General features: G+C 32.9%; 3 protein-coding genes across 4 annotated transcripts; 2 read left to right on the top strand and 1 right to left on the bottom strand.

Moving 5' to 3' along the window:
* The first annotated feature begins 62049 nt into the window (after positions 1–62049).
* Positions 62050–137902, top strand: LOC129220783 (prolyl 4-hydroxylase subunit alpha-1-like). Of its 2 annotated transcripts, none has more exons than XM_054855214.1 (14): positions 62050–62266; positions 92226–92424; positions 99599–99750; positions 100476–100643; positions 102622–102782; positions 104232–104283; positions 109680–109867; positions 119839–120012; positions 120113–120183; positions 122440–122593; positions 126327–126392; positions 127744–127812; positions 133679–133775; positions 135767–137902. In XM_054855214.1, the coding sequence occupies exons 2-14, from the start codon at positions 92237–92239 to the stop codon at positions 135835–135837; spliced, it is 1611 nt and encodes a 536-aa protein (XP_054711189.1). In that variant the 5' UTR covers positions 62050–62266; positions 92226–92236; the 3' UTR covers positions 135838–137902. The 2 variants fall into 2 exon arrangements, with proteins under 2 accessions (XP_054711189.1, XP_054711188.1); XM_054855213.1 differs by lacking the exon at positions 62050–62266 and adding an exon at positions 89776–90536.
* An 8849-nt stretch (positions 137903–146751) lies between these two features.
* Positions 146752–173881, bottom strand: LOC129220782 (protein cycle-like). The gene is made up of 2 exons (XM_054855211.1): positions 173778–173881; positions 146752–148622 (listed from the first exon to the last, which is right to left on the bottom strand). The coding sequence occupies exon 2, from the start codon at positions 148573–148575 to the stop codon at positions 146752–146754; it is 1824 nt and encodes a 607-aa protein (XP_054711186.1). The 5' UTR covers positions 148576–148622; positions 173778–173881.
* Positions 173882–174602: 721 nt separating this feature from the next.
* On the top strand, positions 174603–192880 carry LOC129220465 (mitotic spindle assembly checkpoint protein MAD2A-like). The gene is given in 6 exon segments (XM_054854886.1): positions 174603–174675; positions 180174–180211; positions 180213–180321; positions 184130–184247; positions 190514–190620; positions 192589–192880. Coding segments are annotated over 6 exon segments (606 nt in total). The 5' UTR covers positions 174603–174608; the 3' UTR covers positions 192756–192880.
* Positions 192881–288358: the final 95478 nt, after the last annotated feature.

The following is a 288358-nucleotide window of genomic DNA, read 5'->3' as shown; positions in this document are numbered from 1 at the left end:
ATAGTTCTGTAAATGAAGTCTCACTTCATCAAGTCTCGGAAAATTTAGCCCTTTGATGAATTTATCGATCACAGTTTCTCTAAATTTCATTATTCATTCCAGGTAGAAAAAAATATGATTAGTGCAACATTTTAGAACTTTTAATTGCTTATCCTTATATATTATTTCTGTAGCCTGTTTTTGGTTTCTACGCCAGATTTTCCTCAATTCTTGATCGATTTCTCTGATTTACACATTATTTTACAGCTTATCGTGCTGGCTACTGACGAAAAATAGACCCACGGTCTAAAAATTGTTTTTTTCTACCAAAAAACCCGTTTTAAAGAACCAGAATGAGGTTTTCGGTTAAACTTATAACTTTAACTTGCACTATGACCGACACAGCTGAATAGCTTGATCGGCAGAGCATTCTCCTGGTAACCAGGAGAAGAAGTGTTCGGGCCCACGTCCGGACAATCTGCATCAAAAATTAGAAAAATATCGCGCATTATATGAACACTTAATTAAGTGAGTAACAATTATGAGGGAATAGAATAAATGAGAAGGAAACGCTTCTTGCTGTTATGAAAACTTGATGTAACTTTGTGTTAAATTACTTCTGAGTTGTAAGTTTTTTTTTTTTTTTTCAAAAAAACTTTGGCTCTGGTAAGAAAATTAAAGCATAATGTAAGCTAAATTATAAATATCAGGTTTAAGATTTCAGACTACAATAGATTTTTTTTTTTTTTTTTGTTTAGAAAAAAAATAATGAATCGTACATTGAAATATATATTCTTCGAATGAGTTTTTGACTCTTTGTACAAATAGAAAAATTACTACCTCAATTTGAAGGATAAAATATACATTTTCTTCTTCTCTTTGCAAAAAAAAATAGCTTATCGCATTTTTACTACATTCGAAAAGCTACGCTTAAAAAAGAGCATAGTTCAATTTATTTTGAATTTTAACCGTGATGTTAAATGATGAACACGTGCTGCCATCTAAGTCATAACGGCTCAAGCAGCCTGCGGTAACAAATTCTAAATATTTTCAAAAATAAAAACATTTCTCTTTAATATCTTATCTTATATATTATTCCCCTCTCATTTTAGAACTATTCAGGCTGGCTAATGACGAAAAATAGACTTACGGTCGAAAAATCAAGTTTTTTGAAACGCCTCTTGCTGTTTCAAAACCTTGATGCAGCTTGAAGTTCTTATACAGATTTTTTTAAAGCAAAGTTCTAATACAATTTTCCAATTTTTTACGTCACTTTTGGCAAAATAATAATAATAATAATAATAATAGCCTGTGCGTGTGTGTGTGTGTTTATATTTTAATAAAGCTTAAAAGCACTAAACTTAGTTGTTCGGTTAAATTGATTAGTTTTTTTTTTTTTCGGTAGAGCGTTCGGCTATAAACTATCTAAACTTCGAGCAAGCTTGGGCTATCCAACATAATATCAAATTTACATTAATATTACGCATTATATGTACTCATAACATACACACGTAATAAAATAAATGCAGTGGGAATGCTACTTGGTGTTTCGACTCCTTTATGCAGGCTACAGTTAACATTCGGATAAGTTGACTGTTAATCGAAGGGTGATCTTCCTTTTTTTTAAGCTTTAACTACATCCAGACCACTCAGCATAATGTAAGCATAAAAAAATATTAGATTTACCTCAAGGAAATCTTTTTTCTGCAGAAAAACCTTTTCATTGTATGCTGAAATGTAGATTTTTCTAATAGCAGTGTTCGACTTTTTGTACAAATGAAAGAATACTACGCCAAATTAAAAGTACGAGTTTCACCCAGTAAACCTTTTTTTTAATTCGCGAGAATACGATATAAAACATTAAAATTATTACCAACTTCATTAGTAAGAAATCATTTTCTACTCCTCTGCTTTCTGATGGAAAAAAAAAAAAAAACATTTTGTCTACGTTCGAAAAATTACACTTAAAAAACGGACTCAGTTCAACTGGTTTTGGTTTTGAATTTTAAGTGTTCGATTAAAAGAGAAACATGTGCGGGCATTTAAGCCGTAACGGTTAAAGCAACCTTCTATGCGAAATAGTTCAATATTCAAAGATAAAAACACTTATTTTCAATCTAATTTATTACTTCTCTAGAATGTTCGTTTCAATCGCTACGTGAGATCTTCGTCATTCTTTATCAAATTCCATGCTTTACGAATAATTTTAAATCGTATCATGCTGGTTAATGACAAAACATAGAAGCATGATCTTATTTTTTTTTTTTTTAAATCGGCAAAAAGCTTTTTTGCGGATGTTTACTACGCATTCCTTCAATGAATAGCTTTCGAAAAAGAAGGCGCAGTTGCTAGGTTTGTTGGGGTGTCGGGCTGTTAATCAGAATGGCGCCAATTCTAATCCGTGCCAATAAATATCTCTTTAATATTCCTTTTTTTCCCGTCAGATGCTCACATGGGCAGGACTGTATTTGCCACAACCTGTTTTTTCACATGCACAATTATTGCTTTTTCACGAGTCACTACTCAGCCACTGTTTTAATGATATTTATGTTCATTGAAAATACGTACAACCAAAAGGTGAGCGATGATCAAATTATTATAACGTTGTATTTAACGAGGTTTTGTTACTGATGTCTTTAAATTACATGCCTTCTCTTCTGCTCTTACTTTTTTCGGTTCTTCTTCATAATGTTCTTCCTTTGAAATTTTTAAAGAGCGAAATGCCTTATGAAACGATTCGAAGCACAGTGCGGAGTTCCGCACGGGTCGACTAGTATATATAATTTATACTAAATGATTTAAGAAGAATTGGAACTACAGTAGTACACGTAAATTTTTAACGTGTTTCAAAATGCTGCATGAGAACTTATTGGACACGCTGTATATCATTTTTATTTTTGTAATTATTTTAGTTTAAAAAATTTTAGATTCATCTCATTTTACCTAATATAATTTTTGTGAAAATATTATTTCTATCGTATGTGGTTCACTTTGGATTTGTCAGCGTACCAAGTTGTCTTCAGCAGTGAAAATGCTGATATAGTTTAATATTGATCACACCTATGGGATGTTGTTGAGAAGTTTACAATGGATGTTCTTGCCTCTGTTTCTCTGCTCTGTGTATCGCGTATTGGGCGATTATTAAAACACGTTGGCTGGTGATATTAGGAACTACCCAACAAGTAAACATTGCGACCTTCACTGCCAGTTTTTAACCGAAAACCCAATCTCAATGCAACTTAACCAATAGCTTACTACTCACAGCTTTGAATAGCGCTAGCGAATAAATACTACTAATTACGACTGCATATTTATATTGATAATAAATAGAATACTTTTATCACCTCACAAGAAAATCCAAAAAAAAAAAAAATTGCAGCACAATAACGTGACGTATTTGTGTCCTCAAAGTTTTACAGTTGGCAGCTGTCGCTGGAGAGTAGACTGCAGAATTCATAGTCTCAGCACAAATTACAATAGATGATATTAGGAACAAGGCCGACATTTAGGACCCCTACCTTAACCAAAATGTTTTTGGATAAGAGCAGTTGGTACCCTGCTTCCTTTTAAAAAAATTTCAGATTTTATATATTCAAAATAGTTGAACCAAGAGCTTTCAAGCGACACCAAACACATGTTTCTATGTAGATCAAAAGTAGTTCAATATAAATATACGTATAAGCAAAATACGTAATTTTTTTATTTTAAACGGGATATTCTCAAAATTACATATACGTTAATAATTATACTGAAGTAAAATTTTTGCTTTAGGACTCACACCATTGAGAGGAGATAAAATGGAGAGAGTGGAGACTTTCATTCATGAAGCAAAGACACTAAGTCACGTGATAGATTTTAAGGCATAGTATTGGAAGTAATCAGATTTCTGTCGCTAGTTTCACGAAAAACATGTCGACCATTCGTCGTTTTTGAGTCACGTGATTTGGGGTCCTTGCCCAAGCTTTTGCTAAACTAATGATTGAACCTGCTCCCTCTTTTTACTAATCCCTGCTCTAAAACTCGCACTTTTGCCATCACATCGAATTTTAGGGTTAAAACCGGTTTTTTATGTTTTTTTTTTTCCTTTAAAAAGTGACCTATTGGCAAAAAATTTAAATAAAGTATAAAATAAGCAGAATTTTGCTCAAAATGTTCAGTAGACTCTTAGATATATTTTATAGATACTACTGCCTGCGAAAGTTGCTAGTTTCTATCATTAAAACCTTTTGAGAGAAAGGTACATAACGTTTAGCAATTTAACATTATACAGGATACCGATTCCCCTTAACGTGCTGATTGCTAACTCAGTAGTACATAATATTTAGACTAAATTGCCATTAACATTCCTTCTTTTATAAAAAAAATTGTTGAAGCAAAGATATTCGACGTCAAAGCAAACCAGTAATTAATAGATGGAAGGTAACAACATGCAAAATGCCATTCTCAAGGACATTTAAAAGAAATTTTGGATAACTACCACCACATACGAGGGCTGTCAAAAGAGGAAACCAGAGCCACCGGGGAAAGACTAGTGTGCTGTGGTTGTACCATACATGGCTAATAAGTAGTAGGGTTTCCAATCCTGCACCGAATTCAGTCCCACGGGATTTCGGGATTGTAAGGAGCCAATCCCCCCGAAATCCCACGGGATTGAGTTTATTCCTCTAAAAATTAAATTTTTATGTCAAATAGAAAAGGCTGTGCTTTTTTGGAAGGACTAATTTTATTATTTGAATTAATAGTTTTCTTGAATTCGGTACAGCAATTTTAAAGCACAACAAAATCATATCCCAATTAGCAATTATCGTTTGGTAAACAAAACTGCCGCTCATATGAGATGGTAAAAGATTTTCGCTGTACAAATAATGCGCTTGATAAAAACACGTGCTGTGGCTCCACTGCAATTGGTTTTACTAAAATCAATTGACTGTAAATATTTACAAAAAAAATCCGCATGAACTTCATCACATTCTGAAATAGATTTCTTTTTTTTTTCCTTATGCTGGGTTGTTGCTCAAGAACTGCAAATTTCGGACAAAAACGATGCCTCTTGGATACGTGTTTTGCTGTATCCAATTAACTTGCATTGATAATACCCTTGTTGCTTCATTAACGTTGGTCATTGTATCAGTGAATTTGCATCATTACAGCAAGGGGTGAATAATGCTTGATTTCACCAAGTCGTAGTCTCAGTTAAAGTGTTTGGATACTTTCGATATTTTTACCTCTCACTTTAAAGAGAAATTCAAAAACATGAGCAGTTTAACTTATTGCATTGTCATACGAGTCATCCTGGGTTTCATGCAGCTTTGTGTCGCTACTTTTAAAGTCGTCTTTCTTCTTTGGAATACACTTTTTGAAACTTAAAGGTTTTGAGTGATATTACTAAAGCTTACGGAAGTGCTCCAACATTGTATTCAAGCTATTTCAGCTGGTTTTGGAACATGTAATCACTTTCTGTATTTTATCCAAAGCGTAATTTAATGGATTTTAAATTTTAGTGATGATTTTCTAAAATGCTTATACGTTTTACATATTTTCTCAATTGCCGAACGTATGAAAACTGAAACTTCGAATGAGAATACCAATTCATCCTCAAAAAAATATATTCTATTTTTATTGTGTTCTTAAATGGTAAATCCATCGTTTGTCGTATAATACACACAGTTATAATGTTGTTCTTGCAGATATACTAGGAAAAAGATTCGAACTTCAGATGATGCTTGTGAAAATAGTCGTTTCATGAGCGGCAAAAGCTGAAAAACGCTTAAATGGAAAAAAATTTTGCGGGATTAAGAATCCCGCGGGATCAATCCCGTTAAATATCTTGCGGGATTCGGGATCGGGATTTCGATATTGGACACCATAATAAATAAGCTTGCCAGACAGTCCCGGAAAATGATAAATTTGATAAAATGTGACCAAAAAAGTCTAAAAATAAGAAACTGAAGGATTATTTAGGTTGGTTAATTCGTCCTTTGTAACATTAACAAAAAAACTAATAAAATTTTTCGCTTGTGAAGATTTTTACAACAAGGTTAAAAACGAAAAAAAGTTCTGGCCAATTGAAAATACATGAAAAAATATTTCAACTTTTTTCCCTCATTCATGTGATTCTGATTACTTAAATAAGAAATAAAATGTTTAAATTTATTTGCTTGTTTCATAGGTTTTGGTTGATCCCTGGTTTCGGTTCATAGTTATTAGGGCAACTATAGGACCATGCCAGATCAATCACTTTTGACCTCACCGTCTCCGATTTTAACGAAAATTGGTGTGAGGGACACATATGTCAGAATAAGTTATCCTGCCAATTTTTAGAATTCTACTTTAAAATTGTTACGAAATACAAGACTGTTAAAAAACTGAAAAAGTAAGAAAAAAACAAAAAGTTGTGCCATTCAAATGACTATAATTTCTCTCCTAGTTATAGTAGAATAAAAAGTCGAAAACCATTGTAAAGTTTAAAAAATAGAGCTTTTTATTGGTTATTGGTATAAAACATGACTTTCTTACGACAGGTTTAAATTTCAAGGTCATTCACCGTGAATTTTGACCTTGAATGTCTCAAAACATGCCCCCTTGGAATTGTTTCAAAAAAATATATTTATAGCTCTAACACTATTCCTCCACTACACCAAAACTTAGACTGGGATCGCAATGGCAAGGTACTGAAAAAAAAATCAAGAATGTTCACATGTTTTGCATTGTGGAACTCCATATGTCAGGTCAATCACCTTCTTGACCTCCTTACCATTTCCGATTTTAATGAAATTTCGTGTGAAGGACACATACAATACGATAAGTAATCCTGCCAATTTTCAGAATTCTACTTCAAAAATGTTACGAAATACAGGGCTGTTAAAAACTTTAAAAGTGCAAAATAATCTAAAAACCAATCCAGAAAGTGCACTCTTCTGAATACCTTTGACACTGGGGGGAGGGGGTCCCACTTCTGATGTCCCGGTTGAACATTTCAGAAAGCAGGCATTCCTACTAATAAGGCAAAAATGTCGAAAAATAAATTAAAATAACTTTTATGATTAAAGCGTTAAATCTTTAGTTTTTGGCACAATAATGTTTGGTCTCTCTCTCAAAAAACAATCAAGAAAGCCACCAAAGAGATGGGGGGGGGGGGGACTTTAGTGCTTTTGAAGTATGACCTTCAGTCCCTCTCCAGAATCCAGACCGCAAACACACTTAAGTTGGAGCACAAGAGCACGTGCTTACTTAAGCCAACATCGTCTGCTGCAGAAATAAATGGATTTGAAGAACATAAAACAAGTGTGTGCTTGTGTGTGGGTGGGTGGGTAGCGCTGTGTATTTAAATGCATGACCTAAGCACCTACTCAATGTATAAATCTCACCTAATTTTCTTCATCTATTAATTTTCATCTGTGAAACCTAGAGACACCGGATAACCAAATATACTTTTGCATTTTTACAACAACACTGTATCTCGACAAGGAAAAAAAACGATTATTTTCTCAAGGCTGCTAAGAACTCGCTCTACCCCCCCCCCCCTTTCTCAACCCTCACGAGGATTTAGGATCCAGTAAATAAATCCCAGTTACTAAATGAAAAACTCACTTTAGTAATCATTTTTCTCTAAAAACAAACATTTATATGAGGATGTCTCTAAAATGATAACGAACTTTACCTTTTTATAATAAGTTTCTCAATTACCATAGGTAAGGCTACTTAAAAGGTATCAGACTGCGTTAAAATTGACATTTTTGATGTTCCGTGTTACATCGAAACCGTGTCATACGAGACCTTGAAATTATGTAAATCAAGGAATGTGTGAAGTGTTATATCGAAATCAAGTTATAAAGTGCAAATTTTATAATTGCTGAAATTTTGACTTAATAGAATAAACAAACTGGCTACCAGAACATACGAAGATCCACTGTTTTAAAAATAAGAGTTGTATAAACAATAAAACTTAATTATTTTACATACCTTAAATTAAAACTGTTATGCACAGCAAGAAAAAACTTAATCAATTCTCTTTACTAAGAACAAAACGAAAAAAAAAATCTGTGCTTTACTATAGCAATCAAGTTCGGCTCAGCAAAAACAACAAATCAAAATATAAAATAAAATAAATGGCCTTGTTCTATTTATTTTAGTTCATATTTTGTTTAGACTACATTTTTACTTCCTTTTACAAAAAAGTAAGTATTGTATTCGCGAAAAATTTTTCACTCAAAAAAAATTTTGAAAAAAAAAAAATAGAACCCACTTCAAAATTGTTCTAAAAAGTGAAAAATAATTTTATTCTTTAAACACCATCGATAATGCTTTTAACCATAATTTTTGAAGTTGGCGCAAAAACAAAACGTAAAATCCAGTGTAAACATGCTTCGTTCATATTTTTTTCAGAAAAGCATCCAAAGTTACGAACGAAACATTTATATCGTTATTCAAATATGTTGTCATCAATGCATAATTTATGTGATAGTGAAGAAACTGGGCCTGGTTAAATTTATAGTTACAGTTGAGTTATGGCTGTGAATGATTTTATCTATCGTTTTTGCGCCAACTTCAAAAATTATGTTTAAAAACATTATCGATGGTGTTTAAAGAATAAAATTATTTTTCACTTTTTAGAGCAATTTTGAAGTTTGTTCTATTTTTTTTCAAAATTTTTTTATTTCATTCTTTTTAGTGTAAATGTAGGTATTTCAAAAATAGTAAGAAGTTACCATCACGAAACTTCACCTTATTTTTTTCATAAAAATGCTCCATACTAAAAAAAAAAAACTATAAACACGCGTTAAACTTTAAGCGATTGGCACTAAAAACTTATCTTTGTACCTCTTTGGAATTAATGTGTAGTTAATTTAATTATAACCATTCAAGTATTACGTTTTTCCTAACTAATTTACATTTCACAGTATTTAAGTTGCTTATGATGCAATTCTGTATTTTCTTACTTAGCCCCCATCATATGTTATTGGCATAGATGATAGCGAAAAAAATATTACTGTAGTCTAATCTAATGGTACTAATCTAATAGTCTAATGTGGGCAAATCTAATGGTAGCATTGTGAAGGCTAAGCAGATCCTAATCACTGCATCACCTCGCTTCCAGGAGGTTTACCCCCACCCCCGCTATGGAGCAATAGTACCGAAGAAGGGAAGATATCGATAATTCACATAGGGTTAGTATAAATCAGCAAGGTTACCAAAATAAAATTATTTACGCCAAAAATGAGACGACAGCGCCAGATTCCCGATAATTATCGAAATATCCCCCTGAAGAAACTTGATGCTTGCTTCAGAGAAGTCTTCATTCAAAATTATCATTACAGTTACTATTAATGTTACTGTCGTATGGCACCAAACTTTCATAACAATGGGTTTTAAATTTAATCATTTAATAGGGAAATTGCATGAAATTTATTGTTTTTTGCCCGTAACTTTTTTTCTAAAGGACAAATATGGTCAAACAAAGTAATGGGACCTAAGTTGAGCCATCCCCTATCCATTAAAAAAATAATCATCAAAATCGGTTTACTAGGTGAGACGCTGTGAGTGGACAAACAAAAAAAAACATACATACGGCATGAACTGATAACCGCCTCCTTTTTGAAGTCGGTTAAAAATGGGACTTAATTTCCATTTGCTCACCCACGAATAAATGTTAAGTTCTTTTTTTTTTTTCCCCAACCCGACCTCACGTGGATATATGCCTAGGAACGCACAGACACCCGAAATATCCATTTTGACGATCCCCGAGTTAATTACAACGAATTTTCTCGTGACGTCTGTATGTACGTATGTATATGCGTATGTGTGTATGTATGTTACATAACTCAAGAACGGAATGTCCTAGAAAGTTGAAATTTGGTATGTAGACTCCTAGTGTTGTCTTGTTGTGCACCTTCCTTTTTGGTTGCATTCGGATGCTCCAAAGGGGGTCTTTTGCCTCTTTTTGGGGGGAAATCGTTGTTAATTTCGATGTAAACTCAATTGGTGTTATAATTTGGCGGACACTAGGCGATATATCGCCAGTTCTCCAAGTTTTGTCGCCAACTTGGCGACAAATCTGGCGATTTTTTTTTCTTTAACTCTGGTTTTAATTTGACCACTGTTGTTGATATTTAGAGAGTTAACTATTGAATAACATTAAAATTGCCAATAATGGGGAAATAACATTAAGTTGGTGTAAAAGGAAGTCATGCGATGTACACATCAGCTCTTTTATTTATCGTTTGCCAAATTTAGCTTACGTTTAATCCTAATGTTATTTTCTTGCAATGCTTTGGAAACAAAATAGTATTCATCTTTTTGCTTTTAGAACACTGGTGAGAAAAATAAAGTGTGTATTTAAAATTTAAAAGTTAATGTTATACGGGGAGAGAGCCAAAAACGGACAATTTTTCGTAAAAGTTTCATAGAAACTAAGTAGAAAATTATTACAGTGATTATCATACATTTTTTTAACAATGTATGGAACAAAAACGAAATTCTTCCTTTTAAAATTCGTGTTGTATCAAAACCGAGTAGTATTTAAAATCAAGTTTTGTACCGTGTAGTATCGAAACCGTGTTGTAAAAGTACCGTGTATACGAGGAACGCCTATATAGAAACTTTGTTCAGCAATATTTCAGAAACAATTTGAAAAAAAAGAAATCATTTTCAGCAAAACACGCATATAAGTGTCATAAAAATGTATTCCCGCAAGGATTTTTGCGTGATTATAACCAAATTTTGCCCATAGCTGTGAGCGTAAGACACGGTTTTTCGCTGTTTTTTGCAAATTTGTCCATTTTTATTTTAATATTTTGTAAGCTTGTGTAGTTACTTTTTTTTTTCATAGTTTTAAAACATATGTAGTTAAAAAAATAACATTTTTTTTAATGTCCAAGGGTTTTTTTTCTGTGGTCTTTGAACACAGTCGGATGCATTAATTTTTTAAAAAATTCCCCAAGAAAATATTTTCTGTAAATAAGTGTTATAGTTTGGGAAAAGTTGTTGCTTTTTTCTATAACATTGGCAAACAGAACGAATTTTAAAACATCCGAGTAATATTCTTGGAAACGTTGACAGTAATTAAAAACATATCATTCTTTTATGAATCGTTTTAATTACTGCCTAAAAATTAGAAAGATGATTCTGCCTACCTTTAAAGTTAGTTTGCATGTTTTCATATTTTACGCGAAAGTCAGAACCAGTTTGTTTGTTTTTTAAGACTAATGTTGTTTACCAGTAAGATCTCGCTTTAGTATTATATTTGATAATAGTTTCTTTAGCTTCCTAAAAAAGATCCTTGAAAAATTACTGCTCGTCAAATCATGTGAAAAAAGATGCTATGCGGCAGATTATATAATGACCACTAAGCCGATTCTTTGCAGGTACTTTAAAATAGTGATGAGAAAATCTTCTCAAAAGGGGGAAAAAAGCGGATCAGTTACAGATAAAATTATGAACTTCCTCCTTACCTGGTGTAAAGCGAAGTACTTCAGAGATGTTATTGATTATTTGCAAGATGTCCTGTGTAAACAACTGCTGTCGATGATCCCTACTCCTGGTAATAAACCGGTTCTTTTCATTTTCTTAGTAAATGCATCCCAAAAAATGCTACTAAAAAAGAGCAACCCTCATCGCTTCGCCTGTGGTGCCCGATAGCGGATTTCAAAAAGCTACCTTTTATTTTTATTCCTTTTAAAAATTTTATTTAGTTTTATTTCATTTTATTTATTTTTCATTCATTTATTTCTTGCTTTGTTTTGTCTTTTTGCTGCCATGAGAAACGTAGTCATCAACTACATCAAATGTTTTGTTTTAGTTTTCTAAGAAACATAACGTAAGTCGCGCTTTGTTAAAGAATCTGTCTGTTTGCGAATCAGGCAATTTAATTCTGGCACTATTCAGTCAATTCATTATGAGATACAGTAAAACCTGTAAAGTTGACCACCTTTATAAGTTGACCACCTGTCTACGTTGACCGCTTTTGTCAGGAACGGAATTAGTCCTATGTTATATAATGAAGGAAAACCTGTGTAACTTGACCACCTCTCTATCTTGACCACCTGTCTATCTTGACCACTAATGAACACCAAATTTGGTTTGGAGTATTGTAAAAAACCCTTTGTAAGTTGACCACTTGGTTTATTTTTAAAATTTTACTTAGCAAATTATTTTATTTTATTTTTTTTAAAGCTTTCCAAGAATATTTTTGATACCAGACCAGCATTTTACTAACTAAATGGAACAGCAACATAACTAAACCTCCTTTTGAGCCTAACCACATGGGAAAACTACTAAGAACCCTATAGAGAAGTACAAAGTATTTTTTTCCAGTTGCAATATTTTGTGGCAACAATGGAATTGTGCTAAAGAGTAAAGTTACTTGCATTGCAGTATTTCTGGTGCAAGGGATTAAGAGATACGACATTTTCATTTTCAACTGCTTTTTGAACTATGAGTTTCCAACTTGTTGCTCTTTATGTTCTAGTTTTACATAAAATGGCTTCAAAAAGAAAGTTAGTTGAACTTGAGATTGATAAAAGATATGAAATATTAAAATTAATTGAAAAGGGAGAAAACCAGAGAAAAATAGCTGACACATATGGAATTTCTAAAACTAGTGTCTAATAAGTGCGCCAACTTCAATAAGGAGTTATTTTGTTGAAAAGTAGATCATCATAGGGTTATAAATGTATAAAAAATTTGTAATTTTTGAGAAGCTATGAATTTTTAGGAACTATTAATATCAAATGAGTAACTTTTCATAATTTTTTTTTTTTTTTGATCAATTTACTGAAATTTTAAATTTGCATGACACATTATGCGTCATTCCGGGGAAATAATCTTTAAAAATATTTGAATAACATTTTAAATTATTGTTTCAAAGTAATGCTAAACAATGAAAGTGAATTGAACAGAAAGAGTAAGTAAAGTCAGACCAAACAACGTAAGTAGAAGCACAAATTTGTAAATTACAGCAGACACGTGTTTCGGCGTTACAGGGAACGCCTTTTTCAATGCAAAAATAATGAGCTTATGGATTAAAAGACATCCGACAAAAGCTAGCTTTAGCTTTTGTCGGATGTCTTTTAATCCATAAGCTCATTATTTTTTGCATTGAAAAAGGCGTTCCCTTTAGCTTTTGTCGGATGTCTTTTAATCCATAAGCTCATTATTTTTTGCATTGAAAAAGGCGTTCCCTGTAACGCCGAAACACGTGTCTGCTGTAATTTACAAATTTGTGCTTCTACTTACGTTGTTTGGTCTGACTTTACTATTCAGCACAAAGGTATTTATTTATCTTAGAAAGAGTAAGTGTCAATCAATCAAGAAATGAATACATGGTGCAAGAAATGACAAAAAAAAAAAAAAAATCATTACCCCCTTTATAAGTTGACCACCTTTCTAAGTTGACCACCAAAGTACTGCACCGCAAGTGGTCAACTTACACAGGTTTCACTGTATTGCTTTTATAGCTGAAAACATTTAATTTTAATGAGGAGGATGAACATAAAAACAATTTAATAGCACGAAAAAGATATCGACACAGAGAACAAAGTCTTATAAAAATTTGGTTTTCGAAAGTGTTACAAAAGTGTTTTAATTTGCACCCCCAAGCCTGCTTTGCCTTAGTTTCCCGTAGAGTAGATGGATTCCGCCTTGGGATGAAAAGAAAATATTTCGCGAGAAAATTTGTCCAATTGTTAACTCGTGCTGCCATCTAGTAGGGAAAACTTACATAAAAACCTAATGCGTTAGCCTCATTCTGGAGAAAATATATGAGAACGAAAGCAAAAGAATTTTTCATGAGTAATATAAACAAAGATGAAACACTATTTTAAATTACATTATTTTGTTTCCACATTAATTGGGCTTTCAATCTATTTTCTAGATAAAATTTAAACAAAAAACAAACATATTAAAAGGAATATTTTAAGTCAAAAATGAGCAATCGAGTTCATTTCTAAAGTGAGAACAGTAAAGAAAAACAATAAAATGAATGGGGTAGTTTCCTTCAGTCAAAAGTAGTACTTTTAAGTCACTGAAATTGATAGAATAATTGAATAAGCAAAAAAAAAACTTGGACCCAGAAAATTCTTTCATTTTCCCAACAATTATTTTTTAATTAATTTTTTAAACTGTCCGATTTTTCAAACAAGGAGTGGTCTTGATGACATCACAAATAATGCTCATTGGCGCATCTTTGTACTGCGTTTCCACGTTATAATAATCAAGAAGCGAATTAAAATTGCGCATTGCGCTCTTTGCTTGCTATCAACCATATCGTTGCCAATACACGTGAGTAAAGATGCGAATTAAATATTTTGCTCTGCGAATGGCAACACAGAATGGCATTTCATCATTTGTGATGTCATCGGCAAGAAATGTAAACAATAAAGGCGCACCGATTAAGGGTTTTTTTTTTTTTTTTTTAAATATTAAACTTAAGCAAATTATTTAAAAAAAATAGTTAAATCGTATGTTTTTAAACATGTTCTTTCAGAAAAAAATGCTTTTAAAATTTTAGAAATGACCTCGTTGTGTCATTTTTTAAAAAGATTTTTTTTTTCTTAGTACTTAAAACCAATTAAATATTAGTATACAGTATGAACATTTAAGCAGCAAATTAAAACAATTAGGCAGTAGGCTACCGCCCCCTAAGCCTAGGCTATGGCAAAACTGCATGCAAAATACCGACAACCCGGTTATCCCATCCAGAGACTGTAGTTTCGTCCTTGTTACGTACTCGTCGGTCTGGTATAGGGAAAAACCGAGTTTGATGCAGATGGCACCTCACTGAACTCTGCCTCCAGCTCGGTTATTCCCTATTCTAGACTGATTAGTCCATAACAATGACGAAACTGCAATCTCTGAGTGGAATAACTGGGCTGTAAAAGTATATTGCATGTAAAACATTTTCATTCAGTAGTGGTAAATGGAACAAACTCGATTATCACACTTTTGATCATTTTTGTGACCAAATGTTTAGTGAGTGAGAACCAGGTAACATGTAGAAAAGATTCTGAGAGTTTCGCTTAAAGGAAGAAAATAAAGTTTGCACATCTTAACACAGTACAGTCTCGAGAATTCGGCACTCGTTAACCTAACCGAATCCTGAAAACTCTGCCACAATCTGTGAAGACGAAATGAATTAGCGCGAAAAACTCATTGTAAGCTCATTTAGACTCGGAGACAGTATGCCGAGTTTTTGGGACTCAGCTGTGTAGTTACATTTCGATTGCAGGAAAAATCTACAAAAAAAAAAGTCTACTTATTATGGTTTGAAGAATTTCGCTTGTCCTGCATATAAAGCAAAAAAAAAAAGGTACAAATTTCGTTTTCAAGTAACCGAATCGATGAATCATTCTCAAAATTTCGTCAATGTTAAAGCTACAGAGAAGCTTTTCGGTTTTATTGCTTTTTTTTTTTTTTTTTTTTTCTTGGGGGAAAAATTAGAATCTCTGCAATTTTCTCGATTTTTTTACACAAAAATTGTTTTACTGGTAATAAGTTTTTTTTAATCCAAAAGAATGAAAAATACCCATGCCCTCCCCTTCCCCATTTCAAAAGCGAAATCTGTGCTATGACCCCCCCTCCCCCCCCCCCCCTTTCCCTCGGTTAGCACCCATGGAGTATGTATAACGTGACCCTTCATTTCTCCCGAAAAGCAGGCCACCTGAATTTCTTAAAAGCTTAATTCCTTAGTGATAGTAGGTGTATTAAAAAAATAATTGAAAAAATAAGAAATGAAAGAATACTTATGTTTTTATGTATTAGTTTATTTGTGTTTCGTAATAAAATATATTGGAGTTACATTTGCGAAATTCAGGAATTTATTTGATCTTATACTTTTCTAAAGAGTGAATTTGTTGAAAAGTGCTTGTTGTAGATTTTTAAAAAGAATGGAAGTCTTGGCGGAGCTTGAAATTTCTTTGATAAAGCCATTGTTTTAACTACTGTGTTTTTCCACTGTGAAGCCTAGTGGCTCAGTGGTAGCGCCTCGCGTTACAACGCAACAGGCCCGGGTTCTATTTGCGGGTCGGGCATGGTTGACTCAGCCGTTCATCCCTTCAGGGGTCGATAAAATAAGTGCAAAGCGTACTTGGGAACCAAACACTGGTGGTTCCGCGTCAAGCTGACCACCTAACCAGAACATCTGCCTTGCACCCCAGAGCCCCTGGTCAGGAAAACTGAGTTGGGCACTGAAGGCCTTGGCCCTTATGGGCTGTCGTACCACAGGGTTTGGTTTCGTTTCAACGGCACCCATAAGGGGAGGGGGCAAGTGGGAGCTCAAGGCCCGCCCCCCTCCTAGAAATTAGAACTTCCTTGCTTTTAGTACTTTTTTCTTTGCAAAAATGTAAAAACATTTCTTCTCCAGCCGCTAATGAATAGGTTATTAAACACGTCAAATTTTAATAACTCTAATCTGCACTAAAATCAGTTTCCATGGGGAAAATATCCTGCTAAACCATGGAGAAAATATCTCAGCCTCCCCTTACAATTTTGCGTATGGGCGCCCTTGTTTGGTTTTTTTCGCTAGATTATAACTTATGTATTTCTAAAAGAAGCAACCCTCTCTATTGATGAGTTAATGCTGGACAAATACTAAATGTGTTCATTTATGGTAATGGTTGTGGTTATGGTAATTATGTATTTATTCGAACGGCTACCAGTTCGTAGCTCTCTTAATTTTTCTTTAATTTTTGACATTAATGTGGTATTGTAAGGTAAACGCTGAGCCTCATTCAGAAAACGGAATATTTTGTCATCAAGAAGTGGTACAACGGGAGAAGATAACTGTAAACGGAAAAAAAAAAAAACCATATGAAGCAGTGAGAAGCAGATGTAAGTGGCAAAATTAAAAATTTGGAGATAACCAGTACACGTGGTAGGTGAACTTCTCCCCTGTCTTGGGGCAAGAAATGGTACTAGTAGCCCTGGTAGTTGCTGCTATATAGCATGATTTAGAAAAAAAATTTCAATGAAAGCCTAGGATGTTATTTTTAAACGCGTTTTACTCAAAACTTGAAAATGTCCTCTTACATCCCTTTGCTTCTCACTGTCTCATATGGCATGTTCATAGCTGAATATAAGGTTGCTTAAAGTATGTTCCCCTTCAAAGATGGATGAAAGTTATCGAAAATTGTTAAAACAAGTATAATTAAAATTTGGACAATTACAGAAGATACATAATATTATATAGTTGACTTTCGATTTCAACTTATCAGATTTCGTACATTGTAACTGCTATATATATTTTTCGTTCATATTATGACAGTACTTTTAGTACGTTTTATTTATTTATTTATTTTTTATTTTTTTTCTTTTTTATTTATTTATTTTTTTTTATTTTTTTTTTTTTTTATTTTTTTTTTTTTTTTGAGGAGAAAACAATTTGAGTAAAGGTAAGTTTATTTATGCGAGAGCTATGAAAACATTTACAGTTAATGATGCTTATTTATTTAATTGGGAAAATTCCCACGTATTTATAGTTCATGTTTATGCACACATTGTATGTAAGTAGTGTAAATAAAGTTCCTGTGTTTTCATACGAGCTGATTCATGACTTCAAGAACACTTGAAGTAAAGCATACTGAAACAATAGCTACCTTTTGTCGGGAGAAGCCCGAAGTTCAACATGACTGTTCTAACAGAGTCGTGTCCAAGGGGAGGGTTTTAGGGTTAAACCCCTCCCATTGAAAAAAAAAATCAATGAATCATTAAACGATTTTCCAAAACGTATTTTAAGTTTTAATTAATTTTTTGAGTTAAACTCTGATACAGTATTCACCCTCTTTAATATTTCCCAACTTTAACAATTAATATTTTCCTCAATTGTAGGATTCCCAAGCATCTTCGCATCTAAGTGCTTGAAAAAATGGAATGGTTGGAGAGTCCGGGAATGCTGTAATAATGCAGGGGAAAATTATTTAAAAGAATATTAGACAATGACGTAGCCCCCTTCCCCCCCGCCAAAAAAAAACTTAGGGGCAGGAAAAATGGTTACTTTGCTTACTGTTTTTTTATGGTACGCCTTTAGTGTTGGATGAATTAGTCGTTTCACACAGTAGAAAAATGTTTCTATGCGAAACAGCATTTTTTTTTTTTTAATTTTTATTTTCATTCAATTCCTGTTCAATGTTATTTGATGGAAAAACAAAAGAAAAAAAAGAAGGAAAATGAGGTGGCATAAAAGAAATATGTGTGCTTTTACAAAATGTTCAACTGTACAAATAAGATTTCATTAAAAAAATTAAAAACGCAAAACGTAAAAGAAAGAAAGAAAAAGCCTAGTTATCGAACTAAAATGAACTATTCAACACGCGTAGTTAGTTTTCCTTTGACAACGTAAGTTATAAAGGGAAAAGGTTTCAACCCCTCCCTTTATGAAATCCTGGACACGGGCCTGTGTTCTAATACCCCGAAGCACAAATCTCTTGACACTAACAAATCATAGACGACTTCCAAACCTCGTACGCTGCAATCCTTTTTCACTGATTTTTATTAAGAAATTAGAAAATCGCCTGTCAAGATATGACGGGTGAAAATTGCTTCTACATTTGAATGAAGCAATTGCCTGTTTAGTGGTATTTTGGTAGTATAAATGTTAACCCTAACTCCAGTGAAACACACTTGTAGAGGCGTTAAAAATATCTCTCAAAGAAATAAATATAAAAAATAAAACTTCAAACATTTGAGTTAAAATGCAACCAGCAAGCTACGCTGGTAGAATAAGTTTCCAAGTGAACAAGGCGCCCAAAGTGAAGTGAAACAGACTGGAATGAAGTAAGGTTACGACCGCAGGTCTTTTAAAGCCAGAAATATAATAAAATAAGATGTTTGTGTGTGTGTGTGTGTGTGGCGCGCATCCCGAGAAAACGGTAAGGCCTAGAAAGATGAATCTATCTATCTATACATATAATAAAATAAGATGTTTGTGTGTGTGTGTGGCGCGCATCCCGGGGAAAACGGAAAGGCCTAGAAAGATGAAATTTGGTATACAGGTGTAGTTTTTGCCGAAGTTGTGCACCTCGAGCTTCGATTTTTGATATTTTAATTAGAAAAAAAGTTATTTAATGTTTTATGTGATTTTTAGCACGTTTTAGTATTTTTAACCTCACAGACCCCGAAACAATCGCGCCAGACAAATATTTTTGGTACTATAGTGTCGGAAATTTAATTTTAAATATGATGAACAAAATTTTGAAGATAGAGCAATTTTTGTATTTTTTTATGAATTTTTGAAAAAACCTTTAATTTGCATGTTTTTCTGGGTTTTATTTTTTTCTAATATCATCCTGCGAGAAGTATCAAAGCCTCATTTCTGAAATTTAAGTTGGTATTAGTAAAAACATTTCGCCCTCTTCAAAAGAAAAAAGTTCTTAAAAATACGCAATAGTTTTTTTTTTTACAATTTTTTTAATGCTGAACACATCATGTCCTTTCACGCATCAGTCGAAAAAAGCCTTCTTCAATCTTTTATGCCTGTGACGTCACTACTTGGGTTTCGATTCGATATTTACGATGGAATCTTAATCGCAAGCAATGTTAATCTTTTTTTTTTACTATGTAGCTTACTTCTACATTTTCTGACGTGATGACCACGTGTTTTTTTGGCAGCGCTTGCTTTTTTTTTTTTCTTTTTTTTTGTTTTATTTAGGGATTGCATTTATTTCTTTTTCCATCCCCCCCCCCCAAGCTGGACCTTTCGCTGTATCTATATTACGTTACATTTCATAGTTGTGCGCATTAATTCAATAAAAACAGCGAGATTTTTTTTATCCTTGTCAAACGCTACTTTTTGCACACTAAGGGGAATTTGAGCTTTTTTTTTTTTTTTTTTGCTCTACTTAAATAAAAAAAGCGGTTTTTTGAGTGTTCTTTGTTTTTATTAGGAAATGGGTGAGGAGGTCAAAATAAATAGAGATGGATAAGAAAATGTAGAGATAGATTGTAAAAGTAGATAGCCGCCGAAGGCGGCAATCTTGGCGTAAAAATGTAAATGGCACAAAAAAAAGATAGAGATGGATTAATTCATACTGCTGCCAAATTTATTTAAACAACCGCCGAAGGCGGCAAACTTGAAGTAAAAAGGTGAATGACAAGTTAGCCAAACAGCCGCCGTAGGTGGCTGCTTGCACATTGGATGTCAATGCCCCCCTCCCTCCCCCACATACACCATGACTTTGAAAAAACAAAGCTTTCACATAAAAGTGGAAGTGCTTTTTGTTATTTTTCGACAAAATTGGCACGAAGAGTACGTCGTTTGTGTCTCCCCTCCCCCTCCTTTAAAAATATTCCAAACAACGAAACTGGAGACAGATCTAGAAAATATTTTATTCAAATTTTTAATGATATAGATAGATATAGATTGATTGACACCGCCACGAAATTTATTTATGCAGCCGCCGAAGGCGGCAACATTGGCATAAAAAAACGAATGATAATACTGATTTATAGAGAAAAATATTGATTAATGTTGTCGCTAAATTGTTTAAGCAGCCGCCGAAGGCGGCACCCCTGGCGTAAAAAGGCAAGTGGCGTAAAAAGGCGGACCAGCTGGTCGCCGCAGGCGGCTAGACTATACATATAATAAAATAAGATGTTTGTGTGTGTGGGTGTGGCGAGCATCCCGAGAAAACGGTAAGGCCTAGAAAGATGAAATTTGGTATACAGGTGCAGTTTTTGCCGAAGATGTGCACCTCGGGCTTCGATTTTTGATATTTTAATCAGAAAAAAAGTTATTTAATGTTTTATGTGTTTTTTTGCACTTTTTACCTCACAGACCCCGAAACAATCGCACCAGACAAATATTTTTTGCACTATAAAGTAGGAGATTTAATTTTAAATATGATGAATGAAAAAATTTTGAAGATAGAGCAATTTTTGTATTTTTTATGAATTTTTCAAAAAACTTTTAATTTGCATTTTTCCTGGGTTTTGTTTTAATTTTAAATATCATCCTGCGAGAAGTATCAAAGCCCCATTTCTAAAATTTAAGTTGGTAATAGTAAAACCATTTCGCCCTCTTCAGAAGAAAAAAGTTCTTAAAAATACGCAATAGTTTTTTTTTTTACAATTTTTTTAATGCTGAACACATCATGTCCTTTCACGCATCGGTCGAAAAAAGCGTTCTTCAATCTTTTATGCCTCTGACGTCACTACTTGGATTTCGATTCGGTATTTACGATGGAATCTTAATCGCAAACAATGTTTATCTTTTGTTTTTACTATACGGCTTACTTCTACGTTTTATGACGTGATGACCACGTGTTTTCCGGCAGAGCTTGCTTTTTTTCTTTAATTTTTTTTTGTTTTATTTAGGGATCGCATTTATTTCTTTTTCCATCCTCCCCCCCCCAAGCTGGAACGTTTTGCTGCATCTATATTACGTTACATTTCATAGTTATGCACATTTAATTCAATAATAACAGACTTTTTTTTTTCTTTGTCAAACGCTACTTTTTACACACTATGGGGAATTTTGAAGATAACTTTTTTTTTTTTTTTGCTCTACTGAAATAAAAAAAAAGGTGGTTTTTTTTTTTTTTTGAGCGATCTTTGTTTTTATTAGGAAATGGGCGGGGAGGTTAAAATAAATAGAGATGGATAAGAAAATTTAGAGATAGATCGTAAAGGTAGATAGCCGCTGAAGGCGGCAATCTTTGCGCAAAAATGTGAATGGCACAACAAAAGATAGAGATATATTGATTAATACTGCTGTCAAATTTATTTAAACAGTCGCCGAAGGCGGCAAACTTGAATTAAAAATTTAAATGACAAGTTAGCCAAACAGCCGCCGTAGGTGGCTGCTTGCATAGAAAGGCGAATGGCGTAAGAAAGCGGACCGGCTGGTCGCCGCAGGCGGCTAGTAATAAAATAAGATATTTGTGTGTGTGTGTGTGTGTGTGTGTGTGTGTGTGTGTGTGTGTGTGTGGCGCGTATCCCGGGAAAACGGTAAGACCTAGAAAGATGAAATTTGGTATACAGGTGCAGTTTTTGCTGAAGATGTGCACCTCGGGCTTAGATTTTTATATTTTAATTAGAAAAAAAGTTATTTAATGTTTAATGTTATTTTTAGCACTTTTTAGTACTTTTAACCTCACAGATCCCGAACCAATCGCGCCAGACGGATATTTTTTGTACTATAGTGTAGGAAATTTAATTTTAAATATGATGAATGAAAACATTTTGAAGATAGAGCAATTTTTGTATTTTTATGAATTGTTGAAAAAACCTTTATTTTACATTTTTTTCTGGGTTTAGTTTTTTTCGAAACCCATCATGCAAAAAGTATTGAACCCTCAATTCTAAAATTTTAGTTGGTAATAGTAAAAACATTCCGCCCCCTTCGGAAGAAAAAAAATTTTAAAAATACGAAGTAGTTTTTTTTTACAATTTTTTTAATGCAGATCGCAACGCGAGCTCTTCGCTTGCCGGCTGAGTTCCGAAATTACCTCATCACGTGATCCAACTGAAATCGGTTTACTTTTTTTTTTTTTTTTAGTTTTTAATCTTTTCATAAGCGCTACTTTTTGCACACTACCGGGAACGTAGAGCCTTTTCTTTTCGCGGGCTATTTTAATTAAATAAATAAAGCCCGCAATTTTTTTTTTTTGCATGATCTTTGTTTCTGTTACGGATTGGCGGTTAGGTTAGGTAGATACAGAGATTGATAGAGAATGAGTGGATAAAAAATGTTTTTGTTCGAATTAATACTTATATAAATAAAAAAGATTGTTAATTACTGTTAGAAGTAGATATGCATAGATCGTATATATAGATAGATAGATAGACAAATATAGAGGTCGATATAGTAGATGGACTGCAAGAAAGAGACATGCCCGTCATTTAAAAAACTTCAACGGGGTGTGAATGCCCCCCCCCAAACCACACACACCATGACTTTGAAAAAACAATGCTTTCACATAAAAGTAGGAGTGTTTTTTGTTATTTTTCGACAAAATTTGCATGAAGAGTACGCCGTTTGTGTCTCCCCTCCCCTAGAAAATATTTTATTCAAACTACTAATGATATAGATAGATGTAGATTGATTGATACCGCTGCGAAATTTATTTAAGCAGCCGCCGAAGGTGGCAACATTGGCGTAAAAAGGCGAATGATAATATTGATACATAAAGAAAAACATTGATTACCGTCGCTAAATTGTCTAAGCAGTCGCCGAAGGCGGCAACCCTGGCACAAAAAGACGAATGGCGTAAAAAGGCGGACCAACTGGTCGCCGAAGGCAGCTAGTATGTAATAAAATTGGTGTCACTATAAGGGCGCCAGAAGATATTGGAACTTTTATGTGATAAATTTCACAGAAATGCAAATGTTTAAAATCTAACTACTACTCTCGCCCTCATAGCAGAGATCTGAAACTAATTAAGTTTGATAACCAACGTGTTCGTCTAACATATGAAATAAAAAAATCCTTGTCACTCCTATTACTTTCGGAAATATAATCATTCGAAATTAGTATGTTACGGAGTTATTTAAAAAAAGACTTTTCTAATTCGAATGGCTTTTTGCACGGTTTGTTTTAAACTTTAATATAAAATTACAGTTGTGACACCTAAAATATTATGTTTCTAATGCTTTTTATAAAAAAAGCTTTATAAAAAAGCATTAGAAACACAGTAAATCGATATAGGTACAGATGGACGTATTGTGTAATGTGCATTACGGCTAAAATAGTCGTACTAATATTCATATTTTTCCAACCATACTAATTTTTTATGTTATTTATATTAAAAATGCAACTATTTATAACATCTCTTATTGATATCTGGTAATTTTGTAGCACTAAAGCTTGGAAAAACATGGTATGCCGGAGAAATAGTAGAAGTTGACCATTTGCTAATCTGAATACAACTAGCCCCCTCATATCAGAGATCTGAAACTAATTAACTTTGATAACCAACATGTTTGTCTAACATTTGAACTAATAAAATTAGTGTCACTCCTACTACTTTTGGAAATATAATCATTCGAAGTTAGTATGTTGTGGTGCATTTTTTCATTTATTATTATTTTTTTAATTTATTTTATTTGTTTATTTACGTATTTTGTTAATTTAATCTTATCACAACCAGATAGTATTTTGACCATATTTATTTTTAATTTATTACAAAGAAGCAACGTTTAACATAAGCAGCTTTGGGCAGTAAGAAGACTGGAACCTCCCGTAGAGATCAATGCTTTCGCGTTTTCTCCCACTTCAATGAAAGTCGTTGAGCACATAAAAAAAACTTCACAGGCGTGTTGGCGATTGAATTTTGGAGGAAAAAATGTTTTATACTGTGTGCAGCGATTAATCGCCAAGTTCAGCCACTGTGCGTCGTGCGCCGTGTGCCGTGTTTGAATCAGTTCTTCTCCCCCTCCCCTCTGGCGAAGGGTGGTAATTATATGGGCATTTAAGCCTCAGAGAGGGTCATTAAGAAAAAATGAAAGCAAATAAATAAGCAAAAGGAACACAGAAGTGTGTTGTATCAATAACAGACTGTTTACGAAGATGCAAAGATCTTTCTCATTTTTTTTTTTTTTTTTTTTGCTGTTTTTATTTATTTTTATTTTCCTTTTTTACTGCCTATTTATTTTTATTTAATTCATTGACTTTGTATTTATTTACTTTGTGAAGCGAATGCAGAGATGTATTTTCATTTTTGTCACAATTTTTTAACTTATAAATTTTATAATTTCTCTATTCACATTATAATTTTTATTTTTTTCATGTCAACAAATCTTGTATTACATTACAATTAAGTTCAAGATGTCAAACTAGCAGAAAGAAAAAGATGAAAATATAATGTATTTAAGTTAAGGAAAAAGTGTTTGAACACAACGTGGGCTTATAATGTGCCGACGGTTAGAAAAGGGTTATGATCCCCATGACTCTCCCCTCGTATCCCCCTGTTTAATACCGAATATTGATCGCGTCAGGGCCGGATTTAGAAGAGGGAAGGCGGGGCAACTGCCCCGGGGCCTCCACAGCAAAGGGGCCCCCACAATAAAATTTTTACAAAATATCCTTTTTTTTTTGGTATTTCTACAAAGAATGATTGCACAAGATAATATTATTATGGATATATCAGAAAGGGGGGGGGCTCCACTCCTTCGTTGTCCCGGGGCCTCCACACTTCCAAATCCGGCCCTGGATCGCGTGAATAACAAATAATTTAAAAATAGAATGGCTAAGTATTTTGTATTCAGTTCAGATAAAATTATCGACGAAACTAAAGTATTATTAATGCATATTTTTTAATTTTTCGCTAATATTTTAGGTATTTTGAAGAGTATTTGCTGTTAATGATTTTTTTAATGCACATTACACGACTCTATTCATAAGCTTCTTGTACTTACTATTAAGGAATCGTGTTCTATCACGTGTTTTATCCTTCCAGCTGGTTTCCAAGTGTAGCAGGAAAACAATGTTTTAAATGGGGTGGTTTCCTTCAGTCAAAAATACTACTTTTAGTCATTGAAATGGATAGAATGAGCGAAAAAAAAAACATGGACCCAAAAAATACTTTCATTTTCCCAACAGTTATTTTTTAATTAATTTTTTTTAATGCCAGATTTTACAAACGAGGCGTGGTCTAGATGACGTCACAAATGATGCACTTTTCCGCATCTTTCTTCGCGTTTCCACGTTCTGATAGTCAAGCAGCGAATTAAAATTGTGCTCTTCGCTTGTTGTCAATCATATCGTTGCCAACACACGTGAGTAAAGATGCGAATTAAATATTATCCACTGTAAATGGCAACATTGAATGGCATTTCATCATTTGCGATGTCACACGACAGAAACGTAAACAATGAAAGCAGACCGATTTAAGTAATTTTTAAAAAATATTAAACTTAAACAAATTATTTAAAAAATGATCAGATCCAATGTTTTCAAGTATGCTCTTTCAGAAAAAAATGCTTTTAAAATTTTGGAAACGACCCCATTATAATTATTTCTGAAATCCCTAGTTACTTACGGTTCCTTATTTTCCTTCTGTTTATGTTTAATTCCTTACATTCAGTCGAAGCGTATTTCAGATGTTTAATAGACAGCTATTACATTTTTTCCCCTCCTTCCATGGCATGGGATTCAAGAATACTTACACAACAAAGTTTAATAAATTAATTCCGTTCTTTAATGTTATACCCTTTGACTTGGCGAAGGTTTTTCAAAAAATAAATAAAAATCATTACAAAATACTAATAATTATCATTAAAAGTATCAAACTTCTAAAAAGTTTTTATACATCTCATTAAATTAGGGTAGATAAAGCAATACAAATAGTTTAGTTCTCATTCTCCATCTGTCCCAGCGCCTATACGTTGCTATCTGAGCCGCACAATTTTGCATTCTACTATAACAGGAAACGTAAATATGATTCCTCCCATTACTTGGCCTACCTTTCATGAGTTATTTTTATTATTTTCACGGGAATGCGTCTTCCAGAAAAAAATACTTTTAAAATTTTGGAAACAACCCCATTGTTGAACTTATAAGTTTTATTTTTTTAATCACATTTTGTAATATAATACATGACGACAAGTCATGTATTAAATTGCAGTTAAGTTACAATTACAATAAAGATGAGAAAGTAGCATAATGAAAAATAGGGAAACATAATGTATTTAAGTTAGCTAAAAAGTGTTTGAGCAAAACGTGGGCTTATAATCTGTCGACAGTTTGGGAAGGGTCATGACCCCCATGACCCTCTTCTTGTACATCCCTGTTCAATACCAAATATCAATCGCGTGAATAACAAATAGTTTAAAAATAGAATGGCTAAGTATTTTGTATTCAGTTCAGATAAAATTATCGACGAAACTAAAGTATTATTAATGCATATTTTTTAATTTTTCGCTAATATTTTAGGTATTTTTGATGCATATTTGTTAGAATACGTTAATGATCTTTTTAATGCATATAACACGACTTACTTCGTAAGATTCTTGTGCTTACTATTAAGAAATCGTGTTCTATTGCGTGCTTTATCTTTCCAACAAGTTTCTAAGTACAAATGGAAAAAACAATGTTTTAAATAATAATTATTTCTGAAATCCGCAGTTACATATGGTTCTTTATTTTCCTTCTATTTATGTTTAATTTCTTACATTCAGTCGAATCGGATCTTTAATCGACAACCAATTGATTTTTTTTCTTATTCCTCCTTTCATGGCATAGAATTTAAGGATACCTTCATTATAAAGTTTAGTAACCTAATTTCGTTCTTTCATGTTATGTCCTATGACTTGGCGAAGGTTTTTCAAAAAATAAATAAAAATCATTACAAAATACTAATAATAATCATTAAAATTATCAAACTGCTGTTGTTATAAATCTCATTAAATTAGGATACATAAAGCAATAGAAATAGATTTTTTTCTCATTCTCCATCCATCCCAAGCGTTGGTATCTGAGCCGTAGAAATGTTGCATTCTACTGTAACAGTAAACGTAGATATAATTCCTCCCTTTATTTAGCCTACCTTTCATGAGTTATTTTTATTTGCAACTGTACAGTTAAGAAACTTTGTTCATCGGCTCTTTGGGACAAATGCAACACTTATACTGCTGAAAAGTATGAAACGAATCTCACAGGAATGCGTTTTTAACGAACTAATCTTGTTACAACAGGTATTTCAGCATTTTAATATTTGAATTAATTTCGAAGAAAAAAATTTCATCTTCAGGATAAAATGATAAAAAACAAAATAATAAATAAATAAAGCATATGTTATAGGAATAAATGATTCAAAAAGAACGTGAGCGAGTACTTAAATGTTTCAATTTTTTATATTATACAAAGATAAATTATTTAAAACGGTGACTACTGCTTATTCAAGGGGACCATAAATTCTATATTTACCGGATTATCAGTATTCAAATGTGTTATTCCGAACTTTATGTATTTCGCTCACTCCTAAAAGAATTTGACCATCACCCCCCCCCCCCCCCAGAAATCCGGAACGTTTTGTAGCGTAAAACAGAAGAAAGTTTTTCCTTTTTTTTTTTTTTAATTTCTCATGTCAGTAAAGGAAAAGAAACAATTTTTTTTAATTCTGAATTTTGAAACTATGAAACGAGTGAAAATTTGAAGAAACACAGAAAAAGCAATTCTAGTTCTCATTAACTACAAAGCATATTTGAAATTTAGACCCTTAAATAGGACTTTCTGCTATCTTTCCAAATTCAATTTTGGGTCGTCCAGGGTCAAGGCAGGTAGGTCCCTTATCAGTTTGGTAGACTTTCCCTCCTCCAGGAGCGTGCACAGAAATTTCGGGGCCCGTCACAAATGACTTTTTCGGGCCCCTCTCCATATTGTTTACCCGTATTTTCACCCCTAGTCATAAAAATATTGGGCCCTCTTCAGGCTCGGACCAACAGGTGTTCCTTCTCCCCCCTGTGAACGCCCCTGCCTCCCCCCCCCCCAAACTCTTATAAAACTTACACTGCACCGATTTCGAACCGGGGACTCTCCAAGGACCGGGCCCCAAGTTTCTGATTAGGCTATTATCTGGTTACCAAGATGTGCCAAATTCAGCTCCTTGATACATTCTGAGTAAAAAATGTAAAAATCATGATTCTCGCGTTTTTGCAGCACATTTTTCCAAGATGATTTTTTGTGACTGATGTGTTGCTATTTTTTTAATATCGGATTCAGTAGTTTGGAAGTTCCTCTGCTATTCCACCACATGGGATTTCAATTCGACACAGGCTCTTAACTTGACAATGTTCTTATGGGATGAGAACACCTAAGAAGTTTTTTTGTGAAGGAAGTAAATTAGTGTGGTCGACGATAAGAGTTTATAGATTCTTTTGTGTGAAGCCCAGGGTAGGAAAAACTCTTCTGCCCCTGCTTCTGCGCTGTCTTCGGCTGCGAAGGAGAAAGGACAATAATAGGAGATAACAAAGAAAAATTGGTGACAATGAGGCAGATAAGCAAAGCTGTGGACAAACGCGGGAAGATTTCACGCAAACGGCTACTGCACTTTGAAATACTGATTTACACCCTGAAGATGAACTCAATCCTTTGAAATTTGAATGCAAGGCAGTTCGGTATGGAGTTAATGTTAGCAAGCGTAAGTATAGAATTATGAAAATAGTTTTGAAAGTCTTGTGATTAAAAAGAAAAAAAAAAAAGTAGGTTTCATCCACAATTACGGGGTTGCGTGACATGAAATTTTTCAAAATGTTAACTGAAATTTTAAACTTAAAAATATGTTTTTCCAAATTAGATTTATCAACAAATTAATTAACATTTACGCAATTCATGTACATACGTGTGCGTGTGTTTTCCTTTCAAATTTCACGAAATCGTAATTCTAAGCGAAGGAAATTTTTCAAATTGAAGTCGTAAAGTGCGAAAAATGCCAAAGCAAGCCATCTTTTGTAACAAAGTATAGAAATTCGAAACACTCTTCCTGGCATTCATTTGAATTTTGAGGTCTTGAATTCAAATTACGGCCGCGATAAAAACCATTAGTAGAAACAAGAAATCCAATGAGCAGGGTCTCAAACTAACCCCCACACTCCCTTAGTTCTATTTTTACTATTTTTTCTAAAAAAAAGTCTATGAAATAGTTTTAAAAAATCAAAATTTTTTTGGGAATAACGTTTTGAAATTTCCATCCCGTTCGCTGTTGCGCCCCTGGAGAGAGTTACTCCGGCCAATCCCTATTTACGACACTGTTTACAAAGATTACTTTCACAAATTTCTCAAATGTAAACTATATTATTATACACAGGTATACCATTATTATATCAGGAAACCCATAATTTATGGAGCCGTCTCATATTTTGGCGCCCGGGATGATCCCCCCGCTTGCTCTCGTCTTCGCTGCACTATTTTGCAGAAGTTGATAAGGTTTAAAAAACTTCTCAGTCATCGACTACATTACTTAAAATTTTTTATCTCGCAAGATTTCCCTTCAATTTTCACTGTGAAGTGGGCGACAAATTCGTTAGATTGAATGAATTTACAATTATTTTTTAAATTCTCACTCCTGTTAATTTTGTACTAGGGGGCTCCACTCCCTGCTCGTTTTGTTCGCCAACCTCCGCTCGCCACTTGTGGCGCGTAACGATTGGTAATTTTAATGCTTACTCCTTGGTGTCCTCGGGACATACAGGGTTCATGATATTCTCAAGACTGGATGTTGAAAGCCCAAAGCGGAATGGCTTTCTCTGGATGTTCGATATCCAACGAGACCAGTTTCGACCTGAGACATTCCTAATCCAGAGGAGATTGGGTTAAAAGACACACAGACAAATGCGTGTTTACCTAAAAATTTATTTCTCGTTAAAAAAAAAATGTCTACAAAACTGATTCATTTTAAATCTTAATGTAACTTTCTTGAATTTTTAGATCTCTTCTATTTCAATTTATTTTTCTTTTACTTTGTATATTAATTGGGTTAAAAAAAACGAACTATAAGTCAAATAAATACTTATGTGCAAAAAGTAAAATGAGAAATAACAACGCCAAATAGCACACTTTGCAGATTACTGCAGATACGTGTTTCGGCGTTACAAATGAATGTCCTTTTCAATGCAAAAGAAATGAGCTTATGTTTGAAAAAACATCGGAGAAATGGTTAGGTTTCTTTTGTCGGGTGTCTTTTCAACCAAAAGCTCATTTCTTTTGCATTGAGAAAGCCGTCCATTGTAACGCCGAAACACGAGTCTGCAGTGATCTCCAATTCAGTCTGTTTGACGTGGTTATTTAATTTTCACAAACAAATGGGGTGGTTTCCTTCAGTCAAAAGTAGTACTTGTAGTCACTGAAATCGATAGAATAAGCAAAAACTATAACTTGGACCCAGAAAATACTTTCATTTTCCCAACACTTATTTTTTAATTATTTTTTTTAAATGTCCGATTTTTCAAACAAGGCGTGGTTTTAATGGCGTCACAAATGATGCAGTTTGCCGCATCTTTCACAACGTTTCCACGTTGTGATAATCAAGAAGCGAATTAAAATTGCGCTCTATGCTTGCCATCAACCATATCGTTGCCAATACACGTGAGTAAAGATTTTTGTTTAAAATATATTTTGATATTTGATCTATTACTGCATCTTTTTTTTTTTTTTTGGCACAGTTTGATTTGATCAAGAAGAAAAAATTTGAACTTAAAATTAAAAAATTCTTAGTAGTTCACAACATCATGTTTTTTTTCTTTCTTTTTTTTTTTTTTTTTTTTGTTTGTTCGCAAAAACTTAAAGCATTAATAAGAAAAAGCGTTGGAATTAAAGGGGCGTGTAGAAAAATTATTTTGTTTAGTTTTAGTTTTTGACAGCCCACTCCAAACGTATTTGTACTTTAGACTTTCTATGGCATTATGAAGAACACATCGCCGCTTAATCAGCGTCCCGTTAAATAGATTTTCAAAAGAATGGGAAGAGGATGTAAATTGAGTTTCAAGATTCCGTAGATAACATCTGGAATCAATTAGGTTTTGTTATCATTGTCGCGGGAACTGAAACCGGTGGTTAGTATCCCCGTCCTTTCTCCCCACTTTTTCTAAGAATTCTTAGTGTTGTAACCTTTACGCCAATTCCAAGAATCTCCAGTTCAACTTGGCGGCTATAGCTCTGAATGTCAGTTTTTTTCAAGCACCAGTTTTCATTCTACTTACGCTTGTTTTCCTTGCCATGCGTAAAAACCGGTCGTCGAGTGTCCAATCTTCACTAGCGTCTTTATGTTCAATAGAAAATGCTCGTTTTGATATAGGTACAGGTGGATCTATTGTGCATAATATATTTAGATTATCATAGCAATACTCGCCTTTTTTCCAGTCAAATAAATTTATTTATTCCAATCCTTCTTGCCATGCATTTGACCTTTACTTGCAACTGGTCAACTTCTACTATTTCTCCGGGATACCATGTTTTCCCAAGCTTTAATGCTACAAAATTACCAGATATCAATAAGAAATAACCGTCTTTCTGAAACTGTGTGATTTGATTTTTTATGTTTTCTGTGTTTTAGTTTAAGTCATCCTTAAATTATGTTTCAGATTCTGAATGCTCGCTATATAATACATTATGTTCATCACAATTTAAGACATTATGTTATAAATAGTTGCACTTTTAATGTAAATAACAGATAAAAAATAGCCTGGGAAAATATGAATATTAGTACGACTAATTTAGCCATAATGCACATTCCACAATACGTCCATCTGTACCTTTATCGATTTACTGTGTTTCTAATGCTTTTTATCAAGCTTTTTTTATAAAAAGCATTAGAAATATATTATTTTAGGTGTTACTACTGTAATTTTATATTAAAGTTTAAAACAAACCGTGCAAAAAGCCATTCGAATTAGAAAAATCTTTTTTTAAATAACTCCATAATATACTAATTTCGAATGATTATATTTCCAAAAGTAATAGGAGTGAAACCGATTTTTTTATTTCATATGTTAGACAAACATGTTGGTTATCAAACTTAATTAGTTTCAGATCTCTGCTATGAGGGCGAGAGTAGTAGTTAGATTTTAAACATTTGCATTTTTGTGAAATTTATCACATAAAATTTCCAATATCTTCTGGCGCCCTTATAGTGACACCAATTTTATTACATATTTTTGATGTATGCAAGTGTAGCTAGGAATTTATGAAAAAACGTTGGCGTCATCATGAAGGCGCTTTGAGAAAATTGGCATTGAATGTAGTTAAAAAATTCATTTTCAGTCATTTTTAAATGGAGTTTGTGGTCGTCGCTCTCGTAGTGACACCGATTTGACAGCTGTAATAGTATCTAACAAGGCCATATAATAGTATAGAATTTAAAAATCCATGTCATTATAGGGGCGCTTAAAGCAACAAGAACTTTAAAATTTGCAAATTTGAAAAACACGCAAAAATGTGCCACGCCCCCTAAATTTAAAAATTTAATTTCCCAAAAACGGTAAGGCAGACAAAGTTCATATTTTGCACTAACATTACATTCATGATAAGGAACAACATATGTGAAAGTAAAGAAAATTAAAAATGTCAACAATCACAACCTGCCTGAATGACTCTTAAATAAATGATAAAGGTAAAATCAGTTCTCTGAATAAGGGGCAAAAATTACTCATCCCCCCCTTCCGATGTAAAATAAAAACTCTTCAACTAAAATGACTAAATATTCTTTAAAAACGAAAAACAATTCTTTGCAATTCGAAATATTTCGCCAAGTTTTCAAAAAATACAATAAATTACATTAACAGTAGCTTTAAAATTTAAACAAACGATCACGCAACTCTATTGTTTATAGCCAAAGTCGCCAAGCCATCACGTTACTGTAATCCAGCCGATCAGTGAGCGAAGACAACTTTGACCGATCAGCGGTCCGATCTTTTGAACGAAAACGTTTAAAACTCTATATATTGCCTAATTTGTTCTTTCCACCAAAGATAAAGATCTTCCGCTGCACGGATCTTTTGTGTACAGAACTACCCTGTTGTAATTTATCTGGACGAAAACAAAGTGTGTTTAGTCTTTAAATTCCATCATCTTTTCCTTTAATAATGTACTGATTAGTTTAATTCTTCTTAAAGTATTCTTGACATTGGTGCCAAAACTCAGATGAATTTGACTTTCTGATTGATTGGTACTTTCTGATCATTTGGTTAGGAAAACCTAAAGCAACGATCCGGTCACATGGCTCAACTACGACGACAGAACACACGTTTTGCGTGAACCTTTCAGTACTTTACTTTAAAATATATCTCGGAACCTAAAATCGTTGCTTTCAATAAATGAAGGCTTCACTCTCTCTACGTTTTATCTGCTCTCAATTGATATATCATAGTAGGAAATTAGATTACAAAAAGCAGAGCTAGCTTTCTTATTGTCCTTTGGCAACGGGTTAAATATTTATTTCAGTTCTCGCTCAACAATGGATTTAAAATAAATATTAACCATTTGGGAGATATAACCATCCAATAATCAAATTAATTAATTAACAAAAACGTTTCCGATTCGATCCATCGCGCTTCGAAACCATGCTTGCCACCACTTAGTTACACACAAAAAATTTGATCAAAATCGGTTCAGCCGTTTAAAAGCCTTATGGTGACAAACGTCCGCACAGAAGATTTTTATATATTAAGATTTATTGGAAACATATTGTAGTAATCAATTCAAAGTCTTTTAAAAATGTTTTTCATTTGTAAAAAATTTGGTTCGCAGATTGACAATGATTTTTGGTTAACATTTACAGGTATGAATTGCATTAAGCAATAAGGGTAAGGTCATTAGGTACTCAGCACGACCTTTTGTGGGTCATTTCACGAAAAAGTCATCCGCTTGACCTCACGTGACAGTTCATATATTTCATTATAAAGTAATAATTTTAAAGGGCAATCACGAACTTTTTTGCTTAAGATATCCCACATAAGTTTGTTATTTGTTTAGCATAAAAAATTATTTTTTGAGCAATCACGATTGCTTATTGTTCTCACTTGACCGTCCTTGATGTTCCGGTTCCTTTTTCAGCTTGGACCAGGCCTGCAGCACCACCGTCCACCGGCGGCGGCGCGTCTGGTCCTGAGCACAGTCCCCCGGAATCCACTTTTGCTGGGCGGCGGCGTCCATGTCCTACACACGCATGCTCATACACAGTCGCCTACGCGCGCACGCCTTTACACACATACACACGCCTACGTGCACACACGTAAGCCTACACACACACGCACATAACTATATATACACGTAAGCACCCAGGAGGAGGGACATGCTTGGGCGGGTGAGCCATTTCTAGAAACAATAACTCTAACTAGTAGAGTCTTGTCGCAACTCGTGATTGCGAAAAACATAATTTGAATTCAAAGTTTCGGAATTCAAATTAGAGTTTTTTTTTTTTTTAATATTTTAAAGTATTATTTTCAATGACATATATGAGGCGTCACGTGCGGAACTCTTGTGTGCTTTTTGCCACGCGAATTCTACCCAGTTACATGAAGTCACTTTGCGTATCTTACTTCATAATCGTTATGAAATAATTATGTAAACAACCGGTTAAAAATCACGCTTAGTCTATGAAAGATCAAAATCACAAACTTAAAATAAATTTTTAAAAAATGAAACTCTTAAATTACTTTTTGATTGAACTGGCTTGACTTATGAAATGAGCTGTCGAAACAATATAGGCAAAAAATTTTCTTATTAACACGCTTTTATTAGCTTCACCTGTATGTATGTATGTATGTATGTATGTATGTATGTATGTATGTATGTATGTATGTATGTATCTTGTAATGGAAACTTGCAGCTCAAATTTCGTCCACTTCCTGCGATCGGATTCTTTTGAAATTTGGCACGCGACCTCAGACCCGATGACAATGCAATATTCTATAATCAAATTAATTAATTAACTCTTTTAAGTGTTAGTTTCCTCCAATTTTAAGCAATATTTTGGCATAAATCCAGCAATGTAAAAAGGGAAAAAGTTTTAAAAATACATTAAAAAATGCTCGCAAAAATTATTTCAAAATATCTACAAAAACCTTTAATTTTTCTGCATCAGACAAAATTTGTTCCAATGTTCCAAGGTAATTGGAACATGAAATATAATTGTTTTTAACTAATTTCATGCCAAAATTTAGGTGAGCCTTCAATTGGAAATTCATTGCTGATCAGACCATTGTTGAACAAACTTTTATTCAAATGCATCTCAAATTTTCAAAGTAATATAAATATGATTTCCGCAAACATACATCGATGACTCACAGTAGCTTCCCATCGGGGTGTCCTTGTCTTAACGTTAAGATATTACCTCGCACTCGTTTTATAAATAATTTCGTCGTCTGATAATTCTCCAACATAAGACTAAAAAACAGAAAAATAAAATAATAGTTTAAAAAAACTAAAAAAACACGCTTTCGTCGCAAAATGAACTAAAAAGTGAAAAATAATGTTTGGATTATAGTAGTTGACCAATCACTTAATTTTAATGCAATACAAAAAAGCGTGGGAGGCTTCTTATCAGTTGTCTTGAATTTCTTCCATTTGTTGTCCAAGCAAAAATGTAAATAGACAGACCCCCACGCTTTTTTGTATTACATTAAAATTAAGTGATTGGTCAACTACTATCATCCAAACATTATTTTTCACTTTTTAGTTCATTTTGCGACGAAAGCGTGTTTTTTTAGTTTTTTTAAACTATTATTTTATTTTCAAATCAAGACCTAGAATTATTTGCTTTATCTTAAAACATATTTAAAGTAAATGTTTTCGATACTATGGAGAATCCAAGTTAAAAATAATCATTGTTCTTGTTTACAGGAGAATGCCCTCATTTAAAGTGAAATTACACAGCTACTTTTGCAATAACACGATCTTATCTTTGTTATTTTCGTATTTTTCTAAATAAATCTTATTGTAAAGAGACGTTCAAAATATTTGTATTACATTTAGTATTTGCTCTTGTAGTCCCTGATTAAAGCAAACATTTGCTTTGACTTATTATGTTTATTTCATCAAGATAAAAATTTTACTGACATGCTGGATACACTTTTAAAGCCACCATCCTACTAATATTACTTTCAATTTTTACTGGGAACGCAAAAATATTGAATTTGTACTTTCTTCTTTACAGAGGAAAGCTTATGACAAATAACCCAAATAGATCAGACAAAACTTTGAATAATATTTGAACTGTGCTTTATTGTCAACATGTGCCCAGAAAAATCATTTGTTATAAATCTTTATTACATAATATAAAGTTGAAATAGCAAACGCACTAAAGTTTGAACAATAATAAAGTTTTGTTAAAAAATGGAAAAGATGTTCAGTAAACAATTTCTATCTCTATCAGTGAAAATGTATCGGTGAATTGTGTTGTCTTAAACAATTTTTAACTACATATTTCCTCATTTCTAACGAGTTTCACACTCAACTGATCCATCTCTAGTTTTTAAACGATTTGAATTAGTCGTGTATAAACATTGCATCACTAATAACACAATACTTTTCTCAACTCAAAATTATTTTAGATTTTCTTATTATCGATAGTAGGGGAATGTGGGGCAAAGTGAAATGGTAAAATATTTATATCATTTTGTTTACTTATTCTATTATCTACAAATCACTTCTGTACTCATTTGTTAAATTTGCGTTCCATTGTTTAAAACTCCCTTAATTAATCATTCATTCATCTTTTTTTTTTTTTTTTTTTGTTATTCATTCACTATTTTATTCATTTTTAACTCTCAGGTTTTAATAAATTAATTTACTTACTTATTCGTTTTATTGTTTCATTATCTATTCCTTTACTCATTCCTTGTTTTAGCTACTAATTCATTTGATTAAAAACACTTTTAATAATCAGATAGGAAACGTTTCGTTAGGAAAATGCTTTATTTTGACCCTTAATCCCACTGAAAATAGTGAAAATTTTCTTTCTTTGTGCTTCGTTTTGTATGTTAAGCATCCGCATTTGTTTATTTATTTGAACTTATAGCTGAAGTGATAAATACCTGCATTAAAATACTGAAATTAACTTTTCTCACAGAAACATAACCACGATGTGGGACACCTTTCTTTACTAAGAATAAAGCTGAAAGTCTGTATGTCTGGATCTCTGGATCTCTGTCTGTTACGCACATAGCGCCTAGACCGTTCGGCCGATTTTCATGAAATTTGGCACAAAAATAGTTCGTAGCATAGAGGTGGACATCTCGAAGCGATTTTTCGAAAATTCGATTTTGTTCTCTTTCTATTCCAATTTTAAGGACGAGCGAATTACCATAACATGGACGAGCAAAATTACCACAACACGGACGAGCAAATTACCATAACATCTACGAACAAATTACCATAACATGGACGAGCAAATTACCATTACATGGATGAGCAAATTACCATAACATGGACGAGCGAATTACCATAACATGGACGAGCAAATTACCATAACACGGACGAGCAAATTACCATAACATGGACGAGTAAATTACCATAACATAGACGAGCAAATTAACATTGCATATCGGCGAGAAATTCATCTTGTAAATATACAGGCGAACCAAATGACCTTTTAATTTTCTACTACGGGCAAAGCCAAGCGGGTGCCGCTAGTATAAAATAAAATGAATTGTTCATTAAGAAACTAAAGCAGCAAAATTTTGAGGATTCTAAAACTTGATAGTTTAATGAGAAAGCACCAAGATCATTGGAATCGTTAACTATCCATAGTTTGACATCGAAACTTTACTTCGAATGCTAACACATTTGCATTTTTGAGAGGCATGAGATTTCTGAGAAATCTGAAACAATTTACTAGGTTAATCTTTCATTTTAAATATCTGTAACAATTTACTTAAATTGCTTCTCATGCCATCTTCTCCGGTCAAACAATTTACTGGGTTCATTTTTCATTTCAAGTATCTGTAACAATATACTTAGATTACTTCTCATGACATCTTCTCCGGTTATCCACATGTAGACTTCAAAAAGAATCGATGAATCATCCTAGAATGCAGAATTTAATTTCGAGAAAAATGTGATTAAATAGATCGTGTTCACCTGCGATACATGTTTACTCAGCCCCAACGCAATGAAGTACCTAATGGACTCTCGATTACTCAAATCCTTAAAACTCGAATATTCCTTTATCTCTAAATTTTCATTCGGTCTCAAAATATTTTATTTTTTTCAATACAAAGTTTGACTCTATGTATCGAATGTACTCCTTCGAAGCTGAAGTTTTTACGAAAGTTTCGTTTTCATTTTATGCAGAAAAATACAGCCAAAATGAAAGTGTTTCTTCCTCTAACGCATTGCTTTCCTTATCAGCTTGTGTGAGAGGGATAATTTATTTACAATAGTTCTCCTTAATGCTCACAGTTTTGGAAGATTGCGTGAAAAGTAGCCGATTGGGCTACTTTTCCCCTGACGACCAGAAATTTCAATGCTTGCTAATTTTTGAGAGACTTAAAATGTTGGCAAAAATTGAAAAAAGTAGACTTTATTTTCTGGATGACTCAAACAATGTGCTTTTAGGACGTAACGCCGTTTAAAACGAACAGAAATCAAAATAAAAGAAATTAGATCCACGACATACAAATTTAATGACATTTTAAACTGCAATAAAACAAGAAGTTCTGTCTAGAACTAGACGAGCCTACTTTCCCGTATACCAATCCTACTTTCTAGTACCTGATCAATATTCTCAAAAATAGTTAAAATTGCAAATGTTTTCAAACATATTTTTAAAATACTTTAAGCTGATTTCTAGGAATAAAATATTCCTCACTCATCTTAAAAAAAATAGATGCGTAAAAAAAAGAAATAAATAAATAACGCGAATACACTTTTTTCCATTAAAAAAATCTTTAACAGCTTTCAAAATGGAAAAATAATAATTAAAATTAATAAGCTCATTACAATAAATACATCATATCAAAAAAAAAATCGTTTCTTTTTCCCCTGTTGCCAAAAACAATTTTTTAAATGAATTAATGCACTTACCAAAATAAATAAAAACAATAAAATGTCAACTTAAAGAAATAATTTTCACTGTCAAAAAAAAAAAAATCGTCTGCGCATGTTTTTTTTGTAGAAACATAAATGACTTCGAGTTTATTCGCCAAAAACTGAATACCTAAATTAAAACTTTAGCGTAAAAATAAAAACAAGTCAAATCAACAATAATTATTTCACAGTCAAAACCATAGCTGTGGAGTCGGAGTCAATCTCATTTTGGGGTAAATAGTCTGAGTCGAATATTTAAGAATCGGAGTCAGTCATTTGTCCTCCGTGTATAGATTTTTGCCAAAGCTACGAAGTCAGAGTCGAAGTCGGGGAGTCGGAGTCCGATAAATTATCGGGCACGGGAGTCGGATTCGGAGTGAAGTGCTTCTAAATTCCCGGACTCGAAATATGGAGTTTGGCGTCAAGAGTTATTTCCGACAAAATTTGTTTGAAGTAAATCCGCCTTCAAGTACGGAATCTACATTGACTTTCAGTTTCCCCGTAGGCACTAATGTTAAGGGATTTGAACTGTTCAAAATTGAACGGAAAATTGTTCAAATCAAAAAGATATTTTATATACAAATTTTTCATCAAAAGCTTTTTCCTACAAAGTTTGTTTGAAGCAATTTCGCCTCACAGTTCGGAATTGCCTTGAATTTCCCCGTAGGCGCTAATGATAAGTTTTTTTGAACTGTTCAAAATTGAACAAAAAACAGTTCAAATCAAAAAGTGAAATATGGAAATGAGGTATCCTCGCCGAGATCTTCCGAATAAAAAAAGGTTTTTTTCGAATCGGACTATTCATTCAAAAGTTATTAGGGGGGGACAGACAGACAGACACAGACCGATAAACCGACAGACATTTTCCCCCATCTTAATACCCTACTTTTCAATTTTTAATTTTTCAATATTTATTTAATTATTTTATTTATTTTTGACTTTTTTTTTTCTCTCGATATTTTGAAGATGCATTAAGCCTTCTTTCATGCTTTTTTCTTCATTTTCTGGCTTTTACTGGGAAAGTAGGCTCAAAATGTAAGCAGTTGAAAATAACTTTCTTTTTTGAAATATTTTAATAAATTTTATTCTCTGTAAAGATGTTTGTACATCGTACAAATAATTAATTTTATCCAAACTATAAGTGTTATCAAAGTTTATTCATTATGCACTATTCCTGAAAAAGGAAATAAAGCTTATTCTTGAGAAGGCTGGGAATGGGGCGTCCGATAACACAAACTGCCGATTATTCGAAGGTTTTAGTCGGTCCCTCCCTCGGGACTTCGAGTTGTAGAGAGTTGACTGTATTTAAACCTTCGATGAGTTTTAGAGAAGTACAAATTAGATATTAAAGGAAGTTTCGAAATCAGCCACACCTTACTAGTTTTTGTTTTAACTACAGAACTTATGCAAACGTTTATTTATGTATTTCACGCGTGTGTGCGACTTCAGACTTTTTTTTGTTTTGTTTTGTTTTGCTTTTAAAATGCACAACTTTTATCTTTTGTACAATTGGGAGTAGCTTAACATGTCCTTTATTTAGCGTCATTGGAATAATTGGTGATGATTAGAGCATTTCACCTATTTGGAAAATTTTATACAGCTGTTTGATTCCATACTGAACTGGAACTTTCAACTTTCCTTCTACGACACTACTTCACATAATACAGCATCGTAATAACTACAGAACAAATCTTATATCAAAAGCTATTTTATTTGGATCACTTCATATTACAATTATTACTATATTACAGTTTGCGATGAATAAAAATTAACCATCAAATTTGTTTCTGAACACAATAGTTTCAATTCAGTAAAAGATTATCATTGTGTATTGGAACTACATTAAATATTACAATTCACTCTCTAAATACGTGAGATACACCGCCAGCTCAGTCAATTCCCGCCGAGGACTGCAGTTTCGTTCTCATTAGCACTCATCAGCCCATCATAGGAGTGACTGAGCTGGAGGTGGAAAACCTCTTAAAGGAGCCAAGAGTGCCAAACAAACTGGTAGCTAATACAGAATTAGCACTGACCAGACGAGTGACCGAAACAATGGTTCGGTTCAACTCGAAATTGAAGGCAAGGCAGGTATATTCAGCAAGGCGTTAACTTACTGAAATCACTCTCTAAATGTTTTTTTAAGATTATACATCATCAGATCTTCAATGACTTTCTTTTCTGCATCTTTAGTAATTAGATATTAAAGAAAGAAGATACCAGTAGAACGAATGCTTCGTAGTATTGGTATTCGCTGGAAGAAGATTTTATTGTACATACGTACCACGGTTCCTACACTATTTCGGTGGGCCCCATGCGGAGCTCTGGTCGGCACTAATTCAGGTTTTGTCAATTATCTCCAACGAGCCCCATCTTTACAGCATGGTAATAAGATTTACTCTGCTTGTAAATCTGTTTTTTCGACTTGAAGACTAATGAAGCAGAGAAGATTGATGTTTGAACAACTTTTTGGGGGGGGGGGAAATACGACCAGCGACGTTCATACGCGGATAAGTTGTAAGTGACCGAAAAAAAATGCTTAAGAAGAACCATCGACAAATACACAGGACGAAAGTTCGATTTTAACAATTTATAAGGTCATTTTTAATCTGTTAGAGTAACATCAAAATTATCTTTTGTATTAACCCTTAACCTTATTTGCTCAGCATTTTTACCTTTTCAGAGGAATATCAAGAAAACAACCAGGAAAAAAAGGGGGAAGCTTCTTTCATATCACACTGGCAAAATATTTTATTTTCTTCATACTTGTCGTTTTCATTTCTTTACACTGGTTGGGACAAAAACTGTCACAAGCAATTTTTCTAACAAAACCAGAAATGAACAAGTTCTGTCTTTTTTTTTTTTTTTTTTTTGAATACAGCCAAAACTGAAATTTTGAAGCTTTTTACTAGTAGATATATTCTTCTTTGACGGTAGTAACATCATGGAAAATTTCGGAAGTATGTTAGACACATGGAGTCGGTCATTGGAAATAAATCACTAAGAATTATTTCATCAAAACCATCCAGGCAAGCTCTTTCCATTTGATGAACTATTTGCGAGGGAGATCGGTAGACAATATGCTCCGAATACTTTTTTTATAGTTTGTAACGTAAGAACATACTAGTCCTACAAATTTAATCTGTTTGTGCGTATTTTTAAATTATCGTTTTTTTTTTTTTTTTTTTAAACCTTTATAGCTTTTCGTCATCCTGCGTACTTTTAAATTATCGTTTTTCTCTCTTAATGTTTACCTTTATAACTTCTCCTCATCTTACCCACCTACTTTAATCAACTTACCCGACAGATGACGAAAAACGCTTGTTTTTGATGACATATTTTTCAAATTTCAAAAGGGATAACCAAAGCTTCATTTTTTAATTAAACCTTGCAGGTTAAAAAAGTCATGTGTAATAGTTTCAAAATTTCAATTCAGAGAGAGGGAGAACATTTTGAAGACTAATTTTGTTCATCTTACACCACTTTCTCCTATTTCTTACGTTAAATAAATTAATAATTTATGCAGAAGATGATGAATAAATAGAATAGTATGGATATATTAAGCAGAAATCATTTAATGTATCAGTTAGTACTTAAATTGTCAAATAACTTAAAATTAATAGGGTTTCCCTTTTTACTGCCTTTTTTTTTTTTTTTTTTTTTTTGCTATACAAGAAAATAAAAAATGGCGATGTCGAAGAATTTATGCAGTTTTGAAAAATTGCATACGGAAAAAGTCGTGACTGTTACGATGCTTACGTGTCACGCAGCAATTCAATCAACATCATTTCGATTAAAATGCAAGATCTGTGCGCGTGGCTGTGTGGAAAAACAGGTGTTTCTACAAATTGTATATGCCAGGTTTCTTACTGATTGCTTTGGAATCAAATGGTTTCAATCTGCGTCATGTAAAACGGCATCAAACCACGTCAAAATATTTGTGGAAAGATCGTTATCGCCCACAATTTCTGTCCATGCTAATGAAATCTAAATGCTGTGGTGCTTTACTGAGGATAGCCGCACAAAGCGTGCGTCAGTAAACATGCCAATTTAAGTCCAAGAATCGTTTAATAATAGCGAGCCTTTAGACAGTTCGGAAATTTGTATTTGAACAGCTTTTGATTTCTGTTTTGTGCAGTCAAATCTGACTACACTGCAAAGAGTTTAATAAAGCATGATATTGTCTTTACAATATCTATATTGGTATGGATAATAAGCTCTTTTAACTCCTGACGAATTAATTTTTTTACTTTTATGAAAACGAAAACGCCAAAACAGGTATGTATTTACATACACACAAATCACCTCTGACCACATTTCTCTGTAATGTTCAACACTAGCGGAATTTACACGGCTTTGCCTGCAGTAGAAAATTTAAAGGTCATTTGGTTTGCCTGTATATTTACAAATAATGGATGAAGAATTTCTCGCCAATGTGCTATGTTAGTTTGTCAATGACCATTCAGTCACTTTACCAGAGTCTCCAGCATTCACATCGCAGGAAGTAAATTTTGCTATAAAACAACTGCCAAAAAATAAAGCCCCAGGTTATGACGGCCTTGATTCCTATATTTGGAGTTATGTTCACTCTGTTTTTCCAGATCTATTGCTGAATTTCTTTAATGCCTGCCTTCAGTTTCGATACTTTCCCAAAGCTCTGAAACAGAGTGTACTTCTTCTATTTCACAAACATGGCAAACCACTTAATTTATTTACGTCGTCATATAGGCCAATCACATTACTTCCCGTTTTATCAAAAATTCTAGAAAAGCTTGTTCTTAACAGATTACAGTACCATCTTTATAACTCTGGTCTCAATAGTCCTCATCAATTTGGATTCACATCTGGACGCTCTACGGAGAATGCTTTACAAAATTTTTTTGATAAAATTTACAACTGCAGAAATAATGACAGGCCGAGCCTATTGATTTCAATCGATGTAATTGGAGCCTTTGACAATATAACATGGACATCGATATTGCAGCAACTCCTTCGTTCAAAGTGCGAAAGTGGTGTTTATGAATTATATAAGAGTTTTTTATCAGGAAGAAATATTACAATCTTTTCAAGTTCCACTTTGGTGAACGCAACCCCATCCAAAGGATGTCCGCAAAAGGTCTTGTAGTGGCCCAGAACTTTGGAACCTTGTTTTAGCACCACTACTTGACATTTCATGGCCTGTAAACGTCCATATACAAGCATTTGCAGATGACATCATCTTTGTAGTGTCAGCCTCAACTCGGAATGAACTCGAGTCCTCAGCCAATGAAGCACTTGGAAGACTGCATGATTGGCTCCAAGAAAACCAGTTACAAGCTTGTTCGGAGAAAACAAAATCCCTATTTCTTTCTAAACCTAGAAACTACGTTCGACAGCCCATCATAAAACTTGGCGACAATTTCATCAAAAGGTACAAAGAAATTGATTATCTTGGAGTTAGGCTGGATAAAAAGCTCAGCTGCTCAGCACACTTGTAAAAAATCCATAAAGAATCAATTCTTCTTCTGAGTAAGCTACAACGCATCTCTGGAAAATCTTGGGGAGCAAATATCAAACTACGCAGATTGCTATACCAAACAGTAATAGAACCTTCAATTCTTTATGGAGCTGCAGTATATGGGGTCAATTTTTGAAGCAGAAAGATCTGAAGAAATTAGGAACTATTCAACGTCATTTCCTCCTTGTTGTCTTAGGAGCATATAACATATCAGCTCATACCATTTTGCATGTTCTTGCTCTTACAGTTCATCGAAAATTAGCTTTGGGAAACATATTTATCAGGAAAACCACAATTCAAATATCACCAAATAATACTTTCTCATCTAATAGCTTTGAGAAGAAGCCAGCCAAAAATGGACAGAACATCCAAAATTACAGTGTGCAATTCCGTATATTAGTCTAGAAGAACCTAATATTTCAATACTTCATACAGGAATTCTCACGGACGGTTCGAAAATATGTGATGGAACAGCATCAGCATTCACCCACATCTCCAATAATCAGGTTGTCTACGATTGGTCAGCCAAACTAACTGTAAATAATTCAGTTTTTCAAGCTGAACTTTTCTCAATTTTTCACGCTTTACACTATATCGCACCAAAAAATATTATCTCGAGCACTACAATATTCTCAGATAGTATGTCTTCTCTCAAAGCGATAATGGACCCGATGCATACCTCAAAGTTAGTCAGAGACATTCAAACTCTCTACAGAGAAAACCCAAATATGAAACTAAACTGGATTAGAGCTCATATGGCACACTTCGGCAATGAACGAGCCGACTTTTTAGCTAAAACCGCAGCAATGAGTCTTACACATCCATTCGTCTATAAAATTCCTCTGCCAAAATCTTTCCTCAAATATCTCCTCTGGTCTGAACTTCTTCAAAATTGGCAGGAAATCTGGGACACTGCAGAAACTGGTCGGAGAGTTCATGATTTCCTACCAAAAGTAAAACTAAAACAACGCTGCAAACATCCAGTAGAAGTACAATTTCTCAGTGCACATGGACCATTTCCGTTGCATCTACACAGATTTAAGTTAATTAGCTCACCATTATGTGTATGCAGTCAACCTGGAACTCCTGAACACTACATATTTAACTGTCCTCTAACCAGCCCTTTCCATTGCACTTATAATTCCAACTTTTCTTTCTCCAAAAATATTTCACACATTCTATCTCATCCAGTTACACGCAAGAATATCCATAAAATAATGTCGCTTCTCATTTCTCAAGCAGATGACTTTAAATATCCAGCCTAAAAACTTTCAAAACTACCGTTTTCATTGTATTTACCAGTCATCCCAGTCTTATTTAACTTCTTCACTTGTATATCAGTTCTTTTTATTGTTTGTTATCTTATTATTGTTATTGGTTTTTATAATTATCATAATTGTTCCAGCGAGTATCGCTCGTGATCTGTTATGTTACCCCCAGTCACCACATCCGGTTAAACCCTCACCGGGGTTGGTACGGTGGTGATTGGTGGGGTTTAAATAATTAAATAAATAAATGTTAGTTTGTTCGTCCACGTTATGGTAATTTGCTCGTCCAGGTTATGGTAATTTACTCGTCCATGTTATGATAATTCGCTCGGTAAAATGGGCTTAAAATTGGAATAGAAAAAGAACAAAATTGAATTTTCGAAAAACCGCTTCGAGGTTTTACTAAGCTACGAACTAATTCTGTGCCAAATTTCATGAAAATCGGCAGAACGGTCTAGGCGCTATGCGTGTAACAGAGATCCAGACATTCAAACATCCAGAGATCCAGAGACACAGATTTTCAGCTTTATTATTAGTAAAGATTATACCAAATCTCCGTTTAATGCATCACTAGTTAAAATTGAAAAAATTTTATTCTTGGAAATAAGGGAAACGTCATTTGAACAATGTACCTTGATTGTATAATTTCTAGACCAGGTCAAACTTGGGGGAAAATGAAATACGAGTACAATAAGAACAAATAATTCAGTAAAACTGAAGTTATTTCGTTCAATATGAATCGAAATAAATCAACACATTGTCGAAAACTGCTGTTTCGATTTTTAATACATTGACACGGGCCCGCATGTAAGTTTCCAGTCAAGGAACTTGGCTATTTGGGTCGAAATGATTGATAACGTCTTCAGATGTTTATACCCCCTTTTAATGGCCGTATACGCCATCATCGTTTTCATGGCTGATGAAGGTTAAGGTGTGATGATGGAAATTATTTTATTTTTCACATGTGTCTGGCTGCGGATGAAGCGGGTTATGTTTGAGCAATTAAGTATGATTGTGGCTATAGAGAATGTGAAAGGGGAACATGAGTACCCTTATGAAAAATTTATACAATTGTTTTTCAAACGAACTGATGTGTGCATCACATGACTTCCTTTTACTCCAATTTAATGTCATTTTCTCATTATTGGCAGTTTTAATATGATTCAATAGTTTACTCTCTAAATATCACCAACAGTGGCCAAATTGAAACCAGAATAAAAAAATAAATAAATAAATAAATAAAATAAAAATAAAAATAAATCGTCAAATTTGTCGCCAAGTTGGCGACAAAACTTGGCGACCAAAAGACTGGCGATATACCGTCAAGTGTCCGCCAAATTATAACACCACTTGAGTTTACATCAAAATTAAAAATGATTTCCCCTCAAAAAGGGGCAAAAAGGGGCTTTGGAGCATACGAATGCAACCAAAAAGGAAGGACCCCACTAGGAGTTAACGTACCAAATTTCAACTTTCTATGACATTCCGTTATTGAGTTATGTGACATACATACACACATGCACACATACGCACATACATACGTACATACAGACGTCACTAGAAAACTCGTTGTAAAAAACTCGGGGATCGTCAAAATGGATATTTCGGGTGTCTGTACGTTCCTAGGCACATATCCATGTGTGGTCGAGTTGAAAAAAAAAACGTAACATTCATTTGGGGGTGAGCAAAATGGAAATTAAGGCCGATTTTTGGGTGAATTTTTTCGCGAATACAATCTACTTCCTTTTTTGTAAAAGGAAGTAAAAAACGTCACAGGCCGGTAATGATTTTTCTCTTTTCCTTTTCAGCTTTTTTTTTTTTTTGATTTTTTTTAAACTTATTTAAAACCTTGCACTTCGGAGCGTTAAAAACATATGGATTTTTTAACAGACAGGTGAGATTTTTTTCTCTTTTTTTTCTTTTTCATTAAGAAAAAACTTTCGACTCGGCGACCGTTACACACTTGTGAAAAAATTTTCCGAATGGCAGAAGGGTTTTTTTTTTTTTTTTTTTTTTTTGCAAATAAAATTTGTCTATCAGCAAATGAATTTTTATACACATTTACTATTAACTCTAGTTCGTTTTCACTTACTAAGGAGATTAGAGAGTCAATTAATTCTTCCTCAAGAAGTTTATGTAATTCAACAACTGTGACAGGCACCTTTGTCTGTCAGTCAAACGTAATGTTTCTTAGGGGTCGCATTTGTGCCGCAGAACATTCATGAGTGGCTTCGTAAAGGCACTTAACAAACCATCATATAAATATGTAACTGAAATAACTGTTGAAACGTGAAATCCGCAACGAAAAACCAACCATGTAAGTTATTATGAAAAGATAGTTTGCGTAATTTGCAAATAGTATGAAATAAAGAAGCCAAGATAGTTTGGAAAAAGAGCAACGATCAAAATGATAACCTAAGTTATGAAACGTGGAAGAATAAAGAGACATAGAAATAATGTATAGAATTTAGGTATCCTACTCTTGCTCATATCTTTTATCTTATGCTAATTTTTGGGAGGTATAAAATGAAAAACATCACGTTGACAAGGCTTTTGTTCATGAACACCCAATTCATTTTTCCCAATTTCAGCATTCATTTTTATGGTCTTCAGTCGCGAAATCAATCGACTATTGTGACGGTTAAAAATGTAAATTGAAAATGATAATTCCTTCTTTTCAATTGTTGAAGTTTCTGCTCGCTGTCTATTTTCCTATTGTCTGTATCCAAAAACGAACTTCATTATTCGCCGTGTCAAAATATTATAATTCTTATCAAGCTTGCTAAGTTTTTTTGCTGTTTTCTTTTTGTACTGACCCACACATTTCTTAAAAATGTACAACCTGTGTTTCGAAAGGGGAAAGAACGACTGGATTATTTTTAGCTCAGTCACACTTTCTCTATTTTAACTGCATCGCTTATATTCTATTGGTGTTATTGCTACTATTTGTGCAAAACCGAAGATAAACGCTTAAGAAATATCGTATAGTATGCAAAATATATGAAGCCAAGTAGCTCAGTGGTAGCGCTTCGCGCTCCCACTCCGCAAGCCCGGGTTCTATCTAGGGTTTCCAATCCCGAAATCCCGATCCCGAATACCGCGGGATCCCGCATTATATTTAGTGGGATTGATCCGCGGGATTTTGCACTCAATCCCGTGGGATTTCCCATTCCCGCAACTTTTTTTCCATTTAAGCATTTTCCAGCTTTTGCCGCCCATAAAACGACTACTTTCACAAGTATCATCTGAAGTTTGAATCTTCTTCCTCGTATATCTGTAAGAAGAGCAAGAAAAACTGTCTTTTATGACCAACGATGGATTTACCATTTAAGAACACAATAAAATAGAGTATATTTTTCTAAGAATAAATTGGTATTCTCGTTCGGAGGTTTCAGTTTTCATACGTTCAGCAATTGAGAAAATGCGTAAAACTTATAAGCATTTCCGAAAACCATCACTAAAATTTAAAATCCCATAAATTACGCTTTAGAAAAATTAGAAAAAGTGTATTACATCTTCCAGAACCCGCTGGAGTAGCCTGAATGCAATGTTGGAGCACTTCTGTAAGCTTTAGTAGTGCACTTAAAACCTTTAAGCTACAACAAGTGCACTCCAAAGAAGAAAGCTATGAAAAATCTGACATTACTTATATATTCGGCACGACTTTGAAAGGGGCGACGGAAAGTTGTATGAAACACAGTTTGACTCGCATGACAGTGCAGTAAGTTAAGCTGCTCATGTTTTTGAATTCCTCTTTAAAGTGAGAGGTAAAATAAGCGAAATCATCCAAACATTTTTACTGAGACTACTACTTAGTGAAATGGTGAAATCAAGCAGTATTCACCCCTTGCACATCCAAGAAGCATCGCTTTTGTCCGGAATTTGCAGTTCTTGAGCCAGCATGAGGGGAAAAAATCTACACTACTGGTCATCAAAATTGCTACACCAAGAATGAACCTAAATTTTGCACACGGGAAAGCAAAATTGACATTAGAAAGTGATTACAAAATGAAAGCAAATTGATCATTTATTGTTTTAAAAATCTCAAAGGAATGGAGATTTAAGTACCCTGTTAAGTCACCTCTAGCGTGAATGTATGGTGTACGAAGCGATGCAATCGGGCATTGAGGCATAGCAGTCTCCTACGATATCCTACGTCATCTCGTACCACAGTTGCTGTAAACGTGCCACTCATTCGATCAACCTCATACGCATGTGTTAGCACTTACGACGAGGCTCCCAGGAGTCATTTTTTAACATGACAATGCTCGGTCACACACAGCAAGGGTGTCAAGGGACTTCCTCTTCTACATTATCACTTTCTTTGGTCTGCGCGATACATTGATTTGTCACAAATCGAGTATATCTGGGATCACTTGAGACGGTAACTTGGACAGCGTGTAAGTTTGATCGAATTAGTGGCGCGTTTACAGCAACTGTGGTACAAGAGGACGTAGGACATCGCACGAAACTGCTGTACCTCAGTGGTCGACCGTATTGATTCTTACATTCCAGCTAGAGGTGGCGCAACAGGGTACTTAAGCCTCCATTCATGTGAGATTTTTCGAGTAATAAATGATCATTTTGCTTTCATTTTGCAATAGTTTTTTAGTGATAATGTTGCCATTACGTGTGCAAAATTTTGTTTCATTCTCACAACTCCTTCTTGGTGTAGCAATTTTAATGGCCAGTAGTGTATTTCAGAAGGTGATGAAGTTAATGCGGAACTTTTTCTAAATGTCCCCAATTATTTAATTTTAGTAAAACCATTTGCAATGGAGCCACTGCACGTGTTTCCATCAAGCGTATCATTTTTAGATCAAAAATCCTTTACCATCCACTGTCAAAACTACGGGTGCCTTTGACTAACTATTTGGCTCCCTGGGGTGAAAACACCGGGCCTCAGGGTGCAGTAGAGGCTAGGAAGTGTGATTAAGGTGAATGACGCTAATAAATGTGAAAACGGACCTCCTAAATGCATGGGTGAAACGCTGGCGCATGCGCTCTCCGCTCTGACATCATTCAACCACAATCAATGGCGGACGCAAGAATAACTACGCACATGCACTTTCCCATTGAATGAAGTACGAAATTGGATTAAAACTTATAAGTTTCTGCGATTTACTCTTCAAAGTTTCGCGTAAGTACATGCATTTGATCATAGTGTAGCTTTTAAGGCTTTCGAACATATTTAAAATTGTTTCAAAGGTACGTTGATTCTTCAGTTAGCCGTTATATACATTTGCTATTCCTATCATGCATAAATTTTACCTAAAAATAGCTATCAGCACCGGATAAGTAACATTTAATAATCAAAACGCTTAAATTAGATGATATTTGAAAAGTTATTTCAACTATTAATTTTGACTATGTGGTTTTACTTGCTTGTATTATCAACAATCTTGTGGATTTTTAACTAAGAGATTCATTGTTAGCAATGTGATGCACTCAGCAAGTGAACGGAAACTCTAATTACGATGATGCAAATAGCAAAAACATAAAAGCACGAAAAAAAAAAGGAAAGCGGATTGAGAAAAAGAAATTTCTTCTCCGTCTCGATTTTTTTTTTATTTTTTTTATTTATTATCTCGTGTCTAAGTTAACTAGCTTTCCTCGGCGTTATTGCTTAAAGCGAATGACTGAACTTTTTTCGTCACTCTAGTAATAGTAAGAATGAATAACTCGTTAGAATTTGTTTTGACTTTTAATTTATCGAAAGACTTTTGTTCTTTTATATTCTTTAAGGATATTCAAATGTCGAATCATATATACGTACGTACTAATATGGTGCTCTTTGATTAAAATTTCGAACGTGATGAAAGGTTTTATTTTTCCATGATTGCAACATAATTGAATATTTATTGTTCGTGTAAATGATTTACAAATAGTACCTACGTTCTTCATTTTCGGTACGATCGTGCTGCAGTAAATGTCAATAACATTAAAATTACTGAGCAATCCAAGTGGATGTACGAAAATTAGTGCACGGCAGACAAATTTAAGTCATGAACACTTCTAAACTATGTTCGAAAGTTGAAATGTGATCAAATGCCTTAAAGTACAAGTTTTAATCATTTTCAGACCTATTCAATGTGGAAAATGTACCAAGACTTAGCTTTTTATAACTCAAAACAATAAATAATAATGTATACAATTGTTTACGGAAATGCACACAAAACCGAGGGGGGGGGGGGAGTGCTCAGCAACAGAAAACAGAGGGTGCCAATGTTCTGCCATAGGGTTCCGTTTTTCACCGCTGTTTACGCTGGGTGAAGGGTGCCGGTTTTTCGCCCGTGTTAAGGGTGCAATTTCGGCACCGTAAAGAGTGCCGCTGGTGAACAAGCTTTTCACCCTCGAAAAGTGCCAAATGCAACCTGTAGTTTTAACAGTGTCCCATACGAGCGGCACATTTTTGCCTACCAAACGATAATTGCTAATTAGGATCTGGCTTCGTAGTGCTTTAAAATTGCTGTACGGAATTTAAGAAGACTATTAATTCAAGTAATTCAAGCAGGCCTTCCTAAAAAGCATCACTTTTTCTATTTGACATAAAAAATTTAATGTTTAGAAGAATAAATTCAATCCCGCGGGATCCCCAGATCCCGCGGGATTCGCTCTTTACAATCCCGAAATCCCGCGGGACTGAATTCGGTGCGGGATTGGAAAACCTAGTTCTATCCCCGGGTCGGGAATGGTCAACGCAGCCGTTCATCCCTTCAGTGGGTCGATAAAATGAGTATCAAGCGTGCTTGGGAACTAAACCCTGGGGCTTCCGCGTTAGGCTGACTACCTAACCGGAACATCTGCCTAGCACCCCAGAACAAATAATCCCGAGAACGTGTTGTTAATTGACATTTTAATTAATATCTCCGCTAATTAAAGTCGTACAATTACGATATTGGTTTTACTGTTTTCTTAGGAAAAATTCGAATCGATCGGTACCTTGTTCGGCTCTCGACTCGCAGCAATTCTCGAGAAGATCAAACTTTAGACTTACAGAAAGACAGACAGACGCGAACAGATTTTAATAATATAGAAGATAGATGGAAATTATTTTCGAAACGGAAATTAATTTATGTTTATTGCCATGGTTACATCTTTTACTCCCTTTGATTTTCATAATTTTTCATGGCTTTTTTTTTTATTTTCTTTTTCTCAACATTTTTAAAAACGCACCTGTTTTTGCGATTTTAAATCCTTTATCTCTACATAGTATAAAATGAAGTCTCCAAAAAAACGTCTGTTTGTGTAAGCGCGTAAAACTCGAGAACTACCCGACCAATTCCTCTGAAATTTTCACAATATTTTTTTTTAAACTTACTTTATTTCGTGTTTCCATGGTTACGCTTTTAAAATACATCAATCGCATTTTAATTTCTTAAAAGTATTTTACACTGCTCGACATTGAAAATGTAACCCCAAAAAAGAGTGTTCAGAAATTTATGCAAATTTTAGAGTAGACGTACATCACTGAGTTATGTAAATGATGTGAAATGCACAGCTCTCTGACGCACGTGAAGTAAGATATAAGAGAAGGAACTTGCAGAATGGGCAATATTCGTGTCGTTATTTCTGACTGGAGAATTAGCGAAGAAATTTTGTTTTTGTCTTGGAGGATACGTGTTACACGAGAGAATGCCAAGACGACGTCAACGAAGGCACTTCCAGCAGATAGACGATTTTACGAGGGGTATGGTGATCGGACTGAGAACGGGAGGTTGGTCCGTACGTCAAATCGCAGCTGATACCCACATGGATGCGAGCACGGTGCATCGGCTGTGCCGAAGATGGTTGGAACAACGAAATGCCTCAAGATGGGTGCAGGGGCAATCAGAGTGACTTCAGAACGCGTGATCGACGCATCCGCCGACAAGCTGTAGCAGACCCACAAGTCACTTGTTCCTCCATTCTGCAGCAGGTGCAAGATATCCTGAATGTTCCCGTGTCAACCAGAACCATTTCCCATCGTTTGGTCGCACGTGGTCTGCAATCACGGCGTCCGCTAAGAAGACTACCATTGACCCCACAATATAGACAGCAACGTTTAGTATGGTGCCGGACTAGAGCGACGTGGGTGACAGAATGGCGAAATGTCGTGTTCTCAGATGAATCCCGCTTCTGTTTACCTGGTGATAGTCACCGCATGCGTCTGTGGCGTCGACGTGGAGACTGATCTAATCCGGCAGTAACTGTGGAACGTCCCACCGCACGACAACATGGAATAATGGTTTGGTGCGCAATTGCGTACAATTCCATATCACCTCTAGTTTGTATTCAGGGCACTATGACGGCCCAATGATACTTGAATAATGTGCCACGACCGGTGGCAATCCCTTACCTTCAAGGGCTACCTTATGCAATTTTTCAGCAGGATAACGGCCGACCACTCAGTGTTCGCACTGCCAGCATGCTCTCCAAGACACATATATGGCCACCATACTCTCCTGGCCTGTCACCAATCGAACATGTGTGGGATGTGATTGGACGCCGTTTGCAGTCTCTGTCCCTGCCTTGTTCAGAAGACGAACTGTGGCAAATGGTTGAAACGGAATGGAGAGCCATCCCTCTGGACACCATCCGCACCCTTATTGACTCTATGCCTAGACGTGTTTCTTCGTGTATCGCTGTCCGTAGTGGTCTTACATCCTACTGAGCCGACGCCGTTCTCGCTCTGTATTCTGCCTATCATTTTGAAATTAAGATCATTTATTATTCCTTGCTGCCTCTGTTTTTTTTTTTTTCCAAATTTCATCCCTTTCTGACCACTCCTTCTTGGTGTTGCATTTTCAATGTCGAGCAGTGTATTTAATATCTGTCATCATTGTTTGGAAGGAAAAATTTTCATGTTGAGCAGTCACAATTGCTTGTTGTTCTCATATGACTGTTTTGAATTCTTATGATTTTATTTTCCCACCACCTCCCTCTGCCAGCACCACCGTCTCGTCGACCGGCCTCACGATGCTGCTCCTCTTGCAAAAACCGTCTCCAGGTTGCGTCCATATCCTACACTCACTCATTTATACACACACACTCATACACACACACACGAACGCCTACACACACGCGCGCGTGCACATACACACGCACACACATGCATGCATACACACACACACACACTCACGCGCACCCACACACATGCGCCTACACAAACAAACACACGCATTCATACATACAGACGCTCGTGATTGCGAAAAACATAATTTGAATTCAAGATGCCAAAAATTCAAATTAATATATATATTTTTTTTCTTTTATTTAAGCCTGATTGTTGAATATACGTCACTTGACACAATTTTTATTCTCAATAGACCGGGCAAGGCCAGGCAACGCAGCTCGTCTTTATTAAAAATTATTTAAATTGAAACATTTCAACTGTTAAGAAAGGGTCGTCTGCTTTTATTCATTTATTTATTTATTTTTAGTTTTTATGGAATTATGTTCAGTAAATTTTTAAAACATTGCTATTGCAACGTTCTTTCTATAGTGTTTAATTTTGAAAAAAATGTTTTTTTTTTTTTTTGCGTTTCAAGCAAGGGAGAGAGACTTTCTTCTTCTTTCAAAATATTTCTAAGGCTTCTGCTGGTTTCTGTTTAGCTACATGCTGAGTTTTCAAATCTGCCCAAATATGAAGAAAATCTTTTTAGAAAAAAACTTAACGCATAGCAGACGTTAATTGTAAATATACGGGCGAATCAAATGACCTTTTAATTTTGTACTACGTGAGAAGCCGTTGCTAGTATGAAATAAATGAAGAAGTGCAAAATTAACCCAGATGGTTCAAATTTACTCCAAATGGCTGGTGCAAGAAACCATTCCATTAAAATTGACGTATCGAGTGTTTAAATTAAACTAATGAGGTCAGACATAAAATTGTTGTCCTAAATGGAAACTAAATAGCCGAACAAAGAATACCGATCGAAAGGTAAAGGAATGAATCTAAAAATACTACCCACGTGCTTGCACTTGTTAGGGATACCTCTGAGCTTTATTTCACCATTTTCTATCATCATTCTACTGACCCTGCTCAGACGATTTGACCGATAAGCAAACGAAGCAGCTAAGTCAACGGGTGTCATTTTGTTTTTTAAATGAAATTCATGAAATTAATTTCATAAGTATTAGCTGTAAGCAGCTGTAACACACTTCTATCTGAGATAGCCATGAAGTTATTCCTGAATTAACCAGAAGATCGTGTTGCACGAACAACGATCAGATGCGTACTTAAATCTAATGATTATGTTATGTGTGACACAAAATTTTTTATCGTATTTTACCATAGCACTTGGTGTTGCAACACTTTTTACACTTTTACAACAAAAATTTTGCATCTTTTATAAGCGTTCTCTCGGTTGTCAAGTGTTGCAGCACTGGTCTGAATAACCAGAAAAAGCTTTTACTAATAATATTGCTTCATTAGATAGGTTGTTTAATTTTGAGCTCGCTTAGGTCGCTCAGGCACTCCGTGTGGTGATCGGAGCAGAATGGGGTTGTTTCCTTCAGTCAAAAGTACTACTTTTAGTAACTGAAATTGATAGAATGAGTAAAAAAAATAACATGGACCCAGAAAATACTTTCATTTTCCCAAGAGTTATTTTTTAATTAACATTTTTAAAATGTTCGACTTTGAAAACATGGCGCGGTCTTGATGACGTCACAAATGATGCAATTTGCTGCATCTTTCTACCACGTTTCCACGTTATGATAATCAAAAAGCGAATTAAATATTGCGCTCTACGCTTGCTATCAAGCATATCGTTGCCAATACACGTGAGTAAAGATGCGAATTAAATATTTTTCTCCGTGAATGGCAACACAGAATGGCATTTCATCATTTGCGATGTCACACGACGGAAGCGTAAACAATGAAAGCGCACCGATTTAAGTTTTTTTTTTTTTTTTAATATTAAACTTGAACTAGTTATTTAAAAAATGATGTGATCCTATTTTTCATAGCATGCTCTTTCAGAAAAAAATACTTTTAAAATTTTGGAAACAACCCTATTCTGTTGTGGGCAGAGGTAAACGGCAGCATCTGCAGAAATGAGTTTTGAGATATTTGAAGAAACGCGTTTTGGATTCAATAGGGAGATGTTGGAATTCGATTTCTTTTTCATTCGAAAACAAATAAGCAAGAGTTAACAATAAAGCTAACATACAATAGAAGACAAAATGCAAAAAAAAAAAAAAAGAAAGGAAAAAAGAAAAGAAGAGAAAACAAAAAAAAAAAGGAAAATTAAAAAATTTTCAGTTACTGCTTCTTCACCTGTCCACGGCTGAATAGTCCCAGCGTAGTACATGTGTGTCGCAAAAGGCGGCTAAAATTGATATCACTTTGCAGTTTAGTCAGACTTCCATCCTTTCAGGTTCCAATCTTTTGATCTTAGAGTTTTTTGATCAATCACGATTGCTTATTGCTTTCATTTGACTGTTTTGTTGTCTTAAGATTTTATTTTCCCACCAGCACCCTCTTCAACATCACCGTCAACCGGCTCCTCACGATGATGCTCCTCTAGCGAAAACAGTCTCGAGGTTGCGTCAACATCCTACACCTACACAGACATACACACACACAAACACACACACACAAACACACACACACACACAAACACATACACACAATCAAACATATACACACACACACGCATCCATACAGACATCTAAACATACACACACAACTACCCAAACACTCATGCCTGCACACAGACACAAACACTTATACCTACACACACATACACTTACACCCCTACACGCAAACACACATACCCCCACACACAAATATAAACACACACGCCTACATACGCACACACACTCGTGATTGCGAAAAACATAATTTGAATTCAAGAGGTCAAAATTCAAATTTTTTTTTCTCTCCTGCATGATGGTATATGCAAGAGACAGGGGGGCACATGTGAACATGGTATGTTTTACTGGGATAACGTCAAGCAAAAAATCTTGAAAAATTCTCAAGTAATGGCAGTACCAGTCCTACTTCTTGACAAAACTTTTAGAACAAGGAAACAGTTTATGTTCCTGTGATGACAGTTACTTTGTTTCAGCAGACGCTGATGTAGTATTATCACTGTTTTCTTTGTGTAAAAACATATTTTAAGCTAACTAATAAGCTAAATTTAATTATTGCAAATAACCATTATATGAGCATTCAAGAAAATTTATGACAGTGTTTAAATTTTTTAATTCAATTAAGAATTCCTTTTTTTTTTTTGAAAAAGAAAGTGAAAAATAAATTTAAGTTTAAGGTGGATGACGCCGGGGCACTTGTGAACACAACAACTATGGGCACATATGAACGGTTCCCATATCCTCTCCGTAATATTAATATTAGTGTAAGGTGTTTAAAATGTTATAAAATATGTGTAAATATTTATAATTATTATTTTCTACAATAAATTTGTAAATTTAATGTTAAATGTTATTATTATTATTATTATTATTTAATATTACTTTTTAAATTTTTATTATCATTTATTTTTTTAAATTTATTTTGAACTTAATAGTTGGTCAAGAATTTAGTGTTATATAACACATACATTAAATATAAAAACAAATTATTTTAAATCAATTAAAAAATATAGTTTAAAATAATTTTGAAAATCATTATCATATTCTGCATGAAGCTTAAACACAGTATATAGCAAAAATCTTTTCACAATGAAATATATTTTGCATTATGTAGTCTCATAGGGTTTTTTTTTTTTTTTTTTTTTACCTATCCAGTGATCAAAACAGGCTACGAAAGTTTAAAATTTCAGAGTGAGCAGAGTTATATTGTTCGGGAAAAAATATTTTCGATTTTTTTTCCTTCCGTACAATAATCTGACACAATATAGGTTACAAACCCTTCAATATAATTCGTATATACGTAAATGTGTGACATTAAAGAGTTTTTCGTTGAAATATAATACTTGCCCTACATTTTTCAATCGTGTTTATATTTGCCCCAGGCTTTTTCGCATGTGCCTCCCTATAGGGCAAAATGTGAACAATTGACAACATTTTTTAAAAATTCCATAAAGCGAAAAAATATTTTTTTTTTTAAATCTGAAAAAATACATGGCACAAAGAAAAGGCTATTCAACCATGGGGACATTTTTACTCTGAGAAATTGATAACAATTTTTGAAAAATAAAGTAATACAAAAAAAAAAAGCTCGCATGTGCCCTTTCCCCTACTAGTTATGCCTCTCCCGACCATATTCCCCATTGTTTGGGGTTCTATAAGCAAGAGCATGGTTGTACGCTATTAAAAATTCACGAAACTTTTATGGTAAATATTACTGTAAAACGGAGTGTTTGCAGTACAAAACAAAATTGCTACAAATTGTACCGGAAAAAATAAATGATTGCAGCGCCAATTGACACACTACGTGACTTACAGTGCGAAGCAGATAACACCATATTTCCACTCACTCGATGTGTCTCAACTCGTATTTTGGGCAGCAAAGCCGCATGCAAATCCAAAGGTGCCGAGATCGAATCTGCTACTTACTCATTTTGCGTTTTTAACTCTCGTTTATATACCGGAAAATTTTACAGTAAAGTAGGATTTTACGGTAAAAATTACTAGCAACATGTATGCCAGTAACTTTTACCGTAAAATTTCAGGAGTTTTTTTTTAACAATGTAGGTCAGTGCTTATTATGGACTTTATTAGAGCACACTCATATATCTTGGATTTAATCTATCGCTGCTGATACAGCACATTCGTAACAACCAAAGGCGCCCTGAACTTAAATTATTGGGACAGCCGAACAGAACTCCACAGTTTGCCGAGCCGTCATTCAAAGTCTGCTGAATAAGGAAATTATTGGTAGGTCACAATAACCTCCCATCGGGGCGCCCTGACAATGGGGTGGTTTCCTTCAGCACAAAGTACTACTTTTAGTCACTGAATTTGATAGAATGAGCAAAAAAATAAATAACTTGGACCCAGAAAATACTTTCATTTTCCCAACAGTTATTTTTTAATTAATTTTTTAAAATGTCCGATTTTTTAAACAAGGCGTGGTCTTTATTGCGTCACAAATGATGAACTTAGCCGCGTATTCCATTGGCGCACTGAACGCTTACTCTTGCTCTCTACCGCGATTCCACGTTATGATAATTTAGAAGCAAATTTAATATTGCGCTCTACGCTTGTTATCAACCATATCGTTGCCATACATGTGGGTAAAGAAGCGAATTAAATATTACCTTTTGCGTGGATGGCAACAGCGAATGGCAGTCCATCATTTGTGATGTCATGCGCAGAAGCGTAGAAACTGAAATTGAGTCTGCGCACTGACTTAAATATTTTATTAAAAATAGTAAACTTTGTCAAATTATTTTTTAAATGGTCAAATTCTATATTTTTAAGTATGCTCTTTCAGAAAAACATACTTTCAAAATTTTGGAAACGACCCCATTGCAGGTTCGCTCTCAGCGTTAATATTCTTAGCGCCTTAAAAAATAAGATGTTTAATCGTATGAAAAATGATAAAAACTTCTTTGAGCCGAAATACGAAAAAAAATGGAATAACTCAACGTGAGTAAAGACATTTAGATTTTGATAAGACATTGACACTTAGATCAAATTTTTGAAGATTTGGGCTTTCGCGTTTATATTTTTATACGCGTTTTCATTCGTGAGAATTAACCTAATTCCTTAAAATCCTGTCGCATTAAAACGAAGAAGTGGAATTTGAGTACGCTATAACCATCTCTATTTCACAGCTATAAGCAACGTTCCATTATTTAGCTAGTTTTTTATGGGAGCTTTGAATGACGTATTGTTTATTTACTTTGGTGGTATGATGTTAACGTTCTTTAGTTTAAATGTATCCTTGAGGACCAAATAGCATTTTAATTCACATAACTGCAGAAAAATTGCTCTTTTGAATTCTTTTGAATAAATGGGAAGTAAATGAAAAAATGCGATATTAAATGTAAAAAGATATTTGTTCGAATATTCTGGACAATTTTATAACACATAAACTAGTTTTAAAAGTTGCAATTATACAACATTTGTCGCATTATTTATTCCGGACTATATTTTTTCTTGTTATAGTATCCCAAACGACTTACAAAAGTTTCTTAAACATGTCAGTCAAAACCATAAAAATGTTTTTCTACTATAACGCCAACATGTAAACTCTTAATATACTTTTCAGTTACGAAAAGTTGTAACGAAATGTGAACAAAAAAAAATGCTTTATTTTTGTAAATCATAGCTTCAAAGCAAAAATTTGTTCTCTAACCACAACTAATGTTAAATTGTTTCACATTTTATGACATTAACATTTCACAGCTTTTGCCTTAAGTTGAAACTGAATGTTTTTTTTTCTCTACAATATTAATAATTCATTTCCTTTCTACCATATCCGACAAAATGTATTTTTTATTTAAAAAACGAAGTTTTTATGCTTAAACAAAACTATATGATGCTTAAAAATTAATCTTCGACACGATGTCAAAAAAGAAAAAAAAAACTTTCTCCGCGTGTTTGCAAGTTTTCTGTGTCACTGTGTCTTTTAAATTTCAGTATATCGTCGCCTCAGAGCAACAGTAAGATATGTCTAAACCCAGAAATAACACTAAGATATCTTACTTTTGCTTTGAGGCGACGATATTCTTTTCCGAAAACATCAAATACTTTTGCATGTTGTAATGATTTTCTGTCCTACATCGTTTGAAAGTAAATCTTTTTTTTCTTAATTTCAACCCAGCTGAACAAATTAAGTTCTATCAATTTCATGCCATACAAATTATCTCCCCGCTGAACTGACCAAAAGAGGGCGCTGCACGTGATGAGCGAAAATTAAAAACAAAACTCTTGCTCTCCGCTGCCGCTGTGTAGTTTTTGTCAGTATTTCGCCTACGCTGGGATTGTCCGTGAGTTAGCAATAGCTCCAACTAAAGGCAGAAAAACATTCATATTTTCTTTCTCATTTTTCTGTCACAAGGTCAGAGTTCAAAAGGCTCTGTCTTTCATCTGTCTGGCAGGCCAGAGTTTCCAGACCCCCGGGCGGCCCCGACCCTCTTCTGTCTTGGGAAAATCCTTATGGTTCAGTTTTTATCGGTAAGTCAGATCTTCCTTTTTGAATTACATTATGAGCTCATCCCTAAACGAAGAAACCTGTTCTGATGTTTCAATAGTCTAGTGCTACAACATTATCATCTAATGGTTGAAGCTGTAAAAAAAATTAACAAAGTATTAATATTCATATTTGAATTAATAACTTACAAAAGGAATTAGTGTTTACTTATTCTTCCCAAGCTTTCCCCCCCCCCTTTTCCCCCAGAAAATTGCTGTTTGATGCAATAAATATCTTTCCATATTGTCCACTGCAATTGCTTGTGATGCAATGTTTAATACTTTATACATACTTTTTCAAAAATGACTTATTCAAATTACTGATGTATTTCTTTTAGCGGCGTACACACAGGGGAGCACCGAACTAAAATTTTTGGGAAAATTTTTAATTTGTTAAATGAAATTCCAATTTTATCGAATGATAAAATACGAACATGCACACATATTACACATGCATAACATTTAATGAAAAGAAACATTAGGCAACGCTAAAAATAATTTTTTTTTAATTTAGAAAAAGAAAAAAATATCAGTTTCATTATTGCTTCAATATCTGCCAAACAAGGAAATTTTTGGGAAGTCACGGTGACCACCCGTGCCCTCTCATTGGGAGCCCCTTCATACACAAGCCCGTCACACCCAAAATTTTCCGTAAGGGTAGGAGCACAAAGTACATGTATAATTGTATGCTCAATGCATATTATATCGAGAAATGAAAAAAAAAAAAAAAAAACCGCTCCTATGTAATATGTAAATGCACTAATATCTCAAAGAGGGGAGGGGGCATAGCCACTCCTGATCAACCTAAATGACGAACTTCAGCGTACGAAAAAACGTGGTCCCCCCCCCCCCTCTATCCTCTTCAGTCCTCCACTTGAAAAGAAATCAAACAAAATATCCAGTCCTCAACATGCTATTTAAAAAGATAGGCTTTTGGAACCGGTTAAAATTTTCACAGAATGAAGTCATAATGAGGTCGTTTCCAATATTTTAAAAGCATTTTTTTCTGAAACAACATGCTTAAAAACATAGGATCTAACCATTTTTTAAATAATTTGTTTAAACTTAATATTTTTAAAAAATTACTTAAATCGGTGACCTTTCATTGTTTCCATTTCTTGCCGATGACATCACAAATGATGAAATGCCATTCTGTGTTGCCATTCACAGAGCAAAATATTTAATTCGCATCTTTACTCACGGGTATTGGCAACGATACGGTTGATAGCAAGCGTACAGCCAATTTTCATTCTCTTCTCGATTATCATAACGTGGAAACGCGGTACAAAGATGCACTAAAAAGCATCATTTGTGACGTCATCTAGACCACGCCTTGTTTGAAAAATCGGACATTTTAAAAAATTAATTAAAAAATAACTGCTGGGAAAATAAAAGTATTTTCTGAGTCCATGTCTTTTTTTTTTTTTTTCGCTTATTCTATCCATTTTAATGACTAAAAATAGTACTTTTGCCTGAAGGAAACCACCCCATTATTTTAGTTAAATAAAATTTAGATTCATCTCATTTTACCTAATATAACTGTTGTGAAAATATTATTTCTATCGTATGTGGTTCACTTTGGATTCGGCAGCGTACCAAGTTGTCTTCAGTAGTGAAAAGGCTGATATAGTTTAATACTGATCACACCTGTGGGATGTAGATGAGAAGCTTACAATGGATGTTCTTGCCTCTTTTTCTCTGCTCTGTGTGTCGCGTACCTTTTTTCGCGAATTTACTGGGTCCATGTTTTTTTTTTTTTTTTTTGCTTATTCTATCAATTTCAATGACTAAAAGTACTACTTTTGACTGACCCCATTACGTTTTAAGCCACGGCAAAAATTATTTATTGGAGTTCCTAATAAAATCATAGTTAAATTTGTTTGAATTGTTTCTAGTAGATCTACAGATTAATTACTTTTGCAAGTCTATTTAAAATAATGAGCAGATTACATCTCAATTTAATTTTGTGTTTGGCAGCCAAATTTAATTTTAATTCAATTACTAATAAAATATTAATTAAAAAACAAATTTAATTGTTCTGAAAAGAAATTTAAATTTAAAGTAATGTTGATCGCAACTCTAATCAAATTTTGATTAAATTGTGATGCAGTCGATTTTAACTTAAACAAAGGTATGTTTATTTTCTACATAAATTTAAACAGAAATTACTCAAGCATGAAAAGTTTTGACGAATTCAAAAATTTACTGTTTTGTAAAAAATTTTCAAATCTTTTATTTTGCTCAACAGCAGATGGGCGGAATATACAGTTCTTCTATTTGAAACGTTCTCCACTAATTTATTTCAGCAGCATAAGAAGTCCTCGGAAACTGATAATGGAATTTTCGAAAGGCGCTTTAATTTTATATATAATAAATTTATTACCATCTTAAAAATACATTTTTAGATTCAAGGTAACAAAAAAAAGTCTTTAAAAGTTCTAGAAAACTGTCTGTTATTCGAAAAGAAGATTAATTAATTAATTAAACTTGTAAGTTTAATTGATTAATAATTGTATCTAAATGAATTTTGAATCGAACAAAATTTTGTTTTTATGTGCACGTTCAAATGCGATAAAAGTTATTACTTCGAGCCTGCCTGCTCATTTTTTTTTAAATCAAAATAAATAATAAATTCAACACTGCATTTTTAAACGTTTAAGCAAACTTAGTTTTAAAATTTTTTATCAGTTTTTTTTAATGTGTTTTCAATTTTAACGAATGTAATACAAAAAATACATTGTTTTTTGCATTTGAATTACATGATACCAAAAAAATTCATCTAACATATTAATTCAAAAGTGAAATGAATGAAAATCGTTTACAAAACTTAGATTCTACAAAATGTTTTATAAAAGTTTAATTTTTTTCTCAGTTTGAATGATTCTGAATTTTGTTTACTATATAGGAAGCATTTCTTATACTAATCTTCTTAAATGCTATTAGTTTTAATTAATGATTGCAATACCGGTATACTGTTATACCGAATACCGGTATTTAAAGCTATTTTTCAATTTCGTAATACCGATATTTGCTGGCGTAGAATACCGATATTTTCGGTATTAGCTAAATATAATAAATAGTTTTTAATAAAAGAGTTTTCGATTTAAATAATCAGATGTCTACTGTTATTTTAAATATAAATTTCTTTTTCAATGAGACACAGTACTAAAATCAATCTATTAAAGTGAAAATTTGGATTCAAAAGCACGAATTTGTAGAATATCAATGAATATAAGTAGCGGAAAGATTACAAAATCATATTTTCATCACTAGATGGTGTGACAAATTGCACTTACGTGAGTTTATGTGAACTACGTTTTTATTTTCTCCATTTCCTAGACTTTACCTCTTGTGAAAATTAATTTCAAGTGTAATGACGCGTTGGAAGTTAAGTGTTGTGCGATGAATAATTTATTCCAACTACCAATTGCAGAATTTTTTTATGATATGTTTTTTAAAATAATGGTCTTGACTGTACTGAATTTTGAGAGAAACTTTTTCTTGTTAGTATATCAAACAAATTATTTGTTGTCATCGGTATGTGCGTGCTGTTCTGTCTCGCTATTCAGTTTACACTAAGCTAGATAATTTTTATAATGCCTTAAACATTTGCAAAGAAATAAGGCATAATCAGTTGGAACACATTTTAAAATATTTACATAATTGTAAAGAATTTCGAAAAGAAAACGGAAACGAAAAAAAAACGAACAAGATCAATTTCATTGTAAATTTCAAACCAAAGGGTTAATAAAAAACAAACACAAACCTATTCTGACCAAGAGGAAATCCCTGAAGATAATGTTAAAACTAGAAAAAAATTGTCTCTCGAACAGTTACAATTAGCTATACATAATAATAAGAAAAAAAAAAACAACCCGCAATACAAATGAAACACCTACACTCACAAAAATGGTTTTTTCAAAACCAACAAGCTGAATTATTTGAAAATGAAAGATTTCCAGGCTTAGTGAAAATTAAATAAATGCATTGTTTTTCTTTGTTACTCTTAATTTTTTTGTTATGATATGTTTCTTTATTTTATATTTAGTCATAACAAGTACATAATGCAATTTTTGAAGAAAATAACAAAGTATGGCAAGGAAACATTATGTTCTTGAATTTTTCTTGGGAAATTTCTAATACTGGTATTAATACTGGTATTCCGGTGATCACGTTAAAAAATACCGAATTCCGGTATTGCATTTTTCGTCCAGTATTGCAATCCCTAGTTTCAATCTATAATGAACTTGACTGATACTGCACACAGCATGTATCAATTCACCTACCTCCAAAGAAGGGACACCTATTTTTAAGTGACAAGTTGTCTGGTCCTCTTAATGTCCCTAATTGAGAGGTTCTACTGTATTAAGCTTCTTTGTATTTTAAATGTCTTGTACAGTTATTCGGGCGGGACAAAATGAAATAGCTCATTTCATTTACTTATTTTATATTTTATCAAATCATCGGCGTATTCATTTATTAATTTATTTACATTCCTTCATTTAATAATTCTCTTCGATTTATTCAATCGCAAATTTTATTTAACAGATTTATTTTTTCTCATTTATTGACTTATTTATTTCTTTATTCGTTTATTGTTTCATTTCCTTTCCATTCATTCTTTTGTTTACACTCATTTATTTAATCAAGAATTTCTTTAATAATCGAATAGAAAATATTTACTAAAAGCAAGAAGTGAAAATTTCCATCTCCAATTCTATTCAGTGATAAAAAATAATGTTTCAATGCAAGTTTTAGTAGTAAATAGATTTTTCTTTCTTTATGTACCTTAAGTTTCAGAGCAAATTTCCAACTTGTTCAAAATTTAGCTATATTAACGATTTTACTTTGCCCCACATTCCCCTACTCTGTTTTCATACTAAATATGTTTGCATGCATTCGTTTTTACACGTAGTAACCGCAACTAACACTAACATTTGCGTATGTTGATCGAAAGATCGTTTTTCGCTATAATGGGATGTTATACAGTAAACATGATGGACATTATGCATTTACAGTTAATCAACAAATAACAAACTGGAAGATGTTAAGCCTTCTACCAAATAAACCAAAAGAGCATGACCTCGTATGGGTAGTTTCGTCTGTTTCAGATTAATTGCGTTACTTAAACAAATTCCTTTTTCTATTGAGGAAAGAAGCGAGATTTTCATTTTTTTACTAAATGTCATATGTTTTTAAAATTTAATTATTTTCTCTTCGGAGGAGTGGGGACTTTGAAGAACGACTGTTGTTATATTATCTTAGGAATTGTATTTACAGAAACATACGGATCTGAAGTTCAAAAGTGTGTATGCGTTTTAATGAAAGAAAACGATTTTATTACTTCAAGCGGAGAGAGATTTTCATTAATTGGAAAGATTTCTTTTGAATTCTTAACACGGGCATCACCCTGTGGGTTAGTTCGTAACTTAAGTTGCTTAAATGTTTGACATTTTTTTGATCCGATTTTATTTTTAAAAAATCATATATTTTTACCATAGACATGGGAACCGGTTCGCTTCGCAAGCGAACCGGTTCCCATGTCTATGATTTTTACTCAAAATTATGTTTTCCTTTTAAAATGTTTTAGTTGCAAGTAACAATAAAAGCTTAATTTCAGTGCCGATCTTTAAGCCGTCCAGTTAATAAAAAGACCTATAACTACTATGGCCAGTAACACATGAGCGGAAAACCACGCACCAACAGTTAATCACGGAAGGAAATTTTTCAGTGAAGTTACACACGTGCGGGAACTTATCTAGTATGGAAAAGCACGCAGTGAAGTGCAAAAAAACACGCAGCGAGGTGCGGAAAAACACGTAATGCGGAAAAGCACGCAGTTCGGTGCAGGAAAACACGCAGTGCAATGCGGGAAAACATGCAATGCAAAAAAGCACGCAATTCGGTGTGAAAAAATACGCAATGCAGAAAAGCACGCAGTTCGGGGAAATAAAACACGCAATGCGGAGAAACACGCAGTGCGGTACGGAAAAACACGCAGTGCGTTGCGGAAAAAAACGCAGTTTGGTGCGGAAAAACATGCAGTGAGGAGAAACACGCTGCTCAGTGCGGAGAAACACGTAGCTCAGTGCGGAGAAACACGCTGCTCAGTGCGAAGAAACACGCAGCTCGGTGCGGAAAAACGCATTGCGGTGAAACACGCAGTTCGATGCGGAAAAACACGCAGCTCGGTGCGGAGAAAAACGCAGTTCAGTGCAGAAAAACACTTAGTGCGGAGAAACACGCAGTTCGGAGTGAAAAAACGCGCAGCTCGGTGCAGGAAAACGCGCAGTGCGGAGAAACACGAATTTCGGTGCGGAAAAACACGCGGTGTATTAAGCCATTGAAGGGTTCTATAGCAGGGGTTCTTAATCTTTTCATCTCTGCTCCCCCTTTGCCATTGGTGTGAGGGCAAGTCCCCCCCCCCTACTATCATATGAAGTCAATAGAAGTGCTACAAATGGAAAACTAGAATTTGATACTATGGCTGACGAGGATAGTTGAAGCTGGTTTTAAATGAAAATATAATCATTCTCACTATTCAGAAAATTTATTGCTTACATAATAGATAAAAAATAAAATTAAAATACTTTTCAAGGAGTTTCAGACTTATTTCATTACAAGTAGTACCCGTGGTAGGAAATTAAAAGGTCTTTTGGTTCGCCTGTATATTTACAAATAATGTATGGTGAATTTCTTGCCAATTGGCTTTCCCATGTTACGGTTCCACGTTATGATAACTTGGTAATTTACTCGTCCATCTTAAGATAATTTTGCTCGGGAAAATGTTCTTAAAATTGGAATAGAAAAGGAACAAAATCGAATTTTTGAAAAATCGCTTGGAGGTGCACATCCCCATGCTACAAACTAATTTTGTGCCAAATTTCATAAAAATCGGCCGAACAGTCTAGGCGCTATGCGCGTCTCAGAGATCCAGACATCCAGACAGTGAGTCATCCAGACAGACTTTCAGCTTTATTATTAGTAAAGATTACCCAGGGTTCTATCAGGGTTAAAATTATTTAAAGTTCTTAATTTGCCACTCCAGTCTTTTAATACTTGATTATACAGTTTCACAGAAGTCGTTCTGACTTTGTAAGAAAAACCCTTTTCAAATTCAAAAAATAAAAATAAACTATTGAATTTCTCATTGCAACAATTTTCTTTCAGCTATACAAGTAGTACAGAAAACGAAAAAAAAAAAAAAAAACATTTAGTGTTACATTTTTTTTTTTTTTTCGTGCTAAGCAAGTGGACATTATCCAGTGGAAGTTAGGTAAAGCAAGTTGAAACAGAACAGCTTTCAAAATACTGAATTCGTTATTAAATGAATAGCAAAATATGGAATATGTAAGAAAAAAGTTACTTCACGCAGTATGATACAGAAACATCAGAACCATGATTTTAACATGTTGATGTCGGAAAAAGTTATGTTTGGTGCATTTGCCCCCCCCCCCCCCCCGCATTCGTTCGAAGCTTTAAATTTTAAATAAAACTGCATTTTGCAAAATTTTCAAGGTTTTCAAGCTTTTTAAAATGAAATTTATTTTTTTCAAGTACTATACTTTAAGAAGCTAATCATGCAGTGTTTAGCTTGTTTAACTTTTAGGAAAACCCAACTCTGATGTTAATGAAGCCAAAATTAAAAATTAGGTGGTGTTCGGAAAAATTTGTTTGAGATAAACGTGAGGAAAAATACGTTGAATTTGTGCTATGAATAAATGCAGGAAACTTTAAAATTTTCGACGTAGAGTGGTTTTTGAGATAGGAAAGTTCTAGTTAAACAGGTTCGCCCTTATTCTTAACTAAAGTTACTGAAGTCTTTTAAAAATGTAGAAAAGTATCCAAATTCAATTAAAAAAAAAACATTTGTTTTTAATAGACAATTATTAATTATTAAATATCAATTAAAAGCGAAATGTCTGTGCCGATCTAGTGCCGTTCAGCTAATAAAAAGAGCAATAAATAGCTACTAAATTAAATAGAATGCGAATAATTGAGAAACGAGGAAGTTAAAATGAAGCAGAAAAAAAAAGCATTTGTTTATCGCCCGTAACAAATGCCCGCTCGTGTATCAGAAATTTCGTAGCCTCTACAGTGCTTTCTCTTCTCCGCACTGCGTGTGTTCCCGCACGCGCGGAGAAGTGAAACTCGGCGGGCTCTAAGGCCCGCAGAGTTTTTTTTTGGGGGGGGGGGACTTTTAATATTTAAATTGTTTTAATTTAATTAGCAAACAAATAAATCCTGGAGAGGAACAAGGATTAATTTTTAGAGGCAACTGCTTAAAGTTTTAGATACGTATATGGGTTGTTTTTTTTCTTGTAGTACGCATTTATGGGAAAAAATAAGGTTAAGTTTCGTGAAGGTTACATTATTATATTTCTGTAATGCACTTGCACTAAAAAGAATAAAATAACAGATTCTTTTTCTTTTTTGTTTTGCACTTGCACTAAAAAGAATAAAATAACAGATTCTTTTTCTTTTTTGTTTTTTAAATACTAAGTATTTTTCATAATGCACTCAAATGGGCAAACTAACTTTTCTGGGTCAGAAAAGGCGATTTAAGTATTCCTGTAGTTTTCAAAAATTCCAAGAAAATAACACCAGAAACGAAAAAAAATGCAGTTCCAGTCATTTCAAACCAAATTTTTCCAATAAAATATTATGCATGTTTCAACACTCAAAATTATGATTGAAATCTAGATAATGATAAGAAATTCTCTTAATGACTTGAGCCGCCCTTTTCTTCGTTTATGGTGTAATTTTCTTGGAATAATTGAAAACTACAGGAATACTTAAACTGTCTTTTCTGACCTAGAAAAGTTATTTTGTCCTTTTGAGTGCAGTATGAAAAGTGCTTAGTATTTTTTTAAAAAAATTCTGTTATTCTCTTTTAAATATTTCAATCAAATCATAGATTCTCAACCGCTGGTCCGGCATCTGTCCTCAGGGGTTTTTACCTGTCTGCCTTTAAAAAAATCTCCTTAATCCTTTCTACATAATGAAATAAATAAAATAAATAAATGAATGAAAGTAAAAATAATAATAATAATAATATTTTATACGATTTTTTATGCTGATTTTGTGATTACTTTTCAAAATTGTATGTGATTTTTCTCAAAGGTTTATTACTAAAGTGTGGTACTTATCTTTATATTGAACCTTACTGAAAGGTTTATTCACTAATGTGTAATACGGTGAAACCCCAATTTTACGTTCCTCAAGGGACTGAGTTAAAAAACGTAAAATACGGAAAATACATAAAAAGCAAATATCAAACAGAGAAAACTAAAGGTAGTAAAGCTGACTCTTGCAAAATGTGTAATATGTATATATTATTTTACGAAAAGAACATTATTATGCGTACCATTTCAGATCATTTTAACACATTTAGTTGCGAATACGGAAGTTTAGGTTGAAAAGTGGTTGAAAAGTAAAAGTGGATTATTTTTTAGTATTTGAGTTCAAAGTAAATGAAGAATCTTCCAGGATCGAAGTACTTTGTAAGTTTTTTTTTTTTTTTTTTGGTCTTTATGAGAAAGAAAATAGTCTTTTTATTATTTGTAAGCTCTTTAATGCGATATAGAAAGAAGAGACAGGCAGTTCTTCTTGTTCATGAGTCTTGTTCAAGTTCTTCCTTTTGTTAAAAAAAATCTCTCCATTGTCGGACGAAAAGTTCATAAGGATGGAGTGGTAGCTTTTCTGTTTTCATAGATAACTTTCTACAGCGTGGATTAGCTTCAAAGAAGCACAAAACGAAGCATATTGCTTATTTTTGAACATTATTACTTCCTAGGAAAAACGTAAAAGGCAGGAAATTCATAAATAAATTAAAAAAACTTTACATCTGAGATAATTAAACATTTTTAGTATACGTAAAAACTGGGACTGATGGAAAAAAACGGGAAATGTGGGACAGACATAGTTTCGGGGGATGTACTCGTAAAATGGGGGTTTCACTAGAATTACAATAATTTCTTATCGTTGCATAAAAAAAATGTTTTTATGAATTACTTGAAATACTACCTTAAAATGAAACTATACAACAGTACTTCAAAGATTTTTTTTTTTTTTTGGCTATACAAATTTTTTTTTTAAAAAACTCGTTTTTCCGCGAAATTTTTTCGCACATTTTTACCGGTTCGCGAGTTAATAAAGGTTGGAAAACGCTGACTAATCTCTCTTTGGGTGTTTTTTTTTTCTTTTTTTTTAAATAATTCCCAGGAATAATATATTTTAATTGTCTCGGTAAATAAATATGAGAATTTCTTGAAAAAAGATGGAAACGCGATTTCTTGTTTACCAGTTTCATTCCATTGCATCCGACCTCTTTGACAGTGATTAATGTGTTATCTGTCACGAATTGCCGAAAACCGTCACCAGATTCCCCACACAAGAGGGATTGCTAGTGTCAAGCACCAGCGCCTTCCAAAGACAATGGATCCTTAAAAGAGGAATAAAGTTGATCAAGAAGAAATAAACCAACAGCCAACCCTACATATGCCATAATTAAGTATAAATAAATAATTTGGTAGAAATAAATCATTGATCGAGCATTAAACAATCAATTGGGTTAAGGACTAATCTATAACTAAGTAGAAACAAACCATAATCAAGTAGAAAAGAAACATTAGGAAGAAATAAACCATTATTAATTTAAAAACAACCGTTAACCAAGATGAAGTAAACAATAATTAAGTAGAAATAAGTAACAATGTAAAAACGAAACCTCAGTTAAGTAAGAATAAGTAATACATTGAGAAAAAAGTAAAATAGTCAAGTTAAAATTAACCATTGAAGAAGTCGCAATCAAATGTAATTAAGTAGAAATAACCCATTAATTAAGTAGAAATAAATCGTTTCTAGACTTTTTAAAAAGTTATTAATTAAGAAAAAGTTATCCGAAGTCAGTAGGATAAACCATAATTAAGTAGAAAACTACGATTGATTTAAAATAGATAAACCATTGTTAAATTTATAAAGAACCTTAGAATAAGTTGAAGTAAACTTTAATGAAGAAAAAATTAATCATTAGGTGGAAATAAATCCTAAACTAGAAAGTATTCATAAATTGAGTAGAAATAAACTAGTAATTTAATCGAAATAAATCAAAAATTGAGTAGAAATAAACCATTAGGTCAAAATAAATCATAAATAATGTAGAAATAAACCATTATTTATGTCAAAAGATATAGTAAATTGAATAGAAATAAAACATTGTTTAACTCAGAATAAATCATTAATTCAGTAGAAATAAAACATTAATTTAGTTAAAATAAACCATTAGCCAAGTAGTGATAAAAAGTAATTAAATGGAAATAAACCATTTATCTTTAAGAGGATATCTATAAATGATATCACATTTTCTTTCCAGCACATTTGGCTCCTCACCCTCCCGTGTCACAAAGTGTCACGCTTCACCTTACCCTCTCTTCTCCCCCTTGAGATAATAACTTAAAAATGCAAAATACACAAAGTGCTTGAGTTTAAAAATACGAAGAGTAATCCCGATGTATTGGATGAACGCCTTGAGTGTTGTGCACAAACTATTTTATTTTAAAACTAGCGGTACCCGCACGGCTTTGCAAGTAGTAGAAAATTAAAAAGTCGTTTGGTTCGCCTGTGTATATTTACAAATAACGGATGATGAATTCCTCGCCAATTTTCTATGTTAATTTGCTCGTCCATGTTATGGTAATTCGCTCGATAATGTTGCAGAGGGATAAAATCCACTAATGGTGGCTTAAAATTGGAATAGAAAAGGAACAAAATCGAATTTTCAAAAAATCGTTTTGAGGTGCTCATCCCTATGCTACGAACTAATTTTGTGCCAGATTTCATGAAAATCGGCCGAACGGTCTAGGCGCTTTGCGTGCGAAATCCAGAGATACAGACATCCAGAGATACAGACGTACAGAGACACAGACATACAGAGACACAGACTTTCAGCTTTATTATTAGTAAAGAAAAGACATTGCAAAGGCAGATCACCCGAAGATGGACCTGATCCCTAACGTTTGGGTGAAGCCCGAACGCTCTGCCGACTGAGCAATCCAGCTCCACCTCTTAACCAAACCAGGCGGAAGTTTACAATGCGAACGAATCCATTTTTTTCTTTAATACTCAAAACGTAAATTGTTTATTTTTCGCCCAAAATAAGGGAGGAATCTTTAAAATGATACCTCACTTTTGAAGTTTGATGAAGTATGACGAAAGTTATGCCGTTCCCACAAAACACATTTGAGAAATATGTTTTAACTTAAGAATTTTTACAAAATTTACCAATATTAGTAATAATAAGAAATAAAGGGACAAAGTGAAGTGTGACACTTTGTGACAAAGGAAACGGGGGGGGGGGGGGCAAAAGTTGAAAAAATGTGTCATCATTTATGGACAGCTCCAAAGGTATCTGCAAAGGTAATTAATAATAACCACATTATCAATAGTTCTTAACTGTAACGATTTATCCGAATTTGAAATCATTGCAAACTGAATTTAAAATATGTTTTTTTAAATTATTTTTTCTAGCTTATTTTAAAGATGATAATAAAAATAAGAATATTTAAAAAAAAAAAGAAGAAAACCACTGATGCTAAATACAAATTTATAATCTCTAATAACTACCATTCACTTCCGTAAAAAGTGTACCATTTTTTAAGCAAGAAAAGGGCGGAAGAAGCAAAAGTTAACGAATAAAAAAAATAAGTAATCTCTTCTTTTAAATCGTGTTTATTTCCACTGCTCTCGGAATGAGTAAGAAAACAATTTGTCATTTTAGAAATTTTTATTATTTGTTTACTTTATCTCCTGTACATCCTTCTTTTTTTCCTCTGCTTTCTCTTAAAATGTGGAAAAAAAAAGTACATTTTTTAAAACATAGATCCTTAAAACATATTCAAATTTTCTAACAATTGCCATTCATTTCCGTAAAAGTCGCAGCTTCTGCAAACAGCAGGAAACGAACGGGAAGAACTAAGTAAAATGATATAGAAAATGGAAAATAATCTTACTGTATTGAAAAAACTCGTGTTTGCTTTTAGAATAAGCACTAAATAATTTGTCATTCTAGAGATAAACCATTTTGCCAAACAAACTTCGTTTTGTTCCATTTCATGCGTGGCTGGTTGCCAGGTTACTAAGGCTAATAATTTATCTTTATTCCTTTCGCTAAGTTCAAAGCTCAGTACCAATATTATGCATAATTTTTCAGAAAAATGAAACAAAGTTAATTTCAGACCGCTTTAATTTGACTAATATGGCTCATATTTTTTATAATAAACGAGTATTTATTATTATTTTATTGACGTAGCAGTGCATGTTAATTGTGAATCCGGAAATGCAAGCTCTGTAACCTAGTTGAAATAAAGGGATATCGCGACAGTTCATTGATCCCCTGATTTTGAAAAGTGGCGTGATGAGAACCGAAATTTTGTTCCACTCGTGTGATTACGTGAACAAGGAAGAGACTTTTAGAATGTATTTACCCTCATTGAATAATAGCCAATCCCAAAACAAAACATTTCGAAGAAAAAAAGGAGCTTTTGTTTTAATATTAACATTGAAATTGGATTTCGGAAAGCAATTTAACATAAAATACCCTTAAATGTTTAATAAATCTGTTGACCCACTAACATTAGATCGTCATTTAAATCGAAAATTTTATCGAAGGTTATTCATTAGTTTGCTCTTCTTTTTCAAGAATATTCTGTTTCTTCCTTTCTTTGTTCGATTCATTTCCTTAAAAGAAATCAGAAATACTACGCTTAACGCTTATCTATGGGTGTACAATTTACATAGGAAGCTCTCACATTCATCCTCTTACTCTGCTCAATTTTCTGAACTCAATTTTACTTCATGATTTTCGAACTATACCATTTCCATCTACATAAAAGGACAGCCAATGACCTGTATCCATCAAAGTAGTAAACTTTGGCGAATACAAGCTTTTAATTTTGAACATAAACAAAAGGTTCACTTTGAGTTTGGGGCTACTCGAACCCACCAATCTCCTCCTATCCGTGGCGTTGTCAAGGGGGGTAGGGGGTCATGACAATCACCCCCCCCCCTCCAAGAAACAAGAAAACAATATGCGCGAAATTACGTAGAAGACCTAAAGTTGCGCATTTCGGACGTTAATTTCGAAAACTTTCATGCGAATCCTCCCCCCCCCCTCCAATTTAAAAATTTCTCACTACGCTACTGCCTCCTTTGAAGAAACTTTGTCAAAAATGAAAGCTTTCTAAGGAGAGCTTTTAAACACAAAAGTTGAAATTTTATTTGGATTTTGTTTAATTACGTTGTTTAACTAAGTCCCCCCTCTCTCTCCCCCCCCCCCTCTCCCTCACTCCCCCTCTTTCTCTCTCTATCTTTCTATCTCTATCTCTATCTATCTATCTATCCATAGAGTTGAGATTTCCTCTCTACGCCTCTATCTCAGTCTATCATCCTCTCTTTCTCTCTCTCTCTCTTTCTCTCACCCAAGGATTGATGATTACTCCTTAAAACGTAATAATGATAACCATCTAAAAATGAATTATTAACTCGGTTCAAAGCTATTAATGAACCATGTGAGAAATATGCAAAGTAATGCAACTAGAAAATAAACATTTCTGAACATTTAAAAGCTTTCCATTTTTATTTTATAATTTGCAATGACACAATATTTTTATAATTTATTCGATTGCAATGTAGAGGAAGAGATATTTTTAAATTTTTAAATCGGCATTCGAGAATAACTTTCAAAAAATTAACTTTAGGATAACTGGAGATCAACAGTGTGCAGTGTTGCCAGCGTGTTTTGTAAAATAAAGAAGAAAACTCATATTATAACATTTACAGCTGAATGCAACATTGGGCCTTCTATGTTTTAAAAGTAAAATGTACTAAACAATATTAAGTAGTGAAAATTCAAACTACATGGTTCGTAGTTATCCTAAATGAGTGTATTAGAGCTATTTTTGTATTAACAGCAAAAATGTGACTTGTGTGTTGGTTTTTCTCTGACAGCGGAGTAAAAATCTTTAAAATGATGACTTACTTTTGAAGTGCAATATATTTTCGGTTTACCATGTTAAAATAAACTTTTTTCTGATTTCAAGGCGGCAACACAACTGTAGTGTTGAATCCAGCTTCCAATAAGTTGAGATTATGTATTAATTAAAGTTTGGATCTGAATTCAGCTAATGAAGGTTATACATTTAAAATTATTTTTTTTTTATCCAACGGGAGGACCGATCGCATGACCTTCGAGTTGTTAGCAGAATGCTCTTATTAATTGAATTCATTAACCTTCACCTCGGGATGCTATGCAATAAAGCAATGCGTAAAAAAGCGAAAAAAAATAATAATCAATTGAAACCTATGCCTCTAGTTTGTTAGAATTTTTTTCAAAAGTTCTACTACGATTTACCATGTTGAAACTAATCGCTTGGTTCCTGACTTTTACAACAACAGAACTGAACTCAGAATCTTGCAATGAGTTTAAATTATATATTCAAAGAAATTTGGATCATAATTCATCTGAAGAAAATAAGTCATTAAAACGCTATTTTTAGTTCCGTTAGTTTTAGGCCGATTGTGAGTTCGAACTCACAACCTTCACATTATTAGCACAACGATCTAACCAACTGAGACAATGGCTCTCCGTTGTCTCAATTGGATTGACGCAATGCTTAATTAAAAAGAAAAAAAGAATAAATTGGTTTTTTCCACAAAACAACCAAATTGTGAACTGTCTCTTTATTTTTCGCTGAAAGTGGTGGACAAAATCTTTAAAATGATGCCTTACTTATGAAATTCGCCTAAGTATTAAAGAAGTTATAGCGTTCCCTTAAAATAAAAAAAAGAAAAAAGAAGAAATGACATTTATTATCTGTTACTGTTGACGATTTAGATTTGTTCTAATTACTAAGAAAAGCTATGTGTTTACAAAGTAAGTTTGCATCCCCTTCCCAAAGGCAAATCCACAAATAAACATTTCTTTCTTTCTTTTTTTTTTTCATTTTAACTTCATTTAAAAGAAATAGTACAAAACATTTTTTTGTGAATTAGACTGTGCAGTTGAATGCTTTTATGTTTAAGATTTTTCGTTATTTTCTTACACATATAAAAGTTTACACTTCATGTTCATTTTGTTTTCCGTGTATTGCAATTTTGTAATATAACCCACCATTTCCCCCATTTTTCTTTCATTTTTTCATTTATTTTTGTTATTTTTTAAGATACCTTTATATTATATTATATTTTAGATGGTTTCAAGCGTGACTCAATAAATTTCATTAGCCATTAACACCCCAAGATAGCGGATAAAAAAATGACTTTGTTTACATCAATGAACTTTGGTGATATCAAGGAGAAATAAATTTTTAATAGCCTCAACCGCCCCCTGAACTAAATCCTGGATTCGTCACTGATAAACACGCCGCATATATCGACCCATTTGTTTTAACGTCAACAAATTGTTGAACCCTACAGAACCCCACACCGATTTTTAACGTCTAGAAAACTGTAATGCAATAGTTTGAATATTAAACGGTATCCTCTCTCTTTTCCTTCGTTTGCTTAAGATTTTTAAAGCATTTTCTTCGATTAATATAAAATTTAACTCGTAATAGATTTTCAAAAGAAAAACTAAAAAAAAAAAAAAACCTGGTAACTGCCATAAAACCAAGAAAGGAAAGACAGATTAGAACCATTCTTTAAGTGTACACATGAAATAGTCATGGCATTGAACATAATTCTGTTACGAAAAATCAAATTTAGTGCTTTATTGTTTGCATTTTAAAAATACGAACAATACTTCAGAGATATTCTTTTACAAACCTTTAGACGAGTTCATTGTAAATGACTTATTCTCTCGTTGCTTTCAACGAGGCCAAAAGAAAAAATGAAATTACCAGTTCGATCTTTGTGAACCGTGTTCTTATTCTTGCCAACTGCAACGAAAATAGGAGAGTCTTGTTTTCTGAAAAGAAAATGTTATTATTATTAAAGAAATTGGTATTAAAGAGGGTACAAAATTCAATAGTTTTACAATAAATGGTTTGTTCTCAAATATGAAAGTAGTTTCTCCTTTGTTCTAGACTTTTAAAACATTTTCTTCGTTTTAAAATATTTAACTCCAAAAATATTTTTAACAGAAAAAAAATTGAAGGAGAAAACAAAATAAGAATAATGATAGCAACAACAACAACATTAATAATAATTATAATAATTTTAATAATAATAATAATAATAATAATAATAATAATAATAGCAATAAAAAATAATAATATAATAGTAATAACAATAATAATAACTTTTTTTTTAATTATAATAAACAATAATAATTATAACAAAAAATGATAATAATAATAATAATCTTAATATATAAAAATCTTCTGTGCAGACGTTTGTCACCATAATGCTTTTTAATGGCTGGACCGATTTTGATCAAATTTTTTGTGTGTAATTAAGTTGTGGCAAGCATGGTTTCGAAGCGCGATGGATCGAATCGTAAACGTTTTTGTTAACTAATTAGTTTATTTAAACATTGGATGGTTATATTTCCCAAATGATTAATGTTTATTTTAACCTTTTGTTGAGCGAGAACTGAAATAAATATTTAACCCGTTGCCAAAGGACAATAAGAAAGCCAGCTCTGCTTTTTGTAATGAAATTTCCTACTGTGATATGTCAATTGAGAACAGATAAAACGTAGAGAGAGAGAGGGAGTGAAGCCTTCATTTCTTGAAAGCAACGATTTTTAGGTCCAGTGATATATTTTAAAGCAAAGTACTGCAAGTTTCACGCAAAACGTGTATTCTATCGTCGTAGTTGAACCATGTGACCGGATCGGTGTGCTTTAGGGTTTTCCTAGAGCCGCGATATAGACAGGCCGACGCATCTGCTTAAGTTTAGCCATTTTGGATCGGATTTTTCATTGTTGCACTGCTTGGGTTACCACAGTACAGTTTCGGGTTTCGCCAAATTTGCCGAAATTAATACTTTATTTCACAAACAATTCACGTTCCGCCTAATAATCGCTCGCATTCAACACTCACCAAACGTGAACAATCGCCAGAAAGGACAACCAATCAAACTCGCGCTCCGATCCAAAAAGGCTGATCTTAAGCTGATGCGCCGGCTCGTATGTATAGGGGCCTTAGGTTTTCCTAACCAAATGATCAGAAAGTACCGTACCTAGCAACATTTGTTTCTCGGCTGAAATCCATCTGAGTTTTGGCACCAATGTCAAGAATACTTTAAAAATTATCTAACTAATCAGTACATTATTAAAGGAAAAGATGATGGAATTTAAAGACGAAACAAATTTTATTTTCGTCCAGATAAATTACGACAGGGTAGTTCTGTACACAAAAGATCAGTGCAGTGGGAACTACTTTGATATACCCCCCCAAATCGGAAATTTGGCGACATTTTTTGTTTTTGTTGACACAAAACTTTGTTGCCCACAAACATTGTTGCCAAAAAACTTTAAAAAAAACTCAAAAAATGGTACAAAATACAAGAAAATACTAAATTTGGCAACAGCAAAAACCTAAAAGCTGAAAAAGCCTAAATTGGCAACACCAAAATAAGAGACAGCAACCCTAAAAAGTCCGTAGGAAATGCCAGATTTGGCGTGTAATTTTTGGGGGTGTATATCAAAGTTATACCCGTGCAGTGGAAGATCTTTATCTTTGGTAGAAAAAACAACTGTGCAGTATATAAAGTTTGAAAAGTTTTCGTTCAAAAGATCGGACCGCTAATCGGTCGGTGTTGGCTTCGCTCACCTATCGGCTGGATTTACAGTAACGTGGTGGCTTGGCGACTTTGGCTATAAACAATAGAGTTGCGCAATCATTTGCTTACATTTTAAACATACTGTTAGTGTAATTTATGGTATTTTTTGTTTATTTGGCGAAATATTTCAAATTGAAAATAATTGTTTTTCATTTTTAAAAAGTTTTTAGTCATTTTAGTTGAAGAATGTGTTTATTTTACATCGGGAATGGGGGGTGGAGGAGAGATGAGTGATTTTCGCTTATTCAAAGAACTGTTTCTACCTTTATCATTTTTCTAAACGATATCCTTTCGATTGTTTTATTCTTTTTCATATGGGGGATGGTTGCAGCGGGATTTCCCGTTTGTTCTTGATGGGTGAGGACGCTTTTTATCTTTTGTGTATGACTGAAAGAACAAATCATCAAATACGAGAGAAAAAATAGTTAATAAAACAACTGCTGCTCAGGGGGCATTAGATAAATCAAGTTGTAATAAATATACGAATTCTGACACCATAGCAGCTTAAAACACTTTTTTTTTACTTCTTTTTTTTCAACAGAACGGTTTCAAACACTTGATAGTTTATTGAAATTTTTTAACTTTTCAATTTATAAAGTTTGAACAGAACAATGTCCGTCGGGGTCCTCTAGTAACAATAAAAAATAATAATAATAGCAATAATAATAATAATAATAATAATAACAATAACAATAATAATACTAATAACAAAAAATAATTTTCAGCTCTTCTATCTATGTTGCCTCCTTCCCTGGTGTTTGTGGCTATGAGCCATGCACCCATCTCACATGTACACAAAAGTTATTCACTCCCTTATTTTAAGAACACTAAGATCGCACGCAATAGCAATCAAAATGAAAACTTTGATTGCAATTGATTACATTTTATTCTTATAACTTTTTGGTTGCTTTAAATATGTATAAAAAAACGTAAACATGATATAAGTTATTTCACTCATTATGTTTTAGGGTATTAATGCTTAATTACAGTCAACTCTCTATAACTCGAAGTCCCAAGGGACTAGCTAAACCATTCGAGCTATTGGTAGTTCGAGTTATGGGAAGTTTTCACGTCAGTCTCAAGAGTTTGGGGACACGATGAAAACTTTGAGGTAAAGGAATATTCGAGTTATCGAGAATCGACTCTTTTTTGTTGACGTCTTTCATATTGTATCGCAAACATTTGTGAGTGAAATAGAAACGTATGTTTCATTTCTTAGCCATAATTTTCCAAGTTTTCTTTGATTTTATGCTTTTTTTTTTTTTTTTGCGTGTGTAAAGTAGATATTTTCTTCCGTATCCAAAACAGATGTTTTCCCGATTCGCATACCTTAATGTGTTAACTTCCGATTATGAATACAATTGTCAAGCTGATGCAACATACGCACACGTACGCAGCTCAGTAGAAAATATTTAATTTATTATTGCTTCTACCTTACCAAACATTAAAAAAAAAAAAAATTGACAAAAGATATAAATTGTATCCAGCTGAATTCCTGTAAATTGACGTCCTAAAGCTTTATAATAATAAAAACGCCAAGAATGCGTCAAATTTCTCTCTAGAAAAGGTCAGATTTGAAATGAATAAAACTCCTATCTTAACTTCGAAACAATAGATTAAATTTTAGTTCCAGATACAAGAATTTCCATTTATCTTCCAGAATTTTATGATCATCTCAAAACATGATTCAAATTCAGTGACAAGCTTGCATAGGTATATGCAATCATGATTTTGTTTTCTTTTGCATTTTTCTCGCAAAAATTTCAGTTGTTGAAGAAATAGAGACTAAATCAACTGATAGTAGTAGGTGACAAATCTTCAAACCTGCCGAATATAGTGGAGATGTCTAAAAACAAGATTACTGAACGCATAACAGAAGTTACCGGTAAATATACGAGCGAACCAAACGGCTTTTTAATTTTCTACCACGGGCAAGACCGTGCGTTTACAATTGGTATAAGAAAAAATAATAGCTAATTGTCTTTTTTTTTAATTATTAGACAAAAAAAAAGTAACTCCCTATGCACAACATAGTATCACATAGGGTGAGAAGACAAAACGCACGCACAACAGCACAAAACAACACAAAATGAAATGAACACAATAGACACACAATCGAACAAAAATTTGAGAAAGAAAAAAACACAAGTTAAACAATTGAATGAATAAAACGTTTAAAAAGATTGAAGGTTTCAACGCTCTGAGCTAGAGCAGATGAAACAGGAGGCCAGGAAAAAGACAGCATCCTCGTTTGAAATAATTTTTCTGGCAAAATTACTACGGCAGTGCTTTGTCTTTCGATTAAAGTTTGCATGTACAAGAAGACAAGGGGATCGTGAAAATCAGGACCGTCATTTCGAAAATTTTCAAGGGGGGGGGGGGGGCAAACCACGTCCCACAAGAAACGCACGGAGGCCGCATATGCGCCCTCTGAGTCGCACGTAGCCCACATCTGGTGGGAAATTTGGCATTTATCTCATTTTCATCCCATCATTTTGTTTAATAATTAATGCTGAATTTTTTTGTCAAGTATTAACTATTAACCAGTAAATTTTAATCTCCTATTTGTTAGAAAAGTAGATTTGCAGGAACATGTAGAGAGCTTGGAAATGCGTTTTTGCAGGTGTAGTACTACAATGGTTGCATACCCGCATTTTCACAACGCAACTGTTAATCACCAATACAATCAGTTAATTGTGCGCCCCTTTCTTCATCACCTGCTCAGTCATAAGCTTCGTGTTTAATAATGAAACATTATTTTTAGTATTCTTAAACCCATATTTGTGTTACAACTACAGATAAAACAAAGAAAAAGTACCGCATTTTGTTTCAACTGTAGAAATTTTCCGTTCGCTCAATGAACACAGAAAATTTGAGAAAAACTAGCGGCTCTAAATCTTTTTGTGACGAAGTTGATACAAGTTGTTCTTATAAAAATTGTCGTTTTTCTGCAATGCTTTTAGTATAAAAGTACCGTATTCACACATCATTTTTTCTTCCACGTAGCTATATATAACACCACGCTGTGACTAATAAGAGTGGAGCGGCAATTAAAAATGCTATGAAAACGGGAAAATTTGTATTATAATATAAAATGCTTGGAACGCAGAATATGCATAGCCACGGTGGCTCGATCTGAAAGTGCGGGCTTCGCGATCCAATGGGCGTAGGCTCGAGTCAGCCATGAGGCAATTCTCGAGGGAACTTTTCAGAGAAAATCCTAAACTATGCTGAAAATGATTTGTAAAAAAAAAATTATATATACGTATCATTGTCTTATTTTTCTAAATTAATTATTACTAATGGTATAAAGCAGTAGAGTTTGTTTGTTTAAACGCGATAATCTCAGGAACTACTGGTTCGAATTGAAAAAGTCTTTTTGTGTTGAATAGTCCATCCATTGAGGAAGGATATAGGCTATATAACATCATGCTATGAATAATAGGAGCGGGAGAAAAAATGTTATGAAAACGGGGAAAATTTATGTTATAATAAAAAAATGCTTGGAACGCAGAATATGCATAGCAACGGTGACTCGGCCTGAAAGTGCGAGCTTCGCGATCCATTGGGCGTTAGGGTTGAGTCAGCCATGGGGCAAAGCTCGAGGGAACTTTTCAGAGAAAATCCTAAACGATGCTAACAATGATTTGTAAAATTAAAATTGTATATATACTTATCGTTGTCTTATTTTTCTTATTAAATAGTAACTAATAATATAAAGCTGAAGAGTTTGTTTGTTTGAACGCGCTAATCTCAGGAACTACTGGTTCGAATAGAAAAAATTCTTATTGTGTTGAATAGTCCATTTATTGAGGAAGGCCATTGGCTATTTTTTAAAATCAGATTGACCGAAATGTTTCTAATTGCAATGAATTCCTAATAGATGACGGGGTAAGTTAACTAACTCTTCGAGAAGGCGCTGGCCGAAAGTGTCGATAGCTGCGAGGAACCATGCCGATTCTACGCCGTTGTTATCAGCGAACATATTTTTAAATGCGATTTTTTTTTTTCGATGTTCAGGTACATAATTTGATTTTGTAGGATTTTTCTATTGGGCTTCGTTTTCCCTTATTTGTTCAACGGTTTTTTTTTTTTTTTTTTTTGTTCTTATAGTTGAAGATGGTTACTTATCTAAGTAAATAATTTGTCGGATTATTCTATTGTGATTGTTCTTTTATAACGTTTTTATAACAGCATTGTTTATGTGGCAAAACTCTTAAAATTGCAGAGGAGGAAAAACCGTTTCTTTCTCTAACGGGCAAAGTTACGGTAGCGTGATTGCTTTCGCTTAAGCGATGAACTATGTAGTCAAAAGATTACTTCGAGTTTAAAGCTGCTGTTAATATTTTTATGTGTTTCGGCGAATAGTTTTGAATTCCAAAGAGACTTTAATAGGTCTTTTTGAAGAGCCAGGTGTGTACGCATTTTAGTTGAAGAATTTCGATTTCGATTTCCGAGTCACAACTGACTACAACTGTATTTATGTCGCGGACTGCATACTAAGGACCTTGCCTCCATTATTTTTTATACCGATAGGTGGCAGCACCATCACCGGATCGAACAGTTAATGAGAATTTAGAAAGGGCCGTGGTAGCCTGATCGGTAAGGCATTGGACTCGGGACCGGAGGGCCTCGGGTTCGATCCTCGCTGGTCGAAGACCCACCGTCGTCATTAAAGGGGGACTGGGCGACGTTAAATATGCTCGTGGTCTCAATGTCCTCCAAGTGAAACGATACCTCTGGGGGGTGCTAGTACTAGGTAGCTATTAGCTCCTGGACTAGTTCAAAATTCTCACTAACTGTTCGATCCGGTGATGGTGCTGCCATCTTATCGGTATATAAAATAATGGAGGCAAGGCACTTAGTATGCAGTCCTCGACATAAATACAGTTGAAGTCAGTTGTGACTCTTGAATAGAATAGAATAGAATTTAGAACTAGAATAGTAGCTAATAGCTACCTGGTGCTAGCACCCCCAGAAGTATCGTTTCACTTGGAGGACATTGAGACTACGAGCATATTTAACGTCGCCCAGTCCCCTTTAATGTCGACGGTGGGTCTTCGACCATCGAGGTTCGAACCTCAGGACCCTCCGGCAACGAATCCGACACTCTACCGATCGGGCTACCACGGCCCTTAGTTGAAGAAAAAATGATCATTTCACATCAGAAGGGGGGTGGAGGCGTGGAGTTTTTATGTTCAACGGACTTCCTTTAACTTCTTAGCACGGGCACTCGCCGTGCGGGGTACAGGTACTGCTAATAGACAAATAAAGTGATAATTTTTAATCTCTTAATTAGTAGTGATCAAATAACTGAAAATTTAAAAGTTTTTATTTCAGAGCGTACAACCTTTGCCCCCTACTCCCTGCAAAATTTTGGAACGGGCAAACCTTATAGAAGTTCCTGTTTTATCTATTAAACCTCCTCCGGTAAAAGCATGAAGCATACACTCATTTCAATGGGTAGGACAGCTGTTTTAAGTGGAAAATCAATGAAAAATTATTTTAAATTGTAAAACTTGTATTAAGAAAAAAAATCTGAAAATTTTGCTTGTCATTTTTATGTCCCTTTATACCACTTCCAAATCCGCAATACATGTTTATCTAAATGGAATTTCTCAGAAGGTTTGCATTAAGTTCGTTGACACCATTCTGCCGCCTATTTACTTCTGATAAAATGAGTTGTTACGATTGCTTCTAGTAGTAAATCATAAAAAAATGTAACACTTTCCACATTATTTTAAGAGATTTTTCAGCGACAGTAAGCGTATAAAATTCATTGTAAATTATTTTTCTGAAAGCCTTATACTTGTTCATTTCTTGGGGAAGAATTTGTGCTGCGTTATTGCAACAGAAATAAAAGTAATAAAAAAATATGGAAATTACATTGGCGTTACCCGTTAATCTCGTAGCTATGTTTTTCAAGGTTGAACGTTCAGTGTATTTACACCATATTATTATATCGTCACACATGTACTGTAGCAAAAGCAAAAGCAATTCTTGTCATATAAGTTAAATTTAAGATTGCGACTTCAATTTTTTATTAGTACGCTATTGGGAATTTTTTTTATTTTTTAATGTATAATTTTATTGTATAATTTGCATATAAGATTGGGTTTACATACATTTTATGGCTAAATCTTTACTTAAAAATTCGCAAATCCAACAATATTTTGTTTGGAAAGCATGAAAACATTACGTGGTGTAAAACAAGTGAAAAACATGAGTAATAACAGGGCCGAATACAAAAATAATTTTTTGGAGGAGGTCTAAGAAAGTGAAAAGCTCACCCCCCCCCCCCCCCCTCTCCTTTCTCCCATTTTAAATTTTTCATAGCTCTTTTCCAGGCACATTTTCACACTTTTTTATTTGTTTTAATGTCAATTACTGATTCCATCAAAGAACTAGTATGTTGTGGTCATCACGAAACTTTCTTCTATATTTTTCCTTTTTCTGATCCCTCCCCATGCTTGACGAGGAAGCAATATTCCTAACAAAAACAAAATTACACATGCAAAAACTTGACGACCATCCCAATGTCTGAATTATTGTAAAAACAAAACAAAGAGCGAAAATTGAAAAGTTACTTTAAAAGCCTTACTTGAATTAATTACAAATATTTTATTTATTAACAAACATAAGATGGCCACAGTTAAAAAATTTTAAATCATTGAGATAATATTTCCGATCATTTTCATACAATTAAAATTACGAGAAATACGCAGACAATCTATTACGATTTATCTTTCTTATTGTTGCATTAATAAAGCTATTTTTTATTCGCAAAAAAAAAAAAAAAAAAAAAAAAAAAAAAATCAACACCTCTTGGAACGATTGGAGTCAAAATTGAACCTAAAGCCTGTTTACGTATGCATTCACATATATTCCAAATTTCAACCAGAATGTAGCATTACTTCTTGAGATAGGGCACTCACAATGGAAAAAAAGAACGGGCGATTGCGCTACCACCCCCTTTTTAGCTGTTCACCACCAAAACAAAATCAGCTCTTATACCCACTAAGAGCTACTTGTCAAAAAAATTTTTGTTTGATTCCGTTCGTTATTTCCTGAGAAACAGCTAGTCACAATTGACGACAAAAAACGTTCTATAACTCAACCCCCGTTTGAGCTATTGACACCCAAAAATTGAATCAGCACCTGCTCCTGTTAGGGGCAAATTATGGACCAAATTTTGTTTGATTCCGCCAGTAACTTCCTGAGGAATAGCAAGCACGCGTAACTCAAAAAACGTCCCATTGCTCCACCCCCCTTGGAGGAATTCGCGCCAAAAACCAATGGGCACAAGTTCACATAGGGGCACATATGTGTGCCAAATTTCGTTTGATTTCATGCGGTAGTTTTTGCTGTAGAGCGGCCACAAAAAACTGGTCACACACAGACGTGACACCACATACACACACACACAACATACACACACACATACACACACACACACAGACAGACAGACATTTTCCAAAAGTAGTCGAAATGGACTCAGCACACCTCAAAACGTTCGAATCCGTCAAAATTCGAAATTCGAAAATTTGCACGAATCCAATACTTTCTTCTATATATTAGATATAGAAGAAAGTAAAAATCAATAGACGAATGGCGGTATAACGTTGCCGCTCCGGTCAGAGACCAGACAGTAGACCCTGCAGTCTCTGACTACAGTATTACTTCTTTAGCAACCGAAGATGCTTTTATTTAAAAGAGATTTGTGTCTTTTGTGTTATTTTTTAAGAACTGTAATATATTTCTTCATGCTCTATAGAGACGTCAATTAAAAAAAGAAAAGAAAGTTATATTAATTTTTTCCTTTGGGGCGGGGGTGCCCGGGCCCCCTGCCCCCCTAAAATCCACTATTGAGTAATAAAATGACTGAACGTACTTAAAAGCAGTATTCAGTCGATACTCTAATTCCGGAAATTTTAGAGTCTTCGATTCCGACTCTGATTGCTTTGCCGCAGAATCAGTCCGATTCTGGCTCCAACTCTGCAGTCCTGGCAGAGTTGCGGACTCCTTGGAGGGAAAATGGCCGACTCCGACGATTGGAATTTTAAAACCTACGACTCCCGACTCCGACTCAAATTCTTTTACCTGAAAAACAATTCAACTCCGATTCTGATTCTGAACCCCCCAAAAGAAAAATAATGAAAAAAAAAAAAACTTAAAAGTTCGCAGGCAGGCCCGGATTACCCAATAGGCCATCCTAGGCCCTGGGCTAGGGTTGCAAGCCGAAAAGGGCTCACGTCACGGACAAAAAAAATAATAAACAGCTTCTTGAAAAAAAAGAGGAGGGGGGGGACGTGCTAGTATATCGAGAAGAAAAATTCAATTAGAATACATTGCAACCAGTTTGCTAGGCAGAAAAAAAGCAATTGGAGGAGAGGGGAGGGGGATGGGTAATGCTTGAGTCAAGGTCCTTTACCGGTCAAAGCAGATAATTTTCAATATATTTGATTTGAACAATAATTTCTTTAAATTATACCTTTGTCCATGGGCGGACTGGATCCTCCGAGAGGGCGGGCGCCAACCTTAAAAAAAAAAAAAAAAGATTTCACATGCATTTGAGGACGTTAAAAGAAAAAAAAAAAAAAAACACGGAGTCACACGTGTGACTCCGTGTTTGTTTTTTTTTTGTTCGCCCTCGAACCTGTACAGGTTCGAGGGCGTACAAAAAAAACGCACATTTTTGAGGGCGGGGGGAGTGCACACAGGTTCAAGGGCGAAGATAAAAACGGAATGCGCACAGATTCGAGGGCGCACCGGCCCTTGCTCCGATGAGCTAGTTCGCCCCTGGCTTTGCCAAAGTAAAAAACTTTAGAGGTAAGTTACACGCAGGAAAATATAGTAAAAGACATGATCTAGAAAATTTTTCGAAAAGTTTCCTTGCTAGAGTCACCAATCGCTCTAGCAAAAAAAAAAAAAAAAAAAAAAAAAAAGATTGTTAATAGTTGTGCTTTTAGGACCTCATTTCGAAAATTTTTCTAGAAGAGCTCTTCTGACTCCCATCGCTCGCAAGCACCATTATAGTAGGGATTGCCAAAAGTTTTGTTTTTAAGATTGAATAAGGTCGGGGGGGGGGATGGATGAGGGTCCTCGAAGTCATCCCCCGAATAAAAGTAGCAGATGATATTTCAAAGTCGAAACTGAAACCAATTTCTGATGAAGTTAACAGTTCGCAACAATCGCGATACATAATCACACGATCGTTACACAATTAATCACTTTAGAATGTTCGTATTTTGTTTAGCATTTATAATTTGAAAATAAAATTGAATTTAAAAGGTAGTTAAAGTTTAGTTAAAGACGGGGATGGCTACGGCACTTATACAAAGCCTCCATGAAAATATGACGTCACAAATGTATACTTCCGTTTCGAATTTCGATCTGACTTCCGCCACAAAACTAGAATGGTTTGTTTATTTTTTCAACACTGGAAAGGCAAAGGCGTGTTCCTGGCAGCATGGTATTTATGATATGTGACATATCGGGTTATATTCTTCTCAAGAGTGCATTTAAAATGACCTTTTATGTTTAAGTTTGTTTAAATCTCTCTCTGTTTTCTGTGTTTTGTGTATGTTTACGTGAATGTATTTACATTTAATGTGCATGTGGAAAAGATTGATACATAGATAATAAACAGATGTATTACTCGGTTGATCATGAAATATTTTGCAGTTTTCTTAAAAAGTAACTACGCGTACAGGTAGAACTTCGTTTGTCCTAAATTTCTTATGTTCTTTTCAATCGAAAGAAAGTAATTCTGCCGCTATTTTGTATTCAACTGTATGAGCAAAACTGTATTCAATTGTTGAAACAGTTTTAAAATGTCAGTTTCTAAGAATAGATCGATTTGTGTGCTGACTTTAAGTGTTTGTGACCTGTGATTTGTATTGAGCACATCAGTTTATGAGAAAAGAAAAAAAAATGCCTGCTTTTTCCAATGCTCAAGTATATTTCTCGTGGATATTTTATTAAGTGTTTCAAATGTAAAGAATCTAGTCCTGCAACGAACACACATTTTGTTTATTTTGTTGTTCAATTTTTTATTGCATAGTGTAGCGTTTGTTCATTTCATTATGGTATGAAAAATGTTTAATCATTAAAAAACAATGCTGCAAACCAGTTTGAGATTTTATATTTTGATATTTGAAAAGAAAATTGTACCAACTTTCCAACTTCTTAAGAATGTTTTTGCGTTCTTGTAAAACAAAAACAAGAAGCATTTTTCCTAAAGTTAATGTTTTTTTTTCTGATTTTAGCCAGAATATATTAATTTTTGTAATAAGTTATCTTTAGTAACACATTAATAGACGATTAAATTTGCAAATTTCGAAAAAAAATGAAAAAATTCTTAAGTAAGTATGTTTTGTAGTATGATGTGGGTGGGCTGAGACATCTATGCTTATAGAAAAAAAATCCTACAAATAAGTTACTTTTGTTAACAGTGAAGGGTTTATTTTCTTACTAAGAAACTTTACAAATCTTTTTTTTTCTTTCTTTCATAGTAATCATGTTTATCAGCAGTCTCTGACCAGCGCTGTACTAATCATTTTGAATGTGCTGTTCAGTTTAGAAGGTTTTCCTCATTAGTTTATAGCTGCAACCTAAGCATTTCCATAATATCAATAAGAGCCGTGTGATAAAAGCATATTTGCTCTTAGAAGTTTTTTTTTTTTTTTCAACTTGTTCGAAAAAATTTAAGTATCAATCAATCAAAAGTGTATGTTAGGCAAAGGTGCCCACCTAGAGGGGGATCATGGAACAGACTGGGCCATTGAAATTTTTAGGGGGGATGGTTTGTTTTGAGGGGTATTTAAATCATTTGTGGGGGGAGAGGGCACTTTCTTTATGGGGAATCTTTGTAATATTTAGGGGGGTGAGCCCTTGCTGTTAGAGTGCGAGGCACCCCCTGTGTTAGGTATATTTACCAGGCATCAACTAGCTTCAAACAATAAATTAAAAATTAAGTGTTGCTGCTCAAGATATTTACTTCATAAGCATTTGAAATTAATAACAAAACTAATGTTGCTGGTGATATTTAATGCAGACAATGATTTTGGTTGGTTCCTGCAAGTTCTTTGTGATACTTGTTCAATTCAATCTTAAGTAATTCAACATGTCTGTTATTATTTTAAAATTTTGTCTCTTATAGAAACTAACAACATGAAGTGCTACTACATCATTACAACTTCCTCATTCTTCATTTCATCAATATTCTTGGTCTTGGTAAAATCTGAACTATTTACAGCTCTTGTGGATTTAGAAAAATTGTTATACACAGAAGGAGAAATTGTAAGAACTTTAGAAAAGTATTTAGAATTTGAAGAACAACGGTTGGAAAAAGTTAAATGGTAAGTTTTCATGCTAACTAATTTAAGGTGTTCATGTTTAGATTTGTCAATTCATTCATGCTATTTATGAGCTGGTGATTCTTTACAATAAGTTTGTTGTTATTTATATTAATTGAGGAACCAAAGCCCCATTGGTGCATAGGCGGATTTAGGACTGAGTTCCTGGGGGGGGGGGGGGCAGGATTTTTTTTAGCAACATTTTTATTGCTCCCCCCCCCATATTTTTGTCTTTTTCCTGTGATGCATAAGTCCATGCTTTACTTTTTTGTGTGTTGTTTTGATAAATGTGTGTTTTCATTCTGTCCTTTTTGAATTGACCTTAAGAGAGGGAGCCGGTATCAAGAGAGTGATGCAGGGCTCCCTTTTAAGCGGGAAATAGAATATCTCCAATTTTAGGAGGCCAAGGGTTTCTCCTCCGCAGGAAATTTTGTAAAATGGATATAAAATTCTGCATTTTGAAGCCTTATAGAGGTTGATTGGATAGACATAGATATTGATAACTAGATTATACAGTTGTACAGTTTAGTTCAAACTTTGTAAGAAACAGCCATTTTAAATTTGAAAGAAAAAATAAACTATAGATTTCTCATTATAACAACCTTTTTTTAATTATAAGTAGAGTGCAGAAAACGAAAAGGAATAGAGGTGGTGTATCATTTTTTTTCCTGGCTAAAAAGATCAACAATATGCAGTAGAAGTAATTGGAGCCCATTTTGCTTAGAATTTTCAAAGTCTTATCTAATTATTTTCAAGGACTCTAGAATAAATAAAATTACTTAACGCACTTCATTTGTACTTTCCAGTCTCTGATACTTTAGTACTTGATTGTAAATTTTTACAGTCCTGTTCTAACTTTGAGAAATAGCTATTTTAAATTTAAAAAAGAAAAGTAACCATAGATTTCTTATGACAGCAACTTTTCTTCAGTTGCAAGTGGGACAGAAAACAAAAAGAAATAGAAGTAGAGTATTATGTATTTTTTTCTGTGCTAAACAGATAGACAATATGCAGAAGAAGTAAGATAAAAGCAATCAATACAAAAGAATTTCCAAATTACTGCATTCGGGATTGAATAACTAGCAAGTCACGAAAATTTATTTCAAATAATGTTACAAACGTGAGAACCATGATTTTTACATTTTTAATACAGGATGTGGCAAGGAGCTGAATTTGACATATTTTGGCATTCCTCCCCCTCCACCATTTGTTAGACATTTTAAAATTTAAGGTTTATAGTCACACGTTTTGAAATATTCAAGGTTTTCAAGCATTTAAAAATGAAATTAGTTTTTTCAAGCAATTTCTATTTTTTAAGGAATGAGTCATGAATTTTTTTTTTTTTTTGCGAGTTAGGAACCCACTTCAAAGCAAGGGCCCTAAGCAATAGCTTGTTTATCTCATAGGCAAATTTGACTCTACTTGTAATTCACTCTTACATGCAAATTTTTGCTTGATTTTTTGTAATTTTTACAAAAATTCGTCAATTTTTACGGTTAAAGGATTTTTACAATTTTACCAACCTTTGTTAGGTTTTTATAGACTTTTATAAAATTTCAGCAAAATTTTTCAAAACTTTTGATGACTCAATTATTTAGATTTCAATAATGGCAAGAACTGACTCACTTAGATGATTATGACTAACCTTACTTTTTAAACAGAATTTATAAAGTAAGTAAAATTGTACTCTCCTTCCAAGTAAAAAGATTCATTTAATCAGAACACTCAGATAACTGAAATTTATTCAGTTTGTGATAGTATTTATTCTCTCTCTCTCTCTTAAAAAAGAGAGAGAAGGAAAAAAAAACTATGCTTTTTAGAATTTCTTAAAGGGCCAATTAATCTGCTAAGAACATAAATATTATGCACAAATATACTTGAAATGTGGACACAAATCATAACAAGTAGATCATTCTGTTAGCGAGAATGGGGGCGGGGGGAGTTTTCTCCCCCCTTTGCTTTAGGTTCTAATTTGTCAAAATAATCGTCAATTATTATAAGTGTTGCAGCTTAATGTAAAGCTCGTTTAGCCTATATTTTCATTCATATACTTGCCCAAATAGTTTTCAGTCCAAAATAGTGAATTTAGACATGTTTTTAGCACCCCAGGGACAGCTGTTTTATTTGTATTTATGTTCGTTTTTTTTTTCCTTTTCTTTTCCCCCGTCAGAAAAGGACATTTGCTTTTCTCTTCATTTTCATTAAACTATTCAATAAAAAAAGTGATGATTTTTTTGTTTTAAAATTTTGGAAGGTATGTTGTTACTATATGAAGTTTTCCGAAAACTGGGGCGCATTGCCCCCTATGCCCCCCCCCCCTTATAAATCCACCCATACCGTTCTGAAATATTCAAAAACGAAAAATATATATATATTTTTAATTTTTGTAAGATGTGTTGTTACTACATAAAGTCCTCCCAAAACTGGGGGGCATTGCCCCCCTCTGCCCCCCCCCATAAAACCGCCCATGCATTTGTGTAGCAATGTGGATTTAAAGCCAGATGGAAGCAGCAAAGAAACTGAGACCTTCAAATAAGAAACAGTTTGACGTAAGGCCTCTACAGATGACAGCTCTACCTCTGCAATTTAGGCATGGTTCTGAAGGGGAGCAAAAGTTTTTAACAACTCTTCTTCTATGGTAACTGCTATTGACTGACCACAGGATTTTCGAATTCTACTAAATTAATGAGCACAGACTTTATGAGTATTTGACAGCGTCAGGCTCCAAACAGAGATCTCCACTATTCTGAGTCCATCGCATCATACTTATTTACTAGGCTACCCATAGCCCTTACTTTTAGTAAATAAAGATATTATCCCTTGATTGTTTTTAATTGAATATTTTAATTATTTGACAGTAAGATGCTTAAATAGTTTTGCTCATCACTGTGAGACAAACAGGGGCAGATACACTGCCATTTTAGGGGGAGGGTCATGCTGGAGAATGCCCCCCCCCCAAACAAACCTATAGTTTTGGGTATAAAAAATTTCTGAAACTGCTTGGGTGTTGATAAAAAGCCCCAAATCGACCAGAATTAAGGCACTTGATGCAGCATAAATGTTACAAATAGAATTCATAAGCATTGAAAGATGTAGTATTTCAAATACTTACTTTCAAAAATAGTAAATGAATTGAAAAGACTACTGAAATTGTATATATTTTATTCATAAAGTGGTTGAACAGAATGTGAACTGATACTATTGTCGAGGTTTAGGAGGGCTCATGACGCCCATGACCCTTTCCTTGTATCGGCCACTGAAGACATATTGCCATTAAGAAAAATATTTGATTATTACCAGCAAAAAGAGTTGAGAAATTACTTACATTGTCCATTATTCATAAAATCCACTGAAGATTGTTGAAAGAAAACTAAATACATAACAACTCAACTACAAACTTATGTAAAAAAGGTTTTCTTCAACAAAGTTCTCCTTCTTAACATGCATGAAACCTCATGAGTGCTAGATAGCTTATTAGCACTCCAAAATGCAGTTTATTGCATGTTATCTGCAATCTCAAAAGCGTGGAATTTGAAAGAAGTGAAAATTTTATCTTTTTGCAATTTGGCATCCTTGTAAAATCAAAATTAATCCGTGTAAAATAAAATAAAGGTGTCAAATCTTAAACCACCTATAATCAAATCCACATAAAATAAACATTCATAAAATGAGGGGGTACTGTATATGCAAACTCTAGAGAGGAAGGAGGAAGACTCTTGTCTGTTCCTCTGTTTTTTTTCTTTTAACATAAGTTTTGTATGTTACTAAGCATAAAAAAGGTTATAAAGATTTACCACCTTGAAACTTAACTTTTTTTAATATACAGGGTGATTATAATTAAAGTTCCGCTTTCATAATGCTGTAAAATAAAACCACTGGTCAGAATGACCTCATATTTCAACGGAATATTATCGAAGAAGGGGGAAAACATATGACAAAAGAAAAATAAATGGTTGGAATTTTTTTCAATAGATGGCGCTGCAAGTGTCAGAATATGTCAATCAAAACACCTGTCATGCCCCGACTAGTTGTTTTAAAAACGCCGAATAACACGTTTTTTTCCTCATTTCGCATCTGAGAAGTTCACTATGACTATCTCAATGAAAGACCTGGCCGTCCCGATCACCTGATCTTAACCCGTGTGACTTCTGGATATGGGGCTATCTGAAAACTGTTGTGTTCAGTGCTCCGATTGCAAACTTTGCTGAGCTGAAGGCATGCATTGCGCAACACATTCTAAACGTGACCCCGGAAACTCTTCAATCAGTCTTGGAACATGCTGATGCTGTTTCTCGATTTCAACTTGTTACAGAAAACGAAGTACAGTAATTTCCGGAAGAAACGCCGCATCGGCGTAAACGCCGCACTCCCCAAAAAACGCATTAAAAATTTTTGAAATGCACAGAAACGCCGCATCACCGTAAACGCCGCATACTAACGAAGCTAAAAAAATTAATTATCAATGAACTTACCTTTATAAAAACGATAAACGCCGGTAGTAATTAAGTAAATGCCTTGATGGAAAGTGATTTTAACAGTTTTAACACATATTCTGACAAATAAAAACACATCAACCAATTTTGCTATAAATTAAACAAAACACATTTTGACATAAATAAAAAGATATATTTTCAAGCATTACACACATTAAAAACCTTCAAAATCTGATTCTTCCGTATCGGAATTAAACAATTTTAACATGTCCTCATCTATATTAGTAGACGACACTATGTGAGGTTCAGGTTCATCAACCTCATCATCATCCTCAACAAAGTCATTTTCACTAACACAAATGCCTGCTTGGCTGAATCCAGACATGATTATTTTTTCTGTCACACAATTCCACGAGGTTGACACCCAAGTGGCAACTTCTTCATAGGAGGCACGGCGCATTTTCCCCCCCTTAGTGAAGGAATGTAAACCGTCACTCATCCAAGCCTCCCACTGCCGTCGCATTTCAGCTTTGAAGGCCTTGTTCACCGATAAGTCCAATGGTTGTAGAACTTTGGTCAGGCCGGCAGGAATTATGGCTATCGTGGCCGAGAGTGCTTTGCACTTTGTTTTGACAGTATCCAGTAGGTGGGACCGCATACTGTCCATCACCAGTAGGCCCTTAGGCTGGAAAAAGGCTCCTTTCCGGCGCCGCCAAACACTTTCGAGCCATTCCATCATCACGGCCTCGTTCATCCACCCTTTTTCGTTCGCCGTGATGATGACGTCCTTGGGGAAATTTCCATTTGGTATTGTTTTCCTCTTAAATATTAGAAGAGGGTTTAATTTTGTACCGTCAGCAGCACAAGCCAACACGCAAGTGAATGAGGTCTTCTCGTGACCAGTCGTAGTGATGGACACAGTTTTTACACCAGTCTGGTCGACAGTTCTATTTGCCGGGCAGTCGAACGTCAAAGGCGTTTCATCCATGTTGATGATTTGCGAAAGCGAGAACTTCCCATTCTCGGCTGAATTTTTGACGAAATCCAAGAAGGCAGTTTTTTTTCCTGCCAGTCACTAGGTAACTGTTGACTAGTCGTCGTTTTACAGCGAACGGAAATTTTGTGACGAGCCATGAAACGATAACACCAGCATGGCCCGCCTTTGAAATCTTTCACGTTCATTAACTGAGCCATTTTCTTGGCTTGCAGGCGAACTTTTATTGTTGATACGGGAAAGCCCTTTTCCCTCTGCTCTTTTATCCATGCGGCAAGTTGCGTTTCTAGTTGGGGCCATTTCACAGTTCCGCTCCGTCTCGCACGTTTCGATTTTTGCATCTTTTCCAAATTTTCCTTCTCCAAGCGCCAGCGACGAACACATCTCTCATCTACGTCGAATTCTCTTCCAGCCGCCCTGTTACCAATTTCAGCAGCTCTACCGATGACTGTCAATTTGAATCCTGCAGTGTAACTGCGATGTCGCTTAGGGGCCATCGTAAATAAATTTAGAGGTGCGACTGACAAAAATTCACTTTTCGCTCAGCGAGCGCTGCAAGAAGCTGCAATACAAGCGAAAAAGTTGAGGAGAGCGAAGAAAGATACAAGCGAGAGATATGCGAGCGAAAGAATGCAACAAATATCACGCCACGTGCTCGCTCCTAGCACGCTCCCGCCGAAACAGGTATGGATCAATCCATTTCACCGAACGGGTGGGGTGTAGGAGGGGAAGTAGTAGGGGTGAGTAGGGGTATGAGTAGGAGGGGAAAAACGAGGAGGAAACCTGAAATCTCCTTTCTCCCAGCTTGCTTGTTTGGATTCGCGGCCGGATTTTTTTTTTTTTTTTTTCCGCTTCTAAACGCCGCAGCGCTAGAAACGCCGCAGCTGAATAAAATTTTACTTTTAAACACGTATGCGCCGCGGCGTTTCTTCCGGAAATTACTGTATATTATATTGAACATCTTTTGCGCCAGTCTCACGAAAATTAAAGACCGATTTGATTTTTACTGATGCTTTTTATGCGGTTTTCGGCCTCAGAACAATTAAAAACCAATTTTTCCCATCCAATGTGATATGACCTTTCCGTGTTGGATGGGCTTACTTAACTAACAGTGTCACACCAATAGCCTTGTGCACGCTGAGAAGTACGGAGTTTTAACGTATAGTTTACACCTTAGGTTATATTTTTTGATTTATTTGTCATTTGTAGTCGACCATTATTAAATATGATGCTTACAACGCCATCTATTGCTAAAAATTCCAACTATGTATTTTTCTTCTGCCATCAAGTTCCCCCCTTCTTCGATAATATTCCGTTTAAGTTTGACGTCATTCTGACCAGTGGTTTTATTTTTATAGCGTTTTGAAAGTGGAACTTTAATTATAATCACCCTGTATATCTACTTTGTGTTTCAGTACTTATAAAACATGTGGACCCTTTAAATTTTAAATAAATTGAATAAAAACCGAAGGTAGTTTAGAATTGCATATACTAGCCTTGACCAGATATTAATCATATTTTATTTGAGTGAGTTAAACTTAGCAGATGTTTTCAGAAAAATAATTCAAACTGTTCTTATCTTTTTATAGCATGAATTTGAATATTAGAATTAAAATTTGAGCCTTTATTGTACTGTAAGAAAACTGAATAAATTTACAATTTTGGTTAAATTTATTCAATAAGTAATGCTCCTTGTGATAGTTTGCAATGTTTGAAAATGTACTAAATTTATTTTTGTTACTTTTTTCAGGTTAAGCAGAGAATATGAAAAACTACATAATGTAGCAAGCAAAGATGTAGAAACATTTTTATCAAATCCTGTGAATGCTTATTTGCTTGTTAAACGATTAACAGCAGATTGGAAAACAGCAGAAAATCTTATTGATGGCTCTCATAGCAGAGGTAAATTATGCAATTGATAAATACAAATATTCAAACCTGGACCAGCTAGCCATTATTCAGCTGGGAGGAAACAAAAAGTATTTAGGGGCAGTGTAATAAATAAGAATTTAAATCTCACCATGATGGCGCCTGGTAAAAGTTTCTAGGTGTCGAAATGAAAAACCAAGGTGTCATTTGTATACTAAGCACATTCCCGATATGCACTGTTTTATGCTACCCACTACTGATAGTATATATGTAAAATATATGAAAGAAAATGGCTTTTTAAAAACAAAATACATTACATTTGAAAATTAGTTCCACAAATTTATCCTTTAGGCAAATTACATGTCTTAATCACAATGGGTCAAAAAGAAAAGCTTTTAAGTGATCCAAAGCTTTAGGCATCAAATTTAGTACTTAGGTTTGAAAATCTGGACATCCAATCAATAAGTTTATTCGCGAATTGCAATATTAACGACTGCTTATTTCTAGTACTGGTTACAGGCGATCATTCTTAGTGGATTGGTGCTTTAATTGGTGTTCCAAAACTTTAAATGTGGTGTTTAGTTTGGTGGCAGGGGAAAAAATCGCACTGGATATTATAAGCTTTTCAAATTTAGCACTGAGCACATCATTGAAAACATTAATGTTCAAACATTTAAAATTTTGAAGACTGAGACTCTGACAATCTCATATTTTTATGTTTAATATATTATTCTCATGTATTTATATTTATTCTGTAGCTATCATAGAAAACATTACACGACAAGAAGATTTGAAATTTCCAGACGAGGAAGATTTGAGTGGTGCTGCATCTGCTCTGATGCGACTACAAGACACATATTTATTAGATACTTCAACTCTAGCTCGTGGTGAAATTCAGGGAACTTCGCCTTCTGCAGAATTGTCAGGTATATAAAATCTTCCAATTTTGTAATTAATTGGTATTCCTAAAATTATTATGGGAAAATATATTACTATTCCTAGTTTGTAGTTTTCTTCTTTGTTATTTTCATCACAGAAACCAGTCTTGTTTTTAAATTGTTCTTTTTTAATGTCCATTTATATTTCAAAACATTGACATTGTTCAATTGAGGTAGTGAGAATCAAAGGGATTCACACACACATACACACAAGTGGCAAAATTAAAAATTTGGAGATAACCAGTACAAATGGTAGGTGAATCCCTTTGCTTCTCACTGCCTCAGTTGTCTAGTTGGTACAAGTGTAATCATTTACATCCACTGAACTTACTTTTGACACATCTCTTTCCTCTTATACTTTACAAGAGATAGTTATAGCCCATTGCTGGCAAAAAAAAAACCCATTGATTAATTTATTATTTTTTTGTTGTATTCTATTTAATGTATTATGTTAAATATGTAAAAACATCCCAAACATAGTCATTAATATTTTTCTTTTTCTTTCTTTCTTTTTTTTTTAATCAGTCACGAATTGCTTCTTATCCTCACTTGACTTAAGTTAATATTGCTCTGATTTTTCAGATTACCATAGCAACGAGAAAAAGTCTAGCTTGCTTAACCCCTTAACTATCGAATAAGTTTCAAGAAAACAGTCATAAAAGTGTCTATTTTTTTTATTTAAGAAAAGTATATAAAAATAAGTGTACAAACAACATGTGCATTCAATTTTTAATTTTTGCTAGTTTTTAGATTGAAATTTTAAAAAATTAAAATTTTATGAAAAGCCAATATTCAGGCTTATTTTGACTGAATATTTGTTTTCCAGCAAGCAGCGAAAATTTAAGAAACACGTCTTTTAAACATTAAAAGAGAATTTATTAATCTTTTGTGTAACATAAGTAAAGATTAGTAAATTTTTCTTGATACAGAGGCCAAAGTCACAATCTGGACAGTAGTACTGAGTTTTTCCTTCCTGCATCTCTTATTGTTTTCGTCTCTCCTGGAACAACAAACTTTACATTCTTTTGATTGTTGCCGTTTATTTTGATTTGGTGGTATCTGTCTAATAAAATGCCTCTCAATCAAACAAACGCCATGTGTAACAAAAACGAAGTTACTGGGCTAAGACTGCAAAATACATAGCACAAGAACACATATTCGATTAGTGCTACATCTGATGAAAAAAAAAAGCTATCTGTAATGACATTTAAAATTGACTGGTACTGCCACCTGGTGTATAAAAAGAGAAAGTGTATTCCGGACAAAAGAAATGAATTGATTTTAATCATTTCTTCATGTTAATATTGCACATCCCATTACGGCAATATCACGGGCACGAGAAATGGAGGTCGAAAGCCCAGCCCGTCATTTTCAAGGGAGCGAGAGGGAAGGGATTAAGTATTTATTTAGGGGACAAATTGTCGTTGCCATGGTTACAAATCGTTCGCATTCATTCAAAACTTAACTTAAGCATAAAACTTAACTCTGCGAACTCCACTGTCCGCCCGCCTCTGCAAGCGGGACAGCTCCTGGGCGGTGGCTTTTATGCTCTACACGCATACACACATCTACAAAACCCCCATACACACACATTTGTGATTGTGAAAAGCATAATTTAAATTCATGATGTCAAAAATTCAAATATTTTTTTTTAAATTCAGTTTCTATATTCACAAGCATTTCTGTTTTCCAACTGTAAATGTTTTAGTTACTCTTGATGGCACTATTTTGATTCACAACTTTTGTTGTGCACTTCTTACATCAGTAATGGTCACTTATTATAATGAGTTGCAACACTTTGTGTGCGCTTTTGGATTTTCTGGAGCTTTTTGATATGAACATTTGTTTTGTTTGCTCTTGTATAAAATTTTATTTGCTCCTTCAAATTATTATTTTATTTACCAATATTCATAGAAATGTTGTTATTTTGTTTCAATGTGATGTTTTTATTTGTGTGTGTCTACAGCTGGTGACTGTTTTGAGCTTGGTCGCCAAGCATATAATGATCAAGACTTTTATCACACTCTTTTGTGGATGCAAGAGTCTCTTGACCGTCTGGAAGATGAAGAAATTAAAACATCCACTAAACCCACTATTTTAGAATATATGGCTTATTCAACTTATATGGTAAAAGCTCTTTTGTCACCTCTTTCCTTTATGAGTTGAAAATAGTTATTTAAATATGATAACCAATATCTTTTTTTTTTCAAATGTAAGAAAGATGAATGGATTTTTACATGGAGCAAATGCTTTCAGTTTACCATTACAATCAAATGATTTTTGAAAATACAGCTTATATCTCTTGAATAATGTTATGAAAGTTATTTTAATTGTTTCAATACCAATTAAGTTTTTATTTAGCATTGGATTGAGTTATCTCTACTTTCGCTAATTATTTGATTTTGGTTATAATAATAATTGATCATAGATAATTTTTAATTATTTTAAAAGTTATTCTATTATTACCTCTGTATTTTATAATTGTTCATGGTTTCATCAGAAGCGTTTATAAAAACCGTTTGTTTAAATTAAAGTTTATTGCTACCATATATACATGTGGTTTGCCTTTTTAATGAAACACCAAGAATGGTTTTTCATCAGGAATGATTGTTTTTAAATATACAGAGTGTTTATAAAGTCTAGCTCTGATGAAGAAAATTCATTGAAAAAAAATTTAGGCTTAAACATAATTATTTTATAATTTGATTCTTATCTGAAAATTTTTTTTTCACAATTTTAAAATACTTTTGTTGCAAACTGAAGTTAAAGAATTAATAAAATAAAAACATTTTTACATTCTGCTAACAGCCAAACTCCGCAATTTTTAGTCAGTAAGTTTGTGTAATCCTACAAAAAAAAAAAAGTTGGCCTTTTTTTTGTTTTGTGTCTCATGCATGTGTATGTATTTACATGTGTTCATATCTGTTTTTTAATTTGAATACATAGAGTATAAAATTGTGTTAATCTATGCTGGAATTTTTTGGAATTCCAAGGGACATATATGAGAAATAGTTATACAGAAGGCTTTCAAGTATACGGAAAAAGTTCTTGAAGGCTTTTTGTTCTTTTAATTCTTTTCCCTGAAAATGTTTCAATTTTTTCTTTCTCTTCTACATTCTATAAACAGATTCGTATTCCACATTAATTTCACAGTCAACAATTTATTGCAATGAGTATCATTTTACTAATTAATTTATTCACTTCTCATAATGGGTTGCCTTTATTATTTCATTTAATTTAGTAATCTGAGTTCTAGTTCGATTTTGATTTCTCTTGTTTCCCAAGACGTTTTGTGAAAGTTCATAGACTCAAAATATAAGAAAAGAACAAAAAGCAATGCACTTACACAAAATGCAATTTGTTTTTCTTAGAAAAGTGAATTGTTCATTTATGACCCCAATGAGATTTAGTCAATTTTTACTTTTTATACTGTCAAATAAAGTTATAGTGCATTACAAAATAAATGCATTTTAGTTTGAGATTTGTGAAGTTTAAATTTGAGATCTTTAAAGTTTATTAGCTTGTAAAATTCTAATGAAATATAACTAAATTTATATACTTTTTTTTATTTATCAGTTGGGGAATTTGCGGCATGCGTTGAAATTGACAAAGGAACTCATATCCATTGGTAAGTTACAGATGGGGAAATGTTTTTGTTTTGTGTCTTTATTACATAATTCTCTATAGGCAAACATATATAATTCTCAAGTTTTATGTGAAAGAAAATGTTCAAATGCAAATAATATGATTAAGTATTTATATACAGTTGTGTGAGATAAGATAAGGATATTTTAAGCATTTATTTAAAATCTTAAAAATAAAAAAATGCTTAGTTCTCAAGCTGAATATCTTTCTAGTATTTTATACTTTCAAAAGTAGATTTAGGCTTGCTTGATAAATTAAAAAACTGAAGTTTTTTTACATATCTTAAAGATTCAAAAGAAATCACCTTATATCTAACTTTTTGAATGAAAATAAAAAGTAAGTAAGATTTACGGGCAGAGGGGGCATTGATGCTAGTGAAATGACATCCATAACAGTAAAAATAGTTTTTTAACGAAACGAATGTTCGTTAAGTTGATGCAAACTCATTATTTATGTAAGTGAGAAATGTAAAAGTACAACAGTTTTGTTCTGTAAAACCTCAAAAAGCAAAACTTTTTCTGGGTAATTTTCTTTTTGATGTTATCCTAAATATAATAATTATGTGAGTTCATTAAGAGTTTTTTATAATTATTTATGTGACATTGTTTTTTAATATTCTTTTGTATTAGAATAACTATAAGAATAAGACTTATAGGACAGTGCGAATACCTTTAAAAATGGTAAAATTTAAAAAAAATTAGAACCGGATGAAACACATTAGAAAAGTAAGAAAATATAATAAGATTAAAAGGAAATATAATTTATGGGCGAACTGAGGTCAGGAAGAGGGGAGGTTGGGGGTGTTTAAGGGGAAAAACAGTTTACCACGATTTCCGTCAAAACTATGAGTCTTATCAAAAAAAATTAAATTGCAAAGTTGTTGGTAATACAAAGGTCTACAACTTTTGTATTTGCACATTTTTCACATAACATCAAAATTTATGCAAAAAATTCCAAAAACCGATTTTTTGTTTTTTAATTCAGGGTGGCGACAGATCAGGGAGATCAGGGAAAAGTCAGGGAACTTTATTAATCAGGGAAAAGTCAGGGAAATATAAGGGAATTTTGAAAAAATAATAAAAAATCAGGGAAAATTGATTTTATGAAGAAAAAAAAAATTTTTTTTTTGCTTTACAAAATTAAGTACTTTAATTCCCTATGCATTTTCTGCCAATTATCTGCTCAAAAAAAAGTAAAATTACTGAGGTGTGATTATACACTGCCGCATTTTTGTGCATCTTTTTTCCTCAACGTCAAAGCATTGAATCTTACTTATTCCCCACAGGATGAACTTCCAAAGATTGCTTCTGTGTCTGTTAAGTTGTTTATTTTACCTAGCTTGAAATTTCCTTTTACGCTTTCAATGTTACGTAAAATAAAGAACCATACAGGCAAAGAGGAAGCCTTCTTTAATGCCTTAGCTCCTTTGCCTTTATTCCATTGTCTCGAAGTAATTAGCATACTGTAATCACAATTTCAAGAAGAAAGCTTTGGTTTTTGAATTAATACTATAAAAGCTTAAAAGTTATTACTTCTTGGCGTTTTTAATTTGATTGATAAAATTGAACTTTCAATAAAAAAAACTTTGTTTTTTGTCGTTATATTATTTGTCGTCACCGCAGATTATAAAGGTTTTCTTTTCTTCGGACTTAAGTGATTCTTTTATTTTATAACCAAGTTGTTTCTTCTTTTATATATTTTGAAATTAAATAATTGCTTTTTTATTTCTTTTTTTTTTCCCTTGACATTCAAAGTTGATTGTTACAAAAGCAATGTAAGATTTTTTTTCCATTACATACTGAAATCATTTGAAATAGGGTTAACTTGTGTACTTAAGTAAATATCTTTATTTTTTTATTGTTAAAATGCTGTATTCATTCATTAAAATCTATTCTTGATTAGAGAAATGCTCCTTATGAATGGATGTCAAATGGTTTCATCTTTTTTGCATAAATATGTCAATTAGTTCTATAAGAATAACTACATTACTTCTATTCTTTCACTATTACTTGTTATTCTTGCAACAATTATTATACTGTTTGAAAATTTAGTTCAAAATAATTTCAATTACTTTTTAGTTCTATCATAAATGCACACACGTTTTTAAGAGTGATTTTAATAGTTTCTTAAAATTCTTATGCTAAGTGGTTTCTGAAGTTAAGTTTTTTTTTTTTTTAATTCTCTATAATCTTTCCATGCAGAAAAATTTAATATACTATTTTGTAGGTTTTTCCCCCCAAAAAATTGACTTGATATGTTTTTTTTAACCATTTAAATAAAAAAATTAGCATCTTTTTAAAATATACCTTTAGTTCAACAACTTTACACAACTTAAAATGTTTAAAATACTGCGTTTTATACAAACATACAATGGATTTCAAGTAGAGCAAAGAAAGAAAACCATTATCATTGGTAACGTAAATCAGGGAAATTTAGTGAACTTAATCAGGGAAAAGTCAGGGAACTTTTTTTCACAGTTCCTGTCGCCACCTTGTAAATTTTTTTTTCCCCACAAAAAAAAAAAAAATCCCCGAAACTTGGTGAAAAGCTACTTTTTTATGTTTAAAATACATTGTACTATTTTTTATTTAAAATATTTATTTTTTTCCATTTTTTTTATTAAATATTAAAAAAGCATCACAATTTTCAAACGAAAAACCTCACTTCAAAATATCTGATTTTTTTTAAAAATCAGTGTGAGTTTCTTTTGTTGGAATCTCTCTTTTCTGAAGGTATAAAAAAAATACACAATACTGTGGAAAATTTTCGCAAAAAATGAAAAAAAAACAAAAACACTTGAATTTGAAAAAGAATTTAAATCATTATGTAAAGTTTTAAGCTATTTATAAAAAAAATTACGCTTTAAATACTCAAAAAATGTAAGTTTGTATGTTAAATTGATCAGTCAATAAATTGAAAATGCATGAAACATAGAGGTCGCCAAAAAACATTCAAAAATAGTTATAAAAAGTCGACATACAAGCTGTATGATGATGCTTTTTTTTACTGCAACTAAATCAGGCACATTTCTCAAACAAGCTATAATGTTTTTATCAAAATCATTCTGTGTGTTTTGTTTTTGAATATGCGGTAATATATTATCTTTTGTGAGTAAAATGACGCGTGTGGAAAGTTTAAATAAAGTATTAAAATAGAGTTAAAACTCAGCAAACAGCTGTTTTGGGGCTGTCAAATGCAAGCCCCTACATCAGTGCATAAAAGAAGGATGAAAAGCCCACACAATGTAGACCAAACAACAAATGAATGAAAAATGGAAGTAAGCAAAGTAAATGGACATGGAAACCGGAAACATGACGTCACAGAACAGCAACAACACCTATAGTGCAGAAAAACATCACCAACAGAAAAAAGTTTTAAAGATAAGATTTCCAAACACCAGGGAAAGGAGGCTTACTCGACAAATCATTAACTACTGAAGCAAAATTTTTCCAAATGTAATAGGATTCCCAAAAATCTAAATCATTAATCGAAGATCATTCATGAGCAGAAGAAAAAATGAAAATGTGATTGAAAGACCATCGGTGTTGTGCAATAGAGGAACGTTTTAAATCTTGTTTCTTGACATAATTTTCATGTTCTTTAATATGGAATTTAAGAACGCCAGGTCTGTCCTATGTATGTCATTTGACACTGACAAGAAATACTATAAATGCCCCCATCTGTCAAGTTCCTGAACTGGGTGTTTTAGTTGCGAAAATTTAAGTTTGTTGATAGGGGAAAATGCAACCAAAAAATTAAACTTTTTAAAAGAATTTGCGATTTGAAGACTGATTCTTGGAAAAAAGGGTAAAACAACCAAATTAGAATAATTCATCTTAGCCAGTGCTTGATTTTTATTAGTTGAGTTGATAAGTTTCCTGTGTATGGTGTCAATGATGTCGATTGTAAAAATCAATGATGTCGACTAAAATGAATACCCAATCTAAGGTGTGAGACACCGTGCTATGGATAATAATATCTGGGTTGTATGATGCCTAAACTGTCCCCTTGAGGAACTGGGCGAAACCTCATTGTAATTGGCCTTGCACTTGTACAGGGTGGCTGTGCGGGTGTTGACCTTTTATCTTTTATCATCTCCTATTTCAAACCTCCTGTGGAGCTGGATATGGTTTGAAGGAGTGAACCAGCAGCCTTGCTGCTGGAGGAGGTGAGGGTGCAAGTCTGCAACCCACCGACTGAGGTGGTGAGGGTGCATGTCCGCAACCCACGGACTAAAAGGGTGAGGGTGCATGCCTGCAACCCACCGACTCTGCAGTAGGGAGGCAGCGAGTACTCATTTGCACACAAAAATGCAACAGACGCTGGTGCAAGCAGGAGAGGAAGAGGCTGGTATGGGAGGCGAAAGCCACTGGACCTGAGAAGGTAGGAGAAACCAAACGTCTTCAGTCGCAGGTTTCAACTCCTTCCCCTACACAAACTGCTGTATCCTGCCCTGCCTGCACAAACTGCTGTCACAAGTAAGGACAAGCCTGCCACAGTCCTAGCTATGCTCAAGCAGTGAGTATGTTTAAGATGGCTGTTGTGAAAGAAACCATCTCGTTGGAGAGGTTATCTCGCGATGACATTGAACATATTCAGCTTGTCATACTAAGGAGGACAGACCTAATTCTCTCTGAGGATCACATGCCAAAAATACAAAAGGCTTCTTAACAAAAAATAGCATTGGGGAGGCTTTTGTTCTTCTTATTGGTATTTATACCTTAAAGTGGCACCATGCTATAATGATTTGAGTATCAGTAATGATCTAATTTGCAATTTGCAGAGATTACCTCTTTAATGAGGAAACTATTACTCACACCATGTGTGATTGCAAAATGTTTTCTGCTTATAGGTTTAATCACCTTGGTCATCATTTGCTTGAACCATGAGAGATTCTTGGTATTCCTATTGGCTGTTTGCTGAATTTCACTTCAGCTGCTGGTCTGTTCTATTTGGTGACTAGTACAATAGACCTCTGGTCGCAGTGCTTGGTTTGGTTGAACCCCCCTTCCTTTCATTTCATTCATACTCACAACTGTGTTGTTTTGTATTGAGTGCTTGTTTTGATCAGATTAGGTTTCAGTGTACCCTCCAAATAGTGATTTACAGCCTTTTCTTGAACAATTTGGGTTTTATTTATGTTGTTTTTTAATTTTTCCCATGTGTATTTTGACTTTCCATCTTTATTTTCGCAGTTAATAATTTATAATTATACATGATTAGGTGCACTGTGTTCACGCAGAATTTAGCTCTGACATTGGGCCTTTAATAGTTGTTACCAAACTATCCATTGTTCATTCACTAACTGAATATTCAATGATTATTGCACTTTATGAGTTAACAAATTTTATTCCCAAATTTTTCTGTTTAATTTTTTAGACCCAACTCACCCTCGTGCTCTAGGAAATCTTCGCTATTATCAAGATGCAGTTAGTAAGGAAGAAGATTTCAAAAGAGGTGATGATGGTGATGCTTCAAATGAGTTACAGACTTTTAGTAGGCCCAAAGAATCTACTAGTACAGAGAAAGACATTTATGAAAGTTTATGCCGAGGGGAGCGCACAATGGTAATTTTTTCCATAAAGAAATAAAATGCTTCTTTTTCCGATAAATATCTAATTTACTTACCTCTTTTCAAAACATTTTGTTGTACTTATTATGATAATGAATGCAATCAGTTTTGAAGGGATTTTGCTAACTGATAGAAGTGAGTGTATTTTAATTTCGTACAGATATTTTCAGAAAGTTTCATCATTTTATAAATATTAGTAAATTAAATAGCACTCAGGTGCTTTGATTTATAGTTTATGTCCTGTTGTATATAAGGTTTTTTTTCTTTGAATTTTTTTTATGTAACAATTTGCTAGTGTTCAAACAAGGGTCATTCCATACAGATTCAACGGATGAGTTCGCTCGACCATTTTTAATTTTTTTGAAACTAATATCACAAAAAGATGCATATGAATGATGTTTAAAACCACTTTTATTTTTTCTCTTAACCTTAACCCTTGATTTTTTAGGGGTCATCAAAAGTGATTTTTGCAGTCAAAAATGGGACTTTTAGACCTATTTATTTTGGCCAAAATCTATTTGAATTACATTTATGGCAGTTAATTTTACGCTTTGATGTTAAAGTGCATAAGATGATAGTCTGACATGCTGAGTTACGTGGGTGTAACTTAGTAATTAAAATAATGGCAACAGGTTAAAGTTCAAGGTCAAATGTAAAATTTTTGCTCATTTCAAAGGGTCATAACTCGCTTAGGGGACGGAAACGCAAAATGAAATATGGCAAAAACTAATCACTGGAGTCACACTAATGAGAAAATATAGCTGTAATTGTGTGTTTGTTTACCCTTTACAAATTACAGCCCCTCAAAGATCAGAAAATTGAGAAAAATGACATTTTTAGACCCCTGTAAACCAAAAGGGGATGGAATTAAAAATGAAATTTCTTGGCCAATTGAATATTCCATTCAAGTACTATACATTTTATATATATTGTTTTGTGTATTTGGTTTGTAAAAAAGATACAGGTCTTTGAAATTGAGCAATTTTGCTAGTTAATTTATACACTAAAACAGAAATAAAAATTGTGAAAACTTCATTGCACTTTCTTAAATGTCCTATATAATATATTATACTGAAAAAACATATTTTAAATATAAAAAAAAATATTTTAATTTGATAACTTAGAAATATTTGGACATAAATGAGTAGTTCATACATGATTGACAGCTTAAGTAGTTAATTTATAGACTATCTACACACACAAATTTTCAATACATACAAACATACGCTCTGTACATTAACTTATGCAACTTGCCTAAACACGTGCAAAAGTATTATCTACATAGTTGAAAGGGAAAAAAAAGGTGAGTTTTTCATTTCTTGCTTCAGTGTAGTTTTAAGAAAATGAACTCACACAGTAGTACTATAGTTCTGGTGGTGACACAGCATGTGGCGTACTGTAATACTTTACTCAAATACACAACAAAAATAGAAAGAACTTTCTTAATTTATGTAATCACGAAACGGATGTCAACTTGAGAGCTAAAGGGCATTTCTATGCAATATCACACGGTAGTGGACATTGTAACAGAATCATAAGAGCCGTAAAAAGAATTGATACTACTAAGACTAGCTTGCAAAGAACTACTAGAAGTCACATTTTAATTCCTACAGAAATGTAGGTATACCTTCTGCATTTTTACTACTAACCGTTGCATGTATCCTTGTGAGCATTCAGTATATTAAACTAGCTGAAAAAATGCTGCAAGAAAGGTTTGACTCTGCAAATAAAATTCCCAATACATTATTTCATCACTGCTTTATGCCACCGTATTTAAATATTATCACTGTAAAATTATTGTCCCCTAGCAATAGGTATGAAGAATAGTGTGTTACTAAAAAGACTATCAAAGGAAAATGCCCATTATTGTCAAAAAAGTTACTATATAGCTTGTGTTGATCACTAAATTTAGAACCCCTGTCATTGTCTTGCTCCTAGTACATTTTCGAAGTATCAAATTATGAATGTGCCTTGGTAAAGCATTTTAAAATGCCATATACTTGAGTCACCATTATAACTATAGGACTACTAAGTGAGTTCATTTTTTCAAAACTACACTCAAACAAGTTTGCATATGTTTAAGGCAATTTAGATAAAAATACAAATACAAATATATAAAATATAAATACAATATAAAAAATAAATACAATATATATAAAAATATAAATACAAATACAAAAGTGTCGACCAGCAACAGGCTCTGGGCCCAGCTAGATTGGTCCTAGTCAATTTACAATCCCCAGTGAAGATCAATGGCCCTCTTAAAACTATCTACTCCCTTGCTCATTATTACCTCTTCCGATACACTGTTCCAAGGTTCCACTACCCTGCTAAAATAATAATTTTTCCTAACATCCATGTTAGCCTGAGATTTAAATAGCTTAAAACAATGATCCCTTGTCCTGTTTTCAGTGCTAAGCTTCAGCCCCGTAACATCTTTCATTTTAATAAATTTAAACAACTGAATCATGTCCCCTCGGTCTCTTCTTTGCTCAAGACTGTACATTTTTAGCCTTCTAAGCCTGGAATCATAGTCTAAGTGAGAAAGTCCATTTATTAGCCTTGTAGCTCGCGTCTGAACCCTTTCCAATACATTAATGTCTTTCTTAAGATAAGGAGACCAAAACTAAACAGCATACTCCAAATGAGGTCTTACCAAACTTCTATATAAGAGCAGAAGAACTTCTTTAGATTTGTTTGAAATAGATCTATTGATAAACCCAAGCATCTTATTGGTCTTATTACTAGCAATGCTGCACTGTTGGCTAAACTTTAAATCCTGACTTATAATTGTGTGTATTGAAAATTTGTGTGTGTAGATAGTCTATAAATTAACTACTTAAGCTGTCAATCAAGTATGAACTACTCATTCATGTCCAAATATTTCTAAGTTATCAAATTAAAATAGTTTTTTTATACGTAAAATATGTTTTTTCAGTATAATATACTATATAGTAGGGTGGGCCGAAATAAGCCGAAATTTTTTTTTTTTTCGAAATCAATTTTTGGATAGCGCGCAAAAGTTGCGTAGTGAGCTAGTTAGCACTCACAAAAAAAATTCTTGGATATTAAAAAATATCTAGCCGGCGCTATTTGACACTGAAAAAATGAAAAGAAAAGAGAAAAATGAATTTTTGTCGAAATTTTTTTTAAAAACTAAATTCCAAATATTTTGCTGGAATGCACCGAAAATGTTATACAATGAGCCAGTTTGAACCCATAAAATGTTTCATTGATTTTAATGAGCATTTAACCGCTCCTTTCCGACATCAAAAATTGGAGAAAAATGAAAAAATATTGAATTTCTTTAAAAACCAATGTGAAAATTATTTTTCAAAATTAAATCATAGAAACTAATTAAATAGCACTAATAATCATAGTAATTATTATCACGCAATAGTATCATACATTTTCTAGAATTACATATAGAGATAATAAAATTTTGAAAAAGAAATCTTCAAATTTGATTTATACTACCTCATGCATAATGAATATTATTTTTTGGAATAATATTGTCCCTTGTTATCAAAAATGGAAGTTCTTTCCTAGCTTGAAGTTTGGTACGAATGTATCCTTCTCGTGCAGTTTCAACAGGAACTTTTATTGTAGTTTCGGTTATTAGTTTCACACAATGTTCCACAGCTTGCGTCGGACAGGGAAATTTCTCGAAAGTGAACTCTGTCGGCTGTTCTTTGCACATTTCTTTCAATTGTTGGTCTTTTAGATGCATTGTAAGAGGTGGCTCTGTTACAACACAGTTTGCCCAATCAACTAAATCAACAACATAATCAACGGCTTCAAAATTGAGTTTAGGACGCTTACAAAATCGTACACCATCCGAGCTCTTTGTCTTCTTATTTCTACAGTTCAGAATACGCCTAACAGCTAATTCACAAATGCATTTTCTTGAGTCAAACAACCCTGTCAACAGTAGCTGTTCAGGGTGAGTGAAATATGCATTATTTGAGAGAACTTTGAAAATTATCTCCTTAACGTTGTCTGGAAACTGCCTTGCAAGAGAAATCATTTTCCAAAAATTTTGGACACCATACTGGCAGTTCGGTTTCATTTTTATTTCAAACCACATTGGAGCATAAACTAACATAACATACTTTACTAGCATTGTAAGATTTTCTGATGGAGTTGGAGTGCCTATATACAAGCGTAACAAACGGTTTGCAATTGTCAGCCATCACGCATGACTGAGTTTGCCTGAGTTACTGTCAGCCACGCTAGAAGGACAACTATCATCTTTTATGGCAAGAAAGATTCTATACAAATGTTGTTGTTCAGTACTTAATTTTTTTTATATCTTCTATATCCAAAACCAGAAGATTGCAGTCAATTTTATCAAATTTGACCACTGGATTTTTTTCACAATCTCTAAGAAGTTGTCCGATAGCTCCAGAATATGAATGTGGTCCCTTTGTGCAACCGTCCAATTCCAGAATAAGATGCCTCAGTGGCAACTCATTAGTATGCAGCAGGCATATGTTCCACTGTAAAGGTCTTTTGAGACATGTCTCAAGTAAACAAATTAGAAATTACTCCACCTTTCCATCCCGCATTTACATTTGTTCCGTCGCATCCAATAACCGATAAGTTAAGCAAGCTCACATTATACTTTTTTTGCAAAGCCTCTAATACCTTGCGAAATTTCTTTTGCACTTTCACCAACTGTTAGTGATAAATGACCGATGTACTTGCTACCTGGTTCTTCTATCAGTGCTACATCAGGGTTCGTACGCTCCGGGAAAACCGGGAAAACCTGGAATTGTCAGGGAAAATGAAACAGCTAAAAATGTCAGGGAATTGTCAGGGAATTTTCCAAATTTCATCTCAAATTTTTTTTTCCAACTTTTTCCCAGGGAATTTTGTTTCATGAGATCTAATCTTCCTTTTTATCTAGTTTTCCTAAATTGTAAAAATTTTGAGGTAAAATGAAACTGGCAGTTAAAAAAGTGGCGACTCGAAAAAACTTTCGCAGCCGCCATTTTTGACTCTCAATAGTTCTCAAGAAAATAATTCCTCAGGGGAATAGGAATTATGCACAAACTCAACAGGGAAGAGGACAATTTACTGCTTCGGAAGCACAAGCCTGAAAATAGGGGTCGGGGGATCTGGGAAAATCGTTTTTTTTTAATCGGAAAGTCTTTTAAGCTACTTGTGAAACGTAGTCGCCAATTTTGGTCACTCACAAGATAGAAGTAGACACGATCCTTAAATGCCTAAGTTTTCAAAAGCAAAGCATAATTGGATGTTTTCTTTAATTGCAAATTAATGAAAGTATCACAAAAAGTGCTGAATATTATTATTATTTTAAATATTTTTCTTGAGAAATGAAAAATTTTGTTCTTAAAACTTAATCTTATCTTCATTGCATTGGATGCAATTTGTGCTAAAAACTTTTCAACTGAATTGTAGTTCCATGAAGATTTATTATATTTTAATTCTTTTCATGCTATAAATTCAAAAAATTACTTCTTTTTTTTGGGCGCAGCCGCCATATTTGGTCATTCCCAAGATGGAGGTACACAAGACTTTTTAAGGGCCTAAGTTCCCGAAAACGGCATTGGATGTTTATTACTATGCAAAATATTGAAAACAAAGCAAAATGTGCCTTTTTTCGGATAATTCATAATTATTTTCTTGAAAAATGCAAAAATTTATCTTCAGAACATTTTTTTAAAATTCTAATTAGACCCTTATGTGCTAAAAACTGACTATTTCGTCTTAACTGTAGTTTTTTAAGGATTATTAATTATTTATAACTACTTTTATGATACAAATTCCAAAATCTACTTATTATCTTAAGTTTTTACATAGTCGGCATATTTGGTCGTTTGCATGATGGAAGTAGACGTTAACTTCCAAAAACAGAATTGGATGTTTATCTCTATGTAAACTATTGAAAGTAACATAAAATGTGCAACAAATTATGAATTTTTAAAAATTAATTATTTTCTAGAAAAGAAAAATTTTAATGGAAACATTCTTTAATAAGCAAAAGAAAAAAAAAAATTATTGGCATTGCTTATAATCGGCGGATGTTGATTTTTGTTATTATGCATTTTCTGGTATGGCGAGCGATGCAACAAGTTGATTATATTTATATTGAAAAATAGCTTAGTATTTTGCTCAATATGTTATGTGTTACATACTAATAAGAAAATAAAAATAAGTATTGTGAATCAAAAGACCAAAAGCAGATGCTAAAAGATTGCTGCACGACTACAGTAAAAGGCTAATATTATGCATGACACATGACATCGAAAAAACGCTAAAATAAGTTGAAAGCACTTTGTTTTTAACAATTAGTAAACCAATTAAAACAATTTTGAACAAAGTGTTTAAAAAAACTTAAAATTTGGAAAAGAAAAAAAATCCAAGATTTTTTTTTTTTTAAATCTAAGGAGAAAAGTTTCAGTTCTTCTGCATTGCTACTTTAAACAATTTTAATTATTTTGAAAATATTGCTATTTAAACTTAATTTTGAATGAAGCGAGTAACCTGGAATTTTCTAAAAAACAAAATGGAAAACCTGGAAAAGTCAGGGAATTTTTTTTCACCACAAGTGTATGGACCCTGTACATGTGCTTCAGATGCTAATTTTTGATGGCCAAATGTCTTCAAAAGACATTTGGCTTCAAAAGACATCAAAAATGTCCAAAGATGGACATTAGACACAAGAGAGGACCCCTTTAATTGCTTAACTCCCAGCTGTGGAGGTGTAGAATTACGGCATTTCCTGTCAGGGGGTTTCGTCTCTTAAGTAGGTCGTCAAGTCGAGAGGAAGAAATGGCTTGAGAAAAAGAAGAATATTTGCGTTCAATTCATTGGTCAGTTTAAAGGACTTCAGAGGATTCACGTTTTTTTAATACTCAAGGGCTCTATTTGTCAAACATATATAAAATAGTTATAAAAAAATCTTAGGAATAATAGAAGCAGTTAAGCGCCGTTTATTATCCAGGAGAAACAATTGGAACCGAAGATTAAAAAATTAGCATCTTACGTAACTATTTTTTATTTGACTGTGTGCATTTTTAAAAATTGGGGTACAAATATCGCATAAAATTGATTGAATTTTCACTGTTTTTTCTAAGTAACGTATTGCGTAACATTTCAGTATTTACTTATTTCGAAACTACTTTTTTTTTTTTTTCATTTTTCCCATGTTTTAGTCTTAAAGGAGCATAGCTAAATATTCTACGAAATGTATAAAAGTCTTTGTTGATTTCAACTACTTCTCTGACAGATACTTCTAATGTTTGCTGAAACTAGCTTCAAACTTTTACTTTTGACCCCCTCCCCCCCCCTTTTTTTTAAGAGCATTTTTGCCTTTTTTTTCAGTTTTTCAAGGTCAAATAGCGCCGGCTAAGTATTAAACAAATTTAGCGAAATTGTTTATGGATAATAACAGGCCCATATAGCAACTTCTCCGCACTATACAAAAACAGATTTCCAAAAAAAAGTTTTTCCGGCCCACCCTACTATATAGTCCATTTAAGAAAGTGCAATGAAGTTTTCACACTTTTTATTTCTGTTTTAGTGCGTAAATTAACTATCGAAATTGCTCAATTTCAAAGACCTGTATCTTTTTTACAAACCAAATACACAAAACAATATATATAAAATGTCTAGTACTTGAATGGAATATTCAATTGGCTAAGAAATTTCATTTTTAATTCCATCCCCTTTTGGTTTACAGGGGTCTAAAAATGTCATTTTTCTCAGTTTTCTGATCTTTGAGGGGCTGTAATTTGTAAAGGGTAAACAAACACACAATTACACCTATATTTTCTCATTAGTGTGACTCCAGTGATTAGTTTTTGCCATATTTCATTTTGCGTTTTCGTCCCCTAAGCGAGTTATGACCCTTTGAAATGAGCAAGCATTTTACATTTGACCTTGAACTTTAACCTGTTGCCATTATTTTAATTATTAAGTTATACCCAGACACCCACATAACTCAGCATGTGAGACTATCATCTTATGCACTTTAACAACAGAGCGTAAAATTAACTGCCATAAATGTAATTCAAATAGATTTTGGCCAAAATGAAAAGGTCTAAAAGTCCCATTTTTGACTGCAAAAATCACTTTTGATGACCCCTAAAAAATCATGGGTTAAGGTTAGAGAAAAAATAAAAGTGGTTTTAAACATCATTCATATGCATCATTTTGGGATATGAGTTTCAAAAAATTAAAAATGGTCGAGCAAACTCATCCGTTGAATCTGTATGGAATGACCCACAAAAATTTTTTTAAGTATGCTTCTACATTATTTTTTCACACTTGCATTGGTGCCTGCATCTCAAATACTTTTAAATATTTAGTACTTTTCCAAGGCCTAATGTGGAAATGTCCGACAGGTACGATTGTGCAATTGGTGATTCAGTGGATAATGTTCATAATCGATAACAGCACAATTAGAATTTTATTTACGGACACAAACATTACACAACATAATCATATCATTTGAGGTTAGAGATGCGCAGAATCTTATTTCCATCTTCCTCGTTCAAGGCCAACTGTTCGAATGACAATAAAAACTTACTCCAGCGCCCTCTTCAGGCAAACTTACAGAGATTTTCCTATACTTAATTTTAAAACGTTCAAAAATCACTCATTTTAAGAAACGTTTGTTTAACTTTCTACTATATAGGTTTTTTGTCTAGAACTAAATATTGTCTTTAATTTTGTTCTACAATCTTAAAATAATTGAATGAAAATGCATCAAGGTTGTTATTCTGTTTTCAATTTTAGAAGTTGTGTGACAAAAATTAATGACATTAATATGATTTGTTTTTCAGTGTCAAGATGTTTAAGCTTTACATTATTTATGTTAAAAAGAAAAATAGGAACTAATGCATGTACAGGGTGCAGCAAAATGTATACCCTCATTTTGGAGAGCAATAAATGAAATACTATTAAATGTAAAGGATTGGAATTTTTTTTATTACCTTTAGTTCTTTAAACAGTTTTTTTACATTAACGTTCAAAAATGATATCTGCCCATACCCTACAAGAACTGAAAAGGAGAATCGATTCAGATGTGCCAAAACGCAGCCAGAAGCTTCCAAAATTGGCTATATCAGTGTATTGCTACTGGAGGCCGCCATCTTGCAGATATTGTTTTTAAACGTTAATGTAAAAAAACTGTTTGAAGTACCAAATGCAATAAAAAAAATTCCATCCTTTACATTTAATAGTATTTTATTTATTGCTCTCCAAAATGATTGCATACCTTTCGCCGCACCCTGTATGTTGCGTAAATCAAAACATGTTCCTAGTGCTCAAAATTAAACCATTTTCAAAAATAACCACACATTTTCCTGATGTTGGGGATGAAAACTCTTGATGAATCCACAAAATACCCGATGATAATATAGAATGAGCTAAGAGTTAAGATAGCTCTCAAAGGCAGTTGGTTCACCAAAAAATTGGATGATCAAAAGGGGTGGAGGGTTAGGCTTTGTTTTATATATATATATATATATATATATATATATATATATATATATATATATATATATATATATGAAATTGCCGTTTAGTTTTTAACATCACTATTGATTAAATAATTTTTTGGTGATGATTAAAAATTTGGGATATGGTCGAGCTTCCTAATACTTTCCTCAGAAAGTTTTACTTGAGTTTTCCTTGAGTTTTACTTTAAAATTTTACTTGAGTTGAGATATCTTCTGAAGTAAATGTTTATTGAATTTGAAGATCAGTATTTCAGAATGTAGTTGTGTTTTTAAAACTTAGATTCTTCAATAGCTTTAAAAAGTTTATAACTTTTCATTCTTTCTATTTTCAAACAATAAGATATCTTTACAATTTATTCCTGTTTGTTTTGATATTTCAGTTCAATACTTTTTACAGAAAACTTATCAAGTCTTTTTTTCTTTTTTTTTTTTTCGTTCTTTCATTCGTTGCCTAATGTCAAGATTTTATTTTTAGAGTTTAAAGGAGGAAAGCAAACTCTACTGTCAGTATGTAACAAATAACAATTCTTACTTATTGCTTCAACCTGTGAAAGAAGAAGTGTTGTTTTTAAGACCTAGAATAGTTGTTTATCATGGTATTCTCTCAGACAATGAAATGGAAGTTATTAAACAACTAGCACAACCAAGAGTAAGTATTTTCCTTCTGATCTTGCCAATGAGAATTGCTTTTTGTATTTCTTATTTATAAGCATTTTCATGCATAACTCGCTGATGCTTTTCAATTTCAGTTAGCCAGAGCTACAGTGCAGAATTCAAAATCTGGAGAGTTAGAAATTGCAAGTTATAGAATCAGCAAAAGGTATACATATATTTAACTACTTCAATTTATACTTCACATACATTATTTTAAAGAAATTATAATAAACATTTACTTTAAAAATTTAAAAGTCCTCAGTTTTGTATAAACTTTAATTCCATAGTTCAAATCATTATAATGAATTTGAAATAAATCTATAAGAATTTTAAAATTTCTCACAGGGAAGAATTAAAATTAGATTTTTAAAAATGGTACAGCGTAAAAATACAGTAAACTTTTGATAACTTGGAACCTTACAACTTAAATATTCCTTTATATTAAAATTTTAATTCAGTCCCAAACTTTTGAAATTGCCGTGGTAAATTTTCATAATTCAGACATTTTAGCCGGTCCCTTTAAAGTTCGAGTTGTACAAGTTGACTAATAAAATGTCCACTTTTTGAACAAACCTCAAAAAACTGCATTTCTTTCTTTTTTTTTTCTTTTTCAATAAATATCTTTTAAATAGGATCAAGATCAATTTTAATTATGCTAGAAAGAAACAAATTATTATTATTACATACAAGATTTGTATGAGTCATGGAAATCTTGGAAAGTCACGGAAAAAATTTAAGCCAATATCAGACCTGGAAAAGTCATAGAAAAGTGAAATTTTCAATCAAAGTCGTGAAAATTTATTTAAAGTCATGGGAAAATGTCCTTGGCAAGGAGAAAACAACAGTAGCTCAAAGAGCATTAGAAATTTTGAGCGATTTAATGCACATAAAGCTATTAAAACTGGAAAATTGAACAAACTGAATTTTGAAATCTCATTGCATCCACTTCTGTAGTAGCCGCTCGTCTTTTTTTGCAATATGTTTTTATTGCTTAGATATCACTCATTTTGAATTTACCATTATATTTTCAACACTTTTTAAATTTTATATTCTGTAGTAGCGAACTTGCACGTTCCTGATTTTGCCATGGCCAGTCAAAATAACGCAATTCAATTGCATCGTAGTTTGTTTCCATCACTTGTAAAAACTTCATTATTAAATTTATAAGAGTTGATCTTAATTTGTTAAAGGTTTTGGAAAATAAAGATCTTTAATCAGTCGATAGAATACAGAAATGGGGAATTCTAATACCTACTCTAAAACAGTAGTGCCCAACGTACACCCAGCAAAATGAATCCATGTGACTCACTCTGCTACGTTCAATGTCAGGAATAAAACACTAGTTCTGGGATTTCGAATTCTATTAATTTATATATATACAGTAAAATCCCTCTAATGCAGACACTAACGGACAAATTTTTTTTATCCGCAATAGAGAGGTGTCCGCAGGACAGGGATTTAATAATGTTATTTGCATTGGAACTGGGGAATTAAAAGTTGTCCGCATAAGAGGGGCGTCTGCCTTTGAGGGGTGTCCGTTAAGAGGGGTTTTACTGTATTTAAAAAGGTGGATTTGAATCAAAAGATTTATTCACTGCAGAATTTTTTTTTTTTTTAAATAAATATCTGGCTTAGAAACATGAATTTACTAAAGAGTGGCTTTACTTAAAGGAACCAAAATACTGTCAAGTTATGTGGATGTTTAAATGCACAGTTGATACTAAAAGGCAACTTATGAAGCAAATATTATAGAAACTTAGTAATGACTCATTCAAACTGTGTCTCATTCATTATCATTCTGCCTGTTTATAAAAAAAACTATTAGACATTTTAGCATCATTATATTACATTCACTGTATTTTTACTTTACTTAAATTTATACAAAGACAATACTTTAGGTTTTTAGGCTTACACTGATATATTTTCAATGACAAGTAAGTGCTTCGATGAGGTAACGGCATTCACATAGAAGTTTTTCTAATGCAGGGATGCCCACCTGAAGGAAGGGGGGGGGGGTCATGGCGCAGACTAGGAGTATTTTTCTCATCTTTGGGAGGACTCGGACTTTGGTGGGAGGGGGGTCTGCGCGATATTGAGGGATGCACCCAATGCTCACTTCCGAAAAAAATTGGCAAGTTTTATATTATGTAGTACTATTCTCTTCATGTAACAAGGTCATGAAAATATTTATGAAGTCATGAAAAAGTCTTGGAAAAGTCATGGAATTTTTTTTATCCAAATAGAGTATGAACCCTGTACATAGCTTGTTTACGAAACTTCATTTATTGAGAGTTGTAATTAGAGTTCTAAGAAAGATGTTCAAACTAAAGAGTAACAGTGGTTCTTTTAAATGCAAAACTTGCCTTTTTGTGTTTAGCAGTATTTACATTTGTAAATGTTTTATAATTTTCTTTTTTTCTAGTGCCTGGTTGAAGGATAATCACCATAAAGTTATTGCTCGAGTGAGCAGACGTATTAAGGAAATTACTGGCTTAGAAACCAATACAGCTGAAGAATTGCAAGTTGTGAACTATGGCATTGGAGGTCACTATGAGCCACATTATGATTTTGCCAGGGTAAGAGTTATTAAAATATTAAAAAATGAACTATTTTAAATTTTATGAATTGAAATTGGATCAATTTCATTTTAACATTTAAGAAAACATAAGAGTATATAAAGGATGTAACATACAGTAACCTTTGATCAATTTCCTCTCTTTGAAGCACCATGATTTTGATAAGAATATACAAATCGCAAAATTAGATAAATTTCCCAATTTATGCCACACATCCTGAGTCTCAAAATAAAATGAAAGAAGGAAAAAGAAAACTTTTATACCGTCAATTTGCGATAACTCGAATCTAAAGGGACCGACGAAAAACTTCAACTTATCCGAAGTTCGACTTACCGCCAGTTTCGGTTTTCTACATTTTGATATTAAAAACCATGGAATTTTTTGATTAATATGTACATATATCAGACAAAATTACAGAACTGAAAAGGTTTTAAGCACAATATGCACAGTTTAATCAAAATTAATGGGAATAAAAAAAATCAAAAGCATGGTTTTGATTTCGATACAGCTGGAACCACTTGAATGGAGCTGATTCTACTTCAGGAAAGGTGCACATCTTCATTCGTTTCAAGTTCGGATTCATGGATTCTACCGCTTTAGAAGTTTCTCTTTTTTAACACGCTTTTATTAGCTTCACTTGTATGTTTGTGAGTAACTCTCCTTTGAACTAAGAGCTAGTGGCTTATTGCTGTTAGTACATTCCACCACTTTATGAGCGTTCATGGTAGTAGTGTAGAGAATTTGATTGCAGAATCTATTGTTGTTGCTTAAATCACTCAGGTATCCGATCTCAAGTAGACAATGCTACCCAATTGAAGGCCGACATGTACAGCTTCTATTTACTGAGCACCACTAAGGTGGAAGTCTGATTTAGCTCATACAGCACACAATGAGTGGAAGCACCATTTATCAATGTTTCAATAAATTCAATCCAAACCCTAAGCTGACCAACTCCTGCTCCAGCACTCTCAAAGATATTGATTTGGAACACAGGGTGGTGACAGATCAGGGAAATCAGGGAAAAGTCGGGGAACTTTAGCACTCAGGGAAAAAATCAGGGAATTTTGAAAAAATAACGAAAATTCAGGGAAAATTGATCAAATAAAGAAAAAAAAAATTCCTTGCAAAATGAAGTACTTTGATTCCCTATGAATTTTCCGCCAATTATTTGCTTTAAAAAAGTAAAATTAATGAGGTGCGATTATGCAGTACCGCATATTTGTGCAACTTTTTTCCTCAAGGTCAAAGTATTCAATCTTAGGATGAGCTTCCTAAGATTGCTTCTGTGTCTGTAAAGTTGTTTATTTTACCTTACTTGAATTTTCCTTCCAAGCATTCCAAGCTACGTAAAATAAACAACCCTACAGGCAATGAGGAAGCCGTCATTAATGACTTGCTCCCTTGCCTTTACTCATTGTCTTGAAGTAACTAGCATACTGTTATCACGATTTCAAGAAAAAATCTTTGTTTTATAATTAATGCTGAAAAAGTCTTAAAAGTTATCACTTGGCATTTTTAATTAGTTTGCTAAAATTGAATTTTGACTGAAAATCAAATTTGTTTTTTTGCCATGGTATTATTCGATATCACTTCAATTACACGAAGGTTTTTTTTTTCCAGACTTTAAAACTGTTTTATTTAAAAACCATATACATATACATTTCGAAATTAATAATTGTTTTTGAATTCCAATGTTGTTTTTTACTAAAGTAATCTAAGATTTTTTTCCGACATCTAATGAAATCATTTGAAATTGAGTCGTGTACATAAATAAATATTTTTATTATTTTTTAATAGTTAAAATGCTGTATTCATTCATTAAAACCAAAGTTCTTGATTAGAGAATAGCTCAATATGACTGGCTGTTTAAAGATTTCAATTTTTTTTTACATAAATATATCTATTCTGCCGTGTACAAGTAAAGGGCAGTAACTGCACATTTTTCATTTTATTTGCGATTTTATCATCTATTGTATGTTATCTTTATTGTACATACTCGCTTATTTATTTTCCGCTGAAAAAGAGGCGCGAAGAAAACGTCTAATTTAAAAATTTTCCTGTTGCTAGTACTGAGTCCACCACATTTTTTTCAAATATCTCGAAAACTTATTTCTGCAGACACTGCCATTTACCTGCACACAGCAGTATTATTTATGTAAGTAAAACTACATTACTTCTATACCTTAACTATCACTTGTTATTCTTGCAGCAACAATTATACAAACTTGAAAATTCAATTCAAGATTATTTCCATTTATATTTTTTAGTTTTATCATGGTTAGTTATGTTTTTAAGAGTGGATTTAATCATTTCTTAGAATTCTTATGTTAACTGGTTCCTGGAAGTAAAGTTTAGATTTCCTACAATATTTCTTTGTCGATAATTTAATATATTATTTTTAGCAAAAAAAAAAGGAGCATCTTTTCAAAATATGTTTTTAATTAACAGCTTGATCTGGTCTAAACACTGCATTTTATTTAATATGCAATGCTTTTCAGGTAGGGCAAAGAAAGGAAACCATTATCATTGGTAACGTAAATCAGGGGAATTTAGTAAACTTAATCAGGGAAATCAGGGAAAAGTCAGGGAACTTTTTTTTCCTGTTCCTGTCGCCACCCTGGAACAGTAACTTTGAGAACTTTGTGACCACAGCATATTTAACGTGCCCCAGTCACCATTAACAAACACAGAAGAGCTTTAATCATCTGACACCCAACTGGGAACACTACAGTTATGAGTCTGACACCTTACCGATCAGGTTACCATGTCAGATTCTTCTAATTGGGATTGAAAGCTGCTGCACTGTAGTCTGAGTATGTAGCTCAGTCGCAACACTTGACCTGAGCTCAGAATATAGTATGGTGACGATCAGTCAGTCTCAAAATGTCTATGTGGGGTATAACACCCACACATCACGTGTACTGCACATGTGCACCACGCACTGTTCACGTGGACATCAGCCAATAGAAAGTGTCCAAAGTTTGTCCTTTCCAGGGGTAAGAATCCCCTAACATTCTGTTCCGTCTCTGACTCCAGATCAGAAGGTTGCACACCAACCTCTGTGCTTTTTCTGTTATGTGTATCTAAATATTAAATCTTAATGTTTTAGAATAAATAGTTTGTTTATGTTAAATAACATGTATAACTTTAACAAAGAGTCACAACAATAGGTTTTAACCTAACGTCACAAATCAAGCTAAGTATTACTTAAAAATTGATGTAATTTTTGACAACTGTTACACATAACCATTGTCAGTAGCATTATCATATTTGTTAAAAGGCTGATTTCAGTTGCAACTGTAGAAAGAAATAGTTCTGATAAAATGTGAAAGTTCTGATCCAACTTTCACATTTTGAAGAAAAACTTCAAAAAACAAAGATTGATATGACCAATGTTAATGTATGATATAAACAATGCTGTAGTACAAAAAAATATATATTTGAGGGAACTCACCGTAGGGTTTGGGGCTACTCACCCAAAGAAAAGGTGGTTGGAAATTAATTTACATTTGCATTATTCTGCAATAAAAACTAAATATTTTGAGGGATGGCATCCCCCCTCCCTTGTCTAACCCCCAACTCTTCCCAATTACAGCAACAGATATGAGTATTAGCTTTTCAAAGCATTGCACTTTTAAAATCAATCTAGCTGTAACAAATCATTGCATTCATATTTTTATACTTATTTTAATTGTTTATGCATCCATTATTTCTATTTGGTTTTCGTTTTCAGAAAGAGGAGAAAAATGCTTTTAAAAGTCTGGGAACTGGAAACCGTATTGCAACATGGATTAATTATGTAAGATTCTTTGACATTTAAAATTGCATTAAATACATTTTTTCATTTTTTTTTTTTTTTTCATTTCATATGGCAACTTTGATACAACTGGAATTTTTTCCTGTGAGGAAGGGAATCAGTTCATAATCGTTCTTGCATGCTTATTGACGTGTTAATATTTAATATTAAATGAAAATGAAAGGTTCTGGTAGAGGTGTTCTTACCTTCAAACTCTTGGAAACTATGGGCCAAGCCCTTAGGGCGGCCTATCTCGGAATCAGAGTGATATAAGTTTTATGAGTTTGATAGGGTTGAGAGGGCCCGGCAACCAAACTGACTGGAGACCCACCTTGATTCTCATCAGCTCTGGCAAAGAATGTTTAGTATATCTTGTAAGAAAAGACAAACTTATGCTTATTAAAAAAATATTTTAACCTGAAAATTGTAGTTTTTTAACTTCAAAGAAGCATTTATAGAAAAATAGTAATCTCAATTCCTGAATTTTGGATCCTGCTGAATTTCCAAATGCCGAATTTCGGGTTCTATGAAAGTTTAATTTAAGAAATTCCTTTTACCCTCAATTTTTTTTCATTAAATTTATTCTTGTGAAGTCTCCCGAATTTTACCCATTAGTTTACTTAATTTTCAGCTTTCAACGTTGACTGCAAAGGGCATCCATATGAAAAATTTTAAAGGAGGCTCAGATATTTTCCTCATGATTTAGCAGGATATTTTCCCCCATAGAAACGGATTTCAGTACAGATTAGAGTTATTAAAGTTCGTCATTTTTAATAAATTATTCATTAATGGCTGGAGAAGAAATGTTTTTACATTTTTGCAAAGCAAAAAGTACTGATAGCAAGGAAGTTCTAATTTCTAAGGGGGGGGGGCTTGAGCCCCCACTTGCCCCCCTGTATGGGCGCCCTTGTTGGCTGCTATGGTATATTCACGACAGAGCAGGACCTGATCTTTTAAGATGTCTAAGATTTTAAAAAATTATTTTGAATTAAATACAGTAATAGAGATTTCCTTACATAATTTATGAGGGCTATATGTAAAGCTTGCAAAATTACTGTAATTCCTATTGGTAATGTCTTTTAAAAAACTAACTGTGTTTTTCAGTTAATTTAAGGAGAACTAAAGTAGAAGGTAATTGAACCTCTGTAGTAAATTGCATATTTCAAAACTAAACATAATCACAATGCATGAAATATTCTAGTTTCAGCAATCTTAGTTGCCAAGTGTTCCATATCAAGTTAGGATTATCCAATAATATTCCTAAAATGCTCATACCATTTTAAAGGTGATTAATTTATTTGCTGGTTTGAAGTACTATTTCCCTTGTTTATTCTATTATTTATTTACTCCCTAGATGAGTGATGTAGATGCTGGTGGAGCAACCGTGTTCCCTGAAATTGGAGTTAGTGTAAAGCCCATAAAGGTAAGCATTATTTAACACTACTTCTAAAATTCGTTCTGTAGATTAAATGTTTTAAGAATAAGTGAATTTTCAGAAATTAGGAACTTAAAATACATGAAAGCACTCTTTTTGACTACTACTGTTCCGTGGGCAACATGTCTATAAAAAAAACTATTTTTTCAGAAATAATATTTTATCAACCTCTGCCGTGGGCAGGGGAATACTGTAATTTGACATTATTTCTTGCTTTCTTTTTTGCAGAATTCAAATGAGTATGCTTGTACAGTAAAGTTTAAATACAATAAATGACAAAAATGCAAAAAAAAAAAAATTGCAGGTACTACCCTTACCTTCCTACAGCAGTGTTATTTTAGAGCCAACATTTGTAAAAAAAAAACTAATTGTTTTTTTTATAAGCATTTCCTTTCAAATACCTATGAGTTCATTTTTGAAAAGAAAAATATATGTACTTTTAATAAATCATGTTTTTTTTTTTTTTTAGTTCAAAAGTGATTGAATAAAATTTCTTTATTATATGCATTTTACTTCAAATCAAAACAACGGAATTTTTAAAAAAATACTAAGCACTTTTCATTATGCACTCAAAAGAACAAAATAACTTTTCCAGGTCAGAAAGGACAATTTAAGTATTCCTGTAGTTTTCAATTATTCCAAGAAAAAGACTTCGCAAACAAAGAAAAGTGCGGCTTAAGTCATGTGGAGAATGTTGTATCATTATCTAACTTTCAATCATTAATTTGAGTTTGAAACATGCATATTTTTCTTAATTGGAAATTTCGGTTTGCAATGACTTGAGCGTTCTTTTCTTCGTTTGTGAAGTCTTTTTCATGGAGTAATTGAAAACTATACTTAAACTGTCCTTTCTGACCCAGAAAAGTTATTTTGTCCTTTTGAGCACATTATGAAAAGTGCTTAGTATTTTTTTAAAAATTCTGTTATTTTAAAGTTTTTCATTTTCAAACAAAAATTTATTGTAGAATTTAATTTTTTAGCCTTAAATTGTACCTTATGATTAAACAAATCATTCTGTGAAATAATGTTTCTAAGTGGTCTAGTTGCTGAGATATAAACAAAAGAATGGTTCATAACATACAAGTTACTTGTGATAAAGATCCGAATATGTCTCTTTACTTAGTCCCGTTATCGATTATTGGCATAGATGAGGATAAAAACCCTAAGAAAGCAACAACAGTAAATACATTTCATTCTTGCTCCAGAGAAGTGTTTCTCCAAAACTTTCATTTCGATTACTATTAACATTACTGTTGCAAGGCAACAAAATTTGTAACAAAGCACTTTATATTTAAGCATTTAATGGGGAAATAACGTGAAATTTGCTGTTTTCCATCCTAGCTGAAATAATAATTTTATATTAGAAGTTTAACTTTTCAGCGTTAAGTTGTACCTTAAGATTAAGCAAAAATATTTGGGAAATCCCGAAGTCTCTAATTGGTCTAATTGCTGAGAGATAAGCAAAAGCAGGCCTCAGATTTTTCCGTGACAATCAGGCCAAGTACAATAAAAGTGCTTCCTAAATCACTTGTATTTTCAATGATATTGATGTTTGCTAGTATCAAATTATGGTTCTTTCAGGGGAGAGTGGAAGGCGAGAGTTGTCAGTCAACAACTAAAGGAGGGCATAGGCGGCTGGTGCACCAAAAAAGTGGGGGGGGGGGAGTCAAAAAAAGTGTGTATGGTTAGGGACACATGGGATCCCTGAAGCGGTTTCTTTTTTTTGTAGAATTGGGTTGTATTAAAGGTTTTTAACATTTATTATTCTATAATTTCCAAAAAATTTGGAATACGGCCTCAAAAATCAGGACAGATGGTCACCGCAGAATTACCCCTTCCAACTCAAAGTTCAATTTTTATGAAATAAAATGAGAAATGTTCATTTATTTGGAATTTTTAGTTGTTACTTTGTGGAAAAAAACAATCCACTATGTATAAAATCATTTTTCAATCGATTATTAATTTTTAACTCTCAAAAGTGAGTTGGCAAGCCCCTTTTTCTTTTGAAAGTGAGAGGGCAGTAGCCCCCCTTGCTCCCCCCCCCCCTGTACAAGCCGTCTATGAAGGAGGGTGATGCATCCGAAAAGGTTCAGAACCACTGATTTCTTTGAGGTTAGATGTACTAAAAAAATTGGAAGTGGTGCAAAATAAACCCACACATGGCTATCATTTATGCTAAATGAGTAATTTATAATTGGAATCCTTATATATTATTTCTGTAGCCTGTTTTTTGTTCCTACGCGAGATCTTCCTCGATTCTTGATCAATTTCTTTGATTTACACCTCATTTAAAGCTTATCATGCAGGCTAATGACAAAAAATACACCCACGGTTTAAAAATTGTTTTTTTCTGTCAAAAAAACCTGTTTTAAAGCACCCGACTGAGGTTTCCGTTAAATTTATAAGTTTAACTTGCGCTGTGACCGACAGAACTGAATAGCTTGATCGACAGAGCGTTCAAATGGTAACCAGAAGAACAAGTATTCAGGCCATGCAGCCTGTAATTCTTATGAAGATTTTTTTTAAGCAAAATTCTGATACAATTTTCCAATTTTTTGCGTCGCTTTCGGCGGAAAAAAAAAACAATAAACCTCTTTTCTTCTTTTTTTCTTTAAATAAAGCTTAAAAGCATTGGAGTTAGTTGTTCGATTAAATTGATAAGTTTTTCGGTAGAGCGTAGGGCTTATAAAGTAGCTGAACTCCGGGCCCGCCCGGGATGTCCGACATTATAACTAATTTAGATAAATATTACACATTTAATGTACTCATAACATGCAGCAGATAACACACGTAAGGCAATAAAATTAATGCGACAGGAATGCTACTTCGACTCTTTTATGCAGGTTACAGTTATTTTTTAGACAAGTTGACTCTTAATCGAAGGGTTTTCTTTCTTTTTTTTTAAGCTTTGACTCTGTTCAGACCCTAAGCATAATGTAAACATAAAAAAAAGCATTACATTTAAAAATTCAGACCACAAGGAAATCTTTTTTGTGTAGAAAAACTTTTACATTGTATTCTGAAATGTAGATTTTTCTTATAGCAATGTTCAAATTTTTTGTGTAAATGAAAAAATACTACACCAAATTGAAATTACGAGTGTTACCCAGTAAACCTTTAATTATTTATTCGAATATCATATAAAAAATAAAAATTATTATCAACTTCTTTAGTAAGAAATCATTTTCTACTCCTCTGCTTACAACGGAAAAAAAAATGAATTTTGTCTATGTTTGAAAAATTACAATTAAAAAACGTTCTCAGTTCAACTAGTTTTGGTTTTCAATTTTAAGTGTTCAATTAAAAGAAAAACATGTGCAGGCATTCAAGCTGTAATGGTTAGGCAGCCTGCTATGGAAAATTGTATCAATTTTCAAAAATAAAAACGCTTATTTTCAATCTAATTTCTTATTTCTTTAGAATGTTTGTTTCAATCGCTACGCAAGATCTTCCTATTTCCTTGACCAAATTCCATGTTTTACAAATAATTTTAAAGCGCATCATGCTGGCTGATTACAAAAAAAAGACGCATGGTCTTTTTTTTTTGTCAAAAAGCTTTTTTGCTGTTTTTTTATTACACATTGCTTCAATGAATAGTGCTCGAAAACAAAGGTGCAGCTGCTCGGTTGGTTGGAGTGTTGTGCTGTTAATCAGAATGGTGCCAATTCGAATCCGTGCCAATAAATATCTCTTTAATGTTTCTGTTTTTGCCGTCAGATGCTCACATGGGCAAGACTGTATTTGTCACCAGGGGCGGATCTAGAGGGGGGCCATGGGGGCCATGGCCCCTCCCAAAGCCTTGTGATTGTAGGAATGTTTTTAAAGGGAAAAAATATTATGAGAAGATAACAAAATTTGACACATGTATTTTACTGAAAAAGGAGTATAGACCTTAATTGGGAGATAAATTATATCCTTATCCTCAAAAGAAAACATTTATTATCAACATTTTTCTCCATCTTTTACATTATTTCTTGATTCCAAGTACAGAAACTTGGACGATCTCTAAATGCTGCGGTTCTCAGAGTATACCTATTGTTCACAAGAACAAAGAAAGCCTAAATTTTCGTTTTATGGCTTTAATTTTGAAACTAGAAGGAGAACCCCCCTTTCCCATGCCCTTTCACAAATGCCTTGATGCGTAGCAAAAAATTGCATCTTAAGTCTTTTATTTGGAAAAAATGTCAAGGGAAACTAGCTTATCCAGCCCTTATCACTTAACTTGTTTAAAAGCAACTTCAATGAATTTTTTTGGAACTTCAATTACAAACAAGTTTTGATAGGACCCCCTCCCTCCCTATTTTATATCGTGATGAAAACTTTAAAAGGAGGTTTTTTAGAGGAGCTCACGAATCTTCCATCCCTTTCTAAAATATGTATAAATGTAGTTAAAAATCGAATTTTTTTAGAGCCTCAAAGGAAAAATATTTCCAGGAAGAAAGGATTCTAAGCACCTTCTCATTTCCTTTAATGTAAGCAAACATTACCTAAAGGTGCATTTTTAGACTGGACAGCTGAAGAGCTAGAAGAGCATCCCTCCTCTTCTAACTTCTCAATGTATAATGACAGAATATTTTGGTTTCTAAGCTTTATTTTCAAAAAGTATTTTGCGGCCAGCGTCCAAAAATGTACATCATCAAAAATAGACAAAATGCGTTTTAAGTTTCCTAATTTTCAAAAAATTACTTGGAAATTTAAATTTTGAAACATTTTTGAGGGAGATTCCTAAATCCACCCCCTCATCTAATGTCTCCGATGCCCTGCAAATTGAGTTTTTAAAACTGCATTTTAATAAAATATCTGGGGAGTTACCAGGGCCCAATTTCCCAATAGGCAGAGTAGGCAGCTGCCTAGGGCGGCAAACTTTTCAGGGGTGGCAAATTTTCTATTATAAAACACATTTTTTGAATTAAATTGCTATTCTTGAAAGTAAAATGTTAGCATTCTTTCATTTTCCACAGAGGCAATTTTTCTTGTAATTTAATAATGATTACTTTCACACATCTTATGAAAGTTAAATGTTTTTCAATCATGGTATTTGCAGAATCATCAGCAAAATTTGCCGAATAAAAATTTTTCGGGGAAATCAATGTGATCATTTCGTCGGGGCGCTTCAGAATGTGAAACGCCATCATTTCTTCATAAGTTTGACAGTTTGAATCTGGGGAACAGTTTTTTACGTTTTTTGAGTCAAGGATATTTTGCTTCTTTTATGGGGGGGGGGGGGGGCGGAAGATTTCAAATTTGCCTAGGGGCATCATGGAGCTAAATTTGGCCCTGGGGATTTTGTTCAAAAATTTCGGATGGCCCCTCCCAAAACAATCGGCTGGATCCGCTACTGTTTGCCACAGCCCGTTTTCTCACATGTACAATTACTGTTTTTTTACGAGGCACTCAGTCACACTTCTAATGATATTTACGTTTGCATTGAAAAGACGTATTTAACGAGGTTTTGTTGCTGATGTCTTCAAATTACATGCCTTCTTTTGTTCATTTACTTTTTTCTGTTTTCTTTAATCAGTTAACTTTTTTCATGTCTTCATAATGTTCTTTCTTTGAAATTTTTAAAGAGCAAAAGTCCACATGAAAGGACTCAAAGCATAGTGAGGAATTCCGCACGGGGCGACTAGTTATTTTTTAATTGTCTACCAAGTTAGAGGATAAGTTAAACTTTTTATTTTTCAGCTTTTAATAAAAGTTTTAATATACCTAATGTTAATGCATAAATTACAAGGAATTCAGTGTCTTATGTCTGGATAAAATCACTCATATACTAACAAAAAAAATTTTTAAATATGATTTTAAGTAAGTAGTCATTTATGCTCTAAAATTTGAGCTACTTTCTGATTTATAGGGTTCTGCTGGATTCTGGTACAACTTATTCAGAAGTGGAGATGGCGATTTTGCAACTCGGCATGCTGCATGTCCTGTCTTAGCTGGTTCTAAATGGGGTACATACTTTCATGTATTGTAAATGTGTTCTTTTTTTTTTTTTTAATTATGTGTCTTTGATGCCATAGAATTATGAAATTAAAGGATTTGTATTTTTACTATCATAAAGGCTAAATTTGAAATAAATAGTAAATGTTTCTCTTGATAAGCTAAAAGACATTTGTTAAGTATTTATGAAGCAACAGAAACTATTTCTGCTCTTGTTCCAATTTGAAATCTGCTCAAAATAACTAAAGAATTGCTCAGAAGCAACTGCTCTGCATTTTGCAGAGTTGCTTTACAAAAATGGCAAAACTATGTGGCTCCATAAAGAAGGTCTTTTGCTCCGCTATTCCCGGCCGAAAGTTTACAAAGTTAAATTTTGCTATTTTATCGTAACAAACCTGTAACTATGTGAAATTAAAGATGCTTATACTCAAAGATTGAAACAGTGTTTGAAGCTGTTCTATTAATCTAAAAATAATTATATTTTTACTTGTGCTTAAAATGATTCATTAAAGCTATGAAACAATTTTGGACAAGTGGTTTTAATTATTCTTATTGATTTTTATACAAAATACCAAACTGCTCTGCAAAATTTTTAATTGACCCTCAAAATCACTACATCAGCTCTTCAAATTGTTTCTCCAAAGTTGGTAACCCTGTTAGAAATCATAAAGATTTTTAGTTTCAAAAAAAAAAAAAAACTCTCCTTAATTCTGCACTGGCATCCGTGCCCTTTCAGTTTCTCTCAGTGCAGATAAAATGCTTTTGAGGTCAACAGCCACGTAGGTTAAAACCGAAAATTTGTTAAACAAATGCAGAAGAGAATGATTCTTCCAAAGAAGGATGTTTTGAATTTAAAATTCCAGTATTTTTAGGCTCCTACTGTATCAGTTTTATTGTAAAAATTGCCATGCTGCTGTTTCTGTGCATTAATTTTTGAATAAGCAGCTTGGTTCATATTTTGATGTTCTATTGCATTTTCATTTCCAAAATCTAAAACATTATGAAAAATATATTTCTTAAGGTGTCAATTTCTTTTATAACCGAGTGAAATTCCTGAATCATTGCAACATTTTAAAACATGTTATCAGATTTCAATTGTGATTGTGTTAGGTATAGAACTAAAAAATAAATAAATAAATAAATGATCTCAGATATAAAATGCTGTACAAAATAAGGTTCATTTACAAAACATGTCACAACTTTTAAAACTAGTTTTGCTCTGGAAAACAGGACAAAAAAAAAAAAAAAAAAAGAAAGAAAGAAAGAAAAAATTAATTTGAATTTTTGGCATCTTAAATTCAAATTATATTTTTTGCAATCACGAGCATGTGTGTGTATTTATGCATGCGTGCGTGTGTTTGTGTAAGTGCATGTGTGTGGGTGCGTGCGTGTGTATGTAAGCATGTGTGTGTAGGCGTTGGGGTGTGTGTGTGTATGTTGTGTATGCAGTGCTGTGTGTGTACGCATGTGTGTGTAGGAGAGTGTGTATGTGTGTGTGAGTTTGTATGGGCATGTGTGTATGCGCGTGTGTGTGTAGGATATGGACGCAACCTGGAGACGGCTTTCGCTATAGGAGCAGCATCGTGAGGAGCCGGTCGGCTGTGGTGCTGGCAGAGGGTGCTGGTGAGAAAATAAAATGATAGCATGCCAAAACAGTCAAATGAGAACAATAAGCAATCGTGATTGCTCAAAAAAAAAAAAACTGTAAAATCTTATTATTCATCTAATATTTTCTGAAACACAATTCTTAATAATTTAACACAAAACATGTCAGTTAAAAACAATATTTCTATTAAGCACTATCAGATATTGATGGGTATTCAATATTTTAATTGACATGTGTATAAAACAATATAAATATTAAAGCTTGTTGTTTTTATTGCATTATGTATTTAAGACTTAAGAAAAATGTATATGATATAATGATCTGTTTACCTTTATTCATATTTTAAACCGTTTGCAGAATTGATTTCAAGTATTTTTTTTTCTCTTTATTTTCTAGTTTCAAATAAATGGATTCATGAACATGGGCAAGAATTCAGAAGACCATGTGGATTGTCCCCTAATGAATAATTGAACAAAATAGCATTCTTTTTGAAAAGAATAGGCTGTATAAAAAGTACTTGACAAAGGGTTTCAGCTCTCACTGACATAATAATGTTACAGCAAACTCAGTTCCTATCAACAACAAAAAATGTTCCTGCATGTGTAGAAATATTTATTCGATTTGACTTTGAAAAAGAAAAGTTTAAAAGTTTACTGAATAACTAAATATCCTTCAAAAAAGGCATTTTCCTCTCTCATGTCAGCCCTTTATACAGCTTGCCGAAATTTGACCACTTATGTAGGGGATTGACTAAAATAAAAAGTGTCAGGTTGGGAACCCTTGTTCTAATTTCTCAAATAATCTGAAAAGTTTGGGAACCACTTGTATATTTAGCAAAGTTACGGACCCTAAGCCAGGGCTAAGGCAGAACTACATGCATATGTTATGATTTTGGTTTTAGCTATAAATCATGTTAGTAGATACTCATACTAATTTTAAATTCGAATTCTAGCATATGAGTGTGCAATAAGAAAACCGAAAATCAAGTTTAGAGTCATTAGATTTGAGTACATATCTAATTACAACTATGTGAAGCAATTACGATATGTCTATTTATCAATTAAAAAATAAATAACTGTAAAACTGTTATGAGATTTTGTACTCTCTTTGTTCAAACAAATGTTTGCATTATATCTCATTGAAAGCTTTTGTTCATTAATATCTATAATACTCAGTGTAATAGTTGAAAAGTTTTTTGTTACAAAATCATTTTTATATATCACTATTATATGTACAAGTTAGTAATATTTTCTTCTACAACTTTGAACAATCCTACTGTTCTTGCGTTAAATTTCACTATTTCAAAAAATCATTTTTAAATATATTAAATATTCATCGTTTTCAAGAAATAAAATTGCAAAATTTATGCTAAACTCATATATGGTGGAAATGTCTCAATTACAGAAAAGTCTACAAATTAATTAAGCTGCTACCGAAACCTGCCTTTCAAGAATATAGTGTAGTCTCAAAAATCTGTGGTGATTGTGGCTCATGCCTCTTCTGATTTGCATTATCCGTAAAATTCTTAACTATTAAAATTTTATTATACTTGGACAACGTAAGCTTGTGTACATTTTACTTCATTGTACAAAAAAAAAAAAAAAAAGAAATGTCTTCACTCAAATATCAACATAAATTTTCATTTAAGTACCCCCAGACAAATTTGATTTATTTTTTCACGATGTCTGTATGTATATCAACTTGCAGGAAACCAAAAAAAAAAAAATGCATTTTAGAATAACCTTGAATCCATTTCAATGAGCTTTGTTGCAACGTCTGTACCTATGAGCATGTGTGTATGTTGCATAACACAAGAACCTCAGTTGTTGAAAGATGAAATTTCTTATATACAACTCTTACATGGATAAGATGCACAACTGCCATTTTTATTCCAATTTGAAGTTGTAAAAGTAAAATTTGATGGTGCAACTTTTTTTGTGGCAAATCAATATTAATTTCAAGTCCTTTTTCACTTGACAAGAGTTGTTGACATCAACCTCTCAATACCTTTTTATTACTTTATGGTGTGCAAGGAAGTTTTACAATAGCAAGCCATTTCAAATTTTGGATTTTAATGCATTTTTTTTTGCATTGAAAGATATGCTTTAAAATAGAAATAAAGCCCCTCAAATCAAAATGAGCAGAACCTCAGACTTTTGACCATATTATTGTTTCCTACTTAATACCAACCAAGCTGAAAATTACTGAATATATTTTGTTGAAGGCAAAGAGAGAGTACAAAAAAAGTCTAGTCTTAAAACTATTTTAATGTGCCATAAGTTATGCAAATTTGTGCCATTAATTAAAAATTTTAATTTGTTAAGCATTCCTAATGCATGTCTTAAATTACTTTGAGTGCCTTGCAATCATGCATTTTTCATGTTATTTGTGGAAGTACTTGTGCATTTATCAACTGAGATCATATTTGTGATATACATTTCATTCTTAAATGTTACAAGTGCCTTGTTTTTAAAATGTGAATGTGCTCGTGTTGAATGTTTGCTTATTTAAATAAACACACGTAAAAGCAAATGATTGTATTTTTTTAACAATAAAACACAAAACTTAAACATAACAATATTTTAAAAACACAAAAAATAACAATATGTAATTATGTACAAGAAAAATTTTGAAATAAATTCTTAAACAGAAACTAAAAACAACAAAATTTACAATTCATGAAATCGAAAACTGATATGTTTATAAATGAGCAAAATAAATTTTGGCAACTTAATATAAATTAATCACAATAAATAGTCAAAAATGGCCATGATTTCTCCCATTTTCTTTTTTTTGAAATTAAACTAATGTGTAGGTGATCGAATATTGCGAATTACATTTTCTTTGCTTTTTAATGTGAAGAGGTATTTTGAAACAACTGAAAGAAAAAAATATTAGAGCTAGTTCAGAATAGTAAAGACTTGTTTTTCCAAAAAAGTTTTAAACATGGTTCTTACATATATCCAGGATGTGAATCTGATGGAAAGGGTCTAATTTTTCTCAACTTTCCTGTTTTCAAGATATACTGGATTGAAATATAGCATATAATATGTTTCAATAGCGTAAGTCTCGGTGTAACGATCAGGATCCAAAAAAAATTCATGCACTTTTTGAAAATTTGACTGAATTGGGATTACTTCATACATGGACACTGAATTAAATATAGGAATTAAAAAAACTAATACACTGTTTAAAGAAAGTGACCGAACAGTTTCACAGGCGTTGCACAGCTAATTACCCAGACTCATTGGGGCCACCACAATCATATAAACAAACTTTTGCTCCTCTGTGCGGAGCTAGTTTTCATTTATGTGTGGTGAACCCGGACTTAAGCCATTGAAATATACCATTATATTTGAGTCATATATGTGTCTCAAAAACGGAAAAGCTGCAAAAAAAAAAAAGACCATTATTGGATTCAGCGTCCTTGATATGTATAAAATTCATAATTCAATTTTTTTTCTGGGGAAACAAGTTTGTATTGTCCTTGATAATGCAGTTTTTTGCAAGGCCGTACTCGGAGTGGAAAGGGGGTAATGTGGGTCCAGAACCCCTTCAAAAATTATACAAATTTTACTTCAGGGGGTTTTATCAACACACTTACATAGTCGCTCTAAAACATTTTCTATGCTGGAATCCCTCTGGAAAAAGTTCCTGGGTACGGCCTTAGTTTTTTGGTTAAATAGTCGGGGTCAAAATAATTTTATGATTTTACTAAAAGTCCGAAGCATTTACAATTTAAAATTTCATAATACAAACAGGCCAACAATCTTATCTCATGCATACAATATCATCTGCTTAAACAAATCCAATGTCATTAGGCAAATATTTGTGATAAAAATTGCAGGCAGGTGTTTTACTGTAAGGAAACAAAAAAAAAAATAGCCTTATACAACAGGTTGTTCCGTTTTAACCTGAAAGACCTTTATTTTCGCAACCGTTAGTCCTATATGCATACTTCCAGTAGCAAAAATGTTCAAAATAGATGTAGAGTTAAGATATTGAGGTTGTGAAGCAAAAATAAAAACAAGTCAAAAAATGAAAAATTTAACTTTTCATACGTGCCCCAGGTCCTTTAACTTATATTTAGGTAAATGATGTCCATTGAAATATAATTCCAACACAAAAAGTTTAAAATTAGTACGATCAATATTCACTGAGATATAAAACGCAGCGTTTTGTGACTTACACCACTTTTTACTCTCCGTCAATAACCTTTTGGGGGAAAATCTAGCGGTCAACAAGTGTTTAAAATCATATGTGTGCATAGAGTGTGGTTTTTTGAATTGTTCGATGTTTTGTCATGTGTTTTTGTGTGTCACGGCATATCATTTGCACTTATTTTTGAATAGCAATGAAAAAATATAAATACTTTGATTTTCTAATTTGACAACTTGCCATTCTTCTGAAAGGGCGATAAGTTCCAATCTCCTCTTCTGTATGGTCCCTTAAAACATTGAAATGGAATATCTCCTTGAGTTTTGGTTGCACAACCCACTTTTTTTTTGGGAGTCAGTAATAGTTTTCAATGGAGATTATTTCTCTAAATATTAATTAGGGGACCTAGTATAAAAAGTTAAAGTTTGCATTTTTTGACTCATTTTTATTTTTGCTTCGAACTTTCAATATCTTAACTCTGCATCTGATTTTGAACATTTTTGTAACTCAAAGTATACATCTAGGACTAACAGTTGTGAAAATAAAGGTTTTGTAGGTTAAAATGGAACACCCTATATTTATCTCACACAGTGTCATCTCCTGTTCAGAAGAAGCATTTCTGTGACACAGATATTTCCAAATGTCATCTCAAATTTTGTACAGCATATTTGTAAATGTATACAGATGTCACAAAAATTGATCACTTACAATTTTTAATCTCATAAAGCACACATACAATTAATAAATTCCAGATTTCAGTAACACATCAACTCAAAATATTTTGACGATAAATGATACTTTTCACAAAGCACATTTCATGTGAAATTTTAATCTTATTATGAAGTAAAATGATGTACCTTACACACATTCCAAGCAGAAAAGGTTTACATTTTAACACTTAAATCTAAATATTTCCTTCAATGGAAAAGACATAATTTTTTAAAAAAATGCAATGAATGCATGAATCAGCATTTTCAAAAAATTACTTCATAATTTTGGGGACACAAAATTCAACAAAATATTTAAATTAAAATATATATATACAATCGGACCCCGATTTAACGAATTCATTGGGACTGAAACTTTTTCTGTTACATTGGGGTTATTCGTAATATTGGGATGTGAGAAAAGATTTTTAAAAAGGCACTTACCTTATCTAAAACCCCTAATCAGCAACTGCGCAAAAATATCCATAATTAGAAAGTTTACACTTTTTATTCAGTATTCCACGACTTATTACACGCATTTAATTGGAATTTTTAAACAACTGAGTAATAGATGTTTAGACAATTTCCTTGATACTTGATTCAAAATAGTTATCTTTCAACTTTATGGAGAGAAAAAAATACTGTGTTTTTTGCAGCCTGCTGCATGAGATATGTTTTTAAAGTTTCGTGGCCACGTAAAGCATTTGAAAAAGTAAGTTTTAATGGGAGTTTCAATATTGCTTTCAGCATCAGAATCACTATTCCTTGGTTACCTACCCCCTCGTCTTCGCCTGTCAAAAATCTCTGATTCCAAAAAAAAAAGGCTTTTTCTGCTTCGGACAATATGGATGTAACATTTCGAAAACAATCCAATATTTCCTAACTCAAATTAACTCAATTTTTTTGGCTTCCTTATTTCGGGGTTTATTATTCCGTAAATAGGGGTTTTTGCCTTCATTTTAGTGTCGGGGGGAAAAAAAATTCGTTAAATAGAGGTTCGTTAAATCGGGGTCTGACTGTATTATATATATATATATATACTAGCAAAAATATCCGGCATTGCCTGGGTCAGTAACAATTGTGAGAAACAATTGCTACTTTCTTTTGTTTTCTGTTTTAACTGAAAGAACTCAAAATGCACAGCTTTGACGTGATTAAAAATCGAGCTTCGTCCTTACTCATAAAAGTAAAGTAGCAATAAGTATAAAGAACGAATGAGTATTCATTTAGAAACGAAAGCGTGAATTGAAGCACATAAAAATAATTTGAAGAATTTCCAAAATATGAACTAACAAAAACAAAGATCACTAAAAAAATCGTGTGCTTTATTTAACTAAATAGTACACACACAAAAAGAAAGGGAAAAAAAGCTCTCTATGTTTCCCTAAGTGTGCAAAAAGTAGAGTTTCCAAATGTTTAAATGACTCGAAACTCATGTTTGCTCCGGAGAAGCCTTGATTCAAAATTTTCATTATGATTACTTTTAATATTGCTGTTGTTAGGCAACAAATTTTTGTAACAATGGGTTTTATATTTAATCATTTAATGGGGAAATCACATGAAATTTATTGTTTTCCATCATAACGTTTTTAAACTAAGTTTTTTAGGAATAAATTATAGCCTAAGTTGCTCCTTGATAATGTAGCTATCAATGGTGAAAAAATGGTTGAAATCGATCCAGTAGTTTTGAAGATTACCTCGGACATACATACACACAGGAGTAGCCATTTATGCATAAAGACATGTATGCCAATGGTGGTACAAAACCTTAGTAGTACTAATTAAATTAATAACTAAAATTTGTAACTACTACAGGGTTAATATGCCACCTGAAGAATCTGCAAAAGTCTAATTGATACTGCTTGAAAAAATCGGAGGAAAATGCAAATTTTTGCCCAAAACCTGGAACATTCCAAGATTTTTTTCCCTGCCATATAGGTGGGAACCCGTGCTGGGTGCTCTGTCAGATGATTACCAATAAAACCCAGAAAAAAAAACGGGCTATTCACAAAAGATTTCATTATAAAAATACAGTTGTCACAATATTTTTCATTTCAAAACAGACCTGTTATGGAAATCTTTCTCTGAAAACGGACTTTTAAATCTTCCACCTTTTGCCTAATGTAGGCATAACATGCCTGAATTTTTTTACGCATTTTAGCTGCTTTTATGAACTTATTTCAATTAATAATTTTGAAATCCAATTACATATGCTTCTTTGAGGCTCACTCATTTTAACTTACTGTGATTCAACTGCTCAGACCAATAAAATTTTATTTTTACCATTATTTTCAAAAATACACACACTAAAACTTGAAAAGCAGCCCACTAAAGGATCACAACATGCAATTTGGAAAACATTGAGTTTTAAGTATCTTAATAAATTTCTGCATGTAGCTTTAATATGAAATTAACATAACAGTATGTACCAAATGCTACAGTGTATGCAAGTGTATTTGCCAATGCACATTTTCACTCAAAACAGCGACCTGCAGTTTTGCTTTGATCTATCTTAAAAGTCGAGGTTTTTTTTTTTGTCTATTTGAGTGAACCCTGGTGACAGATTCATCACAGAGAAAAGCCAGAGTAAGTGAAGTATTTTTTACCTGTACATTCTTTACTTGTACAAATAATATTTTAAACAGCTTGAAAAGTTAAATTTGCCAGGCAGAAAAACATCAGAACATTAAATGCAATGTACGTTTGAACATATGAAGACTTTTACATATCTAAACAATAACTAACAAAAAAAAAATATATATGTTTCATAATATTTTTCAATATGTTCATGTACACAAGATTCTGCTGATAAACAGTAGTGAAGAATAGTAAACAAAGGTTGAAAATTTGTTAGCAATAAGGAATAGATGATGTTAGTTGATGATACTAGTATAATATTTAATTTCATGTGAAATATGAGTATTTAATTACATGAACACTAGTTTAAATTGTATTAAAACAATTCGTTTTTTGAAATTGCTTTGAATAAATACATGATAAATCCATATTAATATAATAGACAGTATTCCAAATTTAATATTTAAAAGTGGTATTAAAAATACATATAGGTTCAGGTATAGTGAAACTCCGTAATATTTCTGAAGTCAAAACAGTCATACAACAAAATAAGGCGAAACTTGTGCGATTAGTCATTGTTCATTTTATCTCCCGGAAAATATAACAATCTTATAAAATACACTTACATTCTTATATGACACATAAGTTTAATCAGCATCTAATATTCTATAAAATCACTGTACTGGCCAACTGTTCTAAAATGAGGTTCTAATACAGTTAGTTACTACTTGGTCCGATGAATCCCAGGAGCCAGATTATCTGTCTGACTAAAATGAATACCTTGTTGACTAGTCAGACCTGTTTTTTACACGGGACAAGAATCTATCTGAAGTCATGTTACACTAAATTTGCCTATATTGTGTCACGCCTAAAACTTTTCCTGGCTCATAAGAATTGCAGTTTTGTTCGTATCGGAGTTACTACAATGTGTAATATCAACTTAAATTTTCCTATAGTAATTAATAAAAAAATTGCATCTTACACATTCACTAGTTTTGCAGTCATTGGAGCTAATAGTCATGATTGCAAAGACTGACCATCACAAAATTCACAATCCTAAGACTTCACAAAATCAATATTTATTATAATTTTTTTTCTTTTTTCAGAACCTAAATTCTACATTGCACTGTTTTCATGTATTTAAAAAGGTCTAACATTTGCTACATGTCTTTTACAATTCATCTAAAAAAATTTCAGAAAAATATTTTCAAAATATAATAACAATAAATAAATAAAACTAATTTGGAACTAATGTATTTCTATAGTATCTGATAACAGATTGCATATAATTTAAGAAAAATATATGTCAATGTACTTGATATAATTGAATGTATGTAAGCTCTTCCTTCATCAAAAGATGATCGCGAATGTTAATATTTCACTAACTTTCTAAACTTTTTAAATACTTAATAACATTATTTTTATACATAAAGGTCTCTCAAATTCAACAAAAATTATTTGAGTTCTAAACATCATAGGAGACTACAATATTACATGTACGGTCATCTGTATAAGGTATTATAACATTAAAAGCATAAAAAGAACTTGGTGATCTTTTACATTTTCTAAAAAACCAAATGTTTGACACTTACATAAATAGAAGATTGAAGATAGACTTTAAAAGTTGAAAGACTAAGAGATTTTTTATCTTTTTAGAAATGTAAAAATTACTTGCATCTAGAAAATTATACAATTTTTTTTTTTTTTTTTTGAATGAAAATCCTCAAGAAGATCCATTTGTAAGAACAAAATCTTACAAATTTCATCCTACTTTTTTCGCTTCTCCTCCAATGCCCATCTTTTAGTGAGAAACCTTGATTCCAAAGAACTACTGCGGAGTGCGGAGGAAATGATCAGCAGTCTTCCCGTGCAGTAATTTTACCTTACTAAAAAGGTTTCATGCTCTTTCCTGAAATTGCTCCTCTCCCCCCCACCCCCTCCCATCAATGTATATGTTTCATTGCGGGGTTTTAAAAAAATAATCATGAGTTGAACATTTTATTTTTTCTTAAACGACTGAATGTTGAACTTGCGTACAAAAATTCTGCAAAATATTAAATGTGTGTGAAATTCTTTAAAAGCAAGAGTAAAACCTGAAAATTATTTTATATGCAATTAAAATTAAAAGAAACAGTGAATGTGTGTATTATAACTACTAACTACCCAGCATGCAACTTATAATTTAATTTAAATAAATAGGTTGAAAAAAATTTATTAAATCTCATTTTTTTTTCAGTGTAAGTATCAACCATAGCCACTATATGGAGGGAGCTAAGAGTACCACAGCAATGAGGCCCGGGCCAAAAAAGGGTGCCAGGCTGAAAAAGAAAAATACTTTCTTTTTCTGAGCTGGGCAATGAAAGGGTTGCATGATTCAGCAAACTGACCCTAGAATGAATGTGTGGCTCATGGTATGAATATTTATTAAATAAAAATTATTAGAATCACCTGAATTTTCAACTAGCAATCTATTCTTCCCAAAATAATTAATCCACAGTACAAGTAAAGTAACACCTATATGCAATATCATTGGTCCCAAAGGCTGAATGTTCTCATAAACATAATCTTGTTAAATACTCTCACAATCTTCTTTCCTGGTACAGTAAAGTCCTGGTTATTTGCCATAAACGGGCTGGCAGAAAGGGTGATAACAGGTAGGGCTTTATTAATAAAGAAATAAAAAATGCTAATAAAAAACACACACACAAATCAATTTAATGCCATTAATTTACATAAAGAAATTTAAAAATGCCAGAGATCGGGATAAGCAAAAAAAATCCAGTGATCATACCCGCAGACACGGCAATGCAAGGAGGCCCATGCCACTAAAGGGGCATGTGGGTCCTAGGTGGCATTGAAATCTAGTAGGTGGTCGGAGGCCCAGCTGATTTTTTGCAGGGAGGGAGGGGACGAAAACCTATAGATTTGGGCTTGTTCCTGATTATCTCACTCATTTACAGCTAAGAGTTGCCATCTCTGGAGCACTATCGCAGTAAGCTGATGCTGCGTATGGAAGCTATTGGCAAACACATACATTCACCTATTCCTACAAGATATTGGCGAACTATTTTTGAAAAAGTTATTTAGTTCTAAAAAATTCAGTAAATTTAATAAATATAACCTATTAGAGCATGAGCCAGGAGTGCCAGACCTACATCATAGTATAAAGGCCCAAAAATTTGCTGTGTAAGCACATCACAGCAGGTAAGAAAAGTTCACTAATATTTAAGCTGAGTCACACATTTTTTGGCAGGAAACAGGTACTAAAAGGTGCGTCAGAAACTAAACATCATTGAGTCATTCCATGTCAAGTGACCTCATGGTCTCCAGACAACCATCTTTGATTTGCACGACATTTCATATAGGTGCAGACATGTGTTTGAAACTAACCTATGCAAATTTTCAGCTTCCAAGACACAAATCATGAGGATCTAGGATACCTCAAAAAGAAAAAAAAAGCGGGCTCCAAAAGGGCCTCCAAAGGTAGAAGTGTGATAAAGATGGCAATACGTTTCACACAGCTGATCTGCCCTTTTGAAGCCTTTTCTTTTTAAATTGATCCTAGATCCTCAGGATTTGGGTCTTGGAAGCTGAAAATTTGTATTAGTTAAGGCATGTCTGCACCTTCATAAAATTCCGCTCAAATGCTCTATACATAAACACAAATCAGATCACGCAGAATAGCAGTAATTCTAAATTTTAAACCAAGTCACAACTTATTTATCTACTTACATGTATACTTTCCTATGATCATTTCCTAACCCTGGTGTTTTAAAACTATTAAAGTCTGTTGAAGGGTGCATCATGTAAACTCCTTTTTTGGGACAGAAAAATTTCAGTTATCTTGGGTAGAAATTGGCAAAAATGTTAAGATAAATTTTGACATCCCATTGGAGGACCCTGATAATAAGGAGAAAAAAACAGAAAATAATTAACATATTAAGGCAGAGGCCATGGCAAACCACTAAAATCTACAGGTCCGCCGAGTCCAGCATCAGCTTCTAAGAGACTCATAATCACAGCCATTGCAGCTTCGTCATTTCCTTCACTGCTATTACTTTGATATGAGGCCTGAAGCATATCACGTCCAATAACAGAATCCATCCCAGGAAGCTCGATATGGTCATTCATCGACATTGGATTATGCATGGGAAGAGCATACTGTGATGACGTACTATTTGATGACGGGGAACTTGAAACTAGTTCGTTATCAAAACCAGTTATATCTCTTTTAGAGTTGAAATGCCTATAAGTTCTGTCTCTATGTATACCCCCATGTACAGGCATTGGGGAAGGAATGGAATGATTAGAACATAGCAAGGGGTTTGCTGCTGAATACATAACCTCCTGCACTCTTTGTCTCTCTAACACTTCTTCGGCAATTTGGCGACCAATTTTACCAGCACCAACTTTAGTCCCCAGTATTTTTGCAGAATCTCCAACACTTACACTTGAAGGTAAGTATGACAGAACAGTATCTAAACTGTTAGAGTTACTATTCAGCAGATCATCTCTCATGCTGTTTGAGCTTTCGACTAATCCAGTGTCCATCATAGGAACTAAAGTATTAACAGCAATTATATATTCCAACTCTTTTGTCCAAGGGTTGCGAAATGTTTTCCACTTACTGGTAAGGAATGCAAAAGTTCCTTCCTTTTTGCGAAATCGGTACAATGGGGTTGTCAATCTTTCTTGACCTTGTAACACTTGTCTATGAAATTCAGCAAGAGGCATAATGTCATCTTGATGAAAATATTCATAGCAAGATGACCCTTGAAGCTCTTGAGGTAAGTAACCAAACATCAAGAAGGCACGTTGATCAACAAAGAGAAACTTTCCATCAATTGCATGACGTGATGTAAACTCCATTGATCTTAATTCAATGCCATCTTTTGGAGTAGGATTCGATAAGCAATGCTGTATCTGCCCAATAGCAACTAAACAACTTAAATTACAATCGCTATCAACATCATTTTCAACATCTAAGCTAAGATTAGCTGGAGCCCATGACTTTAGGTACCCCGTGCAATGTATTACACAATATCTTCGCTCAGAATGACTGGATTTCCTCTTCCTATGAACGCCAGTGGTAGTATCAGCTTCTTCTTTTACCGAAGATGACACCTTGCATTTCATACGACAAAAGAAGGATCGCCTTGCACCAGGACATAACCTAACTTGAGTCTGAGGAATATCTGTTTTTACAGGCATCATAGTTTTGGCATCAATCAGTCTTTCTTTAGGAGATAAGTCAGATGATGATAATTGCTCCTTTACTTTAGAAACATCTTTTGGATGCAAAATATCGAACCAACTTTGCCCCAACAGATCATTTTGGGAATAATTGAGCACTTGAGAGACTGACTCGGAAACAAACAACATTCGTCCACGGTCACAACTTACAACAAAAAGAAAACCTTCAGCAGCTCTGAGAATTAATCTTTTAAGCTCTTCATCGGATAAAAAAGATGGTTTATACAGACCTTCTGCATAAGAATTGATTGAACCACGCAAAGTTTTCATGTGCTGCACTGCCATCCTCAGAACAGTCAGTTTATCTAGCTTTCTTGACATGGCATTGCACATTGGAACTAAAGACGATAGTTCAGTGATGTATGTATTCATTTTATCCCTTCTTCTTTTTTCAATTTCACTGTGGTTTTGCTTCTTGGTTTGATCATCACTCTCTGATCTTGGCAATTTTGGATCATAATCCAGCTCCGATTCCTCCACGATGTCACAAAGAGGTCTTTTCCGTGACATGATGCCTTAGTGATAGTTTCAAGCATTCAGTCTTTGTGAATACTAATCTGTAAAAAAAATTAAAATTATGTTACTAATCATAACAAAAGAAAAGATTTTTAATAATATATTCAAGAACTATTGGTAGTATAACAGATTTCAGTTTATGCTTGGAACATAAAATCAAGTTGAGTTGTAGTGATTTACCTAATTAAATCTAATGCCAGAATTAAGCACTCATTTAAAATATTTTTTTGAATTCCTGATTTAATAATTTTCTTAACAATAACATGCATGCATGATTTTAATTGAACATTTATATTTAATTATATCAAATATAAATTAATCTCTTGAGCGTTGTTTAAAAGTATAAATCACAAAATTGTTTTTATTTTATTGATTATTGGGCAATTCCATGAAAAATGAAACCAGTAGGTCTAAAATTTCATATTGCAGTTATGTTGCACTGTAAAGCTTAAAATGCGTATTTTTTTGAATATTGCATTGATTTTTCAAAAAAAGTCAAAGAATAAATTTTTCTCCAAGTTGGAAATATGATATTCGAGTCTTCATAACAATCAGAAAAAAATACCACATTTTCAAACGCTTATTTTTAACTGCAAAATTAAAATAAACAAAATTAATTGCAATACAGTTTAAACTATTAACATGATACTATAAAAACATGCATTTATTTTAATTCTTTTGTAAAATGAAATCAGGTAATTTAAATTTAAAAAAAAATGAAAGTTTAATGTTACGTCTGTAACAAAAATTTTTAGCAAAAGTTTTCATTACTTCCTAAAAAGTCAAAATTTAAAGAAATACTTTTTTGTCCTTTTAGCAATTCATCAGAGCAATTGTTTACCATAGTTTAAAACATTACAATTTCTTTAGTTTTTTTTAAAAAGTTGCATTACAGACGTAACATTTTTTGTTTCTAACCTAACAAAAAGCAGTACATTACGTAAATAGAAAAAAAAAAGTATACAGGATGGGCAGTGAAAATATAGTGTATGACATGTAATAGGACATAACAAAACTTCTGATACTCTGATTTTCATATTTTTATTTATGTCAGTAGATCTTTAATTTTAATTTTTTTAATTATTGAAATACACATGTGTTCCTCTCAAGGTAATATTTTTTTTTCGTCCAAATTATGCAACAAATTCAACTGGTGCTAATAATTCTACACTAGCAATTAATGCTTGATAACTTGCATAAAAGTATTCTAGAGAGAAAGTTCCTTAATTTCTCAAACTTTGCTTCATCAATGCATTTTATTTAAAGAGTAAAAATATATATATATGTATATGTTTGACAAAAAAAAAAAAAAAAATGTGTTCTTCCAGTAGATTTTACTATTTAACATGATGAAATCCAAAGCATTTTTTGCTTAATTTTCATTAATAAGGTTTTTTTTTCTTTTTTTTTTTTTTTTTTTTTCAAATTTATGTTACATACATTAATCATTGTTTTTTCTCTTCAAAATACTATCATTCTGACAGCACAGCCAAATTGATATTACATCTTTATTGAAATTAACTTAGAGAGAAGAATTTGTCATGTTGTTTAATAGTTTAAACCAAAGTTACTGAGTTACTTAATTGTCATTTACTCTCCACAAAAAATAATATTTAGATTACTGTTTCATTGATAAATTGAATATTTTCTAGTTTTAAAACTTAAATTTAAAAACATAACTAGACTAGAATTAAAAGTACTAAATATTAAACTAGCTACATCTGATCCTCAGATAAAGCACATCTACTTTTAAAGCAAGATTAAGATTTACTTAGGCAAATGTTGACCAAAATGTATTGAAGCTTTAAAAGAAATTGACCAGTTAATTTGTTTGGTGAGAGATAGAGAAAATCATCAGAAATTCTCAAGCTGTAAAAGTATCCCAAAAGCTCGCAGATTCAAGGAAGAAAAACAACTTAACAAAGGTTAGGCTTATAGAAACACCTCTCCCCCCCCCCCCCCCGCCATGTCCATGGTGAAAATTTGAGAAATTTATTTGTAACTGAATAATTTCACACATTTCTTTTGCTTAATTTCCCCTTGGACAATTTTACTTCTTATAACGCACCAATTTTTTTTTTATATTTATTTACACAGTGGTATATGCAAAGGGGGCTGCTCCCTACCTCCCCAAATCTTTGAAAACTTTTAAGGTATAACTTAAAGGGTCAAAATAATATGTTAATCAAGACCAGGGCTCTCCAACCTACGGCCCGCGAACAGATTTTGTCTGGTTCGCGGGAAACTTACAAACTTTTTTTTTTCCGGAACAGAGACAGCCTAGTTGGAAAGATAATTGAGATATTATTTTTAATTACAAATCTCTTTTCTCCACGCCATATTCTCCCGTTAGACTCCTGGCATTGGGCATTTCCTGGCCCCAGGGAAAACATGTGCTTCATTTTACAGTTCTCTATCAGAAAAAGACTCTTATAAATTCATGCTAGAGCAGTGGCGCACACAAGGGAGGGGTCCAGGGGGTCCGGACCCCTCCCATAGGTATTGCTTTTTTTTCCCGATTGATTACGATTCTATGTATTTAGTACGTAGATTAATTTCAAACAAAGGTAACAATGATTTCAGTTCTAATAAGTGAAAAAGTAAAATCCTAATGTTAAAAGATTTTTAAAAGAGTTGTGCACTTTTCCTATAAGAAGCAGGATTATAAATAAATACACTGTAATAATCATGTTTTGTAATTACAGATTAAAATGAGATTTTCCGAACTTGAATCCATTTTTTAATTATGAGAAAAGTAAAACCGTAAATTATTTTGCTTTCTGGTTTTTTTATTTGAGTATATTACATTAAATAATGCTAATTTTTTTAATCAATAGTTTATTTTCTACTGTTTTTCGTTCTCGAGAATCGATATAATCAAGTCAGTATGTTTGAAATTGACGGCGTTTTGGGGTATGATATGAGAATGAGGCTTTCGACCTTGGACCCTCCCCTTGAAAAATTCCTGTGTGCGATACTATGCTAGAGCTATGTTTTTACTTTTTGCATCAACTTACAAATATGAACAGACATTTTCAAATTTAAAGTATGTTGAATCTAAGTATAGAATTTCTTTATCAGACAAACATTTAAAATCACTCTCAATGATCGGAACTATGAAGTTTGTCCCTGAATGGATTGAAATTTTAAGTGGTAAACAAATGTAATCTTCTCATTAATTTTTTAAACTTTTAATTTTTTTTTAAGCTTTAAACATGTTGTGTTCTCATTTATTTCAAAGTTTTTACTTGTCATAAATTCAATAAAATAAATTTGTAGTACATTGCAATAACTTTGTCTTGTATCACTCACTCATTAACCTTGTTATAAACACCCTAACTATAAAAACTTGACTTTATTTTGTGACAAAGAATAATTTTATTTCAGTTTCCTGAACTATTCTAAATTTTACAAAACTCCCTATTGTTATATTATTAGAGATTTACGGGCACATAAAATATAATTTAATTTAGCTAACAGAGAATAGGTATAAGGAAATATAGCAACTTAGAAGAAAGCCCACAAATTTTCAAAAACCACCGCTGCACGCTTAATTTAAAAAAAAAAAAGCACTATGCATGGGTGAAGAGGGGTGGGGTAGTGCTAAATACACCATCTGAGCTAAAATATTGCTGGACTGGCCCATCTCGCCTCCAAAAATATACAATGTGGACTGCGAGTGAAAAAGTTTGGAGACCCCTAATTTAGACACATTAGACTTAATTTAGACCACTTTAGACTCTTAACAAAAATTATTTGTATATATAAGCTTTTATTTGCTTTGTGCAATTAGCATATCAGATGCAATACGTCCGTAACACTTTTTTGTTACGTCCGTGACAAATATTTTAATTTCTATCATAAATTTTACAAACAATATCCATGAAAACTTTATGGTTTTAGAAAGCTTGAAATCTATAGAAGAAGTATTTCAAAGAAAAGTTTAGAAATTTATGAATAATTCACAGGAATATTGGCATTTGTATGACAATGTATACATTTTCCTGTATTCTGAGTTACATCCGTAACAGGCAGTTTTATTTTATTTTATTTATTTATTTATTTTTTGTTACTTTTAGTAATCAAGCAATCTGCTCCCAAATTTTTGATAGCATAAATAACATCAAACTATACACAGATAAAAAAATTGTATCCTTTTATGAAACCAATTTGAAATTATGTGTATTTAAAGTCTGTGATTGTTATGTCCGTAACAGTGGAATTGCCCTATTACTTCTAATTTAAAACATTTCTTATTTAACAAAATGAATTTAAAAAAAAACAAAAAAACACCACTTTATGCAAAAAGGAAAACAAATTCATGAAAAATCATCAGGGTGAGTATTGATTTTTTGTTTATTTGAAAATGTTCTGATAAACAATGTGATCCACAGAGTGTTAATAAAATCTTGCACTAACAAAGAAAATTCATTAAAAACAAACTACAGTTGATAAGTCGAAGTTACAGGGAATGCAAAAAAAAACTCGAGTTATCAAAAATTCGTTTTTTTGAATACGAAAACATAGTTATACAGAAAAAATACCACCACTGACACATGGGCAGTATTTTTTTTTGGGGGGGGGGAGGAAGAGGATAGCAGTTTGCTTTTCTGATGGGAGAAAATAAAAAAAATAACCGAACATGAAATACAAATAGTAAAGCTGTCACTTGGGGGCCGAAAATGTGTCTAAAATAACTAATTTGGACTGAAAACCATTTGGGCAAGTATATAAATGAAAACATAGGCTAAAGGAGCTATGCATTCAGTTGCAATACTTAAAATAATTGACCATTATTTTAACAAGCTAGAAAATCGCCCGTCAAGGTATGACGGGTGAAAATTGCCTCTACATTTAACAAAGTCATTGCCTGTTTGGTGATATTTTAATAGTTGAAATTGTAACCCTAACTCCAGTGGATTAACCCTAAACTGTAGTAGGTAGCGGTCATTGTGTGTTGACCATTTTTTTGTTTCTTCATTTCCCTGAAATGACACAGTCTTACCAGTAAAACAGTTAAGTTACCCGATCAAGTTCAACCTTGTCACACAATAAAGCCTTTCCCTGCACGTTAAACATTACCAAAACATATTATCAATTTTTCAGGAATTTCATTATTGCATGTATTGCATATTTTACTCTTAGAAAACAATTTGTCTGCAAAAATCTAGAAGTATATTTGAAAATATAAATTGTAAAAAAGTGCAGATATGAAATGAATCTTTTGGTGAAATTAATTTAGTAAAATTTTTGTTAAATAATTATAAAATATATCCCCCTCCCCCTAAGTTTATCATCATTATTGTTTAAAAACATGTGTAACATGAAATGAAATGAATGTATAACATACAAACACTTAGAATATTGTTATAATTATTGAGATTTAAGAGAAAAAATAAAGTTTTAAATTATGTGGGGTAGGTTGGTCTTCCAACGTGCTCCACAAAGAGTGGCTTAACCTACGCCACCTTTTTGGTATGCAGAAGTGATGTCATAATTTTTTTCTTTTTGACAAAAAAATGAAAAAAATGCCAATTATTGAGAACTAAAAGAACTTACTTTTAGGAAGGAGTTCAATTTTTCCCCCCCGCAATCTTGATGAAAACCATTAAAAGGAAAAAAAAAAGTTACAGTTTTCTGAGAATTACTCAGGACTGCTGAAATAAAACTTTCTGGGATAAAATTTGTTCAATATAACTGTACCATGTGACTTCATTATTTGATTTGTAGGACCATAGGTGCTATTTGTTGGTCATGAAATAAAATAAAAAATATTAACAGTATTAAAATAATTGAGATAGGTGCAACGTGCCCCACGGTCCAACGTACCCCACCTCCCCCTATTTCAAAACTGTACACTCTAGTACCCAGTTTCAGAGACTGAAAAATGCAAATGAGGTGCCTTAAATAATTTTAGTTGTTGTAGCATCATTGAAACAAATTAGATAAGTCCTTGAAACTCCTAAGCAAAGTGTGTTCCAATTTTATTTTTTATCAAGTGTATGAATCATGAATTGTTTAAATGGGCAGTAAGTTACTCTCTTGTTAGTTATACTTATTTTCTTACTCTATGCCATTTCCTTTAAAGCATTAACTTACATTACAAAGCATAACTTGAAAAAATATATTATTTCTCTATTTTTGCTCCACAATTACTCCTTATAATGCTTCAAAATGCAGAATTTTATATGCATTTTACAAAATTTCCTAAGATACTAAAATTGGAGATATCCTATATCCCACTTTAAAGGGAGCCCTGAGTCACTCTCTTGATACCAGTTCCCATCTTAGGGTCATTTCAAAAGGGTCAGCATACAACAGGTTGATAAAAAAGACACACAAAAAAGTAAAAGCATACCTAGCCTTATATATCACAGGAAACAGACAGAAGCATAAAGGTATTTAAAGATGATAAAGAAAAAAAAATACTGCCCCCCAGGAACTCATTCTTAAATCCAAAAATTGCACTAACACTCATTAAATTTATAAAATGATCAAAAAAAGTGATAGAATAATGTATCGTCACCTTAAAGCAACAGTAGGATATCTTACTGTTATACCTGGGATTAGATGTCTCACTGTTGTTCTGAGGCGACAATATATACTTGACATAGTTAATGTATAGTATGATGCTACAAATTCAAGAGTTTGAATAGGTTGGAAATAGTGATGCAAAATACCCAGGTATTATTTGGATATATACCCAGGTAAATACCCAAAATGGGTATTTACCTGGGGATTTATTTCAAAAATTTATATTCAACTAAAATACTTTTCTGTATATATTCCACTATGTATATATACAGGGTCTAATACAAAAGTAGTGCAATTTTTTTTTTAAAGTAATTTATTGAACAGATTTGCTCAAACATTTAAAATTCTTCAAAGTAATGTCCTTGGGCTTCTGCACATTTCTTCCATCGTCTCTGCCATGACTGGTAAGTGCCCTGAAAAGCGTTTTTGGGGACCTCCTCTAAGGTCTTCGTCACGGCTGATTGGATCTCTTCTAGGAATGAAAAATCGGTTCACTTCATGCCTGCCTTAATCCGAGAGAACAAAAAGAAGACTGCCGGGGCGACGTCAGGACTATAGGGGGCTGAAACAGCGTTTTCGCTTGGTGTTTAGCTAAGAACTTGCGGATTCGCAGCACATTATGGCAAGGTGCTTTGGCACGAACTTGCCTCACACTTTTCTCATCGCTAAATCTTGAGTAATGCAAAACACAGCAGTAGACGACATGTTTAGTTCATTTGCAACCTTCTTGATAGTCAATCAAGGGTCAAAGTCAAACAATTGAGGAACATGAGCCATTGTGTTGCCAGTGCTGGTTGACGGCCACCCAGAGCGTTGTTCATCTTGAAACTCTTCCCGGTCCTCTTTGGAGGTCTTTACCACCTCAAAACTTGTGAATAGGACAGAGAGGAGTCCCCGTAAGCCTCACGAATCATTTTGTTAGCCTCCTCAAGAGATTTTGTTGGTTAAGTAACAAAACTTAATTGCGTACCATTTTTCCCGTGGCATGGTCGATGCGCAGAGGTTAAGAGCCAGTTTTTATAAGAGTCAGGCAGGTCAGATACATGCCATTTTTGATTTCGCTAAAAATTTTACAGTGCTTTCTTTGAATGGTTTTAGAAGACAATTTTTTTTTTTCTTTTCTTCCAAAAAAATTTTTTGTGACCCACAAAAATTCCGAAAGTTGGCCCAACTTAGAATTTTTATCAAATCGACATTTTTTAATATTCAACTAGCTGCGTGCCCGGCGTTGCACGGGCTACCTAAAAAATGTAAGAGCAGTCCAGTTGATGCTTTTGTAGTACACTGACACTAGTTTCTAACGCGTTAAGGAATAAATAAATGCGCGTAAAGCAAGGTTTGCAAAACACCAGTAAAACATATTTTTGCCAAAACACCTCATCAACGTTAATAATCGTTATCAATGATACAAGTTATCAGGGGTAGAAGTGACCGACTTGTCACATATAGGACATTTTCCACAAAAAATATAGGACAAATATAGGACACATTATATGAATATTTTTGCTATGAAAAAAGAAATAATACATATCATATATTATTCAGTTATTCTTATCAATGATTTTGTTTAAAAAAACTTCAAACGAAATACCTTACATCTATAATGACTTTCCTGTAGTTGAAAGAATAATTTTTGAAAAAAGTGTACTTTACAGACTAAATAACTAACCAAAATTTGAACAAAGATAATTTTTATTTTTTCGTCCTCCCAGTAAGCAAAATATCTTGCCTCAGTATTGCATAAAGGTTGACATGCAAGAAAAATCATCTTGCATTAATGCTGCTTCAATGTTGTTATGTTACTCCCTTTATGCTGTCAGCAGGCTGCCACAATATTGACTGACAAGGTGTATGCAGCATAATATCAGGAAAATATCAAGGTAGGCTGCTTTTGTAATATTGCATACGTATTGATATGACAGGATAATATCAAGATGTTGTCATGACAGCATGAAATCAAGGTCTAGGCAAGATGATCTTACTTTTGTAATCTTGCATACGTATTGATATGACAGGATAATATCAAGATGTTGTCATGACAGCATGAAATCAAGGTCTAGGCAAGATGATCTTGCTTTTGTAATATTGCATACGTATTGATATGACAGGAAAATGTCAGGATACATTGACATGACAGTATGAAATCGGTACGTTTGCAAGGTGTTTTATCCATTTATTTATCTGTATTATTTTCACTTTATAAACTCGAGAATTAAATTTCATTCTTTAATTATTTCTGTTATTCTTCAAGATAGTTTTCTAGCCTGAGAATATTTTCTTAAAGCTGACATCTGATCGGAAATTCATATAAAGGTATTAATAGTACTCGCAATTTAATTAAAAAAAATGAAAGTTTCTTCGTTTTGTGTAATACTTGACTTATTTTTTAAATTCATGCTTCTAATTGTATTATAAAGACATAAAATGCCTAGTTATAAATGATTGCGGAAGTTTTTATAGCATATATTTAAGAGTAAAGATAGCAAAATAATAAATAAATACAATAAAGTTCATTTTCAAATGGATGTCAGCATTGAAAATATCCCATGGACAAAACATATGAATTTATCTTAAAGAATAACATAAATAACCATTGAATAAAATTAATCTTACGTGAGATTGAAGTGAAAATACGAAATTCTGGGCTTCATGTCCTTTGTTTCAAAGTCTAGGGACGAAAAAAGTTATTTTAGGCCATTTCTACATTGATCGCACATCGTCTGCGATATGACTTGTTTAGTACTATATTAATAAACAAACGCAGTTATCAGTCATTCATAAGCTTTTCCTAAAACAATACTATTCCACACTAATAACTAAGCAACCAACTTAACGAAGCCTAAAAGAATGCAACGCCACGTGCAACTCTTCTGAACCGACTGAATCGAAGGTCGAAGCAGGAAGATGTGCCAGCAATGCTGGGGACGCTGGGTAGAAAGAACTGCGCGCATGCGCAAGTATCAACGAAGGCCCACCTGTTCTATTGTGTACTAATTACCTTGACGGCAACAGCATGAAATCAATATCATCTTGATGGCGTCAACATGTATGCAATGTTGTTATTGTAAGGTAATATCAATATTGATATTTTAAGATGAATGCAATGTTGCATACGTGTTGTTATTGTAATATTGCTTTTTAATCTTTATGCAAGCTTTATGCAGTATGAAACACGTCAATATTGACGCCGTCAGCATAATATCAAGATCTGTCAAGGTTGATGCAAGAAATTTTGCTAGTAGGGCTCACTCATGACCCAAGTACTAATTCCACTGCTCTTAGATTTTATATCTAAACTGAACCCTTTACCACCCCCCCCCCCTTTGTACCCTTTGTATTAAGAACAAACAGAGCTTGGGAAGGATCCTTCTGACGTTTTTCAGAGTTTTCTTTATGCTTGAATGTTTTAGCATGCTGCCTCAATTGCGAAAATCCACTATTGTTTATGGGCACTGAAAAGTTGCAAAAATGGCAAAAAGCGGTAAACTCATCTTTTCCTTTAGTGCACCATGCACCAAAATTTGAAGAACTAATGTCCTCCTGGTTCAACAACTCCACACGAAATGTTGTTAAGCGATGCGATTTCGCCATTATAATTCCATTTATTACAACAAACTACGTTTTAACATCATAAGGAACTAACCATTCCACGATCCCAAAATTCCACAAAAAGAAAAGATTGCAAAAAGAAAATTTGAACATTCCGATCAGAAAATGCACCGAAGATAAAAATATACCAACGAAAACAAAAACCATGATGGAAAACAAAACAAACGGCTGTTGCCCCACCCCCTCCCAAATGCAAAATTCTAAAACCAACTATACCATACTATACTAAAACCAGCACTAGTTCTCGAAACTCCACCCACTATAGAGTGACGTCACATTGCTGTAGCTAATGAGAGAAGATGCTTGTTGCAGAATTTAGTCATTTGAGTTTTTTAATTTGAAATTCGTTTGGGCACGTACTTTCAGCGAAAAATCCGATGTCAGAAAGTTTATTTACAGTTCTTTTTAAAAGATATATTTGGTATAAAACGGGAATATAGGAAATATAGGACATTTTTGAAAAATATAGGAAATATAGGACGATTCTGAGGCTTTTTTTGAAAATATAGGAAATATAGGATATATAGGACTACTTCGACCCCTGAGTTATGAGTACATTTTCAGTCAGCACAAAAGGGGAAAATATATGCATTATCAACTATAATCTTTACTCACGTTAAACTGAATTACATCTGATAGACTATATCGGAAATATTTATGCACAATAACAATCCGCTTTTTACATAAAATAGTCTACTACCCGGCGTTGCCCGGGTGTTTATTAATGCAACATACCACTCAGATAAATATTTGGATGGATTCTATCCACATGGTCGTACAAGAATTACATCAATCCTTTTTCCAGGTACAAACCCTCAAAGAACTCAAATAACTTGTAAATCACTCATTTACTTTACGACGTGCACGGTCCACCTCGAAAATAAAAGTTATGTCAAGTGACGCGAGTTCAACACTCAGGCTTGAACCAAAAAAAAAAAGTCAGTGAAATTTTGTGGCAGATTGCGGAAAGCCCCCATAAAGTAAACATTTTAAATCCCCTGATTACAGGAAAAGCCTCAAAACAAAAACAAGAATTTTACCTGAGCATATTCGAGAAAAAAAATGGCAACAGATCTTTCATCTCAATGATTTTCTTCACGCTCACATACATTTTAATAAAAGCATTGTTGCGGAAAGTTGAGATGAAGCACTGAATAATAATTTAAATGGAGGAAAGCCTTCGAAAAATAGGGATTTGATTTTGAAATCTAAGAGTCATAATTAATAGTTTTTAATTGATATCTCCGCTAATTATTATCGGAGGATTATGTTAAATAGCCAAACATGAAGACGGGAGGATTACGAATCCATCGATACCTGGTTCGATGGTCAGTTCACTGTCGTTCGGGAGAAGAAGCTTGGACATAGATAGATAGATAGATAGATACTCAGATTTTATATGTATAAGATTATCTTTGCGTATCGGAGCATCAGCAAAAGTAATCTTCCCGATTACAACATGATATTTAGTGCCTCAAATGAAATAGATCGTAAATTTTACAGCTGACCTTCAGTGGAACCTGGCAGGGGTGGCTAAACTGTGCCAAAGAAAGTGAAAATGTGTCATGTTTCAGACATCCTGGTTTCATGCACTGAGGTTCAACCATATTTTTTGTGCGCATTTAGTGTAGTGATATATATAAATTATTAAATAAAATGTGCAGTTTTCATGAGATTTTATCTCAGAGCACTGAGGGTCAGTGTAGAACTGGATACCTACCTGCATTTCAAACTAGAGTATGTGTATTTTCACAATCAAGTGACAGAACTATGGGAAAATTCTTTTCAAGAACACAGTACAGATTTCAAAACAGTAAAATGGACTATTTAGTTTTCAATTCAATCAACATATTTGGGTTTAAACTTTGCTCCTGGGACTTCCAGATACTATTTAAAAAACTAGTATGATCAAAAACTTACCATAAAAGAGTTATAGACTTGCAAATAGACTGATTATGCTTACTAACATTCTGTATACTTAGATAACTGAAAGCAAAGTGGAAAAAAAACGGTTATTATTGAGGTAAAAACGTAAGGAATTTGTAACACTTTTTCGGAGGTGTTTTAGACACAGTCAAACCTTGATATCTTGAACCTCCTTATCTCAAAAACAAAAGTCTTCCCCAGCATTTTCTATAAAAACCCCTATGTATTTTCCAAGGTTATCTCGAAATTTATTTTTCGAAACCCTTCATATGTCGAAATTTTTGCACAGAAGCAAGTTTCAATTGTCGTTTTTCTTTGCCAATTTTTGTAGTAAAACCAGTTTCAGAGACAATTGCTTAACGTTTTTTATCCCTTTTCTTGGAGATTTTGTAAATAGGGGATTGGGGCAAGATAATAGGGGGGTGTTGGCATGAAGGGGGTGCAGTGTTTTCCCCAGAGTTTTGAATCTTTGTGCCTTTCTCTCGAACATGTTGTCCACTTTGAGGAAAGGGGTTCTATTTTTCGTCCATCAGTTTTCAAGGGAAAACGAAAAATGCGTTCCTCATTTTCAGCTTTTTTAACTCCTACAAAATGGCTGCTGAGAACTTTTTGAATGTCAGGTTACTGGTTAAAGATAAAATTAGAATTTCTAAATTTTTAGGTGTAAAAACCAAGTTGAAATTGTTGTTCATTTCAAAATCCTCATCCTGTGTGCTTTCGACAATTAGAAAATTTCAAATCTAGTGAAATATTGAAGACTACTTTATTTATCGTAATTCAAAGTGGTCCCATAGTACATATATAAATGCATATAGCGTACGTGTGCGTAAATGTGAGAGTTACTAGTATATTTTTTTAAAAACCTTGATAACTCGAAAACTCGATATCTCGAAATTTTTCACCGTCCCGAGAGATATGAGATATCAAGGTTGCGCTGTATATTTTTAATTATTTTAATTAAGTTAGCTTTTTTCATTTGTACTGTACATCATAGTTCGTTGACATTTGTTTAGGCTGTACATTATAGTGACAAAAATTATTTTCTCTGCACTAAACTACCATGATAGGAAACAATAACTAAGTCATATTTTATTACTTATGATAAAAGCAATGCTACGACATTATAAAACAAGGGTATAGTTGCCTAACTGACTAGTGGGACAGTAAAAAAATGCAAGACAAAACATTGTAACTTGAGTACAACTAACTGAATGCATCGTTAACTCTTATGCAATTTCCTCATCTTGGAGTGCATTTTATGAGCCTGCAGAACCACTGCCCATAGTTATGTCACTTGTTTGTGACAAGACATACAATCTAGTTTGAAATGTAGTCATCAAGTTCTATACTAACACACAGGACACTGAAATACAAGCCATTAAAAAGTACATTTTTTTAACAGGGTGGCGACAGGAACTGTGAAAAAAAGTTCCCAGACTTTTCCCTGATTTCCCTGATTAAGTTCACCAAATTTCCCTGATTTACGTTACCAATGATAATGGTTTTCTTTCTTTGCTCTACTTGAAATCCATTGTATGTTTGTATAAAATGCAGTATTTTAAACGTTTTAAGTTGTGTAAAGTTGTTGAACTAAAGGTATATTTTAAAAAATGCTACTTTTTAACCGACTTCAAAAAGGAGGCGGTTATCAGTTCATACCGTATGTATGTTTTTTTTTTGTTTGTCCACTCACAGCGTCTCACCTAGTGAACCGATTTTGATGATTCTTTTTTTAATGGATAGTGGAAGGCTCAACTTAGGTCCCATTACATTCTTTGACCATATTTGTTCTTCAGAAAAAAAGTTATGGGCAAAAAACAGTAAATTTTATGCAATTTCCCTATTAAATGATATTGCAGCGAAGTTCGCACTTTTCATCCGTGGATAACTGTGGCTCAGTGGTAGAATTCTCGCCTCCCACACGAGCGACCCAAGTTCAAATCCCGACTAGGACAAAGTGAATTTTGTTAAAATTTTGTTTCTACTGTTTCCCGTATTTTCTCGAATGTTCTATTAATTTCTGTATCTTTCCAAGTCTGGAAAGTTCCAGCACTTTCTCAAGTTGTATATAAGGAGATGTAACGTTCATTCGTGGTTCAGAATAAAGATCTCGAGTTGAGATTAACGAGTATTCGCTTCATTTGGCTTTCACATTGTCTTCGCTATCTTCATCTACGCGACAATATGAAACTCATTGTTATAAAAGTTTGGTGCCATATAACAGTAACATTAATTGTAATGATAATTTTGAATAAAGGCTTTTCTAAAGCAATACAGTGATATAGAGCCGAACTTCTTACTAGGTAACTTCTTACTTTTACTGAAATATCTACATTTACACTAAAAAGAATGAAATAAAAAAATTTTGAAAAAAAAAAATAGAACCGACTTCAAAATTGCTCTAAAAAGTGAAAAATAATTTTATTCTTTAAACACCATCGATAATACTTTTAAACATAATTTTTGAAGTTGGCGCAAAAACAAAAAGTGAAATCCATTGTAACCATGCTTCGTTCATATTTTTATCAAAAAATCATCCAAAGTTAGGAACGAAACATTTATATCGTTACTCAATTATGCTGTCATCAATGCGTAATGCATGTGGTAGTGAAGAAACTGGACCTGGTTAAATTTATACTTGTAGTTGAGTTATGGCTGTGAATGATTTTATCAATCGTTTTTTGCGCCAACTTCAAAAATTATGTTTAAAAGTATTATCGATGGTGTTTAAAGAATAAAATTATTTTTCACTTTTTAGAGCAATTTTGAAGTCGGTTCTATTTTTTTTTTTCAAAATTTTTTTAATAAAATGGTTAAAAAAAACATATTAAGTCATTTTTTTGGGGGGAAAAAAACCCTACAAAATAGAATATTAAATTTTTCTACAATGGAAAGATTATAGAGAATTAAAAAAAAAAACTTTACTTCCAGAAACCACTTAGCATAAGAATTTTAAGAAACTATTAAAATCACTCTTAAAAACATATGTGTATTTATGATAGAACTAAAAAGTAATTGAAATTATTTTGAACTAAATTTTCAAACAGTATAATAATTGTTGCAAGAATAACAAGCAATAGTGAAATAATAGAAGTAATGTAGTTATTCTTATATAACTAATTGACATATTTATGCAAAACAGATGAAACCATTTGACATCCATTCATATGGAGCTTTTCACTAATCAAGAACATAGATTTTAATGAATGAATACAGCATTTTAACAATAAAAAAATAAAGATATTTACTTAAGTTACTTAGTTAACTCTATTTCAAATGATTTCAGTATGTAATGAAAAAAAATCTTACATCGCTTTTGTAACAAACAACTTTGAAATGCAAGGAGGAAAAAAGAAATAAAAAAGCAATTAGTTAATTTCAAAATATATAAAAGAAGAATACAACTTGGTTATAAAATAAAAGAATCACTTATGTCCGAAGAAAAGAAAACCTTTATAATCTGCGGTGATAACAAATAATATAACGGCAAAAAACAAAGTTTTTTTTATTGAAAGTTCAATTTTATCAATCAAATTAAAAACAGGAAGAAGTAATAATTTTTAAGCTTTTATAGTATTAATTCAAAAACCAAAGATTTCTTCTTGAAATTCTGATTACAGTATGCTAATTACTTTGAGACAATGGAATAAAGGCAAAGGAGCTAAGGCATTAATGAAGGCTTCCTCTTTGCCTGTATGGTTGTTTATTTTACGTAGCATTGAAAGCGTAAAAGGAAATTTTAAGCTAGGTAAAATAAACAACCTAACAGACACAGAAACAATCTTAGGAAGTTCATCCTGTGGGGAATAAGTAAGATTCAATACTTTGACGTTGAGGGAAAAAAATGCACAAATATGCGGCAGTGTATAATCACACCTCATTAATTTTACTTTTTTTGAGCAGATAATTGGCGGAAAATGCGTAGGGAATTAAAATACTTAATTTTGTAAAGCAAAAAAAAAATTTTTTTCCTTCATAAAATAAATTTTCCCTGATTTTTTGTTATTTTTTCAAAATTCCCCTGATATTTCCCTGACTTTTCCCTGATTAATAAAGTTCCCTGACTTTTCCCTGATCTCCCTGATCTGTCGCCACCCCTGTTTAATCATATTTTGATGTTTTTCTTTCACTTTTCTTAAAGTTATCATATTATAAAGTATGCTAGAAAGAATAATCAGTCCATTTGCAAGTTTATAACTATTTTATGGTAAGTTTTTGATCATACTAGTTTTTTTAAATAGTATATGGAAGTCCCAGGAGGAAAGTTAAAACCTGGATATGTTGACTGAATTGAAAACTGAATAGTTCATTTTACTGTTTTGAAATATGTGTTTTTAAAAGAATTTGCCCACAGTTCTGTCACTTGTTTGTGAAAGTACACATACTCTAGTTTGAAATGCAGGAATCCAGCTCTACACTGACCCTCGGTGCACTGAGATATAGGATTATGAAAAGTGCATTTCTGAGCATTTTTCGGTACAAAAACTGCCATTTTTTAGCACCACAGAGGATGAGCCATGAACTAATGAAGGTACTGAATAATCTATATATATTCTTACACAAATTATGTACAAAAACCATGGATGAGCCTGAATTCAGGGAACCAGGGGGCCTCAAACATGGCACTTTTTCATTTTTTTTCGATAAAGTTTGCCGACCCCTGAAAGGCTGCACTGAAGGTCAGCCACAAAATGTATGATATATCTCAATTTAGGTACTAAATTCACATTATGAACACAATATTTTTTTTTTTGTCTGATGCTTAGTACACAGAAATAATTGCATTTTAAAAAACGCTGATTTGGAAAAAACATCTACGCCGGGCTCCACTTTACGAATTTTTACAGGTCCCCAAAAATTTTTTTGGAGGAAAAGAAAAAGTATGAGTCTTCTAAAATCTTTAAAAGAATCCACCATAAAAATTTGAGCAAAATCAAAAAAGGGTGTATATCCGAACACCCTATTTCTGCCCGATTCTTATAAAAACTGGCTCTTAACATTAACTTATGTCCGGCCACTTCCACAGCTCAGAGAACCCTCAGACTAGCTTTCAGGAAAACCTTAGGCGCCCCCCCCCCTCACCTAAAGGGGATATCACACGAGAGAAATTACGGGACATCGCAACCGCAATAGAAACCGTCAATGCTATCTGGAACTGGTTTTTCGGGCGGGAAGTTGCCTACAGGGTTACCACTGGTTGCGCGCGGACGGTTGCTCGATTTGTTCACAACGGGGGCTACCATTTTTTAGCTTATATCCATGTGCTTGCGCTTGTTCATCGCTTTTCGTCAATTCCGCATTTGGTTATCACACTGCGTCGCGTTAATTTGACACTTATGGATGAAATTAGTAATCAAATACTTCATGCAGCTCTTGCAGCTTTAATTGTATGTGGATTTGTCAAAAGATGGCAAAAAAAAGGGGGGAAATGATCAATGGCAATGATTTCAGAGCTAGAGCCAAGGGCACCCATATAGGGGGGGCAACGGGGGGGGGGGAGCTTGAGCCCCCCTTTGAAATTAGAACTTCCTTGTTTTTGGTACTTTTTTCTTTGCAAAAAATGTAAAAAAAAAAAATTCTCCAGCCATTAATGAATAAGTAATTAAAAATGTCAAATTTTAATGACTCAAATCTGTCCTGAAATCAGTTTCCACGTGGAAAATATTCATCTAAACCACGAGGAAAATATTTGAGCCCTCCCCCCCCCCCTTGCAACTTTGCATATGGGCGCCCATGGCTAGAGCATCAATTATTATTTCATGCAGTCGTCCAAGCTCCTCCTGTTAAATTTATATTTGAGTTTTAACATTAATTTGTAGAACTTATAGTGAAAATTTCAGAAAAACAGAAAAATTTTATTACTATTAATTGAATGTTTGATTTAAAGTGATACTCTTGTTACATTTAAAGAAGGCATACAGAATATATGACTTCTCTAGGCTTATTTTTCCCATAACTACTAAACAAAATCTTAATTTTAGATAGGAATTATTAGTCGCTTATTGACAGGTAAGAAAAAAATTTAACTCTAACTAATTATACCTAATTTCATAACTAAAAACAAACATGAAAAATTCAAAAAAAAAAAAAAAAAAGCCAGCAATCTCTGATCAATAGGTCTTTCATAGTTATTTTTTTAAACTTCGAGTTTATTGGATTTGCTAACTCTTTAACCTACACAAATATAATACCACTATATTCATATTGCACACAGGAAAATGTGTGGCCGAGTTTATTAAAATAGTTCCAGACATTTAAAAATAAAATGACGCATTAAAAAAATGTGATGAAACGATGAAGCGCAAAAAGCCAGTATTATTTAATGTACAATTTTGAAACTTTTTAAAAACATTCTTTTAGTCGATTAATAAAATCATTAAAATTTCAGTTAAATATGCTACGCATAAATAACTGGGATTGCAGACTGAACTCTCATAATTTGAGCTGCAAAACAGTTTAACACAATCAGAATCTTGCCTAGTAACGTTAAAAAGTTGGGAAAATTAAAACTTTTCATAATATTCTAGATTTCTATTGTACAATAGATGTTTGCCCTACATGCTACTATACACCAATCTGTATAGTATGATGGAAATTTCATTTTATTATAAAAAACTAATATAATGAATATTATTATCAAAGTAATAAATTTTAAAAACACTGTAGGGGAATGTGGGGCAAAGTGTACTTACTTTTAGTTAACTTACTTTTTTCAAAATGAACAAATTAGAAATTCCTTCTGAAATAAAGTACACGTGTTACTACACAGTCAAAATATTACTAAATAGTTGGCGCTAAAAGTAGAGTAAATAATTCACCATTTCACTTTGCCTTACATTCCCCTACATTTCAAGTATTTTTAAATGTAACATACTGTATGTACCCATCAGCTTGAATTAAAAAAAAAAAGTACAGCTTCAATGCTATGATTTTTAAAAAGGAATTTTCACTTAACTTTTTCAAGGAAAAAATTTACTGTAATTGTTCAAGTATCAGAATGGGGTGGTTTCCTCCAGTCAAAAGTAGTACTTCTAGTCACTAAAATTGATAGAATAAGCAAAAAAAAAAAATAATAATAATAATTTGGACCCAGAAAATACTTTCATTTTCCCAACTGTTATTTTTTAATTAATTTTTTTAAATGACCGATTTTTCAAACAAGGCATGGTCTTGATGACGCCAAAAATGATGCACTTTGCAGCATCTTTCACCACGTTTCCACGTTATGATAATCAAGAAGCGAATTAAAATTGCACTCTACGCTTGCTATCAACCCTATCGTTGCCAATACACGTGAGTAAAGATGCGAATTAAATATTTTGCTCTGTGAATGGCAACACGAAATGACATTTCATCATTTGTGACGTCACACGACAGAAATATAAACAATGAAAGCGCAACGATTTAATTAATTTTTTTAAAAATATTAAACAAAAACAAATTGTTTAAAAAATGGTCAGATCCTATGTTTTTAAGCATGCTCTTTCAGAAAAAAATACGTTTAAAATTTTGGAAACGACCCCATTGTAACATTTGTGCAAAACAATTTTCAAAAACCCAATGAAACGAAAAGCACCAATATAAATTAAGAAATGCATAAAAATCGCACTGATGTTAACTAACATATAAGTAGCAATTTAAATTCAAAATCAGATGCAAAACCAAAGGTTAAATGTCGCTCATCCCGTTTTTTTAAGTGTAACTGAAAATTTTTGAAACATAAAATAAATAGAACAATAAAAAGGAATTCCCACATTTCTGTCGCCACGATTGCAAAAGTATTTTCCAGTGACGCTGCCTGACGTCACGAAATCCCAGCGCCCAGATTGGTTCCTTCGTAACTTGCCCAGAATTAAAGGCAATTTTTTTCTAGCGGAGGAAAAATTTGCCCCTATACGAGCTACTGCGAATTTCCATAGCACACGAGAATTTTGGAGCAATCATTTGTGGAAGTGAGTAGAAAAACCAGTTCCAGATAGCGTTACGGTTGCTATTGCGGTTGCGATATCCTGTAATTTCTCTCGTATGATATCCCCTTAAACCAAGTAGTTCAATTATACTTCAACCAATAAAAGCGGCCAGGAAAAAACTATCGCATTACTTTTGGAGTACACCTTGTATAATCAACCGTATACAAAAAACAATGAAACTTTGCCCAAAAAGTGCATTTTGATCACATAATTAAAGAATTATTGTGGGAAACAACTTAGCAATCTAATATGATTTTCACATTAAATTTGTTGGATATGCCTAATGAATGTTGATAGCCAAATTTCAGATACAAAAAGCCATTAAACAAAAAGTAAAAAGCAAACATCTTCTCCAATTATAATAGTGAAAAGAAAGATTCTTAGGTTCACGATATGTTTCTTTCATAATTTCTTCAAGTCTTTCAATAAAAAATATTATAAACAGTGTAATACATACGTGTGTATCAGTTTTACCAATTATTTCATATTTAGATTTTCAAAAAAAATTTCATTCACTTTTTGCTTTTTTTTTTTTTGTAAAATACCCAGTTTTGGGTATTTACCTAGGCCTTGGGTAAAGAGTCAAAAAATATTTGCCTACCCAGAGTATTTACCCGAACCACATCACTAGTTGGAAAACAACTTTATAACTTTAGGTTGGACGTAACAATTTTTACTTAGCAGGGAAAAAACATTAAAAAAAAAAAAAAAAGCTCTGCTATCAAACATTGCTTTAAGCAGAAATTTGTTCTTTCATTAAAGTCCTTGGCAACTTTTAAAGTATCAAAGAGAGAGCACCGACAATCGAAACGTTTTTTCGATTTTTTGAAATTGTTGAAAAATTAAGAGACACATCAAACTTCAATGAAATTTCCCTCTTCTTTGTTACGCTACAATCGAATAAAGTCAATGTTTTATTAGTAGCTTAAATTTTGAATATTCTCTTAGTCTATTTTAAAGTTTGATATTAAAATTTCAGGAATCAATCAAACGGCACAACAAACATTAGCTTCCTCCATCATTTTTTAAATCCCATTTTCGGGCTACAGCAAATCAAAGCTTCCATTTCCCCATGAGCAGGTTTTTCTTTACCATGGAGGGAAATGTAGTAAACAATAATTTAAAACCAAAAGAAAAAAAAACTTTTCAAATTATGTGCTGGCTTCAGGGATTTATTTGATCCACTTTGTCTAAACGCCTTTTGATGCAATAATGCAATGGCGTCAATTTCTTTCTTTTTGTCCATAATTTTGAAGAGAAGAAAAAAAGAAATGAAAAGATTTCGACTTTGTATTTACGTTAACAAGGAAACTTTGAGGACTATCATGAGATAATATTCGACTTATCAAATATTTCGACTATATATATATATATATATATGTAAACAAAATTTGGCTTATCCAAAATAAATAACATTAATCCCTCATTCAGTTAGACGGGAATAAATATTCACTTCCACTTATTGAAGTATAATTTGGCTCGTTGTATTGAAGTTCGACTTACCAAAGTTTCACTGTACTTCATATTGAAACAAGATTCTTATTTATTTTGATCCTAATCTCAAAAAGTTTTTATCAGCCTTACCAATGCCCACTAGGTGGCGCACCATTTACCCAAGCCAGGCAGACTCCAAACAAGTGTGGGAAGGAGAATGCGAACGAGACAAACAGCTCCAGCTCTAACAGTCAATTCATTCCTCTGCTGCTGCTCAACTGTCACTTTGTAGATATTTTATGCAAATATCTTGGCAGGGGTCTCTCCAGGATTTTTCACAAGGTTTGTTTTTTGTGAAAAATCAAATAATTTTATGAAAAATCAAAGAAAAATCAAATTTTGCATCATTGAAACATAAAGTTGAGTGTTTTCCACTTTTCTGTTGAGAATATCATTATTGATTGTTTTGCAAAATAGTATTTGAGGGGAGGGGGAAAGGGACATCACTCTTTGGGAGATGGGCACAACTCAAGTATCAATATTTATGTACCATTCCACATTGTGTTAAATTATTCTAAAAATAATAAAATTCAGGCAGGGGGGTTCAGCATTTAACTTTATGGTCTAAACACTGAAAAAGCACAGAATTTCGTTTAAAACTTATAAATTCCGTGATTTTAATAAAAATAAAAAGATATTTTATTTGTTTACCTCTTAACAAAGCGTAGTAAACATTAAAAATTTAAAAAATCCCATCCCATAGTGGATGCAAAAGAGATCACAATCCTCAAAGTGATGGCATTAATAGCATACAATCAGTTTGTAAAAGAAATATTTTTGATAAAATCAGTTTTGAATTGCATTTTAGAGGCCTATGATAAGCATATTATTAATATCTATTGACACAATTGAAGCAAAAATTAAATTAAACCATCGATTCAACATTTTACTTTTTGACTCATACTAGAAAATAAAATTTTGCTTTAAAAACTTGAAATAAGCATTGTAATAAAAATTAAGAGACTTTTCATTTATTTGTATCCTAATGAAGCAAAGCTAACTTGAAAAAAGGATGAATGATTTTTACGTTTCTCAAGCTAATCCCCATTTTCAAGATAATCCCCTTTTTCAAGCTGATCTTTTTACATCCGATATGATTCTCTTATCGGATGTAAAAAGATTGCACTTTTCAAAATGTAGGCATCTAAAGAAAAAAACGGTGAATAAAAGAGTTAATTTAAAGTTAATCATTCTTGTTAGCATCAAAAAATCAAAAACCATATAATTTTCTACCAAAATAACAGTTGTACCGCAGAAACGTAAATATTGCCAAGCTGGTGAGAATATTTTCTAATCAAGTCACTATAAAGGTTTAACTCCAGACGCTAAGTGGCGATAATTTTGAAGTTGGTAACCCTATCTGAAACGATCGTATTTTTCCTCACCCCTACTATCCCTTTGCAGTTCTAAGTTCATTTTGCTGATACATATTATTATTGTTTATTAAATCATGAGTGGGGAGAAAAGTGCTTAGGAGGCAAAGTGCTTAGAAACTAGCAGATTTTGTATAAGCCCATCCCTCTAATTTAACTTTAAAAAGGTTCCGAAAATTATTGTTTTTATACACGGGAAATATGCAGCAAATATGCGTTGTTTTTATTTCAGATTTGCTCTTTCAATAAACAATTTCTGAAAGATCCGTTTTTGTTTATCAGAATTTTGTGAAGGGTCCGTTTTGGTTAATTGGGATTTTGTGAAAGGTTCGTTTCGGTTAATCGACTTTTGTGAAGGGTCCATTAACGGACCCAAATTTCTTCTGGCCAGACCCCTGCTTGGTGTCTAATAAATTGTAAATATTCATACCTGTAACTCGTACCTATACACGTATAGGTGTAAACCTTTCAGTTCTGAGAAGATTTAAACAATTTTCAACTTCAAGACAAGCACTCGAGTAGCCAGAACTTAGCAACTGGGGGACGACGGGTTTGGTCAAAAGTTCAAATGGGTAAACTGTTACATTAGGATTGGCAATATGTATTAAAACCAAAGTTCCTGGGGGTGACCCTCAAAACCCTATCGTGGAGCCACTGGGAGGTTTTTTTTTCTTTTCCACGCTCAATCAATTGGCAGGGATGTCACATTTTTATGCATATATTTGCACTTCATTTCATAATTTGGAACTTACGTATTAACGCCACTGCAGCAGAAGTTGCCCTAATGCTCTGAAAGAGCAATTGTTTGGTGCATTTGTTGTTAGCGCGCGCACACAGTCATCATTTGGATTCCTTGTTGCCTCGTTTTGGCAACAAAGGAAAACTGCCAAATATTATAAAGACCGCCAAATCTGTAACTGTGGTGGGCGTTAATACCTAAGTTGTGTACCCAAGTTGAATATAATACTGTGTCACACTGATTATTTCTAAAAAAAAGTAATTATCTGCCAAATCTTTATTACTTAATTTGAAAAAAAAAAGGCTTTTTATTTCCTTTTGTTAAATAGGATAACTGAAGCTAGTTTTTAAGCGAAAATCAAGTAAATTTCACACAATAACATTAAACAGAGGGCCGACATTGTTATTTATGTAGAATATATTTCTGCTAATAGCAGTTATAACTTTCATCCACCATGCTAACTAAATACTTTGCAAACTTTTCCATCTGTTGAGATCAGGAGATATATATTTAAAAGCAAATCGTTTCTTAAGTACAACATCATAAATTTCATGGCTACGAGCTTTGTAGCTGATAAACTTAATGACATAACCTTCTGAAAAAAAAAATAACACCTAGTTTTTTTACCTTATAAGTACAGAACATTTGCATAATTCGGAATTTTACAGTTCACGGTTTACAGTTATACCTGTCACTTTAAATGTACGAAAGAATACGCAAATGTATACTTTCAAAAGTAAATGCATGTACAAAAAATAAATTAAATACTTGTAACAATTTAGTACTCACATGTTACTGCAAAGTTAAATAAATTTTGGTTAATTTCATCATTTATACACTCACACCTCCCTAAAAAATTCGTCTAGATGCCTGTTAGGGAAGTCTCCCCCTCCTCTTCCCGGGCTGAGAACCACTGCTTTGGTTACTGCCAGAGGCTTTAGGTATCTTCGATTTTCTCAAGATAGAGCAAACACTTCAAACTATCGCCTTACCTATTATCCTTCAAGTTTTTGTATCAAGTTTCAAAGAAAAAACACAGTGAATTACCCCAGAATCAACTCCAGTCTAGTAAATAAGGTGAATTAACCCCCCCCCCCCTCAAATTACCACCCAGAGAAAGGCCTGGGTTTTCTCCCCCTAGATCTGGTAATGGCTTTAGAAAGTTTGATTTGTAAGGGCATAGAAATGGTGCCTTGAATAACGTTTTTCTTCATTTCGTGAACCACATTCTGTGCAATGATTTTTGTGTATTAAAAAATGGCGTACATGAGAATATAAGTACCGACACATGCAGTTGCAATTCTAAATAATACTTCTTCACAAATTTAATACAAGCATGACCATGAAATTTTATGGATCTCAACGGAAAACTTTTTTAAATTCTTATTCATTGGCGAGTTTTGTGGTTTTATTATTCTAAAAAAAAAAGAGCTTCAATGAATCAAAGTGGAAACTTACAGCGATGTGAGTAATAACAGAATCAAATCATTTGGAGAGCATTTACAAATTATTAATAAGAAGTTAAATTAATTACGACAATAATCAACATACCTTTTAAGAATATAAAAACATCCTGAAAATGGTTACTTTGTGAGCGTTTATATACATACACGCTAAATACATCTGATCACAGGACAAACAATCTACACATCAACTCCAGTCTAGTAAATAAATGTAAGAGGAAAAAACATTCAATGATATAAAACACCGCATTTTATTGTGTAAGATAAGCGAAGAATATTGATGCATTCGATTATATCATACTCAAAACGGTGTTCATAATTTCACAGAGCAAAAAGTAATATACATGACAGCTGTACCATTGCAACATTTGATTTTTCAGTATTTTTACTATGAAGATTAGATCGTATAAACTAGAAACACGATTACGTAACCTAGACAGCAATGCAACTAAGGATGCCAGTTTTCGGGATGCAATATTTTTGCTAGTTTTGTTTTTGAAAATTAAAAAGAATTTTTAGTTTGTACTTATCATTCACTTTATTTTTTCTGAGTCGTGTTTGAAAAATATGAAAAATGAATAATAATCAATTAAAACAGCATCTCTAAGATTTTTTGCATAATTGCGATGTAAAATAGCAATACGTGGAATTAATGTACGTTTTTAAGTTTGTTAGTTGCATTAAAGAATGCTATTTTACCAATTTTAATGATTCAAACGTAAAAAATGAAGGAGATTTTTTTTTTGGTCATCTGCAGCTGCTTTTCAATAACAGTCACGACTTAAGCTCTCCAGCTTTCATTTGTTTCCAGGTCTCTCTATCGTACAAATGCATCTCAACTCTCATTTAAAGTGGCGCGGGAGTTTTGTTTGTTATTATTTGCAATTTGTATTTTGTGAATTTTTGTATTGCTTGAATTATGTCACAAACGACTGAAAACACAATTACTTTGAAAGGTTCTGCTGATATCGTAACAGAATTCTTCGGTAATGTCTATTGAACTGTTCTCATTTGTGTGTAAAAATGTTTAATCTGTAATGTTTCTCAGTGTTTGAATATAGTTTTGTACATTAAATGCCTACCTTATACGTAGTATAAATGTTAAATTTTCAATTTTTAGAAATCTAAACTTCGCTACACATGATCAGTTAGTTCAGTATTTGAGAAATTTGCGGTGATCCAGTCCCCTGGTACTTTTTGTTAATTTAACATTAACCAATACACCTTGTGTGTATCATATTTTGTAGTTCATGCAATTTTGCGTTTGTGAGAAAACGATGCAAACTGTCTAAACTATTATAGGGAATAAATTTAAAATCTGTTTTTGCTGCCCCCCCCCTCTCCCCCTCTTCCAAGAAGGGGATTATTCGTTTGATAAAACAAGAACGAATGCACATCGTCACAACACTTTAGGTTCTAAAAAGGAGGGAGCTGTTATTGTGAGGTTGTAACCTCAGACATTCTGAAACAATAAGAGTGATTTCCTCATTTAATTTCGTTTTGTCTTTGCTGTAAATTGATTTAGCTTTTCACTATCTGAAATATATAAACCAAAAGTAAACAAGTTCATTGCCAGAGGATTTGCTATGTTTGGGGATATTCTCTTTCCCAATGTTTGGTATCTGCTTGGCATCAATTTACTTATATTCATTTGCCCAATACAGTGATTGACCCTGCCAGATGGCTAATTGTAAGCATACTTTTTCTCCTCCGCAACCAACTATTTTGCTTATGGGCTTTGTATTACCATATTATAACAATTGAAAGCACTTAATGCTATCTTTTGTATCCCCATTTATCATCTAGTGTTAAGGGGTGCAAGTTTGCAGTGTACATGGTAAAAGACGAAGGAAAATGTTTTTGTTGATCAATCATAAAGTTGATTAATTTTCGAATTTTTCAAAAAAAGCATCACAAACATGATTTTTTGAAAAAATGAAACAATTTCATCAAATAGAATGCCTGTTAATATCTTCTATTTTAATTTATGACCAATAAATTGGACCTAAGGTCTACAAACCCGATAATGCAATCACATGGTACAGTAGAAGACCATTATAATGCACACCTTGGGATCAGATCTTTTGTGTCCTACAGGCAAGGACGTAGCCAAGGGGGGGGTCCATGGGGTCCGGACCCCCCCCCCTTCCCGAAAGACCACTGTCTGCTTTTTCTCGGTTGTTGCACCTCACGACAACAAAAATTTTACAAAGAGAGAAATTTTATGAAACCCGGTATTTTCCCCTTAAATATTCCCATTTATCGACAATTTTCCCGCGTCCGAGTCAATTCAGAACACGAGAACCTCGTGAAATAACTGCGGGTTCCCAATTGCCGCCGGTCTCTTCCTGTGTCTCGAAGAATCCATCCGAAAACGACGAATTTCCAATTCAACCCAACTGGGTTGTGACCTTGAAATTCGGCCCCTCTCCCTCAGCCCACCAAATTGCCATCGGCAAACTAATTGAAAACAAACATTCCCCAGTCTCATTGGGGTGGTTTTTTTTCTTTCTTCTTCTCGTTTTGACTCTTTTCCCGTTTGGACTTGATTTCCTAGACACACGCTGCACGAAGGACAGCCAGAGTGAGGTGCATCCCTGGTGAACTAGTAATTGAAAATCCTATTATTTTCTGTTTTAACACAGTTTTTTTCTACCACGTGCTTATAGGAAACATATCTTGAACAAAATTGTAATCAGAAGAAAATTAAGTGTACATAAACTAGGTAAGTTGTAGTGTTTCCTTTTAAAGTTTTCTTAACAATACGAGCAATTTATGTGTTAATATGTTTTCCCATTTAAAAACTAAGTTCTGACAGCAACGAAAAAAAAAATTCTACACATTTCGTGTGATTGAGGATGAGAAAAAATAAATATTAATTATCAATTTATTTTTGAACTTTATATTTTTGGTATGATTTATTTCAGATTCATTTTATATTTTGATTAATAATCTTATTTAAACTTTTAGTTTATTTTTAACAATAATAGATTACTTATCTCCCCGGAAGCTTACAACTTTTAAACTGTAATTCTGAAAAAGTTCGTTTTTTTTTTTTTAACATAAGTGAATAAATAAATTTGAAGTTGATGCAACGAAATTACTTTTCGCTGTATCAAAATTTTATGAAGTGAAGAATGAAATTGAAAATTACTTGAATATTTTACTGTAATCAGTTTATGAAATTGCAAGTTCGGCCATATTAACACATGTAATTTAAAAGTAATTATTAGAAATTCGTACTTTTAAATCTTACTGAAATGTGAGTCTATGGTCCCAAGAGAAGAGTAGCTAGTCATTTTTAACTGAAGAAAAAAAATCTTTCTTCGATGTTGTTCCATTTTTCAAGAAAAGCATATTTGTATTTGTTTCATTGGAATAAATTTTCTGATTAGTATTTACTGCCTTTTTACTGAGGAATTATTTAATAAGCGTCTATGCATCCATCATTAGTAAATTGCGGAGGTAGTATTAAACGTAACAAAAAACGGACATGTGCATTTAACTATAAAATTACTAGGTGAAAGTTTCTGCTCTTTACTGCACATATAATTAAAAAAAGGTCAATGCGAGGTACATTTTCTTGTGTTTTTCACGTCTATATTAGATTTTTTTTTAACTCTTAATTTCTTCAAGTTAAAATTATTTGCTATTTCTTGCAATAGAATATCTTTTACTAACATCACATAAAAGAAAGAAAAAAAAAGTCAATACCTACGTTATAAAATATGATATGCTTTCGAGAATACATGATGATTACAAAATCGCTCCTAGAATGAAAGTTATACCAATTTGAAAATGAAAGAATCAGAAGTGTTATTATTGTTAGATGAATTTTGGAAGGTAGATTTAAATCATTACTGGATTTTTAACCACAATCATTTTAAGATTTTTTTACAAAAGATTGTCTTTAGGCTTTTGAACATCAGATAACTGTTGAGCAAAAAATTTACAAACTGAGGCTATAAGAAACCTATAAGTTTTGATTTCAAAAATTGGCTAGCTTTATGCATATTACATATTGTTGAAAATGTATCCAATTTAATGCTACTGTATTATCGCAATCGCAAACGGGACGAAGATTACCTTAATGATCAAAATTTGACGTTTGACTCCAAATCATGAAATTTTCGAGTCGAACACTTGCTTACTGCTAATAAAGACAGTAAAGTAACCAGGTTATAATCAAATATTGACACGATAATTCGTAATAGAGTATATTGCCATTTTCCCTGTAGTTGTTTACAATTATATTTTTAATTTGAAAAAGACTGATTTGTACAGAAGTTTTTTTTGTATTGGCAGAATAAACTGAACTCGTGTTTGGTGGTGAGATAGGTGGGTGCAATGCCTCCTCTTGATCTTTTAAATAAAACATCAGAGGAAAATCGCCAATAATGTTTAAATCATTCATGACCTTATAAAAAACATTTATAAAAAGCAATCATTTGCATTTTTTCCAAAATGTTATTAAAATAAAAATACGTGGATGCTTAATTTCATTCACCATACATTCCATTACTCGACAGGTAAAAGATCTCTCAGGTATTCATTTGGCTTGACAAAATTAAACCCCTAGTGCAGTTTCGCACCGAAGAGAGCTCAAGTGTCTCCATCTGGTGGAAACTCGGCATCGAAATTTCCTGTGCAGTCACATCCGCGCCTTAATGGTAGCATTTGAAAGACTAGATGCCATATCGGTGGTTCGCACTAGATCCGAAAAGGCTAAAGCCTCTAACGAAGCCCCATTAAAAAGAAAAAAAATACCATAACGGATCCTAAGATAGCTTATTTTACCAATTTGTTTTGCAAAAAAATAATAACGATTTTTAAAAAAACGGCAATACGCTTTTTTTTTTTTTAATGATTGCAACAAAGGAAGTCTCCATACCATCAAAGAGTTAATAGTTTGTTCAAGTTTTTAAATGATGGTTAGAAATGATAATTAGAAAACGGATAAAATTAGAAACTTCATTCAATTTCGTATAATCAAAAGAATGTTATAAAGTAGATAAATAAAGAACTAGTTCAAGTTTTTTAAATGAAACCTTGCTAATATTTTCGTCAAGAGGGTGGTTGAATTTTGCCAGAAATCTTGTTCAAATCGGACAGGGTGGCGGAATTACGTTATATTGCATTCATTATACATTCGACTCGATAGATATAGATTTCTTTATTTTTTTCAAATAAAATGATTTGTACATATTTTGTTGAAATATATTACAAAGCTTTAATATTTTATTAAACTATTACCTGCGTTTTCCAAGTAATCCATAGAACAGTTTTCGTTTTCCAATTTTCTTTTATTGTGAACTTTTTATTAATAGGAATTATATCACTCATTTTCACAGCATCAGAACAGAGGAAGCTTATGTGATGGAATTTTTCTATCCATGTATGAAAACTTAGTATGGGAAAACTTTTAGTTTAATGTTAATTTTATAAACTGACAATAATTTTTTAATAAATGCTCTATCAATTTCAATTATTTAATTAATTTTAGTTAATTATCATATTTTAATAATTAGTTTTAATTTGATTTATTTTTGAACGTAAATATGAGCTACTAATTTTGCTTTAGCATGCCTCCTCTTTTGAAGTTCGTGAAACCTTGGACCCTCCCCCCCCCCTTAACAAAGTTCTAGCTACGTGCCTGCTACAGGTTTTGCGTCGTAATAAAAAAAAAAGTGATTTCACAAATTTTGACACTAACATTCAGAATATATCCATATATTAGTACTTCAGAATGAATTTTATCTGCAATGAGTATTAAAGCACTAATATTACAATTAGTCATTCACAAATAAATGTGTTTCACAATTAAAAGAAAGTGAATTATCCTGCACTTCTGCTAGCTTCATGGTTTCATAACAGCTGCATTTTCAAGAGCCATCTGAAATTTTCTGTTTACTGTGAATACTGATTTTTATTTTAAAGCTTTGAATTACAATGGAAAGATAAAAAACTGTTTCAAAATTTAATTTGCTTCACCAGTTTTAGGTTTGCAAAGCAAAACAGAGGGATTAATTAAACTTCAAAACCTATTGTTTACTATTGAAAGGTTGGCATTATATAGGTATTCTACTGTATTTTATTGAACAAATTTTATTTCAGAAAGTGTTTTCAGTAGTGCTGAGTAATTTTCAGAAATCTGGAACTTTTTTTTTTTTTTTTTTTGATGGTTTTCATCAAGATTGCAGTTATAAACTGAATTTCTCTTTTAAAGTAAGTATTTTTGATCCTTAATTATTTGTATTATAATTAATTTATTATAATACAAAAAACATTTTTTGTATTACATGCATGTTGTGTTATAAGAAACAAATTTACAATTGCATTAACCCTTAACAAGCATAACTCAATGAAACATTTCTTTTTTGATTATGTGGTATCATTTTGAAAAAACTTTGTTATGTCAACTTCTTATAATCAAGTTAAAAATTTTAATTTCATGTATCAGCTTAAAGTCACATTTTTGTTTTAGATTATGGCATTAATAGTATCATCTATCAAAGAGGGATATCATCCTGTGGAATCTTTTTCTAAAGAAAAAAAATATGGACTCACTCTCCTAATGACTGAAGATGAAGAATTAAAAACTTTCATATCTACTATTTTGAAACAACTCCAAAGTAATTTTTAAATTGTTATTTTAATGCTATGTATCCCCTCAAATATTAGCAATTATTCAGAAATTTTCTGAAATTATAGCATTTGATTTTTTACTCATTTTTAAAGAACTTTCTTACCAGTTTTTGCAAAACAATCATTTATCATTACACAGGGTGTCCACACTATTGGTGGACCAATAGCTAATTTCTAAACCGTTAGAGATAAACATATATAGCTTCAAATGAAAAAAAATCTTTAAATTCTGTAAAGAATCAAAAGTAATGAAACTTTTGTCAAAAAATAAAAAATGTGAACAAAATTACAATATTTAATTTTTATACCGTTCCCCAGTCCTAGCAATTATATTTAGTAAAATATATTCTTGACACAATAACATTTAAAACTAAAAAATAAAATAAAAAAATCGCTCTTCTAGGACCAAAATTGGCGGAGTTATAAAGTTTTGAAAAAGGTTTTTTGAAGATTTTATGACGTCAGAGAGAGAGCTCTTAAGAGGATGTATGCGAATTGACAAAGTGTGTTAATAGGTTTAAATTTATTTTGGGTTCTTGTCATCAGGAGGCAATATTAATGGTAGAAAAGACTTTGTAAGTACTATTTATAAGCTCAAATATATATTTATGATTAAAAGCTTTTTTTTTTAATCTGATTTGTTTCAAGAATATCTAATTTCCATACGTGACTTTGATTGGAAAGCATAATTTGTATCTCAATTTATGTAAAAGGTTACCACTGTATTTAAATTTACACAGTACTGATAAAGGTAAAAAATTAGTATATTTAAAAGAAAAGGGAAAACTAAAAGATTAAATTATTTAGAACTTCTGTTATGGTATTTCAGAGGGCAGACAATAACTTTGTAAAGCTAAAAAAAAAATGTTTTTTTTTCTTTTTATGCATTTCATTTAATGGTTGTAAGAAGAGTTTCCAGGCAAGAAAAAAAAAAGTTGTGCTGACTTAAATGTTCTCGTTAGTCTTATTTTCCTTATTCTTTTAGAAAAACTGATTTGATTGCTTGCCGTGTTTCATAAATTAATTGATGTGTGCGAATTTTTTTCTTGTATCCATCCCATTTCATTTGTAGAACAAAAAAACTCAACGAGTAAAGGTCAACATTCAGAAAATTTCTATGTGGCCAATGGCCACTAGACCCAAAACACTTAGTTACCACCACTGTCGCCGAGTGTTGAAGTACAAAATGAGAGGAGTTTTTGCTACTTTCATGAAAAAACAAATAAATAGAACTTTACAGAATTATATTTCAAAAGCTATAAACATAAACATGCATTTCCTCCCCCCCCCCCAAAAAAATAGATAAATAAATCCAGGCCTGGATCTGCAGACCCGCAATGCGGGAGGGCCCACATCCTTAAGGGGCCCAACGGCTCAAGAAATTGAAGACAAAATGGAAACAAACTAGCACTAAGACTTATCAACATTACAAATATATACTTCTGGCCTCTGGGGAGGGACCCTACAGATTTTGTAGAAAGGGGTGCCTAAAGTTTATAGATCCAGGCCTGAATAAATCATTGAAACTTGGCAGAAAACTGGATTTCAGATGAAATTTACAAAAAATACAATTTTGCTGATAAAGTTTCATTTTTCTAGAAAATAACTACAGTTGACTCTGTTTAACGACTTTCAAGGGACCGCAAAAAAATGGTCCTTAAATAGAATGCTTTTAACACTATAGTGTACCATCTGGGACCGTGAAAAGCCGTCGTTAAATAGAGCGTCATTAAACAGAGGGCCAACTGTAATTTAAAAAAAAAAAAACATAATTTCTAGCCTTTTTCATGTTATTTTCAGTATTTCTCCTATCGCAATTTGTGATGGCAAGGAACATTGTTTGAATTTAAGATGTTAAAAAAATTGAATTTAAATTCTGTTTTTCGCAATTTCGAATTGCAAAAGCCTATTTGTTGGGTTTCTTGTTTCCACAAATGGAATGGAATAGAAATGACTAAGAATTTGCACCCGTCATAACATTATGACTTAATTTTCTGGAACAGATAATACGACGTATATCCATAAAAAAGAAGTGATTAGGTTGTGGTAATAAAGATAAAGATTTTATGGCTGATATCCACTAGTACACTTATCATAATCTCAAATGATGAAAATGAATCTCAGATGATGAATCTTAAATGATGAGAATTAGTAATCTCGAAATTTTGTATGACGATAAAGTTTTGCTGTTTAAGTTCATCTACATAGATGTTTTTTCTGTAAAAACGTACTTGCTAAATCTTTTCAACTGTTAATATTGCCCCCTGATAATAAGAACCGAAATAAATTTAAACCTATTAACACACTTTGTAATTCGCATACATCTCCTTAAGAGCTATGTCGCTGACATCATAAAATTTCCGAAAATATTGATTTTTCAAAAATTTATAACTCATAACTCAGTCAATTTTGGTCGTAGAAGATTGATTTTTTTTAAAGTTCATTATGTAAGTGTGTCAAGAACATTTTACTAAAGATAATTGCTAAGACTGGGGGGACTGTATAAAAAAGATTTCGCAATTTTTCAAAATTGATTTTTTGGCAAATATTTCATTAATTTTAATTCCTGACGGAATTTAAAGATTTTTTCCAATTAGAACTATACGCTTATCCCTTAACAGCTTAGAAATTAGCTATTGGCCCACCAATAGAGTAGACACTCTATATATTTTGTTATGCCTTGAGGTTTTTGTTTACTGAACTTCATCAAGATAGAGATTTTAACTATGTCACTATGCATCTATGCAATTAAACCCGGTGGTTCTTTGACGTTCCATGGTTGCTGATGATGCATTCTAGCCTGAATTTAAGCTCTTAACAGAAAATATATAGATGAACAATGTTTATCTTACAATCATTGGCCAAAAAAATAAACAATGCTTAAAGTGTAAAATAGCAACAAAGATTGCATACAACGTATTTTGGTGTTCGAGGAACCCCATTTAAATGCAAAATGAGACTGTTTCCATGAGCACACATCTTTTTGCATTGAAAAAATAGGTTTATTGTAGTCTCAAACAACTTTTCTAAACGATTTATTGATATCTTGCACTTTCAAAACTTGTGTTTTTTTTTTTTTTTTTTTGACAATTTCTTCTGGATGTTAGAATTTGTTTGTAGTCTCTGGCGTAATTTATATTTATTTATATTTTGTGAAATTTAAACAAGCAGTTATAAGTAAATCAATTTTTAAAAAAAACCTTAAGTACATCACGATGTAAGGTTTGCGATACATCACTATGTAGAAATTCCAACACCGGACAGCCCTAATAGCAACATTGAAAATATGGTAATATTTATTATATAAATATCAACGATTATGAGCTAATTATGTCATAAAATAAAAATTGAATTTCTATCGCAAATGTTCCTGCCTAAAGTTGTGAAAAGTGTTCATTAAACAAGCTAAATATTAATCAAACCTTATTTATGGTACATTTTATTAGCAATGAAATCTAATATTAATTGCAAGAAATATATGTTTGTGATCATGAGAAAATATCAATTATGTATTAATTGGCCTTGTGCAGTCTACATAATGATAATTTTAAAGTACCGCTGTTGTGGATAACTCATTCCAAAATCGAGGCACCCTTTTTAGTGTTCAAGACTTCGTGTCCGCCTTGACTCTCTCGCGCCCCCCCCCCCCTCCCCAGGAAACTTTGAAATGACGAGCCTGATTCCATCTTTAATTATAACAATATTTAATATATTTGCAATTTCATTTCTAGTTTTTTATTGGATTATTTATTTATTTTATTATTATTGTTTTATAATGTATTTATGTTTTGCCAGATTGGCTACTGACTAAAGAAGTTCATAGGCTTGTTGTAGTTATATCTAACTTTCATACCAAAGAGACTTTGGAGCGGTGGGAATTCAAAATAGAATGTCAAGGAGAAATGGATGGCAGGTAATAGATTTTAATCTATTATGAAATTTCAGTTTCTAGTTGAATGCAATTATTTTATTTTCCGCTACATCATGCAGGTTATTATACTAATTCAATAACAACTAGGCAAAGGAAAAGCCTGCAAAAAATGCCTTTTTTTAAATAAAACCTAATGCGGGGGGGGGGGGGACTTTTTGAAGGGCTACTACAGAAATTCCAAAAATTTTTAATTGAAAGAACAAGGAATCCTGGTCAAAAATTCTTTTGAGTAATTTTTGCCATAACATTTTAATGACACTAATGTGGCCCTATTGATGGTATAGCTTAGTATTTTAAATAATGCAGCATAGAATGCATTATGTCATTCTTCTCCAGTTGTTATTTAGGATGTTTCTTTTTCATGTAAAATTCTGAAGGTTTTTTTTTTTTTTTTTTTAAACTTGTAGAACATGAATAACAATCAAAAATTGCAGTTTTGAAAGGGGAAAAGGAGCGGCTTTCTTTTACCCGTTTCGACCATTCATTTATTTTGTCCTAATTGTATGTGCAAACCTGTCAACCCCTTATTTGTAAAATTCAGAAGATAATTTTTATAATTGCGAAAGAAATAACATAGCATAATAAATGTGCAAGATTTTAATTGGTATCAAACTTGTGTGCATGCTTAACACTAGAAAGACGATGTTTTCCGTATACCTAGAAAGACTAGCAGCAGTCATTTTGACCGCTATAATTTATAAACGTGAAAATGATTTATTTTCGGGATTTTTAATCATAGAAAAGATTTGTTTTGATGCATTATAAATTCATTTAACAATTTAATCATAGTATAACCTGTAAATTAGTCTGATAGAGCTTTTTTTAATTTAATTTTATATTGTATCAAGTGAAAAGCATGTATCCATTAAGTAATTGATATTGCGAAAGAATAAATTTGTACAAAATAGAGGACATTTTCTAAGCATATAATCACTAACAAGTATTTTCAGCTATTCATGTGATTCATTTCTTAAATGCATAAATATCGTAATATACTTACATTACTCTTCTTTACAATATTTACAAATAATCATCTTTATCACTTTGCCTGTACATGAGCCACAAACTGTCTTTTTTGCAATCAGAACAAATAATCATAGTTTTATTTCTGCATTATTTCAGTTGACATCGTTTTTGTTTTTTCTCTCAGGTAGAAACTTTATCATCATCTTTTTGTGCAATGCTAGGTTTCGAAAAATTATCGCAATCAATTGATGAAGGAATATTATTTTCATCGCTAGGAATGTATTCCTCTTCAGATAATTCAAACTACACATCCAAACCAGAATCAATTTTGGGTAAATCCTGCAACATTTGCAGGAATTCATTTTCTGATAAATTTTGCTTTCCAATGGTCCTTTGCGACATCATAAAGATAATTATTATACTGGACCTTTCAATAACATGGAAGAAAACAAATGCCTATGTTTCAAGCCAAACACATGTTTTGGTGCAGGAAATAATTCCAGCACAAGTTTTTAGAATCCACCAGTTATAAATTAATCCTTTTTCAAAACCAAAAGAATATTATGTGTCTGGTCACATGCTTTTCAAAGTCATCTTTCTCAACTTTGCCCCTTGCTATAACAGCAGAAAAAAAAGAAGCACGTGACCAACAGGTGTTTCACATTTTCCTAACGGTTCAAAGAACTGCACCTGACCACCTACTCGAACCCACTAATTACAAAAGAATGCTATTCACCCTGACTTCTTACAAAAAATCCATAGTGTACATATGTGATAAGAGAAAAAGGAACAAAACCGGAAGCATAAATAACATCGATCAAAATGACCGCTCAGTCTTTCTAGGTATAAACATTTATAGCGACTGTAATAATGAGGCTAAAGAAATAAAATTTACTTTTGTGAGATCTTAATAAATAGTTATTAAAAGTCAATAAAGGGAAAAGACTTTGAAAATTAAACGCATCAAATACGAGCGTTTGAATATCGTTTGCAGTCAAAATGACGCCTCTGTCTTTCTAGTGTTAAAGTAGTGACGGTGCACTAAGCACCAGGGTTTGAAAATATCATGGTATTTTGATGTATATTCGGATATTTTGATATAGGTATATCCAATATTTTCAATTAGCACAAACAAAAGTCTTCACAATAGTAAATGCATCCTCAAATCACTCTTTATTTTCTTATATTGTTTTTACAATATGTAGACTTAAAATGAAGGTTTCTTTCATTATTAATTTATATCTAATATTTCATTAAACATTTTAATCATTTTGATGATGTTAACTTAGCATTAGCTCTTTTACTCAGTTTTCTTCTGTTAACTACTCTTACACAGTTATATGATTCAGAAATAAAATATATGCATTAGTCGATGCACAGTCAATAAGACATTTTCTTTTTTTCTGACCAATGTTTAATATTTAATTAGGCACATTTAATATGAATCAAAACTTACATTACTAATAATTTTTTATGAATGTAAAATAAAAAAAGAATATTATATTACTTTGTTATATTAATACATCATAAAAATATAGTACATAACTTTTTGGTTATTTTTGATGATAAATGAATAATATTACTATGATCAATATAATTTTTACATTAAAAATACCGCAGTTACTAAAATAAATATCAAAATATCATGAAATTTTCAAAATAAATATTTGATATATATCAACAAACCCTGCTAAGTGCTGAATACCCAAACCTTTGACAACTGTTCATATTGAGGATTAGCATTGAATGCACTTCAAAATGTATAATATACTATACTCCATGTGGTTAATTATTCTTAGTTTCCTACAGTATTGTCAGTGTATGGTGTGTTTTTCAATTTATATCTCAATTTAAGATATTGATTAGGTATGTGGACAAAAGAAATAGAATTCTTTCTGAAAATATTCCTTAAATATGATGCGATGGGTATTCCCATTGCATCATATTTTTAAATTGTGTGATAGATGATCAAATTGTATTATAATAGGACTAGAAAGTTGCCCATTAAGGTATGATGGGTGAAAATTGCTTCTACTCTTCTATATTTTAATGAAGCAACTGCCTGTTTGGCGATATTTTGGGAGTTGAAATTTTGACCTTTACTCCAGTGGATTAACCCTAAAATCCAGCAGATAGCGTTCTTTTGTTTCTTCATTCCCCTGAAATGACAATCTTACCAGTAAAACAGTTAACTTACCGGATCAAGTTCAGCCTTGTCACAATAAAACCTTTCCCTGCATATTAAACATCACCAAAACATATCAAATTATCATGCCGTGGCGCGAGTTTCATTGTTGAAACACACAGGTTACTCGATCATCGGCTATTATTTATATGAGGATGATAATAAACATTGAAAGTTGTTTATCATGTGATGTGACAGTGACTAACTTGAAATACATTTTATAACTTTAATTATTAAGAACACACAAATAATGGGCACTTACCTTATAATTTGGTTTATAAAAAATAATAAAAAATTAGCTTTTTATAATATTGATAATCCTTTGCATGTTTAAAATCAGGGATTTTTGTAATTTCCTTGATCAATGACAATGTAATTGGTTCCCAGATTAATGCATTTAAAAAAATGAGATATTGTACCAATCATTGTTGAATAGAATATAATTGATAAAAAGTCCTTAAGTGGGACCATTACTTGCACCCTAGTAGAAAATAAAAATAATGATGATTTGTTGTCATAAATTTAAAAGCTAGAAATGTTTGTGGAGTGTTTCGTGCAACATTTTAAAAGCTTCATTTTAAAACAACTAAAGCTGTTTTTATTGTAATCGATCAATTAGGGCAACGGCACCAGAAACGGATAAGAGTCTAGTAACAGACAGTCATAAGTTTGGAATTAAATAATAAGAATTTTAGGCGGATAAGACTGATTTTGTGCTGTTGCTCATGAATACAGTGCAAAAATCTAGTGTTATCAGAATGAGTTTTTGCAGCCAGTTGGTATTTAAAAGGCAGTGGTGGAAGGCTATGAATAGACACCAGGAGGTCAGCTATTGTTTCATGTTCATTTGAATTAAATACGGTTTTAGTTCTAAAAATAAAGATCTTTTGAGAATTTTGAAGAGAAGAAAGGAATTTGGTCCATTACTCATCCTTTCCTCATCCTATCTGTCACTTGGTATCCTCAGATTTTTTGGTGTCTGTTACTGAAGGATCGGACCTTTTTTTGGATGTTGAGCAAATAAAAATGATTAACTAATTAAGAGGATCCAGAAGCAGTCAAGCAGATGAGATGTAGTTGCATGAGAGAAAAAGTTTAAAAATTCTAAATACATTTAAAGGCTTAGAAAATTTAGTTAACCTGAGAACAATGTCTTAAGCATGTTACTGGTGCTGTTACCCTAAGTATAATACAATGTAACTTATTTTATTTCTTATCAGCTTTCAAATTAAGTAAAATATATTATTAGTTACTGAATGGCAGAGGAGCAGAAAACGTTTCTACTGCCAAAATTTCTGCCAATCCATATGAAAATTTTACAGACTTCATACAAAAAAAGATATTCTGTTGTACTATAGGTATAGAGAATTTTGTAAACAAATTGCATCTTTAAAGACTTACAGACTCAACTTGAAGCTTGTCTAGGCTTAGGTTTTTAAAAAGATAATACATGTGAATTTGAGCTAGTATTTTTCTAATGTTTATTAATAAATAAATTAATAGCCTACAAATAATAAAAATGTAATAATTAGTGATGCAAAAAGAAAGTGCATACAAAAGACATGTGAAAAAAAAATTACAAAAAATTTGGAAAAATAAAATAGTATCAGCAAAAATATTTTAGAATTATATTATTAAGTAGGCTACAATATTAAATAAATTAATTGAAATGACTGCCTAGATTGATGAAAGAAATTTTTAAATTGGAGAAATTCTTGACACTTGTAATTTTGTCAGAGCATCAGAATTTTCTGATTTATATATTCAATTGCTATTGGCAAATGACGGTGCAATCAGATTTTGAAATGCATGAAATCGGGACAAAAGCGTAAAACGCAGCCATATTGGGTAAATTTTCTTGTAATCTTTAAAAATTGGCAAGTATGCAAGTCAGGGGCCTGCACAGGGAGAAGGGACACCTCTTGGCAAGGACCCAAGCCTGAAGGGGGCCCAAGACTTTTAAAAAGGTGCAAACATATGTCAGGACGTAGGGGTAAATAATATGAAGGGCCATTAAAGTCATTTGTAACAGGCTCCAAAATTTCTGTGCACGCCCTTGATGCAGATGTACCATTTTACTGTCAGGAAAATTTTAGTTGCAAAAACTAGATAAAACTGATTAAAAATAAGCATCTAATTGTTATGACATGTTATTTACAATTATTTTATTTTGACATTTTCATTACAAAACACATGATGATATATTATGAAGTTATAAATATTAAAATTATTTTACCACAATTTTCCTAAAAACATATAATTCCACAATTGTAATCGTGTTAGAAAAATGCATGTTAATGAAATGAATTTCACATTGTTTTCCATGTTCAAAAAAAAAAAGTAACAAGTTGCACTTCTTCCTTTTTTTATCATTTTTTCCCCCTGCCAACTTGATAATCCAAACTTTCATCAAGCCTGGATGAACAAAAAGGTGTGCTCTACAAAATATTAAATTTTAATAGAGGATAACCATCATGATGTCATTACCATCTTAAGAGATGTTTGGGAGAGAACTGTGACCAGGCCCAGCTCCTGGGGTAGGCAAATTTCATGATGGCAAAATGTAACAGGGCAAAGGAGGGGGGGGGGGAATGAAAAACTCAAATTTGTTCCTTAGTTTTTTTCTTTGCGGATCAAGTTGCAGCAATACGAAAGAGTATGCTCAATGATTTAAAATATATATATATACATTATTAAGACAAGGGGACGGCACTTGTCACTTGCAGTAAAACTACTAAAGCGGGCCTTGACTGACTCATACTTCAAAAATAGATTTTGAAATCAAATTGTTTTTGGGAGGATTAAACCTTTTAAGTAAAAATTAATTCTTTTTTTACATTAAACATCATAATATCCTGTCTTAAATTCCTATATTATCTTTGACTGTAAATTTCAGTTTACATCTCAAATCTTGTGCCAAGTTTAGACAGCTGTAGATTTTATTTCAATGGCATTGTGAGAGTAAACTACATAGTGTATGAAGCTAGATGCATTAGCTGTTGCTAAAATATATTTAGAATCATGCCTTAATGTTCCATTTTACGATTGAAAATATTTGATTTAACAAAATATTCATCACTTGCTTTTTTATTTTCAGTGGCAAACAAAAATCAAAAGATATCAAAGAAATTCAAAATGAAATTAGAGCTATTATTCGTCAAATTACTGCTAGTGTTTCCTTCCTACCTCTATTGGATAATGCTTGTAAGTATACCCATACAATATTTTGTTATTATCAAAGTTTGCCAATATATATCATGATGTATTGTTCATTCGTTATTAAAAATAACGAAAAAATTATAACTATATTTCTATAGTGTATTAATACATCATTAATGTAACAAAGTAATATAATATTCCTCTTTTCTTTTATAATCAAAAAATTGTTAGTAATGTAACAATTTTAATACAGATTAAAAGTGCCTAGCTAAATATTAAACATTGTTCAGAACAAAAAGAAAATGTCTCATGACTATGCACTGACTAATGCATATATATATATATATATATATATATATATATATATATTTTTTTTTTTTTTTTTTTTTTTTGAGTTATATAACTGTAAAACTAAAGAAAAATGATTAAAACAGTTCATTCTGAATTTACTCCATTAAAATTGATAAAAATGTAAAATAAAATATTATATTTTTAACGAATTAGAATCTTAGAAAGAAACATTAATTTTAAGCCTACATATTGCAATGAGAAAATAAAGAGTGATTGAAGATGCACTTACTATTTTAAAGATTTTAGTTTGTACTGATTGAAAACATCATGGTATTTTCTAACCCTGATTATTATAATCGAACTTATCTACTATGAATTTCAAGGAAAAGAGAAAAATGAATAAGAAAGGAGATTTTTAAGTTAGCAATTTTCATAACTTCTGTAATTTTTATCCCTCAAAACTAGTTAATTCTCTTTATATGATTTTACTGATTGAGTCTGAGTTCATGCAAGCGGTACAAAATTGACGTCTTTTGGTAAATTTCCGTCATTTAACAAGCTTTTGTGACAGAGTGAGATGGAACAAGATAAAATTTTAGAAGTAATAATAAATGAAATCTGGCAAAGTTCAGCTCACTCTGTATTTTCATTGAAACTACTACCTGATCATAGTAAAGAGTAAGCTACTACTCATTACCTAATGATGAAAAATAAATTGTTCTCAAGTAAAGTGAGATAATGTTTTTTTTAATCATAATAATTCTTATGAACAGTAGAACCTCAATTAACCAAAACTCTCCGTTAACCAAATTCGGTTTCGTTTTCTTTTCTTTTTTTTTTTTTGTTTTTTTTGTTTCACTTTCTACCATCATTCAAAATATTCTCTTCACAAACATGCATTTTAGTTATTATTGTGTCCTAACTATGAGTGCAGATAATTTTTTTTTAGAATTCCCTTTTGCAAGCTTAATTCTCGTTATGACTACTTACTCTTCCTCACCTTCACTAACTGAGCTGGAGGTCCAGCTCAGTTAGTCCTATGCCAGGCTGATAAGTGCTAATAAGCACGAAACTGCAGTCTTCGGCTGGAATTTACTGAGCTGGCGGTGTATTTCATGTATGTTTGCCTTAGCCCTGGCTGTAGGGCGGTAACTTACTGAATAGATTTTGAATAGGTTTTTTAATTTTGTTGTAAAAAATAGTTGGTTTTCCTATTTTTGTGATGTATAGCTATATTTGATGAGTTATTTTTAATTTTATTTCATGGAATATTTTATTACTAATTTAAGTACAGTTGGCTCTCTGTTTAACGACGCTCTATTTAACGACTTTCTCATTGAACGACGGCTTTCTAAGGTCCCAGATGGTCCACTGTAGTGTTAAAAGCATTCTAATTAAGGACGTTTTCTATTTAAGGATGATTTTTTGTGGTCCCTTGAAAAGGAGATTCAACTGTATAATAATGATAGAAATATAAGTTAATATTTTTTTGAAAACAAAAAGTAAAATATGTAACTTCCTTTTTTGGCATGGCAAATTTCCATCAGCAATTATTTTAATTCATTGAATACTGCCTGTCAATTGCCTTGACAAATTTTGAATTTGCCTTGATATTTTTTTGTTAAACTTTGTGCAATAAGTAAGTACCAAATAAATATTTCTAATTCTTGAGTTGCATTCTCAATATCATAATAATTAATCTGTTTATCTTTTTTGCTTAAGGTTCTTTTGATGTGTTACTTTACACAAATAAAGACATACCTGTACCAGATGAATGGGCGGATAGCACTGCTCATCTGATTCCTAACTGTGAAGAAGTGAGATTAAGCAACTTTTCAACATCTGTTCATAAAGTTGATCCAGCTGTTCAGTATAAATCTTGTGATTAGTTTACTAAGCTTCACTGAACTTAATGATATTTCGACAATTCCGTTGAAGTTGTTGTAAATTTATTTTGCTGAGAATTGTAGTTTATACATTATAATTGATTGTTACTCATATTTTCATATGTATATATGCGTCCTTGAACTTTTTGTACCAAAAAAAAAAAAAACTAACCTCTGAATACTATATACAATAGGATGGTCTCAGTGATCAGTTTTAATTTTTATATAGAAGTGAATAATTATTTTAAACATCTTTGATATCTACATGCGTTTTTTTTTTTTTTAAAGAAAAACTACTCACAGACAGCCATTTTTTTACAACATTTGAAGAATGCATATTTGCTGAAGTAGTTTGAAAATAGGTTTTTAAAAAAGTACTTTGAATGTAATGAGAAGTTATAGAAAAGTTTTATTCATAATTAAAGGATTCATTTGTATTTTAAGCACAGCACTATTTTTGTAAAAATATTTCAGCATATGTAAGAATTTTTTATGTCCTTCATTTAGTGCGCTCTGGTAGAACTATGTTTGTCTTATGTAATTAAATAAAACCTTTAACTTTCATACCTGTGTAAGCTTTTTTAGTTCTAATTAGTGTTGTCATTAATCTTTGATGTTTTACATAGTACTATTTTTTAACTTTGCTTTATGCTGCATGAAAAATATCAAAAAGGTTAGACTAAAATTAAACCACACATAGTTAAACGTTCATGGTCTAATTTCAGGTAATTTGCATTAAATGCTTTTTACTTCGGAATAAGATTCAGAATTTTTGACTACTAAAGATGTGAAATCTTCAAAATGTTACCAGAGCATATTGTACCACTCTGCCTAAATTATTTGCATAACACATTATGTAATGTCATTGAATATTCATTGGATATTTAACTATAAGGAGTGAAGTTAAATAAATTTGATTGAGCTTACTATGATTTGTCAAAGATGTAAAAAGACAGCTTCCTCTTGTGTATATTCTGTACAATTTTGTCTTTCCTTATTAAAATTTATAATTTTATTTTGTAGTCATTCCTTTGAAGAAAATAATTGTAAGTTTCAATTTTAAGTATTCATTACAATAGTAATTTACAATTTTGTTTTTAGAATTGCTAAAAATAAGGTCACAGGAGAAAAAGTCAAAGAGCAAAAATCCCTGTCTGTAATTTTACATTTAAGTTTACAGTCCATTTCTAAAAAAAAAAGCTTTGAAATTAGTGAGTATTGCATTTTAGTGCTCTACTGTATTTAAAGATTCTATATTTAAAGATATTTGTTCACAGTATATCAACAACCAAATGAAGGATAAAAAGAATGCCCTGTTCAACATGTTTTCATAGAGATGGATGTTTGCTTTACAAGTAGGAGAACAGCATTTCAAAGGGACAGAGAATATTTGTGCTTTTTTTTTTATTATCAGAGTCAGAAAACTGTTGTTGATTGATTGTTTGCCTAGGCTCTAATGACACAAAAACACAAATATACACAGATTCCCTTGACAAATGCTACAAGATCCCATTTCGTTCCTAATGCTTGATCTCTTACCACTGATAGAATTCAAATAGTTCAAGAACTGGAATGCTTGAAATTTTTTGCAAGAGGAATCATAAGGAAAAGCATTTCTCAAAAGTGTATGAGAACGCCACAACTCAATCAATACCTACATCCTAAGTAAGGCATCATTTTAAAGAGTTTTTTCACAGCTTTTAGCCAGAAATAAAGATGTAATTCACATTTAGTTGTTTTGAAACAGTGTGTTGAAGTGTTGTTTAGTTGTGTTGAAAAATAGATTTATTCTGTGTTTTATTATGCATTGCTTCAATGCATAGCATACCAATATAGAGACTAATCAGCCTCAATGGTTAGAGTGCCATATGCTAATTTTCCTCAGTTGTGAGTTCAAATCCCCATGAACTGAGAAATATCATTTTAAATGGCTTATTTTCTTCAGCAAAATTCTGACCCAAATTTCTATGGTTATGCAATATGAACCAGGGGTCCCCAACTCTATGCCCCAAGGCACCACAGTGCCCGCCAAACGTTCCGCACTCGTGTGCCTGCTGCATGCGATCAGGGTAAAAGAAAAATAATAAAATCATGCAAAAGTTTTTTTCCTTCTTTATGACTAACCATCAAAATTTGTGTACAATGCGAAAGCACACATTTCAGAGCTTGTTTCTATACAAACAGAAGAACTGGAGATATAGAAATTTTGTCTGTCCAGGGTAGGGGCTGGGCAATGCATCGCAAAAAAAAAAAAAACGGTGTGCATTTAGAGGCCGGTCCACCATTGTTGCCGTTTTAATCTCGTAATTGTATTAAAACACTGGGGAAGCAAGGACACCACAATGGAAGCTCCTTGTGACCTACCAAAAAGGTTCTTACTCCAAAAAAAAAAAAAATATATATATATATATATATATTCTGACGTTTCAGTAACTGTATAAAATGTGAAATTGCCTTTTTAAAATATAATAATGTTTTATGTTCATTCTCATTTGATACATGGTTGTGTTTATACTCGTATTTATGATTTGGTAGTCAGTACAATAATTCTGAGTATAATAAATTCGGCAAATTAAAAAGATTTCCCTTCCCAAAATTCAAGTTCTGGACTTCTCTGTGTGGGAGTATCATTAGCAGGGTGGCGACAGATCAGGGAAAAGTCAGGGAACTTTATTAATCAGGGAAAAGTCAGGGAATTTTGAAAAAATAATAAAAAATCAGGAAAAATTGATTTTATGAAGAAAAAATTTTTTTTTTTTTGCTTTACAAAATTAAGTACTTTAATTCCCTATGCATTTTCTGCCAATTATCTGCTCAAAAAAAAGTAAAATTACTGAGGTGTGATTATACACTGCCGCATTTTTGTGCATCTTTTTTCCTCAACGTCAAAGTATTGAATCTTACTTATTCCCCACAGGATGAACTTCCTAAGATTGCTTCTGTGTCTGTTAAGTTGTTTATTTTACCTAGCTTGAAATTTCCTTTTACGCTTTCAATGCTACGTAAAATAAACAACCATACAGGCAAAGAGGAAGCCTTCTTTAATGCCTTAGCTCCTTTGCCTTTATTCCATTGTCTCGAAGTAATTAGCTTACTGTAATCACAATTTCAAGAAGAAATCTTTGGTTTTTGAATTAATACTATAAAAGCTTAAAAGTTATTACTTCTTGGCGTTTTTAATTTGATTGATAAAATTGAACTTTCAATAAAAAAAAAAGTTTGTTTTTCGTTGTTGTATTATTTGTCGTCACCGCAGATTATAAAGGTTTTCTTTTCTTCGGACTTAAGTGATTCTTTTATTTTATAACCAAGTTGTTTCTTTTATATATTTTAAAATTAAATAATTGCTTTTTTATTTCTTTTTTTTTTCCCTTGACTTTCAAAGTTGTTTGTTACAAAAGCAATGTAAGATTTTTTTTTCATTACATACTGAAATCATTTGAAATAGAGTTAACTTGTGTACTTAAGTAAATATCTTTATTTTTTTATTGTTAAAATGCTGTATTCATTCATTAAAATCTATTCTTGATTAGAGAAATGCTCGTTATGAATGGATGTCAAATGGTTTCATCTTTTTTGCATAAATACGTCAATTAGTTCTATAAGAATAACTACATTACTTCTATTCTTTCACTATTACTTGTTATTCTTGCAACAATTATTATACTGTTTGAAAATTTAGTTCAAAATAATTTCAATTACTTTTTAGTTCTATCATAAATGCACACACGTTTTTAAGAGTGATTTTAATAGTTTCTTAAAATTCTTATGCTAAGTGGTTTCTGAAGTTTTTTTTTTTTTTTTTTTTTTTTAATTCTCTATAATCTTTCCATGCAGAAAAATTTAATATACTATTTTATGGGTTTCCCCCCCCCCCAAAAATTGACTTGATATGTTTTTTTTAACCATTTAAATTAAAAAATTAGCATCTTTTTAAAATATACCTTTAGTTCAACAACTTTACACAACTTAAAATGTTTAAAATACTGCGTTTTATACAAACATACAATGGATTTCAAGTAGAGCAAAGAAAGAAAACCATTATCATTGGTAACGTAAATCAGGGAAATTTGGTGAACTTAATCAGGGAAAAGTCAGGGAACTTTTTTTCACAGTTCCTGTCGCCACCCTGATTAGCAAACCATTTTTTACAAAACTTGCAGGATTTTTCAAAGTCTTGAAATATATTGCCTCCTTACAATCCCGAAATCTCGCAGGATTGAAAACCCTATCTACAATGTGCTCTTAGGTACAAAAAGTTTGATGACCGCTGATCTAAATCATTGCAGGATTCTGAGCTACTGTTAGAATCAGGAAACAAGACATTAGTTTTAATGTGACAAGTCACAGTATAACTTTTTTAAAATATTTTTAACAAATAGAGGTATTGATTTCAGTTTATTTTGTCGCTTTATTAGGCATTGCTCAAGTAAAGCATCCCGAGATGGAGGTCCATTTGATCAGTTGTTACTATTAACGCAAACTTTTTGCTTACAAAACTTTACGTACGTTTATTTTGTCGTACTGTTAACGCATAAGTCATGGGATTGATCCTGAGTCCATGAAGCAAAGTTTTTGAATGTCTAATATTCATCAGCTAAATTCTAATTCAAATTTTCATGAATATATAATCTTAACTCATTGGGGCAGGTTTCTAAACTACAATTGAGGCTGTAAGAGCAGAGCCGGCCTTAGCACATGCGGGGCCCGATTAGAGAAATCTGGCGGGGCCCCTTACAGATTGGTCGTACAAATTCGAGAAGTGCTGACCGATTTTTTTTTTTTTTTTTAATTCAGGCAACGATTCGAAACTGCCGCAATTATCCGTATTCCTTCAAATTTCTATATCACGTTCGATTTTTACTTTTTTTATTTCTTAAGAAACAAATGAATGAATGGCCACAAAAATAAGTGTACATTCTAAAAACGTAAGAAAAGTAGCTCTGAGAATCTTTATGCCCAATCACATGCGGTTGGTGCACGAGAAAATTGGGGTGTCAAAAGAAATGTGGGGCTGAGGGAATGGCTTCGCTGATGCTGATTTTTTCTTCCTTTTTTTGTAAAATTGGACGATATTATGGGATTTTAACATGACTGACATGGATTAAATAACCTCCAACAAAAGTGGAATATTGTCTCCAAAACCGGGACGGATGGTCACAGTAGATTTCTCTCTTCCAATTCTTAGTTCGCTTATTGTGAAATAACTTGATAAAAGTCCATTCAGCTGGATTTTTTAATTTTTATTTTCATGGACTACATCAACCCTCCCAGTAAAAAATCATTTTTCTATCGATCATTATTGTGCAACTTTGAGAAGTGAGAACCCCATTCACCGTTGGAAGTAAGCGGGTAGCGCAATTTATAACTTAGGACAGAAAAGGAAAATGCACCAAAATGTATCTGTCCTAAAAAAGTAATTTTAGACCACATGCAAAAGACCAGACGTCTTTGGGGTGTCAGAAGTGGAACGGAAATGCGGGGAACGGGGGAGCTCTCCTTGGAAATTTTTCGAAATTGAAGTTTAAAAAGGCAGTTTTGGTACGGAGATGAGGTTTGAGAAGGGGGGGGGGGAGAGAAGAGGGACGTTAGAGGTCAGATAAAACACCCACAGTCCCTGGAAGAGTCTTCAAAGCTGACGTCTAAAATTGCAACTTTGGACAATTTTATATAAACTGAACGGAAAGAGGGAGAGGCGGAGGTTTCCCGCCTACCAAATTTTATTTAAAAATTTAAGATAAGTTTAGATTAATTTTGGTAACGATAGGGAATTGGGGGCTCCTCTCAGAAATTTTTGTCCCTATTAGATGATGTTTTATGAAAATGGAAAGGAAAGGAATTTAGTGATCCCCTACGGAAAACTTTCGAAATAGAGGGTTTTATGGCGCAAAAAAACTCAAATTTATGCCCTGTTTGGTAACGATAAGGGAAACGGGAGGAGTTTCCTCCCAGAATTTTTTTCGAAACTGAAATGAATTTTATGCTATCCATTTGAAGGAAGGGTTCGAGTATTTTCTTGTGGTAGTATTTTCTAAAAGGGAAATTTTAAGCTATTGTGCTGATGCTAAAGAAAGGGGTCATTAGATAGTAAAAATGTTTCAGAGACCTTCCTCATGAAATATTTCGAAATTTAAATCTTAAAAACACTATTTTAGGCTACCTTTGGATACGTTAGAAGAGAAGAAGGAAATTTATGAATCTCTTCCTTCCTTGGAAATCCTTTTAAATTGAAAACTGAATGATGTAATTTTAGTCAGTTTTTTGTGATAAAGTTGAGGTAAGGGTGAGCGTTTGAGTAGCCTTCTCCTGAACTTTTTGAAATTAAGGTCTTAAACACGCATCTTCAGTCACGTTAAGAGAGATGTCAGGGTTTGGTTGGCTCCAAGTAATTTTTTGACCTTGAAGATTTAAAACCAAATTCCAGGCTTTATGTATAAACGTTAGAAGAAGAATGGCACTTTGCTTTCTTTAGAATTGTTATGGAGATGTTTTTTGCGTATTAAATACGCAGTATTTGAAGTTTATCATTTATTTATTTATTTTTCAGAATTGCACTTACGTTGGTGTTAATTGTGTAGTAAAAAAATTGGCATTGCTGCTAAGTTTTAATATTTTTTTTATCAATACTAATAAAGAAAGTAAAAAAATAATTAAAGTAAATGTATAAATGAAATTAAAAAGATAGCTTTGGAAATTCCTGAAATTTCGGAATTTCATGTAAATTTCCGCATTGCCCATGTGATACGAGTAGATCCTGGGATAGGGGTCCTTGACCCTTACGTTATTGCGGACTGCTAATAATCATTAAAAATTTGTACTTTGGTTCCCCACTAGCTAGTTCCTTCCTCTTGATCGAAAGTTATAGGATACAGCAGGTATCGCCTTAGATATGGAGTTAAAAAATTTTAGCTGGCTATATGTTTTATTTTTTTCTTCAGGAAATTTATTTGAGACTAGTAGTTTTGGACTTAATATGGATGCTAAAAGCCTCAGGAAATTCCCCCTATACTACCTCAATGGCACTGAAAGTAGCTCCATACCCGCCAGATTAAATATCAGTTAAGCATATTATGATTAATATCAGTTAAGTTCATTTGAACGTTATATTTCCTTTATTTTCTTTTGTGTGGAAAAAAATTTTTTTTAGAGCGGGGGCCCCATTGGGATCTTTTGCTCTAATCGGCTTAAGGCCAGCTCTGTGTAAGAGTAAGATGCAAAGGGATGCAAATGGACATTTTCAAATTTTGAGTAAAACACGTTTTAAGATGTTGTCCTAGGCTCAAAAATCATGGAAGCTGACAATTGGTCATGGATTTAAGATTCTAGAATTTGCATACCCGAAATTTAAGATTAGATGTATGTATTACGCACTTTAACCATTTCTTACTCTTTACGCATGTGTCCCAATTTTTTACACATTCCGAAAACCAATTGCATCTGCTTCTATAATCCCACTCGTTTTTCTTTACTATGATTCTATCCCTTGAACCTTAATAATTCTGTGGTTGGCATAATTTTTAACCCTTCTTGTGTCTTATTGTATAGTATAGGACTTATACGTCTGGTTTTGTCTCACTCATTTGAAAGTTTTAATTCATTTTTATCCAAATTGATTCAAGAGACAAAAATCATCATTAATTTTCATTAGTGGCTTAAATTAATGAAGACTTAAGAAAATATAAAATAGTAGTTTAAGAAACTAAAAAAACACACTTTTGTAGCTATATGAACTAAAAAGTAAAAAATAATCTTTGGATGTTAAGTAGGATAAAATTAAGTCCAAGCAATTAGCTTAAATGTAAAAAAAACTGTGGGGTGATGTCAATTTACATTTTTGCAAGGACAACAAATGGAAGAAATTTAAGAAAACTGATGTGAAGCCTCTCACACTTTTTTTTACATTAAGGTTAATTGTTTCGGTCAATTATTTTATTATACTTAACACCCAAAGATTATTTTTTACTTTTTAGTTCATATTGCTACAAAAAAGCATGTATTTTTAGTTTTTTAAACTATTTTTTTTTACTTTTAATTGTTTTATGAAAAAATATTTACTTTAACATTATTGAAGATTTTATGTATTCATGAATTCCCCCCCCCCCCCCCAAAATCACGGCTTAAGGGCTCGGGCAATATTTGAAACGGGGATCTCTGGAACTCCAAAAAGAATACTCTTTAAGGTATAACAATTTTCTTAAGGTGTAATCAACTGCTCCGATAAATTTCCTGTTGAATAATTGTCTAATCCAGCTAATGCATACCAGTCATCAGTGTATTTGTGGAAAATCATTGTGACCATGATCAAAAATGAATTTTCATTTGATGGCTTACCTATATTTTAGCATGAAATTAGTTTTAAAAAAATTATAATTCACGTTATAATTACATTGGAACAAATTTTATCTGATGCAGAAAAATCAGGGGTTCTATCGATATTTAATTATAATTTTTTCGAGCATTTTTCGTCCTCATATTAGTGGATTTGTGCACAAATATTGATTAATATTGGGAATAAACGAATAATTGATAGTTAATTATGAATTTTATTATAGAATATTGCATCGTCATCAGGTCTGAGGTCGCATGCCAAATTTCAAAAGAATCCGATTGCAGAAAGTGGACGAAATTTGAGTTGCAAGATTCGATTCCGTTACAAGCAGGGTTGCCAGATGTCCCGGATTTCAAGGGACAATCCTGTATTTTGAAAATTTATCCCGCGTCCCGGGAAACTTCCATACGGGGCAGCTAAAGTCCTGTATTCTAGCTTATTGCAAAATTTTACAAAACGAGGCAGTATTTTAAGGAAAAAAATAAAGCAAAAAAATGTTTAAAAAAAAGAGCAAAAAGAAAATTATTTGGCAGCAAACGCAAAAATTATTTTCGTTTCAATTCGGTCTTTATTTTGGCATGGGCAGCAGACCAATGATTACTTCCTCTTTGCTCATTGACTAATATTGGAAATATACCCCTGCGCATGCGTCGGCAATCGCAATGAAAACGATTGAATTTCTCAGATTTTTCATGAAGAAACGTTCTACGTCGGAAAGCACCCCTTGAAAATACACCACATCCAGTAATATCCCTCAACCTTAAAAAATAAACTCCCCCTCCCCCGCTCTCACTCCTAGAAGCCTGTCCCATATTTACTGTTCTTAAATCTGGCAACCCTGGTTACAAGATACATTATTCATATAGGTGAAGCTAATAAAAGTGTGTTCATAGTTAAGAAAATTGGTTAAGGAATTAATTAAGGACGTTTAAAACGGCGATAGAATGGAAATCCAGGAAATTTTAATTGCTAAAATTTCTAAAATGTTGTAAATTACTCAAATTCAGAAAATTTTCAATATTTGTAGCCTATCCTAAAATTTTGGCAAACTTATACAAATACAAATACAAATGTGACGACCAGCAACAGGCTCTGGGCCCAGCTAGGCTGGTCCTAGTCAATTAATTAGTCCCCAATGAAGATCAATGGCCCTCTTAAAGCTATCCACTCCCTTGCTCATTACCGCCTCTTCCGGTAAGCTATTCCAAGTGCCCACAACCCTGCTAAAGTAGTAGTTTTTCCTGATTTCCAAGTTAGCCTGAGATTTAAATAGCTTAAAACAATGACCCCTTGTCCTGCTTTTCCTGCAAAAATTTAATCCATTTACATCTTTCATTTTGATAAATTTAAATAACTGAATCATGTCCCCTCTGACTCTCCTTTGCTCCAGGCTATACATGTTAAGCCTATTAAATCTGGTATCATAATCCAAATCTGAGAGTCCCCTTACTAATTTAGTTACCCTTCTTTGAACCCTTTCCAATACAAAAATATCTTTCTTCAGATAAGGCGACCAAAACTGAACAGCATACTCCAAATGAGGTCTTACTAAACTCATATATAAAGGCAGAAGAACTTTCTTAGATTTGTTTGAAATAGATCTATTGATGAACCCAAGCATTTTGTTGGCTTTGTTACTAGCAGTACTGCACTGTTGACTAAACTTGAAGTCCTGATTTATAAAAACACCCAGATCCATAACATTTTCTGCCTGATTTATGACTGAACCCTGTAAACGATATCTCATACGCTTATTTCCATGACCTAAGTGTAGCACTTGACATTTCCCTACATTAACTGCCATACCCCATTTATCTGCCCACTTAGTAATATGATCTAAATCCTCTTGCAGCTGTTTTACTTGTTCTTCATTTTCGACAATCCCCATAACTTTTACATCGTCAGCAAAACAATTCATGCTTCCAGAAATATTTTCATTGATGTCATTCATAAATATAATAAACAAAAGAGGCCCTAAAACTGATCCCTGAGGAACCCCACTTAAAACATCACTCCAATTAGAATGATTTCCTCTCACAACTACTCTTTGCTTCCTACCAGTAAGCCAATTTCTAACCCAAAGTAAAGTTTTTCCTCCTATTCCAATGTCAGCTAACTTGCTGAGAAGAGCAACATGCGGTACCTTGTCAAAAGCTTTTTGAAAATCAATATAAACAACATCCACACATTTTTTGTTATCTAAAGCTGAGGTAACCTTGTCGTAGAAATGCAATAAATTAATAGTACAGGATTTACCTTTCCTGAAACCATACTGCAAACTAGTCAACAGACTATTAGTCTCTAAGAACATCATGATCTTAATTTTGATCAAAGTTTCGAAAATCTTACAAATCACCGAAGTCAAACTTACAGGTCTATAATTCCCAGCAATACCTTTAGACCCCTTCTTGAAGAGTGGCGTTATGTTAGCCAGCTTCCAGTCCTCTGGCACCGTCCCCGAGTTATAAGAAGCATTGAAAATATTCAAAATAACATCCACTAATTCCTCTGCACATTCAACTAAAATTTTTGGATAAATATTATCTGGTCCCGGAGCTTTAGTTGCTTTAATCTTTTTCAAATGAAATAAAATCTCCTCCCTGGAAAATACAAAATCCTCAAGCTGTATAATAGCTTTGTGTCTTGTTAGTGTCAACTGTTGAGATACAGTTATCGTTAAACACACTGGAAAAAAAGTTATTTAGAACATTTGCAATATCCCTATCGTTTTGGATTAAATTTCCATACTCATCAACCAAAGGCCCAATTTGACTGTTTCGAGCTTTCCCAGAATTAGCGTAAGCAAAAAACCTCTTAGGGTTCCCATCAATGTCATCTGCCAGCCTTTGCTCCAATTCCCTTTTCTGAATCCGCACCAAATACTTAAAATTTCGCCTTGCCTTACCATACTGGAGCCTCTCCGCACTCTGACCAGTTTCTTTAAACTTGCGAAAAGTGGCTTGCTTATAATTAAGAGCTTCTTTAGTCTCCCTGGAGAACCACATGGGCCAAATTTTGGTACTAACACCTTTTCTCCTAAATGGAACATAGTCCCCAACGGTATTAGCAAGTTTATCCTTAAATTCCGTCCACTGCTGATCGACGTCGCTATTTTCCAACCCTGACGAAAAAACCTCTTTCAAGCTCTGCCTAAGTGCAACAAAATCAGTGTTTCTGAAATTGGGCACAAACCTAAAATTATCATCTTTGCACACTTCAAATTTAACCCGGAACCTAATGCTGTTATGATCACTATCTCCAATATGCTCCCCTACACTCAACCCCTGAACAAAACTACCTATGTCACAAAAAACTAGATCCAAAATCGCCTCTTCTCGAGTTCCCTGAGTTACAACTTGATCTAAGAAACAGTCACCAATTACTTTTAAAAATTCCTCTTCTTTGCCATTAACAGGGTAAAAATTATTCCAATCAATACCCGGAAAATTGAAATCCCCCATTATGATAACGGATCCCTTACTGGACATGTCACTAATAATACGGTACATCTGTTCATCTTGCCCCTGGTTTGAATTAGGTGGCCTATAACTGTTTCCAAAGCGTAGCTTTTTGCCCTTACTGCTCATCAACTCCAGCCAAACCATATCAATATCAGTAGGCTTATCATTTATGACCAATTCATTGCAAATAAAATTGTCTCTAACATAAAATAAGACCCCACCACCTCTTTTACCTACTCTATCCTGTCTGAACAAATTATACCCAGCAATATGTAATAACTCTGCATCAGATTCGGTAGCCCATGTCTCTGTAATTCCAATAACATCCAACTTCTCATCCATAACTATGCTTTTCAATTCATCCATCTTGTTCCTAATACTGCGAGCATTGGTATAGAAAACTTTAAGCATGCCTAAATTGCTTTTATTTAACACCCTGAAATTTCCTAAATTACAATTGTTAACATTACTACTCTTGTTCGTCACTTTATTTCCATTTCTAGCAATACCCAAAAAAACTTCATTCTCTCGATACCTGATGCTTGAACCATGCCCCCCATTCCAACTTAGTTTTTTGACTCCGAAGCCCTTAAAATTAATCCACTAACCATTTTGACCCCTGCAGAGCTCAGATGCTGGCCATCCCTAGCAATCCAATCCCGTTTACAATGACTCCATACATCAATGAACCTGATACTGCGCTTTTCGCAAATTGACTTCAGTAGCAAGTTCATACACCTCGCACGTTGATTTAGCCAGCTCCTATGCACTCCATACCTGGGAAGCAAACCAACCACTTGGACATTCGTCGAAAAGCTGGTTGCTTTATCCAACAGGGATTCCCATTCCCTAGAAAACTCCTCATTTTTACTGTGGCCTACATCATTTGTTCCCACCCACAAAGTAACCATGTCCTCCTTATTCAATACTCCCTTCTTTTCAGCAACCATATTAACGTCTTTTACCCGAGCCCCTGGTAAACAACACCTAGCCACCTTACGCTTTACTCTCCCAACTGTGTTACCCACCTACCTTTTACCATAGAGTCCCCCAAAATTACACCCTTAGTTTCCCAATCTAACTCCTCATTTGAAACTTCCCCCTGAATCTCTGGAACATTTATACCCTCTACAACTGGCCTACACCCTAATGCTAACTGGCCTTCCAAAACTAGCATCTTAAGTCTTAAGTCTGAGAGTTCAGCACATTTAGTGCAAATATAATCCTCCTCAAAAACAGACTCATTTTCCCCCTTATACAGGCAGAACATATGACATAAATCACAAGAGATTATCTTACACTTATCAGGTAAGTTAATTATTGTGAGTAAGTTAAGTTAATTTATTTTCATTTTATCCAGGGCTGTGGAGTCGGAGTCGGGCTGATTTTGGAGTAGAGGAGTCGGAGTCGTTAGAAAGCATGCCAACTCCGACTCCGGGCTTCTTTTTTTCTTTAATTTTCACCGACTCTCCTTGCATTTTTTAAAAACTGACTACTAATTGGTTGAATTACATGTATAAAAAGCTACTAATGAGAAAATAACTGCCATTATGGCAATCAGTTAGCTTGAGTGCTTAACTTTCTGTAGCCGTCCCCTAGTTTTCTTGCTTTTTAACTTAACTAATAGCAACCGTCAGCAAACAGTTTTGTTGCCTAACATTTTCAAGTAATCACTTTTAAATAAAAATAGAAATTTAGTGTTTTGTTCAACTTCAGTTATAAAATAGTGAGAGGAACGCAACAATTTAGTAAGTCGAGGCCCGTAGCTCAGGTGGAAACTTTTAAGAGTGATCGGCAAAATTCAAATAAGTTCTGGTGCGAAAGAAGGAATCCAAAAGATCCGGTAAAATAATCTAATATGTTTTTTTTTTTTTTTTAATTAAGACTATTTCTATAAGCTTGGTTCTCACTAAAAAGTATAGAACAAAATAAGTGTACACGATTTCTTGGTTACAACACTCAATAATTGCAGTTAATCTTAAAATCTTCATATTAAGATTAATTCTGAAGCAGCCAATAAAATTTCTATTCTATTCAAGAGTCACAACTGACTTCAACTGCATTTATGTCGAGGACTGCATACTAAGTGCCTTGCCTCCATTGTTTTTATATACCGATAGATGGCAGCACCATCACCGGATCGAGCAGTTAATGAGAATTTAGAACTAGTCCAAGAGCTAATAGCTACCTGGTACTAGCACCCCCAGAGGTATCGTTTCACTTGGAGGACATTGAGACCACGAGCATATTTAACGTCGCCCAGTCCCCTTTAATGACGACGGTGGGTCTTCGACCAGCAAGGATCGAACCCGAGGCCCTCCGGCCCCGAGTCCAATGCCTTACCGATCAGGCTACCACGGCCCCAATAAAATTTAAATTAAAAATTTTACAAAGAAGAAATATAGGTATAGTAAAAGTTACTCGCGTATAAGTTTGTATACCGCCGCATTTTGCGTAAAATTTGCTCCTGACGAATATGTGCCCTATTTTCGTTGAAATTTTATTGATGAAATATAACTTAAAATATATTTGGGAAAAAAATTTCAGAATTTAAGCATTCATATTTTTTATAGACTGAAATTAACTTTGGTTGTCACTTACCAGATAGGTGTCACCAGGAGCAAACCACCTCTTCTCAAGAACTTAGACTTAGAAAAAAAGCTTTTTTTCTCTCAAGTTACAGCCATGGGTGCAAAACCTTCCGTCTCAGGACGGATTTCCGTCTTCGACAAAATTTCCGAGACGGAGGTCGGGACGGAAAGCAATTCGTGACTTTCCTTTCAGTTTTTTCTTACAAAAAAAAAGGTGTTTAAAAAATATGCTTTAATTACTGGACTGTTCCATAACCACGAATTTACATCGACATTCTCTCGATTTTCCGCCATATGCTTGTTTTACTTGCATCATGCTTTTGCAGGAGTGGTTTTGGGAGTAAAACACAAAAATATAATGTTACTCATGAGACCACAAGAGTTATGAGAAAAAAATCGAATTCCGTTTTACTAAGTTTAAATAAGCATATGTTGGAAACAGAAGCAGCAGATTTTCTCGTTAACAAGTTTATAAAATCAATCGTTACTAAGTATTTAAGCGTTAGAATGTATCGCGCAGTCAATTCAAACAATGAAAATAATTCACAAAGACCAATAAGTAGGAAAGTAACAAAATTAATATTGTTAAGGGACAATAATCACTAGTTTTCTTAACCCTCGAGTTTAAATTGTAAAAATTATCATATTCTATGGAACGAAAAAAAAAAGAAAAGAAAAATTGGAGAGGGGGGCGGAAGTCAAATGACCATTCATGTAGTTTATAATTGCAAATGAATTTATTTTCTGAGTACTTCAAAAAAAAAAAAAAAAAAAACACTGAAGTTGCTTAAAAATTAGGAACAAACCAAAGTTATTTGTTTGGCTAATGTAGTGTTGGTGCGAAACGCATGTGAATATTAGAATATTATTTAATTGAGTTAATTGATATTCGATACTATTTACATTTGTATTTCTAATTGTGGTTTATGGTTTTAGAGAGGGTCTTATGTTAAATTGTTGCACTGGCTTCAAAAGTTGTGGGAAAAAGCACGCTTTGAAACTATTTATCTGTATTTGAAAAATTTAATTGAAATAAAAGAAAATTTATAAGGTCAATTTTTGTTTAAGATTTTTGAAGACGTCTATTTCTACTTAGTATTTAAAGCACTTGAAAAAAAGTTTAAATAGCTTGTGCGCCTGCTTCAAAAATTATGATGGGAAAATATCTAATGGACTATTCCATGAAAAAGCTGTCATTTTGTCCCGCATTTCATTAAAAAGTAATAACTTAAAAAGGTAAGAAAGAACATTTTTTGCAAAAGTACAAATACATTGGCGATTTCTTAATGAAAAAAAAAATACCTTTTTTAATTATTACTTTTAGTGAAAAATATGAGGTGTTACGTGAGGGACAGAGTGTTCCCTTTTCTTTAATAATGGGTAAAATGCTTTAATTTAACCCATGCTTAAAGCATTTAACCCATGGGTTAAATGCTTTAATTTCCCTTAATTGTGCAAATGATTGCAGCGCAAAGTGAGTTTCTTCGATAAGGGAAAGTTTCTTGTGCGGGTTGTCCCTTGATCACGTGATGTCCAACAGGGGATGTTGGCGCGCGCTCTGAGGAGAAAAGTGGGGAGAAGGCACATCTATTCTATTTTAAGATCTATGATTGCAGACCGAGGTGTGTTCTCCCTGATTTTTCGAAATAATCGTCTCTATTGAAAACTTAGCCTTTTCTCTTGCTATTTTCAATCATCCTTTCAATTTTTTTTTCTTTCATTTGCGTTTTTTTTTTCTTTTTTTGAAAACTTTACACACAGAAATGAAAATTATGTGCGCTCTTAAAATGTCTTAAAAGTTGAATCTGAATCACCGATTGAGAGTGATTGCTGACGAGATGAAATAATTACGCTACAGCAAACGGCGTCCACATACCAGGTAAAACGGGAACTATCAGGGGTTTTGAAGATTTTAATGGAAAAGGGAATTTTAGAAAGAATCTGTGGGGGGGGGGGGGGGATTTCAAACTGGTTTGAAACGTCTATGGACAACCGTTCCTGCATTTTTAACCAAGACTTGAGGAACCACTAAATTCCAATTGTCATTCTGTAACACTCGCTAAAATATATGGGGAGAGGGGGGCAGGGGCGGATCCAGACTATGGATTTGGGAGGGGAACTTTTCTAGCAAGTATGTTTTATGGGGGCGGGGGAGTTATATGAAATTACTCATTAAAAAATAACCATAAATATTGAGTTTTACAACGTATCTACTGCTTCTTAATGCCTCTTATGAAAAAAATGTATTCATTACAAATTCTAAAAGTACAATTCTTAAATAATTAGTTTAAAAAGTTTGTTCATTTTTCTATTTGTATGTGCTTAAAGGAAATAATATTTGCACCAGTGGTTCAACCACAAAAGTTTTATAGAGGGTGCACTTTTAAAATTTTCACCATCTGATAGGGCAGTTGTTGAAAAAAAATGTTGAAATTTTAGTCTTAAGGACGCAGTTTTAGACGGCCTCTGGTGATGTTACGAAAAAGAAAGGTTCGGGGGCCGCCTGCGGAAATTAAAGTTTTAAAAACGCAATTATAGGCGATATTGATTGACGGTAGGGTCAGAGATGGGATTTTTTTGGGGGGCTGCCTCCGTTCTTTTGTAAAATAGATTTAAATCGAAAATCCCTCCGCTAAATTTTCTGAAATTGAATTTCCAAAAACGCAGTTACAGACTAACTTTAACAATACTTCAAGCAGTACGGTTCTGGGGCTTTTCCCAAAAAATGTTTCGAAATTGAAGTCCTAGAAAACGAAGTTTTTGAGCGATATTCGGTGATAAAACGCTTTCCCCATTAAATTTTTCAAAACCTTAATTTTTTAATGTTCAGATTTTCTACAGGAGCATTCGGACCTTGTCCAGAAATTTTTCGTTATCGACATCTTAAAAAAATGACTGTAGACCATATTTGGTAACGTCAGGGGTTTGGCAATTTTTTAAAATTGAAGCTCCAAAAAAGCAATTTTAAACGATTCCCGATGTTATTAGAATGCAAGGTGTTAGGTAGTTCTCCCCTTTAAAATTTTCAAAATTGAAGTCCTGAAAACAAGATTTGAGACGCGCTTTAAAGGTATTGGCAGAGGAAGCGGACTTCCGACATTATGAAGACTTTCTTATTTTTAGACCGACTAAAAAAGGCGACTGTTTCCAAGGTACGTTCTATTTTTCTCTTTAATTATAGGAAATGTTTTACAAAAACATTCTATTCGGCCTTCTGGGGGATCACGGATCCTGTCGCCCTGTGTCCCCCCCCCTCCAGCCTCCACCTCTAATAGCGCCACTGAATTGCAGTAGCTTTAAATATAATGATCAATCCTTCACCAAATAAATGCAAAAAACAGTATAAACAGGTTTGTCTTTATTTATTTATTTTTATGCAGGGAAGAGGGGAACATTCCCCAGTTCTCCTCTTTAGATCCGCTTTTGCAATTCTCTCCTATCTTTTTCTTGCGCCTTTCTTCAAGCTAAATTTCTATATAACTGGAGAACTTCGCAGTAATACGTTGTGAAAATTTTTAAGTACACATGAGAATTTAGAGGAAGGGGAACGTTCCCCCAGTTCCCTTCCAGGGATCCACCTCTGCTATTGTTTGATCGAATTTTCTGGAGCTTTTCCTCGAGTTTAAGTTCTATAAAACAGAAGAATTTTTTCTACACTCTATTGTGAAAATTTTTAGGTATATATGGGGTTTTGAGGGGAGGAGAAGGTTCCCCCAGTTCCCTCCATGGATCCGTTTCTGTTGTTGCCTAATTGCTTTTCCTGGTGCCTTAGTTCACGTTCTAAAGTGTGTGTGTGTGGGGGGGGGGGGACATTCCAGCAGTTCCTCTTTTTAGATCCGCTTTTGAAATTCTCTCCTTACTTTTTCTGGCGCCTTTCTTATAGTTCAAGTTTTGAAAAACGGAATTATTTTCCCGTACTCTCTTTTGAAAATTTTTAGGTACACTTGGGATTTTGGAGGGGGAACGTTCCCCCAGTTCCCCTCCCGTGGATCCGCCTGAGGGGAGAGAGAGAGAGAAAGGAAAGAAGAAAAATAACGGCAGTACGAGTTAGCGAAAAAATGCTGCTCTTGCAGAGAGGGTAAGTCCGCAAATTAACCCTCGATACTGAGGTCTTAAAACGTTTGTATGTTGGACAATACAATCTAAGAGGGGCGGGGGCTACTCAAGGGTTCCAGTATAAAATATTGAAAAACTGAATTGAAAGTCATTTTTAAAGCTAGGAGTGGTTTGAGATTTGGAGTCTTAAAAACACTAATTTAGGCAATCTTTGGTGAATTTATGAGAGATGGTTTTGGTGTTCTAACATGAGAATGTTTTGTAGCTGACTTATTAAAAACTGTTTCAGGCTATACTTAAATGATCTAAGAGAAAGTGATTTTGGAACCCTCTCCGGAAAAGTGTTTATAATTGAAACCTTAAAACTTTAAGGCTGTCTTTAGCAATATCAAGAGGGGGGCTGTCTTTAGGCGAAATTCCGAAACTGGAGTCTGAAAAGCGCAACTTTAGACCGTTTTAAGGTTCGGGGTCCCTCACCCCTCCCCGAAAAATATTCAAGCTGAAGTATTCAGAACTCATCTTTGGGTCGTCTTTGGAGGACTTAAGAAGAGGGAATTCAGAGGCTTTCTCTCAATAAATTTGGAAAAATTCTTAAAACTTCGGTGATGAAAAGGGGGAACCGCAAAGTTAAATTAAATTTAGTGAACTTTGGGGAAGGAGTTTGGGTGCTCTCTCCCCCGAAAATTTCTCCGTGCTGAAGTATTAAAATGCTATTTTGGCTATTTTTGAGTGCGTTAAGAGATAGGGAATTCAGGAGGGGGGGTGTCTTTCTCGAAACATTTTAGAAATTGAAGTTTTAAAACTTTGGGTTGTCTTTGGTGATGTGGGGAGGGGAGTTGCTCTTTCAATGGAAAAATAAATCTTAAACACAAACTTGCAGTCTTTAGTAAACACAATGAGGGGGAGGGGGTATTCCGCCGCCCGGACCGAAATATTTCTGTTTCTGAAATTTTAAGAGCTCTGTTTTGTGCTGTCTTTGGATGACTTAAAAGGTATGGTATAGGAAGCTTCTTTCAAAAAGTTTCCGAAATTAAAGTATTAAAACTTTTAAACGGTCATAAGTCATGTTTATAAATAAGGAAGGTACTATTCCTAGAAAAGAATTTAGAAACTGAAGCCTTAAAAATGCAAATTTAGGACATTTGTGGTAAACTCAGAGGAATGGGGTTCGGGAGTTCTCTTCCGAAATTTTTTTGATTCTGAAATATTTAAAACGCCACTTTAGGCTATATTTGAGTGCCTTAAGAGGGATGTGATTCGGGGCCCTGCCTGGGGTAAAGATTCAGTTCTCCTATTTCTTTTTTTAATTAATGAATATTAGAAAGTGTACCTCGTTTAAAAAATATATCTACTTCAGCGTTTTTTTTATTGCTAATTTCACCACCTGCTATCTTATAAAAGAATTCTTCTTCAAATGAAGACTGTAAGGTGCTAGTCCATTATCATTAGTCGCCCATACCCTTCCTTCACCTTTCCTTCTTTTCTGGTTTGTTGGCGCTACCTTGGGTAGACTTTCCGATCAGAACTGATTTATATTGCAAAAGTGAAAATCTTATGTCCCAAGCGATTTTATTGCTGCAATAAAAATGTTTACGATCGGCAAAAAATTAATGGCGGGGAGCTGCGAACGCTTTTACCCCTAACATTATCCAACATCGTCTAAAACTGGAACTTCAATTTTGAAATATTGCCGAAGGAGGGTTCCTGATCTCCTTCCCTTCGATAATGCAGTCAAAAAGCGTATAAACGTGTGAAAGATGGAGTACAATTTCGTTTTTAAAGATTCAATTTGGGGACGAGCCCAGAGCGCCCCCCCCCCTCTTTCTCTAATTTTTTTGAAGGAAGGTCGCCCAATATTGTGATTTTGGGACTATCAATTTGAAATAATTGATGTAAGAGTCCCTGAACCTCTCCTTTCCCTGAACTTTACCAAAATGGCCTACCATAGCATTTTTTAGACTTCCATTAAAAAAAATTTGACCCTCCCCCCGTTATTTGCGGTTTTTAGGTTTTTGGAATTACGATATCAAAACTCTTAAATATTACAATTTAAAGGCTTAAAATTCAAATCAAACACAGATTCAAAAACTGGCATTGTTCAAACCTACAACATTTATACACATAAATTTTCCTTACTTACGTATGCCGGGGGAGGGGGAGGGCTGAAAATATTTTCCGTCTTGAATACATCACCAAACTTGCACCTAGGGAAGGGGAGTTTGGGGGTTGACAAAACCCCCCCCGAAAAGTTAGTCTCAAAAAAAAAGAGAAAAAGAAGAGAGAAGAGAAAGAAAAAAAAAGAAGAAAAGGAAAAAATTCCAAGCCATTATATATATATATATATATATATATATATAAAATAATAATAAAAGTGAAAAATATTGAAAAGACCACACCAAGAGCCCATAGATGCGCATCGCAGCAAAACTAAAAAGCCAAGTAAATATAAAATTAAGCAAACAGAATTACAAATATTAAACAAATTATAAATACCAAATGATGATAAAAAGGAAAAATGCAAACAGCTATTAAGTAGGAATAGAAAAAGAGTGAATCCAGAGCTCATCAGCCGTGGAGGATTCATTAATTATGGTCAAAAGACCAAAATTTTAACTATAAACTAGAAGAGAATGCTTAAGCTCCAGTACATGTAATATAGAGTAACAATGGGCAAACGCACCACTTGTTAAGCTACATGGTTTTTATATTTTTAATGTTTTGTTGACGAATGGATAGGCTTTTTTATCATGCTGAACAACGGACTGGATATGTTTACTTGGATTTCAAGGTAAGACAATTTTGTTATTGGCAGGTACTGTCCCGTGGAAGGCTAATTATCGGAACTTGTTTTCCTAATTAGTCGAGGCGAAACCCCTGCTTTTAGTTTTAGGTTTGAGCTCTAGTTTATTGTTTTTAGCTTAACAAGTGGTGCGTTTGCCCATTGTTACTCTATATTACATGTACTGGAGCTTAAGCATTCTCTTCTAGTTTATAGTTAAAATTTTGGTCTTTTGACCATAATTAATGAATCCTCCACGGCTGATGAGCTCTGGATTCACTCTTTTTCTATTCCTACTTAATAGCTGTTTGCATTTTTCCTTTTTATCATCATTTGTTATTTATAATTTGTTTAATATTTGTAATTCTGTTTGCTTAATTTTATATATATATATATATATATATATATATATATATATATATATATATATATATATATATATATATATATATATATATATATATATATATATATATATATATATATATATATTATAAATATATATATATATATAAGGTAACCCCGAAAGTCGGGTCTAGCTACGCCACTGCTTGCACCCATGGTTACAGCTTTCAAAAATTGAAAGCACACGATTTGATCAATATCTATTTGTTAAACATTAAAGGGGGTCAAATTACAAGTAATATTTTTCAATTTTTTTTTTAAAGGGATTCTTATGTCATCTCACTTTTAAATTCGTAACTATTGGAAAATTTGATTTTTAAATTGAACTTCAAACGTTGTTTGCGTCTTGGGTTTACAATAAAATACAAAATGCGAAATTTTCATAATAAAGAATTGATTTTTCCATCTTTGTTTAGAAGTTTTCCCACTTCCCCTGAAGGGGGAGAAGTAATTGAGAAAATACAATTAAAAAAAAAAAAAAATCCGGAGTTGGAGTCGGGCGTTTCAAAATCCAGGAATCGGAGTCGGCCATTTTCCTTCCGACTCCGCAGCTCTGATTTTATCCCATTTTTTTAAAATTATTTTATTACTATGGACTTAATTTTAGAAATTCATAAATTATTGTTGCTAGGAGTTTTTTTTTTTTTTTTTTTTTTAGAAAACTTGCCTTTTAAAAGAATTAAATGTTCTTTACTTTTCTTTAAAGTATAATATTTCTTTAAAAATTTTCAAAGGTTTGAAAAAGAAAAATAATTTTTACCACCTTAACGGGTTGCTATTCACCAGTAGCAGGGCTACCACTGACAATTATTGCTATCATTTTCAAGCAAAAGCTACTATTTTAGCCGAAATATGACCAAAAACGACTATTTTGCAATTAATTGTAAAAACGGCGACTATTTTAGAGGAAAGACGACTAAAATGCAAAAGAACTCCTTTCCTCCCCCCCCAGGGCGAAAAAAATTGAAAGTACACTTGAAAGTTTACAGAGAAAATCGGGAACGTTTTACCGCGTTTATTTTTTGAAAATGAGCATTTAAAAAGAAGGAATGAAATAAACATGTTCACCTTCAGAAATGTCTGACTTTCATCTTTTTGCTTGAAAAGTTTTGTTTTTGCGATCGCGATTTTTGCAAAAAGTTATTTTCCTTTACTATTTTTTTCTATTTACTGTTGTTTGCATTCTGAATGAATGTTAATAAAATTTTGCTTTATAATTTCTTGTAACCTTACTAAGTTATTTATTTATTTATTTATTTTTTTTTATTTTTTTTTTTGAAAACGAGCGCTAATTTTTCGCGCCATCAGAAATATCAAAAAATGCGGCATTTCTACTTCTTTTTACGCTGTCTTTTATTGTTGTTTCTTACAACCGGACAGTGAGAAATTATACCAGAAGGTATCGTTATTTGTTTCTTTTGTGTTCCTTTAAAAAGTTGTACTAAAGTCTACAATTTTTGATAAATTTCTTTTTTTCAAGAATTGTTTCGGGAAAATTGCCGTGTAAAGGTCTAACCATCTGCTGTGAGTAGTATCGTTTAGATACCACGCTGCCAAAATACTGAAGTATCATTGCATTAATACAGTAGTGCCCAACCTCGAAGCTGACCCATGCAGCCAGTTATTTAGTTCAGTGTTACAAATCAAAAACCAAGAGTCAAAAGTTTGAAATCGAAAACCACCAATGTCAAAAACAATCAGAAGTTGGTTTCTAAAATCCAAATGCGATCAATAAAAAAAAAGCATCAAGTTTTTAAACAACTAAGGTAATAAATAACTTTGTGCTGAACAGTAAAGTAAGAAAAAACAACGTCAAAAAAGCACAAATTGCAGATTACAGCAGACACGTGTTTCGGTGTTACAGGAACGCCTTTTTCAATGCAAAAAGTAATGAGTTTATGGATGAAAAGACATTCGACTCATGTGGATGTCACTCGGATGTCTTTTCATCCATAAGCTCATTACTTTTTGCATTGAAAAAGGCGTTCCCTGTAACGCCGAAACACGTGTCTGCTGTAATCTGCAATTTGTGCTTTTTTGACGTTGTTTTTTCTTACTTTTAAACAGCTGTTCTAGGTTTGCAATTTTCTTTACTTTTCCTTGATATCCCATGCTATTATAATATACAGGGTGCGGCAAAAAAAAAAAAAAAAAACTCAAAGTTTGCATCATCGAAAGAAAATAAGCAAATTTCTTTTTAATGAGTGTTTATTTCCTTTTGATTCTTACCTTAACTAGGAACCAATTTATAATCAATATCCTAGTTTATGTTTTGTTTTTTGGCATTTTTACTATGTCAAGCATATGATTTGCTATTTTGAAGTTGTTTAGCCAAGGAGAACTACAGTTTGTTTGCTTGATGTACCTCAGCAAATAGTGTTTGAAACAATATTTCGTTTCAAGAAGCCTAGAAACAGGTCCGGCTCTAGTAGTTCTGCCGCCCTAGGCGGTATTGACAAGTGCCCCTCTCCCCCCCCCATTGAATAATAATAATATTAATATAAAATAATGAAAAATCAATAAAATAAAAATAATAGCACAGTGCTTAAAATTAAAGTGACTTTTAAGTGAAATTCAAAACTAGGTTTTGCACATATCCAATTTTATTTCTTCTTTCTTTTTTCTTTTTTTAAAGCATTGAAGCAGTGAATCTTATGGTGCTGAAACAGAAATTCATCATTGAAAAAAATGTTTCTATTTCGAAATCTGCCGCCTTAACCGGCCACTTACGTCGCCTACCCCGGGAGCCGGGTCTGCCTGGAAATGACGATCGACGCTCAGGAAGTGTACAAAAACGTACCAGTGAACACCTCTGTTAATCGTGAGACCAACAATAAGTGAGTGCAATGAAATCCTCGGCTTTCCATGAGAGATACCGTTGGTGAAACGGGAATATGTGATCAATCAGTGCGGTTTTAAGCAAAGAGTTCTATAATAGGGTAGAGACTGAATCTGGCAACAGTTTCATGTTCTAATAAGGGGGAAAATTAGAGTGGCAGAATACAGAAACATTGTATTGAGTTCGAGTCGACTAAAAGATTTTAATTCTGTTTTTCGCCTTTGTTTATGTTTTTAAAATGGTGAAATCTTGTTCATCATATAGTTGCACAAACAGAGCAGCCGCACTCAATCAAAGTTTAAAATTTTTTAGATGAGTAATTTAAAAAAAAAAAAATATTATTCATGCTTGTGTTAGTGTTTACAAAAATGAACAATTTTGCATTTGATAAAAATATATTTCAAACTATTATCGAACTCTATGATAACAGATGGCTTATGAAATACTATGTACAATTAACTTTTTATTTGTAATGTGATTTAGTAAATCTGTCCGAAGTTTACTCAAAGGCAACACAGTATTCTTGTTGGATACAACATACAGAAGTAATAAATAGTGCAAATAAATTTGTTTCATGTTATTAAAATTAGAGGATCATCTTACAGACTGTTTGTTTTGTTAAAAATAAATGTGACATTGTAAATAAAAAATGATGCGTAAAAGTTTTATTTATTTTTTCTTATGAAGCAGGATTGAGTGATTTAAATCACTTGATTTAAAAATAATTCATTGATTCACAAAAATCATGCAAAATAAAATTTTTAAAAGTTCAAAAGGCTGAGTTTGATGGACATGAAGTTCAGAGTATTTTTATTAGAAAAACAATGAACAAACAAGTATTAATTATAAGTAATCTTACTAAAAGAAACAAAAAAAAATTATATTGTTATTAAATAAATTTAATTGAAACCAAAGAAAAATATTTAAAAAAATCATAGTAGCAATTAACATTAAAAGAGAAAGAACTTGCAAAGTGTATATATATATATATATATATATATATATATATATATATATATATGAAACGAGATTACCTTTCAATGAAATTAAAAATAATAAATTAAATTGGATATGTACCTATTAAGAGTTAAGCTTAGAATGATCCAAAAAAAAAAAACATTTTTTAGCAAAAGTCCAGGACACAACCCTTTTTTTAGATTTACTAATAGTATTATGCTGTAAAATTTTAGTTTCTTACTTAAATTTTAAGAGAGTGCTCAATTTAACATTAGTCGTAGCATGGAAAATATCACAAATTTCGAAACATTTAATTTCCCTAGCTGTGTTTTTGTAAATAATTTTTTTTGCTATGTATATGCATATTAGTTTCGTATATTATAATATGTAACATTGTTTTTTCAGTTCAATGTAATTTTTAACGCCTCTCCCCATATTTACGATGTTTGGGGGAGGCGGGAGGGAATTGAGCACCCTCTTTCAGTTGAAATAAGAAGTCAAAATTCTTCCGGTATATTACTATCCACAAGTCTAAAAATATTGAGGGATGTCCTGTTATCTACGAGAAATGTTTTTTTACGTGTATTTTTGAACCACCCTAGTTAAACTATTTACTTATTCACTAAAAAATTAACATACAATCCTCCTCAACTTACAGTAAGTCAAAACAGTGAAAAAAAAAAAAAAATGCATGCGTTTTATAAGATAAGAATTCTAAAAAAAGTCTTTTCAGTCCTTGATAAGTTTTATTAAAATATTTATAGTACAAGAAGCATATGGTTTCCTTTTTTTCTTCGTGCATTTTATTTCAGGTGTTATTTTTCAAACAAAAAAAAAAGGAAAATAATTCAATGTTCTACGCTATTTTTATTCTTTCTCACTTTACGTAATTCCATACTATTTCCTTTTTTTTTCTTAGAAAAAAGAAAGGTGTTATTTATTTTGATTGTTAAAGAATGTCTGGGAAATACACCCATATGGATATGGGACTTTATATTGTAGCAAGATTTTATCAAGCTCTGATGTGCAATTATTTTTTACTGATTTCTGAATAACTCAAACTTAGATTTTATGAATTTTTAACCATATATAGGAAAAGAATTATCTAATTTAACATCTAACTTGGGCATTTTAACTTGTTAATATCAAATACTATATTTAAATAAATTTAAATTTCAAAAATTATATTTCAATCAAAAAAAATCCGATTTAAATTGAAAAAAAAAATCTGAGTTTTTATATATATATTTTTAAAAATCCTGATTTTTATCAACCCTGTTATGAAGAAAGATCCAACAATTTAAACTATTTTATAATATGTTTAATAAAATATGTAGAGTTTTTTGTTATTCTTGAGTACTGATTAAAAATTTCCCGATTTATCTGTTGAAAATCACTGTGTTCTGTCAGCGCATTATGTTTTTATACATCATTCATTAAAACTTTTTTATACAGTTTAACCTCAAATTATTTGAGGAAAAATATCAGCAATTTGACGCAGTAAAAAATATTTATCACCGCTTGAATTTCATTACGTTTCAAAACGAAACTACCGTTCTTGCCACTCTAATCTCTCTCAAACCGGTCTCCATGCTTGGTCATAGCGGCCAATGGAAGCAGTATACGAGTCGATCCTCTACCCTATTATAGAACTCTTTGGTTTTAAGGGCAAAAACAGAGCTCAGACAGAAGCTTTTACAGGTAACAAAAGCTTTACAGTTCAGCCATTTTCTGAAGAAAACAAACTCATGCTCCGAAAATGTCAAAAACTTTTGAGACGGACCGCAATAAGTGGGGGCCGCCGCGACTTAAATGGAAAGCAGCTTGATGGGGTAGTTTTCATCAGTCAAAAATACTACTTTTAGTCACTGAAGTCGATGGGGCCGTGGTAGCCCGATCGGTAGAGTGTCGGATTCGGGGCCGGAGGGTCCTGGGTTCGAACCTCGATGGTCGAAGACCCACCGTCGTCATTAAAGGGGACTGGGCGACGCTAAATATGCTCGTGGTCTCAATGTCCTCCAAGTGAAACGATACCTCTGGGAGTGCCAGCACCAGGTAGCTAGTAGCTCCTGGACTAGTTCTAAATTCTCATTAACTGTTCGATCCGGTGATGGTGCTGCCATTTATCGGTATATAAAATAATGGAGGCAAAGCACTTAGTATGCAGTCCTCGACATAAATACAGTTGTAGTCAGTTGTGACTCTGAATAGGAATAGGACTGAAGTCGACAGAATGAGCAAAAAAAAAAAAAAAAAAAAACATGGAGCGAGGGAAAACTTTTAATCTCAAATTGTTTAATTTTTAATTATTTTTTTTAACGTCCAATGTTTTAAATAAGGCGTCGCGTGGTCTTTATGACGTCACAAGTGATGAACTTTGACTCGCTGAATGTCCACCTCACGGGCGGATCCAGATAGAATTCTCGGAGGGGGCCATTTGGAAAAATATGATGCTTGGGAAATTTTCGAATGTTACAAATATCAATATAGCTCACCTTTAACCAGAACATTTTCTAAGGAATTTTCACTAGGCGACACAAGTTCAACATAAAGGCTGTAACCGTCCCAATAATTTACCTCTTCTCTTAACAAACGTGTGCATATATCGTCGCCTCAAAGTGGTATTCCTGTAAATCAGTAGTTTGTTCTGAGGCGACTATAAAGGACTATATTTGTAGTCTTAAAAACGCATTTTAGACGATCTCTGGAAATGTTAGGAGAGAAGAGCTTTGGTGGCGCTCCCCTGTCAATTTTTCGAAATTGTAATTAGCTCTAATACAGTTTGAAACGATCTTTGATGATGTTAGAGGGAGGAGAGATTTGAGACCCATCTAAGGAAAATTTTCGGATTTGTAATCTTAGAAATTCATTTTAATTGTCTTTCGTAATATTAAGGACTCGTGCGCGACTCCACCCCCCACTCATTTTTCGAAGTTGAAACTTTAAAAACGCAAAAATTATCTCCAATAATGTTAAGAAAAGGGGGGTTCGTTTTTTTTTTTTTTTTTTTTTTTTTTTGTAGAGCTAAAAACGCAGTTTAATACGATCTTTTCGTGATGATACGTGAAGGAGCGATTCGAGGGCTCACACCAAGAAATTTTTCTAATTTACAATAGTCTTAAAGATGCATTCTAATTATCTTTGGTAATGGTAGAGGAGAAGAGGTTTGGAGCACGACCCCGGATATTGTAGCTTTAAAAGGCTGTTTTAGACGGTTTTTGGTGATCTTAAGGGGACGAGAGATTAAAAGGCCCATCCCAGAAAATTTTTCTAATTTATAGACTTTAAAGTACATTTTAAACTATATTTGGTGAGGTTAGGGTTTGAAGAGTTTTGGATGTCCACTTAGAGCGAAAAAAAAAAATTGATTCGATTTTTTTAAATTTAAGCTAGGAAAGAGGGTTTTAAAAAACTACTTGAAACTTCCTCAGCGTGGGTTTATGACTCCTCGGCATTGTTTTGATATTCATGTTAGACTTCGAGGAATAATAAGGATTTTTTAATATTTAGCTCTAAAAAAGGTTTTTAACTATTTTTGAAACTTTTTCAGGGTGACCATGGACCCCTCTCATTTTCTCCTATTGTTATACTTTGTATGCATTATGAGGGAAATTTTTTGCATTTTTGCTCAAAAAAGGGGATTTTAACTGCTCTTGAAATTTTCTCGGAGGGAGCCATTGCCCCATGGTCTACCGCGTTTCCAGATTATGATAAATAAGAAGCGAATCAAATATTGAGCTCTGCGCTAATGGAATCAGTGAATAGCATTTCATCACTTGTGATGTCATGAGCAGAAGCGTAAAATTTGAAATTGAATGCGCACCAATTAAAATAATCGTTAAGAAATATTAAACTTTGCAAAATTATTTAAAAAATGGTCAAACCCTATGTTTTTAAGCATGCTCTTTGAGAAAAAAATACTTCTAAAATTTTGGAAACGACCCCATCAAGCTTAAATGAAAAGAGTTGCTCTCCGTCTACTTTCGCGGCGACCCCGTCGAAAGTCACCACTGGGAAGTCAAAGGACATTCATTGACAGTAAATGAGTTTTTAATCTACAGCACAATTTGATATTTCCTCTACTGCTAGTTTTGAAAATGCTGATTAAAAGCTTCACTCAAACCTCATTTTCTCCCATTTTTAAGTGGCAATTTTTAATGAGAAGTAAGAACGTGAGTTTCGTGGAACCCTTGAGTGATTTCCGAGGAACTCAATTTAAGAAACGCTGATGGGCGATTCTCGAAAAAATTTCCCGTGCATAACGCTAAGTTTTTCATTTTTTTCCAGCTAACCAAAACTTTCAAAAAATAATGCTGTTGGGGAATAATACACGCTTAAATATTCTATCAAAGCATAACAGTTAATCTCATATTTAGTTTATAGTTACTTGAATAAAATAAAAAGCTTTGCGCTACGTATGGGGCATTTTTTCGAGAATCGCCCTGATGTAAACAATACGGAAATGGTAAACATTCAAAGAATCACTGCAAAAACCTTAAGAGAATGACGAAATAGTTGTTGTGAATATAATTTAAATGATACTTTAAAAGTGATAAGCCCATTAGTTATGGCTTAAATTGGGCAGAAATAATACTTGTGAAGAGCGAAATATCTTATGGAGAGATTTCTCCGGGGCTGCGAAAAGTCGCAGTAAAAACACTTTTAGAGATTATCGATCGTATTTCAATTTATTTATTTCAGGAATTTTACTACTAACAATTTACAATAATTATGTACCATATTATGAGCTATAATTGATTGTTATTATGATTTAGCCATGCCACAGATGCTACTAAATTAGCTTTTCAATGCAAAATCGAAAGAAAAAGCTGGTACCAATGATATTCGTTTTGACGGGGGGGGGGGGGACTAGAAAATTCAATCTAGACTTGAGGATGATTGGGTGCCTTACCTAAGAACAATAAGGCCTCGAACTAATATTTCCTTGTTAATCACCGAGGAATGCTGGCACGATAACATTAGATTGAAAAGAAAATATTCTTTCTTTAAATTTAAAGATGTTTAACTACTTCTTAATCGTGTTTTCGGGAATATTGAACTTCTTTTCTCCATATAAGACTTTGATGCAATGATTTTTCAGTGAAATTTCTACAGAGACTTCTGTAGAATCCTATAGAACACATCCTCGTTTTTTCTTGGTAAAGTCAAAGGAGCGTCCATCCCCACCCCGCACCTTTAAAATCAAGCGTCCACCTTTTGTTTCTATGGCCTACACCACTGCGTAATCTCCACGACAGTTTAAATTTTGTTATAAATTTTTTAACTATATTTTTTATGTGTACTGAGTTAATGTGTTTGCAGCAATGTTTATTCATTTTGATTCGTCTGGAGTTGTGTTGATTAAGCGCTTCCTGTATTCAGCTCCAAAATAAATACTGGACTTGCACACCCATATTTTTCCATCTCCTTTCCGATTTCAATGGTGATCGAGTTGAGTTGACGCGCGGAAAAGAAAGAGTGGGCAAAATATGTCGTTTGCATTGAATTTATGGTTTTCTGCACAAAAGAAATCGTTTGCTTTGCGAGGGAGCATTTACTATTGAGGTTTCGAATGCTATTGACATTGATCGTCTGCTCTGGCTGTTTGTGAAGGTCTGCCGGGCACCCAGCTGTTTGGGCAATATTTTTACTTTTATTTTCCTCCGGATTAGATCTGGCGTAAAAAGTGTCCATTATTCTTAATGGAGTTCGAAGCAGAGGGTGGTAGAACGTTTAGTACTTCACGGTGTAAATATGTTTTGGGATAAACAATACGTTATGATAGGAAATTCAATGCTGATTTGGTGCCGATATTTTTTAGAAATGCTTTCATTGTACTTGCTCTGTCTTGGGTACATGGGCGTCCTTAGGGGAAGGGGGGGGGACTCGAGCCCCCTCAAAGCATTGATACTATAATTTTTTAAAGAACAGTTTGAAAAGGTATCATTCAAAATATTTCAACATAAGCCATTAATAAATGATCGTTATTAAGATCTTCTTTACTTAAAAATGTTTCTAATTTTGATCTGCTTTGGTTTTACTTTTTGAAATGTAGCAGTGTATTTCAAAGAACAAATTTCCATTGTCTTCTGAAGACAACAGAAATATGAATTCCCTTAAAAGGGTTGCAAGTCTGTCGTATTTCAAAACAGAATGTTTTCATGAATCTAACTTGCTTTTATTACTTTGTAAATAGAAAAGAAGAAAGTAAACGTTTTTTTTTTATTAAATTAAATCCTTAAAACGTATAAATTTTCTTAGCGCTCCCCTCCTTCTAAAATTACAATTGTTTGTAATTTGTAGGATAAACATTTTAATCGATACCAACAACAAAAATGTATAATAGCAATTACAAAGTTAGTTCTTAATAAATTTATGAAATTAATTTCAAAGCTGAACATAAGCAAGCATAGAATTATGGATAAGCTCTTTTGAAATTTTACAAACTTAGAAAGTAAGTAATTTAGGTTTTCGAGATATTCCTCGATTCCTTGCATCAAATATTGATTAAATTTTTCATTGAGGTGTGTGAATGGTGAATTCCGGGGAGGGGGGGGGTCAAAATTATTTTTTTGTATCTGCCTTACGTTGCTCATGGCAACGCTATGTGACAGGATAACTTTGAACCAGGTTTTTACTCATTTTAAGAGCAATACATAAATAATGTCACAAATGTTTTCGACTTTTTGACCCCCTCAACTATCTGTGGTCACAAAGTGTTACACTTCACCATACTTCTCCCCCCTTACTACCCATCCATCTCATGCTATTTTTCATAGACATATTCTTATAAAAAAAAGCGTGATATCACACTTCTTGTTGCCTCCTCCTTCCCTCTTGTCACAATTTCTCGAACGCCCCCCTCAAAGCGTGACATCATTTGTAGACAGCTCCTTAATTGTTTTTGACATTATAATTTAAAAAAAATTGAATTAATTATACAATGCTTCACGAACTTTTATTCGGTTTTATACCAGCAATAAATACAATAAAATAGTTTAAAATGTGACATGTGTAGTTGAAAATAGAAGTTATGGACCATGATACCTGGATTGACGGTAATGAAATTATTCAAACTGTACCACACTGACAACGCCTCAATATCGAAGTTTGCAAATAATTGCACATAGATGTTTTTTCATTCATAAGTTCACTTTTTTTTTTTTTTTTGCACTGAAAAGTAGAATATGTGCATGTAATTCTTTGTAAATTTTCTGCTCTATCAACGTTATTTATGCCTTTCTTACTTTCATTAGCGCTTGAAACAAATGTAAAATGATAAAAGATTCGAAATGAAAAGGAAAAACTGAATGAAAAGGAGAAAATATATTTATACAAGTCACGATAAATTTTTCGTAAATTTTAATCTATTTCAAAATTTCTGTTCTATAAAATTACAAGAAATCGGTATCGAATATTAAATGGTGTTTCCAAATATGAAAGTACGTCTCGAGTCAGAAAGAAATCATTTGCGGCTGGAGAAACCCTTGTACTGATGTGATTGGCGTACATTCGATTGGTTTTTATTTGTCCTGTTATGGTTCTAAGTGCTTCGAAACCGCTTCTTCTCTAAAACCTTGCTTACCTTCGTAACTATGCTTTGTTGGATTTTATGAGAAGTTATGAGAAAGTTGTAACACATAAAGTGTAATAGCATTCGAAGTTTAAATTTCGCGTAAAAATGATACAAAATTAAATACGAGGCAGAATCCATGTCAATTCAACAAGGGCTGTAACATGATGGTATCGGATCTTTCTGAATTTAACGAATGTTAAAATTAAAAAATACTTTTTTTTTTTTTTTTGCCTAAAAAAATTCTTGGGCCAAGATACAGGCCGCCAAAGATGGCGGTCCTGTCGTGATTTCTCACTTGGGATTTTCGTCAAAAACTTTAAATTACATTATCTCAGGAACGGTAGAACATATTTTTGTTGCGATTTGTTTATTTAAAAGTATATTTTTTTCTTGTTTTAAAACACATGCAACATTTTGAAATATATGCTTTAGTTCTTTTTCCACAGTCTTAAAAAAAAAAAAAGTTTAAAATAATGATTTTGATTTTTCTCAAATATGTCAATTAAAAAAATTTTCATTTTTTTACAGTTTATTAGTACCACTGAGCACTAAGTTCCCTGAAAAGGAGAGCTTCCACTTTTTCGTTTAACAGATTTTAGAAATATTTGGAAAAATGGGGGTTTTTAACTAACTCTTTACGTAAAGTGCACGAACAGACAAATTAAAGTCATGAACACTTCTAAACTATGTTCGAAAGTTGAAATGTGATCAAATGCCTTCGCATATATAAATCAAAATAAAAAGAACACAATTGTATTCAAAAACGCACACAACACGGGGGGGGGGGGGGAATCCATATAGGAAGCAATAAAGGTGCCATTTTTCTCACCTAGGGTACCATCTTTCACCTACGGTGCACGTTGGGTGAAGGGAGCCAGTTTTTCACCCTTGCTAAGGGTGCAATTTTGGATCTCTATCGGGTGCCGCTGGTGAACAAGCGTTTCACCCTTGACAGGTGCCAAACGCAACCTGTAGTTTTAACAGTGTAGGGCCTAGAAGCAGGAAATTTGGTATATAGATGTGGTTTTTGTCCATGATAATAGTCCTCGATGCCTAGTTTTTGATTACCTAATTAGAAAATGTTTCATGTGATTTTTTAGCCATGGCCAGATAGATAGGATAGATATAATTAGATGCACTGACATATAATAGAGAATGATTGAAGTAATTTTTGTACCGCCTACAAATTTATTCAAGTAACCGCTGAAGGCGTCAGTTGCGGAGTAAAAAGTGAATGACATAAAAAGAAAATACGCAAAGAGGCGGACCATTTAACCGCCGAAGGCGGCTAGTAGTTCATATAGAGCATGGGTCCGACTTAAAGCAATGTAATGGTTTTGTTTGTTACTGAAGTCTGAAATTGTAATAACAATAACTGAATGAAATGCGTAAAAGAGGGAATAAACAGTGTAAAGGTGTCATAAAGAGAGGAGAGAGCATGTTAAGTACCACACTTCCTAGGGGGGGGTCTAATTTGTTGTGAACGGATGCAGGGAAGACTGTTTTACAAACATAGTCGATTCTCGTCAATGGTTCAACATGGAGTTCTAAAGGAAAATTCCCGGGTTGACAATGGCTTTTGCATCTTGTTTTGGCGCCACTTTCGTTTTTGATTCCAGATCATTAATTCCGTTAGACAAATATGTTGTTATTTTACATTCATCTTCCCCAAACGAAGTACAACATTAAAAAAAAAAAAATAAATAAATAAAAACCATAAAAAAAAAGAAAAAATAATTTGGTCAACAAAGCCTTAAAAGCGAAAAATAGGCCAAAAATACAAATATCATCAAAATCTATTTTCATGTAAAACCAAGTTTCTCTTAATAATTTAAATTTTTGTAAAAAGTTGGAGAACAAAATCAGAGAAGAAAAATACAAAGTTTGAACAAGCTCGACATAACTAGATAATCTCTATTTCCTCCCTAGCAACTAAAAAACATTAGAACATAAACTTAATGTTGCCAATGAGAGAGAAAAAAATGTCAGCCTACAGTCATGATACTCGGCGCACCTTTCAGCAAACAGGCACATTTACTACCATTTTCTTTCGCAAGCGATGAAACTTCAGTAGCCACAAAAGGCGCGCCGAAGTAAAATTTCAAAAAGAGAGCACTTATGTGAAGAATACCTGCACGGCAGATAAAAAGGCGGGATATCGTTGGAAGAGTTTTTCTAGACGAACCCACTTTCGAGAGAATTTCACGCCCTGAGTGTTTCACACTTCTCCCATTGTCAGTAGGTTTATGGACGCTCTGTTCTTGATACCTCAAGAACGTTGAAGAAGAATAGAAATGCGAGAAAAGAGATTTTTTCTTGTGAGAGTACTACTCTTCAAACCTTAATGGAGCCTTGAATAGACCAATAAAATGGGGGCATATTTTAACACCTGAGAATACTGTTTTTAATGGGGGTGATGTGGCTTCTTTATTGCTGGAGAACTGAAGTATGTGGGGCAGATTATAAGTAAGGAAGTAAGGCTTCTGTATTAGCAGACCTGACTTGTCCAATATTTTGGTTCCCAAAAGCTCCTTTGACCACTAGTCAGTATCCCAAAGCAATGTAGAAGAAATCTGTTGTCAGTTTTTTATATCAGGGGTTCCCAAACTTTTCTGATTTGCAGCACCCTTTGAAGAATTAGAATTTTCTCAAGACACCCCATTCTATCTCTATTATATACAAGTGCGAAAAAATATAGATACTGTGGGCATTTGGTGGAAAATCTTTTATCTATGCATCAGATGCATTGCATTATTCATTTTGACTATTTTAGTTCGTAAGAACAGAAGTTTTTGTCAATTCATGCATTATACAAATGTCATTGCATCGACACAGTGATATAGTGATTAGGCGTCGGTTTCTTACCCCCCAGAGGCGCAGGTTCGAACCTGGCTCCAGTCGATGGATTTTAAAGATGCAGAAAATCGACAACGTCCATGTCGTATGATTATGCGGCATGCAAAAGATTCCTCGAGCATTCGTTTGGCTCTGAATACTCTTGGCAGAATGTTCACCTCGGATTTCTTTTCTCCTTTTTGCTTTCGTTTCCAACACTAAAAACACAAAAGCAAAATAGAAACAAATTTAGAAGTAAAATTAAAATTGAAAACAAAAAAAGCTAAATAAAAGTACATTTAAATAAGCTATTTTCATCAAAAATCAAATCACCTGCTGCTCCTTCTTTCAGGCAAATAATAAAGCACTCTGAGTTTTCTTTTATTTTCCGTGGCCAAAAATAAATATATATATATAAAAAAAAACAATTTCTCTCTTAAGCGTTCATGTTAAAAATATTTTAACTGTTCATTTTGAATGTTTGTTTTTAATATGTTTTTCATCAAAAGTTTTTCCCAAAAAAGTTTGTTTCAAGCAAATACAGCTTGAAACTCGGGATTAGCTTTTGCCTTACATTTTTCCTTATAGGCACTAATATTATGTTTTACTTGAACTGTTCAAAACTAAACGAAATCTTTTTCAAATCAAAAAATTAAATATGGAAATGATGTGTCCTGGCCAAGATCTTTCGAATAAAACAAGTTTGATAAATAAATACCTTTGTGCTGAACAGTAAAGAAGACAAAACAACGTTAGAAGAAGCACAAATTTGTAAATTACAGCAGACACGTGTTTCGGAATAATGAGCTTATGGATGAAAAGACATCCGACAAAAGCCAGCTTTTGTCGGATGTCTTTTCATCCATAAGCTCATTATTTTTTGCATTGAAAAAGGCGTTCCCTGTAACGCCGAAACACGTGTCTGCTGTAATTTACAAATTTGTGCTTCTTCTAACGTTGTTTTGTCTTCTTTAAAACAAGTTTGTTTTTCAATATTTATTCAATTATTTTCTCAATTCTTGACATATGTATTTCTGTTCTTCGTGACATTTTTACGATGCATTAAGCCTTCTCTTATGCCTTTACTCCTTTTTAAGCACTTTTATTATACTTGTCTTGTTCGTCACGGAAAAGTCTGAGGCCAGCCTCTTACTCATATCTCAGCAACTAGACCACTTAGAGATTTCGGGATTTCACTAAATGATTTGCTTAATCTTAAGGTACAACTTAACGCTGAAAAATCAAATTTCTAAAATAAAATTATTAGTTTTGTTAGGATGGAAAACAGCAAATTTGTAATTTCCCCATTAAATGGTTAAATACAAAACCTATTGTTACAAAAATTCGTTTTTTTACAACAGTAATATTAATAGTAATCATAATGAAAATTTTGATTAATGGCTTTTCTGGAGCAAGCATGAAATGTACTCCCTATCATTGCTCTCATGTGTGCCAATAATCTATAACGGGGCTTGGTAAAGCGACATACTAGGCTCTTTATCACGAGTAACTTATATGTTTTGAAACATAAATTAGTTAGGGAACCTGTAATATTTAAATGGTTTTAATCACATTAACAAACGAATAAATCCTAGAGAGGAACAACGATTAATTTTAAGTGCCAACTGCTTAAAGGTATTTAGGTTTTTCCCTTTTATGAAAAAATGCATTATATGAGAATTAATTAGGCATTTATATGAAAAAATAAGGTGAAGTTTCGTGATGGTAACATTATTCTATTTCTGTAATACATTCACACTAAACAGAATAAAATAACAGAATTAAAAAAGAAAATTGAGCACTTTTCATAACGCACTCAAAAGGAGAAAGTAACTTTTCTGGTTGAGAAAGGACAATTTAAGTATTCCTGTAGTTTTCAAAAATTCCAAGAAAATGACACCACAAACAAAGAAAAGTGCGGTTCTAGTCACTTCAAACCAAACTTTCACAATAAGAAAAACATGCATGTTTAAACACTCAAAGTTATGATTGAAAGCTAGATAATGATAAGAAATTCTCTCCAGGACTTGAGCCGCACTTTTCTTCGTTTTTGGTGTAATTTTCTTAGAATTTTAAGGGAGAATACAGGAATACTTAAATGGTCCTTTCTGACTCAAAAAAGTTATTTTGTCCTTTTGAGTGCATTATGAAAAGTGCTCATAGTTGTTTTTTTTTTTAATTATGTTATTTTTTCTTATGCTTTTACGGAAATGTAGGTTAAATTGGAAAATGGTAGTAAGAAAGTGCTGCAGGTATACTTAATTTAAATCTCGGCAACTTTCAATCATCTTTCTAGTATAAAAAGCTTCTCAGTTTGTTAGGATGCAAGAAGAAATTGCCGAAGTTCATTGTCATTGCAAATTTTTTCTTAAAATTCTATTATTTCTTTTAAAAACATACAACGATGTAATTCATGCGCGTAATGCGATGTTCCTTTTTTATTTCGCTTCATAGAACTTGAAGAGCTTAACAAAATATTTCAAAATTAATCCATAATTTATTTATTTATAAATTACTTTTATTTGTTTTTTTATTTATTTATTTTCAGTGAGAAGATTTTTTTGCATTCAAATTAAAATATTTTATTAATGTCGAAAACAATAGTACTTCTTGCAGCTTTATTTCTAAAACACGTTTTCTGATAATTCAAATTAATTAAACTATCCTTTTTGTTACTAAAGTACCTCTTAATTCAAATGAACAGCAACAATGCATAACTTTTATCAAAGCTGTGAACATTTCTTTATCTACCAGCATTTTTTTCGCCTTTTCAACTGTTTCTACTAGTTTAACAATCCTCATATATACACTGAAGAGCCAAAAAAACTGGTATAGGCATGCGTATGCAAATAAATTGATATGGAACCAATCAGAATACGGCGCTGCGGTCGGCAACGACTATATAAGACAACAAGAGTCTGACACAGTTGTTAGATCGGTTACTGCTGATACAATGGCAGGTTATCACGATTTAAGTGAGTTTGAACGTGGTGTTATAGTCGGCGCACGAGAAATGGGACATAGCATCTCCGAGGTAGAGGAGAAATTTGGATTTTCCCGTACGACAATTTCACGAGTGTACCGTGAATATAAAGATTCCGGTAAAACATCCAGTCTTCGACATTGCTGCGGCCGAAAAATGATCGTGAATGAACGGGACCAACGAAGATTGCGAAACATCATTAAACGTGACAGAAAAGCAACCCTTCCGGAAATTGCTGCAGATTTCAACGCTGGGCCATCAACAAGTATCAGCGTGCGAACAATTCAACGAAACATCATTAATATGGGATTTCGGAGCCGAAGACTCACTCGTGTACCCTTGATGACTGCTCGACACAAAGCTTTGCGCCTCGCCTGGGCCCGTGAACACCAGCACTGGACTGTTAAAGACTGGAAACACGTTGCCTGGTCTGATGAGTCTCGTTTTCAACTGTATCGAGCGGATGGACGCGTACGGGTTTGGAGAAAACCCCATGAATCCATGGACCCTGCATGTCAACAGGGGACTGTTCAAGCTGGTGAAGGCTCTGTGATGGTATGGGGTGTGTGCAGTGGGGCTGATATGGGACCACTGATACGTCTTGATGTGTCTGTGACAGGTGCCACGTACGTAAGCATCCTGTCTAATCATTGGCACCCATTCATGACCATTGTACATTCCGACGGACTTGGGCTTTTCCAGCAGGACAATGCGACAGCCCACACGTCCAAAATTGCTGCAGAGTGGCTCCAGGAACATTCTTCTGACTTTAAACAGCTCCGCTGGCCACCAAAATCTCCAGACATGAACATTATTGAGCATATTTGGGATGCTTTGCAACGTGATGTTCAGAAGAGATCTCCCCCTCCTCGTACTCTTAGCGAATTATGGACAGCCTTACAGGATTCATGGTGTCAATTGGATCCAGCACTACTACAGACATTAATCGAGTCCATGCCACGTCGTGTTGCGACACTTCTGCGTGCTCGCGGAGGCCCTACACGATATTAAGCAGGTGTACCTGTTTTTTTTGGCTCTTCAGTGTATAATAACCAATGATGGAGTAACGCGCGAGTTTCAACAATAAAACTCGCGCCACGGCATGATAATTTGATAATATATTTTGGTAATGTATAACATCAGGCAGAGGCTTCATTGTGACAAGGTTGAACTTTATCAGGTAACTTAACTGTTTTACTGATGAGACTGTATCATTTTAGGGGAATAAAGAAACGAAAAAAATTGTCAACAATGAACGCTACCTACTGGAGTTTAGGGTTAATCCACTATCAAAATATCACCTCACCAAACAGACAATGGCCTCGTTCAGATTGTTCAGTTCTCGCTCAGTTTGTAATAATTAACAGATTGAAATAATTTATAAATCCAAAGCAAGGATTACTTTTGACTTCATTTAAATATTGTGAAAATCATTTACTTATCTAAATTAACTCTGATTTTGGAATAGTTTAAAAGTTAATAATAATTATTACTTATTTACTTTTACTTCGCTGTAAAAGAGGGGCATTATTGACAACAACACTCTCTTTGCAATGCTCAAATGAACTTTCAATAAATTGCGTTTTTATGTAGTTTTTTACTTCAATTTCAATTTGCTTTTTTTTTCATAAGCATTAAAGTGGTAGAAAAACGAACAGATGTAAGCATTTCTTCAATTCCGTAGTGAATTTGTACGAAACTTCTTAAAATCAAAACAGTATGGAACAAAAGCGAATAAAAAAAAAACACTTCGATTTTATTTTTACCGAAGTATTTTTTTACCAAGTTTCACAAATGGTTCTTGCTGTTATGAAAGATATAACTTTGGTTTACGAATAGTAATAGTTTCCAGTCAAAACAACGAAATGTCAATTTACAAAATTTATGATTTGCTTCTTCAGACAATGTTTACTTTTTGCAAACTTAAAAAGTGCATCAGTGGATTTGGATTAATTGATATGTGTTTTCTCTGCGTATGAAAGTTTATACATTTTTTCAAATGAGAATTTCATGTATTTTTCTTTTTTTTTCTTTTTTGTAAGCAAGTAGCTTTTCATATTCTTTTTTCAAGAATGAGCGTTTACTAAGGTTTTCTTTTAGACTTTGTAGTTACTTAATTTTTTTTTTTTTTTTTTTTTTTTTTTTTTCGCGAATCAAGTACAGCCATTCACGGTTATGCTGAGCTACAATTTCTCTATTTTAAACTATCTCTCACATTTTAGTAGTTTTACTGTACTGCTTGGTGTTGCAGATTGTATTTATTTAATATTATAACGGAGGAAACAATGCTAAGCTGTTGTATAGTTATCCAAAATTGGGAGATAATAATTATTAAATTTATTTAAAATGTGTTATTTACCTGGTTCAATACTATCTTGCCACTTAAAGTCACTGAGCCCCGTCAGAAATGCGATGCAAAATAATATTTTAAGGCACTCAAACACATTCGGAGCCTTTTTTCAGGAAAACTATATTTAGAAACATAGTAATTATATTTTTTGGTGTAGTTAAAAAAAATTAATAACTAACTAGTATTTTTAAAATTGCTTGCACAAAATTGTACAAAAATTGCTATTTATCTGTCAAACTTTCAGGAAAATATTCAAAATCTTCAAAAAATGCTATATAAAATAAGTTTTTAAACTTATGCGAATAAAAGTATCACCAAATTGACTTACTGACACTCGTCTGGGACGCATACCAACGACTTTGAGGGCATGTCAAAAATAGAAATTTTTAGAGTTCATCGCACCCCTTTTCGTAAAATTTTTAACAAATTTGCTGCATAGATATTGAAGGAAAAAAACATAACTGATAAAGTATTGATTAATATTTTGGTATATTCCTTAGATAACAGCATAGAGACAAAGTTTGTAAAAAATAAGATGACAATATTTTGAGTTATCGTTTTTGAAGTCAGCAAATTTGACGCAAAAATGCATTTCGAGAAAAATGCACTTAAGTTTAAACTTCTAATGTTATTATCATATACCATGTGCGCATGTAAAAACCAATATCCCTGCTCTCAATGAACATAAAGACAAAAAATTCATTAATCCAATAAGTTCATTAAACAATTTGTGCAATTTCGTCAGAAATAGCAATTTTGACGCATTCGATACCTTAATAAAAGTAGCGAAACTTCAATGCAGCTAAACAAAATGTCTAAATATTTAAAATCACCCCCCCCCCCTCCCCTTTGTACTACAAAAATCACAAGATTTCTATCATTAATAACATTGCATAGAACACTACAATGTAGAAAAAAACTATTTCAACAACTTCGAAAATGCTTCCAAATGGCAACTTCAGAGTTGTTGAATGATGCCATTAGCTGCGTGAAATATTCCAAACTTTTTTGTGTGTAAAATGCCGAGAAGAAAACTTATTTCTTAACCTTGCCGCAGCGTTGGACCTTCTACTTTTTCTTTTAAAGACAAATATACTAAAAAAATTTGAAGTCGTCAAAAATTGGAAGTTTACCCACATGATTCAAAGCAACCCTGAACGACTGTAAATTCTGTGTAAATTGAACTTATTAAAACATACATTTTTTTTAACTCTAAATTTACAATTTCTAGTCGCTTTTTAAGAAAATATTTCTTAAAGTAACAAAGGTTGAAAAAATAATTAAAAAAAATCACTTTATCAGTTTTTAATAATTAAATTGTGCTTAAAAGTCTCTAAAATACATCATTCCCAGTAATTTTAGCTTTCCTGACATTTGATGCTTCCCATGAAAACAGCAGAAGGAAAAGTAATCGGTAACTGTTACAACTTCTTTTTAGAAAGAGAGCACGTGTCTATTGTACTGCTGAATAGAATCATTTTTCCAAAACTTCGAAGCTATTCAAAAGGGGGCGCTATTCCTTTGGTTAAGGATTGTCCTTTACGCAATGGTTCGTCTGGGAATATGGGGATGTAGAACATTTATTCTCGCAGGGAAAATTTTCGCAATTCGATCTGGTTTTCGAGATCTTGCGCATGGTTTGACATACAAGGGCAATGATTCTTTAAAATGTTCTACGCACCTTCTGCGATACATTGTCGATTACGAGTTCGAATGGGAACAAATGTTAGTAGGTAATTTCCCATTGGCGGATACAGCCAAGAACTTAAAGTTTCAGGCACAAAACTTCGAAAATAATTGTATACCTTATTTACGAAAAATCAGAGAACAACGCATAAGGACCTGATTACCCAAAAGGCTGAGGAAATTTGAGCTTCGCTTCAGAATTTTCATGGAGCCTAAATATGACTGACACACTGCTTAGCAATTTCATTTTCTGCATATGAATGTCTTTTTAAAGATATTGCTAAAATTAGCACCTGTTCAATAAAAAAAATAAAAAAATAAAAATAAATAATTAAAATAGAAGAATTTTTAAAAAGTGAGGATTTATTTCATACAATGTGGTCACAAGCTATTTTCTAATGCATGTTTTGACCTAACTTTTGCAATGTTCTTTTATGACATTTAATTAGTTCCGAGAAGTGATAAATCTGATAATCTGATTTCTGTTGTGGGTCACTTTTGAAAATAGCCCCCCTTTTTTGGGTTCCTGTCAAAACTGACAAGGGGCTCAACTTGGGCTCTCAGCGAACCTGTCCCTAACTTTGAAGGTTTATTCGGCCCGGAGCATGAGTATGCTTTTGAAAATTACAATTTTCGCCATATGTTCTTATTATTGCATTTATATAGGGCAGAATATCAATAGCTTTAAAAGGTTCCTTATTTTTTCCCTTCTATGATTTGGTACTGTTATAGCACTTATAATTCCACTGAACCTTGCTTCATGGTAAGAAATATTTGTTTATGAAATTTCGTTTTGTGTAAACATTCAGTTAACATGTTAAGTGTCGTTAAGTAACTGCTGACTAGCACTAAGTTTTCCGTTCAGGCCGCGTCAGTCATCGGGGAATGACTACTTGACCGATGACATCGGTGATTTTTCTTTTCTTCTAAAAAATGTTTTATGACCCACAAAAATTTCCGAAAGTTGATCCCGACTTAAGGTTTTTTTCAAATCGACATTTTTTAATGTTCAACTATCTCTGCGCATTGAGCATCAGCAAAAGTAATCTTTGTGATTACAACATGATATTTAGTGCCTCAAATGAAACATATCGTAAATTTATGGCAGACCTTCAGTGGGCCCTGGCAGGGGTGGCTAAACTGGGCCGAAGAAAGTGAAAATGCGACATGTTTGAAGCCTCCTGGTTGCATGCACTGAGGCTCCACCATGGTTTTTGTACGTAATTTGTGCAATAATATATATAAATTATTCAATACCCTCATTAGTTGCATGGCTCACCCTCTGCACTGCCAAAAAATGGCGGTTTTTTGTATCGAAAAATGTTAAAAAGCGCAGTTTTCATGAGCCTTTATTTCAGTGTACTGACGGTCAGTGTAGAACTGGATACCTACCTGCATTTCAAATGAGAGTATGTGTATTTTCACAAACAAGTGACAGAACTATGGGCAATGGTTCTGCAGGCTCATAAAATACACTGCAAGATGAGGAAATTGCATGCGAGTTAACGACGCATCCAAATAGTTATATGTTTTGTCTTGCATTTTTCTAATGTCCCACTAGTCAGTTAGGCAATTGTACCCTTGTTTTATAATGTCATAATATTGCTTTTTATCTTCTAAAATATGACTTTGAAATTTTTTGCTGTCATGGTAGTTTAGTGCAGAGAAAATAATTTTTGTCAGTATAATGTACAGCCTAAAGTGGTAGAAAATAAGTAATTATCAAATTAAAATAGCTATCTCAGTAAAAATATTTGAAAATATGCGTAAAACACCTTCAAAAGAGTGTTATAAATAGCTTACGTTTTTACCGCAAATAACAACTTTTTTTTTTCCTCTTTGCTCCCAGTTATAATATTATGAAGTATGCGAATAAGCATATTCACTTGCAAGTCTATAACTCTTTTATGGGAAGTTTTTGATCATATTGGTTTTTTAAATAGTATCTGGAAGTCCCTGGGGGGGAAGTTTAAACCCGGATATGTTGATTGAACTGAAAACTGAATAGTTCATTTTACTGTTTTGAAATGCGTATTGTGTTCTTGAAAAGAATTTCCATAGTTCTGTCATTTGTTTGTGAAAATATACATACTCTAGTTCGAAATGCAGGTATCCAGTTCTACACTGACCCTCAGTGCACTGAGGTAAAGGCTTGTGAAAACTGCACTTTTTAGCAGTTTTCGATAGAAAAAATCGTCAATTTTCGGCAGCGCAGAGGGTGAGCCAAGCAACTAATGAGAGTTTTGAATGATTCATATATATTATTACACAAATTACGTACAAAAACCATCGTGGAGCCTCAATGCATGGGACCAGGAGGGTCTCAAACATGACACATTTTCATTTTCTTTGGTCTATAGTTTTAGCAACCCCTGCCAGGGTCCACTGAATGTCAGCCACAAAATTTACGATATATTTCAATTCAAGTACAAAATGTCATATTGTCAGCGGAAGAATTTTTTTTGGTGGATGCTAAATACACAGAAATAATCGAACTTTTAAAAACTCTGATTTGAAAAACCCTCTACGTCGGGATCCACTTTACGAATTTTTACAGGTCCTCAAAAATGTTTTTGGAGGAAAAGAAAAAAATCCGTGTCTTCTAAAATCTTTAAAAGAATCCACCATAAAAATTTGAGCAAAATCAAAAAATAGTGTATATCCGAACGCTCCATTTCTGCCCGGTTCTTATAAAAACTGGCTCTTAAGATATAAGAAATATGCATTAGTCAGTGCACATCCATAAGGGCAATTTCTTCTTTTCTGACCAACTTTTAACTTTCCACTAGGCATTTTCAATCAATATTAAGTTGCTTCATTGCTAATAATTTTATGAATATAAAATAAGGAAGGAACACTATATTATTTAAATTGAAAAAATGATTTTATTATATGCTATATAACATAGTATTATGCTTTTCGTTTATTTTAAATAATAAATGAATAATTTTAATATGATTAATTCATATAATTTTTACATAATGTCGTACTTTGAAAAATAAATATCGAAAATATCAAAATATCATGCTATTTTCAAAATAAATATCGGATATATACCATGATATATATCATGATATATGTCGACTGATATATATCGGCGAACCCTGACTTTTTAAACGTCTACAATTTTATATTGTAAATAACCTTTATATTATTTTATAGCAACATCTGTACCCGAGTTATGCATTACAGCTTGAAGCAAGTGTATACAATTTTTATCACAAATTTAAATTTCATGTGGTTGTTGGGCAGCTAAATGGCATGCTTGTTCAAAAAATGGTTGAAACTGTTATTTTTATCAGTTGTATGTAACCGCAAATATTTTTCAATGGACCACATCAGTTCTGGTATATACAATATGCATATACACGAATGTTTCTCTTTTATCTCCCTTATCTATACATACACGTATGTTTCTCTTTTATCTCCTTTTTAGGAAGATTTGCATCAAGTGAAATTTGTGGCGTTTCTTTAATTGTTTCCAAACGTTTTGATGCCGAAGTTTAGGCGCTAAACATATTTCGGTCTTGCTGATATTGACAGGAAAACTATTATTGCCCTAACTTGGCAACCGTTCCAGCATCTCAAATAGCAAAATAAACACCGGAAGATCGGAAAATAGGTAGCCAAATTTTCGAAAAGGGTTAGAAGGGAGATAAGAAGCAAGAATCGTTTAGAAACATATGGTTGCAAATCAGGCCCGTCATTTAGATGGTCAGGAGTTAGGTAATTGACCTACCCATTTCTGGCTTTAAGAAGCAAATGTAATTCCACGTATGTGGATGGGATTTTCAATGTTTTTCGATATAATATGCACGGAGTACATACACTTTGACCCCCTGGACGTTTTTGTAATGACTCCCTGTCTGTGTTGCAAACGCAACGTTGAAGCGCTACATGCACATAAAGCCAGACATTGACGGATGTGGAACAACTCACAAATGATGATAAATTATTACACAAACACGATTTCAGACTACATTTTAGCTTTTAAGTAAGGTATAAAGTAGTAATTGAAATTTGAGGCCAGCAGCTGCCATACACGCGTCGCAACGATCGATGAAAGCTTGTCAGAATGGTTCGTCATTGCGACGATTGGTGCGTTGTCATTGGGACGTATGCGACGCTGACGCGTATAATACAGCTGCAGGCCGCAAATTTCAACAACTGCTATAAACCTTCCTTAAAAGCTAAAATGTTGTGAAAAATCGGGTTTATGTAATAATTTATTATTGTTTGTGACCTGTTTTGCATGCGTCAGTTTCTATCTTAGTGTGCAAGCAGCATGTCAATAGGCCATATGACCATATGCTCCTGTATGATTTTTGCTTTTTATCATATCCTCTAACTCAATTCGAAAATTTGCTGCCTATTTTTCGTTCATCCTCTACAAGAAAAGCAGACTTTAATAAGAAAAGTCATTGATTGCTTAAGGCTACTAGAAAAAGTATTGTAGAACATTTGTGTGCTTCAGCTAAAGAAATCAACTTATGTGTCTTTATGATAAATTATTAGATGCATAGTGATAGGTTTTTTATGCAATGTTTGCAGTGAAATAAAATTTTTGCTTCTAAACTAAACTCAGTGACACAGCAGCCCATAGAGGGAAAGGTCAATCCAAGGCCTACTGTGCTCATCTCAGTTTTCGTGACCTGGTTCCTTTTCGCTCTGGGGTGCAAAGGTGGATGCTCTGGTATAGTGGTCAGCTAAATGTCAGGACCCCCCCCCCCCCCAGTGCTCAATTCCCAAGTATACTGGGTACGCATGGATTCACTTAGTCGAGCCTGCTCAAATCAGGAACGAACCCGAGTCTGCGACGTGGAATCACTACCACTGAGCCCGCTGTACTAGCCAATAGAAAAATAGAACCTCAATACAGAAAAATAGAGAAACCATTACAAAAAATAGAGACGTACCGTGTACTCGGTAACTACTCGGTACTCGGCCTACTCGGATAATTTGCCGAGTTCTCGGTACTCGACCAAATTTGGTCAGATACTCGACCAATACAGAGTAGTTGTAAAAAATTGAATACTGTTGAAGACAAATTTTACAATTAATAAAAAACGGCAAGCATATGACATACTGCAATCATTTACAATTCAAATTTACAAGTCAAACTTAAATTTTGAGGATAACGAAGTTTGTTATGCTTCAATGGTGTAAATTTTTATTTTAATGTCCCCGAAGTTAATAAAACTTATTAAATAAAGACAGGGCAAAAAAGGTGAATATAGGAAATATGATTACTCTTATTGAATGGATTTTTGCTACTAACAAAAATTATAAGAAATTTAAAATACCTATGCTTAAAAAATAAAAGCAAATAAAGCAACTTTAAAAGCATCCATATGCAGGAACACTACAGACGCATGTTTCGACGTTACAAGGAATGCTTTTTTCAATGCATAAAATGGGAGCTTATAGATTTCAAGACATCGACAAAAGTCGGATTTTTTTGTTGGATGTATTTACATTTATTAGCTCGCACTTTATACACTGAAAAAGACGTTCCTTCTAACACAGAAACACGTGTCTGCTGTGTTCCTGCACATTTGTGCTTTTAACGTTGTTTTATTTGCTTTTAAAATTTATTTATGTTTGGCGGTCTGGAACTATAATAGATTGACGCAATTCGTTTTAATTCTAACTTGATTAATCATACCTTTTATTTATTTGTTTATTTTTAATTTTAAAAATAACTTTTTGTAAAATTTTTGACCTAAACAAAAACTTTTAAATAGTGCATAATTAAATTTCAGCTGGAATTTTGTTTCAAAAACTATTATATGGACATTAAGGTATATATTAATATTCCAATGAGTTCAAAGTACATCATGTGTGTGTCGGTGGTTCTTCTTAAAACATAATTAGTACTTGGTAACTCGGTACTTGGTCAAATAGTGAAAAGCCGAGTACTCGGTACTCGGCTACTCGACCAAAGTGCTACTCGGAACGTTTCTAATAAAAAATAAATGGCAAGTAACATAAATCATTTTATGGTGAGTAGGGTAAGGAAACCTAAATATTTCAATTCGATTTTTGAGACATTTTGGAGTAGCCTAAGGACAAAAAAGAGCTTCTTCCTTTTATGAACTCATTTGAACTAAGTATTAATTTTCTTTCCCATAAACAACCTATCTTCTTTTTAATTGCATAAATTTGTGCTCCACTTGTTGCTCTTTGTGTATTTTTAGTGTTGCAATTAAGACGAAACTTGGACTATTACTTTCTAAAGAAACTGTTCAGACAAATTGGCCTGTAGTTAGTCCCGTTATTTAGGGGGGACGGGAGGGGGCAATTGTCCCATCTGGCTTTTAGAAATAAATGACTTTGCGCATAAATGGACTTGGTTGCTGTTGTTTTTAAATATATTTGGAATGAGTTTACCCCCTTTTACCCCCTTGAAAAAAAAGGTGAAATGACGGGCTTGAAGTTGCATTTATTTATGTATCGTTTAAATTCACTATTTTTATTTTGAGCATCCCTTTGAAGTATTTTTTACTACATCTTAGTTCTCACGCCATTTTGTTTACATCATTTTATTGGGGAAGGAGCTATTTCATAGGACATTTTGCGCTCATTACATGAATCCCCCTTTTTAAAAAGGCTTCGTAAAGTGTTGCCTTGAGTTGTTTCATTCTGCTCCCGTGAAGGCACGTGCCACTGACGTCAGCTAAAACATCTCTGGAAGATTTGCATTCATAAACCTCATTAGCTATGCCAGTACCATTAGCCTGCTCACAGGGGGGTGAGGCGGAAAATAATTTTATGCCGAAGAAATTTGAAAAAAAAAAAAAAAACATTTTCATAAGAGGGCTCGCAAAGGGAAATTTGGCATAATCACGGCTCGGTGGTTCCCAGGTTGGTGTCAAGTACCAGCCCGTGATGACCAGAAACATTCCCATTGTGTGACGAAAGAAGGCGCGTGCCACTAAGCCCGAACACGAACCACTGCTACAAAACGTAAGCAGGATTCGCCTTTGTTTGAGTCGCGTGGCGGTAGGTGTCGCTGTGCATGCGATGCCATTCTGCTGTCGCTGAATTTCTCCGTTCCCCAGACGTCTCTATTTCGCGAGCGATTCGTTGCAGCAACTGATTTGTATGGAATGAGTCTGGAGGCTCATAAATAGTAATCACACGACAACATGGGGGTTAAAAACGAATAATGGGAGGACGAATTTGTTCTTACTCCGATTCTGATTTGAATAAGCGGCTTATGGAGAGCTTAAGAATAATCGTCTGCACCATGCTCGGAACATAAACATCAGAAATCAGCATTTGCATTGTTATGCGCAAGCAGAATGTTGAAGTTCGATTTTTTTTTAATTTTTATTTCTGACATTTTGGAGAAATTTGAACTCTGCATTTTGCTTCTAGCTCAGCAACTTAAAATCAGAAAGAAGTTGTTATTCAATAAGTTGAAACTGTTCTTTACTCTTTGAGTATGTGTAGTGAAATTTAGACTTACTACACCGCTAGTAGAAGTGAATTTGCAAAGAAAATGTCCACAGCCTGAAGTTGGAGAAAAAAAACACTTGAAGCATTTTTCCTCATGGAAAATCTGTATTTATTATCCTCAAAGGATTTCTTAAGTTGACGAACAACATCTTCATTGATATTTAAAAAACATTTAGAAGAATAGACAAAGATTAGCCGCTAATTTACAACGAAACATTAAGTTTACGAACATGCTGATTCCAAGGAATATAAGGCATTACCGTAACATACAAAAATAGGCCTAAAGGCGTTTTATGACTTTAAATTTGACATCACGTTGTATAACGCCCTGCCAGGAGTAAAGAGCACTGGCAGGCATCACGAAATCACGTACAACACATTTTGCGGCTACGTGAGGTGAGAGAGAGAGCGAAAAAGATCGCTCGAAGTATTTAAAGGTCTTCACATGGCTTTCAAATTAAGAATATGCAAAATACAAGATGTGTTGCCAATGCAAGAAAGTTAAAGATATGTTGCCAATCAAAAAGTAACTCAATCTACAAAAAAATTCTCGCGGTTATAAGATACAATGAACTCGTGACTCGGTTCACCCAAAAGTTCATTCTCTTTACTGAGTCATTGCAACCGATCGCACACATGACGTCACAACGTGATGCAATGTTTACATCGAAAAAGGATTGATTCTGCATGATGCAAAAACGTATTTTTAATGTTTTTTTTTTTTTTTTTTTTCAAATTAAGTGATTCTTTCACTTTTTGTGAAAGTTTAAATTAAAAATCTAACAAGCGGCCCCATTTTTGCAACATGCACAACAATCAGAAAAATTCACAATAAATTCAAATTGACAAAGTCACCATTGAATTTCACAAAAATTTTACACACCCAAGAAGTTCAAATTTAGTTTATATATTTTTCCCCCCCAAAAATAATGTCACAAAAATGTCCAAGTTGAGATTTGGTATAAGGTTTTGTCAAAGCATCAGCTAAATTTAATTTAGAACTCACATACATTAATTTAAACAATTTTTCATTTACTAAATTTCTCAAAAAATGATACTTGATATCAATATGTTTACTTCTTTGATTTTGTATAGGACTTTTGGAAAAATCTATTGCAGCAATGTTGTCGCAAAATATTTCACAATTTTTCAAAATTAAATTCAAATTTTCATTTTTTAAAATTTTCATGATCCAGACAAATTCTTTAGCAGCCTCTGTCAAAGTGACATATTCGGCTTCCATAGTGGAAAGAGCAATACATTTATGCTTAAAGGTTTTCCACATGATAGGTGTATTATCTAGCAAAATGATGTAACCTCCCATTGAAACCCTATCATCTCTACTAGCTGCCCAATCTGAATCAGAATAACATTTAATATTTAAATTTGAAATATTTGATAACTTCAATTTAAGATTTTTCGTATACAAAACATAACCAAGAAGACTAAGTAAACCATGCCAATGTTTTTCACCATAATTAGATTGAAATTGGGAAAATATATTCAGAGCATATGTTATGTCGGGACGAGTTCTACTAGCCAAAAAGGATAAACAGCCAATTAAATTTCGATATGGTAAAGAATTACATTTATCTATTTCTAACTTACTAGTAGGCGAATCAATTTTTGAATAAACCACCCCAACCGAAATAGGAACATTACTAATTGGAATATTATAACTAGAATACAACTCGACAATTTTATTAATATACGTTGTCTGATGAATATACCAATTACCATCAATGTTTTGAAATTCAACACCCAGAAGTTTTCTTATTTCACCCAAAATTTTTAATTCAAAATGATTTCTTAAAAAATTTACAATTTCATTCAAATCAGATTTTAGTTTGCCAAAAAGTATGATATCATCAACATAAAAAAGAAGAATAACCTTATTTTTATATATGTAACAACAATTACACCAATCTAAACTAGAAAAGTTCATTTTCAAAAGTGTTTCATGGAGTTGATAGTACCACATACTACCACTTTGGTGTAAACCGTACAAAGCTTTCTTTAACAAACAAACTTTACCAGGCTCTAGTACATATCCACTAGGTTGTTTCATATATACATTAGTATCCAAATTAGCATACAAATAAGCGTTATTTATGTCTACATGCAGATGACACCATTTAAAAAGACATACAAAAATACAGAAAAACAATCTGATTATAGAAAAATCAATGACTGGGCTAAAAACTTCTTGGAATGATTCTCCAGCTTCCTGAAGATAACCTTGGGCACATAATCGAGCACGGTATTTCACAATATTCCCTTGCTGATCTTCTTTTACCGTATATACCCACCGATTTCCCAAAATTTTACTATGTTCAGGTGAATCCACTAACTCCCATACACCGCGATTATATATGGTTTGTATTTCCTGATCCATCGCGTTAATCCAATGTTTAGATTCCCTAGAATTAATGGCTTCTTTAAAATTTAATGGAAGTTTAATTTCAGCAAGATTTCCCTCTAAAATTTCTATTACCTTTCCCTCTTTTAAATTTTTGCCCGAAAAGTCAAAATATGATTCATCAAATTCAATTTTGTTATCATTACAATATTTAATAACTTCATTTAAAGAACGCAAGCGAATATTTGAACCTTCAATCCTATAGTAAATATCAGTTCTATCACCTGATGGTCTAGGAACAGCTTGACGCAACCAATTAATTTCGGAACAAGGTTTTAATTCATCACTAGGACTATCACTGGAAAGCTCATCCACTCCCTGATTTGAAGTTACAGGATATTCATAATCAAAATTGTCAGGTAAGTATTTCATAACCCTTGGACTACTTGATCCAGAACCTAGTACAACATCTGCCCCTTTAGTTCCCTCATCAAAACTGACATTACATGTTTCTATGATTCTTTGTTCGTCTTCCAGCCAGACACGATAACCTCTAGTACTTTGAGCGTAACCTAACAAAATTCCTGGTTTAGATTTATCGTCCAATTTCTTTCTTTTCTGGCTTGGAACATTTACAAAAGTTAAACAGCCAAAAGTTCTGAGATGTTTCACGTTAGGCTTTTTATTGAAAAACAGTTCAAACGGGGTATGATTGCTCCCATGACAAGACCTATTCCAAACATAAGAAAAACAAAATGCAGCTTCCCCCCAGAATTTCGAAGGTAAGTTACTGTCTTTTAAAAGTGCTCTAACTCCCCCCATTAATGTCTGGTTAAACGGTTCAATTATGCCATTCATCATTGGTGTGTAGGGATTAGTTTTCTCATGCCTAATGCCACGGTTATTCAAGAAAATTTCAAAATTTTGATTTCAAAATTCTTTCCCCCCATCTGTACGAATTGATTTAATTTTCCTCCCTAAAAGCCTTTCATTACGATTTAAAAATCTTACAAAAATATTGAAAACATCCGACTTCAATTTCATAGGGTATACAGCAACGCGTTTTGAAAAATCGTCCATAATGGATAAATAATATTTCTCTCCCCTCAAAGTTAAATTTGGGACTTCACCTACATCCATGTGCATAAGCTCTAAAGGTTTAGAAGATCTCACGGCCCCAATCGATTTAAAAGAAATACTCCTAGCTATAGTATATTTACAAATTTCACAATAGTTAACATTTTTATTCAATTCAGGAAGACCTCTAACACTATTGTTTTTGCTAGTTCTAGAAATGTATTCATAATTAATGTGACAATATCTCTTGTGTCATAAATCTTCAGGTGAAATTTTACCAATTTTTTCAGAAATGTTACAAACAGGCTCAGAATTATCACAATGTTCACTATTTTTCAAATACAAATATCTATTAGGCTTAAAGAAATATAAATTTATGTCATTTCTACGCTTTGCATAAAATAATTGATTCCAATTTTTGTCATAAACTTTAAGAATGGTATTATGACCAACAAATTTGTTACCTTCCTGTTCCAATTTAGATAATGACAATAAATTACGACGGATTTCAGGATTGTACAGAACATCTTTCAAGATAATTTTCCTATGTCTACCATTAATTTTGAACAACAATTGAATTGTACCAATCCCTAAGATATTGCTTTGTTTACCGTCAACAGCCATAGACATTTTTAAATTATTAACAGGCCTAAAATCAGAGAAAAGATTTTTATTTTTAGTGACATGTGACGTAGCTCCAGAATCGGCAATCCACGTTATATCTGAATCAGATGAAGTAATATTCAAAGCTTCTGACTCATTAATTTCACTCACATTATGTTGAGAATTAGAAGACCCTTGAGATAAATTTTTAGAATTTAACTTTGCCTTAAATTTAAAACAATCAACCTTTTTATGCCCAAAAATCCCACAAAAATTACATTTCCCTTTAAATCTATTTTTACTAAAATTTGACACAGGTTTACAACTACTTTTACAAGGATGGATCTTACCGGCAGGTAGCGAATTCGGAACGGTCACATACACAGCAGTTGTCTGTAGTGGAATGTTCATTTCAGAAATTCTATTTGCTTCGAGCAACAGTTCTTGTTCTATTTTTAATGGAGTAAAGTCCACGTCAGACCATCTGTAGATTTGCTGTACTATGGATGCAAATTCAGGGGGTAAACTCCGGATATACTGGAAACCTATGTAAAGGTCGGACATCGCATGGCCAACTTCTTTTAATTGTGACGCAGCTGCTTTCACTCGGCAGATGAAAAGACCAACAGTTTCGCCTTCTTGAAACTTGACTTGAAAAAATTTATCCAACAGGGATATTAATCTGGCACAAGATTTCCCAAGCTATCTTTCCTTCAGTAGTGCATTCGATGAGAGGCTTGAATTCTTCTGACAGGAACTGATAAATGGTAGTATAAGCTCGAGTTCTTCTAAGATTCATTTCCGCTTTATCTCGGAACGTCAATTTTTCTTCTTCAAGTTTCTTTTCTTTTTCGTCAGCTTCGATGAATTCCCAGCTGCCCGAATGACGCAGGACAACTTGTATGTTTCTCTTCCAAGTATTCCAATTATTGGCATTTAGTAAAGGTATTGTAGGGACTTCCATACTTTCAAAAATTTCACGATGTTTTAAAAATTCTTCAGAGCATAAAAATTCAAATTTTCCAAGTTCTTCAGGTTATGGCCAGGAATTGCAAAGTCCAGGTGACCTGGGCCCATAACCACTTGTGAGCATTATGTGTAGTGAAATTTAGACTTACTACACCGCTAGTAGAAGTGAATTTGCAAAGAAAATGTCCACAGCCTGAAGTTGGAGAAAAAAAACACTTGAAGCATTTTTCCTCATGGAAAATCTGTATTTATTATCCTCAAAGGATTTCTTAAGTTGACGAACAACATCTTCATTGATATTTAAAAAACATTTAGAAGAATAGACAAAGATTAGCCGCTAATTTACAACGAAACATTAAGTTTACGAACATGCTGATTCCAAGGAATATAAGGCATTACCGTAACATACAAAAATAGGCCTAAAGGCGTTTTATGACTTTAAATTTGACATCACGTTGTATAACGCCCTGCCAGGAGTAAAGAGCACTGGCAGACATCACGAAATCACGTACAACACATTTTGCGGCTATGTGAGGTGAGAGAGAGAGCGAAAAAGATCGCTCGAAGTATTTAAAGGTCTTCACATGGCTTTCAAATTAAGAATATGCAAAATACAAGATGTGTTGCCAATGCAAGAAAGTTAAAGATATGTTGCCAATCAAAAAGTAACTCAATCTACAAAAAAATTCTCGCGGTTATAAGATACAATGAACTCGTGACTCGGTTCACCCAAAAGTTCATTCTCTTTACTGAGTCATTGCAACCGATCGCACACATGACGTCACAACGTGATGCAATGTTTACATCGAAAAAGGATTGATTCTGCATGATGCAAAAACGTATTTTTAATGTTTTTTTTTTCAAATTAAGTGATTCTTTCACTTTTTGTGAAAGTTTAAATTAAAAATCTAACAGAGTAACACTTTTTAATTGCTCAAAAACTCAAGCTGTTTTTTAGCGCATTATTTGACGCAGTTGGTTAGTTGTTTTAAAAGATAGTTTCAAGCAGAGTGGAGTTTCTTTCTCTCTCTCTCTCTCTCTCTTTTTTCTGAAATTCACTTTTTATATTTAGTATATACTCAGGCTGAATTAACCTGAAAGTGAAGGAAGATCTAAAACCATGGGTAACATCTGACTTAACTCTTATGTCAGTATCAATACTGGAGGACCCAATTGTCTTTATGGTCATTGCGCGTGAACGAAAACCTTAATTAGTTTTAAGTCAAGCAAAGAAAGAACAAAAATATAGATTAATACTAAAACTACCAGAAACATCTTAACCAAGTACCAAAAACGAATTAAATTAAAAGTAAAACCTTGAACAATTTGTGCGTACTTTTTTGACATCAAGTTAAAAATTATGACTATAGGCTTGTTTTCTAATTGCTTATACGGTCAATTCCATAAAAATAGGGACATCATAGTAAAAAAAAAAAAAACTTCATCGTATCAGCAATTTATTTCTTTCATTTAAGGTATAAAAGACTTTTTTTAAAACCTTATGCTAAAAAAGTTAGAAACACGTTTTTTGTAAGTTTTCTAGGGAAATTTTGACAACACTACTTAGTATTCCTGGGTCGTTGTATCAGCGGCTCTAAAAGTTAATTTTTTTTCACTTAGGAAATTGATTGGTATGTCGACAATGTTAATTTTTATTTAAATTTAGTTTACATAGGAAGAGATTAGACCAACAAAGAAACTTCGTTATAACTGTCTTGTAAGCGATTTTTTTTTAAACTAGGTCTCACATTAATGTAACATCAGTCACAAAATTGTATAAAAGTTTGTATGGCTTAAACAAAAAAACCCAAGTTTATAAAATGTCATATTCTTTTCATTTATGATGATATCTTTAATATTCATTCCTTAAATATTTAGAAGCAGTTGAATTTAAATGTTTGAAACTTATTTAAAATGTGTGACACCAGTACCTGTAACATCAGTCACATTTTTCTTTTCGTTAATATGCCTTAAATAAATTGCACAAATGGCATTGACTGTTGCAGAAAGTCAAAAAAGGAGGTGAGATAAATTAAAAAATAATGTAAAATATGGTGATTACAAAAAGGAAAACAAAGTAGAAGCTAAAAATAGCAGAGGATAAAAAATAAATAAAAGAATAAAAAGAAAACCCAGCATAATTACCAAAGTTAGTTCAGAATAAGGCTAAAAAGTGAAATTAGGTGGAGAAGTGGAATAACAGTAGAAAAAATTTAAAACATTAAAGTCCCAGGTTTCAAGCAGCTGCATTACTCTTCTTTAAAATATTAAAACCTTGGTAAAATCTGTTATTCATTCAAAGCGCTCCTTGTCATATCTTCACAAAAGAAAACGGAAATTGTAAAAAAAATTTCAACATGAAATTAGTCAAACAGATACTCCTAGTTCTCCTTGTATTACATTTGAATAAAAGTGTTACATCATCAATAGAGAAATATTTCTAAATGTCACAACTTCATGCAAATTTCCGAGCTATCACCATCCGATTTACACACAGTTGTGTTACAATGAGTTAGTTATATTTGAGTAATACTTTTTTCAAATTCAGAAGTTGTAACAAGTGTTTAGCAGCAACATTTTTTTACAGTAAAGGAGGGAATCACTTCCAGCAGAACATGTTCCAAAAACTGTTGGCTGCAACTGGAGAAGGGGTTCTTGTAGAAAATATAACAATTTTATCGCGAGAAGTTAGAGGCATTGAAAACTAGGAGTATTTAGTAAGTGTCAAGAGTCAAACAGAAAACCATTGGGTTATAGCCTGACGATGTGGCTGAAATTTAATTATTCACAAGAGAGAATAATAAAATACTTAGCGCACTACATGTAGTAAATTCAAGAGTAGTTTTATATTATGAATTACATTAAAAATATAACTTTTAAAACTTTATAAATATACTTTTCTTGTAATTTAAACAGATTTTTATAATTTTAAACAAAGCATATGCTAATTTCCTTTTCAGGGAGAAATTATTTATAATTGCAGCAATTTATTGTAAGTGTAACATCGTACACAAAATCTTCGTAACATCAGTCACGGATATTAAATAATTTCTATACTTTCAATTTTTAAGCTTTTTGAATAAAACAAAGTGTTTCCATCAAGTCTAAAATCTCTATTTTAAGGGGAGGAAATCATTTTAGATTTTATGCTATTAATTTGAAGATAATTTCAAATTATATATAAGTCATTTTTCTCAATGTTTCTTCTGCTTAAGACCAGTCACATTCCCCCCCCCCCCTTAATTTCATGCAAAAAAAAAAAAAAAAAAAATCCTCAAGTCGGAAAACAAGTGTGGGGGCAGTGATGTAGCATATCATGATATTTCAGATCAATTTCAGAAGAAACTAAACTTAATTTCCAGACAGTGCTGAATTTAAAAATTAAAAATAGAGTCAAATTGTAATTAACGTCAGTCACCGTGGAATGACATATACGCAGAATCTTACATCCATTTCCTTTCTCATCAGTTTGATACAATGGTAATGTTAAAACACATAATATTGAACGTTAAGGTAATGTTAAACATTTTTATTAGAGTTGCAGTCAGTTTTGTTTGTTGTTTAAAGCTGAAATGGCAGTATAAATCCCTTCCAGTGCAATGCAATAAAATACATAAACTCCAATAAACACAATTTTGTAGGGCAATCTAATATTCTAAAAACTATCCACATCATTTAAGATCCTCAAAACATTTAATTCTTTTTATGAGTTTAGTGCCATTTCATAATAACTTAATAATAAGGGCTAAATATGTAAATAAGATTTTTCATCTCTCTTCAAATGAATCCATTGTCGAGATTTTTTTTTTTTTTTTTTGAAGATTTTTTATCGATAAAACCAATATATTTCGAACACCGTAGCGTTACCAACAATAATTGAAAATTTATTCAGAATTATAAGCTAATACTGTTTCTTAATGTACTGAATGCTTCTTAATTTCAATGTGAAATATTACACGAATATCACTATACTACTATATTTTTAAATTGCTGTTAACAATGGTGAATGTATAATTTTTTTAAATTCAGGTAAATCCACTATTAGACTGATTTGAAAAAGATTTGGTACACAATTCAACTGACCCCAGGAAAGAATTATTAGCGAAGTTGCACTCAAAAATTGGAATTTTTTCTTTTATTGAAGGTTTTCCTACCTAGTAATGAAATAAAAAAATCTGTCGTACAAAATTTACCCCCTCCTCCCTTTTTACGTGTTATAAGGATAAAACATATATTTTAGTTTGCTATGTTAAGCATCGTCGCTTAATCGAGTATTGTAAAATAATTAAACAAAAGAGAACCTTATAAATATGATTTTTACCAATTACGTGACATATTCCATTTTTTTTTTTTTTTTTTTTTTTTTTTAACGATGTTATCTAATGATTTTCAATTTAAATTGTTTACATGCGTAACCAAATGCATCGCACTTTGCTCTGACATAATTATCGAAGCTTTCTATTCAAAAACTATAACTAAAAAATGTTTAAATGTTTTTTCAGTGAACCAATAGGAAACTACGGTTTGTTAAATAGGTTCACCGATTATGCTGTAATCAACCAAATTACTTCCAATACACTCCATAAAACTTCCTTCCGTTACTTTCCGTTGCTTAAAAATTTTACATTACCTTAAATACGTAGTAAACTCCCGGTTATTCACGATCTCTCACCAACTACTGCGATACCTTAGAAAAAGGCAACCATTTTAACTGAATTATTCACTGAACAAGTGCAAAATTCTATTTTAGGACACTTATTTTTCTCTCCCCCCTCTCTTCCACAGACATAAAAACTTCCAAGATCACCGATAACTTACTGATTGAAATCCGAATTTAGCATCTACAAACTTTGTGCGCTTAAACGCGTGAGCAGACCAGTTTGTCTTTCTTTTTTTTTTTCGAAAACATTCTTCTCCCCCACCCCCACACATTTTTGGCATAATCTAACCTGATCTGTTTTACTCGTAGTTGATACGTTTGCAAGATTTGCTGCGCATGTGTGTTATCTGTTAACAGTGATGAGTAATTCTTTTCCAGCTTTTACATATACTGCTATCGTTTTCATCTTCATCAATAGATTAAAAATATGTGTGAGTGTTATTGATTTTTTAAGCTGTTGTGTGTATTAATATCGTTTTTCACCAATTCTGGAGATTATCCATGATATTCGCTTAACCATTGTTGTCGAGCCACGCTTTATTCCGTGGATAATCGGGAATTTACTGTACGATGAGTCAGTGGTTGGAATTTTTTTTTTTTTTTTTTTTTGTAGAGAACTACAACTGCAACTACTTTATTACAAATGTAATTAACCACAACTACAACTACTTTTTTCAAAATGTAGCAACTACAAACTTAATTTTAAAAAGTAGTCGGTACTTCACTACTTTTTGATGAATAAGTAAATGACAAACATACACATACACAAGGTTTGAGGATGAACGAAAAAATTCAAAAAGGGTTTTTGATTAATAACGTGGCTCATTTGAACATGGAATATAACTAAGCATTATTTATTCTTTTATAACTTTACTGAATCAATTTGTCATACCAAACAATGTTTTGCGATTTTTATGAATATTCACTGCAAGAAATTAAAAGTTGAAAGTTGGATTTAAAAGTTGAAAGAATTCAACCTTCAAATTTTTTATTCTTTCCTAACAGTGAATAGTATTGAATTCAAGAAGTACAACTCGGCTACTTGAAAATGTAAATAGCAGGCGTAGTTTGATTTAAAGTTTACATAAACAAATTTTACATCATCTAAATAAATACATAAAAGTGATTTAGATGATGAAAAACATATTTTAAACAAAAGAGAAAAACTTTAGTTTCCATTATAAGAGTTGATTTTATAGGAACTTATATTTTGTAGGAGCTAATTAATTGATTTTGAGATTCAAGTTACGGGTCTGGACATGGAGACCATCTCCATTCTTACGCCACTGATAAAATGAAATTAAATAATTGACTTTTATTATGTTAATATGTCAAAACTCAATTAGTAAAAAAGAAAAAATAAATAGGATAAATATTCCGAAAGGTAATCTAGTATTAAAAATCAAGTATTAAATAATATCCGAAATATGAAAGCATAACTAAGAATTTTTACTTTTCTTCTATGTGCAATTTTAAACTGCAGTGGACTCGCGCTGTAACGCGTTTCGAAAAACGCGAAATGGCTATATAGCGGACTTTTCTCGAAGAACGAATTTTGTAGCTAACGCAAATTCCTCAACCGCAACATGAAAATTTTCGGAACTGAATCACGGGGCTTAGTATTGCCTTCTTTATTGGGTACTAAATGTTAGTATCGTGAATGGACTTTTTCTTTAGCATCACTGAAAGCGGAAGTTTCTCGCACCGTACTAGTCGAAACATCGCTTTGTTAACACACAAATCGCCATGCACTCCGCATTTTTTCATTCTAAATACGACGTTGATGAAGCATAATTTCACATAAGTTAGCTGTTTGTCTAAAGTTTGAAAATGAAAGGAAAATAGTTTCTGACAACTATAGAAATTTAAAGATTTTCGAAATGCTTGAATAACTAAAAATGTGTCGAATATAACTACTGCAGCTATTGTACAGTAATATTGTAGTGCTGCATTTTATTGTTGCTACATACTATACGTACCGTAGTTTCATTTTATGCCATTCTCTCCCATTGATTATGTGCATCCTAACAGTATTTTTATTCAATACCACATCTTTTTCAATCGATGCGAGGAACATGCCCCTCGCGTAAGTTGATATTCGACTGTATATGGGTGATTCTCCAAAATCCTAACAATATTATGCCCCAGTTGCCTAACACAAAAATTGTTTAACTCAGAAAGTGTTTTCATTTTTTTAACAGTTAGAAATAACTTATCTGATGTTATTGTACTCTTATTAAAACAATAACTCATTTAATGTTTTCTACAAAAAATTTTAAATAACCAGAAAGTCACACTTTTGGCGTGTCCCCATCCGTTTTTCAAATAGACTTTAATTGTTTAAAAATTTTATATCAGCATTCCACAAATTCAATTTGCAGTACAAAATTAAGCATACTTAAAGGTATAAATAGCATTTTTAAATAAATTAAACTATTTAAATCATCAAGGTACATCGTTTTAAACTTTGTCCCCAGGTTTGTGTCATTCTCCTATCCTAAAAATGAGTTCAATTATTATAGATTAAAAAAAGGAATTTTTGATTTGCTGGGCGACACTACAACACTGTTTATTATCACCATTTTGTTGGATTCCTTGAGTATTAAGTTCATTTGATTTGTCTACTGTTCTTACTAAATCTTTAAAGTTCAAAAATGGGTATGTAACATTTTTGTTGTCATTCTTTAGGCAAAATTTCTGTGTTAAATAAAAGAAAAATAATAATTCTACTCACACACAGTGTGCAGTCGAATTATGAGGTTAGAATCGAAAAATAACAATAGTTACCTTATTTTTAATCCTAGATTTACGCAACAGGCAAATTGTATGGAAAATGTCACACTCCTGTCCTAAAAAAAAGTGATACTCCTGTCCTAAAAAGAGCACTCTCCAAGCATAATTTCGCAAGCACTGGTAATGCATTCCGTACAATAGAAGGATTTATTTCCAATACATTAGTTGGAAAATAAGATTGATTGAAAAAAAGAAAGTTAAATTTGGCAAACGATAAATAAAAAATGTATCAGTGGAATAATTTTATTTATTTAACATTTTTTTTTTGGTTGTTGTTCGGACGAATCGTTCCAAAAGAGATTTATTGGTTAGACATTTGTTTATCTAAATGTTGCTCGAACAGGTTAGTGAAATCGCTATAAATTTCGTAATTGCTTTAAATTAAAAGTAAAATATATGTTATTAATATTGCTGATTCCCTTTTGTTATATATGTTTTTATTTCTTGAACTATAAAAAAATTCGCAGGTAATGAGAAGGTAACTTTTCTTTTTGCAAATTTTATCATACTGTGTATGGCTAGCTTAAAGTAAGTTTTAATGTAGCAATCGATTTTTTTTTTGGTTGAAATGAATGTCCGTTATGTGATGTGTAAGCTATTCAGAGTGAATAATAGGGAAAAACCTATGTGGGACTTGTACTTGAAGAAATTGGTGGTATCCGTTAAGGGAGGTTTCACATAAATTTTGTTTTGTCATTTAATAACCATACTTTTGATTTAGTATTCAGTTATTTCTTTATTACTATAGTAACATTTTAGGCAAACCATGTTCAATTTTGTAACATGTTTTATTTTGTAACTCTCCTGGTGCTGTTTGTCAGTCTCTTGCTGTATGAAAATTTGACCCCCTCTTTTGAGGGTGTAGCATAGTTAAATTGAATTTCCGTTATTTTTCTCTTAATAAGTTTATAACAAAGAGTAAGTAAAAATTATTCAGATTTTTTTTTTCAGCATTTTTATTTAAAAAAAAAATGTGATTGGAAAATGTCAGGTTTTTGGAGAATCACCCATATGCGGATGACATTGATACCGAAAGCTTTCTGCTTGACAGGCAAAGTTTGCATGAAACAGAAAAATTTCCGTTATCATACATTTCTATAACACTGTAATACATTGTTAACCGGTCAGAGCCTAAAACATGTTAAAAGTTTATTCGCGGGACATTTTCTGCTGCCAGAAAGCACAAACGCTGCACTAAATTGGCAATTATCACTTATTCTTTTTTTTCTCTGCATGCTCTATTCAAGGCGAATAATGGAGAAATGTGAACATTTCGATGCTAAACAAACTAATGGTGCCAAAAAGAAAATAATAAGCCTAAGGTCAGCTAGTATCTTTCAGAGTCTTACGAATCTCTGATTGGTGTAACTTTTACTCTCTTAAGACTTGCACCAGTCAAATTCGTTTAAAACATCGTGTTTTTTTTTTTTTTTTTGAAACTTTATTTAAAAGCAGTTTTTCGAAATCGCTACAAGCTCCTTTTTTTTTTTTTTTTGTATCGAACTACTCGCTACTCTGCTTTTTTTCAAAAGTAGTGCGCTACACTACAAACTACTAAAAAAATGAAGCTACTACAGTATAGCGTCTCTACTTCCAGCCATTGCGATGAGTCCTTAGATTCAAGGTATATGTACGTCGTATATGACATTATTGCATAAACGGCACTATGGTTTTTCAAATCATTTGCCTCGCTAATTCATGCATCTCTCCCTCCTTTTCCTGTGGACAGCGTCTGGTTGTAAACAACTCATTCAGAGCTGGAAAGCAGGCATAAATCTCATTATTAAACTCCCCCTGCACTTAGGACTCCTTCCTTTATTCTATTTACTCATTCCGAATAATTTCTGCTAGAAAAGTCACGGTTGCAAATAATGGAATCCATTTAGCAGTTTTGCGAGAGCAAAAAAGTTCTTTCATTTGTTTAGATTAAAAACATATTTGTACTATTAATAAAATTAAGTGTATGTGTGTTTCATGAAAATAGAAATAGCAATTATTATCACTTAGGACCCCTCCCTTTATTCTATTTACTCATTCCAAATAATTACCGCTAAAAAAAGTCACAGTTGCGAATAATGTAATGCATAGAGTAGTTTTTCGAAAATGAAAAGGTTCTTTCATTTCTTTAGATAAAAAATATTTGTACTATTAATGAAATTTAGTGTATGTGTGTTTCATGAAAATATCAATGCATAATTATGAAAAAGGATTTTTGTTTTTGAACATGAAGTTTAGAAAAAGATTCCTAGTTATTAGTAATTCAAGATTCATGATACGCCTAGTTGATTCTCAAAGTGTAATATTTTATAATCGAACCAAAAACTCAAATTTATAAAAGTTTGATGAACTATTAAAACCGTTGATGACAGAATCTGTATGAATAGCAACGATACATTTATCTGGGTTTTGTATCATTACAGTCGTAAATAAATGTATATTATCAGTAATTATTACAAAATGAAATAAAATAAGCAAAAAGCGAAATTATTAATATTATTGTTATTATAATTTTGAACAAAAAGTTGCAATACTGTTATAAAAATTTCAAACAAAAATTTTACATCTAGCTATAAAAACTTTGAACAGTCAACTTTATTTAAAAGAACTTTTGATATAAAATATAAAAGGATTTTCCGATTTTCTTACTTTCAAAAAAACGTTTTCAATAATGCAAAAATTTTAGAAACATTAACGTCTTTGGGCTAAAGTTCAAACGTCTAAAAGACCAAAGAAGTTAAAAATCACGTTAGCCCTGAAAAATCTAAAACAAATTGCAGTTAACCGGAATAATTATTTAATTTTTTGTTTACAGGAATCGAAAATAAGTAATTTGCAGAAACAGGAATGTTATTACATTTAAACTTTACTTTGATTCAAGATAGAGATTAATTGATTGAATCAAAGTAAAGTAAATTCAAATTGCAAGCGATGTTATTTTTTGCATCAATACTTGTTGATATATATATATATATATATATATATATATATATATATATATATATATATATATATCACTTTACTGTTTTAATTTAATAGTGCTATTTTTGACTACGAAAAAGGAAAAGGAAAAATTCAGAACTCATTCCTTATCTTTTGCCCGAAGGAAAGAACAGCAGACGCCTTTTTTCGGTAAACATTATTTATTTAGTTCAGGGGCCTTCAATTTTTTTCAGTCATCGCCCTTAAAAATGTGCTTACTGTCTTAAAGAGAATAAAAAGACTTTTATAGAGTAACTCTATAAAAAGCGTTAAAAACATAAATTGTATCATAAATTGTATAAATGTGTGACTAAAAGGATTTATTTTGCCAGCCAAATTTCTATTTTTCTTCAATAAGATGGCTGTGCTTGACATTTTGGCAAGGAATTTGCTAATTTTAGTTTTAAATCGCCTCGGAGCTTTACATTCAACATATCTGTACTTCACAGCCAGAAGGAGGAAAATTCAATAATTGCGATTTTCTGTTTATTAGTGCATTGCATATAGAAAGGAGAAGTCTAAAAAGAAAAAAGAAGAAAAAAGAAGTCTATTATGCATCGAGCCATGGGAACGTATTTCTTTTTAAAAAAATCCTTTAAAATTTTTTTATCATGGTTAAAATAGTGCGCGTCTCATCCTGTGCATGCGCAAATTCGAGTGAGGTTTCGCGTTAAAATATCGGACAATAGAAGCCTATTCTGCATCAAGCCATGTGAACGTAATTCTTAGTCAAATTTCAGTTTTAATTTTTTACCAGGGTTAAAAGAGTGCGCGTCCCATCCTTTGCATGCGCAAGAAAAAAGTTTCCCCTCTCTACTGTAAAATGATCATAATGTGACTTACGTTCCTCTGACTCTGAGGTACAGATATTACTACTCTGTTTTCTTAAAATAGAATTATGTAACTAGAGCCAAAACCAACCTTACACGAGCGTATTAATGCAATTGAAGAGGAAGATGACGTAATACGAAGTTTGGAATATGTTTGCGTACCTCTATATTCTCCTGAAATTTACTCATATAACTTTTAAAAACTTAAAAATAGTCCTCCCCTCAAAGTTAAATATTAGTTTAATAGCTTTATTTTGCAAGTGACTGCTGAGGATTAATTTTAGCTGAAATTTGAACGATAACCCTTTCTGGGAGTCCGTTTCTTCAGTATACCTCTAAAGCAGGGTTTTCCAAACGTTTTTGAGCATAGACCTCCGGATTTTTTTTTTAATTTTATACTCAAGACATCAATCCCTTATCAAAAAAATATTTTTCACAAGATATTTTTTTCTTATTTAATAGAGAGCTAAATTGAGCATTACACCCAGCTTTCATTCAGTTAAGCAATGTAGAGAGCTATTGGAGTAATTTCTAGCTAAAGAGATCACCAAAAAGGTTTTAACCATTGTAAACTTTGAACTAAAAAAGTGATACAGATTTCATTTGAAGTTCAAAAAAAAAAAAAAAAAAAACAAGAGAATTCAAATTAGAGATATCTGACTTCAAAAAAAAAAAAAAAAAACAGATTAGAGACTTTTAAAAGAACTTCTACAAGACCATTTAAAACACAGTTCGACAGTGATCGCAAATTCCAGATTGTTTTACCTGGGCGCAATTACATCTGAATCACGATCTTAACTTCTCAGGGTTCCAGTTCATCTTTGTTTAATTTGCTCTTTCAGCTAAGTTGCATTTATGTTGTATTTTGACTGGTACAGCCTTTGCGACAGTCTACCGACCCTAATTGATCCTTAGAACTTCACAGACCCCTTTGAAATCCTCTTAGACCCCCAGGGGTGTGAAGTGAAATAGTTAAGACGACTTACTTTTTTGAAAATGAGCAAATTGGAATTTTTTTTATAAAAATTGCAGCACATAAAGAAAGAAGAGTATACTTTATAATAAAACTTGCATCCAAACATTATTTTTATTTTTGGCAGTAAGTTTGTAGCTCCAAAAAAAAAAGGGTACATTTTTTTCTTTTTTTTATGTGGCAAAGTGAAAAAAGCAAAATATTTTTCTAATGAAATATTTTTTATTCAATCATTAAAGATACTCTTGATCAAATAAATGAATAAGTAAAGGAATGAATGAATAAATGAAAAGGAAATGAAACAATAAACGAATTCATGAATAAATAATTAAGCTAATATAAGAGAAAAAATAAACGAGTGAATAAAATAGTGAATGAATAAGAAAATAAGTGAAAGACTGAATAAATAAGGGAATTATTAAATGAATGATTGTAAATGAACTAATTAACAATGAATAAGTAAGCGATTTGATACAAGACTGAATGAGTAAATAAAATGAATTATTTCACTTTGCTACAAAGCATTTCAAATACAAATAAGCTTAATATTAATCAAATAAATACTGCACTGAATATTAGTAGGTCTCAATTAATATTTTAAATGTTAATAACAAAAACTTTATCATTTAATAATTCAAAAAAAAAAAAAATATTTTTTGAATTTCAACAAAATATTACAATATGAGTATCAATTTTTGAAATTTGCTTGTAGTCATATTCTTTGATTTTCAAAGTAATTCTTTCTCCACTGGAATAGAATACATTTGTAACTACATAGTTAAAATATTACTAGATAGGTGGTGCGAAAAGTAAAGTAAAAATTTCACCATTTCACTGTGCTCCACATTCCTCTGCAAGAAAAATTACTTAAAATTGTTTGATAGGCAAAATGTTTTCGAATGATAAGTCATGGAAGAAAAAAAAACTGGCTTTTGAATGGGTTGGGGTAAACGAGTCCCTTCGGGGTTATCCTGAAAACCCTATACTTGACCCTGCGGCGACAAAGGCACCCGTTGGATCCATTCACGAGTAGAAAAATATAAACGGTTCTAGTGTTTTCCACCAAACACTTGGAAGTTTTCACAGCTGTTGTTTAGAAGTTGCGCAAGAAAAACCGTATTTTTTATCATTTGAGTTACTTGTCAAAAATATTATTACCTAACCGTTTAATCACAAAAATATCTTGTACATATATTTCTTCCAGAAACACAAATCTCACCAAGTGGGTCCCTGAGAAATTTTATTTAAATTTCATTTAAAGAAAATACATAGTATACATACACAAAGTAATAATAATTTATAAATTATGCTTTGGTGATAAAAGGAAACATTTCCGTTTCGATAACATCAAATATTTCTTATAATGCATGCAATCAATTTCGTTTTCTTTTCTATCATGAAACATAGAAATATAACTAATATATATTTTAAATATGCGTATATACATACTCATACTGTGAAACTCGCTTGAAGTTTTCCAAGTGTCCAGGAGAAAAAAGTTCTTAAACGGGAAATGAATAGCTGAAAATATTTAATTTTCAATTTCTTAAAAATGCAAGCATTTTTTGCTACATTTAAGATAACATTTGCTAAGTGTCTAGATAAATCGCCATATCTTTCTATTTTTCTTCAATTTGCTACAAAGTTCATTTTTCGAGAAAGGGTTACTTTTTATTCTTGAAAAGGGAAAATGTAAAAAATATTCTCCATGTACTGTTTATAAGAAAACTACTCCATTGCGCTAATGCAAAGATATAAAATTCAAATTAGAGAAAGCGAGCCTGTACGGTTGGTACATTGACAAGTCCAAAGTTGTCTGTCATTAATTTGTAGTGATAATTAAAATGCACAAATTTTAAAAATAGCGCAGACCTATGTAAAAAATTTTACTATTTTTATTCACATACTTTTTAGCACCGAAGAAGGGTTTTTAGCTCTGAAAGACATAAAAGTGACTAAGAAACTATCCCCAATAAAACGATCCAATTGAAAATATTCCCATTGCTTCTCCGTATATCCATCCCGTTAACCTGTTTTTAATGAAATGTGAAAGACTAAAAAAGGGAAAGAAACTATCAAATAATAATCGTAAAAAGTTGGAAGTAAAAAATAATTTTTAATTTCAGACAAGAAAAAAAAAAAACTTCTTACGCGAGAAAAACTAGAAAATTTAACATCATAAAAGGACAGACTTAACATAAAAGAAGTTAAAACAATTGTTGGATCACAGAACTTTTTTGCTGAAAAGCTTTCCAAATGGGATTCACTTGTGTGTGCATGCATACGCAATATAATGAAAGGAGAGGATTTAAATAATTAGGGGCTCAAAGCAGCACTTTCATTTAGTATAGTATAGAAGTTGAGTAAAAAGAGGGTGCGCAAAAAATATTAGGGATATAAACAAGTAAAGAAATGAATAAAATTGAAATGATGATGATGATGATGATGATGATAATAATAATAATAATAACAATAATAATAATAATGATATCAATGGCTTTAAACATGAAAATTCAAATAATCAAAAAAGACAAAATATGTTCTTAAGATCTCACGAGGAATAAGCTTTCATTAGGTACACATATTTTGTGCTATATCATGTTTCTTTTTTCTAATGTTTGTTTTGATCTTAATTGTTTAATTTTTCAAGTTTTATCTTTTATGTATATACATCGCCCGATTTAACGAACCTCTATTTAATGAATTTCGCGAATTTTCCTTTTCCCCCGACTAAAGTTAAGGCAAAAACCCCAATTTACCGAATAATAAACCCCGAATTAACGAATTATTTTAACAGCCAAATTTTTTTTATTTTTGTTAATTTAAGTTAGGAAATATTAGATTGTTTTCCAAATACTACATTCATCTTGTCAGAAGCAAAAAAAGACTTTTCTTGGAATCAGTAATTTTTGACGGGCGAGGGGGATACCAGTGAATAGCGATTCTGATGCTGAAAGCGATAATGAAAACTTACTTTTTCAAATGCTTTATATAGCTTAGAAACTGTAAAAACGTCTCATATAGCAGGCTCTAAATGACACCATTTTTCGTCTCTCCATAAAGTCGAAAGAGAACTACCTCGAGTCAAGTATCAAAGAAACTATTAAGCATCTATTACTATTTAGTACTTTAAAATTTCAACTTACTAGTGTGTAATAAGTCGCGGAATGCAGAATGAAAAAAGTGTACACTTTCGAATTATGGTTATTTCTGCACAGTTGCTTTTTAGGGCTTTTAGATAAGGTAAGAGCAATTTTATTTTTATTTTCATACCTCGATATAACGAAACACCCCGATTTTACGTATAAAAGTTTCAGTCCCGATGAATTCGTTAAATCGGGGTCCGTCTGTACTCTTTTTCAAGAATGTTTAAAAAAAAACAATTAAGCTATATGTGTGTGTCTAAATATATAGAGAGATATACAGGGTGTACAACCCAACTGGTGGGCCAATAGCTAATTCCCAAATCGTTAAAGATAAGCAAATAGTTCCAATTGGGAAAAAAACTTTAAATTCCGGAAAGAATCAAAATTTATAAAATTTTTGTCAAAAAATCAAATTTTGAAGAAATTACGAAATCCAACTTTTTATACAGTCCCCCAGTCCTAGCAACTATATTTAATGAAATATTCTTGACACAGTAACATAATGAACTAAAAAAAATCACTCTTCTACGATGAAAATTGACCGAATTATAAAGTTTTCAAAAAACATGATTTTCGGAAATTTTATGACGTCAGCGAGATAACTCTTAAGTGGATGTATGCGAATTGACAAAGTGTGTTAATAGGTTTAAATTTATTTTGGTTCTTGTTATCAGGGGGCAATATTAACCGTTGAAAAGACTTAGCAAGTGCTATTTATAAGCTTAAAGCCTATTTATGGTTAAAAGGCGGGCGGGCGGGGGGGGGGGGGAGGGTTCGAAGTGGTTTGTCGTTTTGTTTAAAGAACCTCTCATTTCCATCCCCCGAATATCATTAAGGGTCATTCCATACGAAATGAGCAAAATTCACAAAAATGTGGTGGCCGTATGGCAACAGATTTTTATGAAATTTGGTATACAGGTTCCTTTTATGCCTACATAAAAATATCTTAAAATGTTTTTGCTTAATATTTTTTATTTGAAGAGTTACATGCGATTGAAAATTGGTCAAATTGAACAGCATTCTCATAAATGCTAAATGTTGCCTTTTTGAAGGCTTGTATCTTAGTAACTATTTAATGAAAAAGTAATTACTCTGATATCAGTAAAATTTTCTAAGTTATTATAGTTAACTTTTAACCGAGTTTCAAAAGCTGAAAATATTTCAGTTTTCTCATAATTAAGCATTTTCATTTTTTAATCTCAATCTTTAAGGAATGCATTAGCTTTGCTGAAATTAATACCCAATAATGTTCTAAGTATCATAAAAGAAATACCTTACTTTTGAAGTTGTATTTTAATTCCTTTGTCTTCAAAATCAGTTTTAAACTTAGTGACATTTTGTAAAATGATGATGTTCCCCTTCACATAGACACAAAAATTCAAATGAGGGAAAACTCAGACAACTTTAAAATTTTGAAAGAATATAGAGCTGTGTTTCTACTATTTGCTTGAAGAAACTCGAAATTGGTTTTCGATTTCTAAACGTAAAATAAAATTCAGAAAAATAGTATTTTCTTTGTGTTTTATGGGTTCGACGGATGGGTGCGCTCGACCATTTTTAATTTTTTTTGAAATTCATATCCCTAAAAGCTGCATATGAAAGATATTTAAAACCACTTTTATTTTTTCTCTCAACTGGACCTTTGATTTTTTAGAGGTCATCAAAAGTGATTTTCGTAGTCAAAAATTGGACTTTTAGACCTTTGCATTATGGCCAAAATCTATATGAATTACATTTATGACAGTTGATTTAACGCTTTGATGTTAAAGTGCATAAGTTGATAGTCTTACATGCTGAGTTACGTAGCTTAAGTTAATAATCAAAATAATGGCAACAGGTTAAAGTTCAAGGTCAAATGTAAAAGTTTTACTCATTTCAAAGGGATGTAACTCGCGTAGGGAACATATGAAATACGACAAAAACTAATCACTGAAACCATGCTAAAAAGAATATGTAACTGTTGCTGGGTGTTTGTGTACCCTTTATATATTACAGCCCCTCAAAAATCGGAAAAATGCCAAAAATGACATTTTTAGACCCCTGTAAACCAAAAGGGGATGGAAATAAAAATAAAATTTCTTGGCCAACTGAATATTCCATTCAAGTACTATACACATTATATTTATTGTTTTTTGTACTTGGTTGGTAAAAAAGATACAGGTCTTTAAAATTGAGCAATTTTGCTAGTCAATGCACACACTAAAACAGAAATAAAAAGTGTGAAAACTTCATTGCACCTTCTTAAATTACGTATATTGTGCCTTATATAATACATTATGCTAAAAAAACATATTGTAATTTTCAAAATAATTATTTTAATTTGATAACTTTGAAATATTTGGACATGAATGAGTAGTTTATACCGTATGGAACCTATATGGATTGACCCTTATGTGAAATTACGAGAATTCAAAGAACTAGATAAACGACTAAATGATGCAAAGCAAGTGTAACTAACATTTATTTCAATTTTAAAAAATGTACTGGTATAATGTGAATTTTATTTAAAAAAAAAACTGCGGATAAAAATTATATATCAAGTAATAATAATACATAATAACTTCAACAAATGCATCAAAAGAAATGTTTTTTTTTTCTTCTTTCTTTTTTTGCTCTCCACAAAAAATCTTTCAATCTAACTAAAAATTTGTGTCTCATTTTTCGTAAAAATATACAGTTGAAGACACTAATACTACTTTCATTAATATATTTCTAGTAGTTTCAGACAAATATCATCTTTAATCGGTCATGTGTACTACGCTGGATTCAGTAACTTAAGAAAATCAATTATCTGAAAAAATATCGATGCATAAAATCAATGTGTAGAAAAACATTACTTAGTCACAAATAATTACTATACATATATAACAAACAAATGAAATTATTGATGTTGGATTTAGGCCTAATCTTTAAACTATTTCTCTTCAAACATTTGCTCATTTCACTGATGACTGAAATAAATGTGAGACAAGGAGCTTAGGTGTTCAATTGTTAATTGAGATGAAATTATGATGATTTAATATCTCCAGGACAGCTTTGGGTGCTTCAATAAATTGTTATTGTACCTAACTTTCAAGACAGATAAGTTTTACTGATGAGAAAAAAAAAAAAAAACTATTCGCGATTGTAGCAGCAGAAGAAGAAAATATCTTGTTGCAGTTTTAAGTGGATTATTGTATGTCGTATGCATACTTGTTCTGACGGATAATAGTTTGATAGTTTATCAATGCCATAATAAGCACTTTTGCCATTGATAGTAGAAAAGCCAGCTGATTTCCATTGAAAATTAGATTCATTGTGGCAAATGTTGTTTAACTGAGAATTTTTATTTTGGAAGGAAAAGTTATAACTAAAATAGAGATCAGTTTCGTTACCAAAGAAATCCTTTTGTTTTAAAGAACGTCGCTGCAGAGCGGTTGAAATAAATGTGTGTATTTCGTCAAACATACTTATTCATGGATAAAACAAATTTCCTCAAACTCATAGCCCAATCTCAAATGCTATTGTGAATTAGACGAGAGGGTCCTCTCTGCCCATATCTTTAAACTCAGTATGTTCTTTAAGAGCTATTTTTTTCCTATATCACGAATGGAGAGGAAAATTCAACACAATAATTAAGGAAACATTTCAGCAAGTACTTCATAAACATGCTTTTGAGAAAATGAAACACGAAAGAAATGGTTAGTTTTGTTAAACTTACAATAAACGGAAGTAGCTAATGAAATTTTACCTTAGTTCAAGTTACTCTAGTAACAAAAATACGCTGATTCCAATGATTAAAATTTAGTAGCATCTAAAAGACACTTCAATATGTTACGTAAAAAAATTGAGTAAATTTAGAGCATTCCCTCACCTTCAAAAAAACGTCTGAAATAGAGGGAAAAATGAAATTATGGAAATTTTTGATTTTTTAAAGTACGATTTCGTCATCAAGAAATTCATAAACAATTACTAAATTAGAGCAGATAGTTAGTTATAGATAGTTTTTCAATTTGAATCATTTTTACTGTTATTTTTTTATTAAAAGAGCTTGAAGAACTTCAAATTTCAATAACAAAGCAACAAACTGTTTTTAAACTTCCATACTTTGCATTCCCTCATAGATATGCATGGTTTACCTAAATAAAAATTTTCATTGAAATCTGTGACATGTCAACCACAGCTGATTTGCTCATTTTGCATGGAATGACCTTTTTTTAAAAAAATTCAAATCAAATATTATTTTTTAAACAATTATATTCTCTCTTTTTTTTTGCTTCAAAAATATTTTTTGTTTAATGTCAAGGGATTTTTTGAGCAATAATGAGTTGTTTATTGTCCTCATTTGACCAACATTGATGTTGCTCCGATTTTTTAGATTGCCACGACGACGATTGTTTTTAATTTTTATTCAGGGGAAAAAAATTTCGTCATCATAGTTACAAATCATCTGTTGTTTGATTTTTTTCATACTTTTTTCAGGGCTTAACTCAAGCATACTTCACATTAAAAAAAAAAAAGGTTTTGTGTGCAAAATTACGTTTTTTCAGAAAAAACATCTATGTAGTAGATGAACTTAAACATCAAAACTTCATCCTCATACAAAATTTCGAGATTACTAATTCTCATCATTTAAGGTTGATCAGAAATACAAATACATGACGGTATACGCTGTAAATAATTAATCTTTATAAAAAGTGTACTGGTGAATATCGGTCATAAAATCTATATCTTTATTACTGTATCCTAATCACCACTTCTTTTTTACGTAAATACGTCGTATTACCTATTCTAGAAAATTTAGTCATAATATTATGACGGGTGCAAATTTTTTAGTCATTTCTATTCTATTCCACTTGTGGAAACAAGAAACTCAACGAATAGGCTTTAGCAATTCATGATAGCGAAAAATATAATTTAAATTCAATTTTTTTTTAACATCTTAAACTCAAATTATGTTCCAAGCCATCATGAATTGCGATAGAACTCTACTCGTGTTGTTTCTTTGCTCTACAAATGGAATGGGCTGGAAATGAGAAAAAAAAATTCGCACCTGTCAATTTATGAGACACGGCAAGCAATGAAATCTGTTTTTCTAAAATAATAAGGAAAATAAGACTAAAGAGAATATTTAAGTTTAAGAGCACTTAAAGTCTAGCATTGGTTCAGAAATAAATTTATGTTGCAACGAAATTTTCAAGCCACCGCTTATATCGTCAGCACAACTTTTTTTTTCTTTCTTGGCTAGAAAACTCTAGTTACAACCATTAAATGAAATGCATAAAAAAAAAAAATATTTTGAATTTTGAAATGTTGAATTCAAATTATGTTTTTCGCAATCACGAGTGTGTGTATGTGGGCGTATGTGTTTGTGTGTGGGGTATGTGTGTTTGTATGTAGGGGGTATGTGTATGTGAGTGTAGGCATGTGTGTTTGTGTCGGTGTGCTGGCATAAGTGTGTGGGTAGTTGTGTGTATGAATGTGTGTGCGTGGGGGCGGGGTATGTGTATGTAGGCATATGTGTTTGTGTCTGTGAACAGGCATGAATGTGTGGGTAGTTGTGTATATGTGTGCAGTGGAGTAGCTACAGTGTTTGCCGCCAGGGGCGCTTCCTCAATTTGTCGCCCTTTGGTTGTGAAATAGCTAATACATAAAACTGTCAAAGGTATTTAAATTAAAACTAGAAATTTAATTGAAGAAAAAATAAGACTTGGTTATTCTCTATATTTTTCAAAAGAAAAAAAAAGTTAAGGGGAATAAGGGAGAAAATTGCTAAATTTAAGTCAAAAACTGCAATTTTAGTAAAGACATTAGAAAGAGCGCTTAGGGTTTGCTGCCGATTTTTTCAGAATTAGTCTCTTTTAGTGTTTCTTTGTTGACGTTAGGGGATCACACTGTCAAAAATGAAACGCTCAATTTTGACGATTCGGCAATCCTCGAGCACTATTTCGTTATTTTCGACGATCCTTTCGTCACCGAATCACGTGATATTTGACAAAACCAGAAATCTCAAATTTTTCACGAAATTATTTCGTCCCGATTTCGTCACATTGCAGTGCATTCTGGGAGTTTTCGTTTCAATCTTGTACTTGCTCGTTAAATTATCTTATCTCAATTATTCTAAAGGATTCATAAAAAAGGTTAGTATTTATTGAAATCTGTATGTGCAATGTGCCTTCTTTTATGTATTGTTATATTTCTGTATAGTGTTGTGTTTATAGTTGTATTTAAAACACATTAAAATTGAAAACGAACGGTTCGATTAGGTTTAGAATTCTGTGTGTTAACTTTGAGTTACCTCCACGTTAGGCTTAGCTAGCGTTGTTTTTTTTATTTAAAAGAAAATGTTGGTTCGTTGACATTTGTTTCCAAAAGCGTACTTCCTTTATTTCGTTAAAAAAAATTACAAACATGACTAAAGAGTTTGTACGAATTTAAACTTACAAAAAAAAAACCCTCCACCGTAGCTTTAACTAACAGATAATAAATACAGCGCTTTTATAAAAGGCATAGAACTTGGAAGCTTTTAATTTCAACATGGAATATATTACATGGTTATGTGTTTTCATTCTTCTCCATGAATTTTACAAGAATAATTCTGTTAAACGAAGTGTATTTTTTAGTTTAATAGTTCAAATTTGTTTCATTCTGCATTTTTATTTTCTTAAACAAATACTGTATACCAATCCCCCAATATGCTTATCAGCTTACCCCACGTTGTTTATATAATCTCTTTCCCTGCGGCAGATGTTTCTAGCAATAAGTTATGTTCTTATTTGTGCAGCCTTTTTTTTTACTTGCATAAAACATGAAGTAAAGTAAATATCCATTTGATAAAATCATTTTAAGATAGAGAAAATATTAATTTCCATAAAGAACTCTATCTTTGTGTTTTATATTTCAGCAGAATATTTTCAATATTTTTTCAATTTTTTCGCAAATTAAAATAAATTATTGAAGTGAAGTTTTAATGTTTAACCTCGATTTAAAAAGAAAAAAAGAAAAGATAGTATAGCATGTTTGAAAATTGTAATAACAATAATAAGCATTTTTTGTTGTTTATTTTCCCACTTCATGCACTAAATTTATAAGTTTTTCTATGTCAATTTGTGTTACATGATTTGTCATAATTATGAATTTTTCCATTATACATAGTTTCTACAGCTAAAATAAATGCAGCATTTATTTTATTGCCATATTTGCCGCCTCAAGATATTGTCAACAAAAAGTGAGAAATCCCGGTCTACATTAAATCAGACTGAAAAGCATTTTATAGATGAACTTCCAATAAATCTAAATCTTTCAGTTGGAGTTGTGATTTTGCTGCAGATAAAATAAAATGTCTGAAAATTTACCCGAACTTCAATTGAAAAATTGAAAGGATAATGAAAATATATAAAAAATTAAAAGGATAATGAAAATCTATGTTCGCTTTATATATGTAACAAGCTTTGCTCACCACACTAGTCCCTATTTTCATTATAGAGTCATTCCATTTCAAATCAGGCAGGCAGGTATGAAAAGTGTCATATGACCATCACCGATTTTTTTGAAAAAAATACAGTAGTTACAACTAAGGGACATATGAAATATCCCAAAAGGATTTTGCAAGAAAAAATTTTTCTTCAGTTACAGCCTATTAAAATTCTGCATAAAATCCGCCATTTTGGAAAAAAACGGCAAAACACTCCATTTCAAATGGACATTATTTCAAAAGTATTTAACCTATTTGAATGATTCTTTTTTTCTAAAAATAAATAAAGACCCATATATCCTATAGACATCGTTTTTGAAAGTTTAGTTAGGTTTTTTGATTAAGAAAAAAAAAATCATTTTTGTCGCGAAAAAACTGCATTTTTACCAATTTTATGACCTTTTTTCTCCATGAAAAAAAAGTTTTTTTTACTAAACGGAGATGGCAGTCTAAAGCCCTTATATGATAGTTTCATAACATATTTTATTATAATCCTTGGATGCATACAGCCTCGGAAATAAAATTTGAAATTTTGAAAATTTTTAAAAATTAGCGATTTTTGAAGTGATTTTACTCAAAAAAACCATTTTTTAAAAATCTAAAAATTGGCTCACTTGAACCCCATATAATGCTTAACAAGTGGGTAGACACCGCATCCCGTATTTTTTCCCATAAAATGTTTTATGATTTTTTTGAACGTGACCTTATCGCCCATGGCATGCATGTAAAATAAAAATGTCTAATAATTTCAGTAACTAAAATTCTGGTTATATTAATGCCTAATAACTACAATAAAGGTGCCCTTTATCAGGAACAACTAAAATCTTACTAACTTTTAATAATATATCAGTAACAAACCGCTGTTGATGACCTAGTCAATTCGTCTTTTTGTAAGACTCTGTGTGTAGCCTTTAGATAGAAGAGCCTTTGGTAATTATATTAATGACTAATAGCTACGATAATGATGTACTTTATCAGTAACAGTAAAAATCTATATATATATATATATATATATATATATATATATATATATATATATATATATATATATATATATATATATATATATATATATATATATATATATATATATATATATATATATATATATATATATATATATATATATATATATTTTATAAATATTACTTTATTTTGGTTCCAAAGCTATGCATTCACCGTTACTTTCATATGCAGCAACGAATCATATTTTTTCTCTTTCAATTCTCTTTCTCTTCAACTCAATTACGCGACAGGGGAAACCATCAAAGGGAAGAACAATACAATGCATTTAAAACGATTAATTTTAATTTCGTGCTTTGGTTTGACATTGGCGAATGTTGTCACATAATTTTTGGATCCTACCTAGTATGATTACTTTTATACGTAAGAATATGTATACTAAATTCATACCGCAAAACACACTTGTAGTTTAAGAATTTAAAAAGCCCTCTGTTTTATGAGAGAAATAATTAATTGAACATGGTTGTAAGTTGAGGTAACCAAACAGATCACCAAAGGTAGCTATTATAGCCAGGGATCCAATTTCTAACAAAAGAAGGTCAGGATCCCTATAGTCTTCAGAACTTATTTTAATGCTTAAAAGGCCTGAATTCGGTCAAAAATACAAAGATTTGAATGAAACAAATAAGGAAGTATGGGATCTCAGCTCCCATAACAATTAGGCGCTGATCAGCAGAAAAATATATTCATATAACGAAGTACAAAAAGACGAATTGACTGGGTCATCAGAAGCGGTTTGATACTGCTACATTATTAAAAGTCAGTAAAATTTTATTTGTTGCTGATAAAGTGCACCATTATTGTAGCTATTAGGCATTAATTTCATCAGATTTCCAGTGACTGAAATTATTACAAATTTTTATTTTACATGCATGCCATGGGCGATAAGGTCACTTTCAAAAAATCATAAAACATTTTATGGGAAAAAATACGGGATGCGGTGTCTACCCACTTGTTAAGAATTATATGGGGTTCAAATGAGCCAATTTTTAGATTTTTAAAAAATGGGTTTTTTGAGTAAAATCACTTCAAAAATCGCTAATTTTTGAAAATTTTTAAAATTTTAAATTTTATTTCCGAGGCTGTATGCATCCAAGGATTATAATAAAATATGTTATGAAACTATCATATAAGGGCTTTAGACTGCCATCTCCGTTTAGTAAAAAAAACTTTTTTTTCATGGAGAAAAAAAATCATAAAATCGGTAAAAATGCAGTTTTTTCGCGACAAAAATGATTTTTTTTCTTTATCAAAAAACCTAACTAAACTTTTAAAAACGATGTCTGGAGGATATATGGGTCCTTATTTATTTTTAGAAAAAAGAATTATTCAAATAGGTTAAATACTTTTGAAATAATGTCCATTTGAAATGGAGTGTTTTGCCAGTTTTTTCCAAAATGGCGGATTTTGTGCAGAATTTTAATAGGCTATAACTGAAGAAAAAAAAAATTTCTTGCAAAATCCTTTTGGGATATTTCATATGTCCCTTAGTTGTAACTACTGTAATTTTTTCAAAAAAATCGGTGATGGTCATGTGACAGACCCTGCCTGATCTGAAATGGAATGGCTCTATATACCTTTGAAGAAAAATCCATTGATATAGCTTGACCACGAAGAGAAGGCGGATGACCTTGAAGCAAAAATTCATTTTGTATCATTTGTAATAGGTAGAATCAACCAGAAAGCACCTAAAAGTGAGAGTCGTTTTCATTGATCCTATCTATCACAAAATAATTACAATCAATTTATTACAAACGATACAAATGATGTGTTTGCTTCAAGGTCAACCGCCTTCTCTTCGCGGTCAAGCTTTATCAGTCAATTAGTTCTCAAGACACAAACAAACAAGAAAATGCACTTTGTTATTGGGTTTCCCCTACCTTTGGCAGCTCTTCTCCCTTGGCGTTTTTTTTTATTTACTGCGTGAAAATTGAATATTTTGAAAAAAAAATATGATTAGTTAAAAGTTGATACTCCCTTCGTCTCCGTTCCAAACTAGTAAGTAGAGCTACGTTTGAATATTTTTGTACTAGTGATTGATTCTGATGATTTTATGATTTTGTTCGAATATTTTTTAAAGATTTCAAGGTACTATACTATCAATTAACAACTTTACTTGGCAAGCATTCTCTCTTAAAATCATTACCAGCTGAGTTAAAAAAATCCGAAGTACACACGCCCTTAAGCTACGCCCCATTTTGTAAGTACTCTACCACCAGTGTAGCAGAAAAATCAGTTTTTTTTTCTACTAAATCCCTATTTATCAGCTAGAAGGTAGCTTTATGTAATTACTAGTTAACTTATGAAATGGAGCGTGGCTTCGAGTGTTGGAGCCCTGGGTTTTTGACTCTAATTTGATAGTAGTTTAAGGAGGTAAAGCTCGGTAAGTAAATGTTGTTTATTGATAACATAGCACAATAAAATCTCTGAAAAAAGTGCAAATAAAATCATAATCACCAGTTTCAGTACTACTTAATTCATAAGTACTTTATTGGAACTAATTTGGGTAGGGGGGGGGAGTACTTCAGAAAACATTCGTGAAGAAAACGGGACACGAAAATCGGAAAAAAACGGTGTATTTTGGCTATGGGTTAAAATAAAAAATAAATTTAAAAAAAAAAAATCACAGATCAACAATTTTCGCACTTTTGTTTTTTTTTATATCTCAAAAAAAAATTAAAAATTCACGACTTGATGAGCAAAAGAATTAACTCATTTAATGGCTAAATAATGCTGATTCTCGATATTCAGAAATTAATTTCAGAAACTAACTGAGAGTCTAGCTGCCTAAATAAAAATTTTGTTCATCCGCTGTAAAAATAACTCATTCTTGCAATCTGCTTGAAAAAAAGCTGTCAGCATCGAAATAATCATATACTTTGAAAAATATGAAAATTAAATCAGATGCTTTTCAAAGTCACAAGCGAATCGTAGCTTTTTAACTAAAGAAAAATAAACTCAGATTTTGAAAGAAATCGTGAAAACATGTTTTATTTCAGAAATAAACAGCTGAATTTAATTGTAAAACTTTCCTCGAAATAGAAAAAAGATCCATGTGCATGAGGGCATACACCCATGGACTTAAACTTTTACTTATTATGTATATATTCTCTTTTTAAAACTTTTTTAGGATGGATCCAACATCACGGAGATAATCGGAACAAGGACAGACGAAGACTTTTTCATAATTATAACAATATTCTAAATGTTCGTATATTATACATTGATTTCATGTTACACATGTTTGGAAATGAAAATAAAAACTTAGGGGTAAAAAGCAAAGGTATATTTTTATAATTATTTAACAAACATTACACTAAATTAATTTTTCCAAAAGATTTATTTCACATCTGCATTTTTTTAAGATTTATATTTTCAAATACCTTTTGCAATTTTGGCAGAGAATTGTTTTCAAAGTATGAAGTATGAATTGCATGCAATAATAAAGCTCCTGTTTTAAACATAAATTTGGCCAAATAAACATTCTCCATACAAGCAAAATTAATAAAACAAATAATTAATTGCAAAAAGAAAAAGGTAAGCTTTTTCTTAAGATTATCTAATTTTAGAACAAATATGTACTAACTTAAAGTTGTCCATTTTATTGTACTTTTTCTTTGAAATTTGTGGTATAAGTTAGATAAAAATCTTTTTTTTTTCTGGAATTTTTTCATGCGATGCAATGAAGAAGAAACTTCTCAGCAATTTTCTCCCGAGCATATATCGATCTAACTGGGCATAAAAGGGGCACATGATTTTTTTTTCCAGAACCCAATGTCTGCTGAGCACTTTTATATTCCCAGTAGGGGCAGGGCGATGTAGGAATTTCCACATCGTGATGCATCGCCATCCTTACATCGCGATGTAGCGACGTAGTTCAAACAGTTTGAAATATTCTTTCCGCTTTAGGGGCACCCCCCTCCCCAATTAGGGGAGTTTTCCTTACAAAAATCCAGGCTTTTATCAGATCTTTTTCTAATTCGGCACATAAATTCTTTAATCACATGGGGTAGTACCCCATATGAATGCTACCCCATGGGAAACTATCCTATGTGGATTTCCAGCATCAAAGGCCGAATCTGGAAAAGATCCGACAAAAACTGGATTTTTATAAGGAAAACTCCTATAGGGTTTGCCACACATAGCGGGACGAAAACTGCACAATGAGAATTCCGAAACATCAAAAGACAAATGTACCAGATTTGGAACAGATCAGACAAAAACTGGGTTCTTATAAGACCCCCCCCCCCCCACACACACACACACGTGGTTTCAAACTCCATAGCGGGACGAAAACGGGAATTCCCGAGTGTCAAAGGACATCTGTGACAATTTTGGAAAAGACATGATAAAACTGGTTTTTTGTAAGAAAACCCCTCATTTGGTGGTTGTCCCCCATAGCGGGGCGAAAACTACCCTATGAGAATTCCTGAGCATCACTAAACGAAACTCTATGCCAAATTTTGGAAAGATCCGACAAAAAATGAATTTTTTTTCAAGGAAAACACATATCGGGGTTGCCCCCCCCCACCCATACATTGACGAAAGCTAACCTCCGTGAATTCCTGAGCATCAAACCTCTATGGCCAATTTAGAAAAGATCGGACAAAAACTTTTTATATATAAGGAGAACCCCCAATGCGGGGCTGTTCCCCCCCCCCATCATGGAGGGTTAAAAACTACCATGTGTGAATTCCCGAGCATCAGAGGACCTCTGTTCCAAATTTGGAAAAGATATGATAAAAACTTTTTTTATAAGAACCCCTACCGCATGGGGGTTGCCCCCCATAGCGGAAAGAAAACCACCCTATAAGAATTCCTGAGCATCAAATAACGAAACTCTACCAAATTCGGAAAGATCCAACAAAAACTGGATTTTTTGTAGGAAAACTACCATAGGGGTTGCCCCCCCCCCATAGAAGGCCGAAAACTACCCTGCGTGAATCCCCGTGCATCAAAGAGTCTATGTGTCAAATTTTGGAAAGATCCGACAAAAATTGGATTTTTTCAAGGAACCCCACCCCCCCTCCTCCCCTTATAAAGTGATGAAAACTACCCTGCGTGATTCTTGAGCATCTAAGAACCTCTGCGGCAAATTTAAAAAAGATGGGACAAAAACTTTTTTTTTAATACGGAGAACCCCAATGCAGGGTTGTCTGTCCCCCCTCCCCGCCCCCCACATAGAGGGACATAAACGACCTTGTGTGAATTCCCGAGCCTCCAATAACGTACCTGTGTGCCAAATTTGGAAAATATCCGACAAAAATTAGATTGTTTAAAGGAAAACCCCCCTTATGGGGGGTTTAATTAGATACCATGGGGAGTTTAATCTGCATTGATTTGTTTTACCTTTTTTAAGAAGTTGTTTGTTTGCATTTTTACATAAATAAAAATTTGCTTGACATATTTTATGTGCCTCTTTTTTTAACAATTGCTTGTCTTTTTTATGGGGGGGGGGGGGCTGCAGGCCCGTTGTTTCAATTTTTTCCCAAATATGACAAAGAGTCTGTACTCAATTAAAATTTTACAGAAAACGAACTAAAACAACGGCCAGTCATGTGTAAAAACATGAATGTTCAAAAATCAAGACAGGAGGGGGGGGGGGGGGTCAATTGACCCCCTGACCCCGTAAATGACGGGCCTGTGAAAGTGACTATACGCAATAAAGTGGGAAACTACGGCGGTAAGATTCTGAAGTTAGGATTTGATCACACGCACACAAATCTTATAAAATACAGTCGAACCTCGTTATAACGAACTTAAAGGGATCATTAAAATCGATTATTATAAAACGTGGTTCGCTTTATCCAAAAAACAATAAACAACAATAAGACAAGGATTGCAAAAAAGTTCAATTCAGCAGTTATTTGTTTTAAGCGTGTTCGAATTAACGAGGTTCGACTGTATTCTCAAAAAAAAAAAAAAAAACTAATGTGCTCCAAAAAAAAAAAAAAAAAAAGGAAATAAATTTTAAAAATTTACGAAATTAACGTCTTCATATATGACGAAATTAATTTGACGAAACTAATGCTCTCAAAACTACGAAAATGATTGTTAATTTGACGAAATTAGAATGAAGAAATATTTCGTTACATTTGACGAAATTCGCATCCTCAAACCACTAACAAAAGCAGTTTCTTCAATTTGACGAAATGTTCGCTCGGAGCATATCCCTGGAAGTGGTTTCGTCAAAAACGAAGAAAATTTCGTCAAATTTGAAAGTCCATTTCTGAGAGTGCAGTGAGCAACGAAAAGAAATTTTACGAAATTTTAAAATGCAGCTTAGGCTAGTTAGGAGAAGTCAAGGAAATTGGGAATGGTCGGATACTCAATGCGGCATGCGTATTCTAACGCAGTTGTAGGCTTGAGGGGAGAGAGGGGTGCTGTGGTTTCTTACTGAAATGCTTTTAAAATTGAAACCAATTTTGGGTATCTTTTTTGGTTTGGTTGAAAGGGAAGGTTCAGGGTCTTTGGAAATTTTTCGGCACCGAAGTCTCGAAAACACAATTCTAGGCTGTCTTTGGTGACGTCGTTGAGGGGTTCCCTAATGGTATAAAAAATGTTGTGAAGCCAGGCGGTTCTCTCCTGAAAACTTTCCGTAATTGACGCCCGACTTTGGGCTTTGTTTTATAATGTTAGGAGGAAGAGAAGACAGAGGGAGGTTTCCCTCTCAAAATCATTCTTAAAGCTGAAGTTCATTTTAGACTTTCTGTCAGAAGGAAGGGTTAGCGAGCTCTACAACTCACGCAAATTTCTAAAAAAGAAAATTTGGGGCTACCTTTGGGGAAGTTAGGAAAAGGGGTAAAGAGTTCTTCCCTAGGAAATTTTTCAAAATTGAAGTTTTCAAAAAGCAATTTTAATTTTTGGAGGCGTTTGGTGAGAAGGGAAAGGAGATAAGATATCTCGCTCGGAAAATTTCCAAAATTGAAGTCCTAAAAACGTATTTTAGGCTATATTTGATCACGTTAGGGGATCAAAGACACTCAGGGTTCAAATGATGTTTTCACAAATTGATATTGAAGTATCGAAGCTTAAAAACGTAATTTTAGGCTACATGTTGAGAATTTAGAAGTGAGAGTGGGAGTTTTCTCCAGGAAAGTTTTCAGAATTAAAGGTTTACTGTCCAACCACGGATAGTATGGAATTTTCAAACGTCCACATAAGACGAATCTATGTGAATAAGGGGGAAAAGTAAAAATTTGATGCCGGTATTCCGCTCATTTAAATGAGACTCTGCTTCTGCAAAAGCTGGCATCGCTAAAAAATAATAGATTCGTCCATTTCCGGCTGTAAAACAGATGTTTGTCTTTCCATACAATCCGTGGTCAGACAGTAAATATATACTTTTTGGCCTTGTTTTCTATGTTAGAGGAAACGGCAGGGGAATGAACTCTGTCCAGTAATTTTTCAACATTGAGGTCTAAAAACGTATTTCTAAACTACCTTTGGAGATATAAGGAAAATAGATGAGATATTAAAGCGCTCTACCGCCTAAAAAAATTTTTGTACTATTAGACTACAGAGTGGTGGTGGGAGAGGTTTCCAACCAGAATTATTTGAAACTGAATTCTTTAAAATGCATTTTGGACTATGTTTGTGTAAGTAGAGAATCCAAACCAAACGTTAAAAAATGAAATTCGCTTACCTTCCATATCCAAAATTGTCGGATAGATTATCTACTCTCAAAAGCGAGAAAAGGGGAATCCCTTATAGTTCGTTTGAAGAAGAGATTTCTCGTAAAGAGTGGGCAAATTAAAGCAAGCTCTAAAACATATAAAGTGTGATGAGCCAATAAATTTTTTAGTGTAACTTTTACACTTCCCCCACTTTTTCTTACTCTTGTCATCATTTTTCTGCAGTAAAAAAAAAAAAAGTTTTTGTTTTACGAGTAGGCTTTCAAGAAACTTTTTTAAAATACTGTTTTAGCTCTTTCTTATAACAAAAATTGGAAAAGGTCATTGTTTTCGTCTTCCTGAAGTTAACCTCTACAACAGTCTAAGTAACAGATTTTTTCAAAAATACTATGCACTTTTCATAATGCACTCAAAGAGACAAAATAACTTTTCTGGGTTAGAATGGAATACTTAAGTATTCCTTTAGTTTTCAATTCTTCCAATAAAATGACACCACAAACGAAGAAAAGTGTGAAGAGAATTTTTATTATTATCAAGCTTTTATTCATAAATTTGAGTATTTAAACACGCATATTTTTCTGGGAAAATTTGGTTTGAAATGACTTGAGCCGCACTTTTCTTCATTTGTGGTGTCACTTTCTTGTAATTATTGAAAACTACAGGAATACTTATGCCCCAGAAAAGTTATTTTTTCCTTTTGAGTTTTTAAGATTCTTTTTGCCTGCAGTAACAGACTAAAACCATAATTTCCTTATCTGGAAAGTACATGAATTTTTTCCATATCAAAAGGGTCAATTTTCCGCCCTAGAAAAGTGCCGCCCGGGGCGGACCGCCCGCTCCCCCCCCCTAGCTACGCTACTGCGTGTGTATAGTTGTGTATGTATGCGCGTGTGTGTAGGACATGGATGCAACCTGGAGACGGCTTTCGGAGCAGCATCGTGAGGAGCCGGTCGACGGTGATGGTGCGGAGGGTGGCGGTGGGAAAATAAGATGATAGCACGCCAAAAACAGTCAAATGAAAGCAATAAGCAATCGTGATTGCTCAAATAAACATTTTTTTTAGCTTTACAAAGTTATTGTCTGCCCTCTGAAATACCATAACAGAAGTTCTAAATAATTTAAACTTTTATTTTCCCTTTTATTTTAAATATACTAATTTTTTACCTTTATCAGTACTCTGTAAATTTAAATCCAGTGATAACCTTTTACATAAATTGAGGTACAAAACATGCTTCCCAATCAAAGTCACGTATGGAAATTATATATTCTTGAAACAAATCAGAATAAAAAAAAAAAAAACTTTTAATCATAAATATATTTTTGAGCTTATAAATAGTACTTGCAGAGTCTTTTCAACCATTAATATTGTCTCCTGATGACAAGAACCCAAAATAAATTTAAACCTATTAACACACTTTGTCAATTCGCTTATATCCCCTTAAGAGCTCTCTCGCTGACCTCATAAAATCTTCAAAAACCGTGATTTTTCAAAACTTTATAACTCAGTCAATTTCGGTCGTAGAAGAATGATTTTTTTTTAGTTCATTGTGTTAGTGCATCAAGAATATTTTACTACACATAATTGCTACGACTGGGGGACTGTATAAAAAGTTAGATTTCGTAATTTCTTCAAAATTTGATTTTTTGACAAAAATTTCATAAATTTTGATTCTTTACAGAATTTAAAATTTTTTTCCAATTGGAACTATATGCTTATCTCTTAACGGTTTAGAAATTAGCTATTGGTCCACCAATAGAGTGGACACCCTGTATATATTGTTTATTGTTATTTTAAATATTGGAATAACGCTGTGTCTGTCATTTCCTTTTTTTTTTTGCATAGTGTTTCTCAACGCGACGAGCCCATTGTACATGGTTGTACAGTGAGGGTGTCACGAATCCCTATAATGGAGGCGAATAATTGCTTCTAGTTATCTACATAACAGTTCATCTTTGAAGCTGGATGACGTGGATCCAGGTATATGACCTGGTTCGGTGTCATCAGTTACCTACCTGATTTACCACATGCAAGCCATAGTCTAGTCTAGATACAAATTTGGCCAGAAATCTGTTGCCAGAGCAGGGCCTGATTACCGCACAGGCCCACTAGTCTTGGGCCCATCTTCCTAAGGGGCTCCGAATCATTTAGACTTTATAATTATGTATAGGGTTACAACTATTCGAAAAACACAGGTATTTTAAAACTAATAGTTAAAAAATAATAACTTGTTAATTGGAAAAAAAGTCTATTTACAGGGAAATTTTTATTCATTCTTCCAGTAACGAATTTACCATGTCAAAACCAAGAAAAGCTCTGAAGGAGATTCTTAAATGCACATATGATAAATGATTTACATAATTCAGTGATAGACAAAGGGGTCCCCATAAATGCATTCCGACGAGCCCTCAAACCTGTAAATCAACCACTGTATACCGTTATAGAACCTTCAGGGGGCCTCACTTTTAGCTAATCGAGCCCTGTGCGAGAGAATGGGTAGGGAGGGACTCACTACTACTTCATCCCTATAAAGTGGTGCATATTTGTTTGATTACTTGCTGCTTTTCGGTCCAAGAGCCTCAGTGAACTATATATAACAGTTTTTTCCCCTTTATATCATTTTTTTTTTCTGTTGAAGGGCCACCTTTGGGCAAAACACTCCTGCTAGCAAACGTTGAAGGTTCGCAGTCAGGCATTTACAGAAGACCAACCAAAAAATATGGCTCTTAAAAACAGAAATAATGTTTACATTTTGGAGTGAAGAGATGGCACTGGGATAATTTATGTAATGCCGAAGTTTTGTCAGATACTTGGATTGATTCAGGAAAAAAATTTGAAAAAAAAAAAAAACACTCAAAAAAAATCGTGAATTTTAACATAATCGGGAATTTTTGGTCTTTCTAGGGTAAAATTTTAACGTCAAAACTGCATTTTTATTGAAAAATTAAAATACTCATTTAAAATTCACCCTACATCCTCCATGCAAATGGCTTGTGCTTTCCGAATATATGTTTCTCTCTTTCGCAAATGACTAATAGGAGTAACCTCCCAAACGAGACAGGACCCGTCATTCCAAAATCCCCGTCTCCTCCGGTGGGCCAAAATGACCCTTCAACCCTTCCTGCCAACTCCCCCACTTTAGCGTGATGCATGGGCCGAAATCGCCAACTGCAACTCCCTGCCCGCTAGAATGACGGACACTTCAAATCATCCTTGTGATTGTTGAATCCGTTGCCTTTCCGGTTTTGCGAAATAGTAGCATTTAAGAGGTGATGAATGTTTCCAAGGTTCACATTTTGAAAAGGCGCGAAAGGAACGCTTCGTGAAGAGAAATTGCCACCAAACGAATCGGCAATAACGGGTCACATTTTTCGCTCTCCGACGAGAATTCTTCGTTGCATTTTTGGGAATAGTGACACAAGGGTAAATGAACAAATCCCAGTAAATGAACAGTTTAAACTTATTTTAAATATAAACTATGATTTCAAAAGTTTCTTCATACATAATTGGCAACAGCGACTTCCTTCAGTACAATTCCAAAAAAGAAAAAACTTGAACATTTGGAGTTAGTCCCCTGGATACAAGTCTTCATTTATTGGATTGCTGCACGCGTCAAAAAATCTGAAGCGAAGCCATAAAAGTTCTATCTATATTTTATCTGAATGCAAGGAAACTTCTATGAGCGTCCATCTCTGTAGTACAGCGACTATTTCTGTTCTAACGGACAATTTTCTGAGGCACCAATTCCCCTCTACCCCTCCCATCTACTCAATGTTAAAACTCCTCTAGAATAGACCAAGCTATCCTCCGTTTTATCTCTTATTGTACAATTTCCTTTCGTTTTCTTCTTTGTATATTTTCCTATTAACCAATGCAGTTATTCTTTTTTTTAGAACGAAGTGCTTCGATGTATGTCTTTCAGGAACCGATACTGAATCTAGAAGAGAATGTCTAATGATGTAATTATTTGTTCAGCAAATGGACTCTAGCTAACTTGAGAATAATCTTCATGTCAAACTCTGAGAGCATGCGAAACGTCAATATAAATTCTCTTTCTTCGTATTTTAAAAATAAATGAAATGATTTAAAAATTAATTATTATATTTTCGGAAAAATCAAGGGCGAAAAAAAAAAAAAAAAAAAAAAAAAAAAAAAAACTGGAATACAAAACTTGGATATTTTAAAAGAGCTAAAGTATTTTTCTTTCAAAGGCATTTAATCGCTCCAATAAGCATAATTCATAAAATCACAAACAATTTGTTTTTAGTATTTTTTACTAATATAGTGAAATTTTGTTTTAGTGGTTCAGTGGTTTAAGCCTTTAAGCAACTGAAAATTCACTTCTCTTAGCAACCATCTTTCTGAACGACCGATTTTTCGCGGAATGGGGGGGGGGCACTTCTCAGAAGTTTCACTGTTATTACAAACATCAATGAAAATGTTTTTAATATAATGCCAGTTTTCAACGATATTATGAATTTCTGAAAATGAAATTGGTCTTAAGCTCTAATTTACAGGTCAGACTAGAAACTCCCTTCACAACATCATCGGGCGCAAGTTAAGGCGCAGACTGCGCCAATGGGAGGGGTAGTTTTAGAAGAGGGATTTTTGTTTCCTTTTTAGGGGGTCAATTCCTGGGGGTAGGGAGGTCACACCTCGCGAAACACTTTCATCTATAAGAGCATTTGCGGAATTTCTTCAGGAATTAGAACGGATCTTGTGAAAGTGTCTCCGAGATTTGTCTCACGGTCAAAAGAACAGGAGGTTTGTTTTGGTTCATTTACTTTCCTTCCGATAGTTAGCGGCTCGTTTGTTGAGCAATATAACGGAACACGCGTCATTTCTAACGACTTCGCCTTGTTAGCAAACCGTATTTTCTCATGAATTTGGGAAATGAGCTCAAAAAAAAAAAAAAAAAAAAAGAGAGAGAGAGAGAGAGAAGAAAATGACATTTTTTTTTTTAAATTCTTTGAGCAAGAAACTACATCTTCACAGGCAGAAAACAAACATAACAGGTGGTTGAGTCTTTTTTTTTTAAGTTAACAATCCGCCTCCCCCCCCCCCCCATATTTCACCTAAAAATGCGTTTATTTTTGAGCCTGTACTATTTTTAAGTCGCTCATGGAATTGTTCGCATACTTCCAAAAATATTTATATTCTTAAAAAAATAAAATAAAAAGAGCTAAGAAATGATATTTTTTTAAGAATATTTCATATTTTCTGTCCCGAAATTGTTAATTTTGTTCGAACGATTGAAATAAATATATTAAGTTTTCTCATGTCTGCTCCTAATCTTGTAGATCGCAGCCATCTGCGGAGATTACTTTCGGTGCTACATTAACTAAAAAAAGTGTCCACTAAACGAAAAAGGGATAGGAGAGAATGAAAATCCGCAAACTAATTTAATGCTCAGATTTCTTACTGAATAAGCGTCCATAGTGTATCGAGAAAAACAACTTTCAACTGATGCTGATACAGAGACATATAATGTAATTGATGGTAATATGCCAAAAATTACAATAACTACTATCCAATTACAATCAATAGGTATATTTGATTTTTATGTTTCTTGCATCAATAATAAATGAATACGCGTATGATGTTAAAACTTTTTTTTATCTTGTTGGGGCCCCACTCCAAAAGCAACAGTCAAAGCGTCTTAAATTATTTGTCTAACTCAAACTAGTGATACTACTTTAAAAAGCGAAAAATAATGGAGTAAACGTAAAAACACGAAAATGTTGAAACTATAAGTTTAACAGGAATTTAATAGGAAGTTTAAGTTTACCTATCTGCACCTTGACATTTGTTGTTGCAAACAATGTCAAAAACATTATTTTTGAAAAAAGTGGTTGTTATTGCTTGTCAACTTTTTCTGGCTCTTTCTAACTTTCCCTCGAGCACAGCGAACTTTCGAACAGTTCAAGAGATGGTTGTCTCAAGCTACATTAGTAAATTATTTTAATTTAATTGAGTTACAAGTGACATTTGTTTCAGCTCTAAATAAAAATACTGATTGTTGAATAAAAAAGCAAAATTATAAGGCTTAGTTAAATGTGTTTACTATGACTCAAGAGCTTTTACAGAAAACCAATGTGATGACATTGATTTCTGCTGCACTGAAAAGTTTGCTGTTTCGTGAACAGATTTATACCATAAACTAAATTTGATCAAAATCTGACATTGCTTGTTCTTGCACCAAGATACAGAATATAATATGACTTTGATAAGAATTTGAATAAAATTACCGAATGCCATTTTTATTTTTTCCTAGTCTTGTACTCAGGTGAAATGTTGATGGAAAACCGTTAAAAAAAGATACCCGAAAGGGTGAAGGGACCCAAACAGTTTGCAGAATTAATAGTTTTCTTATGCTTATGAGGCAGGGCCTCTGAAGCAAACAACATCGTTTTTTCCCTACGGAGTGGGATTTTTTTTTCCCTGAGTGAGTTCATCTGCTTCGGAAAGGGGTTCTGAAGAGGTGAATGGTTCATCATTCGTGGGTTAACCGTTACTGAGACTTTTGAACTTCAATTGCTACTTATTCAAATTTAATTCGAGTAATTGTGTCGTAATAATTTAATAGCAGTAAGTTGACTGGGTATTTTTTTTTTTTTCATTTCATTCCTCAAAGACTAATTTGCATATTGTATTTAAACATGATCGCAATCCCGACTCGGGTCTGGATGTACTTTCTATGTCCTGTCCTTGTCCTTTCTTTGTGTGAATATGTTGTTATGCTCCGTCGACCCTATAAACGAGTCCTTATGCATGTGTGTACTGTGGAAGTCAGACTTCACACCAAATTAAGGTACAGTTGGAAAAGTGAAGCAGAGCACCCCAAATTGCTAGCCTAGTTGGCACAAGACAACAACAACTTGATCACAAGAAATCTCTTCCTGCGGATCAACTCCAATGTGAATGTATTCATTCAGCTTAATCAATGTGCTATGTGGCAAAAGTATGTTGAACAACATAAATAAGTTCTGTAAATAGAGCGTATGCCGTTAAAATAAGTATTTCACGATGGCGTTTATATTTCAGCAGAAATATTTTTTTAGATTTTAAAATATCATGTACATAACTTCAAAATACTATTTATTCTTGTTGCCTTATGGCCTTATTGCTTCAGAGGAACAGACATAAATTTTGAGCGTATATTTTTCAAAGTATTCGAACATGACAAATTAGGCAATTTTTACTTAATTTCACAATATTTTCAATTTTATTGGATAACTATTTGCTTGCCAGGAAGCGCAGCCCCCTCCTCACAGTCACTCGCCAACCCCAATAACTGCGTAGTTTCATTTCCCAATCAGAGCTCACTTTACCTGTAGATCGGTTGGGCTACGGTAACGTGGTCGCTGGGAAAGACGAGCGGATTATTTTACATTTTAAATGTCACTTTCAATATAGTTTAATGGGTTTTTTTTATTTTGTCAGAAGTGGGGGGGGGGGGCATTTTAAATTTTAATGGAATGTTTAGTAGTTTTTTGTAGCTTAATTTTAGCCAAATTTTTGCATTTTAATAGGACATTTGAAATGATAAGCTGTGGCACCAGGAGTTTTCAAAACTTGTCACAACCACATTATGGTGACAGAAATATTTTAGCTTATTCGCCAACTATCTAGTTCCAGCATTATTAAAAAAACTAAAAGCCCTAAATGTTCATGATCATGCATATTTAGCACATCTTACATACATTGCATTACATTTTTATCAGTTAATCTATTTGGATTAGAAATTTGGACAAGCTATTCAAATCTTCGTATTTTTCTTTTTGAACCTGAAACAAGATCTCGCAGAATATTCAATAAAGTCTCGGACACTTCAACCAATCACACAGTCCATCCCCGTCAATTTTCGAAATTTTCAACACCCGTGCCCTTTGCATACAGCAAATCAGCTTGGATCGAATTACCGCTAACCCCATTTCCATCTTTCTTCTCTGGAGCACGATAGCGCAAACAAGGGCTTCCAAGGGCCAAACTGCCAAACGGTTGCTTAGCCGGGTCAACTATTGATCCGGCCTCAAAGCCCAATATAGACACACCGGTCAGCAAGAGAGCAATTGACGCGGCGGGGGGCTTTCCCTAGTGAGTGGCCAGATAGGGTGGACAAAGGAGTTCTCAATTCATTGCCTGGTCAGATGGCCATTTTGCAGTTTGAAAGTTCGAGACTGAATGTGCTGTTGAGGAATATGATATTATTCCGAAAGTGCAAGCGACTCTGCGGGACCTACTCCATGTAGACAACTTTACGGAAAGTATCGACAAAGGCTTGACGCCTCGTGGCCGATATTCGAATCCAATAACTTTAGATATTTGAAAGAGCAAGAAATGGGTGCAAACGTTCTAATAAAATAACTTTTAATACTTCAAAGAACAAAACAAAAAAAAAGAGTGCAATAATTCGAATACATTACATTTTGATATTTGAAAGAGCAAAAAATGAGTGCAAACATTCGAATGCAATAAATTTTGATCGTTGAAAAAACAAAAAATGAGGGCAAATATTCAAAGACATTAACTTTTGATTTTTGAAAGAACAAAAAGAAGTGCAAATATTTGCATAGCCTTATTACAGATACGATAGCTTTTGATGTTCGAAAAAACAAAAAATGAGTTGTGTTGGAACATAAAAATGTTGGAACATAAATGTATGTTTGGAACATAAAAATGAATACCTATTATAACATAACTACCGACCACTATCTGTTTGCAAATGCTGTGAACCGTTGATTGCGACCACTTGTGGGATGTAGAACGCCTAGTAGATAAATATAAGATAATAGAGGTCT

Source organism: Uloborus diversus, chromosome 4, assembly GCF_026930045.1.
Source record: "Uloborus diversus isolate 005 chromosome 4, Udiv.v.3.1, whole genome shotgun sequence".
Lineage (NCBI taxonomy): Eukaryota > Metazoa > Arthropoda > Arachnida > Araneae > Uloboridae > Uloborus > Uloborus diversus.
This window is presented reverse-complemented; position numbering and strand designations above follow the sequence as displayed.

What these genes read in the sequence shown, in the direction of transcription:
- LOC129220783 (XM_054855213.1), top strand. Translation starts at nt 90,383, where the DNA reads ATGGCTACGGCACTTATACAAAGCCTCCATGAAAATATGACGTCACAA. An exon ending in CGGTTGGAAAAAGTTAAATG is followed by an intron (nt 92,425 to 99,598) that starts GTAAGTTTTCAT and finishes TACTTTTTTCAG; the next exon opens with GTTAAGCAGAGAATATGAAA. An exon ending in TTGCAACATGGATTAATTAT is followed by an intron (nt 126,393 to 127,743) that starts GTAAGATTCTTT and finishes TTTACTCCCTAG; the next exon opens with ATGAGTGATGTAGATGCTGG.
- LOC129220782 (XM_054855211.1), bottom strand. Translation starts at nt 148,575, where the DNA reads ATGTCACGGAAAAGACCTCTTTGTGACATCGTGGAGGAATCGGAGCTG.